We start from the raw sequence: 229,988 nt of genomic DNA on the forward strand, positions 1-229,988 counted from the left end.
AAGCAGAGGTTGAGTTAATTTGTGTACACAATGAATCGTTCTTTCAAGGAAGCGATGAAATGCATGCATACTATACAAATTAGATATGTCATTTTATAAAATCAGAAGAAATATTTCAGATTTCAGATTTATACAACGTTTGGAAATTCAAAGATTGAACAATTTTAAAAGAAAGCAAAAATTATTTTGGTTTTCATCGTATCATTACCCATGATGTAAAATATATTTCAAAGTCTCTTCTCTCACACAAATAACAACTATGTTTATATGGTTTAGATGTGGTATTGTATATAACCTGTTGTTGATCTCTCACATACAAGTAACTGTTTTATTAAAAAAAATGTACCGTAGATTATACCGGTATCTATTTTGTCAAAAGAGAAAAAAAAAATCATCTAACGTGTTTTAAGTGCAATTTGAAGACACATATTTTATGTAATGATTAAATGAAACAAAAAGAGCATGTTGTGTTTATCTATTTCTTATTTGCCTTGTAACTCTACAACTCTAAAATTTCTCTTAAAATTATCCGATTTTCTTTTGCACAGTTAATCATGATGCATATTTAAAAAAAAAATTCAAAATCGTCTATAGTTTAAAAAATTGTTCAAAGGAAAATGATTTCAAAAACATTAATATTAAGAATTTATTTTATATCCCTAAAATCTCAGATTTTAACAAATATCCATGATTATATTATTATCCATGATCCATCTTATCCATGGTAAGAATACTCCGTAAATCATCACTACATATAGTAAGTATACAGTTTTGTATACCTATTTAATCAATTAATTAGTGGGTATGAAGCTTTTCACCAATGCAACAAGACTTTTCCTGATTTAGCTACACCCATCTAAAAATATACCGGATATTGATGTTTGGAAATATTTTAAAACCAACTCGTTATGGCGGCAGTTAAAGATTGGGGTTTTCTTGTGGTTTATTATTGCTGGATCACCTAAAAACGGACGCTATGAGAGAGATAATTAAAAAGGTATTGTAGAACACATGTTGACAGCGTAATCGATGTATACTTTTAAATATAAGTGAATTTAGATAATTTCTACTTTCGTTTTAGAAAAAAAAAGATTAATAAAACGTCATGTTACTGTTTTAAAACTAAGTGTGCATCGCCTTGAATAATATAGCAGGGGTGAGATGTTTTCGTGGATTTCTCATTAATTTTACGCCGCATCTACATTTTAGAGCCTGTTTTCTACTTGAGGGCATCTATGTTCAAACTGTCGTAAACATGGTAAGTCAAAACTATATATGTTTTTAATTTTTTTGTTAAGTAAAAAATCTTGGGTGCTTTCCTCAATGATAAAAGTATTTTGTTTAATAATTGTCATTAATAATATGCAAACGGTGTGCCTATTGGGCCGAGGGCAAGTTTTTATAGTTTGAAATGCAGACAGTAGGATCCGCCTGCATGCCTACTAAAATCATAAGCCAAAGTTAAACTGAACGTTGCGTGTTCATTCTACATTAAGACGTCATGTTTTATGCGTAAAAACGCGTGAAAGATTTGTATTCGGAAATGGCCGACGAAAAGTATGTGATTTCGAGAATTTGTATTTCTTCTTTTAATGTTTATCCGTTTCATAAGATGGTAATTTTCTATTTATGCTTATTCAGTATCTAAAAGATCGGTTCCTTGGTTTTAATGTTTTTATTTTCCATCTTATAATTTGATGAGACATACGTGAAACTAGTCTTATCTCCTGATTAATTAAAGCACTGTTGAAACTTTTCTGGTTTGCATAGTCAATAATTTTCATTTAAAGTACTTTCCATTGAAAACTTGGAAAGTTTTTTATAGAGCTAAAGGACAATAAAGATAGAAAAGCGTCACGCATTTATTGAATGAGTTAACTTTTTTAAATAAAATGGCGGCCAATATGGCGGCGCCCATAGCTGGAAGAAAAATGTTTAGCCCTTAAAACCCTGATTTAACATCGATTTTTCACTGATTTTCTTATTATATACGTTTTTCCATTAAGCCTCGCCTCGCTTTGTCCGCCTCTTGCTGCGCTCGGTACAAGACCCACTCTATGAACTGAATAAATCAATTAATGTGGGTTTTTTTTAATCCCAATTTAAGCACGTTACTTCCTTGTTTAGCCACACACGTATAGGTTTTTTTTTAAATTGCTGGGTCTCTTAAACACGAACAATACGGAACATTAAATAAACAAAAATATTTTATAACTCATAGTATAAGCACCATCAATATGTAATATTAAATCATATATAATTAAAAAAATATATCTCCTTTTGTTTTGGAAAAAAGAATGAAGAGGAGTTTTTACGACTATTTTAAAACTAATTACGTATTTCCTCGATTGATAAAACAGGGATTTGTTGTTTACATCAATTTCTCAGAGATTTTAGGCAGCAAGGGTTGTTTTTGGTTGTTTTTTTTGGGGGGGGGTGTGAGTTTTTTTGTTTGTTTGTTTTAATGTTTTGTTTTTTTTTATTTCTTTTGTTTTGTTTCTTTTTTGGAGGGGGGGGGGGGGGCTAGCGCATTCATTATTCAAGTTATCGTAAACATGGTAAATGAACACAATTAAATCATTAACATCCACGTAAGAAAAATGAAATGGCAAAGAATTCATTACAAGTACACTGACAATGATACTGAAATCTAATTACATTTTTAGGAAAAAGAGTTATTACTCAGGTACATAAAGCGGAGTTCTTATCTGTCGAATTTTATATATTTTTTTAATATTCTTGATAAAAAAACCTCTATAGATACACGGACATATGATAATATCTAACAAAAAATTATATTTTTATAGTTAAACCTTCCGTTGTTATCCGCTACCGCCTATATAGGGTTAATATTACTTAAAGTAGCATTGAAAATAGCCATCACATTAGATATACACTCAGCGGTATAAGTTTACATACCCATTCATATTGTGTGCAAACAACAGTATCTAGTATTTTAAGTATTATATTCGATGCGATTAAGAGGATTAAATGGGCAAGGTCATTTTAAGGTAAATAAACCTCCTATTAGTGAAGACCTCTCTTTAATAATGATTCCAATTTCAAAGAGCCGAAACAATTGTATATTTCCTTTTACTTAATGACATTTTATAGCTAAATATATTGTGCTAAAAGTTTTTTTTACTTCTAATGGTTGCTAAAAGGGCATGGTCACGATTTTAGTTAAAAAGTATTCTTCCGATTTTCACATTTTAAATGTAAGGCATTTGTCAGAGGGTAGCTAATCACGCGGGTGTGATAAGGCAACTCTCATAAGGCGATAGGTAAAGTAAAAATTCCTCTGATCAATATGACGCCACAATAAGCAGTATGATGTTATATTTTACTCTGAAACATGTCAATTTTAACTTTATCTTTAGTCCAAATTATAAAAACTGCAGGCGTAAAATGTCACTAGAAACTCTTCCAATTGAATATGTCTTTAATTTCTCTCTTTTACGTATAATTGATATTGATGACATCACAAGAATGTTTAATAGAAAAAATCAATGTCGGGAGACAAATCATCGGAATCAGTGTAAACAATACCGAAATAAGACTTATGTAATACAATTATCAAAGATGATTGTCAGTTAGGATAAAATAAGGATAATAAAGGCATGGATATTTTGTTTTACCAGCGAGTGTTATAAGGTAAGCAGATAGGCATTTATATGGCTTGACCAGCCTGTTCTCTGTCAAAGTGTACAAGAAAGACAAAAGTGTAACACTACCCTGACTATTATGACAACTGATTTGGCAAATATCAAAAGCATATGACCTAAAATACTTGAAAAGTGCTGCTAGAATCCTTTGCTTCGTTGTTGTAATTGAAAAATAGGTAGTATTTTCAAAGAAATTGAAAACAAATGAGGGGTAAGATAATTTGAAAGGATGGTGGTCACTGTTATTTGGACACAAAACAGTAAGTATAGAGAATATATCTTCTGTAAACATTTAATCGAAAGATTAAGTACAGTCATCTGACGTTCAGGGTCCCCCCTCCCCCTACGGTAAACCATGAGCCATATTAAAAAAATGAAACATTTGAAGACCACACTAAAAATTCTCGAAACAAAAAAATATAGAACTTCCTTAAAGTTCTGTGTCATTTTAAACCGTAGGATGAAAAGCAAAAGAGACTAGGTGTGATATAAATGATAGATATTTCTAAAATGTACGTATGTCATCTTGACGCCATCTTTTGAACCTTTCAATAGTCCATGGTGGCGAAACGTGTTGTTTTTAAATTAGTGTATCAAATATGCTTTTTGAATATACAGAAACAACACATATCAATAAAATCAGTGTTGGTGCATAAGATGATTTGATAGTTATGACTTTTATGACACGTATATGACAAACAACCGTATTGTTTTCGTATTTGTTGGTGAACTTTTATAACCTTTCTAAAGTTTACAAATTACACTTTTGTAAAAAAAAAAATAAACTACATGTAATAGAATATTTGTAGCATTTAAAAAGTAATACTTAACTTCAATATACGAACTTTTGAGTTATTGTTACACTTAGTTCTCTTAAACAATTTATCATTCTAAACACAATTTTAAGAATATAGAAATGCAATCCTGCAATCATATTACAGTAATATTGTTTTGATGCATATCCACATTTAAGACGGATCAAACAGAGAATGTGACATAAAGGAATATGAATTTTTGTTTGTTTTTTTTTTTCAATAAAAAAAATAAACATCAGGTTAATTGTTAAAAAAGAGACTATTGTTTAAATTCATACTTGTTTCTAATTAATACTGTAAATCTTGTAACTGTACCTCAACGACAATTATGATTTTTATAACACCACATATTTACGTAGCAATGAACACATACACTTCTTCTGACATTTTAGTAAAAATGCATTTGTCTTTCACGACCTGCATAACAGAACCTGGTAATGTAACATATTGCGCTACGCTGTTTCTATTATAAATCATTAAAATAACAGAACTGCTGTTTAATCTGTGGTTATTTTTATTAGTTTCTTTCTAAAATACATCACTTTGATTATACAAAGATTTCCTACACCTCTTCAACTGATATATATTTCTTTTAACTTTGCCTTGTTATAATTTTCATGCATGGCGCACCATCCTTTTTCTTGACCTACATTAAGAATGTAAACAAAATCAGTGTCAGTTTTATTAAAGGACATCGAGAAGTTAAAACACACTGTGTTTATAATGAAGGGAAAATTCATGTATTATAGCGACGTTGAAGCTGTACATGAACCTTGAAAATTAATACGTTCAGCTCATTTTATTCCAAGCCTTGGTTGAGTAAATTTATGTACACAGTGAATCGTTCTTTCTATTCAAGCAAGCGATGAACTATTTCATGCACGCGTACTATGAAAATAAGACTTGTTATTTGATTAACTCAGTGGAAATATTTATCAAAGATTTAAACACTGTTTGGAAATTCAAATTAAGATTGAACATTTTTAAAACAAAGCACATATCATGTTGTTTTTCACCGTATCACAAAATATTGTTTTAAAATACCTTCTCTTACACGAATAACAACAACATCTCATGTGCATGTAACATCTTTAAACAAACAAAATTGATGTTGATAACTTCTTGTTATGTGCAAGTAAGGAAGTTCTATATTTTTTTGTTTATATTTTTCTGATATCTAATTGTATATAACATGTTGATCTCTCATATGCACGTATCGGTTTAAAAGACAAACTAATGTGCTGTAGATTAGTTTGGTATATATTCTGTCAAACAGAAAACAAAATAAATAAATATGATTTAAGTGCAATTTGAAGACCGTGCATATTTAATGTAATGATGAAATAAAACAAAATATGCATATTGTGTTTATATATTTCTTTGCATTTCTGTATCTCTACAGCATTAAAATTGTCCACAGATTTTATTTGTACAATTGATCATGATACATATTCTCAACAATTTTTAAAGTTGTCTATAGTTTGAATAATTGGTCAAGGAAAATCACTTCAAAAAACCTTAACATTTAGAATATCTAAATCTCCTAAATGTCAGATTTTTACAATGTTTATGATCTAGAATATTACGTAAATAAAGGCCTACTCTAAAGATATGAATTAAGAAAGTATAAACAAAATATTTTTGATGAAACAAGGTTTTTCCTGATTTAGCTAAACCCATCTAAAAATATACCAGATATTTATATTTGGAATTATTTTAAAACCGACTCATAATGGCGGCAGTTGAAGATTGGGGTTTTCTTATGGTTTATTATTGCTGGGTCACCTGAAAACAGACGCTATGAGAGAGATAATATTACCAATGTGTATTTTTAAAAAGAAAAAAAATTATATAATTTGTACTTTCGTTTTAGAAAAAAAAGAATAATCAAACGTTTTGTTACTGTTTTGAAACTAATTACTCATTGCCTTGAATGAAATAGAAGGGGTAAGTTGTTTACATCGATTCCTCATAGATTTTACGTCGCATCCACGTTTTAGAAGCTACTTTTTACTTGATGGCATATATGTCTCAAATTGTCGTAAAAATGGTAATGAAAAAATATAATACATATCATTCATTAATGTATCAGTCGTGTGTTCATTTCTTATTTTTCAAAAGTTAAAAATTGGTGGTGCTTTTCTCGGTAGTAAAAGTACTTTGTTTACTAATTACCTGTACATGTACTATTAATTCAAGACCAACTCTATGGATGCAATTTAACCATTTATCTTTTTTAATCCGATTTAAACACGTGTCCTGCTTGTTTAGCTACACAGATAGATACATATAGGTCTTTGCTATTGCTGTGTCTCCTAAACACGAATGATTCGGAATGCAAAGGCATTTTATAATACCCATTAAAAGCACCATCCATTTGTAAATATTAAATCATAAATAATTAAAAAACAATTATACTTTCGTTTTGAAAAAAAAAAGATGAAAATTTTTACGACTGTTTTAAAACTAAATACGATATAATCTCGATTGATATAGCAGGGGTTTGTTAACATCAATTTATGAAAGATTTTAAGCAGTACCCTCAATTTAAGAGTGGTTTTTAGAAAAGGGGGGGGGGGTGTTTAGCTATTTTAAGCGGGTTCATGTTTTTAGTTATCGCAAATATGCCAATTATATTCATCATTCATATCCAAGTAAGAAAATGAAATAACAATGTATTTATTTGCTATCTATCCAAAAGTAGAAAATGTTGTGTTTTCTATCTCTATAGTAGAAGTACCTTGTTTACGAATTTCAACCCGTCTCTTCCATTATGAATAATTAAGCCCTGACACGTGAGTAAAATCTATTTAACCGGGAGGGGTCTAATTTGTTCTGCTCAAGATTGTTTAATGAAATGTTTTAAAAGAATTGCTACTGATGTAATTATTATTTAAGAATTTAAAAAAAAAGACATTTACCACACCGTTTGTTAAGAAAGTCATCTCAAAGTTTGTAAATTTTTATCATAGGACCCTATGGGATTTTGCTTGAAACGATCAATTTTGCACATTTTTTTACGTTTATTTTAAACTTCAGTCCTAGGGATTGTTTCCCTGTTCCAAATATGAAAGTTATTGCTAAAAGGTACCAAATGTTCAAATAAAAAAACATATACAGTCTCGGGTCATAAGTATTCGTAAAAAAACAAAATGGCGGCGATGTAAACAAATCTAGGTCACCTTAGTTTTCTCAACTTTTTAACTTAATTAAATTTGCACCAACCTTAATATTTCGTAAGACAGCCTTTAGACTTGATTACTGCTTGAATTCTTCTTGGAATCGACTGGTAAAGCCTCTGAATAATTTGAAGCGGGATGTTTTCCCACGCCTGCCAGGTCATCGTTGGTCCTCAGATTATGAACATTTCTATTAATTTCGTGTTTCATTTTTTTCCAGCAATTCTTAATAATATTTAAGTCAGGACTTTGGGCTGGCCATTCAAGTGTTGTTATTCCCTCTCTAGTCACGAAATCTTTCACTACTCTCGCTCTATGCACAGGCGCATTGTCGTCTTGAAATATATACTGATTGTTAGGGAAATGCATGGCTACAACAGGCCATAAGTTGCTATCAATGATTTCAATATATTTTTCGGCATTTATGTTACCGTCGACATTACATATAGTACCTACACCGTGAGCTGCTATACATCCCCACACCATCAAATCAAGGCGCCGTCCAGGAGGGGGTGCAACACAAGAGGGGTCCCACTCTTCACCATCCTTTCGCCATACATACACGCGTTGTTCTCCATCAATCATCACCTTACATTCATCACTGAATATTATATTATTCCAAAAATCATGGACAGTTTTGTTTCCGTATTGTTTACACCAATTAACTCGCTTTTTCTTGTTCACTTCACGAATCCGGAGTTTTTTCTTTACAAGCCTTCTACGATATCCCCCTTTTCTCAAAATTCTTTTTACCGTACTTTCCGACAGTCTACTAGCTCTATTCTCATTGGAAACATTCGTTAATTCAGTCAAAGTCCTTCGACGATTATTTTTCACTAGTCGAATAATTTGCCTTTTCCTTGAACACTACACTTACGCAGCCTGCCACTTCGATTCTTCTTTTCTGTAATTCCACGTCTCTCCTGTCGCTTTAAAAAACTACATATCGTAGATATTGGTCTTCCTGTTCTTTCTGATATTTCTTTTAACTTTATATTAGCTATAGACAATGATAAAATACTTTCTTTTTCGGATGCACACAGTTCAGATCCTTTTCTACCCATTTGTTTTGATAGCGGAAACAAAACATTTGCAGACGACAAAATACGTCATAACACAGCCACGTGATCGGTCATGTGCTTGTGTATATTTGTACCAAGTAAGAGGGATAACTCTAGTTTGTGCGTCAATAACGAAGCTGAAATGGGGAGCGAAGCGCGGTAGTGAAATGACTGCCGCCATTTTTTACGAATACTTTTGACCCAAGACTGTACTTCCTGGTTTGTTCCAGGGTTCTTCAATTATCAATATTTTTGTATGCCTAATTTTCCAGATTTGTCAGATAGGTGCTATTTTTCTTTGACAAAGGCGGACATAATGATCTTTATAGTATTATTAAAATACTCAGACATATTTTCATAACATCACATATCAAGGGTCAGAAATATAAAATGCATGGTTGCCATCTTGAAATATATGTATTACACTATATATACGCGGGATTAGAAAACGTGAGAGAAAGCAAGGCTTGCTGAACTCCCGTCATGTTTTCCACCCGAGCCTAAACATAGTTTACACTTCAAGATATTTACATTTATTCTACAATGTAACATCAATTTAACGCCTCAAATGAACTTGTTCGACAAATTCCGCTGAATATCTGCAGTTTAAAAAATAACACCATGGCAAAGAAAGCAAATAAAACGCTGGACGAAAGTGTGCATACTCGAACTGTACTCGGCCTCGTTAATTACTCGTAAAATTATGATAGACAAAGTGTTTCCATTGTCAAATTATGCTCGATAGTTTTTAAGACTGTACAAATTAAAAACACACTGATCAATGTTTCATCTAGCAATAATAATATCATTTGATTATACATTTTTAAAAAAGAAAAAAAACGAGTTCCACATAGAGTCGTGTTCAATTTAACCGCATATTTGTGGCTTTTAATATTTTATGATATTCTTAGTAAAATACATTTTAGAAATAAACAGAAATATAATAATATCACACGAATAATAATATTTTTAAAAGATAAACTTTCCGTTGTTATCCACCAGCATCTGTACTGAATTAAAGTATCGTTGGAAATAGTAATTTATTAGATGTGCTGTCAGAAGTGAAAAGTCTGCATATCCATCCATACATACAACATTATCTAGCATTCCATGCATTATATCTGCCTAACATAACATGTTTTGTGTTAAAATGTTTTTATTATTATTATTTTATTTTTATTTATATATTTATTTATTATTAAGAGTATAAATCAACAAGCATCAAGCATTCCATGGAAAGTGAAAAATTATTTTTTGAAAAGCTGCGTGTATATTATTGATTTTAATCTACTTAACACGGAAACCCTGATAAACAATGATTTTTGTCATACTAAGGGACTGGTATCCAAGGAAATGTATTTCCTTAGTTACGGGTGCACAAATCTTTGAAAATAAAACAATGATTTTAGCTAAACATCTACGTAAATTATTCCTTTACATGACATTATATAGTATTTTGCATTTTGTATTTATTATAAGATTGAGTTTTCCCATTTTTAGGAAAAAACAAAATTTGAAATATTTCATTGTAATTGTTGCCATGACAACAGGAAGAGAACATACATTTAAACGCTTATCAATTTTCAAAAATTGCACATCTTTATCACTTTATATGCAAAATCTACAACCACTGCTGGAAAAATGAATTATGTATTTCTGTTAGTGATCATCTGTACTATATATGTGCAAAATAAAATCCATAGGCAACTTTGAGAAGAAAAAGTTGTACAAGGTTTAAAAGTATATCAAATTTGCATTTTAAGCTTCTACAAAGGGGTAAAGGTAACATAAATACCAAGTATTATTTAATTGAATAGATCATATTGTACCTTATTTTTAAAATATTCCCTGGTTAAAGATGCACAATAAGTCAAATTTTCTATTTTATAATTTTTTTTTTAAATGACATTTTAAAGATCATTCATTTTCATCTAAAATTAGAAAACATGGACACACTGACATAAGGGCAAATATAAGGAAAAATACTTATTTCATTTATAAATGAGGTATTTTACTCCTCGATGTGGTTGAATCATGAATTTAGTGAAAATCTGTATACAAAACAATCATTTAAAATATTATGTACAAAGAAAAACTAGGAAGGAGGTCAGGTTTAACCCTCTGAGTTCATTTGATTTGACCTTTTTGTACTTAAAGTGCAATTCTCAACATAATGAAATATGACTCTGATATTCTTGACAAAAAATGTGAACAATAACATCAGATACAAATATTGTTTTTCATTATATAAGTATATAATGATGGTCAGAATGAATATATAAAATAAATATATATATAATATGTATATTTTGTTTAAGTTGCATCTTTCCTGACCTTTTTATACTTAAAATTAGCCAACTTTTAATAATAAGTGTGATTTAAAATAAAAGCTTTCTGAATGTTTAGATTTCTTATGATTTCAATGCAGTTTTCTGGATATTTTTTTTTTCAATTCATAAATAAGATGTCATATATCAATGTTTAGAAAGAGGGCTTTAAATGTAAAATTCTTACAAAAATGGCTTAAAATATTCCAGGTTTTTTCTTTGTATTTGAAGCAGTTTACCTACACTAAAAGTCTATCACCTATAAAGCTCTCTGAAGGGTGCGTAATTATTTAAAATGACCTCAGTTTAGAAGAAAAATATGCTCTTCATCTCTATATGTAATACTGAATCTCCAGTCTACTCTAACATGTCTAAGAGATTTCAAGTTGTTCTGATAAAATCAAATACCAATAAGATTTTTTTTTTGGGGGGGGGGGGGTGGAAGTCCATCATAATTCATTTTTCAATATGTATATTTAAGAAAAAACATTGCTGCATGAAAAGTATGTGCAGAGATGTTATTTAAAAAGTGAAGGTCAGAAAAAGAAATCAAGGAAGTAACTTATTCCTAAGAAGGCGAAATATCCAATTTAGATGTTCATCGGATTATCATAAAGATTTTATAGTTGAACACAGTCACCAATAGTATCCTTCTTTCAGTGATATCTGCCCGAATCATATTTGGATGTAACTATAACAAATAAATGACAATAATTATTTCAGTTAAATTGGTCATATCTGCCCCCTCATAGTACCCACGCGTGCAGGAATTTCACATAAAAACTGTCTCAATTAACAGAAAAATTCAATCAACAATATATGTATATGCTTACTTTAATAATTTATGTACTAAGCCACATTTAAAAAGTGTTATCTCCATCTCCCTACTCGATCAGTAATTAAACTTGTTGTCATTAAGATGGGGAAATATTTTTTCTTCAAAATCTAATAACCAATTATTTTACATAAAATTGAATTGGTCTGCAAAAAATTTACAAATTAAATCATTTATTAAATTTATAAATGATTTGATTTGTAATTAAAATCAAGGTAATTCAGAGAAATATTTTGACAGTCAGCTGATATAGATAGTACAGTTGCCTTAATATCAATATGTGAATTGTTGGTTTATATTCATATGCATGAATTTATTTCCTATTTAGTCTTGGTTTTGTCAATGTGATCAGGGCAGTTCAAATAGCTTGACATAAACCTGTATTACTGCTTTTACTGCAGAACTTGCTGAATGCTCTATCTAACATGGATTTCCTTCTTTATTTAACAATGTAAAGTAAACACAAATAACAAATCTTATGAATATCAACTTTAATTTTTACCATCATTAATTTTCTTGTACATTTATTCAAGATGTAATAATTTTCACTGAAAATAATTCAACAATTCAACTGTTCAAGTGGTAATAAATCATTATGCATCAGCATTGACATATGAACACATTTTATTTCAAATTAAACAGAGTATAAGTCAGGCACACATTTGCTTTGAAAAAGTTCAGAAAATACTTGTTTGTACCTTTGTATTTAACCCAAATATCCCTATATATAATTATATATATAATTTTGAATTCTATTTGATAAGATTTTCAGTTTTAGTTGAAAGCCAGCTCTTCTTTTCTGTGGAACAAAGTGGCTAACATAGCTGTATATCTTCAAGGATGAAAGAAATTCTGCTAAAGAAAATCATCCCTTGTCAACTTTAGTTTTAATTTGTTGCATTTGTTGGTCTGTTTTTTGCAATTGCACTTTCACCCTCTTGTTTTGCAAAATTTAAATATTTCAAGCACTGTCTCTGATCTGTCTGGTGTAAATATTTCAATTTTTGTGTAGACATCGTAGATTTTAGTGTCCATCATCGTTTAAGTTGATTCATTTGGCTTGCATTTGAAACATTTTCTGTTTACAACCCTTTAAGTTATCTGTAAAATAAAACAAAGAACCTGTTACAACTAATACACCTTTCCATCCCCTATTTAATTAAAATGTCTTGAAAACTCATACAGTAAAGTATTTTACTGTTATAATTCATTAAAAATAGGTGAAAAATCTTGACTTTTTCAAGCAATATGGTACAAATAGTTGATTTTATGTGAATACAACATTAATTATCAACATATAGAATAAGAAGAACACTGATCAATTATTCACACAAGATACATTAAACATGTACTTGTATTCTACATTTTCCAAAATACATGTAGCTACCATAGTCTACACATGTATGTTGATATATTTTTCATTAAAAGTTTGTTATTGTCCTTGATGCACAAACACTATATACACTAAGCAATCAGGTATAAATTTTCTTTGTCATGTTTAAACTATTATTTATAATGTTGTGTGCATTGACATGTTAATCCAAATTTTCACGAAGATCTACAGCTTCCACTATTTCTCCCGTTAAAGAAATGTTTGCTAGTAGCAAATAAGAAACCAGTAAAAGTTGTCACTTACCATGATGATGAACTAAATTAACACTTCTATTACCCAGAAACTAAAATCCATATTCGTCTCACTTCAGCTCCGTAGAAATATTGGATGTAAACAATGTAAACAAAATACCGTTTTTACCTCCTTTCGTAAGACAGTCATATCAAAGGGAGGTAATTAGAGTCAAATTTGAACGTTCCCAGATGTTTAAAATCGGTATTTATTTATAAACGGGTGTCTTGCCTAAAGATTTTTTAATTGATTCTCCTAGAACAAATTTCATAATATAAATACGTGGTGTTAGTTAACCTTGACATGGTTGTAGAATTTTATAAAAGTGCACTGAATTGACTGGTGTTTGCATGCAAAATTAACAAGATAAAACGGGTATAAATATCAAAGGATGAAGTAAATGTAAATTCTTAATGATGTTTAAATTACAGCAAAGTGTTTTGTAGTACAAAAAATTATTTATAGAGTTTTAAGATGATTTAACATAATATTGTATTTGAATATACAAAAATTTTCATGTTAAAATGAAGTACAAATCAGTCAGTCTTAAAGCACGTGGTTTCCATAGTAACAACACGAATAAAAAAAAATTACCAAAATATTTTTAATACAATCTTCATTCTGATTATCTTTATATGTGTTTTTATCATTATTGTTTTTATGTCACTTTCCATATTTTTCACAAAATGCTCGATGCTTGCTGATTTTGACTCTTAATATCATTATTCTTTGGATATCCTAAAATTTCTAAATTCCCAAAATAATTGAGCAATTACCGGTAGAAAGGCTGTGGTCATGGTTTTTGCTTTATTTACCTTTTTCAGACGAATATCTGTATAAAGATATAGGAAATTTGTCAAATTTAAATGCTAAATTATTTGTATTTTTTATCGTCTAAAGATATAGGGAAATTGTCATATTTTTAAAAATGCTAAAATAATTGTGTATTTTTCTGTACTAAATGATAGTTTATAGTGAAATGTTTTTTAAAAGTTTTGATCATTTTTCTTTGACAACACATCCTCCTTAATGTAGGGTCGGTGTAGTTTAGATCTCAAATATCATTTTTACTAAGATAATACCAACCCATAATCATTTAGGAATACCCCTCCCTTACCTTGAAATGGTGTGTTTGAAGAACCCGCACTGTTGAATTGCGATCAACATTGTTACCCATCTTCACCTATTCGTCTACATTAATAATAACGTGCATGATTGTTATCTTCTTCTATACAGGTTAAATGACTAATTTAACTCATGACAAACAATTTATTTTCAATGGAACAGGATACATTTAAAACAGTCTTATTATATTAAAGTTTTTTAAAAGAAATGAATTTAATATCCACCCAGGTTATACGAAAGTAACCTGAGTTGGGGCAATTTACGCTTTATAATCCGTGAAGCGGATAATAAAAAAACGTAAATTGTTCCAAGCCAGGTTATACGAGTATAACTTTTGTAGATATTGAGTTTATTCCTTAAAATTTAATTTTCTGTAATTTGCTGTACAAATTGAGTCCGTTTTATTTTTAAAAATGGTAATAATTGTTAAAAATTTAAACATAGCATCAAGCGGACTAGTACGTTTTTGACTTTGGTGCATTGTGACGTGTGACGTGCAAACTAGGTTATACAAATCTAATTAAATTTTTCTATCCAATCAAATGCCGCGTTACAACCAGAATTAAATTATTTAAGAAATGACCCAATTATCCAGTCAAGTTATTCTTGTATAATTTGGGTTAGGGCAGTTTACGCTTTATGATCCGCGAAGCGGATTATAAAAAAGCGTAAATTGCTCCAACCCAGGTTATACGAGTATAATTGTGGTAGACATTGAGTTCATTCCTTATAATTTAATTTTCTGTTATTTACCGTACAAATTGAGTCCGTTTTACTTTTAAAGACAATATTTATCTGTTCAAAATTCAAAAGTAACATTTGGCGGATTAGTTCGTTTTTGATGTTGGTGCATTGTGACGTGTCCTGTGATGTGCAAACCAGGTTATACAAATTTAACTAAATTTTCTATCCAATAAGCTGTCGCGTTACAACCAGAATTAAATTATTTTCAAATAACTGAAATTCAAATATTCTGAACGTGTTTCTCTTTTTACTACAGTGATGGAAGTTGGTTTGAGAAAAACACAAAACTCATCCAGTAAAATTAAAAAAAAAAAACAAGAAAACAACTTTAAAACACATGTGAAACCATAAAGAACGACTTAGCCTAATTGAATTGTCATGAACGGTGAGTTTTAACTCCAAAGGTGATATGTCATCTTCTTCGTTAAAAGAAAAACATAACTTCCAGTGTGCTTCAGAGGCCAGTTTGGATTTAATCAAGTTGCCTCTCAAAGACATTCTGCTAAGTCAAATTAGACCTGAGGATCTATTCTTAAAGATTCAAAATAGTTCTTTGTTGCATGGGAGAAATCCGCTTCGTACGGACCAACGAAAGCTATGTTACTTTCCACCACCTGTTCTACCGGACTACATCAAGTTTGATGCTACCTTATTGTACACTCTCATCAGAAATTTATGTCCTGGACTGATGCCAACAAGAGGATGGGGAAATGAACCAGGCCAATACGATATACAGGTCGGAGATGACATTGAGCGTCTCAGATTGTTCAGAAACAATAACTTTGCACACTTAAGTTCTGCAATCATTCCTGACGATACGTTTAAAGATGTTTGGAAAACTTTAAAATCTGTTTTAATTAGACTTAAGTCACACTCAGGATGTAGTGTAGATTATGTTAAAAAATTCGGAGAGATAGAATATTCACAGTTTAGATATGAACTCTGGGAACAATATAAAGACATCTGGAAAGCCTATCTGGAGATAAAAAAACAGACAGATGAAAGAGGCAAGTAAATGCTATATGTTTTCAATTTGCTTGTACGTAATGAGCGTATATATGCTCTTTTTGTTTTCCTTATTATTAATAAATACACTTTATTTAACAATACAAAAAATTAAAAGACATGTAATATACCTCTTACAATTATTTCCACGTGTGTTTCTTCAGCTATTCGGATAAAAGGTAATGAAGAAGTTATTTGTGGGAATTCAGCAATTTTTGACGCAGAAGTGGAACAAGCTGAACACTTTTGTTTGCCAATTATATGGCAGAGACGCAGAGGAAAGTGGGTTGAAATAATTGACCCAACTCTAGAGAAATATAGTGGTAGTACCAACACAAGGCTTGTAATGTCATCTGTATGTAAAATGGATGCAATGGAATACCAGGCTTTTTTGCCAGATGGATACAACCAAATGTTGTACAGTAACACTATCAATCTACATGTACTTGGAGGTATGCTGCTCGTTTTAGTAAGAAATATTTTTTTTTAATCCACATACCAATAAGCAAGCTTAACTAACTTTTGTTTAATTTCAGAAAAACCCTTTTTGAATGATTTGGAAGTAACAACAGAAGACGAAGAAATAAAAATTCATTACAGCTTTGGAGTTTCAGAAAATTCACCTCATGTCCAGGACATAAAATGGAGTAAAAATGGCCACCGAATGGATATAGGATACGATAAATTCATTAGAGGGAGTCTCCATGACAGTTGTCTCATAATTAAATCACCTTCTGAAGACGACAAAGGAAAATATTCCTGCACAGTAACGAATGCTGTTGGATCTAAAGAAAAAGATATAGTACTCGGTAAGTTTGTTTCGATACTATACGACTATTACATTACTCTCTTTTGATGTTCACCTTTGCTCTTTGCTTGCTGATATCTGCATCATTAATTTGTATTGATAGTATTGTATTGGTAGTTCTATTCGATCATTACCTTACCCTCTTTTGATGTTTACCTTCACCCTTTGGTTGCTGATATCTGCATTTATTATTTCTGTTTCTTACTTTAAAAGATATAAAATTTGACTATCAAAGTCTAAATAAGATTTTATATAATATTTAAAACCTAAAAACATGAATCTTGATATTAAATGAAAAACTTGTCTGTTGATAGATGCTTTGGAATTTATAAATCGAGTCAAAAACAAGGGCCGATTTTCCTGCGGTATCGACACTTTTTTATGGTTGTCTTTTTGGGGGTTATCTTTATCATCGTTAATATATGTGTTAGATATATGCAATTATAAAGTTTCACCAATATCATTAAATGTCTACATATTTTTTATCACTGCAAGCATATTTTAAGATAAAACACTGATGTAACTAGCATGCTCAATCAAACAAAAATGATTTTACACATGTTATTTAAGAATGATTTGTAGAGTTATAATTTTTCTGTGCATTAGTGATTTCTTGATTCCCTATTTTTTTTCCATTCATGTGTTGTTATTGTAGTTCAGTGAACCATTATTCATGGTTGCAAGACTTCGTTTGAATTATAAAAAAAAACATTTGAGAGAAATTGCCTTTTATTTATGTTTTTTCGTTATTTTGGTTTTTTTTTCAAAATGATTATTTTGAAAAACAAAACAAAAAACATGAAATAAACGGCAGTTTCTCTCAAATGTGTTTTTTACTATTCAAACGAAGTCGTTAAAAGAGTCATATGTTTGTGCCGATGGAGGACAAGGTAATTTATTTTTAAGGCATGCAAACTCACAAAAAGCATAAAATATTTCATTAATTGAAACAAGATTAATGTACTCAAGATTGCTTTATTTTGTTTACAGACGTTCCTTGCATCGCAATTTCAACCAAACCAAAAGTTCATTTTGCATCAGATACTACAATAACGTCCATTGTTACATCAAATCCACAACCTGAAAAAGCTCAGTGGCAGAACAGCAAAAATGGAAATGACTTCTATGAGATGGACGTTACAAAATCGAAATATTTTGGGAGCAATGTCAGTCCAGAGTGTCCACGTCTTGTGATCCCAAAGACAACCTTTGATGACATGCTCTATTATCGTCTACAGATCTCAAATAAACTTGGAGTGAATGTCAGCAACATCGTATATCTGAAGGTCACAGGAAGTATGTCATTTCGTAGTTTGACTCAGTTAATGAAAAACTGATATATAGTTGTCTTATGTGAATAACATATCTTTTTAAAGTAAAAATAATTGCGGCCTAACCATTATCAACAAACTTTTGATCAAATAATTCCTTGAAAGTGTGTTTTGTTCTTTCATTTGTACTAAGGTATGCTTAAAATTGAAACAGAACTTAAGATTGGGAAACGATTGCCCTAATACGTTTTGCTCAGATGCATAAAAGACAATTTAGGGACCCTTTCAGTAATCTATACAAAAAGAGACGAAAATTGTCAATGACGAGTTTTATGCCTAATACGCTTTTGTTTGAAAATGTAAGAACCCATTGACGAAAATATTTTTTTATAATTTACTTAATATTTATATTTTAGGTCTCCCCAATATTACTGTTGGTCATGAAACTGATATCAATAATAGGTCAATTAAATTACGGGGAGTCGTGTTTTTGTCGGACGATTCGCCTGACATTAAAAATATTTTCTGGTCCAAAAATGGAGAGAAGTTAGATATTCAAGGAAGTGGTGGTAGACTATCAGGCGTTACCATTGATGATCCATCTTTGACCATCAGAAACGTCAGCCAGGATGATGCTGGCAAGTATCAACTAACAGCGATCAATGCGGTTGGACCAAATGATAGTGCCGTCATCTCTATTGGTATGTTAAAAGGTTTTTTTTTAAATCTGTTTTACGCTGTTTTATGACTTTTCTGGAAGAAGCAGAGGATAAAGCGTTGCTATTCATACAACTAAATGTTAATTGTGTTGTAACTAAACGGTTTCTGATTGGATGAGCTATGTCATTTAGTCATCGTTTAGTCTTTTTTCAGCCACCTTTCAGTGAATAAAAGAGGAAAACATTTGACCTCTGAAAATGAAACCAATATGTCAAACCAAACTGTTTCAAAATTGTAACAATTAATTGAGTTATATACCGTATTAATAATATGTAGAATTGCTACTATGACGGTTAAGGTATACATGACCAAAACAAAATCCACTGATGATAATGAAAAACCATCAATTGTGTGATATATACTTTTCATGGTAGTGTTATTTTTCATTTTCAAAGAAGTGGGTCCATGACCTACTTTTGAAATGATGGTCATTGAATATTTTTTTTAAAGTTAAGAAAAATCCCTTTGAGATTTTGTAAATTATGATAATAATACAAATTGCTTAACACTTTTACAAGTGACATCGAGTTTAGGAATGGCATTGACACTTAATAGATACAAAGCATTATCTTTCATTCGCAATTTTTAAAAATATTCCAGTCCGAATTTCTTCTAACGATTTTCAAATCCCTAATCCATTTGTTTATTTCATTTAACAAAACACTGAATGAAGATAATACCTAAACATTTATCATTTTAAATCAAGTATGTTGACTTTACTCTGCTGGCATGTAATTTTTATGAGGTCAATTAGCAAACTCAAAGATAAGGTGTATTTTATCGCTGTTAAACATTTATCAATAGTTTTGTAGTGTGTGCCATACAATTAAAATCCGAGATAAAACCATCGGAAAATATGCATACTTATGTTGACTAACAAATAAAATCTTAACTTTGAATATTTAAGAACTATCAAAAAATGTCAGTAAAATACATACATGTAATCTAAAAAATTAGTCCGAATTTCCTTTTGTTGCTCCAATTTCCAAAATCAAACTTTGTTTGAGCCTAATTCAATATTATATTAAAAATATCGATTTCTTTTCAATAATTATTCATTTCATTAACACTTTTTGTGTTTAGATCAAATTTTAAACATGACATATAATTTTATTATAACAATCCTAATTTGAGAATAAAACCCCTTAAATATAAAAAAAAAAATGAAAACAAGTTGTTTATATTTTACAGATAAATAGAAGTTAATGCAAACATGATGTTATAGGTCACTTATTGTAAAATAGCGTCATTATCAATCTGGTTAGCTGTCCTTCGTTCATATTGACACAACTTCAATGGTTTTTACACTCTGACACAGTACTTAATTATTTTTATAGATGTTCCAAATGTATACATACGTTCGGAGAAAAATTTAACAGGAGGAATTGAATGTTTGTGTTTCACGGTGGAGATTACATCAAATCCAGGCCCCTGCCATGCTCAATGGAATTTTAAGTCCAAAGGGGAAGAAACGTTCACACCATTAGATGTCAATGCTGAAAAATATCAAGGGTCAACAAACTCTCTCCCTCATCCAAAGTTAGTTATAAAGGAAAAGGATCAACTTAAAAAGAATACATATCAAATAAAAGTAACAAATTTTGTAGGAAGTACAGTTGGAGAAATCTCAGGTAAGACTTCAAACCTGTGAATTTGTAATAAAATATAATCTAAATAGCACTATTTCTTAAACACCACGTCTCCTTCGTTTTTTAAGTCAAATAAACAATTTAAAACAAACTATAAACATACAAATGTCATTCCTAAGATAAAAAATGAATGAAAAGTGTTATCAAATCATTTGTATTACAGTTAGTACAGTATGTCTTAAAAGTACAAAGTTCTTGTATCACTGTGTTTTAGATGATGAAAATCGACCTCTGCAAAAGCAAGAAGGTAATGAGAATTAATCACCTTCTGTAACGTGTGTTTTTGTAAAGCTATTACATACCATGTGACTGACTAGATGGCGTGTGATTTGTGTACAGATATTACATACTAGATCTGTTTTGATCGCAGGTTTGAAATTATTAATTGTATAGCAAGAACGTGTGCTTATTCAACTTACAGGTAGCTTCACTGGCCATCTTAAGCAATGTCTAATGGAATTCATGCGCAACATTATTTTTGGTGATATTTTTCATAACGATCAATATAATTATAATTTTATAAAATGTGCGACACGTGCAATTAAAAGATAACGTTTTTTTTTATCAATATCATCCTTTCGTCTCAGTATCAAGAATACTATTGCTCAAATTCAATTTTTATTCAAAGCATAACAATTTAATATGACATTTTAAAATTGGTTTTCAAATTGATAACAATCAAGTTAATCAACATTAATATCTAATATTTTTCACAAAAATCTCTGAAAATATCATTTTAGCTAAACCACTTGAATTCATTTACTACTTTTTGCGCGCATTTGCATTGATTTATCTTACCTGAATAAAAAAGAGAGAGAAAGCCAGCTTCCAGTTAACTACTGGAGAGCTGTGTTTTCCGCACCTTCATTTGATACACACGGACATTGCGCTGCAACATTTCAACACTGATTAGCAAATGCAATAAAATCCATACTGGTGATCTGACGCACCGTATTCAGCGGTCACGTGTATTACTATGCGTCGACAGGCTCATTACTTGACGTAATTACTCCCTTCTCCCTTAAAAATAGTTACCAAATGGGATCAAATTGTGATCAAATATATGGCCTTTAATGTGAAGAGTCCTACTCACAGATCCACCTTTGCCTACTCAAACACGCAGACGGGTACAATTTCTCGCACGGATTTAACCCAAACTCAGATTTCACTTCGCTAGACTCTAATTTATAGAATCTCCCGAAGGAATTCTACGTAGAAAAACTCCTAGTAATTACAAACTCTAATGAACATTTCATAATTGACTACAGAACATATCTTTTCTCCAAGGCCAAGTCTATTCAGAAGTGTCCCATGTGTAATCTAACAGCCCGAAAGACAACAAAAAACAATCTGAGTGTTACTCAATCCGTAAAAGACTGCTTTGCACTTAATATGTTTTGCAACGGGGATGATGCATTTCAAGGTGATGTTTTCGACAAATTTAAGAACAAAGTAACGAATTACTCAAAAGTTCAGTGGTCGAACTACGGTCATCAATTCAATCACTTCTCGAGAGAGAGAGAGAGTCAGCCAGCAAAAATGCTAGTCAGTACAAGTTAGTTAAAGCTTTAGAGAAATCGGTTACGGATTTGTTGTCAAAAAACTCTTCTCTGAAAGAAGAAAACGACAAAAATGAAGAGTTCTCTTGAATCTCATACAACTGGATATCAGAAATTCTATAAGCTTACTAATGCACAGCTAAAGTTTCTCCAAGGTCTCGACTCCACCACATATCAAATGAAAAGTGAGAAATTAGAACTTGAAATATCTAAAATATCAAGACTATGCTCTGGTATTTAAAAACAGATAGGAGACCTAAGAACCTCTAACGGTCCGTCTTGCCTGAATGACCTCGACTCGTCTGTGTGTGTAGCCACCAAAACAATATCACCGGACGCCCACGCAAGTTGGCACGCACCAGTACCAGTCACTGATCGTGGTATTTTTGACTCGTGTACGCGTGCTGCCTCATCCACAGCAAACGCGGATGAAGCGTTGATAAAGGATACACAAACCCACTGTGTTTCATATGAAAGTACGATTTCTCCATCACATAACACTGCAATTCAAAGGATACATATCGCATCAGATTCTAAATAGTCTAACTTATCAAAATAGTGTTTAGCAAATAACTCTTCATTGTCACCTATCTCTTCCTCTCAAAAGCCTACCGATCCATCAAACAGTTCAACTGGTGTTCGAGTAGACGCCGACATGTTTGAAAGTGTTACCGTAAACGCAACGCACGCTACTATGTTTTCGGAATAAGCCAGCGTTCAACAGAGCTAGGTATGAAAACTTTCTCAAAGACAAAGACATATCCGTCTCTCTGTGTGTGATTTTCAAACCTAGGCGCGAAAGGGCTCGTCGTAATACGAAAATCAATGTTGTGGTGCGGGACGTATGTAAGATACTGTAAACGTACTACATTTGGCTGTGTATTCTATTTAGAGCTTTTGGCGGAATGATACTTCCGCTAAATCAAGTACATTGCTAAATGCCATGCATAAATGTATAAGAATAGTCACATTCAGGAGAACACTTATTCTAATCCACGCCAACTTGTTCAAAAAGTGATTTCCGCCAAATATCGTACACGCCAAATATAATACGTTTGCAGTAGAGTCTGACGGCTTTTGGCCAAAAGGGATTTCATGCAGGCCCTGGATGAGCAATAAACAGTGGCAGGACAGAATCGGGCGTTGTGACGAAGCAGATTCAGCCAACGACGATAGAGATCATCAAAACGACGATGTTGATTAATCGAACTTGTTTTTTGTCTTACTTGTGTGTTTTGATAATACTCGTTCAAATGTCCAATAAACTTAGCATACTTTCTTGGAATGTCAGAGGCATAATGTCTTAATCACTATGTTTGTCCAGTATGCTTGATCGTGTAAAATGCGACATTGCAATCATATCAAACTTAAGCCAAACAACGCTTCATATCTGGACTCAATTCATCCTGACTACAAAAGCTATTCTCGAACAGAGTCTACAAATACATCAACACACTGTTCATGCTTTCTAGATAAAGTGGGAATTGCTGTTATGTATAAAAAAAGAACTCGAACTATCTATTTGAGAGTTTACTGACTTCGATTTTCACGTATTATTGGGTTAGAAATAAGACGATCACAAGACCGTTCTCTGACGTATTTGGCGTTTGACTTCCATCAGACAATATCATACAGTCCTATAGCACGGAACTTAATCTGCTGGAAGATCTTGTAGCCCATTACTTATCATAAGGCTATGTGGTTATAGGAGGCGATTTTAATGCTAGCATATACGTTGGAAACACTCACCTCCTGAACGTGTATAAAACAAGACTGTTTGAGGATTTTGTTATGCGTAACCATTTGGGCGCCCTCGTGTTAATTTCTCTATATCCGGCTCAGATTACTCTTTTATTCTAACCCAGACCATTCTTGACTACATACTCTGTAGCAACTCTCTATGTAGCTCTGAATATATATTACGTGTATGAAGAAGGTCTGTATAGCTCCACTTCTGACCATCTTCCTGTTCTAATGTCTATTGACATCCAACCTAAAACTCGTTCGTCTAAAAAATCCCTAAACTGTTTGCCTACATGGCATAAAGCAGACTCGTGTAAAATCGATTCATACCAAAAGCATGTTTCCGAGAAAGTTATCAGCTTGTTGGATAGAAACGTTGATTGTGCTATTCATATCGATACCTTCTGTTCTGATCTCACCCACTTCTTACAATATGCTGCTTCCAACACCACTCCAGTCTCAAGATACAAACCTTACCTAAAACCGGAATGGACACCGGAAGTAAAGCAGCTGCAGGACATGGAACTACAAAAGCGCAGGATAGTGATTAGTAGGATTAGTGAAGGTCGATCACGCGGAATGTGTCACGAATCTTAAAAGAACTTTAAGCGCGATAAAAGAGTTTCGCAACGAGCTTCAAACTACACATGCCAGCTTCATGACTTAGGTCGTTAAAGATATCGACGAAGCTGCCGAATGCGATGTCCGACTTTGTTTAGGAGACTTTAAAATGCCTAATAACATATAATATTTCGGTCTAGGCCTCTATGGGCACCCTAACCATCCCCCTCTCCATACCCCAAAAAATAAAAAAAAAATGATCAAATATCTGTTAAAAACGCTTGTGATTCCCATCCCTTGTAGTAATTTAATCATATGAGATAAGAGGAGGTCTAGGAAGTAGGTTTTTTTTATAAGGAACATTATTTTGCAGATGCGATTGATCTTCGTACGGAATCAACATTATTTTTCTAAAACCTTTCTGCACATCTATATGTCAGCATATTTCAATGACGCTGCTGTTCATTTAATAATAAGAGGAGTTTGCGACAAGGTTTTTTTAGGAGTGAAAAACGTTATTTTTCTTCTACTATTTTACTCCCTGGGTGAAATTTTAATTATGAAACCTTATTGCATATCTAAAGGACAATTCCTATCATATCCTAATATATGATGTGTTTATTCATTCAAACATCAGATAAGTTCTGGAATCTAGATTTTTATGAGTGATAAACGTCACTTTTCTGCAACTATTAGACTCCCTGGATAAAAATTAAATTGTCAAAACCTTTTAGCACATCTAAAGAAAGCCCCTATCACATTCAAAAAGATTACGTAGTTTCTCCATAATTTCGAAACCATACTCAAAATGTGTCAAATTGTGGTGCCCTTTTTTCACCTTTGTTTTACCTTTTTACTTTTTTCTAACCTCCGGACTGCCAGAGATTTTGGAATTTTTTTTACAAAACAACATTATACCCCAAGAGTTCAGTTCGCTGGTTATTAAGATGTAAGAGCAGTTTGAGAAATAAAACGTGACAGACCACAGTAACAACAATATACCTGAACTTTAATAATGAATGAATATGTTATTCTACATATAATAGTTATGCAGTCTTGTAATTTCACAAACCTTTCCAGTGCCTGTTTACATATTTAGAGAGTTTCTTAAATATAAAATGTACGTATATTTAAAATGTAATAGTCAACTTGCTTTGGAATAGAAATGTTTCAAAGATTCAACAAAAAATCATCATATTTGTGTAAATATGCATTATATTCTTTATTGTTATTAGAATGAAGGGCGTTCGCAAATGTTATAATTAAATTATGAAAGATGCATGCCCTTAAATTCTTGAATTTCAATGTGTTCTACAAATGAATGTTGTTTGCATAGTTATCTAATCGGTTATCTATTACCCCTTTCTTTGATCGTATATAATTCTTACTTTTCAATGTTGAAAACAATGCAAACAATTTCACTTTTTTTAATATAGAACGAGAAGTCTTATCTAGTGCATGATTTAATGTAAATCTGATGTAATTGAATCTCAATGTTTATAGGTGCACCTTGTGTAAAATTTACAAAGATAATTCAGATTCAGGCTTGAACTCACGACCTCTAGAACCTATTCTCCTAGCAGTGAGCAGCTACTGCGCTACCCACTCGGCCATCTAGGCAAGACAAAAATATTGCTTTCGATGGCCGCGCACTACACAGTCGCTTGAGTTACAGGTGAAATACAGTTAAACGACAATTCGAGAGGATCGGAACGATACACATTGCATATATACACACATATATAATGTGTTCCGTTCGTCATCGAAATCAAGATTTTTGTCTTGCCTAGATGGCCGAGTTGGTAGCGCGGTGGCCGCTCACTGCTAGGAGAATGGGTTCCAGAGGTAGTCAATTCAAGCCTCGGTCGGGGCGGAGGTGGAGCTCCAACAAACGTGAAATTCCCTGTGCTTTATATATATATATATATTTTTCAGGTTTTATGGAAAACACACTTTACGAAGACAAAGGTGCAGGACTTAAGTTTGCCCTTCTAAATAACGACCTAGCAAACCAATTTCCTGTCGAAAAACTAAAATTGCTTAAACTCATAATACAATGTAAGTTTTTTTACACACATTTTTTAGATTGTACTTAATCTTTTAAATACATGTAAAAAATGTACGATAAAGTATGTAATAAACAACAACACATATATATTTTGATGGCACTACAGTTGTCAATTAGTTGTAAAATATATCTAATGGTGTATTGAAAACTGTTGATTAACATAAAGCGTAGCATGTAATCCAATCACATAAGATAAATATTATTATTATCATTATAATATTCAGGAATCTGTTCTCTTCAATTTTTCTTCATTTTTTTTTATTTAAAGGAGTAGACTATGCATAACAAAATATCGATTGCCTCACTTTGTATTTAAACTCTCATGGAACTACGTATATCAATAACGTCAAACCATCCATTCCGGGTCGTTTTATCAACATGGCATTTTACTATTAGCAAATTACATGTAAGCTTTTCGCTCTAAATGACATGTTCTGGAAAACATAAAAGAAAATATCACTCATCGTCAATGCTGAATCCATTACAATAGTATCAGTATTAGCTACTTAAAATATTCGCTCTTAACTGACAAGTTCTGGCAAATATGGAACAATATCAATTTGAGACTGGTCTTTTGTCTTTGCGATTCAGCTAAATGAAAAACTTATAACAAACAGAGCATGTTCGTCGACCTGACATCAATCTAAAAGCGAAGAGGGTAGAATTGTCATCAGATGTCAAACATCACAGAAAATGTATGTTTTCGTTATGTCGACATAATAATTCGAAACCTACAAAATTGGGAGTGACTGTGTTTTAAACATACCGATTACACTTAACTTCTGAAGTAGCAAGGAATTCGGGTCAAATATTTACTGGCGGGACCAAATTTATTGACAAAAGATACTTTAAAATGTAATTTGTAAAAAAGTGTTTTTTAACACATTTTGAATAAATAACTTAAAACGTTGTTTCCACAGAGTTTGGCATAAAACGGTTAATGAGTTTAAATCTAGTATCACCATGTAAAATATATATTTTACATGTTGCGAACATTTTCTATAGTTTAGCTTGTTGGTAAATTAACGTTATCTAGTCTTCCTATTTATCGTGAAATTCCTCCTGACTGTGATGTGATAGAATGTAAAGTAATGTTTATCAAACGTCTTAACTGTAACAAAGAAATAGGACATCAAAGTAATCAAGTGTAGCTTTAGGAAATATACTTATTAGAAAGGCAGGATTGAAGGACAATGGTTTCAGCTAACAAATATGTGTTTGACACTAATAGAATTAATGTAATTACATAACAATTAGCGGATTAACGCAGGTGAATATATGGGCGTTTACCTGGGAGATGGTCAGTTTAAGAATAAAGAAATATTCTCTGATTGGATGATTTATACATGTCGATTATTTAGATGGTCATGCCAGTAAAATAATATTATATGTTTTATAGATGATTGTAAGTTAGTCTAGGAGAGTAGAGAGTCAGAGTTGATAGTTAGAGGTTAAGAGTCAAGGTACAAGTCGTCCGTCTAATCCGTTACGTTTTCCCTCACTGTCAGATGTAGGTTAACATTAAGTAAGAATTATTTATAAGCGAGTTTCCCCTTTTTAATGTGTACGGAGTGGAGAGTAACTGTTTGTATAAATGTGTTATTAAAGGGGCATGGTCACGATTTTAGTCAAAAATTATTTTTTCGATTTTAATATTTACAATCCTTCAGAAAGGCATTATAAATAGGCGACCGAATTTTGAGTGTCATTTGTTGAGTAATAAGCGAGTTACAGAGCTTGAAATTCTTCGCTATGTAAACAAAGCGTTTGTTTACCTTTTGAACGTTGACGTAAAAATTTCAGTTTTAAACCTAGAACGAATGTGTTAAACGTAAGAAACTGTTTATATATGCTTAAAATAAATAACAAGAGCCCAAGGGGCCACATCGATCACCTGAGCAATAATTGCCTTAATTCTGATCAAGTTAGCATTACTGTATCAAAATATCTTGACAACTGAGTACAGTAGAATTTTCTTGCTAAAAAAAATTGAAGATATGCCAATTTTTATCCACCTCTTATTTTTTGGTAAATACCAAGCCCCTTTTGTTGTTGTACCTGTAAGAAGATTTTTCTCTATTCCTATCACAGGATGAATGACTATCTTTAAGTCCTCCTTAAAGATAGCTTAAAGGTGTTAAAGGTAGCTTAAAGACGATCTTTAAGCCACCTTTAAGCTATATATGTTGCTTAAAGGCGACTTAAAGAAAGCGTAAAGATGGCTTAAAGGCAGCTTAAAGACTATCTTTAAGCCACCTTTAAGGACAACTTACAGGTCCTTATTGTCCAAACTTCTTTAAGCCACCTTTAAGCTACCTTTCAGCTACCTTTAAGCTACATTTAAGCCACCTTTAAGCCATTCAAAATTTTTAAATTCAATATTATCCTTAATTTAATAACAAAATGTATTAACTATATGGGTTAAAGGTATTATTACGGTTTTAATTCTTGAAAATAAAATTTAAAAAAATGATAAAAAAAAAATGCCCATGGCGAGAATTGAACCCTGGACCCTTTGTGTACTAGCATCATCTTACTTCCTCTGCGCCACGGTAACTTACATATGTTTGATGGTTTTATATCCTATATATCAGTGGCTAATGAATGAAAGTGTGTATTTTATACTTGAAAAGATTTTGACAAACCATTCAGTTTGTAACAATCAATTATATCTAATTTAAAATTACATGCATGCATGTATTTAGATTGAAATACTGAACTTGGTCCTCAGTGAAAAAAAATATATTATACCTAAATGGAAACCGTTAGGCTCTCTAGTAGGCCATCTTAGTTAATGAATTTAAACCGAGTAGATATACGTTCTAATTCATATCTAATTCATAACTATAAAAATGCAAGAAAGAAAATAAAATCATTTCTCTTATTAAATACATTGAAACATTTAGGGTATTAGTTCTACGCAATTTCCCGGTTTTCATGATCACGGCGCCGTTCCAGTATGTTTTAATATTTAAATGTATACATGATTTTTAGACTATCAATTCTATAACAAACAATATTACTAATTACCGGTGACGTATTTACTGCATGTGGCAATTGTAAATGATGTATACATATACTTGTACATACAATTGTATGATGTGCCAGGCCGGGTATGTGACATATTTAGCCTTATGCATATATTTAAATAATTAACCCTTATTTATGATTACCGGTACACTAATTAATTCGCCTCAAGATTTAACTTTTACATACATGTATCTTTAATTTGTAGACGAAACATTTTTTAAAACCCAGAGTTAGGAAATAATACTTTGAAATGAATTACAAATGTAAATAAACTTTTATTCACTAGACTAGTCTTATCGTATACACGTACTTACTAAGATTTCAACGCCTTTAGAAACCCTGACATGCACCTGGGAAAACGACACACCTGTTGTGTATATCTTGTATATTCTGTGTTAGTTCCAGGGGTTTTCTTAAGTTGGACAAACAATAGACTTTAATTAGATATACACAAACGTGCACCTGGGCACACTACACAACTGTTGTGTACATCTTGTATATTCTGTGTTAGATCCAGGGTTTTTCGTCAGTTGGACAAACAATAGACTCTGATTAGATATACACAAAACGAACGAAACTATGTCTAGACAATCAAAACAGTAATATCCTGCTAGGTATAACAAAGGCAGTTGAGAGTCTTTCCATCTTTAACATTTATCTGGCAGATCTAGAATTAGACCTAGAAATAATTAAAATTGAAAAAAATACAAGCCTTAAACCGATTATTAAATCAAATCATGCGTTTTTGATTCATTATCTTTATTTTGTTTAATAACCGGATGAACTGAGAGAGAGAGAGAGAGAGAGAGAGAGAGAAAGATTTCACCGATTAATTTATAATAGGAAACAAACATGCACAGATTAAGATACAGAGACCGCACTCACCCTTACAATAATTTTGAAACCAAAATAAAGTATAAAGAATTTTATAACGGCAATCTGTGTCCATCGGAGCAGTGTTGATGATGTGTTTCATGGAGCGACAATTTAAACCGCCTGGAACACCCCCCCCCCCCCTCCATTGAAATTATATTATCACTCAGATCACTCCTTCCCATACCCATAAAAGAGCTTTTGCATTTAATATATGTTTTTATTGTTCAGCTTGATCAAACTTGACTTAAAGGGAACTTAAAGAGGGTTTAAAGACAACTTAAAGGGAGCGTTAATGCCACTTAAAGATGCTTAAAGGTGGCTTAAAGATGGCTTAAAGGTGACTTAAAGAAGTTTGGACATTAAGGACCTATAAGCTCAGCTTAAAGGTGACTTAAAGGTGGCTTAAAGATTGTATATCCTTTAAGCCACCTTTACGCCACCTTTAAGGACTTGCTTAAAGATTGTTTTTCGCCCTGTGTATATACCCCCCTCCCATTTCGTGGCCCCACTTTTCTCTAGGGAATCATGGTTTTATCTAAGTTAAATCTGCATAACCTGTGCTTTCACACTAAGTACTGAGTTTTGGACTGAAAACTTTTCCCAGAATATTTTTAAAGATGTTCTATATATACATGTATTCCTATGTAAAAATTCAAACCACCATCACGGTCCCGCCCTACCACTAGGGATGTGATTTTGCATCTTAAATTTACACTACCCGAGGATGCCTCTACACAAGTTTAAGCTTTTCTGGCCAAATAGTATTTAAAAAGAAGATTTTTAAAAAGATTTTCTCTATATATTCCTAAGTAAAAATTCATCCCCCATTGTGGCCTCACCCTACCCCTGGACTATTATTTGAACAAACTTGAATCTATATGATCTGGGGATGCTTCCACTCAAATTTGGGCTTTCCTGGCCCATTAGTTTTGAGAAGAAGACTTTAGAAGATTTTCTCTATTTATAAAAATGTATCCCCCATTGTGGCCCCGTCCTACCCCCAGGGACCATGATTTGACCAAACTTGAATCTACATTATCTGAGGATAATTTGAGCTTTTTTGGCCAAATAGTTTTTAAAAGAAATTTTTAAAAAGATTTTCTCTATATATTCCTATATAAAAATTTATCCAACAATTGTGGCCCCACTCTACCCCCAGGGATCATGATTTGAACAAACAGAATCTACACTATCTGAGGATGCTTCCACTCAAATTTGAGCTTTCCTGGCCTAATAGTTTTTGAGAAGACATTTTTTAAAGATTTTCTCTATATATTCCTATGTAAAAATTGATCTCCCAATTGTAGTCCAACCCTACCCCCGGGGACCATGATTTGAACAAACTTGAATCTACACAACCTGAGGATGCTCCCATTTTAATTTGAGCTTTTCTTGCCTGATAGTTTTTGAGAAGATTTTTAAAGAGTGTATCTATATATTCCTATGTAAAACATGATCCCCCTATTGTTGCCCCACCCTTCCCGTGAGGACCATGATTTGAACAAACTTGAATCTCCACTACCTGATGATGCCTCCACACAAGTTTAAGCTTTTCAGGCCGAATAGTTTTTTTAGAAGAAGATTTTTGAAAAATACCAACAAATTTTCAATAATTCTCAATTATCTCCCCTTTAAAGAGGGCGTGGCACTTCATTTGAACAAACTTGAATACCCTTCACCTAGTGGTGCTTTGTGCAAAATTTGGTTGAAACCTGCCCAGTGGTTCTTGAGAAGAAGAAAAAATGTGAAAAACAACGACGACGACAACGACGACAGACAACGGACAATTGTGATCAGAAAAGCTCACTTGAGCCTTTGGCTCAGGTGAGATAAAAAGATAGACAAATAAGCTAGAAAAATATTTTTACTGGTATATTGAATCTATGTAAACATAAACAGGGCACGAGCCTTGTTTACATGAAGAATTGTAAGCCCTGTATCTTGCTTATAACTCTACGAATAACTCTCAATTTTTCTTTGATCATTACAATGTAGAAATGCCTATCTAATGCATTGTAAATAATAAAAACATAAAAATAGAATTTGACCAATATCGTGACCATGCCCCTTTAACTGGAATAAATGTGGAAAATACAGCGAGTGTTGAGCTAATTCCCTAGTAATCGCCAGGTACGGAAAAGACCCCAAACGGTTCAAATCCGGCGGCTATACTAGCACAATTTTGTGCGTCTTTCAAACACGTCTAGAGCTGTAGCCACAGGGTCGTCCATTCGAACTTATTGTTTTAATCTGGAGCGACACAAAAGCTTAAACCTGCGTTTAATTCAAAGCACTGTGTGCATCGTATGTGTAAGCCGGAATAGATGGTCTGGCGTACAAAATATTGATTTTATTTTTATTTCAATACAAAATAGTTCTACATAATATCTGTTCCCAGTAAATGGCAGGAAATCTGGATTTCTCTCTTCAAGCTTGCTTTAAGGCATAAAGATGTTGGGGTTTTTAAATCAACAGAGAATGACAACAAATTATCATATAAACCATTTTAATAGTTCCAACAGAAAATAATCTTGATTTTCATTCCCCTTTATCAAATGCAAAGTAAATAATAGAAATACACTGCAAATTTTTTTTGGTACAAGTCTTTAAAATGATTTTATTTTTGGCAAATTACGCACATCAATGTGTTCATGTCAATTGTAGCCTCTGGTAAAGTTGCGGACGTGACTTCCTTAAAATCAGCTGATTCTGCAACGGAATGCTTAACTATTCTTCAAGATGAAAACCTATTTTCTAAAAGAGATGTTATATTTGTACAATTTCTTTGCAAAGTGACCGGTTGTAAAGAATTGTATGAGAAATGTAAAGATTATGCATTATCGCAGAAAGCATTGTGTTGTTTCGAAAGGCAAATAGGTAAGTTTCCTTTCTTCAATATTTTAAAGGTTATGGCTAGTTGTATTTTGTAAAGGATCGTTATATTGTCTTACGATTGTCTACATAAAAACAAAAACCATGTATGAATATAATACTTAGTTTTTAATTAAAATGTAGTGTTCTGAGAAAAAAAACAGCGATATATACATAATACAAAAGTTATACGTATCAGTAATTTCAGATCAAATAAAATAATACAAAGTTTTTTATTCAAAACATTTACGTAAAAACGTTTAGGTAAAAACCATCATGTTTTTTATTCTTTTTTTTTATATTGATGTTTTGTTTATCACGCTGGAGTATTTATCATCGCGTACCAGAGAATATTTTTGTGTGAAACAAATCTTGCCCTTCTCATTGCACGAATACAAATAAACACGTTAAATAATTGGTCAAACGAACTGAAATTCATGGAGGTGTTTTTTTTAATTATTGTTAGATCTATTGTTGTTAATGTTAATGTATTTGCCGTTCCTTAAATTTTCAAGTGTCTGTTTTATGCCAAAAATTCAAACTACCATTCCACTTTTTAAATCAGAAAATGGGTATACAAAAGTGCAGTTCCACGTTCAAGGAGACCTCAATAACTACACCAGAGAAAACATTATAAGCATCGTTAAGACAGTTGCTGGTATCCTGAATTGTAGGACAGACGAGATTCTAGTAAATGGCGTTTATCATTCAAGAAGTTTTATGCTAGTGCTGTCAGTGAAGGATATTTACATTAAGAAATGGATGAACTTAAGTGAACGAGACTGTCACCATCTTACAAGTCTTCACATCGACTATTTTATTCTTAACCAAAAGATCTTTCAACTTGAGTCGTCAAAAGGTAAAGGAAGTAAACGTGGCATTTTGCTATACAAAGGAATATGCAGATTTCTAAATGTCATTTAACACTTGAAGATAAAGATGATCTTTGTGATCACTTATCGTCCATCTGTCTGTAAACTTTGAAATAACTCGGCATAATAGGAAAGGGATTTTAGATATTTTAAATAATGGACAAAAACCTTTTAATTAGCAATTGTTGATGGTGAATATATTAATTATATTTTTCTCAAGACCCATTGCAACAGAAATTCATTTTTTAAAACAATACCTATGTCCATAGGGAAGAATCTTTATAACCCAAAACAGTAGTAACTATTAATTACTGATTTTTTTTAAGCATCATACGTCCTTCGTCGGCCCATCTGTCTATCTGTATGTATTTTTGTTCTATGTCTTTATATTTTTTACATTAATTGTTTTCTTTTTTCTTGAACCATTTGGCCAATTTAACCAACTTTTGAAAATGTACAAGGCATCCTTATGTGAAATAAATAAAAATAATGTGTTAAATCCATTTAAAAGGATTAGTCTAGTCCTAATTTCTAAAAAGAGCTCTAGAAATACGTTTGAACGGCAAATTATTATTATTGGTCCAGCATGGTTTTTGTCATCCTGATATGATAATTAATATGTCATGTATCTTTATATGAAATAAATTTTTAGTCTGAAAAAATATGCTGGCCTTCATGAAAATGGCATTAAGTAGCTCAAATGGCGATTCAAAATTGCGGACAGCCAATCTTCAAATTTTTCTCTTAAAGTCTTTTCAATGGGAAAAAATAATGACAAACACTAATGAATTGATCCAAAATAGTACTTCATCATATTCAATGTGTGCTGAGTCTTACAAATAATGCTGGCTTTCCACAAAGGTAGTTAATTAGGTCAAAGTGGCGATTTAAAATAACAAAATTTTGTTTATTCGTCTTATATTTCTGAAATAGACATAGGCATGAGACAAGCAATGAAAATTAAGTCCAGCTAAGTTTTTAATCATAACTTAGGTGTGTATAGTCAGAAATAATATGCCATTTACAAGAAAATGTCGTAAATTATCTTTAAAAAAAATGACGATTCATAACGGTTTAGTTTCTTAAATGTTGATGCTTTTTATCTCAAAATGGCGGACAGCCAGATTTCATATCTTTTTTCTTTAAAGTCTTTTAAAACGAAAAAAAGCATGAGACCAACAAGTTTAATTTGGTCCAGCAAAGTTTATCAATATAACTTACATACCGAGTCTTAAGAAATATGCTAGCTATGATGGAAATTCCGTAAAATAGGTCAACATGGTGATTTAAAACGGCCTTTAGCCAGATTTCATCACTTTCTATTTAAGTTTTTTAACAAGAAACAACGCATTAAAACAATTATAATCCATTACAACAAAGAGTTTTGATTCATTTTAAGGGTATATTGGGTTTGACAACATATGCTTACTTTTACAAAAAAGGCGATATTTGGGTCAAAGTGGCGTTTCAAAATGGCCAACAGCCAGATTCATAATTCTCTTTTAAAGCCGTTTACATGGATAAAACGTGTAAGTATTACATTATACAAATAAGCACATAAAAAAGATTAGAACACTTTAACGAAGAAAAAGAACAGTTCAATATCTGTTTTGTCTTATTAGGGCGTATACCGGTATCTTATTTAAACATTCTGTGTTCATGCTTTTCAATGTCCTTTTTGTTCCTTAACCTTTCTGGAGTTTTTAGCTCACCTGAGCTAAAAGCTCAAGTGAGCTATTCTGATCACATTTTGTCCGTCGTCCGTCTGTCCGTCTGTCTGTCCGTCTGTAATCTTTTTACATTTTGAACTTCTTCTCTAAAACTGCTTATCCAATTTCAACCAAATTTGGCACAAAGCATCATTATGGGAGGGCGAATAAGAAATGCAGAAATAAAAGTCAGATCTGTATTCAAAGCGGAGAAAACCTTGAAACTGTAGAAAAAGGGGGGTGCATTTTTAAAAATCTTCTTCTCAAGAACTACCGAGTCTAATTCAACGTAGTTTAGCATAAATTATCCTTATGGGAAGGAAAATATAAATTGCAAAAATTAAGTGCTAATTCTGTTTCAAATCTGAGTTATTACGAAAATAATAATAAAGGAAAGGCGTGTTTCAATCGGGGTCGGCATACGGTAAAATGGGTAGGCAAGACTTGGCCTGAACTGAGCAAAACAAAAGATTGGCAGATATTAATTTTCTTCTTCACATCTATACATGTAGGATTTTTAAAATAAAAAACAATAACTATTATATTTTTTTTTAAATACAATAACAAGTAAGTAGTTGATGAAAAAATGTACCTATATGCTCTCATATATTTTGATCGCTTTACAAAGTGGTGGCGGGGGGGGGGGGGGCAGAACGAAAATATAGGGAATTGGAAGTAAACAACTTAACAGTGTACCCCTACCAAATGTTTAGTTTTATATCTTGCGTAGGATTTTCTTATTCTTGTAAAATAAAATAGTATTTCATGAAGGTTCAATGTCAAAGATTACATGTATGCAAAAATAAATGTAAAATTCGAATACTTTACAATATTTATTTTTTGTTATTCTACCGATGGACCATATGGCACAATATCTTTTGAACGCCCAATGTTGCTCAGGTGAGCGATGTGGCCCCATGGGCCTCTTGTTTAAATTATACTTTAAATACCGATTCCTTCGACCTGCAAGTTCGTGAATTACAAAAATGCTTACAGCGCAAAGTTTGAGAGAGGCGAAATATTTCTGCACTATAAAACTGGTGTTTTTAGGCTTTAAAGACATCGATGTCATAAGCTTCTATTATAACAGAGATACAAGCATGTACTTAGGAACAGTGTACGACATGAATAACTATTCTAGCATACATGTATGTTTGTCTCTACCTTTAAAACCTTCCCAGCAAATCAATCTAACTAATATATCATCATATACACTGGAAAAGCTTGTGATTTAAAATGAGTCGAGATCAACATATCGACCAGCTTTATATATAGTAATAAGTATGCGCAATATGTTTTTGGCAACCCAAAGAATTTTTCTCGTTTTAACATTACTAGGCACAATTTAGATATTTTACAATGAATCAAGCTGTCTATGTCTTCGTTAAAGATGAAGAACCTCTTGCAAAATTGTTAACATGCTTTTAGCCAAATGTGCCGAGGAAAGTATATCAATGTGTGTCCATATTAAGAGGAAAAGTTAAGACTTTATATGTTAGACATTGCCAGTGTTAATTTGCAACATATCCTCACAAATAAGTTTGATGATGAATTTATGAACCTCTTTAAAGCCGATAAACATTCCGGTCAATGTTGTTGAAGAGAAAATGTTCCCCTTTTATAGAACTTTGAATTAGCACTTGGTTCATTTCATTCATTGATATGATGTGACACAACTTCTTATTTCTACAGCATATCGAGAAAATCGACATAATAAATGAACAGAAAAAGGTATGAAAAGGAGAATTAACTGACCAGAAAATCAAAGAGTTCGAGAAGTTCTTTAGTTATATGAATAACCAAGACACATTGCCCACTGACACGGTTTAATTTGCATTTTTCCTAAAATCAAAGCCCGGGAATATGTCCACACTAAGATTTGCCTTACGTTGCTTATGAAACAAACACACACCAAGGTAATGATAGGGAGATCGGCATATATAAGCATGCCCATATCAACATGCCCAGCCGAGATAGGATAAACAAATTTAAGTAATGGTTGTTTGTTGCTGGAACTAATGACCTTAAGATCTTATGTCTAAAGCTTTCTTAGATTTGATAGCTTGCAACTGTCCCACAGGTTGCAGAACTTTTACGTGTGAATGTAAACGTGCCTAATTCCCGGGTAAACCATTTACAAATTTCAAATCATAATCTTATCATTCAAAAAAAGATTGTATAAATAACATACTTATATACTATATCTTAACAATTGAAAACAGAAAAAAATGCCATATAAAAAGCTGGTTGACGTTTTTTCAATTAATACACGTGTTCAAATTTGTCAGTTTCTCATTAGTATTGAAATTATGATATTCAAACATTTTCCCCATTTAAAAGGCCTTTAATAGTCTATATAGAGATCAATGAAATTTGGCTACTGGTATACACTAATTGCCATTTTGACAAAATAAACGTCATTTTCATGAGAACAAACACATTTCACCTAATTATGATAAATATGTTTGCTAAACCAATTTGTGATTTTGTATTGTTATTTTTGTTTTCATTAAAGATACGAAAAATTGTGAAATCTGGCTGTCCACCATTTTTACTATTTATCACGATCAACATATTTTGTTGGATTCACAACACCTTAGTTATTATAAAATGCTATGGTAAACCAATTTATAATCGTTTGTTACCTTACCTAAAGAGAATTAAGGAATTTGCCTGTCGACCATTTTGGCCGCCATTTTGACCTTATTAGCGCCATTTTTGTCATAGCAAGCATAATTTTGGACTAAGCACGACTTAATTAATATGCAAAAATAACATTGCTGGACTGAATTATTATTACTTATTAGGTTAGTTACTGACTCACTACGGAAATATATTGGGTTGATCAATGAGATTGATCAACCCAATATATTTCCGTAGTGAGTCAGTAACTAACCTAATAAGTGTTTTGTTTTCTCGAGGACTATCAAGCGACATATCTATTCACAAATAGCGATGATCTACGCAAAGCCATGTACAAGATGCCTAACATCTCGTCCAATTTAACTCATTTAAACTCTTCAAAATTTTCAATCTCACCTTTCAAATACTCTTTCAAAATCTTTGCTTCACCCATGTTTACTTACAATGTTTTGTTGCCATTCAATTTTAAATGTTTTCTACCTTTCCTCTGCAGAGATTTGAGCAAATTTCGACGCTGCCATTTTGTTCTGCTCCAGATGTGGCGTTAATATTCTAAGGGCAACTACTCTAATTTTAAAGAATTACAAAGGGCAACTACTCCAAATACTTTAAGAATTTACGGCATGCAGTTTATGTATAAAATACTATGAAATGTATAATGAGTAAAAATGAGTAAGCGAAGCGTCGACCAATGACGGCCATATTGCCTACTATTATTTCTCACAGAACAAATATAGAGATATATGAGGCAATCACGTGCTTTGGTTAAACCAATGAAAATGTGACATTTCAGTCGAAGGGAAAACAATATTGTTTATTATGCGTTTTCTCTAGTTTAATTTTTTTAGGAAAAAAATTATAAAATCTGGGTATTTGCCATTTTGAATCGCCATGTTGACCTAATTAACGCTTTTTGTGAAAGGCCTGCAATTTTTGAGAGCTGATTTTAATCAACTCTCCTATGCAGTTACTCTGGCAAACCGAAAGTGAAGCAATGTTTGGACCTAAGCACAAATCATCACCGCTGACAAGATTTAGTTCTTGAAAATAATCGATAAATTCGAAGTGTCTTGAAGCATTGGTTTTTAAGAAACTTATTTATTACTACCTTTAGTATAGTCAGATGTAAAATAGTACGAACAATTTAGATATTTTTAAGCAGTCGTATGTATTCATACGCCAGAGTTCAATAAAGTTTCGTTCAACCATCGGCTGTCTCCGTAAATCTCCGACAAACAGAGAGTCATTCTATATTTAGAGGTCGTGTCATCAAGCTATCAAGTGACCTGGTGTACCCATTCTCTTGCTTGTTGGAGATTAATCGAGCATCTGTTTGAACGAGACTAGAGTTCATTAATGCTTGGATCCATACAATTTTTGAACAGTTCGATTACTTATGCATAGTTTGATTGAATCAATTCTATCATTTATCATTACACAACACGATTTATACGGTTTTTTCTCAAAATTCTTGTCGGAAAAGTCCGAGAATTCATATTATAAAAATATGCGTAATTCAAAGACAGATTATAAACTACTCGCCAAGCAAAGTAACATATCATTGATTTTAAAATGAATAATAATCGATAAAATCAACTCCTGTCAGTACTTCAGTACTTTGATTTTCAATCTTAGCACACTTTAGATATGATAAAATACTAAGCTGGATCATTCCATTATTGTTTGTTAATAATGAAAAGACTTTAAGAAAAAAAAATATAAAATTTGGTCGTCCGCCATTTTGAGCTACTTTACGTCTTTTTTTATGAAGGCAAGCATATTTTTTTTGGAATCAGCACACTTTGGTTACATTTAAAAACCATGCTGGACCAAATAATAATTAAAAGCTATTTTTTTTTACTAAATCGGACTAGACTATAATGTCATCCACCGAAATAGTAGAATAGTCTCCTGTCTCAGAGAGACAGATAATATCAGAACTAGTATCAAACTTTCATTTTTTAAATATGAGAGAGAGACAGAGACAGCTCTAGAGACAGAGAGACTTTGGTTAAAGTTGGCAGACTTGCTTAAGCTATAAAAGCTATCAAAAACACAATTTTGATTTTTAGCAAAAAAATTAACTTCTCTTTTAAAAAAAAGCGTAAATTGAAAAGAAGTCCTATAAAAATGCATTTTTACAAATTATTGCAAGTGAAATTATCTATCTTAGGATATGAAATTAATTTTATTTACAATACGGATCCAATGTCATCCTATGAATATATATTATGGAAGAATAAAAACCAATATCATAGTGCATGTTCGCAGGATATTAAGTAGTTGTTATTGCTTGCTCAATTACAAATCAGTTGCAATTGTGTATATGCTAAATAGTTGTTGATTTGAAATTAATTATAAGTCATCACCTATCAGCCAACTATTTTTTTTAAATGTATCCGAAATAACATGTATAATCTAATTATGTTGTATTGAAATAATTAATTTGAGTTTCACATGGTCGGGGTTGCTGTCAAAATTTAGTTTTAGTGGGATTGTCGAATTGGAAAAAAATTGGAATTTAAAGTTATTTGATAATATTCACTTGCAGCCAGTACATTTTAATTAATATAGAAATAATACTAGTTCATAAAAAGGGCATGTGCCAACAATGCGTTTTTATCAGAAAATTACATAGCCGATAATAACTGTAAATGAAATGCGTCTTTAACTGTAACAGCTTACAAAATTTACAAATCCGTCATACAAAAAAAAATGTTGTATAAAATATTTTTTTGTAGATTTGGTGGAAAGCAAAATAGCAGTCTTAGACAAAGAACTACAGTTTGCAAAACTATGTGGTGATTTGGCAAAAGATTTTCCACGGCAGAAATTCCAACAGCTAAGGAGTATATTAAGCGGTTAGTAATGAATATAATTTATAATTTTGATAAAGAATCATGTTTGTAATACAACTTAGAGTAATACCAAGCTTTAGCCGACCTTTTAAGCATTTCTTTCCAAATGCAGACTTTAAGCTTGACTACATAAACTAGATATAGTTATATGCAAGATATTATTAAGTATAAACGCAAGAGTAACAGCATTTGCGCTATGAATGAAGTTTTAATAAACGTTTCATCAGCCAATTCACGAAAAGATGTGCAATGTCAAACGAATTCTATCTTGTTGTTGGTTTTAATTTCTTGTTGAAATATGATTGTATAGCATTGTTTGAGTTAAGTGATAATTGATTTTGTAGATTTTATCCATAGGTTTAAAAATTATCTACAAGTGTTGCATTTAATTTTCAAAATAATTTCAGAAAAATATTATTAAGAGAATTCGTATTAAGTGATTTGTGTATAATGTTATCCCTTTCTTAAACTCATCAGTATTAAGATATTCTCTACAACATATTATCTTTTGTCTGAACATTATAATATTTGACGACAATTTTAATTTTCTGAATATACTGTTTAGTTTGTCGGAAATTAATTGACATTTTACTTATTTCAAGAAGAGAAATAAATCTTGATATTAAATACAACATTGTCTTTTTAACATAGCAATATCATTTTTTTTTTAATTTCATTTTTTAATAAGCTAAATGAATTAAAATATGAATTTTAACATTGCCGGTTTTCCATAGCAAATTGTTAAGAAAAACTTTAGAAAATTAACACTTCAAATATTCAAACTCATTCATATCTAATAACACAATACGTCGCACTTACAAAACGTAACATTATAAATATTGTATTATAATTTATGTTTTGTAGATTCTAGAAGAAAAATGGAATCCCTAATGCCGGCAAATTCCGTGTTGGAATGTTTTGCTTATCTTCTAGAAAAAAATCTTTTTTCGAAAGAAGACGTTAGTTTCATACAATTTCTTTGTAAGGAAACGAACTGTGAAGAACTGCATAAAAAATGTGTGGAATATGCACAAGGACAAGAACTACATTTTTTTGAAGAAGGTATGTGTTTTAATATTTTAATTCTCAACCTTATTCTACAGTTATCAATTGTACTGCCAAGTTATACAACATAACGCCTTATATATAATATAATGATAATGATTTTTAAAGAATATTGATGCATTCATTGCATTGGTATGGAATTCAAGTTTATACTTATATACTTATACTTCTGCAGCTTTCGGTGTTTCATTCACTCAATATCACACTTAAGCTTTTATATATATATATATATATATATATATATATATATATATATATATATATATATATATATATATATAAATATATATATATATATATATTTATATATATATTATGTTCAAACCACGACCATTATAGACCAGAGGTAACAAATCAATAAAATAAAAATAATACTTTATTAATTTGTTTTGTGATTAAGATCAAAACAATAAAGTATACAAATTGCAATGTTTTAAAGATTGAGGAAAAATATCTTATAAAAACATTGTTTACATTAAGTTAATTTATTTTATGAAGCAAATATACCATCTGTTTATTCATTTTATTTGTAATGTTTAATAGTTTTACATGTAATATCGTGTTTTTTTAAAGATTTTCCGATTAACAATTTCTTTCTGAAAACGTTTTTGTGTTCTTATTATTTTTTTGAATTCGACTTCAATTGTCAGTATCTCGATCGTTGTTTTATAATTGTTTTCTAGTATATTGACATGTCACGCAGTGTTGTTCTAATACTTGATTAAAATTTCAATTCGCTCTAAAATAAGTATCCTTATACAAATAGTTTTATCACATGGGCAATTTGTAACAATGACAAATCTGTAATTGCCTAGTTTGGATGTAGATAAATACAAAAAAGGAACACGTTACCTATAAAAATGATTTTAAAAGATATTTTGTTAAAGAAAATTAATCAAACAGTTGTGAGTCTTATCCAGACTATAAATTTAATTTGAATCAAAATGGGATTATTCCAATTTTTATGGAGTTAAAAAACTTTTCAAAAACTTGAAAAGGAAGAATCAATCCGTGTTTTGTGTTTTCTGAGTTTGGTGCAACACTATCCAACGTAAATACATGAACATTACCCAATTATCATTATTATCAATACAATGTATGAATTTCAAATGTAAAAAAGGAAATATCATACATTCATGAAATAACTTGAGATTTATACTCAGAAAAAAACAAATTAACATTAACAGATATGTTTATCAACATATGTTTATCATATGTTAAATTTATATTAAACGTGCTTTACATAATCATATGAAAACCACATTTTTATAAACACATGTTAATCATTTGTTGAGCACATGTAAATATCATTTTATGTATATTCATTATGGTTTTCAGTTTTAAGAGGACCTTATTGCTTTTGTAAAGCCTTTAAATGCGATATCTTTAAACGCATGGATTATTTTTCTTGAAATTTACTTAGAAAGTACGTAGATCTATAAACAACTCTTTTTGTATGAATGACGTCAATTTCGGTCGTTGATTTCCTTAATTTTTTTTTTAAGTTTGTAATTTTGTCCGCTTAAATTTGAGATAGAAAATTGAAATTTTTCGAGATGTTAGATATATCATTTGTAGAATGTACAAAAGGTATAGGATTGTCTTCTGTCATTTTCGGTCGTGACCTGAAGGGAACAAAAAAAGTAATTTTTTCAAATGATGGTCAGTATGATGATTTTTTTATATTGTTTTCCCCAAAGTTATTTAAGGCACTAAACCAATCCTTACGAGTGAAAGATTTACATGTTTCGTTAAATTATCTTGGATATTTCATTTAAATGTGTCTTTTTTCATTTTGTCCGCACAAAACTTTAAAAACGGCTTGTGGTTGAGCAACCAAACTTTGCTACAGTATAGACGTTAACATGTAAATGTGCAAAAAAGAATCAATATTTTGTCAGCCACTTCCGGTTGTCATCGGATACAAATAAACTTTTTAGGATCTACCGGATATATTTTGAAATTTTACTCAATAAATGCATCATTATTGCGTTCCTTCCATTGAAGAATCCTAAAATCTCATTAAGATTTTTCTTTCCTGATTTTGTCCCCAAGAGGTCTCAATAACGTAAAGTGCCTGAGTAGCCAAACATCGCTATAAAATAGACGTGATCAATCAAATGTGCAGAATAGAAATTAATAATTTGTAAAGACTACCGTTCTTTTTCTTTGAAATACTTGGTTATATCATTAATATGTTCTTTTTTGTCCTGGCGAAATCTAAACAAGAGACCCTTGGGACACGTCGCTCATTTAAAGGATAGTTCTTGTATCATTCTATTTCGAAATATTTGATTATAAATTAATCTCGTCAAAAATATTGTAAAACTTCCATATATTCAAGATTGTACAATACGTTAAGCTTAAAAGCCTAAGTACATGCAAGATCTTTAAACTGGACAATTTAATTATCTTAGGCTTCAACACATAATTCTTAAATAAACAATATAAAAAACATAATGAATATCACTTATTACATGTACGTAACGATACATTCCCTAAGAACGATCGGAAGGAATGCCGATCGTGACGTCAAAGTTAACTATGACGTCATATCTTATGAAGTACAGACAAGTGACTTTCTACATATCGCTGTGAAATTAATCGGGCACATCTACACATCGCTGTAAAATAAGTCAGGAAACCATTACATACCCGCGCCATATAAACAAGGAACTGCTGGTCCAATAAAAACAGGGCATTCCTGGTCCGAGTAACTGACGCCAAATGTTCTCTAAATGTTCTATTCACGCGCTTCCTGCCGGTATAGCTCGCTTCGCTTGTCATTTCTGTGCTGGCTCTAAATAAGTGGAATATCATGTATAAATATATTGTTTTGCTTTTAAATGAGTTGAGTTATTTGTGTTGTGGGTCCAAATTGAGATTTTAAAATCTAACATAAATCATTAGAACTAAGTAATTTTTGATACTAGTATTTATCATACAGTCAGAGCCATATTTGATTACCATAACTGGTATATGGAGTGTTGTGCAAATAACGTTGAGCTTAAAAAGAATATATTGATCCTGGATAATTCATCACAATGTTTTCAGTCTACATCCATAGAAATCTTAGAAATCTCCATTTGCTACAAATATACACATTTTCACTCAATAGTTTGCTATATCAAAATGGTTTGCATATTTTTTCTTACGCATTTATATTGTTAAAATATTCACAAAATATTTACAATAAAAAAAAATGATTTTATGCATAAACTAGTGAACATTTTATATGCATTTTACCTATTTTACCACAATTGTACATGAGTTTAGAAATATACATCATGCAACAGTTTTAAGGTGTAAGAAAATTAATGTTTGAATTTAATTCCAAATCATATATATATACTTACAGATTAAAAATTAATGGAGAATCTGTCATTGACTGTTTAATTGATGCTATCGCTGATGTGTTTAACAGCCAATAGAAGTTTTATTGGGAAAATTGTTTTGGATGAAAACAGGCGTTTTAGACCTTAACTTGTCTTAATTGTTGCGAAACATAATAGTCAAGAAATGCGTGCCAAAGAGGGTCTGGTCAAGTTAATACTTTTTTTTAATTCTAATAATTCTATTGAAAATTAAAATTGTTATTTTCTGATATACTTTAATTCTAAAGAAAAACAACTAGTCCCATGACGCACTTATCAAACAATAATAATTTATAAAGAAGTTCATACAACAATTCTAAATTTTAGAAAAATAGCAAATTTTCAATTTGAATCGATCACAGTTAAAAAAAAAGTTATCCTGATCAGAATCATTTTTAAGATAAAACTTTAAAAAAAACACTGCAGATTATTCTGAAAAATTGATATGTATCATAAATTAATAAACGACCGAACCATTTTAAAGCTAAACAACCTCGGCTAGAATAAGTGCAACATTGTGTTATTTTTCAATTTCATATGGTTTAATACGTGATCAATTTATTTTCAATCGAAATCGGTTTAAATTTAAAATTTTCCAGCTTTTCTTGAAATTCACAACTTTGTCTCGAATTCTTGTTTAAATTTAATTGTATAGCAATTGTAAAATGTAAGTTAAAGTTGGGCTTGTAGATTTTATCCGTAGGTTTAAAAAATATCTACAATTCATGATTCTTGATTTTAATTTCTATAATTTATTAAAAATACTTAAAAAGAAATGTTGCTGTCTTTCACCTCTAAACATAGAAAATTGTTTTATATTGATACCATTTTTTAACTCTAAGATATTCTGTTTGCAGCAAACCATGTTTCTGGTTTCTACTGAAAATACCAAAAAATCATATGGAATAATTTAAAACCGACATGGCCTCATTTTGTATAATTACATTTTAAACTTTATACTTTTATGATCTAATAAATAATGCACTGGTGTGTTGAGCCACCTTAACTGACTAATTGCGCGAGGAGACATAATCGTTGCTTTGCAATGAGCTTTTTTCTACTTTTGGGAGCTTCACTCACTTTCTAAGTCTTTAAATGCGTCTGATCTGAATGTTGTGTTTACTATAAAGATTATTAAAATAAAATAAAATATAGCCGTAAGCTTTTCAGTTGTAGCTTTGTGAAAAGAAATTTACAGATCTAATCCTTCCCAAGATATCCTCATTCTAACACTCGTGATCATGGTAAATACGAGGGTCGATCAAAAAATACGAAGACAATGTGGCTGTCTATCATATATTTTTCATGAAGGTCATATTTAACAGATTAATCTGTGCACCAACACTTATGTTATTGATTTGCGAAGTTTTAGTCCATTTGATGAAACGGTATTTTTGTTACCCCTTTTTAAAAACAACATGTTTTGTCACTACCGCGCACGGTAACGTTCAAAACATGACGTCAATATTAAACACGCACAGTTTATAGATACACCCCATCTTTATATCACGGTTAGTTTCTTGTGCTTTTCTCCTTACAATTTAAAATAGCACTGAACAACTTTACATCTCATTTGAACACATTTGTTCGAGAATTATAAGTTAGTTCTTCGAAGTTTTAATTTTCTAATCGTGTATCTCTTAGTTTACAGTAAGGATACATGAACGTCGGTTGCCGTTACCTATTTTCGACCAAATAATTGCAGATTATCTAATCTCTTTTGGACTGTTTTTTATTCAAAATACAATTACCATCACAGCTTGTATCGACTTTATCCCAAGTTAAATCCATTTTGTTTGTACTTCTCGTTGCGCCGTGACGTCCGGCGACGTCGATGATTTTAGTCAATTCTAAAGAGGACTATCTTTCTTTAGTTACTAATATCTGTTTGACAAAACAATTCATCCCGTCATTATTTGGTACATAGAATACCATGACTATACTTAATTTTAGGTTTCAATATTATTTGTTTTTAAGTTTAATTTATAGCGATATTACCTTCAACATTATATGGTTTATTCTTGACATAACACAAATTTTGACCGTGCGCCGTGACCTCATTTTTGCAGGATTAGATTCTAAATAATTCTTAGAAATAAAGGAATTTCTAAACTTTTTTTCTTGCGAATTGTTTGAAAATATTGCTAAATTATGCTTACCAAATTAAGTAATTATATGCTGTTAAAGTGACATAGCTATGACAAAAGTCTTCGTATTTTTTGATTGACCCTCGTACTCGATAATTTAATCACTGTATTTGCCTCGGATATTTTTCTTCGATAAAACCAGCTTTAGAACTTCAAGTATAGTGATGTTTTTAAAAAGTAAAAGAATATACAATGACGACATTTCATTTTTAGAATATAGGCTAAGGACTTTCAATATGAATTCTCTATAAAAACACAACTATAGTCTGTAGAATTACTCTATTCCAGAAGCAACTGTACAATATCATTTTAAAGAAGGAATAAAAACCTATTCTTTCCTTAAGTTAAAGTTAATTCCTCCAGCATATTGATATCTGCCTCTCTGACGTAAAATATATTTTTGCAAACAATAAAATTATTTATAAAAGCCGATTCAGGCTGAAATGCAGATTTGCTAACAAATATTTTTTCTTTAAAAATTACATTGGTATTGTTATATACCTAAGTTGATTATATACATTTTCATTAATACATAAATGTAAAATTTAAGCCATAAATATTAGTAAACAAAAACAACTCAACTTAAAAACACTTGCTGACCATATGTTTGAAACAGACATAGGTTACAAATATGTCGAACATAGTTTGAACATATGAATATCAAATTTTTAACATACGTTTTGAATCTGTCATATGTTTATCATATATTTCAAACATATTTTTAAACACAAGTTTAACATACTGTGAAAAATTCATATGTTCAATGATGCACAACGTATGTGCATCATATGTTATTCGAAACATATGTTGAACATACGTTGCAATTTAACTTGTGAGCATAACAGGAGTAGACAAGGCACACAATAAATAATTGCAATGTCTGTTCAATATGTGTTATTAAAAAAGTCAATAATTGATTTTTTTTTTCTAATTTTCAGTTCAAAAACCATATAAAATTAGAATTTATTCAATGTAAACGTGTACTACAGTAACTGTAGATCACAACTTTTGCCGAATCACTTTTGTTAATGAATCTTCTTTTCATTGCATCCTAACAAGTTTTCTATATATTCTTTACAAATCTTGAAAGTTTTATTGATATTTGTAAAGATAACTGAGACCCACTGAACATGGTTATCGTTTATTTTGCGTCTCCAAAATCTGTGAAACTGCATCATTTAAAAATTGTCCGCCCTTTCATTTTTGTTTCTTCGTTAATAAATGTATGTAATTTACTTCTTTACTTGGCAGTGCAAGAATTGAAATTGATAAATGCTTAAACTATTCGAAATCGCTTTAATGTCATATGCTTGGGAACAATTCTGATGAGAAAAACAATATAAGTAAGTTATGCTTGTCAAACACAAGATTGTCTTTTACATTTGACGGATTTCAAAGGTGACTCACAAACACATAGCAATGTTTTTAAACTTAGTATTAACAACTGATCAAAAACCTAAAATAAAACTTTTTATTAAGTCAAAAATGACCTTTTAAAAAACAGCCGGGTTTTGTGCCTATACATAGTTTCCATTTTTTGTGTATATTTAGTGAAAATCTATTGGTTTGTTCAACTTAAGAAAATTTCTGAAACATGTACAGAATATACAAGATTAACGCTAGCGATGTGAAATGTTTCTGGGCAGACGGCTATATCCACATATATAATATGGAGGGTAATCGTGTTCAAAAATCTAGACTTGTAAAGTTGTAAATCCGATTATTTAATCGTGTTGGTGTGTGAGCCTGGGTAAGAATATGTGTAATTTTGATCGTGCAACCTATAAAACTCGGGCATGAACACGTGTAAGATTTGAGTCAGTTCCTTCGCATGATGCACATTTTGCAACTTTATTGTTCACATTAGTTAATTAAACGTTTAACTTTGCACACTTTCAATCCATAGTTTCTGCATTTGGAACTTCAGGCTCGGCAATAGCACATCTAACATGATAAAAATTGACAAATGTAAAGTTTTCAAGATAGGAAGGTGTTCTTTTGCAGATCAATTATGCATATATCAGAGGTATGCAAATTGCTAGGATTTTGATTTCTGATAATTTATGAAAAAATATCAGCTGTTGAACTTAGTCATTTTTGGGCAAAATCAATGCATATAGAGTACCCCATTTCTTTGGATAGGTAGTATTTATCAATTCAGGATTGACAAATGGATTATGAATACTGTTCACACAAAAGAAAACCCGGTTTGACATCACATTGACACTTTATTAAGGTCTTCCGTTTTCCAACGGAAGACCTTATTGTCTTCGTACGATTTCTTTTTCCCTATTATTATTAGGGTCTTCCGTTTTCAACGGAAGACCCTCTTGTTATTCTTCGGTTTCTTTTTATTAGGGTTTTCAACGGAAGACCCTCTTGTTATTCTTCGGTTTCTTTTTATTAAGGTCTTCCGTTTCCAACGGAAGACCTTATTGTTATTGCTTTGTTTCTTTTTTCCTATTATTAAGGTCTTCCGTCTTCAGCGGAAGACCTTACTGTTTTTCTACGGGTTCTCATTCTTCTATATTATTATTATTTTTCTCCTTGGTAGACACCCTGAATTTCTCAGCCATTTCTCAATCGATTTTAATGATTTTCACAGGGATAATGTCTTTGGTAGATGTATCTTTGCATCCCACTTCCTGTCTGAAAATTCACTTCCGCTTCTGAATTATCTTCCTTTTCCTTGTATTTTGGAGCATGATGTTGTCCACACATCTTCTCAGAAACCGTTATAGTTAGAGACTTGAAATTTATATGCAAGACAGAGTGGTTATGGTAGATATGCTTGCTTGTTTTATATTTGTCGAGAAGCCATTTTCCTTGAAGCTCGCCTGGACCCGAAAATTGGGTTTAAAAAACGTTGTAATTTTTTGTGGTTTTCTTTAATTATCTAATTTCTGAAAAATATTTTGTTAAGACATGTAATGTAAAAATAGTTTCTATTTACAAGACCTTTCTTTTAAAATCAAGAAAAAGGGACTGGCCCCTCAAATAAGGGGACAAAACGGCTCTAAAGTCTTTAATCTGTAGCCCTTTACTGAGGGATATTTTGTGAAATGTTATAGAAGCAAATATGTTCATCTAACAGTTATGTATCCAGGCAATGTAATGATTTTTTCCATGTGTTACGTAATTAAGGGTTTTCAGGGGCCAAAAGTCCAAAATTTTGATCACCCATATCTCAGAAAGAAAAAATATTTAGAAATAAAGTACAGAAGAAAAGTTGTTCAAAATGATGTTCTTAACAATATGCAACCTTCAAAATTTCGTTAAACGGCCACTATAAGGAGATAAGGGATCGGCCCCATTAAACCTTCTTTCTCATATATCTCCAGAACGGTAACGAATTTGTAAACACTTGTTGAACAAAATGTGTTTAGAATTAGGTGACCTTTTATTTGATATCAAGAAAAAGGGGCTGGCCCCTATAATTAGGGGACCAAAGGACTCTAAAGTTTTTTATCTGTAACCCTTTACTGAGGGATATTTTGTGAACAGTTATAGAAGCAAATATGTTTATCTCACAGTTATGTATCTAAGCGATGTAATGATTTTATCATGTGTTACGTAATTTAGGGTTTAAGGGGCCAAAAGTCCAAAATGTTGATCACCCATATCTCAGAAAGGAAAAATATTTTGAAATGCAGTACAGAAGAAAAGTTGTTCAAAATGATGTTTTTAACAATATGCAGCCTTCAAAATTTCGTTAAACGGCCCGTATAAGGAGATAAGGGATCGGCCCCTAAAACCTTTTTTCCCATATATCTCAAGACGGGTAACGAATTTCTGAAAATTTGTTGGACAAAATGTGTTTAGAATTAAGTGACCTTTTATTTGAAATCAAGAAAAAGGGGCTGGCCCCTTAAATTAGGGGATCAAAGGGCTCTAAAGTCTTTTATCTATAGCCCTTTACTGAGGGATATTTTGTAAAATGTTATAGAAGCAAATATGTTTATCTCACAGTTATGTATCTAAGCGATGTAATGATTTTATCATGTGTTATGTAATTAGGGGTTTTAAGGGGCCAAAAGTCCAAAATTCTGATCACCCATATCTCAGAAAGGAAAAATATTTTGAAATGCAGTACAGAAGAAAAGTTGTTCAAAATGATGTTCTTAACAATATGCAGCCTTCAAAATTTCGTTAAACGGCCCCTACATGGATATAAGGGATCGGCCCCTAAAACCTTTTTCCCCATATATCTCAAGAACGGTAACGAATTTCTTAACATTTGTTGACAAAATGTGTTCAGAATGAAATGGCCTTTCATTTAATATCAAGAAAAAGGGGCTGGCCCCTTAAATTAGGGGATCAGAGGGCTCTAAAGTCTTTAATCTATAGCGTTTTACTAAGAGTTATTTTGTGAAAGGTTATTTAAGCTGAATTAGGTATAATACATTTATATATCCTCACAAAAAATGATTTTCTCTTGCGTTACCTAATAAGGTTTTTTTAGGAGCCAGAGGTAAACAAGTTTAATCTTTTCTATCTTAATTTGAAAAAATGCAAGTATTTAAAAAAACACTATAAGAGAAGTTATAAAATGTGATACAAAAAAGCATTAGTTCTCCACTCTTCTTTCCATATCATGTTTTTTTTGTCGAAAATCAAAGTCGATGATGTTAAATTTCCTTCTAAATTTCGGACGGAAGACCTCCTCGTTGCTCGCAACGAGATCGTGTCTAGTTATTCGTGGTTTTTTTTCTTACGCATTTTTGTGCAGGCGATTTCTCGGAGATGGCTCAATCGATTTTCATGAAACTTTCAGATCCGATAGATATTAATTTTAACTAAATACATATTTTTTTATTTTGATGACGTTACTTCCGTTCTTGAGATAATGACGTTTTAGCGATTTTCAGAGGGTCGGCTTGTCCAGGGATCTCCTCCTAAACAGTAAAAGATATTGAGTTCAAATTTTTAGGGATTGTAGACAAGAGATTGTAGATGTGCTATTTGGCATTCATATTTGTCATGCTTAAAAGGCCTTAAAGCTCGCCTGATCCCGAAATTGAGACTAAAAAAAGTCATAATTTCTTATGGTTTTCTTTGTTTATCTCTCTTCTAAAAAAATAATTTGATAAAACATGTATTGTAAAAATCTTTTATATTTACAAGACCTTTCATTTGATATCAAGAAAAAGGGGCTGGTTTCTCAAAATAGGGGACAAAAAGGCCCTAAAGTCTTTCATCTGTAGCCGTTTACTGAGAGATATTTTGTGAAATGTTATAGAAGCATATATGTTTATCTCACAGTTATATATCCAAGCGATGTTATTATTTTATTATGTGTTACGTAATTAAGGGTTTATAGGGGTCAAAAGTCGAAAATTTTGATCACCCATATCTCAGAAAGGGAAAATATTTTGAAATGCAGTACAGAAGAAAAGTTGTTTAAAATTATATTCTTAACAATATGCAACCTTCAAAATTTCGTCAAACGGCCCCTATAAGGAGTTAAGAGATCGGCCCCTAAAACATTCTTTCTCATATATCTCCAGAACGGTAACAAATTTCTAAACACTTGTTGAACAAAATTTGTTTAGAATTAAATGAACTTTCGTTTGATATCAAGAAAAAGGGGCTGGCCCCTCAAATAAGGGAATTAAAGGAATCCAAAGTCTTTAATCTGTAGTCCTTTACCGAGAGATATTTTGTGAATGGTTATTGAAGCAAATGTGTTTATCTTACAGTTATGTATTCAAGCAATGTAATGATTTTATCTTGTGTTTTGTAATTAGGGGTTTTTAGGGGCCAAAAGTCCAAAATTTTGATCACCTATATCTCAGAAAGGAAAACTATTTTGAACTGCAGTACAGAAGAAAAGTTGTTTAAAATTATGTTCTTTACAATATGTAACACAATTCAAAATTTCGTCAAACGGACCCTATAAGGAGATAAGGGATCGGCCCCTAAAACATTCTTTGTCGTATATCCCCAGAATGGTAACTAATTTCTAAGCACTTGTTGAACAAAATTTGTTAAGAATTAAATGAACTTTTATTTGATTTCAAGAAAAAGGGGCTGGCCTCTCAAATAAGGGGATTAAAGGGTTCTGTAGTCTTAAATCTTTAACCCTTTACTGGGAGATATTTTGTGAAATGTTATAGAAGCAAATGTGTTTATCTTACAATTATGTATTCAAGCAATGTAATGATTTTATCATGTGTTTTAAAATTAAGGGTTTTTAGGGGCCAAATGTCCAAAATGTTGATCACCTATATCTCAGAAAGGAAAACTATTTGAAATGCAGTACAGAAGAAAAGTTGTTTAAAATTATGTTCTTAACAATATGTAACCTTCAAAATTTCGTCAAACGGACCCTATAAGGAGATAAGGGATCGGCCCCTATAACCTTCTTTGTCGTATATCCCCAGAATGGTAACTAATTTCTAAGCACTTGTTGAACAAAATTTGTTAAGAATTAAATGAACTTTTATTTGATTTCAAGAAAAAGGGGCTGGCCCCTCAAATAAGGGAATTAAAGGAATCCAAAGTCTTTAATCTGTAGTCCTTTACCGAGAGATATTTTGTGAAAGGTTATAGAAGCAAATGTGTTTATCTTACAGTTATGTATTCAAGCAATGTAATGATTTTATCTTGTGTTTTGTAATTAAGGGTTTTTAGGGGCCAAAAGTCCAAAATTTTGATCACCTATATCTCAGAAAGGAAAACTATTTTGAACTGCAGTACAGAAGAAAAGTTGTTTAAAATTATGTTCTTAACAATATGTAACCTTCAGAATTTCGTCAAACGGACCCTGTAAGGAGATAAGGGATCGGCCCCTAAAACATTCTTTGTAATATATCCCCAGAATGGTAACTAATTTCTAAACACTTGTTGAACAAAATTTGTTTAGAATTAAATGAACTTTCGTTTGATATCAAGAAAAAGGGGCTGGCCCCTCAAATAAGGGAATTAAAGGAATCCAAAGTCTTTAATCTGTAGTCCTTTACCGAGAGATATTTTGTGAAAGGTTATAGAAGCAAATGTGTTTATCTTACAGTTATGTATTCAAGCAATGTAATGATTTTATCATGTGTTTTGTAATTAGGGGTTTTTAGGTGCTAAAAGTCCAAAATTTTGATCGCCTATATCTCAGAAAGGAAAACTATTTTGAACTGCAGTACAGAAGAAAAGTTGTTTAAAATTATGTTCTTAACAATATGTAACAAAATTCAAAACTTCGTCAAACGGACCCTATAAGGAGATAAGGGATCGGCCCCTAAAACATTCTTTGTCGTATATCCCCAGAATGGTAACTAATTTCTAAGCACTTGTTGAACAAAATTTGTTAAGAATTAAATGAACTTTTATTTGATTTCAAGAAAAAGGGGCTGGCCTCTCAAATAAGGGGATTAAAGGGTTCTGTAGTCTTAAATCTTTAACCCTTTACTGGGAGATATTTTGTGAAATGTTATAGAAGCAAATGTGTTTATCTTACAATTATGTATTCAAGCAATGTAATGATTTTATCATGTGTTTTAAAATTAAGGGTTTTTAGGGGCCAAATGTCCAAAATGTTGATCACCTATATCTCAGAAAGGAAAACTATTTGAAATGCAGTACAGAAGAAAAGTTGTTTAAAATTATGTTCTTAACAATATGTAACCTTCAAAATTTCGTCAAACGGACCCTATAAGGAGATAAGGGATCGGCCCCTATAACCTTCTTTCTCATATATCTCCAGAACGGTAACGAATTTCTAAACACTTGTTGACAAAATGTGTTCAGAATTCAATGTCCTTTCATTGGATTCCAGGAAAAAAGGACTGGCCCCTTAAATTAGGGGACCAAAGAGCTCTAAAATCTTCTATCTATAGCCCTTTAATGAGAGCCATTTTGTGAAAGGTTAATAAAGCTAGATTTAATATAATACTTTTATGTATCCTAACAATAAAATGATTTTCTTTTGCGTTACCCAATTAAGGTTTTTAGGGACCAGAGGTAAACAAGTTTAATTTTTTCTATCTTAATTGGAAGAAATGCAAATATTTAAAAAAGCAATGTCGGAGAACTTATAAACAGCGATACAATAAAGCCTTAGTACTTCACTCCTTTTTCCGTAACATGTTTTGTTGTCGAAAATCAAAGCCGATGATGTCATATTACCTTCTAAAAATCGCAACGAGATCGTGTCTAGTTCTTGTTATTTTTCTGAATTAGTTAGAATAAACGACCTGCAAAGATGTGGTAATTTTTCGCGGAAAATGTTTTTACTTTACATGTATTTATACTTTTATTTTGTTTTGCAAGTGAAAGATAAATAATAACACAATCTTCAATAATAATGTAAAAAAAAAAACCAGCGCATATTTTTGTGCGCCGTAAATTGAAGTTATTTATTATGGGAGGCACTGTAGCTCCCAGGTCGTCCATCTGAATTTTTTCAGACCGGGAGCTACAGACCTGCCGCTAGTTCACAAGTGGCTGTAAAGCTGTATTATAATAGATCCCCAGTAAATTTTTATCAACCAACTTCACAAAGTGAGTCTGTATTGAACCGACATTCAGGACGTCATACTCATATCCCGTAATAATTGCTTGAAATGAAATAAATGCCAATTGTTACCTGCATGATAGGCTTTTTCCCTATATATTGCCGACAATGCAATGAAACATTTCTGAAAATAATTAATACACATTTTAATTTCACGACAGTTAACCTTACCTTTTGAATTTTTATTAATTTATTTTTTTAAAAAGGCTGTCACTTCTTATGTCTCATATTAATCACAATCTCAAAACCAATGCCTTTAAATAGTTTGTTTTTCTTATCGAAAACTTTGCAACTCAGCTGGCCGACCCCGTTTAATTTTTCGCAAGGGGAGGGGAGGGGGGTTCTTGTCCCAACTCTATGGTAGCAATAAGGATGCTTTTGGAGATGTTTTCTTAATTCAGCCGAGGCCTATACTTTAACAATTTTGTGCATGTATTCTGATAAAAATGCGTATTTATCTTTATACACGTGTATTCAAACAGAGTCATTAAATGTATTTTTTTCAGTTCTAAGAAGATATCTAAAGCCAATTGAATTCTTCACTCGCATCTTTTATATATTCTCTTGATAAAATGAACACAAATCTCATAATTTAATTATCCGAAAAATAATACTTTCTAAGAAATGTTGTTATTCAGAGATGATAGATTATAGGCCTATACATAATATTTTTTTTTATTTACTCCGTCCCTGTTCCTGCGATTACGGCATGTCTTTACCTGCAGATAGCCTTTTTCTATCAGTGACGTCACTGTTTCTATATATGGTCATGTCAAATTCGACAAACTTGTAGACTTTACATTTGTCAATTTGTGACATGTCAGCCGTGATATTTCATAAAACGGAAATACAAATGCAAGGATTACAGATGGAAAGTGTGTATTATAGTAGCAGGTTAAATGTAAATAACAAACAGCATTTTACAGCTACAATTAAGCACCTGTAGGAAAAATTTAGACTGAATGCCTGTGGGGTCAACTCTAATGTGTTTATCCCTGAGTTTTTTTTTTGTGATACGATCAAAATTACACTCATTCATACTCAGGCTAACACATCAACACGATTGCATATTCGGATTTACAAATTTACATGTTTGGATTTTTGAACACGATAACCCTCTATAATATCACTATCAGAAACTTTTATGTATTTTCCCGTTGACCAGAAATAAAAACAAGTCTAGTACATTGTCATAACACCCTTATAAATGATTTTGAGAGAGAGAGAGAGAGAGAGAGAGAGAGAGAGAGAGAGAGAGAGAGAGAGAGAGAGAGAGAGAGAGTCTTTGTAGTGGAACATATTAGAATCATTTTAAAACTAGTTAAAAATATAATGCTAGATAACGATGAAAGTTTAATGAACCAACATATAAGAAACCGGACATTGTACACCTTAAAATGGTTTAAATACGAGTTGTCTTTCCTTGATGAAAAAAATGAAAATCAAAATATCGTCGAAATATCTGCGGTGAATGATTTATTTTTTATATTTTATCAAAGAGATAGTTTAAGCATGTATTAACCAAGAGATTTTTACTTATTTTAAGTTACTTTTTACAATATCTTAATAAAACATACGTTGCCCATAGACTTCAAAGCAAAATTCATGATGTAATTAATTTGACCATAATTAAATTTTGAAAATTCCTTTGATAGAGTATTTTTATCTGTTAACACCTTCAAAATGATATCATTATCAAGAATATCGGACAATTCATTAATTAGGTTCTAAATGTGGTCGTTATACAGTAAATACCTTAAGAACTCTAGCGTAAATATTACGTATAGCTGGCTAAAGGGTGGTTTAAATAGGTTATATTGTTTAAGGGTCTATAAATCATCTTTAATCCATCTTTACGGAATTGTTCAAAAAATATTTTTTTCCCGCTTTTTGCATTTTAGGTCATCATCCATTAAAAGATATATGTCCTTGAAGGCGGTTAATCCGGTTATCGTAACTTTAGATATAAAATTATCTTATGTATTTAAAAGAATGTATCAATCAAATTATTATTTTATAATTATATTTCATAGGAATATTTGAGGGTAAAATATATCACAGCATCGACAAAACCTACACCACATATAGAGTACATCAGTGCTCTAAGTGTCCGGGAGACAAAAATTACTATTGTGAATCGTGCCCATGTGCTTTGTGCCCGCGGTGTAAAGAGAAACATGTAATAGATTTCAGAACAATAGATCATACTGTTGTGACATTCCATGAGAAATTGAACTACATCCCCTCACAAGAGGTCTGTGTTCGACATCCTGGCAAACTATATAGAACGTATTGTGAACCTTGTAATCTCCCTGTCTGCTTCCATTGCAGAAAGCATAGAAATCACAAACAACTAAAAATAAAAACAGCATTTGAAAAAATGCTACGACAGCACAGTGGTATCATTTACACCATCAGAAGTGAGGCTCTCTTTTACAGACCTGTTCTCCTGTCAGAAATCAGATCTGATTTTAAAACCTGTCGCACAGAACTCTCCCTCCATCTATCAGATATGTTAACAAAGGCCCAGAGACTGAAGGATCTCATTGACTATATGGTATATGATTTATTGAACAATGTGTTTTGTTACTTTGATTTCAAACACAGATGTAAAAAACAAAAGATAAAAATGACCAGACATATTGTCAGACTAAGGAGATATGAACACAGATATGTACAGCCAGCATTCACATTCAGTGCACTACAATTCCTCTCATTCACAAAGACAGCCCTCCCCCAGATACATCTTACACTCCACACCAGCCAGCTCTCCATGACTGAGTCACTCAACAAGGAGGATGTGATGGAGTCACTGAGTGCAATCCAAATCACAGAGAGAGGAAACCGACGCGTAGGAAACCAGAGTCTACTGAAAATGATGTCTGATCCTGAGCTTCATCAGTGTCTCACACTGACAGGTGTTGATAGTTGTAAACACATTTCCTGTGTTACATCAAGCCGGGCCTGGGTCAGTGATGATGAAAACGAACTTATCCTGACAAACAACACAGGTGCCACTCTGCAACATATGTATGATTTATATACTGGTGGATATGGATTACACACAGTGAACAGTGAGGGTGACCTATTTTATATAAGTAAGAACTTTTCTATCAACAAACTGTCAATAGATATGAAAAAAACTACTAAATTCATAAAGTTTGCATTGAAACCAGGTTGTGTGTATTGGTCCCCTTCTTCTGGGGATATACTGATTGGGATGTATAGAGAGAAATTAAAAACAGGAAAGGTTACCCGATACAAACAAAGCGGACAACTGACACAAACCATACAATATGCACGGGAAGGATTCAAACTGTATAGACAGCCTCGCTATATTACCGAGAACAAAAATTGGGATGTCGTGGTGTCTGACTATGACGGTAAGTCTGGTGCTGTAGTAGTGACAGAGCGTGAGGGAGAACCTCGTTTCTTCTACACAGGACATCCATCAGGATCAGGACTACGGCCACGTGGAATCTGTACTGACGCGCTGTCACACATCCTTGTGTGTGATGATAAAACCCACACAGTACAGATAATAGATAGGGACGGAAAGTTCCTGTCTCACCTACTGATAAGACCATCAGGAATATTCTATCCACACAGTTTGAGTTATGATGTCAATACCCACCGTGTCTGGGTTGGATCACAGGACAACAACAAGGTGGTTATTTACAACTATATACAGAGGGCGACAGGTATGTCTGATTTGTTATCATTGCAAATTGAATGACATGTTGTTTACGGTATGACACGAATATGATGATACAGTTATCATTTTTCAAAAGATGTAAGTATGCACTTGTTAATTGTCGGTCATCATGACTTGTTTTCTTTTAGATGAAAATAATATATATCATTTATTATTCATTAATCAATTATTTAATTAATTAGAGATAAGTTTATGCATATCAATGATTGAAGTGCTTATCAACATCATTTAGATACAAAAAGTGGACATTGTTTTATTTTTATTTTTTGTGTATCACACAAGTTGAAAATGACAGGACGATCGTTTTGATAAGATTCTGTCCAGATGACTTAGGCATACCTTTATAGTCGTTAAAGTTGTTGATATCAATGAGTGGACTATGAGATTGACAGATTTATCATATTGTAATTTATACAACTACCTAAAGTCCTTTGTCTTGGAAAAATTGATCTAAATTGGCACATTAAAACAGACAAATTATTGGAACAATTATTTCAAAAATTCTTATGTTCTGTTCAATCTAATTATTTATGTCTTATGTTTGGAGATCTCTTTCCAGTGACTACTGATGTGACGGAGTCACTGAGTGAACTCATAACCACAGAGACAGAACTCTCAGGTAAACAATATTTTTCAAATGCTATTCTGTTCGTCCAAATCTGTTCAATCTAACAGTATTTGTGTTCTGTTCAATCTAACTATTTGTGTCTTATGTTCGTAGATCTCATTCCAGTGACTACTGATGTGACGGAGTCACTGAGTAAACTCACAACGACGGAGACAGAAATCTCAGGTAAACAATATTTTTTTTAAATGCTATTCTGTTCGTAATAAATCTGTTATATCGAACTTTTTATGTTTTATTTTTGTTGATCTAATTTCAGCCACCGTTGATGAGATGGAGTCATTCAGTGAACTTGCAACCATAGAATCAAAATGCACACAGGAAGGAAACGACAGTCAGCTGAAACTGATGGATTCTCCAACGCTCGTTCATTTTTTCACAGTGAATGATGTCCGTTATTGTTATCATATTTCCTTTGTAACAGCAGACCAAGTCTGGGTCAGCGACAGAAAGACTCTCATCATGACAAACGGAGCAGGTGACACTCTGCATCGTGTGGAAGATATATGTAGTGACTTACGTGGTGTATTACACACAGTAAACAACCGTGGTGAGCTATTATATATTGATAGCAATTATAACATCAAAAAGTTGTCATCAGATATGGAAACAGCCACCACATTTATAAAGAGACCAACATCAGCATGGGAACCACGGTGTGTGTACTGGTCCCCGTCCACTAGGGATTTACTGGTTGGGATGTGTAAATATAGGACAGGTATGATAACCCGGTACAACCAGAGCGGACAACAGACACAAACAATTAAACACGACAACACAGGACTAGAATTGTATAGAGAACCTAACTATATAATAGAGCTAAACAATGGGGATGTAGTGGTGTCTGACGCATTCAGTGCTGTAGTGGTGACAGGGCGTGGAGGAAGACATCGTTTCTCCTACACAGGGCACCCATCAGGATCAGGACTAGAGCCACGTGGAATATCTACTGACACGCTTTCACACATAATTGTGTGTGATGATAAAACCAAACTAATTCATATTATAAACAAAGACGGTCAGTTCCTGTCACATCTAGAGATAAATTCATCAGATATATGTTCACCATATAGTCTGTGTTATGATGCCAACACTCATTTTCTATGGGTCGGATCAGGGTATAACAACGAACTGTGTGTCTACAGGTACATAGAACGTATGGACACTCAGATTGGTACGTTGTATTTCTGTTATTACAAATAAGATTTAGATAACCAAGATATTTTCGTGTAAAATAATAGTCAACAAGGTAATTGAAAGACTTGTTTATATGTGTAATTGTTTGCCAGTACTAAATTATAACAGGATTAACTGCATCTACCACCCGGTGTGATAAATTTCGTAATCAAATATGAATATGAAATACAGTATTTCATTCATTAAATCTACTGTCAAATGTCATTGTATATTGTTAATTTAAATAACAAATTGTTGTAATTAACCAAAAAGCACGAGTTGTACTTGCATTGAATTTTTTAATTTGCAAATTGAATTAATTTAGTTACCTATAATAAATAAATATGATGTAAATTAATTTGATATAATTATTTATAACAATACCAAAGTATGTTTTATTGCAATTAGTTTGAACTCTTGGTGTCTGTAGCTTTATCAATTCATGTAGAGTATGATAGTAAATAATCAACAAATAATCAATGTCATTGTTGTAGATCAGAGCATACGTTGTCTTGATGAATTTGCCTTTGCCTCATGCAGCTCAAGACCAGCTTGGAGGTAGCTTGGATATTGACAGGTTGTTATTTTTTGTACAAATCTAGTATGCTGTCAAAAAGGGCATACTGTTTGTCGCTTTCTTCTAACAGTTAAAATTTACCTGTGTAAAATACGTATGGACTACAGTAATAAGTCCTGTTAATGCCTCACATTGTGATCATCTAAACATGGATGCAAGATTCTGTGGATGAAAAAAATGATTTAATAAGTGTCACTTGGCTTTATGTGGAATAATATGAAACATTCATATAAGATGTAAAATAACTGAAATGTTGAGAAAAAAACCGTTTAATATTCTTTTATAACTTGAAATCTTTGTCTTGTTAGATATTTCATCAACTTACTTTTGATTTTATTCATAACCAGAATCATTAACTCTATGTACTTTATCATTTTTTTGCAGATTAGGCAGTCTTAGGGGTGATAATATGTCTTGGTGCCAATAATTCCTCCATGAAACCAATCATATTTAATGTGACATCAATGAACTCTGATGTATTTAAGATCTATAATGTGGTCAGTCACTGTGTAAATGAACAGTGATTAAACAGTTTGCCAATAGAGACTATTATAATGATCGGTTATTGTGTACATGAACTGTACAGAAACAAATAAATTTGTAAATTAATTCGACGGTGTTAGTTTCTGTGTACGTGACATTTACGGTGATCACTTATTGTGTACATATATTCTACTGTGATCTGGTAGTATGTAAATGAACTATACAGCGAGCAGGTATTGTTGATTGAGCACTAAAGAGACCATTAACTGTTTATTCTGATGCTATTAGTTAAGTCAATTATCTTTAGAAAATGTATTTTAAATATCCCGTTTAAACAAGTATAACATGCTTATTCAGTTATATAAAGAAGAACTTGACTTGGAATAAAAAAATTACTCTTAAAAGCTGTCATTTATTTAATAAATATACCTTAGTTTATACCTATATTTATTCTTTATATTTACGTGTAAACCTAAAAATTAGCAATTTGTTCTGGTAATTACTTTAATAACAGTAAGACATAAACCAGCGTTGTATTCAGAGCACTAAGTACATTTTATATGTTAACCAAACCGGAATACAGGATGTGACGTCAAATTTTTTATTTTTATTTAATACTGTGGAATCATTTGTATCCGTGGGGGTCAATGTTTGTTAGTATATTAATTGTCCTGGTTAGTTCGGACGTAATGTCGTTGGTTGCAAGTTCGGGATAATTTTGATAAATATTAAAGAAATGATTGTACATGTACATACGTTCATGGGGATGAATATTCGTGGGCATGGGTAACTCACGAAAGCCACAAAAATTGGTCCCCCACGAACAATGATGATTCCACGGTTCAAAGGCGTTCCACATCATGTCAGTCTTACGTAAATACGTGCACAAAGCCTAGTAATGTAGTTTATTTTCAAAACAACATTACCACATGAGTTAATTCAACTTTATCTATACTACTTTATTAAAATAATAGACTCAAAATTTTGGGCTTTAATACCGAGAAATCGGAAATCGGAAGAGTACTGTCATTTGGTTTATATATATTACGGGGCGCTCTCTCCCGTACAGAACTATTACTGGGCCAACCGTGAGCTTATTCTCTTATTGTTGGACCCAGCCTCATAAAACCTCCAACAAGCCAACACGCGTTTTAGTTTTCAGACTTTTATATAGACTTGACATGAAATATACTTTTACGTGAGTTTGGTATGTATCAGCACCGAAGGTCTGATTCCAACTGACTATAATTTACAATTCAGAATAATATATAATGAACAATGGAACAACACAATGAAGGATTAACATAAGAAGTACAGATGTAAGTAAATCAATTATCAAACAGTTATTGAGTAACTCGGGACATTTTAGCAGCATGTACATAAAAGGATTAATAAGATGAAAGAAGTTTAAGTGTCAATAAACATAAACAGAAGTCAATTAAAAGATTAGCTGTCCATCACTGATTGTGCCTCAGGTGGGATTAATGCTGCGCGGAATTTATAACGTTTATAAAACAGTTGTCGAAATAGTTTTTGTAACAATTAACACAAAGTCCGAAAAAGTTAATTTACACAATAATTAAAAATAGTCCGAAAGATTGAATTTCACACCGTGACATATATTTTAAACATAATTGACACTTGAAGATTACCAATTAGTTTTTATTTTTTCTCAGTCAAGCTTCGCTTATTAATAATCAACGAAAATTCCTTTACAAAATCCGCAAATCATATTTTTTTTTCGGATTTTACAATCTTGCGCATGCGCATTACATTCACGCTTAATTACGGGATGCTTTTAAGTTTAATTTTTGTTTCCACATATCACATTTGTATGGATAAACTCAATTTGTCATATATATATTTTGTTCATCAAATGAAATACGGGAGATAACTCCAACTCATTGCAGTGAAAAACGTTGCCGGAAAAAGTATTGAATTCTTTATTTATATGAATTAACTTTTAGGATGAACGGTATTTACAGGCTCAAGATGGTTTATTATGAATAATTTGACTGTCATTTTCAAAGCAGCTTTATTAATGTTTTCCAAAATCGTTTTGGAGCGATTCTTCAATTGTTTACACTGACATCCACATTTTGTTTACACTGTTTGTGACGTTGTCTACTTTATGACGTCATAATAACGACATGGGAACAAATTGACGCTGACTTCTTAAAACATAGGATTGAAACTGTTTTTATAAGAAGTGTATTTTCAATCAACCTCAGCATTTCTAACTTGCTATATAAGTTAATAGAAACATATTTTATATCATCATTAATTTGAGAAGATTATATTCTGAAAAAGATTATACGCAGGGCAAAGAATTATCCAATGACTTGTCATAAGTCTGAAATCAAGTGGGGGCAATGTTGAAACGGGGTTTATTCTTGGAGCAAAATAATTAATTCAAATTCCGATTTTATAAATTATAATTATTCCCATATGACAATTTTCGCTGAGTCAATGTATACGGATATGCGTGTTCATTGTTTTTTTAGCTATACATTTACCAAAAAAAAAATTCCAGATCGACAGATGTTGAAGATTTCTGAGGAACGTAAATATTATACGAAAGTTTACAATCAAAACTGTGTTGGAACTGGCTGGTGTGATGCTGTAAGGGGATTTATCGTTCTTTTACCTCTCTGACTCGTGGCCTAAAATTTTAGGACGAGAGAGAGAGAGAGAGAGAGAGAGAGAGAGAGAGAGAGAGAGAGAGAGAGAGAATTAATGAGAAATCGATTTGATAAAGAAATTGTTTGTTGTTTTTTTTGGTTTGTTTGATATATCGATTATTTTTGTTTTTGTTTCAACTTTATCTTTGCCAACTAACACTGTGTGATAAAAAATTCTGCTAAGTCGGCAATATAAAACAAAATACATCTTACTAATGTAGCATGGTCAATGTTCCCCTCTTTTCCGGAATCATCATTGTCGTATCGGGGGGAGGCTTGCATAATTATATTACAAGATGTCGGAATGAAGTTTCGAGAAAAAAAGATATTTTTTTTATCCGCAAAAACACCAAAAAACAAAACAAAACCAAAAAACATACAGCTAGTTTTGAGGGAATGTTGAAAAAAAATGGAGATCAGATATGAATTCGATATAAAAAAAAACCTAGAAATTAAACCTAAAGATTTGTTAAAAATTATAACTGTTAAAGTCCATAAAAAAGAATTTAAATGCATAGTTAAGGTTTTCTGAGTTTCATTCAAACAAAATAAAATACCGTTATGTTACTGCCATGCTAGTTAAAATACCTAGAAATTATTATGCAAATAAAAGTGAAGCGAAAATTAAACAATTATAAATGTGCAAATTTTGAATCAGAATCTGACATTTCAACTTGGTTTGTTGTATCACAGTTTAGTATTCACTCGTTGTAGTGGAATTATTAATCACAATATATAAGCCGCTGATACCCATTTATTCTGATTACATTTATGTCGTGGTGGGTTTTTTTTTTTTGCGGTGATATTTTGAAAGCATGTTAGCAATTAGATTTTTTCACTTCATACTTAAAAGTACACATGCATCCCAGATCGCCAATAAGTATGAATATCCCATTTTAATTGATCCTGTTATATATATATTCAGTCGAAATATTTCTACCAAATACAACGTATAAGAACAATGCTTTACTATTAAAATAAACATACGGATGATAAAGATTTGGGGCTATGTAAAGTGATCGTTATCTGGCTGACGGCAATAGACATGAGCAATATGTTACCTCTTATCATTTTGTTAGAGGTTCTCATGACATAGATATAGGTAGCCATGTCAAGCTTGATTGAAATATGTCTCAGTGTTTGTGTTTTCTATGGAAACTTTTTATATTCCAATGCTGAAACTGTTGAATTAACATCAAGGGATTGGAAACAAATGGTTGAAATTCGCTTGATGAAACTGGAAAATGAATTAAAATTTCAAAGCAAGGAAAATGAAAGAATCAAGGCAGAAAACGTCTTTTTACGAAGTCAATTTCAGGAGTCAAAAGATCGCGAAAATGAATTGTTAAAAATAGTGCACGAAATGAAAAGGAACATTAAAGAACTTATCAAAAGTCAGAATCATCCAGACAAAAAATACCCCCAACTGGAAACTAGTGCTCCCAGTATTAGTCACATCGATGTTGAACCCGTCAAGCGAATAGGTATATAGGATAAGAAGCCTTACAAAATATTGGTAAAAAATAGTAAATCAAAATTACGTGATCTTTTTTTACTTGAATCTATATGTCAATGAAATCGGTGTTCAAATTTCCAAAAAGATTCAATCAAGAGAAACTTATATTTGTCATTGAATCAAATTTTATATTGCAGTTCCGCCAACATCTTCAATGAACACAGATCCAATTGCTTTCTACAGCTTTATTTCGGTTGATACAACCACCAAGCTACAACTTCATCAAACATTGATCTATGACACAGTCAAACTAAATTTAGGTCAAGGGTATCACCAGGACGATGGAATATTCATAGCCCCTAGATCCGGTATCTATGGTTTTGCGTGGACGCTGGCTGTTTCGTCATCCGGTTGGGTAAGCACGGAAATTGCCATCAACGGTCAAAAATATGGCAGAGCTTCTGCTGATGGTGATGATGGATCTCATGGGTATGGGACTGGTTTTGCTTTAGCTAACGTAAACGCCGGAGACCATGTGTATATACGAATGAACATAGCAGGCGACCCTGTCCTCTATGGAGATGGCAGAACATCATTTTCTGGATGGATGTTGTAATTTTATTTACCATATCATTAAATACAACCTTAATAGCTTTCGATATTTTGGCGTAGGAAATTCATGGAAATTTAAACATTGGTAAGAAAACAAACGTCAAAAAAACACATTTAGCCAGAAACTATTCATCAATACGATTTAACAATACATTATACAGAGATCTAAACGCTCTTCATTCCTAACATTCTTAAAAAATGAACAACAAATTAACTTTAGTTAATTATTCAATACAAATTACACCAATCAACATTGAACAAGCTCCTTAAAGTGGTAGTTTTCCAAAAAAGAGCTGTTATATTTTAGCATGACCTTTCAAAACACAAAAGAAAACGTCCACAGTGTGTGTTTGATAAGGTACGTGGACCTTCCATTGCCATAGTGTTTTGTTTCTTAACTTTGCTGTTGATCTGCTGTAATGAAAAAAATGACAGTAACAAACTGTAAATCCTCTCAAAAATCCATAAAACGAAATACAAATCCAACGCAGAGCAACACGGACCTGTAAAGAGATAGAGGTAGGACCAGGTGTCATGGAGGAGTGAGCATCCTCTGCTGACCGGTCACACAAATCTTACTTGCTTACCAAACGCTTGGATATGGTTCTTTGATATGCATCTAGCTTATGTTGGCGGTTATTTAGGGGTTTTTTTCCCTTCCAATTCAAAGTCAACTTACTTCATAGCGTCCTAATCCAAAATATTTAAAACTAAATTTGACATTATAAAAACAGCTGAAGCTTCTTAAATATTTCAAAGTGATTATTTTACAATAAATCATCGTATTTTGATAATAAAGTTATTTATCGAATGAGATGAACAGGGAACATGATTTATACAAATGCTACATAATTTAATCATTTTGTTCAAAGCATCTCATTATTTTAAATAATGAACCATTACGTCAAATGTTATTTAAAAGATTAGAAAACCCATTTATTATTATAAATAAGTATAGCACAATCTTTACTCTGTCCAAAAAATTATTGTGCAGCGCTTGTTAGATTATATGATATTAATATATACCTCATGTTTTAAATATTGATTCAATAGTATAATAAAATCACAAGATGTTTCTTTTGAAACGTTTTGCAAACGACAACGAAGTGCCCCGGATGAAATGTTACTTCCAAATGAAAAAACAACCGATTTTACATATTCTAAATTTCCCTTATAATTTATCTTGTATTGCTTTATATTTCATCGTTTAATTGACAAATTCGTATATCATAATATAAAAAAACAGACTATAATTGAATGGTGCATGATTTGTCTTACATCTATTTTTTTTAACAATATATATCATTTCTGAATCACAAGACACTTATCCTCCAATATCAATGTCTGCGACCTATATTCGATTTTATTTGTCACGAATGTTTGATAAGAGCACACATTATCATACAATACGGCCTAAAGAATCAGTCATTCCATATTTAATTTTCAGACATCAAACAATGTTAATAAGATGACAATGAAAAACAGGAACTCTCCTTTAAAAATACCTAAACAGTGTACTCTGTGATTAGTTTATACTTTTGAATCAGATTTAATATTTTTAGAATAAGCGCATGGTAAAGGAAAATTTATTCTGAGGCGAAGATAACCTAAAAGATTGGTCAAATAAATATGAATATTTTTCTCATGATTGCTTGTCTTATTAAAGAGCATCTTGCGCATGTTGCAAGTGTTGTCAACAAATATTTTTGATAGACATACACGCTCTACAGCGTGTGTGTACTTTTGATGAGTAATCAAAAATTATCTTAATCAGAATAAGGGCATAATCAGAATAAGGGCATGGCCAATAAAAAGTGTTTCACATTGAGTGGTCCCTGAAACTGGTGGTTATGGTCTGTGGGACTGGTTGAATAAAACATTTTTAAGACGATCTCGCGTATCCACGAGGGGCATAAAGTTGATTTACAGACCGTCGGTCAACGTTGATTATGAATTGATTAACAAGGCCGCTACAGAAAAAGGACGAGACAGTCCTCTTGAAAACAGGTCGAAAGGATTGGTGTCGATACAGGCTTCTGGATTCTGCATGGCACAGTTGTTTATACAATACAAGTCTCATTCAGTTCATATGCTTAAGAAAAATTCAAAGATGTTATTCAGAAACACAAATATTTAGGAAAATACACAAAAATTGTTGTGCACTCAACATTAAAAACTTTTTGGACAAAACGTCAAAAACATAAGATATACTTTGCAGAGAATGTTGGACAAAATGGTTTCAGGTTGTGCTAATTAATTCATGATAAATACGTACGTGGTTTATACATGTATTTTTGAGACTGTACATCTCAGTATGTACTGATTGTGAAGTTGGTGAACCTATACTATACACCACATTTTATATTACTTAAGGTAAATAACTCAGGGCGAGATTTTGGCATTTAAATGTCCTCTTTCGCGACTCAATGACCCGTAAAGTTTTCTTTTCCGATATTCTCGTTTATTTCACTCCAACGTTGTACCCAGGTAAAAAGATGTTTTCCTTTGACAAATTTTCTTTATTTTTATGTGTCCTCTTTATTTTTCTTCTTATAAATTTAGAGGCATAAAATAATGACAACACCCACCCATCGGGTAGTTTTTAGTAGCGACTGTTAAACTATCTGAAGGATTGTGTTGTTATGATTTAGGTGACCGTGGTGGCATTTAAATCGATGTTCTCTCAACAAGATGACCTATATTTAGAGTCATGCACCAGTCTGGATATGCATGTTCTACCTTCCCTACACAGGAACAGGTAGGTGCTGATATGCATCATTTGATCTATTTGTTTGGAACAGTCTATATATAAAGCCTCTTACAGGCCAAGCATTTCAATTTTGAATGTTTTAACTTTCAGTTTCACTATTTCTGTTTTATGAAACCGGTTTCCTTTTAGGTCGTATTTTGGGATTTACTTTCATTTGATTTTGCACTGTCTATGTCTTTTAAATTTAAGAAACGGGTTGAAAACATCTCACCGTATATACTTTTGGTCTGTAATATCATAGTACATGTAAATACACTTGAAAGCGTGGTTCGCACGGTACCATTCTGCACAAGTCTTTTGTAAAGCATTTATTGAAAACTCCCTGAAGCGTTTGATAATTACCACCGTTCGAAGTCCAGGGCCAGTTTCTTTTCAGTTGTTGAGGGTCACATTACTACACCATTTTTCTTATTTTATTACATGAATTTTAAAAACGAGCAAAATTATTAGCTATTGGCATACGATAGGCTTATATCTGATTAATAGAAGATTGACTGTTGTGTCAACATTAAAGCGATTTTAAATAAGATCACAGCGAGCATGATAATTATGTTTTAATTTAGTTCATCACCTCATGTTGTTAACGTCGAGTAAATTATTAAGTAGATATCTCTAATAGAACAAAGGGCTTCATAAATTTTATTCAACAATGCTTACTTTGAAAAATGAAATGTTAAAATCGTATTGCAAAGTTTGTTTGTATCTGTTTCTTTTACCAATTGGTACATGTATATAAATGTGCATTTTGACCACAATAACTGGTTATTATTTTTTACAGCCTTTTTAGCTCACCTGAGCTGAAAGCTCAAGTGAGCTATTCCTGATCACATTTTGTCCGTCGTCCGTCTGTCCGTCTGTCTGTCCGTCCGTCTGTAAACTTTTTACATTTTGAACTTCTTCTCTAAAACCGCTTATCCAATTTCAACCAAATTTGGCACAAAGCATCCTTATGGGAGGGCGAATATAAATTGCAGAAATAAAAGTCCGATCTGTATTCAAAGCGGAGAAAACCTTGAAACTGTAGAAAAAGGGGGGTGCATTTTGAAAATCTTCTTCTCAAGAACTACCGAGGCAAATTCAACGTAGTTTAGCATAAATTATCCTTATGGGAAGGAAAATATAAATTGCAAAAATTAAGTGCTAATTCTGTTTCAAATCTGAGTTATTACGAAAATAATAATAAAGGAAAGGCGTGTTTCAGCTTCGCGTTCGGCATCCGGTAAAATGGGTGGGCAAGACTTGGTCTGGGCAAAACAAAAGATTGGCAGTTATTAATCTGCCAATCTCATTAAAATTTCAGGATATTTGATGGACCAGTATATTTGTATTCTCTGTAAATATTGTGCAAAATAATGCGTATTTGGAATTGACGATTGTCGATCTGCCCCGGCTTTTATTTTGCCACGGCCCGTGTTTGCATACTCATTTTACCAAGACTCGTATTCCATACTTCTAAAACGAGGTTCTTTGTTTAAAGCAGCCAAGACATTATACGAAAAAGGGTCGATCTGACTGATGAATTTGCTTGTTGTGCAACAGTTTGCGTATGAAGGGAAATTTTTGAAACATGCAAAATATATTGATGCCGATTTTGTGAAGTAAATTGAGGCTAAATATTTCAATGCGTTGACAGTTTTCACGCATGACGTTGGTGTTAGCTTGTTCTGATTTTCGTTTCGTTTTCATTATTTATGCTTTGTAACTTGGGAACTATCGTCAGTATTCCGTGATTTTTACGTATCAAATCAAACAGAGACTTCGGTAAATCAAACAGTTAACTGTTTACCTGCGCAAATTAAGAAAAATCTGATGTATAAAAAAAGTACTGAAATACAATTTATTCTATCGGTAATTCGGCAGTATCTTTTGCGTAATGGTAGATTAATGCAATAGGTTTTGTTGAGATGCTCGGCATTTTCTCGAGTTTATTCAGTTTAAATAGAGTTTGATATCGCTGATGGAAATATGTAGGTATATAAATGTATACATGTATATATAATTCATTTCGAAAAAATAAATTGTGTTCCTTATTTGTTAAAGTGCATGTTTCTTGTGTTTAATTGTTTACAATTTCTATTTACTAACCATATTTGAGTATTAAGCTTCGAATTATAAGCAAGATACAGAGATTTGCTCACAATTCTATGTTTGTACACAGATCTTAAAAACTAAAGATTAAAAAAGTAAAAAGTTTGTCAATATTTATTAAGAACATTTTCATACTCTGCTCTTCCAGAAACCAACTTTAACAACTAATTGTATTGTAAACTTAACCTTTTTTCGTCATTATTACTCCTACTCTACATGTGATCCTGGACTGTGTTTATGTACATTTGTATAAACTGATTTTGAACCTCAAATACAAGTAAACCGGTCTTGAGTGAATAAAAAAAATTGAAAATCTTAGACAATTCTTTTTTTCCATTTTAAATGCTGAATAGGAAATACCAAGTTAAAAATCTGAAGCTGAATGTAATGAACTCATGTGAACAAAATATGACTCAAACTTACGCGAACTGTGAGCTCTGTATCTTGCTTATAATTCTACGATTGACGCTGAAATTTTGGTTGAACATTAGAAATTCTATATGAATTAGAGTATGTTAAATACTTGTAAAAACAAAATAAAAGAATGATATTCTGTATATACCTACTCTCTGGAGCCCCCTCTTTATACAATAAATAATGTGAAATTTACATCAATTTTGATAATTTTTCAAACACGAGTAAATAAAAAACGACATCTTTAAAACAGTTTCCATAGTTCTGACACATTTCTGTTGCGGGGATAAGTAATTATCGCTATTCCTAAGAAAATATCACAGCGGAAAATTATCCTGGTTTGTACGCGAGGTAAATAACAGTCATTTAAATATAACGGAGAAGACAAATTAAATTTTTGAATGTTTTAAATTTGAGGAATTGAGCACATTGAAGTACAATTTTCTTCTTCACATCTATACATGTAGTATTTTTTAAATAAAATACAATAAATATTATATTTTTTTTAAAAAATACAATAACTAGTAAGTAGTTGATGAAAAAAATGTACCTATATGCTCTCATATATTTTGATCGCTTTACAAGAGGGGGGGGGGGCAGAACGAATATATATAGGGAATTGGAAGTTAACAACTTAACAGTGTACACCTACCAAATGTTTAGTTTTATATCTTGCGTAGGATTTTCTTATTCTGGTAAAAAATAGTATCTCATGAAGGTGCAATGTCAAAGATAACGTGTATGCTAAATTAAGTGTAAAATTCGAATACTTGACAATATTTATTTTTTGTTATTCTACCGAGGGACCATATGGCACAATATCTTTTGAACGCCCATTGTTGCTCAGGTGAGCGATGTGGCCCCATGGGCCTCTTGTTTCTATATACAATTCAAATAATTAAAATATTTAAATTCGTGTGTTACTGAAACTCAATTATTTTATTTCTTCAATTATAAAGATTTTAAAACAGTTGTCAGCAAGCAAATACTTTTTTAAAGAATTTCATTTTATTTTTTAGATCTTACCAGGAAAGTATTTTTAGTTGTAGACCTCTGTGATGGCGTTGACTGTTACGTCTGCACAAGACGTTGTTCGTTGTTCTCTGTGTGACAATTCAGCAGACTACCAGTGTAAACTGTGTCAGGTCAAACTTTGTTGTGACTGCACTTCTAAACATTTATCTGACAAAAGTGTTAAACATGAAGTGGCCGAATTTACAACCCAGAGAAACTTGGACAAAATGGTTTCAGAATGTGCAAGCCATGATAAGTACGTCTGTGAAATATACTGTAAGGACTGCAGCATCGCGATTTGTACAAAATGTGTGACTGGAGATCACAGACGACATAATTTTATATCATTAGAAGACTTTCTAGAAGAAAGGAAAGTGGAGGTTCTCAACGAAATTCAAGAAATCGAGAGCACAGTATTGTCAGAATTTAAGAAGCAGAAATCGGGCATTGAAGAACAGGAGTACGAGAATACCATTGAGGCTATTTTTGCTCACGAAGACGAGGTTTGTAGCGCCGTAAGGGAGGCTGGAAGTAAGCTCAGAGAACAACTTACTCAGATCAGGAAAGACAATCTAGAAATTGCAAACAAGAATGCATTGGAGGAAAAAGAGATAGTAAACATCATTGAAGAAACCAGGGCATTGTTAACCAAAAACGATCCTAAAGACATTTTAGAGTTCAAAGGAGTTAAATGTCAAGTGAATTCTAGTTCTGTATTGGTCAATAAAAGGTTGCCTGTTTTTCAAATCAAGCATCTAGAGGAGGGAGAGATTCAGTCAATGTTTGGTGTTCTGGTCAATAACGAAGATGAGGTGAGTTCTTTACAGAATGAAGTTATATTATCCAGCAGAGTTAGAATGCTAAACAATATTCAAATTTTATGTGGTACAGACAAGTAATAGATCTTTTACAATGATATATGCAAACGTCACGTTAATTAACTGTTCCGTCTCTGAACAATGCCATTTGTTCATGCTATAACACCCTGTTAATTGTCAAGATTTTAGTATAATTTTATATGTATGTTAACAGCATATACATGTATAAAATTTCAAATGTGTGGTAATTGTCAATAGCCCTTGTATCTGGGCGAGAAGGTAAGTGAAACCAGTTGATGAAAACAATTTATTACTGGGAGTTTAAAAATTATTTATTGGCACACAAAGAATTAACTTTGAAAAAGAAATATACCTTGAATTAAAAATAGACTATTGGTGGATAACAATGATCCCATAATCTTAGAACATTCTATATTTCTGACAGTTGATACTCTGCATCGCGATAAAAAAAAATAAGTTTGTTCCGCTGCTGGGAAGAATAATGTCGCTGAAATGAACTCACACAATTCAAATAAATAACTTATCAAATAATTTTTTATGATTGCCAGAACGAAGTAATTGGTGGCGAAAATCTCAAGAAACAAGCCTGGTTTCATGGATACATCCCAGAGAAGAGGCTGAACAGCTGATGAAAAGAAATGGGGACTTTCTTGTCCGTGAAACAATGAACACCACAGATCAGGATCGTTACGTGATCTCCTCCTTTAGGAATGGTCCTGTTCACTTTAAAGTTTTTCCTGGAACTATTGTCGTGAGTCAGTCATGTCAATATTTTGTTTCCAAGCGAAACGTTTGTTTGTGGGAATATTTAAAGGATCCATAACCACAAGAATTTAACAAATTATGCTATAAAAGTCGTAATGCACGTATATAAACCGTATCCTAAAGCAACCGAAAAAACTGACCGAGTTTAAAATAAATTCAATGAAAAAATGATAAATTTTTTAGTTGGTAAAAATTACTACAGTAGACTTTTTTTATTTTGCAAAAACTAATTTGTCAATTTTGTCTATAATATATGTACTAGTAATTACTATTTTTTATTTAATTTACTTGGGCAATTTGCTATCACGATTTTGGAAACCTTTCAAATATACTAATTAGTTATGTTTCCCTTTACAGACCAGGGTAGGTCGGAGAGCTACCTTAATTGACTTGGTAAACCACCTGGTGACTTCTGGCGAACCTTTATCAAACAGCAATCCCTCCATTCTTAAATTCCCAGTGGACCGAAATCAGCATCAGCTTGACTTTGATCAAATCAAGCTAGGACCTAAAATTGAGAACGTACGTTTGTATCATTGGGACACAGTTGTCCTTACACATATGGACTGATAGAGACAGCAGATTTTTGTCTTTAGAAAATCGTTTGTTTGTATACCGCGATGGAACACGACGTGTAACCGTTGTGTCTCCTTGTGTGGGAGACAGACTTGCAGTGCATCATTAGAAACTTTTTTTCAATGCATGTTTTAATCTTTTAAGCCATTTAGCCAGTCATATATAATATATGTATTAGAACAGTGTTGGTGTTAATATCTGTTTTGGTAAAAATAGTACATTAAAATGGTTATTTTTTTTTTTACATTTAAATAAATATATTACTGGATAGGATTTTTGCTTCTTTTATCTAGATGCAGAGGGGCCATGGTCTTTACAATGGCACATTTGCAAACAAAGCGATCCTGGTCAGTAGTGACGAGGAAAAAGAAACACGGCTGTTCAAGAACGTCAACTTGTTGCGGTTTTTCGACCATCCCAACATCGTACGTCTGCAGGGCTACTCGGCGCTGTGGAAACCGGTTCTACTACTGATGGAGAATATGTCTGGTAAATTGTAGAATTGGAATAATTATTTTGCGGGTTTTTTTTTTTACTAGTGAGATAAGTTATTTCTTAATGTACGTAGGAGAGTGGACAATAACCACAAGGAAACCACAATTCGTAAGGGCAATGTTGACTACAACCTCAAAGTTTACACAATTCATAGAGGCAATATTGACTAAAACCTCAAAGAAATTACACTTTATAAGGATTGAACTTACTAAAACCTCAAAGTAATCACACTTTATGATGGCAATATTTACTAAAACCACAAACTAGTAACACTTTATAAGGGCAATATTGACTATAACCTCAAAGTAATCACATTTCACATGGTTAATGTGGACTATAACCTAAAGGTAACAAAGCTTAAGGTAACTTCATAATTTGACCTGAAAGGCAATTTTTGGACTATTTAACCTCGAAGTAATAAACTGCATAAGGGCAATATGGACTAAAGCATTTAAGAAACAACCTGTCATACGTTCAATGTTGATTAGGACCTCAAAGTAATAGCACTTTATAAGGTAATTATGGACTCTAATCTTAAAGTAATAGCCCTTCATAGGGACTTAAGGTTGTTTATTGTTCTATTGGTTCATATTATACAATTATGTAATGCTTGAGTAGTCGATAGACCCAAATACTTTTCCCGAGGTGCAGGGAACAGCTCAGTGTGGTCTATTGCCCGAGGCCAACGGCAGGGAACAGCTCAGTGTGGTCTATTGCCCGAGGCCAACGGGAGGGAACAGCTCAGTGTGGTCTATTGCCCGAGGCCAACGGCAGGGAACAGCTCAGTGTGGTCTATTGCCCGAGGTCAACGGCCGAGCTGTTCCCTGTACCAAGGGGAAAAAATTGGGTATATTGACTGTTCAGGCATTAAAAATTGTTTTATTACCTAATTCCGTTTTTATTGTTTTGTGTTCACAATTGTAAGTTAAAGAAGGTGTTCATACCATAATGCATTCAGGTCATTGTTAATCAGTACCGAGATAACCTAAACGATAAATTTTAAGAACAATAGTAAAATAAACATAATAGAGTTATCTTTTAATCTTGTAGCATTCCACATTTTCTTAAATACGTTGCCAGTCAAATAGATCGCAGTCTATTGACCGGCGTTCTAATAGATTGCAGTCTATTGACCGGCAGTTCAATAGATCACTTTCAAACCTGAATACACATACAAATAGACGAAAATAATTAATTTGTAATAAAACAACAAAATCCCTTTGATTAGGTGATAATTGCTGTTATTGAAGGAGGACCATTGCTGACGTACCTGAGAGGTAATGGAATATCACTTACAAACAGGAAACGGACAGAAATGTGTCGAGATGTCGCCAGGGGTATGGCCTACTTACACAAAGACAAGTTTATCCATAGGTGAGAAATTCCCATGGTAAAGCAACGCTCATAAGTAAATCAACATTACTCTTTGTTACCTATGAGTCAATAAACATCTTTGGTGAAACATTTGTTAAGCCTTCGAATGTCGAAGTTAGCAGGATGCAATCTTATTTACATGTTAATAATTATCTCTTACCTAAGCAGTGGGATTGAGTAATGCCTCAATCAGAAGATAATTACAGTTCTAAAATGTCCCCTTTTTATTTTTTAAACATTTTTCAAATGAAGTGTTATCCCAATTTCGTATATAAAGAGATGTTGTTTGATATTCCTATATCTTGAAATATTGCGAGAAAGAAAGAATGTAAATAGTATTGTGTTTTATTTGTTTATTTACCGGTATTCCTTAGAGATGTTGCAGCCCGAAACTGTTTGGTCAGTGATGGCGGTGTTGTCAAGATCTATGATTTCTGGATGACAGAGAAGGGGGAGGCGTATCAAATACAGGACAAAATAGGAAGACAGATACCCATCAAGTGTGGACCGCACCAGAGGCTCTTCTCTCAGGTAAGAGAGAGAGAGAGAGAGAGAGAGAGAGAGAGAGAGAGAGAGAGAGAGAGAGAGATGTGGCGTAATCTTGTTTCGACAAAAAAATTAACATGTTTCATGTCCATTGTATAATTTTATAAATTCATTGCAAGGAATGAAGGAAAAATAATTTGAAAATCAAACATCTTATTACTTTATCTATATAGTAATGTGGTAGAGAACAGAAAAGGGTGAACAGTGGTTAGTTCAATGGCTCTCTGGTATTGTTCAATAAATAAAGGATGTTTTGTCAGGAAGCTACACACTTTCGAGTGACGTCTGGAGTTTTGGTATCCTAATGTGGGAGACATTTTCATCCGGGCTTTTGCCTTATCCCGGTTTAAGCAATAAAGAAACAACAGAACAAGTTCCTAAAGGTAAAAAATTCCATAACCATTATAAATATACTATATACCATGAAGACAGAAGAAAAAATGAAACCTTTAAAAGCCACGACTCTGAAACTTTTATGAGAGCTCGATGGTCGTGGCCATTTTTAGGGTATTTTAATCTCCTTAAAAAGAAGAGTTCTGTGTATAGAAGGAATTAGATGATCAAATTTTAAAGCTGCTTGGTCCGATTTATTTGTTATTACAGTATCAATTTTTTTTCCATACAAACCATTTATCTTAGAAAGAAAGTTCTGGACTTTCTCCTATTTACACCAGCAGAATCAGTCTCCTTTCAAAGTTAGAAATATTCAAAGTAAGTAAAAATAATTTCTTTCTGGGCAAACGAAAAAAACAAACCAAAATTCATCACGGGAATGTTTAGAAAAAGAAACCGTTTGGTTTCGTCCCCCGAATGATTGAGGTCATTCAACCCGCATGCTATGCATCAATTGTAAAGAAAGCAAACTTCAGAAATATTAGCGAACAAAACGTACACATGTTTATTTGTAATTTCTCTGATCATTTCGACCTTTATTGAAAGCGATGACAAAGTCGTAATACAACCATACCCGTCTCCTCGTCAGAGGTGAAATTTAACATGAGGCGAAATAACGCGTTACCCTTTTATGTCGTTTGTTTTGCTAGCAAATTTTGTATGTATATGCATTTTTCTTCATTGTAATTTGGCTTAATTGACTGGGAAAACTACTGCAATGTCTATTATTATACATATACTTAGCATAACCATCGTTTAAAAGCGTGTATAAAATTTGATATAAAATCGGACCAAGCAGCTTTAAAGTTATAATATTTGATTTTTTTTCCCTTACTAGATGTTAGCCTTATGGCAAAAAATATCATATGTCATAGTTGAAGACAGTTTTGATGCTTAATTTTTTTGACCATCCAGCCTCCTTGAGTAGCGTTCGTCCAATGTATTGCTATACGTAATTATGGCGGAGGAAGTTAAAGTTACTGTTATCTCTGAAATCGTTAGTCCGCATGCACGTGTTTAAAAAGACTTTCAAAAATGCACGTGCAAACACACATATGCATCTTCTTCACCAATTTTTAATCTAAAGATAAAAACTGTAATATCTTTTCAGGTAATTATTTTTAACTTTAGATTTAAAAAAGCAAATTATATATCTGTTTACAAAGTTAACATACATGTATGTGGGTTTTTTTTTTTACAATTTACCAAATACCATTATAGGGTACAGAATGAAATCCCCGGATGACACGCCAAAGTCCTGCTACAGCCTGATGCTGAAGTGTTGGGAGGAGAATCCAACCAAACGGGGGAACTTTGAGGAGATAGTGAAGAAACTGCAGACGATCGTCCAAAAGACGAAATAATATTGATGGAGTGCAAAGAGACAATATGGACAACATATGAAAATGTGCAAATGGAAAAGTGACATGTATAACAAAAACTAGACTAACAAGATGAACTAAATAGTCAAAATAGACATAGTGTACAAAAAAGGATATTTAATGTACATTGTATAACTTTGTGAAATTGACAAAAAAATGGACAAAAGTTGATAGACTAAAATGGGAATACATGTATAAGGCAATATATTCTTATTAAAAAATTAACAGATCGAAATGGATCAACAAAATGGTATAATCAAATGGAGAAATTAAAAAGTTGACCAAATGAATGATCAAAATGAGCAAACCATTATGAATAGCAGCGAATAGTGAATCAATCACTGCTGAAGTATCGGATGATCGATCAGCCTGATTACATTCTCTTTGATGAAACATACCGAGCCTGATGGACGTGGCTACATGTATCACTTCCACACTTCCGGGTATCAACATAAAATTCAAACCTGCCCGTTAGAATTTCCGCAAACCGTTTTCGTGACTGCAAAGAGACTTACACTGTAGCTCATGTATCTATTGCATTGTTTCTATACGAGGACATAAAATATATTATTAGTTTCTCATGTGAATAATACGAATTATTTTGTATGTATTTATATCTGTTCTAACATCATTGATCCAGATTGCTAAATTTTGGATGTATTAATATATTCATGTAAATATTAGTATATAAACATGTGCATGCATGTGTACAAAAAGTATATAGCGTATTTGGTATTTTAGAGTTTCGGTCTGAAAAGATACATAATATTACATATACCAGTCTGAAATGAAAAATAAAAGCAATAATTAATGCCATTGCTTATTCAGTATTTTTATATTTAACATGGTTGCTGTGGGTTTTCAAACATGCCACCGATTTTATCTTATTCTATTTCAACCTCTCAAAAAAACCAAAGTATCAATTAACAATTCATTGATCTGACTGATCGTTTTGTTGATTGATTGATTGATTAATTGATTTTGATCGTTCTATAATTAGATTAACTGACTTTGCATACTGACTGATTGAGCTATTTATTGTAACACTTATTAATATGACTGTGTAATGTTTAGACTGATAAAGCTGCATGCATATGTGTACATATATTTTCTGAGTATCGGGAGTCAAATAAAAAAAATTGAACTAACAAGTTACGTAACCGCAGGGTAGTATGTGGATGTTAACTTCATTTGCTGTCTACATGTATATACATGTACATGTAAGGATGATAGGAAGTCAACTTATTTGGTTTTTTTAGTTTGTTTATAAAATCGATGCATGATAATAAATTGCAGTATGCTTGATGTCTCTGTATATAGACAGGGTTTACTATAAGGGCGAGTCCTTTATAACTTCCATTTACTAGCTATACGTCAACCAATATACTGGTAAGACAACGAACGCTATTGATAATAACCGATATCTATTCACATGTTTCAACATACATGTAGTTAATATTCATTTTATCAACTTCAAACGGACAATATGAAATCAAATTTCAAATAAAATAACGATAGGTAAACCTCCGCGATTTATAGACACCCAACAAGTTTCATATAGATACACAGTCACCTAAATATGTCCACCCCTTTCCCTCTCCATTCCTTTTTTTCCATGGGGGTGGGGGTGGGGGTATAATTCCTGGATTTCATCCATAATCTATATTTCGGCTGATGTTCCATTTATTGTCAAATGATCTACACTTCAAAAAAGAAAAAGAAAGAAATTAATCATCGGTTCCACACCAATAAACAAGGAAGAAAAATGGTAGAGAAAAAAAGAAAAGGAAACAGGTAAAAAAATGGTGGATGAGGGGGCGGGAGGTCAATGTACATGTACATATTCCTATAGCTCTGCGAAAAATGTGACTCTGGTTAAAAGGCAAATTTTAAAATGAATCTGAAATGTATAGATGTACAGTATAGTAATTAAGCGCTCATAAGCGCTGAGATATCTTAAATTTCCGATTATGTAATTTGAAATAAGCTGTTTCACAGTTCCTCCATCCTCCATATACATGTATTTGGTCACCCCCCCCCCCCAAAAAAAAAAAAACCAAACACTCAAAAAAAAAAAATAAATAAAATAAAAATATATATATTTAAAAAATAATAAAAATTATAGATAATAAAAACAAAGAAAATAAATCGTTTTGTGTCGTTTAGATTAATTTTAATGAAAATCATTCCAGCCCATGAGGTCAAATGCTAGCATCCATTTTTTTTAATCGGGCTCGGAATTACAGGGAAAAATGTCAACAGTTTCTGAACATCCAAGTAAGTATTGATTTTATCACCCTGTTTTTTCAATGATAGAACCATTTATTATCATCAGGCAAATTGATTTTGAATAAGAAAAAATAGGGAATTTTCCATCCTAAAATTTAACCAATCAAGGCTGTGCTACAGAAGGAAAATTTTTTTTTCTTTTCCGAATTTGTTCTATAGAAACGTAATGTCTACTGCGGAGTTAAAGCTCATTGAATGTGATTTACATCTAAACATGTCATTACAGCTAATGGCAATGATCTCAGATAGAACGTCAGATGTTCCAGGCGTCAAGTTTAATGAGCAATGGAGGATAACACAAGAGAAGAGGGTGATGAGGATGGTAAAACACATCCACCATTTTCCGGAAAAATAAAGAAAAGTGAAATTAATAGAGTTCAGTCGCCTGCTTGTGATTCAGATTCTGGTGAATGTCATTGTAAAAGCAGCCACACAAGGGAAGGGCTCAGGAGAAAGTCCTGGAGTGGATCAAAATATTCAAAAGGGAAATCCAAGAAAACTCCCACAATTCCTTGCTCTTCCTCCGAAGCTTGTGAGTATGACAAGGAGCATGGAGAAGATGAGGAAGAGGAAGGGGAGGGAACTCAAGCAGAGCATCCAGAGTTATCTTCCCTTTTAAATGGTCTGTGCAATTCTAAATATGGTAACAATTCTCGAGAAAATAGTCTGCGATATTCCAGCTTACAAAAAAATCGTAGGGACCCAAAGAACCAGAAGCCAAATCGAAAATCAGGAGAGACTGCAGTGAACCAGGATAATTCAGGGCCGGGAGCCAGTCAAGTTCAGGGTACCAGTCAGACATGTGACTTTATGTCGGGGCTACACTATGCCATTCCGTTCTTGTCAGACCGACTGAGATCCAGTCTATTAAACAGACTACGCTGTCATTCAGAACCCAGGGACATAGGTATTGAATACTGTGGAATCATCATTGTTCGTGGTGGGGGACCAATGTTCATGCCTTTCGTGGGTAACCCTTGCCCACAAAATTACATCCCCAATTAACAAGAATTTGTTTAATATTTATCAAAATTATCCCAAACTTGCTACCAATGAAATAATGTCCCCATGCACCAGGAAAATTTTGGCTATCCACAAACATTGACCTCCACCAATAAAAATGATTCCACATTACACTAGGGTTAAATGCAATTTATGTAGGCTAACTAGGCTTTTTCATACATTTATTTCCATTGTACTGTACACACTATTGGTATAATGCCATCTGTTTAGGCTGCTTGCTTCATTCCTTTACCAGTGATATACCGCTATAAATGATAAAGCAAATTATTATTTTACACTTATAAACCCCATCAAGATCATTAGTTTAATTGTAGACGAGAGAAAACTGGGAGAAGGCGTTCTAAGTTATGAACCTTGTGCCCAATCCCAATTGTATTTCTATACAATAAAAATATTTTCAAATCGGTTGTAGACCACAACCGTTGTGATTTGAAAATATTTTATTGTACAAAAATACAATTGGGATTGGGCACAAGTTTCATAACTTAGACCGCCTTCTCCCAGTTGAAAATATTTTTATTGTGGCACAACGGCATCACAATTCTCTCTGTCTCTCTGTCCTTCTCTCTTCAATTTGCTCTAAAAATCTACGGGACCGGGGAGGTTGCGATTTTGTGTTTTTTTGTTATTAATTCCATCCAAAACAGAAATAGTAAATTATTTAATGATTGGAAACATATTCTGATATTGTCTCTTTGATCCTCTGCTCAGGTTAGAGGTTTGGATTTTAATTTATATTTGCAGTATTCATCAGCAGACATATTTGAAATGAAAAAAAAAGTTGAAAATGTTTTGAGTTTTTATAAGTTAAACATTACCATTCATCACCTTGTTAAAAGAGAACCCTAAAACTATCTACAGTGTTTAGCTGGTGTAATTCACTCTGTGAAACTATTCTTTCAATACTTTGCATGTTGTAAGACTTCATTATAACCACTTATATTTTGTCATATCTCATATGATCATAAGATGTTACGCTCATTTTTCATGATTAGGATCTGAATTCTTTCAGGTACGAATTGTGTCACTGAGTGCGCTCCACAAACCAGGGACCTACGGAATGAGCCGAGTGACTCGGACAGCAGTAGTGAACGGTACGATCTCCCAGAAATCCCACGACCTCAGACTCAACAATTACCTCCTCGTTGTCATGACAACCTGAGTAAACAGACCCCTTTGCCATTCCAATCAGCCACTCAAGACAGGGCTAGCTCTTCTCTTCCAGCTGTGAAAAATGTAACGTGTCGTCAGAAAGATTCTGAGAGTCATTCACAAACTGCAGCCAAAGATTTGAAATATTCAGAACAAGATAAGAGGATGGGTTTTTGTGGAGGTTGCTCTGTACAGCAGGGAGGTATAAGGAACAGCAACCAGAGATCATGTGACCGTCATGATATGGGTCATGATGAATCATGCTCATGTGTCACGGACAATCATGATGAATCTAGTGATATAAATCATGGCGACAATGATATATGGCATGATTGTGTGGAGGGCGCTGTTTGCTCCTCAAGGGAGCCAAGTGTTGAGGGTAATCATGAGGAATCTTGTCATGAAAATCGTGGTGGCAATGATATGTGGCATTGTGTGGAGGGCGTTGTCCTTTCCGACAATGATGAGGACATTGAGGCGGCAGTGAATCGCCTAGCGGAGGATGTTGGGAAATACAACTTCCTGGAACATTTGAATCTTGATCATCTTGATGAAGAAAATAAGGTGTGTTTGTAAATGCTAAAACCGATAAGCTTAATTGATTGAGATTTAATTGTAAAATTTAATTATTTTCAAACAAAGTGTGCAGTAACATATAAGATATTTAACAAATTTGATCTAAACTGGTGGATTAGTGTGTGTAATAAAGGTTCAGTACTTCCATACTCCTACTAACCCTAGCAAGTGGGTTAACCTTGTAGCTCAGTTGGTAGTGCGTTGGTTTTTTAACTAAAGAGTATGGATTTTAGCCTATTTGTGGACTTTGTCCTATTCTACTGTATACAGGGAAATATTCGCCCCAGTTTTATTTTCACCCTTTTCGCCCTTGTTGCCAGCAGGCAAATTTAAGACTGGGCATATTCCAGTGCCTCAAATTATCTCCCTTTAAACACAACTGTGTCTGCATACATGGGCAAATTTAAGACGGGACGAAACTGTTTGCAAATTGAAGGTGGAAAATTACACGGGGCAAAAAATAACCCTATATTCAGTATTATAAAAGAGAATCAATGATATTTTTTCCATGTTTACAGGACAATAGTGGTAAATCATGCGGCAGTGACAGTGATGTGTGGTATCAGTTTGTGGAGGGCGGTGCTGGGTTGGACAGTGGACTCGCCGCGTGTTCTGACAATGACCCTGATTTAGAGGCTGCTGTCAACTGCCTCGTGGAGCAAGAAGAGAATATCAGCTTCATTGAACATGAACTTAATAAGGCAGAAGATGAGGTTTGTATAAATATTAAAACCAAAAGAGTTTTAAGGAGGCTGGGTGGTCGACAAAATTAACCACCTGATCTTTAGATTTTCAGATATAATTTGACTGAGTTCTTCATCTTAAGAAGATTAATATAGCCTAGAAATGGCTTTAATTATCCAGTCCTCTTAAATACTGTTAATGCTTAACATTTGGTTGTGTATTCATGTATTATAATACTGTAGAAGCGGCATTTCTCTGTCAAATTTCTTGCTGAAAAACATTTAATAAATACAGAACGAACTAGATATAAAATAAAATATATTCTTATTTGTTGAAAAATCTTTCTTCCTTAAATCATACAAATTTGCTAAGTATGGTATATTTATTGTAAATATGAAACAAAAAATCAGTAATTGGATTTTGTAAAAAATAATTCATCAAAATACATGCAGGATCTTATTACTGCTGACTATATATATAAGATTCATCTTAACTACATTCAGTAAAATCTAAAGGATTCATACTAAATTTCAAATACTTTGTCTAATGAGTAATAATGCTTTTGACATGGTCCCTGAAACTCAACAGATTCATTTGTTTTCTATTTTTAGATTTCCAGTGATGACTCCTCTGAGACGGTCCCTGACCTATTTTCGAGTCTGAGCTCAGACAGCTGTCAGGCTGACGACGAGTTTGAGTGTGATTGCGGGCACTGTGTTGGCTCAGGTCAAGGTCACCATGACAATGTCCTTGACCTTGATTGGCAGACTGCTGACAGACTGGAGAGCTCTGGAAGGGAAGATAACTCTAGTCCTGAAAGGTTAGTGTAAGGGCTTAAATACACTGCATTGAAATATTTCTGATTTCATTGTATATTTTACACAATTTAGTAGAACAAGTTCTAAAATTTATTTGCACTCTTCCTAAAATTAAAACAAAATACCATAAATGAATGAAGGCGTGACTTTCCACATAATTTTAGATAACAAATTCATCTTTTTGAGCATTCCTGCCCTTATGAGCAGCTTTAACTTTTTTAATACATGCAAAAATGAAAGCAATCTTCCTTGCAATTTTAATTCATTTTGTGTTAATTACATCTATATTATTATCAGTGAATCCCCCTTTTTTCCAACTAATTGAATATCTCAATTTACAGAATCCCTGTTGGCTCTGTGACCTCTGAACCAGAGGATGATGACATTGAGGAGGGGGTTTATCAGATCAGCCTGCTGCCTCCACTGGACTCACACCAGCTGGAGGCCATGTTTGAGGTATCAGTGATAAGGCAGTCATCTAGAGGAGGGGGTTTATTAGATCAGCCATTTCTTCTCATAGAACTAACTTTGTATAAGATTTTAAATCAAAAGTTATACTGCAGCAAATCCTGAGGTTTTAATTTTGATGAAAGATAACGACCATTCCCAAATTGATGTCTAACTGTCTATGAAATTTATCAAACCAGTATACTTCCATAGTCAGTCAGTAACAAACCTTGATAAAAGTAATATTGTCTTGGCAAATTCAAGATGCGGTGAAACCGTTTGCAAGTGTAGCGAGGCGTAAAAAAAAACCTGAGGCAGAAACTTACCATGTTCATACTATATTATGTCTGCTCCAAGGGGGCTTAGTAAATGAGAAACACATATTAACTGTTTTCAGTATTTATGAAAATATGGTTTGTACAGAATGATGTATTTTTGTTCCTGCAGACAATGATTGCCCAGCTACAGGAGATAAATCTTGGGGGTGGGGAGGAACAGGCTCCACCCCCCGCCTCAGTATCTACCATTGAGAGCCTTCCTTCCAACCCAGTCACGGACCAGCAAATCGGTATCACCTATTCATACACATCATTCTATAGTCAAACTTTGTTATCTTTAACTAGATGGGACTGTTTGAAAACTTTGAAATATTCAAGTATTCAAGATATCGAGAGTAAAATACTTTTAAAAAAAGGGGGGTTGTGACTTACAGATCACTTCGCAATATCCATTGTATTCAATATATCAGTGTTTGAGATATCGAAGTTCAACTGTATCTGTAATGTTATTTAGTGTGCAGGTGTTTTTTTTTTTTTTATGCAGAGGTGTTATTTTTTTTAATGGTTATACAGTACTGTAAAGTTTACGTATAACATTGTATATTTGGCGTCTATCATATTTGGCAAAAAATAGTTTTTGAACAAGTTGGTGTGGATTGGATTTAGTTTAATCCTGAATGTGCCTATTCCTATACATATATGCATGGCATTTAGCGATGAACTTGGTTTAGCGGTAGACGCATCCCACTAATAGTGCTAAATAGAATACACAGCCAAATATAGTACGTTAACTTTACAGTAATATTTATTATATAATTGTTAGTTAATTAGGATACTGTAAATTTCTTATATTACGCGAGTACTTAATTCTGCGATCCCGCTGTTTTGTATCAAAGTGCAAGAATATAAAATCGCAAACGCGGAACATTTATCCATATATTCTATAGTTATCGACTATCAGAAAATAATTGCGAGGTTTTAAAGTCCGCGAGAGATGCTTCTTGCAATTTTATGATATATATTAATTTCTTTGCATTTAATTAGGAATTCACAGTATAAGAACCTTGTATATGGGGATTTTATACATGTAGTATAATTTAAGAGTTAAGATGCCCATTTAAATGAAAAGATGTACTGAAAAATTTGGAAATGAATATGTGAAATTATATAAGTTCCTCATATTTTAATTTGTATGTATCATGCATTTTGATACTATAGTCCTTCCCAAGATATTTATGCTGCACATTTGGACAATTTTTAATAAAAATACACATACCTGTGAAAGAAGTGCAATTGAAATCATTGAAAGGGAAATTTTCCAAGATAACTTCAATAATACATTATAATTTTTCCCTCGTTGAAATTCACAGGAGCGAAAACAGATTTCCTATGGAGATTTAAATTGGAGTGTTGACATCTTTTTTCCATTCGAAAGTCACTCGGAATAACTCGCAAAGTCTGAGAGGAAATCTCAATCTAATTAAAAGTAGATGTTTTATCCGCTCCTGATAGATCGCTTTGTGTAGCGATCTGTAAGGAGCGGATCAAAGGTCTAATTTTAATTAGATTGTGCAAAATCCCTTCAGACTTTCTATTTTTAGCCGTGTATTGAAACATGATAAGCTAGAGGGGGCATCTCAAAAGGGAAATCTTGGGATTTTTTCATACTATTGAGTGAACATGTGAATTAAGGGGTATTTATAAATATCGAATAATTTAAGAAAATATGCGGCAAAAATATCTTGGGACAGACTATAGTGTGTATACAATTGTGTAATAACACATAAAATGTATAAAAAAGCTATATGATACCAATTTTTTTCTTTTCATAACTCTTAGAAGAAATTGTTCACTATTTTATGTATTACATTATTTATAAGTGACCTTCATATTACAGATGACCTTGCCCCCTGCTCTATATGTCTGTCCTCTTTTGTTGTCATGGATACCAGTTCCCATCTTCCGTGTAACCATTTGTTTCATCTCCACTGCATCCAAGCTTGGCTGGCCAAGGTAAGAAGTACAGTAGGTACACAAAACAACCTATCTATGTTTTGACAAAACCATTTTATCCTATAGTTACCTTGAAAATTATCTAAATACTAAAGTAGAACTATTTTTTTTTTAAAATACAAGGATTTTTGTTGTTGTACTGGTTAAGTACTGTATCAATCTAAACAATAAGATATTACAGGTATTATTCCGAAATAAGAGGGAACCCAATTTAAGGAGTTTAATTCGGGTTGGCACAGTTTATGCTAAATCAACCACAAAGTGTTTTTTTAAAAAAGAGTTAAATGTACAAAACCAATTAATATTTTTAATTGGTTAGCTAATGAATTTTCTCCTTATACTTCAATTTACTACAAATTGTGCAGAAAACATTACACTTTGTACTCTCAATGACATTTAATCATAAAAAGAGATTGTCATGCAGAATGTTTTTACATCATAAAAGCATATGTATGCTAAAATTAAATTTTGTACATGTATATAACGTTTTGTGGTGTGTTGGTGACCTTTGACCCTTTTACAGTCTGCTACCTGTCCTGTCTGCAGACGTCATTTAGAGTCTCCAGGAAACAGCTAGTGAGCATGCCCAGTCTACAGGAAATGACATCATGATACCTCATAACCCCATCACTTTTGACATCGAAAATTAATGAGAGAAAAATGCAAGAAGATTGTTGTATAACTCATGTTGTTACATGTACCAGTGGTTTATTAAGTGGTCTTGTTTCATGTAAAGCAATATTGCTTCATGTTGCTTTTTAGTTTTAAGTGGAACTAACAGAATTGTATTATACTGTATGTGTCTTTTCCAAATGTGGAGTTGAAATTTACTCTAGGATTGGAAACAAAGGTCTTTACTTTCCAACATTCTTTCAATTTTTTTTTTTCGTTCTTTTTTTTTTTTTTTGCTTTTTATTACATAATATCAGCACCTATCTTTTAAAAAATTGTTTTGTTATGTTTTTGTTTTATCATATTATTAATCATTTTTGTTTGAGTTATTTATATGAGAAGAATTCATTTTTTATGAATTAAAAGTGCAATATCATTTGTGATTAATTAGAAGCTTTGGTGTATATGCTTACTGTATATGTATATGCCAAGGGCACATAATAGCTTTTACAAAATCCTATTGTTTTAAAATTCATTCTCAAAATACAAGTAGGGTATATCAGCTTGTAAATGTATATGGTTTAATTTAGGGAGAAATGTGTAACACTGTCATCTATATATATCACGTATGCTTGAAAAATCTTCTGCAATCGAAAAAAACATGGTATTATTTCTGCAGTTACTTGTTATGGCGTGTAATGTTATAAATGATGTATTGCAAAATAATAAATCCTTTGAATGCTCTTGCATGTATATGTTTCTGGAATCTGGTGTTGAATAATCAGGGATGTACTTGAATGTATAAATGTGTAACGGGATGGAAGAAATAGTGATGGACCAGACCGGGATTCGAACCCGAGCCCCCTGAATCTCTAGTCAGTTGCTCCACCAACTGAGCTGTCTGGCGCTGGTATTCGAACCGGTCTGACAGTCACAAATGATTAACAACAAACATAGATGTTTAAATGATGAATTTTTTTTTAACAAAAAACAAAATGACAGTTTTAATAATCAACAGGTTGGGACCAATCGCCCAAATGGGATATAATAGCCCGTCCGTGATAAAATGGCCCAAATGGGATATAAATTTAAAGTGCAAAAAATAAAATATTTTGATTTTGAATTTCTATTACTCTCAGTGTTAACAACAGACTAGGCAACAGGTAACGCAACAAATTGTTACATGCGCATGAATTATGCGCGTGCCGTTCGACGTAGAATTAACATCATTTCTACATAAAAGCAGCTAGTAAGTTTTCTTTAAAAGCTTCGCGTCGGTTGACGGTGGTTTTCTTGGGGTGTCAATTTCAACTGATACCCTTCCAAACAGGCACTATTTATATTTTGTTATACTTTCATTTTAAATACTGAAATCTGATTGGTTAAGACGCAGTTCATAATCCTTTCTATATTACCCTCAGCGTTAGCAACGCACTTAGCAACGGGTAACATTAAAAATTGTTACATGCGCGAAAATTATGCGCGTACGGTTCGCTGTAGAATTCATGTTATTCCTATATAAAAGAAGTGAAATTTTCTTAAAAATTAAGACATTCAGTATAACAAAATAAATAGTGCCTGTTTGGGAGGATAACAGTTGAAATTGACACCCCTCAAAAACCATTGTCAACCTCCGCTTCGCGTCGGTTGACAATAGTTTTCTCAAGGTGTCAATTTCAACTGTTACCCTCCCAAACAGGCACTATTTAATATATAATTATGCATTTATCAAAGATAAATTACATGCGAAATGAAAAAAAAAGGTCCAACATTTTTTGTCAATTACTTGTACCTGATTCAGATTCATTTATTTCAATCTTAAAACCACTTTACACCGGTAAAAAGAGAATGATATAAAATACATAATGTTTTAAGATTTTCTAATTATTTATAAAATAACGGCATACATGAAAATACAAGTATGAAGAAAGGTAGCATACGATGCGTCACAGCATCCTTTTATAAGCATTTTATGGTAGTGTAATAGTATGTATATGAAGGCTTAGTACTGCCACGCTCATACTAGCGCTAGAAAGTTGGTTAACCCTTTAGCACAGTCGGTAGAGCGTTAGTTTTTAAACTGAAGGGTCCCGAGTTCGAGCCTAATTGTGGTCTTTCCTTCTCTTCTATTACAGAAGCATTTTCATATTTTGACATTTTAAGGAGGGTGTTTATCAGATTAGTCATTTCTCCTCATGGATTAATTTTTGTGCTAGCTCTTATAATAGTTTTTAAATTATAAATTTTATATCAACAACAAATCTGAGGCTTTCATTTTGAAAAAGATGGGCGATTGCTAATATTCCTAAACGGTAAAATGTGTAGACTGTTTGTTAATATGCAGTTGCATTGTACCTTAAAAGGTCAAGGTTATTATAGTTAAAGTTCAAGGACATTCATTTATAATAATATATAAGCCAGTTTTTAACTGTATGCTGTGTTTATATTGGCATAATATACCGGGTAGGTCTGGAGAAACACATATTAACTTTTAGGATATTTTACTAAACTGTGGTTTGTGCAGAATGGTGTATATTTTTGTTCCCTGGAGACATTGACAGCCCAGATACAGGACATAAATCAGTGATGGGTGGGTGGGGGAGGGTCAATCTTTTAACCATAGTCAGCGAGCGAATATATACATTTGTATATGACTGGGCGAATTTTAATGGTTCAAATTATCTCTCCTTACAGTTTACACACACAACTGTATCTGGTTGAATTTAAGACGACACAAAGCTGTTTGCAAGTGTATAAAGGGCGAAAATTACAGGAGGCGAAAATTACCCTGTATGCAGTACTATATACTGTAAACAAACAAGCGATAAATATTCGCAAGAATCGCAAGAACCTCTTTATTGTGAATTTTTTTTTGCCGTGAACTAGGCTTTGTGATATATCGAGTGTGGATAAAACATGGTCACAAAAAATTGTCATCTCGAACCATTTTATCTCTGGGTAATTCGCGAAATAAAGTCTTCGCCAAGTTGGTTTACAGTTTTGATTTCAACAAAGAAACAACACCAGTGCATCAACAATTACTTGCCCGACATTCAAGGAAAAAGTCTAGGTTGTAAATTTTATTTCATTTTCAAAAGATTTAACAGACAATTATAAGTATCTTATATATAATCATGTAACAATAATAACAAATATACAGGTATTCAATAACAAACAAAATGCCCCTTAAAATACACCCTCTGTGAGCGTTGAGGGAAGAATTATAATTAAGAAGGCTCAATGGTCACAGCCATTTTATTTAGACCATATGAATCTCCCTAAAAAGAAGAACTTTATATAAAGAATTAGGAAAGTATTCAAATTTACATAGCTAATTCAAAAGCATCTCAAATTGATCTTTATCAAATAAAAGTTTATAGCTTGAACATTGCTTTAAAAGAATTATTAAGTTAGATCTGATGGTTAATTTGCTATAATCATGGAGCCTCCCTAACATGCACTTATGTACCATATCTCACAGAGTCAATATATTGCCCCTCCCCCCCACATTATAATTTTCTATCTGCCAGAGGTACTAAGTGCTAGATGCTATATGATCATCTATTTAGAACCATTTTTACAAGATCTTGGACTTTTGGTAGTTGTGTCAAACAGCAATGTAACGCAGGCAAATGTCGATGTTATTGTTGGCTACTCAGTCATGGGTCTTTGAAATCAACAAGATTTGTCTGGTTTTTGAGCAAAGACTACACAATCGGTGCATATTTCGCTTAAAACCGCATCATTTTAAATTGGTTTTGATGCAAGACAAAGATAGTTATGTCCTACTGAAAGTCCAAATCTTGTTAAAATGGTTCTAACCATTAACCAATGCATTTAATTTTACAGTAAAAGTTTACACATCCCCCACAGCATATAAAGCCATGACCATATCTTTCTCTCATCAACAAGTCTACATGGTTTTGATCAGCAAGACATAAAATCAAACTTCACTTTAAATAGGGGTTTGTTAACAGAAGCCACAATGTCTCGTCACTAGACAATTCACATCTTCCCATCAAACAGATTACTGATTTATTTTTTTTCAATTCTGATATTATAAAGGTAGAGAATATTTCCCATTCAGTTCTTTCACTGTAACCTCATATACATTTATCAATTTTTAATAGATCTTTATTTAAAGTCTACACCAGCATGTTGACTTGATCGTCATTAAACATGAACCCCTCCCTTTGGGCTCGCTCGATCAGTGTTTTGTAGGTGGGTTCGGTTTTTAAAAAAAAAATACAATTCCTGACATGAATCATGAGTACATGCTGTACATAACAATGCTCGATACCCTATGAAAATTTAACTCGCCATTAAACATCTCATTGTTTAAAGAATTTTTGAAACGATTACAGAAACTGTGTTCGACATATAATTTTCCTAAAACATTTTCTTCCTGTCTTTTTCAAAATACGTGTTTTAGCAGGATTTTAAAACAAAAGCAGAACTAAAATTATAATATAATCGTTTGACACCAAATCATATACATATATATTCAACTTGCAGCAAAAACGGAAGACCTACTCGTAGCTTTGCCACGAGCTATGCTCTTGTTTCCTTTTTACAATTGAATTTTCTTCCATTTTTCAATGCATTGTAAGGAATTGCTTAACACATCTCTCTCAGCACTATAGCTCATAGATTTAAAAAGAGATTTAATTTAATATTTTGTATTTTTATTTATTCACACCAAAGCAATATCAAAAAGAAAAATCTCAATTTGGAGGAAAAACACAATTAACCTGGTTTTTTAATGGCTAAGCACACACACATATATATATATATATATATATATATATATATATATATATATATATATATATATATATATATATGGGAAAAAACCTGGTTTTCTTGTAGTTTATCACATTTATATAAACATAATAATGTAAGGTACTTTATACAATTGTGTACCCTCTTTACAATATACGTTTATTCAAAGTTTTAAAATGACTGAAATCTTCAATGTATACATTACAAAACGCATCTTAGCAGCTCGTATATCGTTAGGGAACAGGTAAGACACTACCATTACATGTAAGTTTGTGTTAGTGAACAATGTTCTCTCTCTCTCTCTCTCTCTCTCTCTCTCTCGCTCTCTCTATCCCTCTCTCTCATACACCCTTTCATTCTGCCTTTCAGTCATATATCATAATCAGGACCCTATACAAATGTAAATGACGCTTCTGATTCCGTGTCACCTGTATCGAAACTTAATTACAGAAACAAATAGTTGAAATACAATTAAATGCTATTTCTAAATAAATAAACAAAATAGGCATTGACTTACAAAATAGTACATTGTATGAAAAAAAAATAACAAATAAAAGGGAAAAAACCATTAGCTATAAACCTTACAAAGGTTAACCTTTGAACTTTACAGACACTTTCAAGGTATTTCAAATTCAAGTGCAACAATACACTTATGTATTAACAATGATATTAAGAAAAAACCAGAGAAGTCCAACACAATTACACAAATAAATAAAACATAATATTAAAAAAACCGAAATAGAAATCGTCATTCATGATTATCACTTCTCCTACTTAAATCAAGATAGGCTTATCTGCATTCCACAGATATTTGATAACCACAGATTACTTTTGTTTTTTAACTAAAGTTTGAAGCTTCTCAGCAATATCCTTAAAGGATGGCCTTTTCGCATGTTTTTCCCAGCACTTTTGCATCAAATTGTAGCAGAGCTTTGGCGTATTTTCAGGAGATTCCATTCTGTATCCTGCATTAGAAAATAAATTGTTTAAAACATTTTTAGGTTGCCAATGGTTCTATTTCTTTTTATAATGAATTATTTACCTTTTACTACTTTTTCCTTAGTTTCTTTATCAGTAAAATGAGGGTAAGGACTTTTCCCAGACGAAAAAATCTCCCACATCAAGATACCAAAGCCCCAAACATCACTCGAAGAAATGATTTTTCCTGTAAAAAGAAAAAAAAAAGGAAGTCAATTTATTTTTGGAATCTTTTTTACAATACAATATCATATTCTTATTTTGTAATGCAGAAATGTATTATTTTTGAGCTAACTGATAAAATATTAAACCCAAACTAATATATCAATTTTTTTTAAAAATATTTGTGATGAGCTAATACGAGCTAACACACTCTTAGCAAGTTTACGTCAAAATCAAAAGAAATGTGAAAAAAAACCTGGTAGTTGTGTTATTTCATACTAACAAAATATATTATTTTTAACTATCGCTGTCTTTTGTTAATATTTGTCAGTTGATTTTAATTTAGAGAAACTGAATAGAAACAGTGTTTGAATCCACGCACAAACAACCACTGCTGAGAACACTCAGTAATTAATAAGTTCGATAAGATTTATACAGAGGCATTGTTTTCTAAGAAACTTATCTATGAATACCTTCAAATAGTTAGACTTTAAAAGAGTAGGAACAATTAAGATTTATTTGTAGTTGCATCTATTCTTACGCCAGAGTTGAATAAGACTAGTTCACTTTATTGATTTCCAAAGCGAAACGTTTTGGAATAAAGGGAAGACTATTCAGTCTAAGAAAAAAACAGAACGGGCGTAAAATAAACTTTATTTTCATTTGTTTGTCTAAAATTTCTTGGGTACAATTTTCCAGAATATTTCGATCACATACAAAATGCAATGAACACTTTGATAGCGTTAATTCTGTTTTTCCCCGATATTACTCAACACGCGATTCATATGTAGGTTTTTTCCCTATCTACATGCATAGCTCAAAAAAGAATTGAGTAAAGCCTCAGAATTCATTTTAGAATGGAAATGTGAGTAATAATGCTAAGACACTATTGGACATGCGAAATAATTTATCGTTGATTTTAAAATAAAATGATAAATTCATTACTTTGATATTTTTTAAATTACCAAATTCAAGTGTCTCTGGTGCTGTCCACTTTATATGTAACTCCCTGTCTATTGGATTCTGTTTTCTATGATCTGTTTCGTTTTTTGTCATCCAGAAATCATAGACCTTGACAATACCACTCTCAGATACTAAACAGTTTCTGGCTGCAACATCTCTATGAGTACCAACACGCAGTTAAAGCATTATCAAAATGTTGTAGTAACATACATAGTGTCAATCAACTGATGTGTATAAACTCAATATCATTCATTTATATTTGTATTTTATTTATATATCTAAAACTTTTCATTTCACATATTTTATCACCTATCTGTAAATGTTAACATTTTATGCTATTTTTAATATGTATTTTCTGCACTTCATGAACTATACCCATGGATAAATTTGTTACGATGTAAATATTCCATTGCTGTGGCAACATTATGACACATCCTTGTTCGTTTCTTGGTTGAAAGCGACACATCATTGCTCCGCAAATATGTCAACAATGATCCTCCTGATAAAAAATGTACAATAAGAATATTGCTATTAAACAATGCTGGTGGCAATGAACTGTTTATCTTTTTTCTTATAAAAGCTATAGATAAGAGATTAATATTTATTGAATATCAAATAAGATATAAAATAGAAAAATCGTATGTTGAATAAATACCAGCCATATTTTCTAACACAAGATGAACTGGTTTCTGCACCGACGAATATCCTTCCATTTTAACAATATTGGGATGATTAAAAATGCGTAAAATATAAATATTCTTGAATAATCGAATTTCATGATCATCATTGATGCACACTAATACATTCTGGGTTCCAAACGTTCCAGACAGTATATCACCAGCACTGATCTGTGTATCAAAATAGAATTTAGAAAAGTTCAATTATTCTCTACGCGGCAATGTTTAGGAGCTTAAATGTGGCTGAAAAACAGTATTTCCTTTTTAATCAACGGAACGATAATTGACCAGACGTTTTTCTTAAAATATTTTAGCTATATTGAAAACTATGTTTCAACGTCATAAATGATGCATTTCTGGCGAGGTCGTATGTACTACGTGGTTATGTAAAGTGCATATTCCAACATTGCAAATGATATTATTAAATCGCGTTGGCGTAGATGAATAATAACATTAAATCATAAATATTTTTACTACCTATACTTATAAATTAAGACATTTTGCCATTAAACTATCTATAATCCAATAGGGTTTAGACTTTTTATCCCTCCACATAATATTAAGCTACTAATTTTGGGGGCTTTTTTATATATTTTTGTCAATTTCAGAATACATATGTTAAGAAATCAGTTAAGAAAATTTCGGACAACGTATTTACGAAAATGGAAAAACAAGTATACGGTTCAACACTTAATCAATGTCATTAATGTGTAAAGTGTAGATTTCGCGGGATGTCATCTAGTGTATTATACTTTGGAGTGCTTCCTTCGGCTTCACATATATTTTTCGCTTAAAAATGTATTGTTAAAACATTTTGTTAAATCATCAAAATGAGACACATTGTTTACTAATCAAAAGCAATTTACATAAAAATGTATTAAATCTGTAGTTTTCCCAAGCATAATTAACATAGGTATTTATATTCTCTACCAATTGTACGTAGCTTATTTTTCAAAACTGCATTGATCTTTCATTTGCACCAAGCTGTTAAACATGTATTACATTTTTTCATTCATTTGTTTACTTAATACAAAACTTTAAATCTGCTGATTATTGTGGAATGACTAGATTCCGTGGTGGCTAAACTTTCTTAAAAAGTCATGGGTACCTTCCGTCCACGAATATGCATCTTCTACGGAGTAATAAGTAAGAGTTATAAAGTCATAATCGCTTTAGTAAGTATTGGAAAATGCACAAATATACGTCCCTACGAAGCTATAAAAGTTCAACAATCCAAGAAAATTGGCCCCATGAATTTTAATGATTCCACAGTAGTTGATCATGAATGTTGATATGAATGAAATCGGTAGGAACAATACTAAAATAGCATACATGTAAAATAAACAAGCGCGGTTTTATTCCTGTTAAAACATAATTTACTTTTAACGTTATAATACAAATGGAATGCAGATCGATGACATTATATCGCATGAAGTACAGCCAAGCGACATTATACACATCGCTGTGAAATTAATAGTAAAGCCTTAAGAAACGCCTGTATAAACAAAAAAAGGTCAATATATGTACAATAGTAATCAGAATCAAGCACAACCAACATTAAGCATCATTAAGCATACTTTCTATATGTATTAAATTGAATATTGATAATATTATGATAAATATAAACTGCTCATAACTGCTCATGCTTGAAATAATAAAATTCATTCATGTTATGGGGAAAAAAGACTCCAAAGATATTCAATAATTGTTATAAATCACATGAATCAGAGGTATCGTATTCATTAACTGAAAAAAATAATAAAAAATATGAATAGTGTACGAAACAGAAAGAAAACTTACATTTTCGATTTTTTCACCCAATTTAATTTGACAAATATCTAGTCGAGTCGATGGATTGGTTTTCGATAAAGGTTGTCCAGAAGAGACTAAAAAGTCTATCAAGTCAACCAATGTGGATTCAGTACCTACTATGCCCTAAACAAAGAAAATTTCATATCATTAAACCAGCATCGTATTATTGTAAAACTCATTAAAAGGTAGGGGAATGCTATTACAGTTACAGGTTTTTATCATGAAAAAAAGGATGAAATCTATTTTTAGAAAGAACAATTAAAAATTCTTAAATCGAAGGTGATCTTAATTTCACCAGATCGATTGCTCTTTTATTAAAGATTATGAATTTTTAAAGGCTTGCTTGCAAGAATGAATAACTTAAATCAATTTAACACACACACACACACACACACACACACACACATATATATATATATATATATATATATATATATATATATATATATATATATATATATATATATATATATACACTCCACTTACAACAATATAGTCAGTAGTGATTTTGAAATGGCAAGGACATTTATGATAAGAGGAAATAAAGTAACGGTCTTGTTCTGCGGTGGTCATCATTTCCCTAACAAGAAAATCTCCATTTTTCTTTAAAAGCTGTTCTGCTTCTTTCTTCGGAATAAATCCATGAAACCAGGTTTGCTTCATGAAATCCTTAGTCCCAATTTCTTCATTCTTGCAAACAGGAAAAAATTTGTTTGAAATGAGAAATATTTTTACCGAAATACAAGTAAAGTTTATTTCTAAATTATATATGACATGATTATGAAAAAAGAAGTAGTTATCCTAAACCAAAACAATTAGAAGTAACTGCAAAAGTAAACCTAAATGGTTTCAGTTTTTAAAAAAACTAGGTTTACTTAAATCAAGTAATTTTGTTAAAAGGGATATATTCGATAAATACAGCGAATCTAAATGAAAAAGGAAGGTACACAACCTGCACTTGTTTTAGCCTTATCATAAAGCATTTTGTAGATTTAAGCAAATAATTTTGATAATAACATTAAAATGTGAATACCAGAGATTCCCCACTAAACGCAATTATAACTGTGTTAAATCACAGGTAGTACCCCTTGCTAATATAAAAAATCCCCATTGTTTTATATATAATTTAATGTTCTGTGAATTTATAGAAACATGGAATCTACAATAGTTCGCTGTCATAACAGCCCCCCCCCCCCCTCCGATGCTGAAAAATGTCTCTCTTCTGTAACTGCTTATTGTCAACCTTTTCTTAAAAAGGTTAATCTTACAGTGAGTCTACCAACTTATTAACTTAAGGACACCGTGTATTTAGATTGACAAAAATTTCCACTGATGTTAATAAAAAACCATATATAGTGTGCTATAGACTTTTTATTGTAGTGGGTTTTTTTCACTTTCAAAATATGGATCAATGACCAATTTGGTTAGTTAAAGGCCAATGAATATATTTTGAACATTTAAGAAAAATCCCTAAAATAAAATTACACTATGAAAAAAAATTTCCTCAATTGTTAAAATAATACAAATTGCTAAACTCTTTTAAAATAAAATACAGTAAACGAATGGCAGTGACACTAAATAAATATAAAGCATTAAGTTTTCATAGACAATTTTTATAAATTTTCCAGTTCGAATTGTCTCTCTCAGTTTTAAAAATCCTTACCATTTTTGATTCAATTCAATTAAAAAAAATGAACGATGACAATACTGAAAATTTTTACATTATGTATTAAACTAAATATATTGACCTTATTCCGTTGGAATAAGATTTATATGAGATCAATAATCAATACTTTGAGACATGGTATCTTAAATCGTTTTTAAGCATTGTTAAATGTTTCTGTTGTGTGTGCTTAACGTTTATTAAAATAAAAACGTGAGATAGATCAACAGAATAAATGAAATTTATGTTGACTTACAAAATATTAAAATCTTAACTTTTAATAGCACTGACAAAAATATTTAAGTGAAAAATACTTTGTCCGAATTTCCTCTGTTTTTCTAAAACCCCAATTTGTTTGAGCCCGATTCCATGATATAGTAAAATTATCAAATGTTATATCAATAATAATTCATTTCATTTATACTTTTTGTGTTTAGAACATTGTGTACTCATAGCATTTAATTTCATAACAATCCGAATTCGAGAACCCAAACCCTGAGTAAACAACGTCCTTAACATACCGGTCAGGGATGGGGTAATTGAAAGAAGTATTTGTAACTGAGAGTAATTAATTAAATTTTTCAAAGTAATTGGAAGTAATTTGTAATTACAAGTAATTGAATGTATTTAAATACATTCCAAAAAATATAATGTATTTTCAATTACTTTTCAATTACATTTCAATTAATTTTTGCAAGTTAAAAGTTAAAAAAGGTGTCATATTCAGTTCAGTTCTTCATTAATTTTAAGCTTAAAGCAGTATATTTTATCAGTGCAAATAAATATAAACAAATATACATATACATGTACAGGTATATATAAGGTTAACAGGAAAATGACAGACATAAACTTAATAATAATGTTTAGGTTGCATACCTGTTTTAAATTGGCATGTGTTTATACACTAATTAATAAGTGTCTAATTATGTTTGATGTGTTTATACAACATGACACTCTAGAAAAGGTCTAATTTGTTCAGGCCTGAAGCCCTAGATACCCAAGAATAAATGTATTGAATAAAAATTTAGTATAAAAATATTGTTCAGAACCAAACATGAACCCAATGACACTGTATTAAGTACCCATTCTAATGTTTATATATTATTTTAAAATTAAAACTTTAAAGCAGAGTCTATTAATGATGATTAAAATGAACACAAACCTTTAAAGACATCACCGTAAAAAAGTTTTGTGTGTCTCAATTCTGTTTAAATATGTATTTATTCTTAATATATTAAAAGTAATTGAAATGTATTTAATTACATTTGTCAAAGTAATTTAAAGTAATTTATTACATTTGAAAAAATCAATGTAATTGTAATTGCAAGTAATTGACAAAATTTTGGATGTATTTGAAAGTAATTAATTACATTTCAAAGTAATTGACCCCAACCCTAATACCGGTGCATTGACAACAAGACGTATTGATGATTAAAAGTGTGATTTTAAGTTCGAACTTGTTCAATAAAATGTGGTTATAACGAGCAGTATTCAAAATCTAAGTCAATGGAGGAGTGATACCCTCCATGTGCTCTTTGTAGTATGTAGAAAAAATCCAGGAAATTCAGTGAATATAAATGACCTAATTGTTAGTATGATAAACGTCAGTCAAGGTGTTTGTATCGGCCATAGAACTTACAAAATGATGACTTAAATCGATACCGTTGATAGTCTTGTTTTATGAACTTGTTTGACAAATGCTTGCCTTGTCTTAGAAATTGATTATACGTAGAGCATGCCCTTTGCGTATCAAATCGGTTAAGAAAAAAAACAACTCCATATGCAGGTGGTAAAGGTTAATTGCTACATAAAAAGGAAAATTGACGATAGAAAAATTGAATTCCATTTTATGAAAAGTGATATCTAAATTAACGCCTTCCAGAAAAGTTATTATAATTTTTTTGTAATGAATTCTCATATCAAGCAGTATTTTTTTTACGATATTAGATGATATAGAACCATAATAGAATGTTTCATTAACATTCATGTTTGGTAAGTTTCATGAAAATAAAAATGAATTTCCGTCTTTATTTTTCGCAAGGGTTATAATCACGAGCAAACTTTCGCAACAACCTTCAAAGTGATTTAAATTTAGATTTTTTTAAATGGTTACATGAACACTGAATAAACAAAATACGTACGTTGTCTTTGCTATCAGCAAGTGTACCAAACAGTGATATAATTTCTTCCTGTTCTATACCTTTTCCTTTAAAAACAGGCGTATTTCTATCGACGATAAAAGGACGCGTATCCACCTGACATATTCCTTTGTATTTTAAGATCTCTCTTGGATCATTTCCATCTAGTAGCAACGTAGTTGCTTTAATAAATTGTAAAATCTCTTTTTCTTTTTTAACGTTCTTGGACGTTTTTGCAATATTTTCTTCTCTATGGTGGCATAGTTGGCTCTTTAGTTTACTACCAACTTCCCGCACAGCTTTACAAAGTGAATCTTCATGAGAAGAAATTGCCTGAATTGTGTCATTGTAATTATCTTCGTTAACACTCGATGTTTGCTCCTTTAACGCAGGCAGTATGGTAGAATGTATTTCCTGAACTTCTTTGGCTATGTTTTCTTTCTTTTCTTCAATAAAATCCTCAAGTGATGTGCAATTATGTTTTCTGTGATCACCAGTTACACATGTGGAACAAATCGGAGTGGTGCAATCTTTACAATACAACTCGCATGTATTTTTAACATGTTTGTTACATTCAGGAAATGACTGTTTAAATATTTTTTTGGAGTCGATTCCAGATTTGCATGATTTATTTTTTTCAAAATGGTTAGATGTACAATTCCAGCACATTGTTAAGCTACATTGCTTACAGTAAAAGTGTGCGTAATTTCCACATTGAACACAACGTACTGCGTCTTGGGCAAATGACAAAGGAAATGTCATTGCTAAATCTACAATATAATGGTTTTAAGAATGAAAAATGACTGGAAAAGTACCGTAGCTGCTATCTTACAAGAGTTCTACGGACCAAGACACCTTAGTATAATGCATATGAGGTTTCAGAAGAGAAGTGGGTGGTAACAAAATAGTCCAAAAATAGGAATTATGCTAATTTCTGCTCATCATTACTATTTTAAAGATTGCCTGCTAAATGTCAATTAATATAGAATATTTTAAAACCTTTATTCATATTTATCCTATTTTCAGACACACCCTGCTTCCATGTGTAAGTCAAATGTTTGAGGCTTTAACATATATCAAAGGTTGCTATTATGGAGAGGAAGGGGATTTATTTTATTATTTTTGCCATTGGTTGTACACTAACCCACACATACTTTCGTTAATTGTTCAATGAGGACACTAGCCAAGTGGCAAATTAAGAGGGGGCACAACTGGCGCGCGCCCCCACTACTAATGTCATTTAAAATAAAGTTAAATTACACTCCTTCTAGCGAAAGAATTTACAATTTATGAATTTTATTACAAAGGCTTTGGAAACTCGTGGAATTTCTCTACATTAAACTGATTTCAACGGTGTAGTATGAAAAATTCCATTTTTAATTAACCTCTCCTTGAGTCAAATGTGACCAGTCACCATACTTAAAGTAATTGGTTCTACAAGGTAGTGTTGTAATTTACAGTAATTCGTACCCCTGCCCCCCCCCCCCCCCCAAATTAAAAGGCTGCCCAGGTCCCCCGTCCAAAACCGGCACCCACTTTAACTTCAAATTCCGTATCCGCCCCTGGGACTTCCTACGTTTTTGTTTGATCCATAACAACATTTATTGTGTTTTTCTGTTAGTTCAGAATTTAATTTGAAAAAGACAAGGAATGAATTACTTCCAGTGACAGATATGTAAAGAAGCACCTTAACCTAATCATTTTTTTTCAATAATGACTTCCAGTGACAGATTTACTGATATGTAAAGAAGCACCCTTAACTAATCATTTTTTCACTAATGTCAACACACTAAAAAAAACATATTATTAAAATTACTTTAAATTAGATTTTTCCTTTGTAAAGAAATACCAATTTTCTTTTAAAAGCAATTTTGCTATTATATTTTATACCTTCTTTTATGCAAACTTCTTCTTTTTCTAACTCTAGAAAAAGGAAAACAAAATAAATTATTTTTTTTGTAAAGGTATAGTATTCGAATATTTAAGCAAAATTGTACATAGAATATTGTTTTACCTGAAAACACAGTGCTTCCCACAAAATTTTTAACAGTTATTTGGTAGCTGTTATTTTCAAGCTGACTTTTTTGTTTCAAAACTAGCACTGGATGAGGAAGAGAATTTGTGGTCCCTTTGTATTCCTCATCACTTACATCAATTGGCTGAAACCTATCGTCACACATGCCTTTTTTATCCCAGCGAATTTCGAAAGGTGTTGGTACTGATTTAATTGTTGCCGTAAATGTTTGGCTTCCATTTTCTTTATTTTCAGTCCTTTCAATAGAAATCCAAGGGCGACCTTGTAATGAATATGTAATTATTTATATTACTCCTCTTTTATTCTGTACTGGGGGCCATTGCAATAATTTTAAAATTATATCAATATGTACATTCAACATCGGTTATGTGAAAAAAGTCATTCAAACTTTTGTGTTCAACAGCAGTGCATGGTTGTTTTTAAACCCTAAAAAACGGTATAAAAGTGTTAAATTCCGTCATTTTTCACCAGTACGTGACTCAAAATCAGGTCTCTATATACGTAAATTCTTATAACCGAATTCATTATAACCGTAAAAATTTGCAAAAAATGTGTTAACAATTTTACTGGGGACTCTTTGCAATATCCCATATTTCACATTATTAATGTTCGTAGTAAACTCTGTGTACCAGATATAACTCAGTATTTTATTTACTGATTGTGTTGAGAGATAATAAACTGTTTTAACTATTAAGGTATATTTTTAAAGCAGAATTATATAAATTCTAATGATATACCTAGAACAATGGCGTCACTTGTAGTTGACCCGATTGAGTTGGTAGCTGTAAGTTTGTAATTGCCAGCATCTTCTTCGCCGACTTCTTTTATGATCAATTTTTTATTTCTAAAATCAAATGATATTCGCCCCCCACTTCCTTCAATATCTATCTTCTTTCCGTCTTTAGTCCAATACGCATCCTGAATCGGAGGTGAATCGGGAAACAGAAACACGTTACCACACAAAGTTTCTGACTGTTCTTCGATGTTCGACATCTGACTAGTTGTGATATTTGGACGACCTGATATATATATATAGGAAACTCATGATGGTTGATAGTGAAACTAGTTGAGTTTATTTCGGTGTTGTGATTTTTCACACACACACACACACACACACACACACACACACACACACACACACACACACACATATATATATATATATATATATATATATATATATATATATATATATATATATATATTATTCAAATAACTAAGAACATACTTCCTGTTATTTTAAGTTCAATTATGTTGCTAACATTTTCTCCAAACTTATTCCAAATGGCAAGACGATAATGTCCTTTGTCGTCAAAAGTGGCTTTTGGAATTACAAGGACTGGAGTATCGTGAACTAGGTTACTGCCGAAATAGTTTGGTTTTGCAATGTCAATGCAAACAAAAAGATTTCCATCTAGCCTTTTTTGCCATTCAAATTTCTCAGCTCTCGGATTTGATACAACTTCAGACATAATCTTAATTGTAGATCCATATTCAACGTTTTTATGATGTACTAAAATTTTAGCACTTGGGAAATCTGCAGGAAAAACAGTATCAGTTGCAATGACATGACGGAAATGGGAAACGTTAATTCGTATGACACCTAGTTTATAGCTGACAAATATTTTGTTCATATAAAATATATTCAGGAACATTAAAAATATTAGTCAGAGAAAGTGAAACCAAAGGATTTTTATACGCTTGGTCACCACTGACCCCAAAATATCTTAATCTGAAAATTAAATTTGCATATTATTCTGAGACAAGACATACGATTTTTGCATGCACATGAAATTGATATTATAATATGAATACTGAAAAGATACAACTTTTTTAACTATTATAATTTAAGTAGATATGGAGTCAACATATATAACAATTATTAAAATATTAATGAAATATTACCCAGCATTACATCTTTTTGTACTGATCCAACATCATTGAAGACAATACAAGAGTACTCCCCAGTATTCTCTTTCTTAGGAGATTTTATTGTATAACAGCTTTTATTAACATCGAACTTCTTGTTATTCTGGTCCAGCAGTACGCCATTTTTTCTCCATTCTATGCCCTTGACATTAGGTGACAGCTCTAAAGTTTTATAGCTGCAGTGTATAGTAACTTCATCATGCCCGGTTGTAACATTCAAATCGTGTAAAAACGGTGGATCTGCAATTGTTTAACTCTTTATAACTTACAAGACTTGAATGATACTATGTTTAAGTGAATAATGCTTTTATTTCGAAACTTTTACCTCCAAGTACATGCAGCAAAATGGTATTGCTGGACTTCTCATGATCAGTTTTGATTGTTAGAACGGCCCGATATTCCCCTTCATCTTCTTTACGTACTGACTGTATGACAAGTATTCTGTTTGTACTTCCACTGTACTTCTCATTCTGTGTGTTTATATCCTCGAAGTCATAACCTTTCAGTTTTTGCCATGTTATTGACCCACATACAGATTCTGTTTTTCTCACTTTTGCCTCAAATTTTGTTATTCCTCCACATATTACTTTATTCTCACCTTTTATTGAAAAATCTGCATCATCTGAAAAAAAAAAAAAAACAAATAGAAATTTCACACATGTAGGTGTTAAAAGGATACTGACATTTATTTTTATTTTTTTACAAAAAAGTTTTTAATATTAAAATTCGTGAGTAAAAAATTTGCAAATGTATACAATTGAGTCTAAATTAATATTTCATTTGTCCTGACTTTTTATGATTTTTCTGCGTGATAACCGGAATTTAGAAAAATGCATTTGATGGTGTTCATTCAAAACATCAGCAAACATGCAGATTTTTCTTGCAACTTTCTGATCTAACCGTTTAGTGTTGTATTAACAGTTTTGAGATAATGGGAATTTATATATTATATCTTTATCCTTAAATATTTTTATTGAATCTTGATATTCATTCACAACTCAGCAGTGAGGCAATGCCGAAATTGCAAGATACATGTTCAAGTTCATACGGTTAATGTCATGTATGAAGCATTATCAAGAAAGTTCTTGATGAACTGTAGCCAGCATTTTTCACGTCCGTATTACCAATATCAACAGCAAATCCAGATTTTTTTTAATGAGGTATCCAAAGCTGCTGTCAACAATGCGACAACATGACATTAAAGCTGACGTCTCGGAAAATGTGAGGAACAATACAGTTTATATTCAGTGGCTCACAACCAAGCTACCAATTCAGAAAAGGCAACAAGAAACAAGAAACCAAAATATTTGTCCGTTGTGGTACCAGCACAGAATGGGGAAAAAAAGTTTCAAAAGCCCAAAACATTCTTGTGCGGAAAGACTCAACATCTCCCGATAACGATAACCTGGTCAGGCGTATAGCTGGATACGCATGTGACTGAGCGCATTAGCTTAAATAAACAGTTCTGCAGAGCATCGATTAACAAAAGTAAAAATTTCAGGGAAGATCACGTCATGATGGAACACATTACAAGGCAGCTGGAGGAACAACATCAACCCACCACACGATGATAACACTTGGTGTAGTGAACCAGAGTATGGAAGCATGATTAAATGTGACAATGTAAGATATCCTTTTTAGCTCACCTGAGCTGAAAGCTCAAGTGAGCTATTCTGATCACATTTTTTCCGTCGTCTGTCTGTCCGTCTGTCTGTCCGTCTATCCGTCTATCTGTCCGTCTGTAAACTTTCCACATTTTGAACTTCTTCTCTAAAACCACTGGGACAATTTCAACCAAATTTGACACAAAGCATCAGTATAGAAAGTTGATTGTAAATTGCAGATATGAAAGACCGATCTTTATTCAAAACGGAGAAAACTGTAGAAAAAGGGGGGTGCATTTAAAAATAAAATCTTCTTCTCAAGAGTCAAATTAAACGTAATTTTGCATAAATAATCCTTATGGAAAGGAAAATATGAATTGCAAAAATTATTGGCGAATTCTGTTTCAAATTTGAGTAATTTACGAAAATAAAAATAAAGATAATCGCGGTCAATCAGTTTATTACTTTAGGTTCGGTATTCCATATCGAAAACGAAAGTTCTTTGTACGAAGCAGCCATGTTTGAATGTTGATGCATGACAAACGGGTCAAACTGACAAAGATTGCTTGTTGTGCAACAGTTTACGTGCAAAGGGATACTTGAAACATGCCAAACCTATTTGTGCCAATTTCGTGAAGTGAATTGAGGTTAAATCTTTCAATGCTTTGACATTTTCACTTGTGACGGCGGTTTTACGTTGTTTTGAATATCGTTTATGCTTTTTAACTTAAGGGGAAACATCGCCTGTATTTTGGAATTTTTACGTATCGAATCAAATACAGACTTCAGTAAATCAAACAGTTAATTGTTTAACTGTACAAAATGAGCAAAATCTGATGCACTAACAACATATTATATTACAAATACTATACATTCTATTGATAATTCGGTACGATCTCTACGTTATGGTCGATTATAATGCAACGTGCTTTGTTAAGAAGCTGTGCATTTTCAGTCTAAACGGAGATTGTTTTTGCTGCTAGAAATATATAGGTACATATATATTATAAAAAATAAATTGTGCTCTTTCTTTGTTTTAGTGCATGTTTCTTCTGTTTTAATTGGGATTTTTCGACTTTCGGTCGAAAAGATCTATTGTTTTCGTCTTTTTTTATTATTATTCTCGACAGGATTTGTGTCAGCGATTTTTTGAAAATGAAAAGACATATTAAAACATTTATACAACTGTCTTAAAGCAATTGTTGATGACATGCGTATGTAACGTTTTGGACTTCCAGTTCCGTTACTTCCGGTTTTTACAAGGATATCACTAAAAATTGATTAAAACGCAATATCTTACTTACTTTTTGAGTTAGAGCATTCAAATTTTAGAATAAGATGTATCTTGTCTAGTTGTACAAATTTGTCAGTATAAACGTTTTTTCATTTCTTTTCGTTTTTAAGATATTTGACCTCAAACTTGAGAAAAGGGGGATAAAAAGGCAAAAAAATTCAAATGACCTTAGAAATTTAAGAAGACGCCTTGATATTGTTAACGTAATAGTAGTTAACATACATTTTAAGTCTTAACAAAAAATATATAGTACTTCCGGTTTTATGGGTTGATGAAAACTGTCTATAGGAGTTTCAATGTTAAATTGAAATCACGCGTTCCACGTTTTCTCAAAAAGTTAAGTTAAGATCACAATATTTCACTAGTATAATGACACAAACAATTCGCAGACCGGAAAAGGTTTTAGGTACATAGTTTTGAAACATTAGGGTTCTGCAGGGGTTAACGTTCAAAACAGCCCTTTTGCTATAACTTTTTTATTTCTCTTACGATTTTCAAAATCTTTTCAGTCTATTGTTCAGAATAAAGAGTACAATCTTAAAATTATTGTCTGAGGGGCCATTTTTTTACTCTTTATAGGGGTTTGAAAGGCCTGAAGATCACAACTTGTTTAAATTTCAAAAAAACATTTTTAGAAAGAGTTATCTCGCTTTGCTCTAAGAATATAGAGCATAAATACTGTAGGCATACCAAATTTGGTGTTTAGGGAATGAATACTTACTTCAATATGATTTTTTGAAAATATTCTTCTGGAAATTAGAAGTGAAGCTACCTGTAAAGTTCTGGAGTTATCTTTCTTTTCATATTGCACTACTCATAAGTTCCTATCTAAGCAACTTGGGATACCAAGGCGTTTAGAACACTTGGAAATAAATTAGAGAATATTTTTTTGAACATTTAATTAAAAAGGGATAATGGGGCTGTCGAAAAGCCCTTACTTTTTGTTGAAGACAAAAAAGTTCTAGTTGTCTACAATTTTCTCTTTACAAACCATATTCAGCTGTGTCAAGTTTCGAATTATAAGCAAGATACAGAGCTTTGCTCGCAGAACTGAGGCCATGCTTTTGTTCATTCTGAATAGGAAATGCCAAGTTTAAAAATCTTAAGTTCAATGTAATTAACTCTTATGAACAAAAAACTGACTCAAACCAAGTAGAATTGTGAGTTCTGTATCTTGCTTATAATTCTGCGATTGACGCTGAAATTTCGATTCATCACTAGAAATGTCTCACTAAACGTTAAAAACTAAAAATTAAAAGGATGATATGCTGTAACAACTTTTTGGGGCCCCCTCCTTATACGATGAATATACACCAACTTTGTTGGTTTTTCAGACCCAATAAATAACAACGACCTCTTTAAAACAGTTTAAAGCATTACTGTTACGAGGATCAATGTATTATCACTGTTCTTAAGAAAAAAAATTGAATACGGTTATGTCTGACTTTGCAAAAACATAGTTCCGACGCCTATGCATTGATTATACATGTAATAGCTCTTTAAAGCAATATGAGCAGCAATTTTCATGTTGAAATTTATTTTTACGAAAATGTTGTTTTCTACTGTAATGACAAAAAATATAATGTTTTTTTAATTTCGGTTAGCCATATTTTTGTTGAAAAGGTCGTTAAAAAGCATTAATTGGAGCAAGATTTAATTTTTGTCGCCCTGTACAAAAATTGACCTGCTATATATTCCTTAGAAGAGAAATCTTTCCTCTAACAAAAATAAATGATTTTTTTTCCAAATCTTATCTATCATAAAAATTGAAGTTACATGTAGACTTATCATTCTAGCAGGTTTTTGCAGAAAATAAAATTCTAAAAAATACAGCTTATATTGCTTTAACATATCAGATGATAACATTTTTCATTCGGGATAAAACGTACCACGAGTTCACGCCTGGCAAAAACAATCGTTTTTAATGCGGATGACCATTCAAATTTTTGAATGTTCTTAATTTGAGCGTCTTGAGGTACAATTTTCTTCTTTCACATGTAGGAACTTTTCAAATAAAATACAATAACTAGCTAGTACAATGTAGTTGAATATGAATATGTACCTATATATATGCATATTCTCATATATAATTTGATTGTTTTATAAAGTGAGGGGGCAAGACTAAAATAAAGGGAATTGAAGTTAACAGTGTACCCCTACCAAACATTTAGTTTTATATCTTGCATAGGATCTTATTTTTGGTAAAAATTGTATTTCATAGGAGTACAATGTCAAAGTTTAAGTGTAGGAAAATATGTGTAAAATTTGGATTCAGTTTATTTTATGGTATTCTTTTTTTGTTTTTTCTACCGAGGGGCCATATGGCACAATACCCTTTGTACACCCATATAAAGCCATTGTTGCTCAGGTGAGCAATGTGGCCCCATGGGCCTCTTGTCAGTGGTTTCACTATCCTTTTGTCAACATTCGACGTAAACCTCGTGGAAAATGGCATTGCGCTAGTTTTGATACCTGACTATTAGGACTTGTTAAATGATTCCTGTTCTGTCTCTGATCAGTACTCTGATTAAAATAATACATTTCCTGTTGCTATTAAAATGAAATAAACTTGAATTCTGTCGTTCATTTCTTTGCAGAATTGCAAAAATTTGCAGAATGTAAATGCAATTCGATGTTTGCTAGTATTAGATCTCGCCAAAATTTGTGTTGCAGGTATAGGGAAATCTGGCGAGCGCTCGCTCTGTTGAACATGCCTCTGTCCATGATACAATATTAGATGTATAGACCTTTCGTAACAAAGAAAAATGCTTTCGATATACATAAGAGTTTGTTTTATGATGATTTCTTTGTCAATTACAATTGCTCGCGAGCCATATACATTGACGTTTATTGATATACGATCGATATGCTGTATAAAGCCTAATCAGGCTAATACATGGATATGTATTTTTGTCTTAAAATATCTAGGGCAAAGGACTTATGACTACTTCGGTTTAGTTTTTTAATCATTTATTAATCAATTGTTCGAAGATTTTCTGGAACTAAAATTTGCATCGATTGTTTTTGTTCGCGTAACTGTCGTGTAAAATCTTTAGAGTTGCATGCGCAGAAATGTAATTGATCGTGTTCATCTTATTGGATGTGGAAACATATAGGTACAATTTTGATTATTTCTAAAGCAACATCAATTGATTTGATCTGAATCACAGTTGGTGTTATGTCTTTTTCTTATAATACTAAAGCATAGACATCTGTTTTCTTACTTTTCGGCCCCCTCATCTTAAAACGATATTGTGAGAGTTCATGTGCATATTTGCCAAGGTGATTGATGAAAAAAGCATGTCTACTAAATATACTGTACTATATAAGCAATTAGAGATCTTTTAACGTTGTCTACTTTGATTCTCCTAATGTTGTTTTCTTGCAGTTGCAGTTTATTGGGAGAAACTGATTAAATCATCATAATTGTCATATTTTAAAATTTAGACGAATCACATGGTCGACGATTATATTTAGGCAGTTGGTATGCCCGGTTTAAAAATTAAAAGACATACAAGTAACATATAACGCGCATTTTGTATCTAACGCGGCAATAAATCTCTTTAAAAATACAGTTATTGCAGAGATTCTAAAGATTTTTACAGGGGGTTCTGGGGATTAATTTCGTTTTCCGGGGAGGTGGAGGATCGATGTTTTCTTACTCGGTTATTCAATCATTTTTCTTCAATTATTCATTTTTAAAAGAACTGGAATGGCAGTATTTCTTTTTAATGCAGTAAAGTACGAAACAGTTAGTCTCGATGAGTATTCGACAAACATGCGTTCGCGTGAAAATGAGTATGCAGTACTCAAGATATTCGGATGAACGATCTCGTTCCAATGTCGTCCATCCGTTTTTTTAGTCAAACTGAGAGTTACGTACCTGCAGCTAGAGATTGTCTGACTCTTATTATTATTTATCACTTAAATTATTTTCTTTCATAGAGGCAGTTTTCACGTAAATGAACATTTTTCCTTTAAAACAAAATTGGGCCCAGTATTTAGTGTTTTTATTTTTCAATTTAAGGGTATAATAAAATTTTGTTGCATGGAAAAATGTTTTTTACGTCGCATTCTTTTTAAAATTCAAAAACATATGCTCAATAAGCTTAGATTTACGGCAAATAAACAATCGTAAAGAGATCCTGAGAACAACTAATTTCTTCTTATTTTTATATCAAAAAAATTTAAGATAAAATTGTGGATGTAAGATGAATGTAAGATGAATATGTAGTTTGTTCTGAAGGTTTATTTTTAATAATATTTATCGGGACCAGATCTGTTTGTTGGTTTGTTTTGTATTGAAAAGAGGGATACAGAATCCTTATCATCATAGACTAAAAGCATGTTGAAAAAAAGAAATATTTTATCAAGCAGTTCTTATGCAAAGATCAGGCATTACTCTATCAAGTTTTCACAGCTATCAGTTACTACTCACTAAAGGCGAAATACATTTCTAAAGAGATTATATAGGTAACTGATAAATAACATGGAATTCCAGCTTGTCTTCCGCCACATGCAAGCAGGTGTGTAATCGTGATTTTAAAATAGGTATCATGGCCGGAGGGAGGGGTGTCACCGGTACTACAGTAGAATGTACATTGTTAATTAATAATTGATGTTGAATTACTATTAACTAAAAGACAAAATCATAAGTATCGATTGAAATACAGTCTGGAAAGTTAAGATGAAAAACTAAAATGCCAAGAAGTTTTGTTTCAGAAGATGTTCTCTCTATTTGCTGGACGATTTCATTCGCTTTAAATATGGTGTAAGGATGCATGTCTAACTAAGTGTACACGCTCACACTTCAGCCGATTAAAAAAAATAACTGTACATGTATGTAAGATTAATACTTTCTAAAATATTCGATGTTATATATATATATATATATATATATATATATATATATATATATATATATATATATATATATATATATATATATATATATATATATATATATATAAAATTCCTTGTGTATTCCGGATACACAGTTAGAGTCTGCTTTCAGGGTTGTACTTCTGATCGAGGTTTACTCTCTGCGTCCACTTTGGGTTTACTCTGGGTCCATTCAAGGAAACCCAAAGTTAACCTAGAAAGTAAACCCAGGGTTTAGTTGGGGTTTACTTTGTGTAAGAATTGGTCTGAATGGTACTGTGTATATTTATATATATATATATATATATATATATATATATATATATATATATATATATATATATATATATATATATATATATATATATATATATATATACATTACTGTTTTAATTCTGTGATCAAGTAAAATATGTACTTACCTTCTCGTTCTTGCTGTATACTACCCAAAATGGTTTTGCATGCTTCAAAGTGCTTGACAGTAGTTGGATACCTTTCAATTTTTACCAGTTCTGCTCGATAATCTACACTCCACTGAATTTTTTTTTGAAATCTAGTTATTACATCGCTTAAATCTTTCCAAATAACTTGAAACTTGGGATAAGGAATAGCCGCGGAATCAGCATGGGCATGGTAACTGTTTCTGAACAATCGGAGACGTTCGATGTCATCACTCATCTCAGTATCATTGGCTTGTGGCGGATTTCCCCATCCATTTCTTGGACTCGGTAAAACACATAAATGTGTGATAAGTTTGTAAAGCAACGTTACATCAAAATCTTTATAATCAGGTTGTTGAATATAACAAACTTGACGTTGGTCGTAACTAAGCTTATGACTTCCTTTCAGTAAATCTTTACAAGAAGATATCTTATTGTATAAATCTTCAGGTTTGATTTTGTTAGCCAAAATGTCAATAAGAGGCAGTTTTATAAAGTCTACACTGGCTACTGTAACACATTGGAAGTTCAAATTATCACGTGATAAAAGCGGAGAAGTCATACTCCTAACTTTGTTGTTGTATTGTGGATTTTCAGATAGTTAAGAGACGAATCTAATTCTTTTCCTGCTGTTTTTTTTGTTGTTGTTGTTGTTGATCTGACCAGAGGTCTGCCATTGCACAAGCTGGTAAGATAAACAGACGTATACTTTAAAACGATAAGTTTTCTATTATATTGAATAACAACATTTTTAACGATTATTTTGAATAATACATTGACTATTTGTTGACTTTATCTTCATTTATTTTGATATAATAACTCAAAGAAGATGTTTTTACGTTTTTAATATGACAGAGGAGAAAGGTAAATATAAGCAATTTCATTTATACGGAAGTTTTTGAGAATTATAAGTCATTGCCTATCGTTATACATGTCGTTAAAACACATGCATACAAACTCAATTGTGTTGGACATTCATTTGAGTGTCACGTGATTGCGATTGCCGTCTAAATATAGTTACAGTAGATTGGCACATGGAGAAAAGTATTTAGCGAACTATATATGATTTAAGTCAAATTTAGCCCCATAATTAGCGATTTTTTAAAGTGGTTCAGGTAAATTGAATTGTTATGTTCTAGAATATTTTATATATGTTTTCGCCTATATATTTACTTTCACTGGCGGAATATGGCGTTAGAAATGATGCTTTTTTCGTAATTCAATCACGTGACCCCGTCTATTGGTTTACTGTCAGCCGATGTCTCAAACCGGAAGGCACGCGTAGAACACATGAATTGCGGCTACGCAAAAGAAAATAGAGCAGAAAGTTTTCATGCATTTCAGTAAATATGTATAATAAAAACACGCATTAAATCTTTTTAAGTCCTCTGTGTATAAACAAAATTCTATTTAGAAAATAAACAAATACTAGTAGTTTTATTGATCGAAATATTCTTGCTCGGGTTCAAATGTGGAATGAGTTACGTAACTGAATGCACAGCGCCGTTGACGATTCAGTTCGTGTACGAGCTCATTAATCAATAGAAGAAGTTAATGGTGGAATCGAAATCAAAGTTCCCAACGCAATGTGCCATTTTTGAAAAGTTGAATTTTATTTTGAAAATCTTTCACCCTAATACTACCAAACTTCATGCACAAGCCGAAGTTAAAATCGGGACGGGTTATACACAGATGCTTTACAAATTAAATATGTGTTTCTTTGGCTTCCAGTCTACTTGCGGTATGACTGCTGTTCGTCTCTAAAGCAATTTTGTACAAAGAAAATAAAAACAAGTCTGAATTTGCCTTCTCGTTCGTTGGCTCTTTAGTTGATTAAACTGAATTTAAATTTTAAACAATGCATTGTAAGCAAAATGTATAATAGATTATACATTTTGGAAGACATTTACATCATATAATATATACAATTTTATCGATTGAAGAACCAAGTTAAATGTTAATGTTCATGTTTTCCGGCTTAGTTGGAATCAGGCTTGGGGTACATTGTAAAATAATGCATTGCATTACCATTACTTCATGAATTGGGGCATTAAATAACCATTACCATTACTTAATTTTCTTGAAGTAATGCATTACATTACCATTACATGAGTAAAGTAATGCATTACCATTACTTTGTGAAAAGGCAATAAGTTTTAAAAAAGTAATTTAAAAACTAAAAAAAGAGTTTTTGTAAATATTTCATCAATAAAACATGCTTAAAATATTTACAGGTTCATGTTCATGTTTACTATCAGGTTCAAATTTAATGACTTATAAAAGATTGCTGTTGCACTTGTAGTTCTCAAAGTAAGGTTGGTCCCGTAACATTTACACGCTAATGGCAGAGTTGAAAATCTCTGTTATTTATGTCTCTGATTTTCGGAGTATGATTTTTAATGAAAGGAACGGTTGTATCGTAATTCATGTAGGTGGTGCACGAGTTTACACAAAAAAGTAGTAAGTGGCGAACGGATTTATTTTTTTTACCTAATAATTTTGCATGAATCGCAAATGAAGAAAATCGTGTCAGATAAGGCGGTCTTAAAAATCAAAATGGCGACCGTGACAAATCTTTTTATTGTCAAAGTTCTTGGAATCTTATTGTAAAAAAAAAATATTTCTAACGTCAGGTGCCTGTGTTTGTTATCGGTATACAAATGTTCACTTTGTTTGTTAATTTAGCAGTTTTAGAGTTTTCGGGGTTTTCATAAAACTTTTATTACAGATACCGTCTGACTTGTGGATTTTCCCTTGGATCTCAAAATTGAATAAATCTAATGATTAAAATTATCTACTTTGATATAGTTGTTTTATTTTCCCGGTTAGAAGTAATTTTTTAAACTTTTCCTTGGGGTCTTATTTTACATAATATACCGTTGTGTCAATTTTCTACAATTATGAAGGGCGGGATAGAGTAAAATTTAGACAAAGTATCAGACAATTGCAAAAAAGCCGAATTAACATATATTGTAACAAATAATTCAAACTCATAAATTTTGGAAGCATATTCGAGGAAATCCAGGACAATTACAAATTCAAACTTTCAAGACTACGTCTTTCAGTACCCTCAGTACTTTGATTTCTCACACGTAAGTACAAGTTTAATTCATCAATTGGTATAGGTTTATGGCTCTTAGTTTTCAGTAAATGTGTTTTTCATATAAGGACCATGCCTATCTTCATATATGTTTATTTCATTACTTTATATTGCTTTTATTTAAAATATGTATCCTTGGGCTTTTCTTTCTTTCGATTAATTGATAAATTGCTAGTCATTGCAAATTATGAACAATGAACATGGATGGCAAGACCAATGAAGCAGCATTATTCTGTTAAAACCTTTGATATAAGAAATTACGATTGTAAAAACGCCTTATAAAAGATATGCTTGTTCACGAATAACAAAACTGTACACCTACAAATACTATCATTCGAATTTTGACGCCATTTTCTTTATCCTTAAATTTGATTGGTTGACTTCCTTTCCCTCTAAAGAATTTCACAATAATGACGTCAGACGTCAATAATGGAGACGAAGGTACGAGTTCTCTCTCTCTCTCTCTCTCTCTCTCTCTCTCTCTCTCTCTCTCTCTCTCTCTCTCTCTCTCTCTCCATTTGGTAGTTTAAGTGTCTAATAAATTCCAAATACATGATTAAAAGTTGAAATTTTAAACTTGTTCCTTTAATTCAAAACCCTGCCCATTATATGCATCAAACTCAAAACAAGTGTTATTTATGGAATATTTACTTACTAAATTAATAACAATTGATAACGGAATAATTATACACCATTGTAATGAAACGTTTATCATATAGCTATGAGAAAGATAGCTCTTGCATTAAGAGAAACTAGGTTCCTTTTTTGGTTTTATAGAAGAGTTTTCCCTATCACAGTCATTTGACAAGTGTATATAAGTGAGGTGACAAAAATATATTGTTTAAAATCATGCCTTGTTACATAATTTTTAATACTGAAAGTGAATGTCAACCGTCAAGTTTTATTTCAGTTGGTAGCTAAGTAGAACATCAAACCAAATTGGGTACAGTATTTTTTAAGAGTTCCTACTTCAAAACGAAAGTAAATTTTCTTCATAGGGCACTTACAATTAAATTTAATTTCAAAATTATAAATGACGATGAAACGCTTATCAAATAGCTGCGTCAGAGATAAAACTCTTTCATTGGGAGAAACTATATGTTCCTTTTTTGGTCTGATAGAAGAGTTTTCCCTATCACAGTCATTTGACAAGTGTATATAGGTGAGGTGACAAAAATATATTGTTTGAGATCATTACTTACTTCATTCACCAACATCTTTAATAGTGAAACCGAGTGCCATCCTGGTGTTTAAGTTATTTTGGTAGCCTAACTTGAACTTCAGGGAAAAATGGGTGCAGGGTTCTTCTTACTCCAAAACGAAAGTAAATTCTCCATATAATGCACTAACAATTAAATTTTAAATGATAAATGACTTGAGAAAAATCAGTACGCTTTAAACAAAAATCAAAACATACCTAATACATAATTATTGCAGTCGAACAATCCACTACGTTGATAGTTAAGCACCTCCAAAACTGATGAATATTAATGTTTCAGTGAAAAATCACCGGATCGATCCGAATGATCACCGGATATGAATGCAAAATATGTACATATAAAAGCCGACGTGAATTCTGTAAGACCCGGATGCATAGCCTACATCCACTTCTTTCGCAAGCCCTCATATTTCGATTCTGGAAAAACGTGTAAATGTCGGAACCAAAGATGGTTTACGCTTCGACTCATGTTTCGACTCCAGTTTCCCTGAATTTTCGTAACAGACCTACTATTTCTACATTTTAAACATTATTGCATCCATATATCACAAACAAATCACCACTAACCCGCTGTCAAATCATTTTCGCAACTCCTACATCCCGGTGTTATATAGCAGGTTTTCCCCCATAGTACATGTAGCTTCTACCCCCGGAAAACCTACTATATAGTAGCCTTTCCCCCTGGGGGGAAAAGCTACTATATCGTAGCTTTTCCCCCATAGTAGGGTTTCTCCCTCACGTTTTTGGTTCAGATTGATGGAAATCCAGTAAGGATTAAAATTAATGTTCTACACTTCCAGCTGGTTCCACACATGTATAACTGCATTCATTTATAAAGGTTAAGTTTCGTTTGCCGATTTATAATTTTATAGACTATGCTGAAAATTGAACATGTGTGTAATGGAATTACACATAAAACTTAATTTAGGTAATTAATTGAAAAAAATACTTGGTTTTACAAGTTATACACTTATATGCATAACTCTGTGTTCTGAAATTGTACTAAGCGAGAATGTTTTAAGAATGTTTTGATAAATCTATCAGACTGTCTGTCTGTTTGTGAAAATTTCATCCAGGCTAAACCTCTGTTTTAGAGAGATTTTGTTTCCAATATTTCAGAGCCCGATTTTTAAAATCCTATTATAATGATTATAGTTCATATTCTTTAGGGTCCAATGTCTCATAAACTAGAGATGACCATATCACCATATTTTCATAGTGGCAGTGGTTTACCACTTGTAGATGACTCTGAAAATTTCAGCCCTCAGGGTAGGGGCCCTTGATGTTTCAGGGACCGATGTTTAAAACCCCATTATAATGATTGAATAGTGTTCTGTAAGTGGGGATTCGAATCTCATATTCTAGAGTTGACCACTTAACCATATTTTCATAGTGATAGTGTTATACCACTAGTAGATGACACTGAAAATTTTAGCCCTCATGCAGGGTAGGGGCCTTTGTTGTTTTCGAGCCCGATGTTTGAAATCCAATTTTAAAGAAAATGTATTTTTAGGGCCCCATATCTCAAAAACTAAAGATGACCACATGAACATATTTTTACGGTCATTTTAAAGTAAAAACATCATTTAAAAATACACAATCGCTCATATATTTCCTTATCAAAATGATTAAAAATTACGTTTAATTCAGCTTTTCTTTTTTAAGAACAATATATATATAGGATCTCTCATGATTTGCGATGGTATATGATTTTTATCCAACGAGTTGTGTGTTTTCTATCCCCGAGCCTTGGCGAGGGGATAGAAAACACACAACGAGTTGGATAAAAATCATATACCATCGCAAATCATGAGAGATTCTTTTTATCACATGTTTTACGAAGTATTTTGTTAATCCCAACTTTTTCTGTAAAAATTGTGATTGTGAGCCGCACAACACATTATTTACAACACGTCAACAACGTTACGCATGGAAAAAAAGTTCCTTAAAGTATAACAAACATACATTCATTTTCGAACATTTTTTTTTATGAATTCATGACAAATAACTGAAACAACATTAAATGTTTAAAATTTATATCTCAACACCCCTCAACTGAATTAATTATTTACTTTTTCATTCTACGTCAATCAACCGTCTAAACCTACGTAATGATTAACTATGACGTCACGTGGCGTAAGAACACACAGTGGAATATCAAAAATTTATCCCATGAGTGATATCCACCGTATATTGGGATAAACATGTGATAAAATATGATTTAAATTTGGCCCCCATAATTCGCAATTCTTTAAAGTGTTTTGGGTACAATAAAATGTTATGTTATTTTTTAGAAGAGTTGATTTAAAATATATGTTTTACCTATTCATTTGATTTTATTTGCACTCACTTGCAGTGTATGACGTCAGAAGTGACGCTATTACTACAATTCAATCAAAATTAGTTAAAAATTGACATTTTTCTAATCCGTTTACGAATGGGAAATATAGGGCGCATACTTGAACAAAGATAGTTTTGTTACTTATTAGTCTTGGCTATATATATATATATATATATATATATATATATATATATATATATATATATATATATATATATATATATATATATATATATATATATATATATATATTTATATATATATATATATATATATCTGATTAAAATATTTTGTTTGTTCAAGCATGCACTCTATGTTTTTTGAAAGAAAAACTGCTTGAAAACAAGCTGTTTTATGCTAAAATTGCAAAAATGGCGGGAAACGGTTGTCTTTACGATGTCATATTTCTTAAATGTGAGCACTTGAATCAAAATGAACATTATGTATAAACATCACATATATATCTGTACAAAGAAGAAAAAGAATTGAAGTAAAACGACGATGTTCATATTAGGAGGGGGGGGGGGCATCTTAAGCGCCCAAATTTTATATAGTCCAAAGTTTACGAACAAATATTTTTAAAAAGGGACGCGGGTAAATTAATTATTCTTCAAAACATTTAATCAATTCATAAGATGACTAATGATATAATACATAACTAGATAAATAAATCAATAAACTTTTATTCATAAAAGGAGCAACCGAAAATCAAAAATAAATAACCAACCTAAGCGCATACATGTATACGACTTTTTTTTACTTGTTAATTGATTAGAAGACCAAGCTTATATTTAAAAAAAAAAATAAGTTAGCCCATTACAATAGATATGTTGGTTTTAGGGGGGGTTGAGGTTTTTTTTAAAATTACCCTAGTTTCATTGTTCGAAGAAATATGCTACACAAGTAAATCTTTATTGCAAAAATATGAAACAAATAGTATTATACGATTTTTAGGTAAGTGAATCGTTACGGTATATCTTCATTTATATGGCATCGTTTTCAAAATTGTATATTTATAAATCACGTTGCAAACTTAAAAGTGGAAAAATTAGCAAATAGTGAGTGTAAATATATACATAAGGTTAGTTCACGCTCCCTTTCACATTTTCCAAAGTAACCAGCAAAGATACCGACATTGTTCTGGTTGTGAAGACATTCCATTTTTTTAAACAAAATGTTTACATCATAAAATCTCGCGTTTCGTAAAAAATGTGCTAAAAAATATAATATGCGTAACTTTAAAACAAAATTGTAAACACAAACTTTTCACACGCTTTTAATATATAATCAATTAATATACCCCTTACCCATGATTTAGAACCCCATCAATCAAAATAAAACTAAAACATTTCAGTTCTCATCATATCATTGCACCCTGTCTCCCGTTTGATATTTAGAAGAAGAAATATATAATTGTTTTTTTTAAGATCGTCAATTCGAACGGTATTATTTTAAATTTAATAGCCTTTTAGACGAAGGAAGTATACATTTCCACTTTTTATTCCCTTCCTCTACAAAATTATAAGTCAAGATTGGTCAGTTAGTTCCCTCGGAGAAGCTTATACAGAGATGGTAATACATTGGAAAATTAAAGTTCCAAACCAGCGTATTTTTACTCAAATGTGTTATCACGTGTTGTTAATGTCGAAGTCGAAATTGTAGATAAGCATCGATTACATGAAAAAGATTCGAGGTATTCCGAAATCCGTGTAAAACGTGTTCCAAAAAGGTGTAAGAACAGTGAAATAAACGATGATGACACATGAATGTTATGGAGACGCGTGCCTTAGATCATATTTGGGGTTTAAAAAACCATGTAATACTATTTTATTCTATGTGTTAATAAATGCCATTATTACCCATTTTTATGAGAAATTAATATAATATCAATTATTGCAAATTATTGCCACGAATGGTCCGCCATATACATATGGCCGAAATGTAAAAAAAAAGGGGGGAAAATCCACTATTTAGTAGGTTTTCCGTGGGGGTAATATGGCTATAAAAAGGGGGAAAGCCCACTATATAGTCAGCTTTCCTGGGGGGGGAAACTGCTATATAGCCATTTTTCAAGGGGGAACAACTGCTATATAGCCATTTTTCAAGGGGGAACAACTGCTATATAGCCATTTTTCCGGGGGGGAAAATCGCTAGGGGGAAAAGGCACTATATAACACCGGGTTTAAATTTTGTGTATCACATTGTTTATCTGGGTCAGCGCAGATTTAATGTTTATGTTTCGGATGAAATTGGAAACCTATTTAAGATAATAATGTCGAAAACGTAACTGAATCAACTTTATCTTACAATGTACAAACAAATACTGAGTCAAATTATTACGAAGTGGTATCCTTTTTAACCATTTCCTATAATGGTGACAAATTTTACTCTAAATCTGTCTTTGGGATCGGCTTCGGCCGATCACTATTGTGTCCATATGAGGCATCCGGCAAATACTTCTACGTGCGCACACATTCCGCTTCCATAAGTAGTTCTTATAAAAACTTGAAGTCTGGTTTAGTAGTTATATAACATTTTACTCAGTTTTATTTTAATTCATTTACCTTAAGAGATGCAAACATACAAAAAATACAGTTCGACCTTTTAATTCAAGAATGCACATTTTGTCTCACGCGTAAGAATTTCGATCGAAAGATTCATTCAGTAATGCAGTTGACCTCGATGAACTGACCTCAATCATAAAAAGATGCTCCATGAACTGACCTCGATCGATTGATGTTGCATAATAGAAGCTAGGAGGACGGCTTGATTTATAAACAAGATTACGTTATAATGCGACCTCAATAACAAGTTATGATGGCATTCAATGTTTTTCAGTCGCATTAAATTATTTGAATACAAATTATTCTTTCTATACGTGTTAATGCTCTTTGAAGAGCCCTACTCAGTATTCTGAAGAAGATACATTAACATTTAATAATTACGTTAAAGATATAACACTAGACAAGGAGTTTACGAACGGTTTTTTCCCAAATTTATTTCGAAATCCAATTTGTTGACGGTTTATAATGATGAAATTATGATCTACATATTCAAAATATTCTATATTTTGTAAAAATACAGTACTTTAGTTATTTTACATCAAACTGATCATGTTGACTGCTTCTAGCTATCTATATATCATTATTGCCGATCATTCCTTTAAAAGGAATACTTGTTGAACAATAAAACGAACATTGATAAATACAGCATACAAGAAAGATTTCAAAATAAGTCTGTGTCATGTGTAACTCTAGCAGGCATCTTATCTATTTGTTTTTTGTTTTTTGTTTTTTTTTTATTTCGAAAGAGGCTGTAGACAAGAAGACCCACCGCGGTTTATAGATATCCAACAAGGTGCATATAGATGTACACAGTCACCTAAATATTTCCACCCCCTTTCCCTCCTCATTCCTTTTTTTCCAGGGGAAAGGGGGGGGGTTATTCCTGGATTTCATCCATAATCTATATTTCGGCTGATGTTCCATTGATATATAGTCAATTAAATGATCTAGCTACACTTCAAAAAAGAAAGACATTAATCATCGGTTCCACACCAATAAACAAGAAAAAAAAGGCCTAGAAGAGAAAAAGGAAAAGAGAACAGGTAAAAAAGGATGGATGAGGGGGCGGGCGGTCAATGTATATACATGTACATATCCCTATAGCTTTGCGAAAAATGTGATTCTGGTTAAAAGGCAAATTTTAAGATGAATCTGAAATGTAGATGTACCGTACAGTAAACGCTCGTGAGTGCTGGGATGTCTTTCCGATTATGTAATATGAAATAGGCTGTTTCACAGTTCCTCCATATACGTGTATTTGGCTACACCCCCCCTAAAAAAAACAACAACAAACAAAAACAAAAAACCAAACAAACAAACAAATAAAAAGATATATATTTTAAAAAATTTAAAAATTTAAAAAAAAATGAATAATAAAAAAAAATTAATAAATCGTTTTGTGTCGATTTAATTAATTTCAATGAAAATCATTCCAGGCCATGTGGTCAAGAATGCTAGCATCCATTTTTTTTAAATCGGGCTCGGAATTACAGGGGAAAATGTCAATAGTTTCAGAACAATCGAAGTAAGTATTGATTTTATCCCCCTGTTTTCAATGATAGAACCATTTATTATCATCAGGCAAATTGATTTTGAATAAGAAAAAATAGGAAATTTTCTATCTTAAAATGTAACAAATCTAGGCTATGATGCAGGGGGGGGGAATTTTTTTTCCCGAATTTGTTCTATAGAAACGTAATGTCTACTGCGAAATGGACACAGACCACAATTATTTTTCCCTCTTATTCCTTTATAAAACAAAAATTCATATAAAAAATTCCACCGGCTCAAATCTATTCAAATTTGGCATAATGACAGACAAACATTAGTCCAACAACATTTCCAAAGGACAGGAAAATCAATCGAGAGGGGGCTGAGATATGGCCCCTACAATAACCCCTACCCTGCAATATCCACTTTCACTTCGGAATATTTGTAAACATTGGCCTCTTTACACCCTTCCTATTGCGCCTTTAAAGATCGATTTTCCCAATTATTTTTAGCTAGTATTTTTTTTCAAACCTTCTTCTTTCCATCCATGCCCTAAAAGACGCCAAATTCGCCCATTTAGCACCCCTGGGAATTTTTGGAAAAAAACATACATTTTTAGAATAGAACTACTTGACTGATCAATGGGCACAGGGTAAAAATAGTGGTATGTGACCAAATTAAAGCTCAGTGAATGTGATTTCCATCTAACCATGTCATTACAGGAAATGGTTTCTACGACAATGGTCTCAGCTAGAACGTCAGATGTGCCAGGCCTCAACTTTAATCAGCAATGGAGGATAATATAAGAGAAGAGGGTGACAAGGATGGTAAAACACATCCACCATTTTCCGGAAAAATAAAGAAAAGTGAAATAAATAGAGTTCAGTCGTCTGCTTGTGATTCAGATTCTGGTGAATGTCATTGTAAGAGCAGCCACACAAGGGAAGGACTCAGGAGAAAGTCCTGGAGAGGATCGAAATATTCAAAAGGGGAAATCCAAGAAAACTCCCACAATTCCTTGCTCTTCCTCCTTCTTCAGACCTGTGACTTTATGTCGGGGCTACACTATGCCATTCCGTTCTTGTCGGACCGACTGAGATCCAGTCTATTAAACAGACTACGCTGTCATTCAGAACCCAGGGACATAGGTATTGAATACTGTGGAATCATCATTGTTCGTGGTGGGGGACCAATGTTCGTGCCTTTCGTGGGTAACCCTTGCCCACAAAATTACATCCCCAATTAACAAGCATCGCCAGTATTTATGTTATGTTTATAAGTCGGGCTCGACATTCTATTATTCCCTTTTTGTGTATTGCTTATGTTCACCGCCGTTTTCTGAATAAACGTGTTGTGCTAATACTCCGGAGTTCGGTGTGTACTGATTGGCGTGGTGGCAGCGGATTCGTCCTACGTCTCAGAGAGGAAAATAAAATCCTGCACCCGAGGAACTAAGAGGTGTTCTTATATAACTCTGTGAAGAATTCAACGCACAACGGTGAGGTAAATCATGACCACTGTTCGCGCGCCAAAACAATGGCCTCTCGGAAAAGACGAGACTATAAATACATTTCAAAATTGGAAGCAGAACATTTTATATACACTTTCCCTCGATCCAAACTTCGCCCCTTTCTTGGTAGGCAACTTCCAATGGCAAAAGAAATCAAAGAACGCTCCGTACCGCGGTTTTACCGACGATGGAGAAGATGTGGCCGAACGAAAGCGAAAAACAAAAGAACAAAAAGCAACTTTGTTAGAACTAATGTTAGGGCAGATAGCGAATTACTGCCCATTAATCTCTAGAAATTCCATAGTGGATAAATCGACCTCAATGGAAGAAGTCTGGCAAAAAATACGATTGCATTACGGTTTTCAGTCCACCGGCGCACATTTCATTGACTTCACCAACATCAAGTTAGAACCAGGAGAGAAGCCAGAAGACTTGTACCAAAGGCTAGTGTCATTCGTGGAAGACAGTCTACTGAAACATGGAGGTGGTATCTCCCATAACGGTGACCCTATTGATGAAGATGAAGAACTTACACCTACACTTGAAAATTTCATCGTACTAACGTGGCTGAGGCTTCTCCACTCCGACCTGCCAAGACTCGTTAAACAACGATACGGCACGGAACTACGATCACGAACTCTCACTTCCATCAAGCCTGAAATTTCACAAGCCTTACATTCATTATTGGAAGAAATTCACACCATGAATGATGCAAAAGTGATGAGATCGCAACTCCAACCGTTCACCAATTCTCCCAGACACCGACAACCACGTCAGGTACAACTTACCTCTCGTCCGTCGCTACCTAAGAAGTGCCCTCTGTGTAAGGAAGCAGGAAGACCAGATAACCACTTCCTCAGTAAATGTAAATTCCTTCCAGAACGCGATAGAAACTACCTTGCTAAGGCCAGACAAATCATAGGCTCTGATTCAGATGATGAAGAGGACCCCTCGTATCAAGAAGATCTACAGTCGACGGTTTGCTGTTCTCAACAAAAACCGACTCAAGCCTTTCGGGTACAGATCAGACAGTCCCCCTACTTGGACACATTTCATAAACACCACCATGTACGCCTAACCATAGATTCAGGTGCTACGGGCAATATGATACGTTTGTCTACCGCCGTGTTACTCGATGCGAAAATCCAAAACACATCTCAGTCAGCTCACCAGGCTGACGGTTCCTCTCCATTGAACGTTGTTGGTGAAACTAGACTGTTCTTCACTAGAGATGATCACTCATTGTACTTTGAAGGCTTGGTTGTTGACAACCTTGACGTTGACATACTAGCTGGAATTCCATTCATGGAGTACAACGACATATCAGTACGCCCAGCCAAGCGACAACTCGTAATTGGTGGACAACATACTTACCCATATGGTTCAAACTCCGCATCAGCTTCACAACACTCGATCCGCCGTGCTATAACAGTGCGTGCTGCGTCTACCACCACCATATGGCCAGGAGAGTACATCGAAATTAACGTTCCAAGCGATTTGGCTTTGCCTGACCAATGCTACGCCATCGAACCTCATCATCCTTCGCCAAATCTTAAAACTAGTGACAGTACTAAAATGTGGCCGTGTCCTGACATACTACACAGTGTTTCAAACAAAGTGAGGATTCCCAATCTCACTCCAGAACCACTTACAGTCAAGCGCCATGAACACCTTTGTCAGATCCGACCAGCCGTGATATCAGACAACATCACATTTGAAGTTGCCGAATCGTGCATTGGCTCCAAGAATAGTGAACAACAATTGCGCCCAAAGAAAACCCTGACAGCGAAGAACAGTGTACCTTACTCTTCTACAGTACAGTTGGACCCGCATAATGTTCTTACCAAAAATGACAGACAGGCGTTCCTTGACACTCTATCAGAATTTGACAATGTTTTTAGCCCGTCATTACCCGGTTACAACGGTAAAGCTGGACCGTTCCAAGCAACAGTTAACATGGGACCTGTATTACCTCCACAGCGCAAAGGAAGGCTTCCCCAATACTCGCGCAACCAACTCTCCGAACTCCAAGAACAATTCAATCTACTAGAGGAACAGGGCGTCTTTATACGTCCAGAGGAGATTGGAGTAACTGTAGAATATCTGAACCCATCATTTCTAGTCAAGAAACCAAATGGTGGATTTCGCTTGGTAACGGCCTTCGCAGATGTGGGTAGATACACAAAGCCACAACCATCCTTGATGCCCAATGTAGACGGTATTTTGCGACACATAGCCCAGTGGAAATACATTGCGGTATCAGATCTAACAAAATCCTTCTACCAAATCCCATTGTCCAAATCATCTATGAAGTACTGTGGTGTTGTGACACCGTTTCGAGGAGTGCGCGTGTATACCAGATCGGCCATGGGCATGCCTGGATCAGAGACCGCGCTCGAAGAATTAATGTGCCGCGTACTCGGAGACTTACTAGAGGAAGGCGTTGTTGTGAAACTAGCTGACGACTTGTACTGCGGCGGCAACTCACCTGAGGACCTCCTAAATAATTGGACAAGAGTCCTTGCCGCCCTTCAAAAATGCAATCTGAAACTGTCACCAACCAAAACCATCATAGCTCCAAAAACAACCAACATTCTCGGATGGGTATGGGAAATGGGCAAACTCAAAGCAAGCCCTCACAGGATAGCAACATTATCTAGTTGCTGCCCTCCTGAGAAAGTCTCTGGACTGAAGTCATTCATAGGTGCTGTGAAGGTTCTTAGTCGAGTCGTCCCTGGCTGTGCTTCTCTCATTGCCCCATTAGATGATGCGATCGCTGGACAGGATTCAACAAATAATGTCAGATGGACCGACGAACTACTAGCAAACTTCAAAACCGTACAAGACGCTGTTTCCTCCCATGAAACAATTCACCTACCACGCCCAAACGACATACTGTGGATTGTTACTGATGGTGCAGTTAAAAACCATGGAGTAGGTGCTACATTATATGCTACTAGAGATAACAAGCTACTTCTCTGTGGATTCTTCAGTGCGAAGCTCAGAGGAAGACAAGCCTCATGGATCCCCTGTGAAATAGAGGCACTTTCCATAGCCATTGCCGTAAAACACTTCAGTCCTTACATCATACAGTCCAGCAACAGAGTGTGCATTCTAACAGACAGCAAACCATGTGTCATGGCATTTGAAAAACTGTGTCGAGGTGAATTCTCTGTCAGTCCTCGAGTTTCCACATTTCTCTCCGTGATCAGTCGGTATCAACTATCTATACGCCACGTGAAAGGTGCCGCAATCTTACCATCTGATTTTGCAAGTCGTAATGCTCCGGACTGTGTCGAAGCAAACTGCCAACTATGCGCATTCATTCGGGAATCCGAAGATAGTGTGGTGCGCCAAACTTCCATCGATGAAGTCCTTAATGGTACCTCCAAGCTCCCTTTTACTGGACGATCCACTTGGCTAGCTATTCAAACTGAATGCCCAGACTTGCGTCGTGTTTGTGCTCACTTAAAGCAGGGTACCAGACCATCGAAGAAATTAAACAACATTCGCGACGTCAAACGATACCTACAAGTAGCCACTATTGCACATGATGGCCTCCTTGTTGTAAAAAGAGACTCGCCATTTTCTCCTACACGTGACTGTATTATTGTCCCAAGAAACGTCCTACATGGCATACTAACTTCATTACACGTTCAGCTGAACCACCCATCGTGTCACCAGCTCCGCACAGTGGTAAACAGATATTTCTTTGCCTTAGACATGGATAAAGCTGTTGAAATAGTCTCCGAAAACTGCTTCCATTGTGCTGCTTTACGTAAAGCGACACACACAGCAACAGAACAGACAACATCAGAGCCCCAAGTCGCCATAGGCGTCTCATTTGCTGCAGATGTAATGCGACGAGAAAGGCAATTCATCTTAGTCCTGCGTGAATGCGTTACTTCATATACATCTGCCATCATTATCGACAACGAAAGAAAAGATTCTCTCCGAGATGGCCTCCTTCGTCTGTGCATTGAACTCCGCCCCCTAGATGGCCCAAATGCTATCGTTCGTACAGACCCCGCACCAGGATTCCAGTCTCTTGTTGATGACCCTCTGCTCAGGAAGCATCGCATAATGATTGAAATTGGTCGCATCAAAAATAAAAACAAGAATCCTGTCGCAGAAAGAGCCATCCAAGAACTACAAGAAGAAATCCTTCGCCAGGATCCTATGCCAGGCTTCATAACGCCATTGCTATTGACTCTTTCCGTTGCCACGCTCAACTCTCGCATACGAAACCGTGGTCTCTCTGCACGAGAAATGTTGACCCAGAGGGATCAGTTCAGCAATATGCAGCTACCAATAAAGGACAGACAACTCATCGAACAACAGCATTCAAACCGCATTGAAAACCATGCACACAGTGAAGCCAGTAAAGCTCCTTTATCTGGGTTCAGACCAGAACCAGAAATCCATGTCGGGGATCTGGTGTACTTATACAGTGATCGCAACAAAACACAAGGACGCGATAGATACCTCGTGGTTTCTTGTGACCAATCATGGTGTAACGTGCGCAAGTTTAAGGGTAATCAGCTGAGAAAAGCATCTTATCGTGTAAGAAAGAATGAATGTTACAAGGTTCCTTGTGCCATCTCTTCAAGCCTCTATTCCGAACATCTTGCTAACATTGCGACATACTCCTCAGAGGAAGAGGATGAAAATCTTCCACGGACTCCTGAAGAGCCCCAACCTCCCAGCCTTCCAGATATACCTGATGAGATACGCTTACCCCCAGAGGAGGATATCTACCCAGAAGTAAGGGACGACGGAGTCACTCCTGATCTTCATTCTGACAACCACACTCCTGATGTACTTGATCAGCACACTCTCTCACAAACTCTCCCACATGTCGCTACCAAAGCAGTACCATCTCGTCCAGTCAGACAGAAAACCTTACCCTCATATTTACAGGACTATGAACTTTACTAGTTTTTTTGTATCAGTTTTTTTTGTAAGGGGCAGAATAATCCCCTATGGTTTGAAGGTAGTCTACCTTATGATAACCATTTATCTCTATGTCAAAAAAAAAAAAAAAAAAAAGAGACCACGCCAGTATTTATGTTATGTTTATAAGTCGGGCTCGACATTCTATTATTCCCTTTTTGTGTATTGCTTATGTTCACCGCCGTTTTCTGAATAAACGTGTTGTGCTAATACTCCGGAGTTCGGTGTGTACTGATTGGCGCATTTGTTTAATATTTATCAAAATTATCCCAAACTTGCTACCAATGAAATAATGTCCCCATGCACCAGGAAAATTTTGGCTATCCACGAACATTGACCTCCACAAATAAAAATGATTCCACATTACACTAGGGTTAAATGCAATTTACGTAGGCTAACTAGGCTTTTTCATACATTTATTTCCAATGTACTGAACACACTATTGGTATAATGCCATCTGTTTAGGCTGCTTGCTTCATTCCTTTACCAGTGATATACCGCTATAAATGATAAAGCAAATTATTATTTTACACTTATAAACCCCATCATGATCATTCATTGTTTAATTGTAGACGAGAGAAAAGTAGGAGAAGGCGTTCTAAGTTATGAAACTTGTGCCCAATCCCAATTGTATTTCTATACAATAAAAATATTTTCAAATCGGTTGTAGACCACAACCGTTGTGATTTGAAAATATTTTATTGTACAAAAATACAATTGGGATTGGGCACAAGTTTCATAACTTAGACCGCCTTCTCCCAGTTGAAAATATTTTTATTGTGGCACAACGGCATCACAATTCTCTCTGTCTCTCTGTCCTTCTCTCTTCAATTTGCTCTAAAAATCTACGGGACCGAGAAGGTTGCGATTTTGTGTTTTTTGTTAATAATTCCATCCAAAACAGAAATAGTAAATTATTTAATGATTGGAAACATATTCTGATATTGTCTCTTTGATCCTCTGCTCAGGTTAGAGGTTTGGATTTTAATTTATATTTGCAGTATTCATCAGCAGACATATTTGAAATGAAAAAAAAGTTGAAAATGTTTTGAGTTTTTATAAGTTAAACATTACCATTCATCACCTTGTTAAAAGAGAACCCTAAAACTATCTACAGTGTTTAGCTGGTGTAATTCACTCTGTGAAACTATTCTTTCAATACTTTGCATGTTGTAAGACTTCATTATATCCTCTTAAATATTTTGTCATATCATACATATAATCATAAGATGGTACTGTCCTTTTTCATGATTAGGATCTGAATTCTTTCAGGAACGAATTGTGTCACTGAGCATGCTCCACAGACCAGGGTTTTACGGAATGAGCTGAGTGACTCGGACAGCAGTAGTGAACGGTACGATCTCCCAGAAATCCCACGACCTCAGACCCAACAATTACCTCCTCGTTGTCATGACAACCTGAGTAAACAGACCCCTTTGCCATGCCCATCAGCCAATAAAGACAAGGCTAGCTCTTCTCTTCCAGCTGTGAAAAATGTACTGTGTTGTCAGAAAGATTCTGAGAGTCATTCACAAACTGCAGTCATGGATTTGAAATATTCAGAACAAGATAAGAGGATGGGTTTTTGTGGAGGTTGCTCTGTACAGCAGGGAGGTATAAGGAACAGCAACCAGGGATCATGTGACCATCTTGATGAATCATGCTCATGTGTCACGGACAATCGTGATGAATCTAGTGATATAAATCATGGCGACAATGATATATGGCATGATTGTGTGGAGGGCGCTGTTTGCTCCTCTAGGGAGCCAAGTGTTGAGGGTAATCATGAGGAATCTTGTCATGAAAATCGTGGTGGCAATGATATGTGGCATTGTGTGGAGGGTGTTGTCCTTTCCGACGAGGATGAGGACATTGAGGCGGCAGTGAATCGCCTAGCGGAGGATGTGGGGAAATACAACTTCCTGGAACATTTGAATCTTGATCATCTTGATGAAGAAAATAAGGTGTGTTTGTAAATGATTAAACCGATAAGCTTAATTGATTGAGATTTTATTGTAAAATTTAATTATTTTCAAACAAAGTGTGCAGTAACATATAAGATATTTAACAAATTTGATCTAAACTGGTGGATTAGTGTGTGTAATATAGGTTCAGTACTTCCATACTCCTACTAACCCTTGCAAGTGGGTTAACCTTCTAGCTCAGTTGGTAGTGCGTTGGTTTTTTAACTAAAGAGTATGGATTTTAGCCTATTTGTGAACCTTGTCCTATTCTACTGTATACAGGGAAATATTCGCCCCAGTTTTATTTTCACCCTTTTCGCCCTTGTTGCCAGCAGGCAAATTTAAGACTGGGCATATTCCAGTGCCTCAAATTATCTCCCTTTAAACACAACTGTGTCTGCATACATGGGCAAATTTAAGACGGGACGAAACTGTATGCAAATTGAAGGTGGAAAATTACACGGGGCAAAAAATAACCCTATATTCAGTATTATAAAAGAGAATCCATGATATTTGTTCCATGTTTACAGGACAATAGTGGTAAATCATGCGGCAGTGACAGTGATGTGTGGTATCAGTTTGTGGAGGGCGGTGCTGGGTTGGACGTTGGACTTGCCGCCTGTTCTGACGATGACCCAGATTTGGAGGCTGCTGTCAACTGCCTCGCGGAGCAAGTAGAGAATATCAGCTTCATTGAACATGAACTTAATAAAGCAGAAGATGAGGTTTGTATGACTATTTAAAACAAAAGAGTTTTAAACAGGCTGGGTGGTTGACAAAATTAACCACCCGATCTTTAGATTTTCAGATATGATTTGACAGAGTTCTTCATCTTAAGGAGATTAATATAGCCTAGAAATGGCCTTGATTATCCAGTCCTCATAAATACTGTTAATGCTTAACATTTGGTTGTGTATTCATGTATTATAATACTGTAGAAGCGGCATTTCTCTGTCAAATTTCTTGCAGAAAAACATTTAATAAATACAGAAAGAACTAGATATAAAATGAAATATAGTCTAATTTGTTGAAAAATCTTTCTTCCTTAAATCATACAAATATGCTAAGTATGGTATATTTACTGTACAGTATGTAAATATGAAACAAAAAATCAGTACCGGTAATTGGATTTTGTAAAAAACAATTCATCCAAATACATGCAGGAACTTATGACTGCTGACTAGATTCATCTTTACTACATTCATTAAAATCTAATGGATTCATACTAAATTACTAAATCTTTTGTCTATTGAGTAATAATGATTTTGACATAGTCCCTGAAACTCAACAGATTCATTTGTTTTCTATTTTTAGATTTCCAGTGATGCCTCCTCTGAGACGATCCCTGACCTATTTTCGAGTCTGAGCTCAGACAGCTGTCAGGCTGATGACGAGTTTGAATGTGATTGCGGGCACTGTGTTGGCTCAGGTCAGAGTCACCATGACAATGTCCTTGACCTTGATTGGCAGACAGCTGACAGACTGGAGAGCTCTGGAAGGGAAGATAACTCTAGTCCTGAAAGGTTAGTGTAAGGGCTTAAATACATTGCATTGAAATATTTCTGATTTCATTGCATATTTTACACAATTTAGTAGAACAAGTTCTAGAACTTATTTGCACTCTTCCTAAAATTAAACAAAATACCATAAATGAATGAAGGCCTGACTTTCTACATTATTTTAGATAACAAATTCATCTTTTTGAGCATTCCTGCCCATATGAGCAGCTTGAACTTTTTTAATACATGCAAAAATTAAAGCAATCTTCCTTGCAATTTTAATTCTTTTTGTGTAAATTACATCTATATTCTTATCAGTGAATCCCCCATTTTTCCAACTAATTGAATATCTCAATCTACAGAATCCCTGTTGGCTCTGTGACCTCTGAACCAGAGGATGATGACATTGAGGAGGGGGTTTATCAGATCAGCCTACTGCCACCACTGGATTCACACCAGCTGGAGGCCATGTTTGAGGTATTAGTGATAGGGCAGTCATCTAGAGGAGGGGGTTTATTAGATCAGCCATTTCTTCTCATAGAACTAGCTTTGTATAAGATTTTAAATCAAAAGTTATACTGCAGCAATACCTGAGGTTTAAATTTTGATGAAAGATAACGACCATTCCCAAATTGATGTCTAACTGTCTATGAAATTTATCAAACCAGTATACTTCCATAGTCAGTCAGTAACAAACCTTGATAAAAGTAATATTGTCTTGGCAAATTCAAGATGCAGTGAAACCGTTTGCAAGTGTAGCGAGGCGTAAAAAAAAACCTGAGGCAGAAACTTACCCTGTTCATACTATATTATGTCTGCTCCAAGGGGGCTTAGTAAATGAGAAACACATATTAACAGTTTTCAGTATTTATGAAAATATGGTTTGTACAGAATGATGTATTTTTGTTCCTGCAGACAATGATTGCCCAGCTACAGGAGATAAATCTTGGGGGTGGGGAGGAACAGGCTCCACCCCCCGCCTCAGTATCTACCATTGAGAGCCTTCCTTCCAACCCAGTCACGGACCAGCAAATCGGTATCACCTATTCATACACATCAAATCTATAGTCAAACTTTGTTATCTCTAACTAGATGGGACTGTTTGAAAACTTTGAGATATTCAAGTATTCAACATGTTCAAGATATCGAGGGTAAAATACTTTAAAAAAAAGGGGGTTGTGACTTACATATCACTTCGCAACATCCATTGTATTCAATATATCAGTGTTTGAGATATCGAAGTTCAACTGTATCTGTAATGTTATTTAGTGTGCAGGTGTTTTTTTTTACGCAGAGGTGTTATTTTTTTTAATGGTTATACAGTACTGTAAAGTTTACATATAACATTGTATATTTGGCGTGTATCATATTTGGCAAAAAAAAGTTGGTGTGGATTGGATTTAGTTTAATCCTGAGTGTGCCTATTCCTTCACATATATGCATTGCATTTAGCGATGAACTTGATTTAGCGGTTGACGCGTCCCACTAAAAGCGCTAAATAGAATACACAACCAAATATAGTACGTTAACTTTACAGTAATATTTATTATATAATTGTTAGTTAATTAGGATGCTGTAAATTTCTTTTATTACACGAGTACCTAATTCTGCGATCCCGCTGTTTTGTATCAAATCGCAAGAATATAAAATCACAAACACGGAACATTTATCCATATTTTCTATAGTTATCAACTATCAGAAAATAATTGCGAGGTTTTAAAGTCCGCGAGAGATGCTTCTTGCAATTTTATGCTATATATTAATTTCTTTGCGTTTAATTAGGAATTCACAGTATAAGAACCTTGTATATGGGGATTTTATACATGTAGTGTAATTTTATTGGTAAGATGCCCATTTAGATGAAAAGATGTACTGAAAAATTTGGAAATGAATATGTGAAATTATATAAGTTCCTCATATTTTAATTTGTATGTATCATGCATTTTGATACTATAGTCCTTCCCAAAATATTTATGCTGCACATTTGGACAATTTTTAATAAGAATACACATACCTGTGAAAGAAGTGCAATTGAAATCATTGAAAGGGAAATTTTCCAAGATAACTTCAATAATATATTATCATTTTTCCCTCGTTGAAATTCACAGGAGCGAAATCAGATTTCCTATGGAGATTTAAATTGGGGAATGTTGACATCTTTTTTCCATTCGGAAGTCACTTGGAATAACTCGCAAAGTCTGAGAGGAAATCTCAATCTAATTAAAAGTAGATGTTTGATCCGCTCCTGATAGATCGCTTTGTGTAGCAATCTATAAGGAGCGGATCAAAGGTCTAATTTTAATTAGGTTGTGCAAAATCCCTTCAGACTTTCTATTTTTAGGCATGTATTGAAACATGATAAGCTAGAGGGGGCATCTCAAAAGGGAAATCTTGGGATTTTTTCATGCTATTGAGTGAACATTATGTGAATCAAGGGGTATTTATAAATATCGAATAATTTAAGAAAATATGCAGCAAAAATATCTTTGGACAGACGATAGTATGACTGTATAAAATTGTATAATGACACTTAAAATATATAAAAAAGCTATGATACCAATTTTTTTTTCTATTCATAACTCTCAGAAAAAATTGTTCACTATTTTATGTATTACGTTATTTATTAGTGACCTTCATATTACAGATGACCTTGCCCCCTGCTCTATATGTCTGTCCTCTTTTGTTGTCATGGATACCAGTTCCCATCTTCCGTGTAACCATTTGTTTCATCTCCACTGCATCCAAGCTTGGCTGGCCAAGGTAAGAAGTACAGTAGGTACACAAAACAACCTATCTATGTTTTGACAAAACCATTTTATCCTATAGTTACCTTGAAAATTATCTAAATACTAAAGTAGAACTATTTTTTAAAAAAATACAAGGATTTTTGTTGTTGTACTGGTTAAGTACTGTATCAATCTAAACAATTAGATATTACAGGTATTATTCCGAAATAAGAGGGAACCCAATTTAAGGAGTTTAATTCGGGTTGGCACAGTTTATGCTAAATCAACCACAAAGTGTTCTTTTAAAAAAGAGTTAAATGTACAAAACCAATTATTATTTTTAATTGGTTAGCTTATGAATTTTCTCCTTATACTTCAATTTACTACAGATTGTGCAGAAAACATTACACTTTGTACTCTCAATGACATTTAATCATAAAAAGAGATTGTCATGCAGAATGTTTTTACATCATAAAAGCATATGTATGCTAAAATTAAATTTTGTACATGTATATAACGTTTTGTGGTGTGTTGGTGACCTTTGACCCTTTTACAGTCTGCTACCTGTCCTGTCTGCAGACGTCATTTAGAGTCTCCAGGAAACAGCTAGTGAGCATGCCCAGTCTACAGGAAATGACATCATGATACCTCATAACCCCATCACTTTTGACATCGAAAATTAGTGAGAGAAAAATGCAAGAAGATTGTTGTATAACTCATGTTGTTACATGTACCAGTGGTTTATTAAGTGGTCTTGTTTCATGTAAAGCAATATTGCTTCATGCTGCTTTTTAGTTTTAAGTGGAACTAACAGAATTGTATTATACTGTATGTGTCTTTTCCAAATGTGGAGTTGACATTTACTCTAGGATTGGAAACAAAGGTCTTTACTTTCCAACATTCTTTCAATTTTTTTTTTTCATTTTTTTATTTTTTGCTTTTTATTACATAATATCAGCACTTATCTTTTAAAAATTGTTTTGTTATGTTTTTGTTTTATCATATTATTAATCATTTTTGTTTGAGTTATTTATATGAGAAGAATTCATTTTTTATGAATTAAAAGTGCAATATCATTTGTGATTAATTAGAAGCTTTGGTGTATATGCTTACTGTATATGTATATGCCAAGGGCACATATGCGGTAATAGCTTTTACAAAATCCTATTGTTTTAAAATTCATTCTCAAAATACAAGTAGGGTATATCAGCTTGTAAATGTATATGGTTTAATTTAGGGAGAAATATGTAACACTGTCATCTATATATATCACGTAAGCTTGAAAAATCTTCTGCAATCGAAAAAACATGGTATTATTTCTGCAGTTACTTGTTATGAGTAATGTTATAAATGATGTATTGCAAAATAATAAATCCTTTGAATGCTTTTACATCTATATGTTTCTGGAATCTGTCGTTGAATAATCAGGGATGTACTTGAATGTATAAATGTGTAACGGGATGGGAGAAATAATGACTGACCAGACCGGGATTCAAACACAGGCCCCCTGAATCTCTAGTCAGGTGATCTACCAACTGAGCCATCTGGCACTGGTATTTAAACTGGTCTGCCCGCCAAAAATGATTAACAACAAACATGGATGTTTAAATTATGAACAAAAAACAAAATGACAGTTTTAATAATCAACAGAGCAAAATGTAAATGGCAATTAACAAACTTATCCATTTTTAATATACTATTTTTTTATAATATTGGGGTAAATACATATTTGTTTACTCATGATACATAGACAAATCCACACTTTACAAAAGTTAAGTCCCTTGGTCGCTATCTTTTGGGGAAAACACATTGATTTCTCACAGTAGCCTTGTAGTTTAAAGGTTTATAACTTTGTCATCCGTTTCCGTTCTGTATTTTGATTGCCCCAAGTTTGGGCAACAAACATATTGAAGGAATAGACCAAATTCCAACAGATTTCATCACAGGACGCCCAAATACTTGGTTGCATAAAGGAAAAAGTTGGGTTTTCCCTTTTGACCTTTTTGGTTGACCCCGCAAAGGGAAACAACTTTTGCAAAGTGTGGATTGGACTGTTGTAGATTAACTTGATTCTGGAAAGTCAATAATTATTATTTAATGAAGTTGTTAACCGTCGCAATGTGGTGTACACTCCATGCTTTTTATATTTCTTTTTAGAGAAAAAAGGATACCTGTTATACTTGTATTGATTGTGGTATTGCATTCTTTATATGTCTTGTTCTGTTTTGATTTCATATCTTGTGCTATTATGTGATCTGATGTTAAAGCTTAGTTAGAATTTTTAAACTAATTGATAAATTTCCACTATATATATAATATATATAGTACCGATCAGACCCAACCTAACAGAAAGTAAACCCCAACTAAACCCTGGGTTTACTTTCTGGGTTTACTCCGGGTTTACTTCGGGCTTACTAGAGTGGACCCAGAGTAAACCCAAAGTAAACCCAGAGTGGACACAGAGAGTTAACCCAGTCAGAAATATACACCTGAAAGCAGACGCTAATTGTGTATTCGGAATATACAAAGGGTAGGAATTACAGGCAGTAGGATGACAAGACAAAATACTAGTCTGCTTCACACTCCAGTGCATACAGTTGACCTCAAAAGCAATTTCAAAGTAAACCCAAGGTAAACCCCGAGTGGACCCAAATTTTCAAAAAGTAAACCCCAAGTAAACCCAAAAAGTAAACCCGGGGTTTAGTTGGGGTTTACTCTGGTGTTAGGTTGGGTCTGATCGGTACTGTAATATATAAAGAATATAGTACTTTAGTTGTACTTGATCTTCAATGTGAAGGCGGGGGGGGGGGGGGGAGGTTATTAAACATCTGTGCTATTTCTGATTCATTTGGTTTCTACAATAGTTTATGAATTATGTATATAACATGCACAGTATTCACAGAAATAAAGCCATCACACTTGTTATTAATCTTTATTTATATTCAAGAAAAAAATCTTGTTAATTTTCAGTCACATTTTAAAAGCTAGCTATCGGCTGTGTGCTCGACAAATTACCCATAAGATCTTCATTAAATTTGTTGAGACTATGTCTTTAGCCTTATACTATTGTAACAGAGACACTTATTGCCTCTGCTGGGGTTTGAACCCTGGGGTTTGAACCCGGGTCCTCTGGCACGGCAGTCCAGCACTCTACCGATCGAGCTAAAGGGTTAAGCCACTAGCCAGAGCTAGTAGGAATGCCATATACCTGACTCTGCCACAGGATTATTCAGTGAAGTAGAAGTAAATTTGGGCATTTTTCTATGTTCTTATATAGAGATCTTCTTTTAAAGGAATTCAATTCAGTCTAAAAATGACCGCGACCATTGAGCCCGCCTAAATTCGTGATTAAAATAATGTGGACTTTTCTCAAGATTCAGTGAATATAATTATGTGGTTTGTTCAGAATATCTTGTTCAATATACATGTACTCTGTATGGGGCTCTCCTTTGTTGCTTTTTGAAAATATTTAAGTAATTGTACACACCTATCAAGGAATACAAATACAAATAATTTATTGGCACCAACACAGTTACAATAATTGACAAAGGTACAATATATGCATAAACAGAAGTATCGGGTTTTTTTACACATCAGTATGAAAGATATACATGTATAATTTTACATTACAAGGAGAGAAAATATGTCGGCATCCTACTCAGCTTTTTCCCCAAGCATTCACAAAAGAAAAACGAATGGTTGTGTGGGACGAATACCTATAGGCAAGGTTTCTTCATTTATTATACATTCCCTGTTTTCCTCGAGAAAATCAGAAATGTATTTCTTAGGGAGAATAAAAATTACAAGTTTGTCCATTTTTTATCATCTGTGAAGTAACACTATGCAAAGACTTTTCCAACAAATATCATCACCTACCGACGTTCATGTTTACAAATCTTAACAATTTTATGTAAAATCTGTGTAGAATTTTATTCATTGCTGCATCCTTCAAGTTTATTTATTACACATACAAAACATAATTATAGTGTTATATGAAGTGCAGAATAATTATATACAAACGTGTAAGAAAAGCAGGATGTACAAAAGAGAAACAGAAAAAACTATGTATTTTATATGGGTGTTACATAGGATGACCGACCAAATCATATTATACTAATATTTTACAAATTAAAGTACACATTTTCATAAAATTTATTTGGTTTAAATTTAAAACATAATGAAATTCATCGCCAATTTGATTAGCTTCACATAAGCCGCAGTTGCGGTCTTCACATGGAGTATTGTTCCACCTACCAATTTCTATAGGGAGATGATGGTTTGTAATAAGTTTCTTAAATTTCAATGTAGTAGTAGTAAATAGTCTTCACAACAAAAATTGGATTTAAAAATACGATATATAGCAGCTTTTGAGGCGCTATTTAGTTCACTATTACATTGTTGGAAAAATTAATCTGTAAGATTTTGTTTGACAAAATTAATTTTTTTCAAAAGTATTTTATATGTTTTAACGGAATTAACATGAATTAGTCAGTATCTTCTTAACGAGACCGGGTCTAATTTGTTCTGCCCTAGATTTTTGAATGAAATTTTTTACATGAATTTCTACCGATATAAATATTATTTTTAGATTAAAAAAAATTAGACATTTACATGTACCACACCGTTTGTTTAAGGGGTCATCTCAAAGTTTGTTAATTTTAAACAAAGGACCCTATGGGATTTTGCTTGAAATGTATCAATTTTGCACATTTTTTACATTTTTTTAAAACTTTTGCCCTAGGGATTTCTTTTTCTGCTCTACATATTAAAGTTATTGCTAAAAGGCATCAAATGGTCAAATAATAAAAACCCTTTTACCTCCTGGTTTGTTCCGGGGGTCTTATCAAAGCTGGGTTTTTTTTGTATGCCCAATTTCCCAGATTTGTCAGATAATGGCTATTTTTTATTTGACAAACACGGAAATGGTGATTTATATAGTATTATTAAAAAAAATCAGACATATTTAAGTAATAAACAAATATATAATGCACATATTAAGGGTCATTAATATAAATACATGCTTACTGTCTTGAAATATATGAATTAAGCTATATTTAGGCGGGTCAAGAAAACGTGACATAGAGCTAGGCTTGTTGAACCTCTTCACGTTTCCGACCCGAGCCCAAATATAGCTTAAACTTTGAGACTTTTATGTTTATTCTACAATATAAGATCAATTTTACGCATCAAACGAGTTATTTTCAACAATTTTTGTTGAATATCTGCAGTTGAAACTATCACGCCATGGCGTCAACCAAGCAAAAAGATGACGTCACAATACAAATGAAACACTGCGCGAAAGCGTGTGTACTCGATCTGTACTCAGCCTCGTTAAAATAGGGAGTTTTTGAAACATCATTTTGTTTTCCTAAGGAAACAAGCATTTTAATAATTTCCACGAAAACGAAATCCGCATCATATGGTTTTGAATAGTGTTTTAGAAACATCAGATTACACATATTCTAAGATACGTTTTTCCTGAAATCGGTGGACTTGGAAAGGTTTCAAATAAGATGTTTTCGTGTACATAATAGTAGTCCAAAATTAAGAATTTTGTTGCATTTTATTCTATTTTTAGATAGTTCATCAGAAATTAATAAAAGTGAATCATGATATTAATAGTGATATTATTTTCGAGCATTTTAAGCATAAATAACCCCCATAATAGTCACATATAAAATGTACATATTTTCACGAAATTGTTTACATTTCATCAAAATGAAAATGGGAATCATAAACTTTGACCTTTTGTAGTTATAAAACGGGACGGACAAAATTCATTTGAATTTCATGAGAAAAAAAAGACTTTAGTATAGTGAACAAAATGGTATGTAACTTTGGTACAACCTCTAAAAAATGCAAGCCGCAAACCTTACCTTAAATAAGTCCACAAAGCCGTAAAATGTCGATCCGGGTTTGCCTACCCATTTTAAATTACCAACTTCGAAATCAACAATTGTCAATAAATTCCAAAATACGCATTGTTTTGCAGCAGTATTTAAAGTGAATACAAATATACCGGTTTTGTGAATTGATCAACCGTCAAATTTTGAGACGGACTATAATAGTAAGTATTTGACTTTCTGTTATCCGTTTTTAGTCCAAGTGAATCCATATTGAATATGATATTGTTCATTGGAGCAGCCATACTGCTGCTGTTTTAAAAGCATTTTACAATTGGCCATGTGACGAAATTGATTTTATTTTTAGTTTTGCCAAAACGTAAGACCAACGTTTTCTTAAACACCACGGTGAATGTTAATAATTTTTATTAATATGGCAGAACTGCCAAATCGTAGAGAGACTGCATTGTATGCATCACATATGATTGCTACGAATAAATAGTTCAGGAATTCAGTTGTCTAATGCCAATTATAAGACCTGAATAAGGCATTTTGGAATAGATTACTGTGTTCCCTGAGTTTGTGTTTTCTTGGCTATAAGTCCTGCATAAGGCAATACAAGTACGGCACAGACATAGATGCGCACCACAGGCAGAGGTGGAGGAAGCGCAAGATTGACGCAGTGATTTGATTATTATTTGGAAGGCAGGACAACAGTGATTTATATTTGCGGGAGATACCCGTCGACCACAGTTAGTGGTCATCCAATCAATAGGAAATTGTTCGTATTATTCTCGTGGTCAACAAAAATCTAAGTTAACAGGTTAACGGACCTGGTGCAACGCTTGGGTGTAAGACACACACAGCTCGGCCGCGTTGCACGTTACGGTCAGATCAAGAGGTCACAAAAGTTTAAAACTGAGTACTCTCACTAGATGGCGTAATCGTTAACTCAAATGTTAATCAAGATTAAACCTTTGACCTGGGAAGATGAAAATGTAGCTGCAATAATATAGGCCTTTTTGATTTTTGGGAGTTGATTTTAATCAATTATCCAATGCAGTTACTCAGACAAACCGAAAGTGAAACAGTGTTTGGACCTCAGCACAAATCATTGCTACTGACAAGACTTAGTTCTTGAACATAATTGATAAATTCGATATAGTGTATGCTTAAGCATTGTTTTTCAAGGAAACTTATTTATAAATACCTTAAAAATAATCAGATTTTAAATGGTACGAACAATTTAAATATTTTTTGTAGTCGTATGTATTCCTACGCCAGAGTTCAATATAGTCTCGTTCAACTCGACGCTCGGCTGTCTCCGTAAATCCTTGTCGGAGATTTACGGTGTCAGCCGAGCGTTTGGTTGAACGAGACTAGAGTTCAATATTGCTTGGATCCATACAATTTTCGAGAAATATTTCTATTACTGATACATAGTTTGATTGAATTAATTTTATCTTTAAAATATTATTTATTATGATTCATATGGGGGTTTCTCGACATTCTTGTCGAAAAAGTCCAAAAATTCATATTATAAAAATGTGCATAATTCAAATTAGAAACTACATGTACTTGTCATGCAAAATAACATATCATTGATTTTAAAATAAATAAAACATCGACAAAATCAACTCCCGTCAGTTCTTCAGTACTTTGATTTATATCTGGAGAGGGCTACAATGGCAAAAGATCTCCGTAATGGTGAACAATTAATTTTTTCATGCGGCTGACTTAAGTCGTAAAAGATTTTTTTCATCTTTGACTTCTTTTAGATAAAATGATCTTTTAATTCAGGTTGAACAAAATAACCGTATATAAGTCAAAACCAAATAAAACACATCAGCATGTTTAACAGTCGTCTTTCTCAGCAGCCGTGACAGTTCTCGCCTGATTTCATAGGATTTACGCTTGACATTTTGATGGACTTGATAACGTCAGATAATGTCAGAGCAAAGAAGCGACCTTACCTCATTCTATCACTGAAACACCATTCAAGGAAATGGTATATAATGGAAAATCCATTATATAACCCGCGTTAATTATGTTTAAAATAAGGGGAATTCTTAATATCAGTTCAAGATCCGCTCCTTAGTTCTCACTGGTTGTCCCCAAATAAAATCGATCAAGGTCAGTAAACATGGCGGACAAATTTCAACCTGCGTTGTTGACATACGCAAGAAATAACCGATATATGAACTATTCTTTTTTTTATTAATCTTTTCCATTCACAACGTTTGAGTTCAGATAAGAAATGCAAATGTTACTGTCATTTATCACATGTTTATCTCAATATGCGGTGGCTATCGCTCATGGGGTAAATTTTTGATATAAACAGTGTGTTCTTACGCGACGTGACGTCATAATTAAAAATTACGTAGGTTTAGGCAGTTGATTGACGTAGATTTAATGAAAAAGGAAAATTAATAATGATTATTTCTTTAGGACCACAATGTGCAGACGTTCGTCTCTGAAGGAACTGTACTTTTAAAATTACACATGTTGGTAAACTGTTCCACAGTCTGATGGTCGCTGGGAAGAAGGACTGTTTGTACGTATCAGATCTGGCATATGGGATCATGACTCTTTTGTTGTGGCCCCTCACTGGTATAAGTTAGGAGTTGGAATGGCCACCAGACCTTTCACAATGCGGAACATCATGATGACTCGGTCCGCAGATCCTCTTTCTTGAAGGTCCATTGTAGTTGATGTAGCATGGTGTGATGGAAATCCCAGTCACAATTCTGGCCGCTCTCCGTTGTACCGTCTCTAGGTTGTTTATGTTAGTAGCCGTATGTGGGTCCCATATTACGCTAGCAAATTCCATTTGAGACCGAACCAGGGTTTTGTAGCACAGTTCCTTGGTCTTCTTAGTACACAGGAGATGTTTCTCTGGAAAAAGGCTCCGGTGTTGTTGGCTTCCTTTTTTGAATATAGGTACCACATTTGCCCTCTTCCGCTCCCTTGGGATGACTACATGGTTTATGGATGCCTGAAAGAAAACTGTGAGGACCGGAGCAAGGTCCGCCCCAAGAAACCTCAGCAGTCTAGCTGGAATACCATCAGCTCCAGTGGCTTTGTGGATTTGTAGACTTTGAATTAGCTTGTTGACACCAGCTTCTGAGATGTTAGTACAATTCATTGCAAGATGTGTTCCAGGACCCATGGATTTTATGTTGTTCACAGGCTCGTTGGAAATCAAAAAAAAATCAGGAGAGGGCTACATTATTGCAGCTTATACCAGGCTTGGGGTAATGGTAAATGTAATGGTAATGCATTGCAATGCATTAAATGTTTTCAGAGTAATGCTAGTAATGAGTAATGCCACAAAATTAGCATTACATTAAAGGTAATGTAATTCATTACTTTCCAAAATCTAGTGTAATGTTGGCATTATATGGCATTACTTTGCATTACTATGCTTATTATGCAGGTTCACTTTAAAAAATGTAATGAATAAATGAATAGCTGAAATTGAATTCGATCAAATTTATTTTAAAGAAGAAGGAAATAATTATTGAGATACAAATGTTTTTTGTTGTATTATTTAAAAAGATTTTTAAAATTCATTTTTAAATTGTTAAAATAACTAGATATAATAACACTATTTCATAACATTTTTAAAAGTGTTGTTATCAAGAGTTTTAAAATCATTTGAACAATTTACTCCAATTAGTTTGCACTTCAATAAAGAATGTGTCAATAACACACTATGCCCCCAAGATCATCTAAGTATCAAAACAATCTATTGTTATAAGAAGTGCTAAATTCCCCAATCCCCTTCCTTGGCTATATCCCAACAGAATAGAGGACAGAAGCAAAACGAATGCACTGCATGTCCATCCATGATGAAAACCAAAATCACTTCCAAAATTATAACCCATTTGAAAATAATTTTACTCTCTCTCTCTCTCTCTCTCTCTCTCTCTCTCTCTCTGTTGTATATTAAGTATATTATATTAGTTTGAGCTGATAGAAAATACAAGATTCATGTATTTTTTCTATCATTGCACTTAATATCCTAAGATAAAGATTGCCAAAATATCTTTCAGTCCCAGCTTTCACTGCTCCTGTAATATATTTATTTAGTATAGCTGGGAATATTTTCAAACTAATGGATGCAGTTAAAAGATGAACCCTTCGAAACTTTGATCATGAAGTGCAACAGCAATATTTTGTCTTCAGGTGTCCTCAGTATAGAGAAATCCGATTAAAATATATAAGAAATATAACTGGGGAAAAACCCCTGTTTATAAATTAATTAATATAGATAAGTGTCCAAAATTAAAAAAAAAATTGTGATCTGGGGGAATATCTCTATTTAGCTTTTGGAAACTGCAACATTTTTCCATAAATTGTTTTCTGTTATGCATATAATTCTGTGTCTCTATTTTATATCAGACATTGTGTCATGCCAAATGTCTATAGATATTTTTTACCTATGTAAAATGTTGTTCCTAATTGCCACAAGATGATTATATATATTGAGCAAATAAAGAATGAAACTTGTATAGTCATTGAATTTGAACCTGATACTGAACCATAAACCTGTGAATATGTTAAAGAGTGTTTTATATTTGAAACATTTGCAAAAACTCTTTATTAGCTTTACTTTTTTAAAACAAAGTAATGGTAATGGTATATTTATGCATTACTTTACTCATGTAATGGTGATGTAATGCATTACTTCAAGAAAATCAAGTAATGGTAATTAAATACCCAAATTTATGAAGTAATGGCAAATGCAATGCATTACTTCACATTGTACTTGCAAAATGCATAAGGAAATGCAGTTGTAGGCTCATTATAAAAAACAGGTCGTTCAATGTCCGGAAAACGGTACTTGATCTGTGGATATTTCGCCATGAGTTCCTCCATTGTCGCTGCGGTGACAGCACTACATTGAATCAGACCGAGGTACCGCAGGGACTGACAGGTGGCGGACAGCGTGCGGATTCCGTCGTCGGTCACTTGGCACCACCCAATGTCCAAGTTCTTCAGGGTGTTTGTGAGCTTTCCGACTTCACTCATAACTGTAATAAAACAAATTGTTGTTTTCAGGCCCTGAGGTTACAAAACTTCTTTATTATATTCGTAATAATGTAAAACTAGTTCTCTCCGTACTGCTCTGCTGATGAGTACAACTTTAAAATCTGAGGTTTTAGAAAATTTGGAGCACGTTCTCCGCTATTATAGCTTTCTCCAAAAAGCGAAAACATTTTACGTTTAGGAGTGAGATAGAGCACGCGCGCGTACGGTAATTTATGTAATTAGTCTTGGCATGTAGGAAAACTATACATGTATTCAGATATATTTTTTATCAACAAAATATAAAACATTATGTACAAATTCCTTTTTTTTTCATCTGCAAGCATTAGGATGTTTGAATTTATAATGTTTTGTAATAGAAGAGCAGAATGTCCACAGCTAGGCTCGAACAGGGGACACTTCAGTTTAAAAACCAACGCTCTATACAGACTGAACTTGATTTAAGGGTTGACCTACTAGCTAGTGCTTGTAGGAGCATGACAGTGCTGAGCCTGTAATATACCTAATACAGACTATAACACCTTTAACTCTTATTTAAAAGCAACAAAGACGATAAGTGGAAAACTTATTTTAAAAAATACTATAACACCTTGAACTCTTATTTAAAAGCAACAAAGACGATAAGTGGAAAACTTATTTTAAAAAATAGTGTACAGTAGAATAAAATCAAAGAAGACTATTTATGTGATTTTGTCAAAGGTTATTGGAAAAGAGGGTAGGAGGCAAATATGTAATCAACTTTGATAGAAAAAGAGTAATAAAGTCTGTGGAATAATGATCAATTCTCTCTCTCTCTCTCTCATTCTCCCTCTGTCTCTCTCTCTCTCTCTCTCTCTCTCTCTCTCTCTCTCTCTCTCTCTCTCTCTCTCTCTCTACTAGTATATTAGAATAATATACTCGAATTTTTTAGCTTTAATACCGATAAATCGGAAGAGTACTGTCTTTTGTTTTATATATTTTAAACATCATTGGTACTTGAAGATTAACAATTTGTTTTTATTTGTTCTCAATCAAGCTTCATTGATTAATAATCAACGAAAATTCCTCAAAACATTCCGAAAATCATCTGAATATTTTGGATTTTACAATCTTGCGCATGTGGATTACATTCACGCTAAATCACGGAAGGCTCTTTATTTTATGTTTCCACAATATCACAATTGCATGGATAAACTTGGAAACGATAAAATAAATGCGTGTTAATTTTCATTGGAAATTTTTTCCGTTCATCAAAGAAAATACGGGAGAAAACTCTAACACAGTGCATTTACTATAAAAAAAAATCCCGAGAGTTTCGAATGTCAACATAGTGTGTAAAAAACGTTGTTAAAATATGTTGAATTCTGCAATTATATAATTAAACTTTTCGAAGAAAGGTATTTACAGCTTCAAAATGGTTTGTTGTGAACATTTTGACTGTTATTTTCAATGAAACTTTATTAATTTTCTACAAAATCGTTTTGGAGCGATTCTGCAATTTACTGCTACATTACGGGTATATGGGGGCATTTTAACTATGTGGTGAGGGCCTTTCCAGAGACACAGTTAAATCATTTCAACTCAGCAGAGTGTAGTGAAATTAATAGAATTATTGTAGGCTTGAAGTTTGGTTATGCAAATATCAACAATATATGTTCTTTCGATGTATCTATTTTGTAAATGTCCGATATCATATGCAATGTCAACCCGTGCACGCACGGGTCAAAGTCTAGTTTAAATTAACTGAAAAATACCGATGAAAACAACTTTAATAGGAAGGGAGTGATAATGTCCGTGGAATTATGATCAATTCTCTCTCTCTCTCTCTCTCTCTCTCTCTCTCTCTCTCTCTCTCTCTCTCTCTCAAACTTCATTTAAAATAACTAAAAAATACCCAAACATTTAAGTAGAAGCAGAAGAAAAACATCGATCATTCCTTGGTTATGTATTTCAACAAATATTTATCAAAAAATTAAATGTGGTGTCAAAGCACCAAATTTTATTTTCAAATAAACATTTGTGAAAAGACACTTAAGTCTAGTATATGTGAAAGACCATGGGGTCACCGGGACTCACCATCACCATATTCGAGCATTTATAACTAAATATTAAAACAAACAATGCATTTGACTTTTTACTCAGGCATGTTTATGTTTTCAATGTTTTTTGATTAAAAAATAAAACAAGAGGCCCATGGGCCACATTGCTCACCTGAGCAGCAACCATTATAAAATTAGCTTATGTAGTCATATGCAAAATACTGTGGTTTCATCAATATTCGTTGAATACCAATCTTCGTGGATTCCGTTGTTTAGTTAATCCACGAAATTAAATGCTCATTGAAGGGCAATTTTTATTAACATTTTGTATTGATAGGGTCATTGGCCACGAATTTGCGTATCCTTGAAACTGGGATTATCATTTTATCCATGAAAATTGATGCCCTTGAATATTAATGAAACCACAGTATCGGGAAAATGTAGAAGAATAAATCCTGTATAAAGAGATTTTCAAATTTCTCTCTCTCTCTCTCTCTCTCTCTCTCTCTCTCTCTCTCTCTTATATTCTAGGTAGTCTTTTATAACAGGATGATTTAATTGCCATGTCATATACATCATGTATCAAAAAGGACTTGGACACGATTTAAAACTCAAAATTTCCAAAAATTGTTTGTCATTTTTTATGTCTAGAATTGTTAATGTAGATGTTTTCAATGATTTGACAAAATTTGTAAGTCAAATATCGAGGTACAAGCAAGTTACAAAGGTTAGAATTCTTCGTTTTGTATACAAAGCTCGAGTCCTGTTAATGTTTACATATTTGTATTGGTATAAGTTTCAATCTAATGTTGCTGTTTGTTGTGATGAATTTATTTATGAACCCATTGAATCAGTCTATCTTGTTTCCACAAGTTATTTTATAAAGAAATGGCAATTTCTGTAAATAAGTAGACTTGAGCTTTGTTTACATAACAATGACTTCTTTCCTCCCTTTCTCGCATGGTGATTCATTCAAAATACAAAAGTAAACAATTTTATACAAAGAAATGAAAAAAAAATTCATTTGAAATCGTGTCCAGGTCCCTTTAAGCATCACAGTCCTCAAGAAGATCTTAAGCAACTGGTCATATATATATATATATATATATATATATATATATATATATATATATATATATATATATATATATATAAACCTACATCATACTATGTACCCTTGCGGGGCCCAATGATTGACCCAGTGCTACAGTCTATTCAATTCAGAATCAACGAACATGTCTAGAAGCTTGCATTTAAGTTATGCCGTAGATTATTACACATGAGTTATTGAGAATATTTGATTTCTTATGTAAAATTCTATTCTCTCAATTCTGGCCCTACCCTACCCCTGGGAATCATGATTTGAACAAACTACACTACATCTACATTGAATCTACACTACCTGAGAATGCTTCCACACACATTACAGCTGTTCTGACTGCATTTGTAAATGTTTTCAAGAAGATTTTTGAGGATTTTCTCTATATTCCTACATAAAAATTCGACCCCCAATTGCGGCACTACCCTACCCCCTTCCCTCCGGTATTCATGTTTGTCAAGTTCTATTTTGAAACCAAAGGTAATCAACATGAGAATTGTAGCTCATAATTTGCTCTAAAAAACCTCTTATGAAGTAAAAAATCTAAAACTTTTCTTTTTTTAAGAAGGGAAGGGGGAGTAGGGTTGGAAATATAAACATGAATAATTCAGCTCCTATTGCTTTAAATTTCATTTACAAGCCTTTCAGGGAAATATATATGTTGTCTATCAATAAATTTCTTTTGTGGGGATGGATGTGGGAAAGAATGGTCTTTAGGTAGGAAGGAAGGGGGGGGGGGGCTATTTTTGATCCACTTACAATGGTCAGTGACGTGACAGGTCGCACACTTCAATAGGTGGAGCTTGTGTCCATACTTAACAACCTGCAGCAGACACGCGTCATCTATCTGTGGGTTCCTGGATACGTTCATCTCCTCAAGGTCCGGGCAATAGTGGGTCAGGGAGGCGACATCTGCTGGCGAGATGCCAAGAAGGCTGGAGATGTCAAGGACCTTAAGCTTTCGGAGCTGTAAACCAAAATATATATGTAAAATACTGATTTCTTATCTACTGCATGGCATTACTTGTATAAAAATTGTTGAGCAGGATATAGTTAAGCTTGTGGTAAGTTTGGTCAACAAATTAGCTTTTAGTTTTTAAATTTGAATTTTTAAGATATAACCTTTAATTTGTTAAAGAAAACTCCCATGTATTTTAGCTTTAAACTTTGAATACTTTGCTATATCTTTATATAAAGCTCTTCTTCACAAGGAGATAAAAATGTCTATAACCATGTAGCTCTTTTAACCAAAGTGAGAAATTAATCACTTGCAAAATTAACCTTAAGCTTCTTTTCAATTTTCCGTGTGAGTGAACTTAAACATTGAATTGCTGTTGTGTGCTCTATGCTTCGAGTTAGCTTAGAAAAAAGAAATATTTGAAATTTTTTAATGAAATATAAACATTATAAATAAATTAGCATTTGATCATCTAAATAACAATTCAGCGAAAAGCTGTCAATGAGACAGCAAACCGGGTTTTCTTTTATTTGAACTGTATCCATAATCCATGTCAACCCGTATCCAGTGAAATGGAGTACCCTATATGCAATATTTTGCTAAAAAAATTACTAAGTTCAAAAGCTGGTATTTATTTCACAAATTATCAGAAATCAAAGTTCTAGCAATATGCATAGTTCTGCATGTGCATGTGCAATTGATTTTGCAAACGAACAACTGTGTATCTCGAATGTTAATTTTCAAAATGTTGACACAAATGTCCACAATGAAAGTTGAATGACAAAAACATTTGTGTCTCTTCTCTTAACCGTACCTTTGTGAGAGCTTGGACTCCCTTCTGCCCGACCCCAGATGACACCAAGGACACAACCTCAAGGTCAGGACACATCTCACACAACCTGACACAGGAAGTGTCTGTCACCTTGACAACAGAGGAAAACAACATTACAAACATAATATATAGTCTATATATAGTTGTTAGAAAAAAGAGGAAGTAACTTAAAGAGGCATCGTCACGAATTTGTTTAAATTCTATTTTTCTGTTTTTATAATTTAATGTTTTAGGAATGCATTTCTAGTGATCAAATGAAAGGACTATATATGGTTTGAGCCTAAAATGGCCCCCTTAAATGAATATTGTCAATTTACTGTAATTCTATGTTTTATTTGTACAAATATACATTTGAAGTTTTTTCATAATTTTCATTTTGGTTTTAGTGCCCACAATTTAAAAATATGACATCATAAAGTTTACCTTTTCCCGCCATTTTCTCATTTCTAGCATAAAACGACTTGTTTTGAAGCAGTTTTTTTTAAAGGAAACATTGAGCGACTGCTTGAACAAACAAAATATTTTCACTAAAGATGTATCTCTCCAATACTTATAAGTGACAAAAAGTTCGTTCTTGTTCAAAGAGTCGCTCTATGTATCCCATTCGAAAAAAAACATAAGAAAAATGACAATTTTTGACTGATTTTTGATTTAATTATAAAAATAGCGTCACTTCTGACGTCATATACTGCCAGTGAGTGCATATAAATCAAATAAATAGGTGAAAAACATATTTTATATCAACTCTTTTATAAATTAACACAACAAATTAATGTACCTGAATCATTTTAATAATAGCGAATTATGGAGGCCAAATTTGACTAATTAATATCATATATAGTTCTTTGAGTCAGTCGTAGAGTTATAAGCAAGATACAGGGCTCACAATTCTTTGTCATGTAAACAATAACATGGATCGTACCCTGTTTTTGTTTAAACTGGTTCAATATACTAGTTACAATATTTTAAAGCTGCTTTGTCAGCTAGCTATCTTCTGATTCACTTTAAGCATAAATAAACAGTTCTTAACGTTTAACACATTCATTTTAGGTCTTAAACTTGAGTTTTAACTTCAACATGCAAAATGTAAACAAACACTTTGTTAACATAGAAAAGATTTGTAAGCACTTTAACTCCCTTATTACTCAACGAATGACACTCAAATTTTGGTTGACTATTAAAAATGCCTTTCTGAAGCATTGTAAAAATCAAAATGGGAAAAATAATTTTTGACCAAAATCGTGATTATGCCTCTTTAACAGATGGAACTTTAAGGTTTAACTAAAAATTACAATGATTTGAGCCAAAATCCTGCCGCGTTAAGAAAAAATAAATTTTATGTTTAAATTGTGTTTATTTTAGAGGACACTGAGGCCTACATACAAAAATTTGTCTGTTAACAGGAAGTTGACGTCTTGAAATTATTGGCACAAAAATAAATCCCATCACATGACTTTTTAAAAACGAGTGCGTTAAAATTTCGAGAATCTGTAATGAAAGGTTGCTGAGAAAAATGCAACAGAAATTAATTCTGTGAATTTGATATGGACAAACAGACACACACACGAAACACAAATGGAAAAAAGTACCGTATACCCTTCGGAGTAGGGATACAAAATTAATGTGTTCAGAGTTAATGCATACTTAGTATATAAAAGCTGAATTCGGATCTTTATAGCTAGAAAAATGTGTTGATATCAAAATTTGACAGGTGCATTGAGTCAATGTACCTCTCTCTAGAAAAAAGATCATCTTTTAAATTATTTGTGCTAGCTTTCATTTTTGTTATGCAAACAATTCCCAGATAAATTGTGTATTTGTGTTCATAATTTATACAATTGAGGAGTGATCATATCTCTGTCAACAAATATGTTAATACCTCAGATTAGGTCACACATACATGAACCTCAGACACAAAATCGTGTCCATGCCAAAAACAAGAGACATTCTTATCTGAGATAGAAAGATGTTCAAATAAGAGATGTATTCATTCTTCTTACAAAAATTTGTTCACGCCTCAATAGTGAGTTCCATTTATGTACTAATACTATTGATAAGAGGCGTAATCTGATATGTTCATTCTTCTAATCACAGATATATTTAAATTATAGATAGTAGTGTAATGTTAAAAAACCACTAATGAAAGGTGTTGTACTTCCTCAATAACCACTGATAAATGGTGTATGTACTTCCTCAATTACCACTGATGAATAATGTTTGTACTTCCTCAATTACCACTGTTGAATGGTGATTGTCCCTTCTCAATAACTGATGAAAAGTGTTTTTTTTTCTTCATCAATAACCACTGTGATGAAAGGTGTTTAATATACTTCCTCAAATACCACTGATGAAAGCTGCTCAATATACTTCCACAAATACCACTGATGAAGGCTGTTGAATAGGCCTCAAATACCACTGACGAAAGCTGTACAATGTACTTCCACAAATACCACTGATGAAAGCTGTACAATGTACTTCCAAAAATACCACTAATAAAAGCTGTTCAATGCACTTGCACAAATAACACTGATGAACGCTGTTTAATGTACTTCAACAAATACCACTAATGAAAGCTGTTCAATGCACTTGCACAAATAACAATGATGAAAGCTGTTCAATGTACAGCCACAAATACCACTGATGAAAGCTGTTCATTGCACTTGCACAAATAACACTGATGAAAGCTGTTCAATGTACTTCCACATATACCACTGATGAAAGCTGTTCAATGCATTTGCACAAATAACACTGATGAAAGCTGTACAATGTACTTCCACAAATAACACTGATGAAAGCTGTACAATGCACTTCCACAAATAACACTGATGAAAGCTGTTCAATGTACTTCCACAAATACCACTAATGAAAGCTGATCAATGCACTTGCACAAATAACACTGATGAAAGCTGTTCAATGTACTTCCACATATACCAATGATGAAAGCTGTTCAATGCACTTGCACAAATAACACTGATGAAAGCTGTTCAATGTACTTCCACATATACCACTGATGAAAGCTGTTCAATGTACTTCCACAAATACCACTGATGAAGGCTGTTGAATATGCTTCAAATACCACTGACGAAAGCTGTACAATGTACTTCCACATATACCAATGATGAAAGCTGTTCAATGTACTTCCACAAATAACACTGATGAAAGCTGTTCAATGTACTTCCACAAATACCACTAATGAAAGCTGATCAATGCACTTGCACAAATAACACTGATGAAAGCTGTTCAATGCACTTGCACAAATAACACTGATGAAAGCTGTTCAATGTACTTCTACAAATACCACTGATGAAAGCTGATTGTTCCTCCTCAATTACCACTGATAAAAGGTGTTTGTACTTCCACAATTACCACTGATGAAAGCTGTTTAATGTACTTTCACAAATGCTGTTCTATGTACCTCCACAAATACCACTGATTAAAGGTGTTTGTACTTTCACAATTACAACTGATGAAAGCCGTTCAATGTACTTCCACAAATACCACTAATGAAATGTGTTCAATGTACTTTCACAATTACCACTGATGAAAGCTAACCAATGCTCTTCCTAGTGCTGAAACGAATAAATCAGTATTTGAATATTCGTGAGTGCTATTCGATTCGTATTCGAATATTCGTAGACGTCATAGACAATGTATTAAGCATAAATGATAGTTTGTAAATACTAAGTGGGTGTATGTGTAGACTGCTTAAACATGTCAGTTCGAAGTTGACACTTAATGCATGAGCATCTATTGAATATATTGGGTACGCATCTATACTACTATATTAAAATAATAGACTCGAATTTTTAGTCTTTAATACCGAGAAATCGGAAGAATACTGTCTTTTGTTTTATATATTTTAAACATCTTTGGTACTTGAAGATTACCAATTTGTTTTTATTTTTTCTCAGTTAAGCTTCGCTAATTAATAATCAACGAAAATTCCTCAAAAAATCCCGGAAATCACCTGGATTTTTTGGATTTTACAATCGTGCACTTGCGCAATACATTCACACTAACGGGATCTTTAGTTTATATTTGTTTCCACAATATCACATCTGCCTGAATAAACTCAGAAATGATAATACAAATACGGGTAAATTTTCATTGGACTTTTGCTATATATTTTGTTCATATAAATTAATGATTTCTTATGAGAGAAAGTATAAAATAACAAATATACATTTCAACTAAGCACTTACTTTCATCTTCGTGATGACAAAAAATATTTGATTACATGCAAAAATGTTACATTATATTTGTTAGGAGAGTGAAGATAGAATATGTTTTATCGTAAAAATGAATAATGTCCTACAGACCCAGTTTTACAAAGAATATACGATTACGTGTACGTTGGTGAAAAGGTGTTGAGTTCTTCCATTCTATGGATTAAAATTTTTAGTTGAAAGGTATTTGCAGTCTCAAAAAGGTTTGTTGTGATGTATTTGACTGTTATTTTCAAGGCAACATCATTCATTAACTTTCTCCAAAATCGTTCCAGAGCGATTCTGCAATTTTCTGCTACTTTACGGGTATAAGTAAGGGAGGGGCTTTTCCCGAGACACAGTTAGGTTATTCAAACTAAGGAAAGTGTAGTGAAATTAATAGCATTATTGTAGGCTTATAGCTTTGTTATGTAAATGTCAATAATAAGGTGTATCGATGTACCTATTTCTAAATGTTCGATATGCAATGTCAACCCGTGCACGCACGGGTCAAAGTCTAGTTTAATTTTTAAGCAAATAATAATATAACGATTTTTAAAAAAATTTCATCAACTACAATCAAAAGATTTATTACTTCTTTAATAATATACTGCAGTCCTGACTCCTGGATGAGACCAGAGACATAAATAATGTTATTTATGTCTCTGATGAGACTGATACGTAATTTCGTAAGTCAGTCCAAATATTTCCGCCATGTTTGATATAGTATTAAACAGAAAACTTATAACGCTCATAACTCCGGAAATGTTCTGTTTATTTAAAAAAAAAAAACCAAATTATATCGAAGTATCTTTTAAAAAAAGCTTTGGATGTACCTTTCTATATTAACTCTCCGTAGCTCACACTCGTTCAAACAGTTAAGCAATTTTTTTTCTTCAGCGTCTGACATGAATTGAAAAATCCAGAATGTTTGTCTTCGTTCGATGTAAACCCTGCTTTTACTTTCAAGGTAAACACGCATGGCGGAGGAGTCTATTACTGGGTTAAGTAATAGACTCTACCAAGCATGGCAGTCATATATGGCTTTATATTTACTTTCGTTCCGAGTAAAATGAAATAACACGATACTGCATAGTTTACAGTGCTTGATATGGGTGTTTAACATTTGATCGAATATTCGAATGCTAAATATACATTCGAATATTAGAAATTTACTATTCATTCGTGAATATTCGAACATTCGTTTCAGCACTAGCTCTTCCACAAATACCACTGATGAAAGCTGTTCAATGTACTTCCTTATTTACCACTGATGAAAGCTGCTTGAACTTCCTCAATTACCACTGATGAAAGCTGTTCAATGTACTTCCTTATTTACCACTGATGAAAGCTGCTTGAACTTCCTCAATTACCACTGATGAAAGCTGATCAATGTACTTCCTTATTTACCACTGATGAAAGCTGTTTGAACTTCCTCAATTACCACTGATTAAAACTGTTCAATGTACTTCCTTATTTACCACTGATGAAAGCTGTTTGAACTTCCACAAATACCACTGATGAAAGCTGTTTGAACTTCCTCAATTACCACTGATGAAAGATGTTCAATGCACTGCCTCAATTACCATTTATATAAGGTTTTTGTACTTCCAATAAGCAATGTGTTTTTACTAAAGATCAAAGACGTACATGTTGTTATATTTAAGATAAGATGAATGTTCCTACTATGGGTAACATAAATTAGTGACTGAGATGTTCAAACCTTAGAAAGATAACCCAGCATGACCTCTTTCAGCCTCGGACAATTATCGGTGATGGCCAGGACACCGTTATCTGTGACGAAGGCCCCACAAAGTGATAAGTTTATCTTCCTCAGATCAGGACAGCCCTGTGCGATCTAAAAAATAATTATATACTTATGTTTATTCACATAATATATCATGTTTTCTTAACTTTTACATGGATACTGAATAATATATACATGTTTACTCTTAGACATTGATATTCTACCTCTTTATCATATAGAACTCATTGACATCTTTTTACATTTTACTCTTTTTCATGTTAGATACGTTTCGGGTGCTTTATAGGGATAAAACGGTAATTATCGATATAGCTCCCCTTTGGACATTTTGTTTCGCTATTTAATTCAAAGTTAACTAGTAAGCCAGTTGTTCACTTCATTATAGCATCGTATATAGGTGACATATTTTAAGTTTAATTTGCATAAAGGTCAAGAATAGATATAAAGCTTTGCATCATTCCAACGTATTTCCATTATAATAAGTGTAAAATAACGTAAGCTTCCTTTTTTATGCATAATGTGATTCTAAAAAGCACCCCCCCCCCTTCAGAATGATTTAAATCTTAGGAATGTGAAAGGGATAATAGATACACGTCATAATAAACTACTGATTACGATTCATATATAATTGTATTACTATAGAGTGGATGATCCTGAAGGCAACTTGTTTATATAGGACAGTACCTCCAAGAGTCCATGGTCCGTGGTTTTGTAAAATACTGAACCTGTACGAGCCCCATGTCAATGATTTTGTACAAGTCTGTACCTGTAGGAGCCCCTGTCGGTGATTTTGAATTAGACTGTACCTGTAGGAGCCCCCGGTCAGTGAGTAAGGAACTGTCCATGACGAGGGTCTGAAGTCTGTGACAATTCTTCCCCACCACCTCTAGGATTCCATCATACAACATGGACTTACTGGAAGGGAGAGAAAGAGAGGGGGAAGGAGGAGAGACAGATAATTTATTTCGAGGATTTTAGATATATAGTTGTAAATATTTGACAAGACATTAACACATACATGCGATATAAAATCTGACCCATAAAAGGAAGTCAAAGGACAGAAAATGAATGAATGTCGTATACAAAAAAATACAAAGCGCAAATGGGACTCTAAAGTCAAACTGCCACGCCAAAGATCGTTATTGGTCTAAACTAAGCCTGATGGTTTAGCAATCCAAAGATTGATGGTTCCAATGCCGTCGCCAAAGTACAAGGGCGTGGCATGATAAAGTCAGATGGTATTCATGTACTGTGGTTTCATCAATCAATATTCGTTGAATACCAATTTTCGTGGATTTCGTTGTTAAGTTGATCCACGAAATTAAAACAATGTTTATTGTAGTTGAATTTCAACTAACATTTTGTAATGATAGGATCATTGGTCACGAATTTACGTATCCTTTAAACTGTGATTTTCAGAAAATCCATGAAAATTGATACCCACGAAAATTAATGAAACCATGCAGTATATCATGGTTTCTAATTTTTCTTATAGAAACACAATCACCGTTTCCATTATCAATATGGCATGTCCATGTGCGTCACGATAAACTAGAAGGCCGATAAAATGAAATACATACAGAAGTTACACTTATGTAATTTAAATAAAAAAAAAAAGAGGAGAAAACTTAATTAAGAAATGGTGATAACTTTTTTTAATCAACAGCCCGTATACCAAGTTTCCCGCATGCATCTTATATTTGATTGTCATCCACTTACTTGAAACACACTATAAAAGGGCAACAGGCAGCAACAGATAGAACCATTTTAAAAAGAGTTTGGACTTTGGGTAGCAATGTGACGTAGGCCCGTCTATTTCATTGTCAGCCACTCAACCACGGCTCTCTGACATCAACAAAATTTGTCTGACTACGCAATCGGTGCATATTTCGCCTGAAACCGCGTCATTTTTAACTTGTTTTGACGCAAGAAATAGATAGGTTCTTCCTACTGAAAGACAAAGGCCTTGTTAAAATGGTTCTATTTGGAAACAGCTTTCCAAGGTAAAGGTAAACACCTTTACGTTACAAATATAATGTAACATAATGTAATAAATGATATTAAACACTTTACACATTAAGATGATACAATGCTTAATTTGTTGAACCACATAGGCCAATTTTGTTCATTCATTGTATTTACTGTGTCCAATTTTTTTAAATTGCTTTCTAAACATATTTTTACGCAAAGCACCCAATGTGAATGATTGCAGACTTTGGGTAGCAATGTGACGTAGGCCCGTCTATTTCATTGTCAGCCACTCAACCACGGCTCTCTGACATCAACAAAATTTGTCTGACTTTTGAGCTAAGACTACGCAATCGGTGCATATTTCGCCCGAAACCGCGTCATTTTTAACTTGTTTTGACGCAAGAAATAGATAGGTTCTTCCTACTGAAAGACAAAGGCCTTGTTAAAATGGTTCTATTTGGAAACAGCTTTCCAAGGTAAAGGTAAACACCTTTACGTTACAAATATAATGTAACATAATGTAATAAATGATATTAAACACTTTACACATTAAGATGATACAATGCTTAATTTGTTGAACCACATAGGCCAATTTTGTTCATTCATTGTATTTACTGTGTCCAATTTTTTTAAATTGCTTTCTTAACATATTTTTACGCAAAGCTCCCAATGTGAATGATTGTATACTGAGTGATCACCTGTCAATAGTTTTTAAGTTTAGAATATCGGGTAACACAAGAGGAAAAGGCTTTTGGAAATTAAATGTATCTGTTTTACACGATGCAAATTATGTTAAAACAATGAATGATTTTTTAAACAACCTACCAGATGAAATAGAAAATGAGATCAATCCGCATATCAAATGGGATTTAATTAAGATACAGATAAGAAATTTAAGTATAATTTTTTGTAAACAAAAAGGTAATAAATAAGAAATAAAATTCAATTGATTGAAAAGGAAATTGAAAAAATTGAAAGTTCTGATTATGCACAAATTAATGTCAAAAAGAAGAGAGAATTAGAAAACGAGTTAGACGAATTATACAAATATAAAGCGAAAGGCGCACAGATCAGATCGAGAGCAAAGTGGATCGATGAAGGGGAAAGAAATACGTCCTACTTTCTTAGGCTTGAAAATAAACACCAATCTCATAATGTAATCAATAAGATAGATAATAATGGACATATGTACACTAAAACGGATGAAATCTTAAAACAACTTTACATATTTTATGATGATCTCTATTCGAGCAGACGCGTCCCAGATGCGCATATTGAAAACTACTTAAGTGAAATAAATCTTGAAAACAAAATATCAGATAAAGAAAAAGAAATAATTGAAATTTTTCACACTTTAAAAGAATGTGCCGAGGCAGTTTACAATATGAAACAAAATAAATCTCCAGGCAATGACGGTATACCAGTAGAATTTTGTAAAATGTTTTAGAAACACTTAAAAACATATTTTTACAATGCTCTGATACATTCTTTCGAAAAAGGTGAACTTTCCACAAAACAAAAATGCTCAATTTTATCACTTATATATAAAAAAGGTTCTCTAGAAAAAATAGAAAACTACAGACCTATCAGTTTAACTAATATAGATTACAAGATCATAGCTTGTGTCTTTGCTAAAAAACTACAAAAAAGTAATGGATAATATTATAAATGAAAACCAAACAGGGTATATCAAAGGTCGATTTATAGGTAATAATTCTAGACTTATATTAGATATTCTAGAGTACTGTAAAAATAATAACAAAGTTGGCATATTACTTTTCGCTGATTTTCAAAAAGCCTTCGATTCGGTTGAATGGAACTTCCTATTTAAAACACTACAAAAATTCAATTTCTGGCCGAACTTTATAAAATGGATACAAATACTTTACAAAAACCCATGTTTTTATGTAAAAAATAATGGATGGCTGTCACGGAAATGTAGAATGGAACGTGGAATAAGACAGGGTTGTCCAGTATCAGCCTTATTATTTTTATTCGTAATGGAAATATTGAATCTAAAAATACAGAACTGTGGAGATATAAAAGGGTTCAAAATTAATTCGTTAGAAAAAGAAATCAAATGTATACAATATGCTGATGATAGTACATTTACATTGGAAGATCAATTATCATTGGAAAATGCGCTAAACATTTTAAATTTTTTTAGCAAAATGTCGGGCACAAATTTAAATATGACTAAAACGGGATGCATCATTTTAGGACCTCTTAAAGAAAGAATAGATCGCCAAACACACGTATATCAAGTAAGAATAAATAAAGATACTTTAAAATGCTTAGGTATATATATTGGACTGAACAAAAATATATGTAACGAAAAAAATTGGATATGTAAATTAAAGGAATTGGAAAAGATACTGAATTCGTGGAGGTGTCGAAAGCTTACTATCTTCGGTAAATGTCAAATTGTAAACTCGATTATTCTATCAAAAATCATTTTCACTGCAACGGTTTTAGAAAATCCGGGAAATGATTACATTAAAAAAATAAATAAACTATTTTTTTCATTTTTATGGGTCAATCGTGAACGCATCAAAAGGCACACATTAATTCGCGAGATAAAAGAGGGGGGTATAGGAATAATTGACCCAGAAATCAAAATTAAAGCTACTAAAGCAGCTTGGATTTCAAAACTTACACAAAATAAGAGTAATTTAAGTAAATTTTTAAATGCATGTTTAGCAAATCATAAGATGAAAATCGAATATATTCTAGAATCAAATGTAACAAACACTTCTGATTTTAATAGTCTGAAAGGACTTCCACAATTCTACAAAAAGGTATTTACTGCATTTAATGAATGCAAAAATCCAAAAAGCATTGATACTTTGGACGAAATATTACGGCGGAATATTTGGTTTAATGTAAACTTTAAAGACAAGGGAAAAGTCTTATATTTTCAGAACTGGTTCGAAAGCGGCTTTCATTATGTGAAAGACCTTGTGAATGATAATGGTTTTAAATCGCTCAATGAAATAGCTACTATATTAAAATCGAAAAGAAATTATCTTTGTGAATATCTAACACTAAAAAACGTTCTTCACTCTAAAATACATAATGATACAAGCAGGAGGAGATATATAAATATCAAAAATGAATTTCATTTTAAATTACAAGAAGAAATAAAAGATATCGGTAATTCAAAATCTGGCTTCTTCTACAAAATACTACTTGATGACAAATCAAAATAAAACTATCATGGAGAGTAAATGGAAAAATGAATTTAGCGACATAAACTCATTGTGTTGGCGAAAAATATATGATGAAAAAATTGTAAAAATTAATGATAAAAGCATTGCTGAATTTAATTTTAAATTATTGCACAATCTGTTGCCAAATAATCTATACATTAGCAAATGGAATAAAAATATTGATACGTATTGTCGAGAAATTGAAAATACAAAACATGTGGTTTTCGACTGTATACTTGTAAAAAACATCTGGAAAAAGGTTTCTGCTATACTTAAAATTATTATTTCTTGGAAACATCTTGTTTTGGGTTTTATTTATAATGGAAACCAAAACAATGTAGTTTTAAACAATGTAATATCATTCATTGCATGTAAAATTCTTAAATACAAAATGAAATGTAAATTGATAGAAGACAATGTCACAAATGAAGGCCTAATTTTGTTTTTTAAGGTCATCGCTTGCAAGCTTTTTCCTTGTAAATCAGCAACCACAAACTGTCAATTTTGATTACTGTATACTTAGAACTCTGTTTGAAAGGCTGTAAATTGTAAAATATGAAATAGTAATAACAATAATAATTAAAACAAATTAATATTGTATTATTAGTAATAGAATATAATGAACTAGAGGGCGGCCTGGCTCTCGTACTTTCATGCGGTATAGGACAAAAAGAACTGTGACTGTAGAAGCAAGTCCTACCGCATAGTACCGCATTTTATATTTTCTATATTCACAATTGTCAATTCCTATTACATGTATATTCGTAAGTTGTATTTAAATTTTGACTTAGAATTGTTTTCATATATATTTTTTTCAATAAATCTTTACATAAGAAAAAATGACAAATTCGCACTGTTAAGTTAGATATGTGTATGATCTACTTTGATTATAATTATATTACTTCACTTTATTAACTTTACTTTGTAAAAATATAAATGTATAAGGTATGTTCATATTTTTGTTACATAGTAACCGATCCAGGGGGCCCCTGGCATCCCAGGTAAGGTATACAAAGAGGGCCTCTGCGGAGGTATTACCTCAAGCAATTTGTATGTAATTTCAAATAAAATCATTAAAAAAAAGAAAAAAGAAAACTTGTTTTGACGCAAGAAATAGATAGGTTCTTCCTACTGAAAGACAAAAGCCTTGTTAGAATGGTTCTATTTGGAAACGATTTTTTTTTTTTTGCAGCTTTCCAAGGTAAAGGTAAACACCTTTACGTTACAAATATAATGCAACATAATGTAGTGGATGATATTAAACACTTTACACATTAAGATGATACAATGCTTAATTTGTTGAACCACATTTTGTTCATTCATTGTATTTACTGTGTCCAATTTTTTTTTAATTGCTTTCTTAACCTATTCTTTGAAAATAACATAAAGAAACAACTGCATTTATATGGCTTGACATTTAGAGGAACGCTAAGTAGTCAATCCGCGTTCTTGGTTTCTCCGTTCCTGAAAGTTCTATCTCATTCCCGCACCAGAGGTCGCGCTTCGCAAGCGTTTTAACCATCAAAACTAAAATCGTGCATTCAAGAAACGAATTGACTTATTATTGTTAGTTAACGTTTGTCAAATCTTAACTTTTATAGGCACTATAAGTAAGTTCCGAGTAAATATATTCACTCTAAACTTAATCAATCTACATTATTTCATTGCAAACATATAATCATTTTGATGCAAACTCCCATTGACTGGGATCCGCCAAAGCGTGTGTTTACCACCTTAATTACTCTTATTTTTGCTATTTCGGGCTTAAATTGTTTATCAAAAAATGAAAAAAAGTTGTTTGATTAGTTTCACAATAACTACTTATCAGGAATAATTCAGTTACAGCTAACGGACATCATCCCACAAGTGTCGAAATATTAAAGATATAATCAGATACAGTGGTGCAGGCATTTCGTAGTCTATTTGCAAAAAGTCTCAATTTATGAGTATAGATGTTCCGCCATTATTTGTACAATTATGATACATCGCTAAAACGGACATACAGCTTAATTTGGACTGTGACTGTTAATCCCTTTCTCTTTCATCGCTTTGTCAAAAACGTTAATTGTCTGGACAGCCTGCAGTTGTTAATTTTAAATTACTAGTAAAAGACTACTTACATGTAATATGACGGCATATATGTTGTTAGTCCGTCTCCATCGGACTTTAGCTTGATAATTGGCATTTGGCATGACCATCGTACTTTGGTGTGACAATCTATCGTTGAAGTGACCTTCAGATTTTGGAGTCTTACAAATAATAAATAAAAATATTTATCAATGAATATAACTGCATGAATAAAACAATTTCTGTGACAAAATTTGTCCTTGACCTTTTTAATATAAATAAAAATAATTCATAATATCTACATATTATATATATGTTCATGATTGTGACACAATTTTTAGGACAAAAACTGACCTTGACATATGGAGAGACCTCAGATGAGTGCAACACTTCAGAGCATGCTCCACGGCCTCAGATGTCAGATTGAGGGTGTCACTGATGTCAATGTGGGTCACCCTGTCACTTATCTGGGTCAAGGTCAACAGCTGTGTATCAGTGACCTTGTGTTGATACTTAAGGTCAATCCTCCTCCAAAGGTCAGGGTCGTACACCAGTTGATGCCACAGTTTGCATACCAATGAAGCCCTATGTAGTAAATCACACATTCTTAACTGTCTTAGAATGTACACGAGTATTGTGGGCGGGAGATCATTAATATGATTGACAGCTGCATGCAGCTTTGGAGAATTGTTCTCCTCCTGGTCCATCCGCCTCCTTCTACAAGGATGGTTTTCTTCCTCCATTGTGAGTTGCTTCCCTTCCTCCATTGTGAGTTGCTTTCCTTCCTCCATTGTGAGTTGCTTCCCTTCCTCCATTGTGAGTTGCTTCCCTTCCTCCATTGTGAGTTGCTTCCCTCCCTCCATTGTGAGTTGCTTCCCTGTTATCCCTTTTATCTTTTTGTGTTCTTACGAAGATTTCAGGTGCCACGTAATATAATGTTGAAAATACTTAGTTACCTGGAAATGAATAACAGACCATTAATTTCTTAGTCAACGTTGTTGAAATAGCTTTAAATCTTTTCCAATTTTACAATTCAAGTATTACATAATCCGGTAGTATAATGTTATGCACATTTTAATAGTGAAAATGCTGAGAATTAAAGTCAGTGAGAGGCCCAATTTAAACTAGTACAAATGTACAAACTTAATTAACATTTTCAGCTTTTCTTTGTCTGTGATATAACATAAGGAATCAGTTTTAAAGGTTATAGCCCAATAACTTCATAAAAGATAAGCGACACAAAATGGGCGTGTCATATAGCATAACTGAAAAACGGTATTGGTTGTGTCGCGTAGTAATACATAGCATGTTGTACATGAAAAGTTATGCTTTTAATACGTTGTTTTAAATTGTACAAATTGGAAATAATATAAATATAAGTACATTGTGTAATAAGGAATCATTTTTTTAATATTATGAAGTGATAATTTCGGTCGGAGCTTTATTGGATTTGACAACGCCCCGACCAAAATTATCACCTCAAATTACTCAATGATTCCTTATATAAAGGTTTAGAACAATCATAATTCTGCTGGAAGTGAGCACTATATAGCAAGTGAGTTTAGCTCAGTTGGTAGAACGTTCGTTTTTAAACTTAAGGATTCGGATTTCGAGTCAAGTAAATTATTCTAGAACACTCCACGATTCTATCATGGTGGGATCACACGATGCAATTTTTCATCCATTTTCCATTTTTTGACTAAAATCATAATTGAGATATATTGAGATTACAAACGTACCTCTGTTTACAAAAGGTTAAACTAACTACCATATGTTGTTGCTTGTTGATTCTGACGGTGTCTGACTGTCGTTGTCGATTTTTTGATCGTACAAAATATCCGTCATTTGTCATAAATGTGTCCTCTGTTTCAAAATGCTTCTTTCCATAACCATTTTACTTCCGAGCACTATTCCATATGGCTCTGTTGTGTTGACATTGACATTCAGGGGGAAGCCACATAACTTTTCGATATGTCTCGGTGTTTATCCATATCACAGTTGGTTTATTCTAATTAATTTAGCCAGCTAATGAAATTCTCAATTCACACCTGCTGGCCAATATTTTGATTTTCACACCTGAGTGATCAGAACGCTATTGTCTGTTTTCCACTGTAAATGTATTTGTTAGCAATTACATGAGAATAGTTTAATGAAGAAAAAAATTATATATAACGATAGCATTTTTCAAAACTGATCAAATATTGTGCATGAAATATATCAAAATTTTTTATAATTTTATATATGGTGTTGTTATCATACACGAGCCAGTTTTTAATTGTGTGCTGTGTTTATGTGGTTCTCCTTGGAAGCATAAACTTCCTGTTAGGTATGTAGAAACACACAACTTTTAGGGTATTTTACTATATTGGGGTTTATGCAATATAATGAATATTTTTGTTCCCTGTAGACATTAATCGCCCAGGACATAAATCAGTGATGGGTGGGTGGGGGGGGGTCACTCTATGACCTCTTAATTGTTGTTAGCGACTGAATATATACATGACTGGGCGAATTTTAATGGTTCAAATTATCTCTCCATACAGTTTACACACACAACTGTATCTGATTGAATTTAAGACGGCGAAAAGCTGTTTGCAAGTGTATAAAGGGCGAAAATTACACGAGGCGAAAATAACCCTGTATGCAGTAATATATACTGTAAACAAACAAGCGATAAATATTTGCAAGAATCGCGAGAGCCTCTTTATTGCGAATTTTTCTGGCCGTGAACTAGGCTTTGTAATATATCGAGTGTGGATAAAACATGGTCACAAAAAATTGTCGTCTTGAACCAGATTATCTCCGGTAATTCGCGAAATAAAGTCATCGCCAATAAAAGTTGGTTTACAGTATTGATTTCAACAAAGTAACAACACTAGTGCATCAACATGTGCAATTACTTGCTCGACATTCAAGGAAAGTCTAGTTTGTAAATTTTATTTCATTTTCAAAAGATTTAACAGACAATTATAGGTATCTTATATAACCATGTAACAATTATAACAAATATACAGGTATTCAATAACAAACAAAATGCCCCTTAAAATACACAATAATAATAATAATAATATACATAAGAATTATAATTAAGAAGGCTCAATGGTCGTGGCCATTTTATTTAGACCTTATGAATCTCCCTAAGAAGAAGAACTCTAAAATTTATAAAGATATGGGAAAGTTATCAAATTTACAAAGTTCTGAAATTGTTCTTTATTAAATGAAAGTTTATAGCTTGAACATAGTTTTAAAAGAAATAAGTTAGATCTGATGGTTAATTTGCTATAATCATGGAGCTTCCCTAACATGCACTTATGTACCATATCTCGCAGAGTCAATATATTGTCCCCGCCCCCTATCTGCCAGAGGTACTAGGTGCTAGAAGCTATATGGTCATCTATATAGAACCATTTTAACAAGATCTTGGACTTTGGGTAGTTGTGTCAAACAGGCATATGTCAATTTATTGTTGGCCACTCTGTCATGGGTCTTTGAAATCAACAAGATTTGTCTGCTTTTGAGCAAAGACTACACAATCAGTGCATATTTTGCTTTAAATCAGTTAACTTGTTTTGACGCTACACATAGATAGTTACGTCCTACTGAAAGTCCAAGGTCTTGTTAAAATGGTTCTAAGCAATGCATTCAATTTCACAATAACAGGTTACACTCCAACAAGGCATATAAAGTCTTGACCATATCTTCCTCTCATTGACAAGTCTACATGATTTTGATCAGCAAGACATAAAATTAAAATTCACAATAAATAGGAGTTTGTTTACAGACGACACAATGTCTGATCACTAGACAGTTCACATCTTTCCATCAAACAGCATACTGAGTTTTTTAATTCAATTCTAGTCTAATTAAAGATAACATTTCCCATTCAATTCTTCCACTGAAACCACAAATACATTTATCCATTTTAACAAGACAATTCTATATAAAGTCTACACCAGCATGTTGACTTGATCATCATTAAACATGAACCCCTCCCTCCGGGCTCGCTCGATCAGTTTCTTGGACTCAAGTATAAATGTTGAGTACGTGATTTGTGGATATTTCGCCACGAGTTCTTCTACAGCATCCGCGGTGACTGCATCACATCGAATCAGACCAAGGTACCGCAAGGATTGACAGGTGGCGGACAGCGTGCGGATTCCGTTGTCCGTCACTTCCTGGCACCACCCTATGTCCAGGTTTTTCAGGGTCTTTGTGTACTTTCCCACCTCACTCATAACTGTAACAAAACAAAATCATGAGGAATCTTGAGGGTGTCATACTCAGTATCGTAAATATTTTACCACTACATGTACATGTATAAATCTATATGTAGGTAAATAAAGCCTTGGTACATCAAAAAATATTTAAATAAATAAAACAGGATGCGACAGTCCAAATTAAATACATTGTTTACTACACTTTCAGCCATGTCGGCTCTTCAGACAGCTATACAAAATTTAAAACATTGTTAGTTACCTTGTCAACGACATTGTCACTGTTAACATAAGTTAACACAACCTTTTTAATTTTGGCTAAAAGGGCTAATAGTAACTTTTTTAACAATATCGTAAGAATCATACCTAGTATTAATGCTTGTCAAATAAACAATACTGTAATTGAAAATAATAGTAATCAACATGAAAATTGCAGTTCATATTGCTTTAACAAACCTCTTCTGAAATGAAAAATCAATATCAACCTTTTTTTGAAGGCAGTGGGGTAATGGGGTGGAGCCATATGTGATAGGAATACCTCATATTGCATTAATTCACAAACTTTTTTGAATTTCTAGTCTTCTAGATAAAAATAGTGAACCATTTTTTTTGTGGGGGTGGGTAGCACAGAACTGCAGGTAGCTAGGTTTTTTTTTTTGGGGGGGGGGGTATTTCTGATCCACTTACAATGGTCCGTGACGTGACAGGACACACACTGTAGTAGGTGGAGCTTGCGTCCGTACTTAACGACCTGCAGCAGACACGCATCATCTATCTGTGGGTTTAAGGAGACGTTCATCGCCTCAAGGTCGGGGCAGTACTGGGTCAGGGAGGCGACATCTGCTGGCGAGATGCCAGGCAGGCTGGAGATGTCAAGAACCTTAAGTTTACGGAGCTGTAAAGTAAAACATTACCTGATATGCAAGGATGTATCATACTACAATAATACTTTGATAATTACTGCTGCATGTCTGAGTGCAAACTAAAGATTCTTATGTCTCAAATTATCGCTTTTTAAAACAAGACAATTTAATCTAAATTCAAGACAGGGCAAAACTACAAAATAAAGAAGGTGAAAATTACACAGAGCAAAAATAATCTTCTGTACAGTATTAACGTGTAGTTTTGTCTGAATTGTTCAGTTTCTTTTTCATGCCATTTACAATAAATATATTTAAAAGAAATGTAAGGCCAAGGTTATGAATGAGACAAAGGATTTAATTCTTCTGTTTGCTACTGTGTACAGGGTTAAATTTGCCCTGCGTTATATTTGCCCAGACGAGTGTTATTTTGGTCCTTCTTTAATTGCAAACAGTTTCGCACTGTCTTGATTTCACCCACACAAATTTGTGTGTAAAGAGAGATAATTTGGGACTTTCAAATTTGCTCAGTATTAAATTTGCCTGCTGACAACATGGGTCAATATAAAACAAGGGGCAAATATTTCCTTGTATACAGTATGGAAACTGTTGTTCTTATTTCTTTTTCTACCTAGTGCATATAAAACACCAGGTAATAAATCAACTTTTGTATGAAAAAAGTCAAAAAGATCCATTGATAACAAAATGTATAACAACTTCAGTTAAATAAACCATAATCCCTGTCCCTCCACCATACCTTGGTCAGGGACCGGACCCCCTTCTCGCTGACCCCAGAAAACATCAAGGTCACGACCTCAAGGTCAGAACACATCTCGCACAGCCTGACACAGGAAGTGTCTGTCACCTAGGAAACAGAGAAAAACAAACACATGGTAGAGGAACTCAAAAGGTTAACAGAAGGAACACGTAATTATAATGTTTTCGTGATACGCTCATGATTCATATTTATTTTAAAATATGTAATGTCCTTTGCGAAATAGATGTATTCATATTTTCAAGTAAAAGATGGGTGTGTCTTTTAACCCCAAGGAACCCCAAAGAACCCCAAGGAACCCCAATGATTGAAATTAATAACTATTAATACCCAAGGGGTCTCATTGGAGTTCATGGATCACCTCTTAGTACCCCAAGGACACCCCAAGGAAACCCTAGGATACCCCTACGAACCCCAATGATAGAAATTATTAACCACTGAAAATCCAGGGGTCTCATTCAAATCCAAGGTACCCCCAATGATAGAAATTAATAACTATTAATACCGAAGGGGTCTCACTGGAATCCAAGGGTCACCTCCAAGTATCCCAAGGATACCCTTAGGAACCCCAAGGATACTCATAAGAACCCCAATAATAGAAACTAGTAACAAGTGATACCCCAGGACATATTTCTGTTACCATGACAACAGGACCACATAGCTACCAATGAGTCCCCTTGGGGTTCCATTGGGTTCTATGGGGTATCAACTTTTATGAATCTGTATTAAAAGGGTATCCTTTAAGTTCCATAGGGTATCCATGGGGTTCCCTGGGATACCTTGTGGTGTTTGGGATATCAAAAAGACCCCAAGGTGTATCAAGAGATATAAAATTGTGTTATTAGGGTATCCTTAGGGTTCCTTGGGATATCAAAAATTATAAAATTTAAATTACTGGTGTACTGGTATCCTTGGAGTTCCTTGAATGTGTAAGGGATAACAATGAGTCCTAAGGGGTATCAAGAATTTTAAATTCGTATTATTAGGGTATCCTTGGGGTAATTTTGGGGTTCCTTGAGATATCTTTGGGGTTCTATGGTGTATCAAGAATTATGATTCGGTATTATTGGGGTATTCTTGGAGTTCCTTGGGATATCCCTGTGGTTCTTACAGGTGTGTCTGGAAAGTCAATGAGTCCCCAGGGGTATCAAGAGTTTTAATATTGTATTATTATGGTATTGGGTTCTATGGTGTATCAGAAGTTATAAATCTGTATTATTAGGGTATCCTTGGAGTTCCTTGGATATCCATGGGATTCCATGGGGTTCTTAGAGGTGGGTCTTGGATACTAATGAGTCCCCAGGGGTACCAAGAGTTTAAATTTTTTATTTTTAGGGTATCCTTGAGGTTCCTTTGGGTTCTATGGTGCATCAAGAGTTATAAATCTGTATTATTTCGGCATCTTTGGGGTTCCTTGGGGTATCCATGGGGTATCCTTGGGGTACCGAGGGGTGACCCTTGCACTCTAATGAGACCCCCTAGGGTATTAATAGTTATTAAATTCTATAATTGGGGTTCCTTGGGGTTTCCTTGGGGTTCCTTGGGGTTCCTTGGGGTAAAAAGACGTGCCGGTAAAAGATAAATGAATTCTTAGTTTAGAAAATCAATTTTGTCAAAAAATTTACTCTCAGCTGTGTTTAAACCTCATTTATATAAGTTGTGTTCAAAATTCCATTAAAACAAATGTGCTCAGACTCCTCAGATGTAAAATATGTTTATACATGAACTTGATGAATCCTTGATACAAATTATGTTCATGCCTCAGATAAAAAAAATCTTACCCAAGATCAAGAGGTTCATACCTCTGTGCTTATAATTTAGAAAAGAGTTAAAGTTAATACCCTTGAAAACAGATGTTTATGCCTCTGATAATCTGATACGTGATGTGTTCACACTAACATGCTAATGATATGTTCATACCTCGGAAAGATAGGCCAGAATAACCTCCCTCAGTCGTGGACAGTTCTCGGCAACGGCCAGAACACCGTCATCTGTGACGCGGTACGAACACCGACTCAGGTTTATCTTCCTCAGATCAGGACAGCCCTCCGCCATCTATAAATATTGTAATATTTGTTTAATAAATGATCTTTCTTTTTGCTTGAACAGGCACACATGTCTAACTCTATCAAATATTGACTTGTTTCCTTACTGTACAACTAATTCAGATTTATTTGGTATCCATTTTGACATTGTGTAACTTTTTATCCTTTTAATATGACATATAATTTTAGATTTTTTAAAATTCTGTACAATTGAAAATACATCTATTATATTGTAATATGGTTTCTTGTTTAAAACTCATGCTTACAAAATTTTTTTTTTAAATTATTAGATACAAAAAGGTTGAATTGAAGAATCAAATACTTGTGTAAAATAAGATATCTATTAATAGTAAATACTTCCGCTGTGTTTAGAATGTAGCAATAAAGTTTTCTTTTTCAATGACAAGCAAATTTACAGTACTGTTAAAGTTGTTATTTATGCACAAAGGGAAATTTACACTTATTAGGCAGTAAGCTTAAAATCATGGGAAAAAACACCTGTGCATGTAGTAAAAAAATTCAACTTAAGAGTGGTAAATCATGCATCTGTGTATTTAATACCCCGTATACCCACTCGTGTTTTTTGACCATAGAAAACGCGTTCTGAACCATTAGTGTAATAACCACTTTTACAGTTAATACTGTATAGAGAAAAATATTTGCCCCCGTTTTATTTTGCCCCCTTTTGCCTTGGTTGTCAACGGGCGAATTTTAAATTGAACAAATTTCACTGTCTCAAATGATATCTCTTTCAACACATACAACAGTACTTGGATGAGCTTAAGATGGAGCAAAACTCTTTTCAAGTGTAAAAGGACGAAAATTACATGGAGCGAAAATTACATGGAAAAAATAACCCTGTATACTGTTATCTGGCTATACCTTTAAGAGCCCATTGTTGGTGATTTTGTAGCAGCCATCCATGATGAGGGTCTGCAGTCTGTGACAATTCTGGCCCACCACCTCTAGGACGCCATCACTCAGCTTGTAACCCCTGGAGACAGAGAGCATATTTTAACATCTTACCTTGACTTGTGGAGTATACAAAGAAAAGCAATAACAAAATATTTCATATATGTCAATGTATTTGAAAGAATGCAATTTCTAGGATAAAATCTGACCTTGACATATGGAGTGACCTCAGATGAGTGCACCACTTCAGAGCATGCTCCACGGCCTCAGAGGTCAGATTGTGGGTGTCACTGATGTCAATGTGGGTCACTCTGTCACTTATCTGGGTCAAGGTCAACAGCTGTGTATCAGTGACCTTGTGTTGATACTTAAGGTCGATCCTCCTCCAAAGGTCAGGGTCGTACACAAGCTGATGCCACAGTTTGCACACCAATGAAGCCCTATGTAGTAATTCACTCATTCTTAAATGTCTTAGAATGTACACGAGTATTGTGGGCGGGAGATCATTAATATGACTGACTGATGTCACATAAGGACACGCCTCCTTCTTCACAGAACTCTCACCTCGAAATCTAAGTTTCAGCGTTGAACCTAAAGAGCCTTCTGACTTGACAGGTTCAGACACCAGATCTGATTTTTTATTCAAGTTCGGAACATTGTCCGCACTATTGTTCTGATCATGGAATAAACTCCAGGATGTCCGTCGGATATTTTCCGAACTTTCCCCAAGACTTCTCTGGATTTGGAATTTAGTTGCTCTTCTAGAAGTGATCAAATCTGTCACGGATGAGGGTTCGTTGTGCAGGCTGCTCTGTTTACCTCCCCTGATAGTCTCTTCTCCATTCTCAACGTCTACTTCTTTAATGTGATCCTCATTTGATTTGTTAGATGAGCTATTTCTAGAAGGGGAACAGAGAACTTCAAATCCAGGATTACAGACCTTATAAGCTACACTCTCCTGACTAGGACTACCACTGTTTGAGCAAGAACACAAGTTCATCAAGGGGTCCAGGGGTGATTTAGGGTCAGAGTTCATAAGGTCATTTGAGTCGACAGAATTTTCAGTATCTAAAGGACTTGCCTTATCACAATCGGCTGACAAATCTGCTTTAGAGCTACCCTGTAATGAAACAGAGGCAGTGTCTAGTTTGCCTAGCCTACTATTTTCAGTTGAAGTTTTAGGCAATGCACTAGTACTAGCTGTCAATTTTGAAGAGCACTGTACCAAATCTTGTTTAAATACAGGTAAACTAAGTGGTGTGGAATTCAAAAATTGTAATGATTCTAAAACTTGTAATGCTGTCTTTGAATTTGACGTTGAGGCACCCTTCTCTGGAAGATCAGCAGTGGAAGGGGAGAGTTCATGTGAGGTTACTGAGGTAATATTTATATTACGCTCTTGGCATGATCGTTTACAATCACAGAATCCATCTGAGTTATTACATTCACCTTGAGTACATTTATTACAGTTAGACTGGCTTAGACTAAATGAACAGTTCTGATTACTGTTCAATCTATTTTTATCACAGTCACATGACCCCGAGAGTTTCCCACATTCCAACCCCCCTGATCCACATGATCCGGAGCTCGAGGTCTGGATATCAAGATGGGATTCGGATTTTCTGTGTATCTCTGGAGAGCCTTCCCGCTCCTGGTCGGTCCGCTTCCTTTTACAGGGACGGTTTCCCTCCTCCATTGCGAGTTGTTCCCCTTTATAAACCTCACTTTTTTCTCATGAAGATTCCTCTGCCTGATATATTGTTGAAAATACAGAGTTACCTGAAAATAAATTACAGAACATTAAAGTCAGCATATTTGAAATAGCTGGAAAATGTTTCAATTTTGCAAATTAAATATAATAGAGTCACATGTTGTGCATCTCTAGTAATGTTTCTAACGGAAACTCCTGAGAATTCAGTCAATTTAAACTATATGTCAAGTCATACACTGGTTATAGCCGTATTATGAAATTACTATCTGAGATATCTGATCAATTGCTTTGAGATAGTATCTCAAAGCATTTATCTAGTTTATCCGATAAATCTCGTTGAAAAGGAATATGGACAAAATTGATGGCCTGACAAAACAAAATGTGCAAAGCTGTTCTCTTCTGGAAAAAGACTTAAGATAGTCGCAGTTCCAAGGAAGGTACGTATGACTTGAGAAAATCGTAGGATCTAACTGCGAGCAAAATTTATCATTTATGGAGACTACGTACATACCCACTGTGAACCGAAGGTTAAAATAATTTGAAGTTGCCTGGAGAATCTAACGTTGTAGTATTGTTCCTGCAAAGTGTCCGCATTTGTCCATATACTCACATAAATTTGTTCACTGTTTCTTTGCATGAAAACTTTAATCCAAAGCACTATTCCCAATGCCTGTGGCTCTATAATCTATTGTGCTGACATTTCGGGGGAAACTTGTGTACTACGTCACATTATTTTTTTTTTCGATAGTTCTCTGTATTTATCATTTTCTTCGGTCTTTCGATCCCGATCAAAATTTTACACCTTTCATCGGACGGACTTGCAAAAACTATCGTGAAAATGCGTTTAGTTGAACACAAAGAAAAAAAATACATAACTCGCTAATGAATATCTCAGACGTTGTCAATGCAATTACGCCATTTAAATTAATGGCGAAGCCCAGGCCCCATTATGTGTTCATTGCTCTTCCATCAAGAGAACCCCCCTAGTACCCCCCCCCCCCCCCCCCCCCCGCCAGGTTTCAGAGTGCAGTATTCAGAAAACTTATCTTCGAAGAGATTGTTAAAAAATGTCCATGTAATTTGACATCATTGACATCAACAACAGTGTTTGTACGTGTAGGTTTTCTACCCAAAAAGCAATAAATTGACCAGAGACATAAATAACATGTTAATTATTTATGTCTCTGCGTTGACGAACATATTATTCGATCATTCACATATTGCACTCCTCATATTTTTTAAATCGAGTTTTTAGTTTTTACATAATGTGGAGATGATAATTTATTATTAAGTTTGTAAATAATTATGTTTTACTTGATTTTCCATGAAATGGTTCAAATTTAATTACATATGTAGCTGGAACGCAGATTCGACTCATCCCAAAAAAATCTCGACAAGCCCCAAAAATAGGTAATTCCCCAAAATCATGAAAATCCTAATCAGGGAGGGGGGGGGGGGTTAAATTTGTAAATCTAGGGGAAAAAAATTAATAGAAAAAAAAAACCGGGGGTACACCCCCCTCCCCCGATTCTTCTTGCCTTTTACATGTATATTTATAAAGGTAAGTGCATGTATGTTGTACAAATTTGAATTTAGACAAATATAATATGCAACCATAAGAATTTTATTATACCTAAGATAAAAGCTTAAGAGTCTTCATGTTTTTTTTCTATAATGCTATCAAAGACTGGAATGCATTGCTTTTGGAGGAAAAGGAAATTAATTCTAAACAAAAAATTGAGAAAGCCATAAAATCTTTCTTGTCTGCTATTGCAAGAGATACTGTATGACTGCTTGTCCAAATCCATTTTTATCTTATGCATTGTTATTAATTACTTTTAAGTTATAAACATGCCATTTTTCAAAGCATTATGCTATATTTCTTTTTTCTGAGGATTTTTTTTTCAAGGATTTCGTCATCTTCGCTAGCCAAGGGTTTACGATCCACTCTGCTCCTCTACAACCCTTGGGTTGTAGAGGAGCAGAGTGGATCGTAAACCCTTGGCTAGCGAAGATGCTTTCATGGGCTATCCCTAGGTAGTAACTATTATCTATATATAATAGTATGTTATATAATCTATACATAATGTATAATAACGCTATTGTACAAATAGATTCTTATGAAGTTGCATAGTGCTGTGATAATGTCTTTTTTTATTTGATGTATCTTATGAGTGTAATCATAGCATTCTGTGATAAATTTACCTGAATGAAATAAAATGTCAGGTTTTTCATCTAAATTTTGTTCAATCGTTTGTCTTTTATTGCGAGAAATTGAAAGTGAGGGTTGAAATTTTTCGTCTGGTGCAGCGAACTTTTTTAACACATATTTTTTTCATTTGTATTTTTAACACATGCAAGTACGGGTCTTTTATTCCGAAAGGGAATAGGGGTAACAAGAAAATTTGCCGGCGAAGATGATCAGATTTCAGCTAATTGAAGGAATTATTTAATTATATAACTTATTATTTTGACTAGAAATAATTCCAGTTAATAAAAATATACCTTACAAAAAATGTTTCTGTGTAAATGAAGAACAATGTACATGCAGCCACATCGAACACGCTACCAGATTATAATGTGGAATTAAAGCAATATATATATATATATATATATATATATATATATATATATATATATATATATATATATATATATATATATATATATATATATATATATATATATATATATATATATATATAAAAGCGCAGTAAAGTACATTTCCCTTCTTTCACATATACAGATTTTGATAAAATACAATGCCAAGCTGATACTTGGAACACTGATATACACAGAAATTTGATTATTATAGTGTTGAAGTAGCAGCCCCTCCAATGCATGTACAATACGTACCCCCCCCCCCCCCATTAGGATTTTTGGCGATTGATGTATCTTATAAACGATGTTACATGCATATGTTACATTAAAAGTTTAAAATTATCAATTTAAACTTAACTATAACAGTTTATAAACTTCAAATTGACTGATTTTTAAACTTTTAATACGTAACGTTTATGCGTTTTAAAAGGAAACTGTACTCTTTGTATGTTTAAAGGCCTAACAGTGTTATCGTCGTAAACCACGACCAATATGTGCAACCCCCCCCCCCCCCCCTCCCTTATCTATTATGTGTGTGTGTGTGTGTGTGTGTGTGTGTGTGTGTGTGTGTGTGTGTGTGTGTGTGTGTGTGTGTGTGTGCGTGTGTGTGTGTGTGTGTGTGGTTAAAAGACTATATATATTTGTATGGTTGAATGTAAACTGTCTACTCCTGCCATAAATATCGGTGTATCTTCTGCGTTACATTTTTCTCTTGAATAAAAGTGGTAATCTTTGATGGTACATTTATCAAAGAGGAATTGTTTTCGATTTTAAGTAACCTTTTAGAATCATTATTCGAGTTTGAATTATGATCGGGTTCGGGCTCTTGTTTTTTTTTTGTTACTTTCTGAAGGAGTTCCGAAGTCACCACGAAAATTGATGACATCACAACATAATATCGGGAAAGCGGAAGCTCCGAGAGGAAAACCATCGTTTGGATTGCCAACAAATCGGATTGATAAAGCAGTTTTCTCATTCATTATGTAAACATAAGGTTACAAGCAGACGGCAATCCGCACGTGAGAATGTAAGTATGGAGCGCGTTGGTGTTTTATAAAGATAAATGCAAGCTTTACAGGATTGAGATTCACACCCGTACACACACCCCGTTCGCTCTGGGCTAGAACACTCGCATGTGTGCGGCAACGCTGTCACCTATTACGCAACTTGACAAATATTGTGTTGACAGTTCAACACTTTGACCTTATTTCTGAAGCGCTTTCTTTAAGTTTAGGGTTTGACTTATGTTCAGCGTATAGCTGATCAGAAGAAGGTGTGTTTTCAATTATAAGAGAAAGTTATGAGCAGGTATTTAAGTTGTAAATGAGTCACAGAAATACTATAGGAATTTGTCAGGTATTGGTCTGAGTGGGATCTGAGTGGGCCCATTGAAAGGGTCAGTAGCGACATGATTAGCTGCAGGTTACATCAATCATTATTTATTTATATCTACACATTTCTTCGTAGACTAGAGTACCATATTTTGACATGATAAACATGTTTATAAATTGATATAGTCCTGTAGGTTATGCACATTTTTCTTTCCTTTTTCCTGATATTTATTACACTTTTACATTACTGTTTCAAAGATGCCGTGCTAAAATCAATTATCAGATTAAACTCTTTAGGTCAGAGTGAACAGTGCTAAAGGAGGATTGAATCTCTCTCTCTCTCTCTCTCTCTCTCTCTCTCTCTCTCTCTCTCTCTCTCTCTCTCTCTCTCTCTCTCCCAACTAGGTTTCTAGTGAACTTTATGTTGATAAAAACAGGTGGGGGCCATCTCCCAAATGGGATATATGATAGCATGTTTGGGATATAATATCCCAAATGGGATATAAATTTTAAGTGCAAAAAGTAGATTTTTTTTCATTTTCCAAAACAAGTAAAATCCACATATTAGTCTAAGATTAGATGAAATGTAACAACTTTTGGTAAACAAGTTTTTTTTTTTGTAACTCGATCCACAGTTGCAGAGAGACGATCCCTCAGTTTATCCAATAGCTCTTGGCAATCACATTTTGTAAAACACATTACTAAATAAAGGCAAAAGCACAATTGCATACTAATGTAACAGAAACATTGTTCAGGTATGAACCCAAATTCAAAACTTGCATCTGATTTTAGGAAAATTAATGGGAATTGTGGATTTGGAGGGAACCAATTTTGGCACCATACCAACCCTGCTAGCCCCCCCCCCCCCCCGGCCCCCTCTGTTAGTGCCTATAACTGCTATAACTGTATCATTTCTTCTGTTTTGAGCTACCAGGATGTTAAATTGAATCTGATAGCTTGTGCTTATGAGTACTTAAAAAATAAATTTTTAAGTAAATGCTTGAAAAAGCTGCTGTTTATTCGGCCAAACAGAAATGTATGTCTGTATACCGTGAATTACAGTAGTGCAGGGCTGGTACAATGTAAATTATACATACATATACAATGATGTAGGGATGCAAGCGCTACTTTTTAAAATAATTTTTTTTTAATAAACCTGTAAAAGAGAATTGATCATAAAGTTATGAATAAAATCTTTTTACATTTATTTGACATAGATGGAATGGCATATCCATGTAAAACTTGATAACTTTTGGTTTGTTTGACCAAATGTTATGACACACTGTGAAACAGCTGATATTTATATAGCAACTTAAATTTGTTTTGTACCTTTCTTCTACAAAAAGGATACATGTTTTCTCTACTTAAACCCTGAAAAACATATTAACTACTTAAAGGTTTGCTGTGTATAGTTAGAGTCGGTCCAGGAACTGTATACAAACCTGTTGTCTCTGGGGCCCAATCAGCACAAAACTATCTTGCTTTGGTTTGAAGTGACTTATTTTTATCTCTAAAAGGGAAGTGAAAATACTTTGGGGCTTGTTTTATTGAGATGGAAGTTTTGATTGTTTGTGTCCAGAAGTGGGACATGTACGTGTCATCATAACAGTAAGTTTACGGCTCTATGAATTACGTACGATCAGTGAGTGACAATGTTATTTAATTAGCTATTGGGAAGTATTTAATATAAATAAACTTGTATCCTCAACTCCTAATGGATAAATTAAGTTTCGATAATTAGCGCAGACTCATTTAATCTTTCAAGATGTGTGTTTTTGGCATGTGTACAGAATTGAAGATTGGAAAAATAAAAAATGGCAGTTGAGATGAAAAAAAACCCACATAATTTATAAAAATTCATAATGCAATGATTTTAACAAAAATCCTTTAAGTTACATTTAAGTTTGGTTTTTGTAAGGTTAATTGAGCTCAAAAGTTTGAAAACAAGACTATTGATTTTCATATTGTGACATATGAACGTAATATGATTTATTGTCTCTGGTTGGTTGTGAGGATGTGGTCGAATGTTGGTCAACAATGATGACCATGTAGCAGCATCTTTAAACTTGATGCCATGATAGCATACTCCTTACTTGATTCAATAAATAAAATTATAAAATTGACATCTTGGCATGTCAAATATCAGACACTTGCACTTTCAATTGTTAGATTTCAGTTTTAGTTTGATTTAAGCTTTAGAGTGTTGGATCTTACATTGACAATTAAATATAGCTTTGGAAGCAGTCAGCACGTCTATACATAGGTTACTTATCTAAAAAGAATAAATCATTAATAAAGTTAAAATATAATTATGTTCATATTTAAATGTTTATATATAATAGCACTTATTATACAGTTTCTTTAAACGTATCATATTTAGCGTGTACAATATTTGTCAGATCGAGATTGATTTTCCAGCAAGTTAACATGGGTTTAAATATAATTAGCATAATTCTGAATGTGCCAATTAATTCTTATATTATACGTAATGTACTTGATTAAGGCTAAGCTGAAGTGATTTTCTACTACAAACGATAATATTTAGATGATATACAGATATACATAATATTTAAATACAAAGTACTTAATACATTATCAACATTTATTTATCTTGTTACATGCTGTAATATGATAAAACTGATATTGATATGATTGAATAATGTGCAGACTTTTGACAGGGACTGACATAATGTAAATAGGAACAGTTTTTTTTTTTATTCACCCAATTTGTCCGTATCAGCAGAGACATTGTGATTTACATAGCCCACTAATGCAAACACCGCCGGCTTAGATAATATCATCAATTATACAACTGAATTAAAAGCCGCCAATGTATGTAACAAAGATAAAATAGCAAATTTTTCTTCCTGTTTCTCCGGCCATTTGTTTGTTCGAGGGGCAGGTTTTTAAGTTTTCATTCAGGCAAGTTAAACGAATAAAATTTGTCAACACTTCTTTTTCGTATCACCAGCGATAATTTGCTTAATGTGACCACTTAGCGACACATCACATTGTGTGAATACAAAATCTAGAGATATTAATTTTCTGCCCAATTTTATATCCGTGTAGAGCAAATGTTTTGGACTGTATTGGATGAAAACTGAATTTTATTTAAAAACAGCTGGACTTTTTCAACAAAACATACAGTTCTACTTTGCTTGACCAATGGGATCAACTTGGCTTGTATAGATGTTTTAAAAAGCAGACTTGATTTTTGTTTGACATAGGGAAGATTGATTTTTTGGAAGACGACATCATTCAATACACCAATGGCAAATACGAATACAAATCAGACATAACAACCTGGAAATATTATTTTTTTTTTTTTTGGTGGGGGGGGGGGGGGGGCGGGGGTACAGGGCTTGTATAACATGGCATAAAAGATTACACATAATTAATGTATTTTTCCTGGAATTTATAATTTTTTTTTTTTTTTTTTTTGGGGGGGGGGGGGGGGGGCTGGTAATAAAATTTGCAAAGTTTGCAAAACTATAGGTGTATGAATGTACACTTAAAAATGATGACTATTGTATAAGAATTGATTGAATGTGGTTTAAAGGACACATATATAAAGCAGGAAGCTAAATGACAAAGTGATTGATACATCTGGATTTTTCTGGAACGTGTTAAATACAAGGTGGATCGACAGACTAGATATACTGTGCAGGTTTCATCAATATTCGTTGAAGACCAATTTTCATGGATTTCGTTGTTAAGTTGATCCACGAAATTTAATGTTCATTGAAGTGCAATTTCTATTAACATTTTGTATTGATAGGGTCATTGGCCACGAATTTACGTATCCTTGAAACTGTGATTTTCACTTTATCCACGAAAATTGTTACCCTTGAATATTAATGAAACCACAGTATGTTGTATTAAATTACGGAAAATCCTTGAAATTTATTGCTAGATATCAAATAGTGGATTAAGTGCTCTCTCACTAGCAGCCCTTGAATCTATAGGCCGTAATGTGTTCCTCTGATGTTAAGTTAGTTGTAAACTTAGATATAAAAAGATATTTAAACAAGTTTGAATGATTTGTCATGATTTTTATTAAAACAGATTAAATATGACATTGTCTTGTATAAAATTTATTAAATGATTATTATTAGTAAGAATGAAATAAACCAAATGTGCGGGATGTTTTAATTTTAAAGTACCCCTAGGGCTCACTTATGAACTTAAACTTTTGGTGGCACGTGAAAACTCATTAAAATTTGCATATTAGGTATTTGCCTTCTTCGCCCCATCAATAAAATTGGAAAAACCCATCGATAACCTGTTCCTATTTATAACCTACTAATATTGATACCCCCCCCCCCCCCCAACCAATTGTAATCATTAGACATTCAACACTGGGTTTTTAAATCCTTTATACTAGATAATGGAATCTCAAATGATAATGCTGTTTTCTATAGTTTTATAAAAAGAATGTTCGTACGAAGTAAGCATGATTTTGTAACAATTTAATATGAATTTAAGTTTTGTATTTCTGGAGACAAAAATTGAAATGTGCTTGTGTCATGCCAGCTTAGGAAACACTTTTAAAATCTTTCAGTAAAAAATACCCAAATTGAACAAAAAAGAAAACGTTCAGTGATATTAGAGTATCAATATTATTGCTGTAATATTTTTTTCAAGGTTTTCAGTACATGCCTTCAATTGTATAACTTTTATTTATGATATACATACGAAAATTTTAAGTTTCCCGTAAATATATAAAACTAAGGAAGAAGGGTTCAATATAACGCTGTGTTATAGGTCATTAATTTTGAATTTCCTTGAACATGTTCTATTTTTCTTTCTTTCCCCTGTCTTGTGCAAACTGATGAAAGCTCTAATTTCTATAACGTTATTATTTTCAAGGAAACTAAATTTTAATCTCCTGTTTGTTGTGTTAGGTATAAGATTTGTTTTTTGTTCATACTGTTTTGAATTAATGCTGGTCTATATATTTCCAGATCTTTAGACTTTTTTTTTTTTTTTTAATCTTTAAAGCTTTTTAAGGAAGGAAACTTTAAAGTTAAATTTGGTTTCTCTGTTTGATGGAATGAAGTATTGCCATCAGATTAGCACATTTATTTATAAATGACTTCATTTAGATATTTTACTTCCTTGATATTCTTAAAGTCCTCTTAGACATGGTGTATTAAGATAGGATACTTTCTAATCTCAGTAACGTGTGTTGTCATTACCATAGGTACAATAAAACTTGCTTATAACGAAGTGCCCAGGACAGGCTATAATTTTGCTTTGTTATAAGCGTATTTCGTTATATCCGTCAAGTTTACAACATGAACAAAAAATCACAGGAAATGAGAATCACTTCTCTGTAAGTGTCAATTCATTATGTACGCATGTTTGCTTTAAAAGTGTTTTACTGTATATGGAGCTTAAAACACACATATATAGTATGTCTCAACAACATTTCCAAGTGATCATCCAGTATAATGTATTTACTATATAGAATAAGCACATTTATTGGTCATATTGTCCGAGTGACTGATTTTCACCTAACTTTCAAAAAAGTGAAGAATGATGCATTGACCTTGACCTCTGGTGTGACACAATACCTTGACCTTTGCTAAATATCACAAACACTTCCAGTTTGGTTGACAGTGTACACATATTTTATTTATCCTGCAACATATTACAATGGACACTTCAAATAAACTCTTGAAAATAAAAAACCAAGCTTCTGAAAACTTTAAGTTAAGGAGTCTTAAATTTGTTACTTAGCAACCTCTTTCAAATAGTTGAATTGTCTGCACCCACTAGCCTAGGAATTGAAGTTTATATTAAAATGACTAATATTAAGAAAACATATATTAAGTACATGTATTAAAATATGTACAGCATGATTTACTAGAAGTTTCCTGTTCATAATGGAAAAAAGATAGTCATGACAGTGTATGCATGAGGCACATATTGTAGTTTAAAATAGAAAGAATTAAGACCAAGGGTTTTATTTTTACTGTCTTTGACGTCTAGTTTTACCATCAACCAGATCTTGAGGGTATCATCTGTTGTCTCAATATTTATAGATAATTGCTTCCATGTTTAGCTCATATTTCTATTTTTGTTACGTAAATGTGACTGCTTTTGCATCCTTGTTAGCTAATTCAGTGTCAAATGCCAGACCTAATGCTATCTCTCGTTGTCATTTGTTAGAGGACTTTTGAACGTTTCACACCCCTTTTTTGAAAACAAGATACCTAGCCAATCTCGACTTAACTTGGAGTGTAATCTCGTGGGGACTAAGTCCTTTCAGTGTCCATTGTTAGTAAACCAATATTGACTCATTATGAAATTTTGTGGGAGCAATTTTTGTGCATATTCAACTTTTCACACGCTCATTGATTTTCAACTGTGATCAGTGAATTAATATTGACTGTGTTTTATTTGGTGAAAAAACACAAGAAATCCTGAAAAATTGAACAAAATCAAGTGATTCCACAGTACTTAGAAAATTACTATGCCAATTTTAACAAAACTTGGCATGTGTTCCATTTTAAGCATGGGTTTTGGGACGGAGTTCCAGGGGAAGAAGTCCCATGAGGTGCTACAGCGTATCCAGGAACACGAGATCCGGCTCCTGGAGGTGATGAAGCGATGCCTCAACATCCGGGTCAAGTCCGACCGGAACTACGCGGACGCCCTGTCCGGACTCGTCAAGGAGGCCCAGAAGTTCACCTGTCCGGAGTTCCAGCCAATGTTGGCAGTTTTCCAGGTATTTTTTAGATAATCAAACTATTTACCCCCGTACTCCAAATTTTGTTTGACTCTCTTGAATATCTGTTTCTAAGAACAATTTAAAGTTCATGTATTTTATACATTGGCCAACTGCAAAAGTTGGGGTTTTTTTTCTGAACAAAGGAGGCACAGAAATTCACCTGTCAGAAGTTCCAGCCAACACTGGCTGTGTTTCCAGGCATCCTGATGGTCACTTAATCATTAATGTCGCTAATATATCTTGAAGTTCCAGGTCTCTCTTAATAATGGAAATATTTTTCCACATTATTTTATCTCACTGTAATACCTGATCCATATAAGAGGTTTTGTTTGGCTCTCTGCTAATTTTAATAGTTGATAAATTCAGAACATTGGAAAAAAAGGAACAGCCAAAAGAGTTTATTAAAAAAAAATATTCACAATTTTTTTCACAAAGGTGTCAAATTTATCTTGATGAATAAGAACTGAAATATAATCAAGTATGAAGTAACTAAAGATTTCATAATTGTTTTGAAGATAATTTTTTTTAATAAATTTTGAACATGGTGAAATCTTTTATTATTTTTCATGAAAAAAGAATGATTTTTGTTACTGTAGATTCCTTATTTTACGCGAATACTTAACTCAGCGATTCAACCGTTTTGGATCAAATCACAAGAACATAATTATAGCGAATGCTGAATTTTTCGAAGACTTTCATGTAGTTTACATCTGTTCTAAAAATAAATTGAAAGCGAGATTGAAAAATTTACGAGATTTACTTCTCGCAATTTTATGTGGCTATTAATTCCTTGCATTTATTAGGAATCTACATTATTGACAATTACCAGTAAAACTTATCAACAACAGATAAATGTACATACCAGCTTAAATGACAAAACAAGACATTTGATTGGTTGAGTCATTTTAATTGTCAGGCGTGGGATGTGGTACTCCAACAGACAGATAACCTTCTACAACACATCAAACAAAACGCTCAGAAGATGGAGAGTGAGACCCTGACCAAGCTAGGGGACCTGATCAGTCGGAAGAAGGAGGCCAAAAAGTTCTACTCGGATGAACGGAGTCGTCTAGAGACGGAGTTCAACAAGGTACAATGAAATACAACTGTAAAGTAAATCAATTATATACAATATGGTGTTATTATATATATATAAGTACAAGAATAATTGCAATGCAGTCAAACAGCCATTGATAAGATGTGTGTGAGTAACATCTTGGCAGAATTAAAAATGCACTGCCAGATAGAATTCAGAGGCACTTTTTGAGCCACCATTTTCCCAAGTCAAGAGTTTTTGATCCGCTCTGCTCTATATAAGCCCTTGACCGTACATACAAAAACCCGCAAGTTTACAGTTATAAATATTGTGCCATCTAGTGAGAGAACTAATTATAATTATTGAACTTTTGTGACCTGTTGTTCTGACCAATCAAAAAACGGGTACTAAACATCCAAATGGTTGTTCCCATGAACAAGTTGTTCATAGTGCTGTAGATTCCTAATAAAATGCGATGAATTAAGTTCACTTGGACTAACCACCAATAGCAGCAAGTCAATTACTACTCTTTGTCCAATTCATTTGAAAACATCTCAACATTGATTGATGCACAATTAACATAATTTCTGGCTCACCTGAGCTGGAATCTCAACTTAGCTTTTCTGAGTGAGCTGTATGTTAACTGTGAGTGTAATCTACTGTTGTCAGGTGCAGGAGGAGGTACAGAAAAACAAACAGGAGTACAGTCGCTGTGTGATGAGGCTGACCACCGACGAGGCCAAGTACAACGATGTCAAGTCCAAAGGTCAGTCAGGGTCAAGGTCAAATAATCACTCTACATGTAATGTACCGTCAAACTTCGTTATCTCTAATGAGATGGGACTGTTTAAAAACTTTGAGATTTCTTAGTATTCAAGATATCGAGGGTAAAAGTAAGTGGTTGGGACTTACAAATTTTTTAGACATATCCATAATGATTGTATTCGAGATATCAGTGTTGGAGATATCAAAGTTCAACTTTTAATGTATATATAATGATACCGTTTTATAGATAGTACAGACAAAGCCAAGTACTACTGCAGTGCTTATTAATTGAGGAATTGTTCCAGGAAGTAGCAAAGTATTAGCAGGCTAAAGTCCTTAACTGGTGTAAATATTACATTGTCAGGGAAATGAACAGTTTTATGGGGAGAAATAGCTATTGACCTTAAGTTATTTCACTTTTTTTCATATTTCCTCATATGAGCCAACTGAGTTTTATTACTGTGTGAACATTTCGAGGGTCAAGAGGTCAATTTTAAGATGTCAGAATGACCTTTTTGATATCGAATAATTTAAACAAACTGACTTTCTCAATCATGATATGAAATATCATAAATATTAAAAAAATGAATCACAATGTTAGAATATTCAGCAGGATATCAACCTGGTTAGTAAAATGATTTTATTCAATCTAAAGAAGGTCGGAGAGTATATTTGCATCTCCATTATTCTCATGTTTATTTTCCAGCTGTCAAGTCCGCTAAGATTGAGGAAGCCAAGGTAAAGTACCAGAAGTCTGCGGGGCGCCTCCACCGTATCCATAACGACTATGTGATGTCACTACGTGAGGTCAGTTCCTGTCAGGAGGGCTACCTCACGCGGACCTTGCCGAGCTTCCTCAACTACCACCAGACCTCGCAAGAAATCCTCGTGCAACAGTGGTAAGAAGCAGGGCTTAACAAAAATCAAGTATATTTATTTCTTGTCACCTCCAAATAAGAGATAGGAAAATCCTAATGTAGCAAAGATAAGATGTGCTAATAATAAAAATTTATAATGGGGAATATTTTTATCTTCCTCAACTATCACCAAACCTTGTCAGAAATCCTCGTGCAACAGTGGTAAGATGCAGGGCTTGACAAAAATCTAGTATATTTATTTATTGTCACCTCCAAATAGGGAAATACGTATGAACAGTGGTAATTATTATTTTTAAAAAATGGTAAGGAATATTGTATTGTATTTTTTCTTAAACTACCCTCAGACCCTCCAAGAATGCTATTGATCATGAATCGGTGGTAAGGTTGATTGGGGGTAGGGGATGTTACAACATTTGAGATAAGATTAAAAATGGGCTTCACAAGAATCTCTATTTATTTATTGCCACCTCCAAATAAGGAATAGGGAAATCCTAGTTCTTTATAACTATCAACGGACATCCCAAGAAATCATTGTGCAGCAGTAATAAGGTGGGCTTGTAATTAAAATCAATAAATACTGAATTTTTCCTTCAACAGTTACCATCTTAAAATAATCCTCGTGCAGAAGTCACTGTAGTGAGATGAGCTTACAATAAAGAGATTATAGAAAATAAAATATTGTATTTCTTCCATTACTACAACCAGACCTTCTAAGAAATGTTATTGCAGCAGTGTTAATGGTACCTTAACATAAAGCATTAATCTCTATGAAGTGTTGTTAGAACTGATTTTGATATTCTTAAGGAATAATGAATCAATCTTTGATTTTTATGAGGTGATATTTTCAGTCGGGGTGTGATCAAATCCAATAAAGCCTGAAGGATCACGCCCCGACCAAAATTATCACCTCATAATATTCAAAGAATGATTCCTTATCACTTATATTTATAAAATTTTAAGCCATTGTACGATTTAATATTTAAATATGAATAAGCAAACCCCGCTGGCGCCCCAATTATAGGTCATTTGAAATTATGGGTTAGTATCTCTATAATGTTTCTTCATCTTCTATTTGACAGTAAAGAAATTCTCCTCCAGTACCAGGAATTGACAGATTATTCCGATGAGACTTGTCAAGCAATATACCGAGGGACGAGAGAGGCCATTGAAAAAATCAACCCCGAAAAGGAATATGACAATGAAGAGTTTGTTAACGCATTCAGGTTAGTAACCTTACTCTGGTGAGCTGGAAATGGGATAATGTGGTGAAAGAAATAGGATCAGGAAAGCAAATAATCCCATGCCTATAAAATATATAATTATCTGTGACTCATTAAGCATGTTTAAAAGTTTGTATGTATGATTTGGAAGTGATATTGTAAGTCTCTCTATATATGTGCATATGAACTGTAAATGTATTATAAAGATAATTTTGTATGATATGTGGTGGAAATTTAGTTTTGAACAAGTTAGTGCAGATCTGATTGAGCTCATTTCTGAATCTAAATATTCCTACTCTCAATCTATGACATTTGATGATGTACCTGAATTACAGCCAAATAAGGGAAATAGAATACACTGTCAAAAGTAGTGTGTCACAATATTTGATCTGGTTGATCTTCAATATCACTTTTATCAACAATGTACAATGTACATCTCTCGCTGATTTTCAGCTCGGAGAAGATTGAACCAATCGGCTTTGAGTTTGGTAACACGTTGCTGGCCGACTACCAGGGGATTCTGGAGAGCAACAAACTGTCCCTGAACGATCTCACCACGACAGACATACAGACCAGGTGGGAACAACCTACAGCAGGTTTTTTATTCCTTATTGGCCAGATATTTTACTCAATTGTTCAGAGCATTCTGTATTTGGTATGAGTTGTTCAGTGATGTTGGCATCTTAATATCATAATGTAGACAAAGTGTTTGACCATTTGCATTATGACTACTGAGATATTAATAGGCAGATCCAGCTTTGCACATTTCAATATTTAGGATGCAAATTGACAATGAGAATGCGAATTTATTTGGATGTTTCGCCATCTCTCGCTGTAAAACATAGCATTTTTTTTCTCAAAACAAGAACAAGTTTATAGATTCTGAAACATTTGATGTCTATTATTTTGTTGTTTTCATCCATTTACAGGAAGAAAGAGCTAGAGGAGGAGAAGAATCGCCTGGAACTACTGCTGAGGAACCGCAGCGACTCGCTGCACCATGTGGAGGAGGAGCTTAAGTTGATTGGCAGCCAGCAATGGCAGTCACCCGAGTATGTCCGTCTCTCTCTCTCTCTCTCTCTCTCTCTCTCTCTCTCTTTCTCTCCTCAATTTTTGACATTCACATTTTTCAACCTAAATGTATTTGATGAAGCAAATAGATAATTTCAACATAATGTAACTATTTGCTCTGTCCAATCAAATTGCCTGTTACATTGCTGACCTGATATTGCCAGGTATCATATTTAGGCAGGAGCATTTAAAGAAATCTTAATTTTTTCTCAACAATTTACATGTTACATTCATTTGTAATCTATAGTTTTATCCAATCACATTTCCCGTTACATTGCTGAGTAGGTATCACCAGAAGAGACAAGAGCTGGAGAAGCTACGCTGTGATTTGGCGGACACCGAGGCGAAGCTCGCCACACAGGAAGTCCTGCTGAACGAGGTCAGTGAGCTGATCGAGACCACGGGAGAAAACATTCCGTCAGCGCTCGAGTTCTCAGCTGACATTTCTATTGACGACACAGGGTCTTCTGTAAGTTATTTTAAGAACCTAGATATCTAAAAACCAGACAGTTGAATTTATTTCTGTATAATTTAATTATGGTTTTAAAGCGATTTCTGATTGGCTAAAAAATTATTTTATATCGTATAAAGAATGTTGCCTACGTCATAGTAAGACTAACGTCAAAAACGTATCAATACGCCTGACATTACGTTTGAATTTTGTACAAATGTACGTCATTTTAAAGGTCAAATGACCGTTTTTATCTACAATGAAGAGTAAAAAAAATTAAACTATAAGCAATGAATTCAATATTTATTAGTTTTATACGATAATGCGTTTGAAACAGTTTACGCTTTTTTATAAACCGCTCCGCGGTTTATGAAGCGTAAACTGCCCCAAACCATTTTATATCGTATAAAACAAATAAATATTGAATTCATTCCTTAAGTAGTGTCCGTCTTTCTGTCCATTATTGTTCAACTGCTATCTTTGGAACTTTATTGGATTTATAATACTGAAATTTTAAATGTATCATTGACAAATGGAAATAAAAATAAGCATAGTATATCAATTCAACTTAAAAATTCAATGAGAAGTTATTTTTATTCATGAAAAGGAAGTGAATTGATAGATATTTCCAATTTTTTTTCAACTTACAAATTCTTTCCGTGTTCAATAATACTTATACACATAAAAAATGACAACTTATACCAAAAACTTTGCATTTACTAATTACCTTGATGAAAATATTAAACACATGTACATATCATATTTGTATATTTATTTTCAAAACCAGTATTCACATTAATGATAACAAACTGAATAAATTTTTCAGCCTAGCATGTTTGGTTCCAGAGGTTTCAAGGGAATTAAAAACACGCTCACACAAACTCTTCGGGAAGCCATCCATCGGAAATCAGCACCAGAAAACGATGAAAATCCGCGAGACAGTTACGAGGAACAGGATAACAAAGAGAACAACAAGAGTAACGGGCCTCAGTCGCCCACCTCGCCGGATTACTCGGTAATATACGATAGGGACACACCTCACCAAACAAAACACCAGGTAACAAAATACCAGGTAACATACACGTACATCAATAACACACCTCACCAAATAAAATACCAGGTAACTTACATCAATAATACATCTCAATAAAATTACCAGGTAACACACATCAAAAACACATCTCGCTAAACAAAATACCAGGTAACGTACATCAAAAACACATCTCGCTAAACAAAATACCAGGTAACGTACATCAAAAACACATCTCGCTAAACAAAATACCAGGTAACGTACATCAAAAACACATCTCGCTAAACAAAATACCAGGTAACGTACATCAAAAACACATCTCGCTAAACAAAATACCAGGTAACGTACATCAAAAACACATCTCACTAAACAAAATACCAGGTAACGTACATCAAAAACACATCTCACTAAACAAAATACCAGGTAACGTACATCAAAAACACATCTCGCTAAACAAAATACCAGGTAACGTACATCAATAACACACCTCACCAAACAAAATACCTGATAACGTACATCAAAAACACACCTCAGTAAAAATACAAGGTAACATACATGTACATCAATAACACACCTCATTAAACAAAAAACCAGTGAACATACATGTACATCAATAACAAACCTCACCAAACAAAATACCAGGTAACATACCTCAACAACACACCTCACTTAACAAAATACCAAGTAACGTACATCAATAACACACCTCACTAAACAAAATTCCAGGCTCCGCTGTCACCAAAATTTTTAAATCCCTCAGCTCATTCCTCAAATCAAATCCTTTAAAGGAAAGTGCATAGATTTGAGGTCAAACCTCAGATTTGAGGCTGAGTATTGACTTGAGGAAAGTTGGTGACGGCGGGGCCCGGTAACGTACATCAATAACCCACCTCACCAAACAAAATACCAGGTAACGTACATCAAAAACACATCTCAGTAAAAATACTAGGTAACATACATGTACATCAATAACACACCTCGCTAAAAATACCAGGCACCAGTAGATACTAAGTTCCCCGCTTGATATGATATTTAAGGTTCGATCTACACTTTTATTTGTAAAAAAATATAAGATATCTTGTAAGAACAATGTATTTATATTTAAAATCTTACTTTAGTCTTTCTATAATAACTGAAGATATACCGACAAATTCAATGTATCTCAGTAATTTGGTAGGTATTTTGTTCTCAAAACATTAGTGGTCACTTACAGTACCAACTTTGACATAGTGCATTGTTATACAATCCATCACTTTGGCCAAAAAGTATCTATAGTTGGTCTTCAGCACTGCAAAATCAGGTCAAATTATTCTTGTTGCTATATTGAAAAGGGGAATAACTCAATTTTTCAAATTGAAGCTAGAATATGAAAATTGAGCTTTTCTTACAAATTTTTCAATGCCACATAATATTTGGCTCGAAAACCAAGATAAAATGTTTAATGACCTTACTTTGAAACTATACATAAATAGCTACAATTTTTATACTTTGGCATTGTACAATTTAAGTACAATCATTTACTTATTTACTTACTATGTCTTCTAGCTGGCTAAAAATAACACCTCGAGCTCGGGACATGACATTCCCGTCGAGGAGCAGGACTGGTTTCACGGCGTACTTCCGAGGGAGGAAGTCCAGCGACTGCTGACCCGCGATGGAGACTTCCTGGTCCGTGAGAGCAAGAATCGCAAAACCAACGAACCGCAGTACGTGTTGTCTGCCTTCTGGGAGGGTCACCGCCATTTCATTATACAGTACGCTGATGTAAGTATTAGTAATTATAGGTAAACACTGATTACAAAGATCATGTAGTTCACTGATGTAAGTATTCGTGATCATATAGTGTGCGTACATATGTACTGTAGATTCCTAATTAAACGAGAGGAATTAAAATCTGCATAAAATTGCGAGAAGCACACCTTGCGGATTTAAAATTTCACTTTTATTTTTGAAAATAAGTTTACTACATGAAACTATGCTAATAATTCGTTGTTCGCGATTTTATATTCTTGCATTTTGATGCTAACTGGTTGAATTGCGGAATTAAGTACTTGGGTAAAATAAAATATCTACAGTTACAAAGATTTTCTTTTGTTCATTAAAAATTCAATTCACAAAGCTTTGGTGTACATCTGTTTGTATGACTAATAGGTGAAGCAATTGCTTCTATTAATGATGAATAACATAAAATAATGAGACAACTTTCACCGACAGAATGGTTGGCGATTTGAGGGGCGATCCTTCCCCACAATATCAGAGTTAGTGAACCATCAGCATTCATCTGGTGAGCCGGTGACCACAAAGTCACAGACCATTCTGAAGAACGCCATCCTCCGCGAACAGTGGCAGCTCAGGAACGATGACATTGCCCTGGAGATGAAGATCGGAAACGTAGGTTATTTCAAAATCTCAGTTTGTGGTTGATTTGCAAGAACTTTGAAATATAAAAAATAAAATAATTCTTCCAAAATTTTAGTTTAAGAAAAATAAGTGAGAATTTAAAGTTTGCTAGACAGTAAATGAAATATTGCTAATGATAATCATTCTTTCTACGTTACGGTTAATGTAAAATTAGGGCCCCGCAAGGATTTGCGGGTGCCCTATAGTAATCACTCTGTCCGTCCGTCCTTCTGTCCGTCCGTCTGTCACTCTTCCGTCCACAAATTTTGTGTTTTTTTCTAATAACTTTTTTTATGGTTGCCCAATCAAGTTCAAATTTGGTATGGTAGTTCAGTAGGCAGAAATACATATTTTGATGTTAAGTTTGGTTATCTATGTCTTCTGGTTTGGAGCTGGGGTGGTGGGGTAGATTCCTAACTATGCATAAGAATGAATGGGCAAAGAGAGATAACTGCTGAGAATGTTACCATTGTATACATGGAAGGCTGTGCAATATTTGTCCTTTGGGATTAATTAACCTTCCACACTATTTTATTTTTTAATTATTTATTTTATTTTTTTCTGCCTTAATGCTGTTAATTTTAACAGGTAATCAGATAATAACCCCATTCTGTCATTTCTGAAAAAAAAAATCTTATTGTAAATTTAGAAGAAAAAGGTGAGAAAGCAGAACAATTAATCCCCTGGGATTAATTATCTTGCCTGCTGCAGAAAATTTAGAGGCTTATCTCTATCAGTCATATCGAGATTAATGAACACCTTTGTCTGCACTGATGTTTGTTTTGAAGCAAATTAAACTCTCATTCCATGAGCTGCACCCTAATATTTTTACCTCTCAGTTTAAAGGATGGTATTTGATAAAGAATATATTTCATTCTAGTCCAAATACTTATATTCTGTAAAATAAAAAAAAATATATATGAATTACAATAAATTAAAAAAAATTTTTTTTTATTAGATATCAGTTTTTTGTTTCTTTTTTTTTTTTAATGGATATTTTGGTGTTGTTGTTTTTGGTTGCTATGTTTATATTAAAGGAAACTTAAGAATAGTACCTGAAAATGTTCCTTCTGTAAGCCCTGATTAAATTCAATAAATGGATGAGAGCAGGATAATTAATCCCCTGAGATTAATTATCTTGCCTGTTTCAGAAAATCTAAGGTCTGTCTTTATCTGTAATATATTGTATTACCGTACACATGTGTCTGCAAGTGATGTTTGTTTGAAGTTGAGGCAAAGCCTATAGGTATCATTGCATTGGTATCAATTCTTTGTTTTTTGAACAAATTTTATTTCATCCCATGTTAACCCCCTTTATCCCATGGAAATGACTCATTGGATATTTTTTTGATATCCCACAGTTGTGCCTTTACAACAGGATTTGTGTAGGCATAATGAAGTAAAATAATGTGGAGTTTCATAAACAGTGTAAACATTGATTGTGGTGTATAAAACATGGGATAAATAGAATCTTGTATGATTTGTAGTATAATATGATTTTTATCCAACTTGTGTGTTTTATCCCCTCACTAAGGCTCAAGAACAAAACACTTTAATTGTTGGATGAAAATCATATCCAACTACAAATCATGAGATCCTATATATTGCAGTTCTTTACATCTTATGCTGGGCATTTATTTTTCATCATTGTTAATATAAAGAGGATGGAATTCAAAGTTTTTTTCACTTCTCTATATTAATTGTCATAGCGGGGCCCTTCCTGACTGGTCAGTTTTCTAGTTTATTTTTTTTATTACCTACAACCAAAGTCAAATCAAGTATTCAATATACCGGTACCTCTGAAGGTGAAAGATTTTTAAAAATAAATTTAAGATAAAAGAGTCGCTATGTACAGTTTATTTTACATCAGGTAGATTATTGGATGATCTGTAATAGACACAACACACACAAGTACATAAGTAAAAAACAGTTGCTGGGTTTTTTTTAAATGAAAGGTGATATTGTTGAGGTATACAAGAGTAAATACAAGCCGAAAAGAAATGGTAGTAGATGTGATAAAGTTCAACGGTAACAAAAAATTGCTTTTTTTTTTTAAACCTAGGGTAACTTTGGCGAGGTGTACCGCGGTAAGTACAAGCCGAAGGGAATGGTGGTGGCGGTGAAGACGTGTAGGGATACGCTTTCCGAGGACCAGAGAAAGAAGTTCCTACAGGAGGGGCGCATCCTGAAGCAGTACGATCACCCCAACATCGTCAAGTTCATTGGGATCGCCGCACAACGGCAGCCTGTGATGATTGTCATGGAATACGTTGAGGGTAAGGGGAGGGAGTCTTATGCTTTAGGCTTGTTTATTTCTGTGGGCATTAATTTTAGTTTATGAATTTTTTTCATTTTGGGAAAATACTTAATTTTGATAATATGTAAATTTTGAACAATGCCTCAATTAATTGTGATTGCTGTCATTTTGTCCGTTTTTGATGAACATGTTAATGATTTTTTGGATCCAATAAAGAAGCACATATTAAAAAAAAATTTCATGAATGATGAACATACAGTATCTTTATGAAGAAGGAGAGTAAAAACATTCACAGTAAAATTAGATGACATTATGAATTGATTTTTAAATATACAATTTATTGTATTGCCTAAGTGCTATCATGACAATTGTATCTCTTTTTGGCCAGGTGGTGCCCTGCTGAACTATCTAAGGAAGCAGGGAAAAACCCTGTCTAAGAAACAGCTGACCAAGATGTGTGAGGACGCCGCCAGTGGGATGGCTTACCTGGAGAGCAAGAACTGTATCCACAGGTAGGTGTATTGTACAGGTGTAAATTAACGGGATGGAGGTCACAAATTGAGCTGAGCAATTTTATTTTCCTATTTCTAATGTGTACAATGCTTTACTAGGTTATTTGTAATGCTTAGCCAAAATTTTAATTCAGTTGTTGAGTTATACATGTATGTGAGGTACAAAGCCCACAGTTTTCTCTTACGTAAACAAGAGGTAATGCCATGTTTTTGTTTACATAGGTGAAATATAATGTTTTTTTGGTATTTTTTGAAAATAGATTTGACAATGTGGTGATTTTTACATTCAGTTTTGTTTTAATCCTGTTATTTATATTCAGCACTCAAAAATGGAAACAAATAAAAACCACAAACTGATCTTTGTTAACATAGAAAAAAATTATGCATTTACAGTAATGTAAATTTCTTATTTTACGCCAGTACTTAATTCCGCGATTCAACCATTTTGCATCAAATAGCGAGAGTATTAAATTGCAAATGCAGAATTTTTTTCATAGTTATATTAAGTTTACATCTATCCGTAAAATAAAAGCGAGGTTTTAAAATCTGCAGATGTACTTCTCGTGATTTTAAGCTATTAATTCCTTGCAATTGATTAGGAATCTACAGTATCTGCTTTATTTGTACAGAGACTTGGCCGCCAGGAACTGTCTGGTCGGGGACAAGTCGGTGGTGAAGATCTCGGACTTTGGGATGTCCCGTGAGGAGGAAGAATACACGGTGTCCGACGGACTCAAACAGATCCCCATCAAATGGACAGCCCCCGAGGCTCTGCTGTATGGTAAGAGAGACAAAAAAGATCAGAATGATCAAAATATGGGGTTTTCCCATAATTTCTGATTGGATGTTTGATTTTACTCATACATTATGGTACATGTAAGAGAGAAAACATTTCTATAATTGCTCTCCCAATTATATCCAGTGAGATGCTTGTTTTACCCAATGACTTGACATTGTAATTTATATCAATTAACAGTGCTAAATATGATATGGGTGTAATTCCTTCACCAGAATGACTTTAAAAAATGTGCATTTCTCAAGCATCCTTAAAATATAGAGGTTTATTTCTAATAAAAGAGCATTGAAGATTATCTTGTTCTCAGATTAAACTGTAATCAACATAATACACATGTATGAGCATTTTCCTTTTCACATTACTAAGTTAAACGTGATTTTCTTTCACAGGGAAGTACACCTCGCTGTGTGACGTGTGGAGTTTTGGGATTCTGATGTGGGAGATATTTTCCAGTGGAGTCACACCATACTCTGGAATGACCAACAACCAAGCCAGGGAGCAGATAGACAGAGGTAGTGTATAGGTTATTTCTTATGTTAGGGTTCCATTAACATTAACCAAGTCAGGAAGCAGTTAGACAGAGGTAGTGTATAAGTTATCTCTTACGTTAAGGTTCCATTTACATTAACCAAGCCAGGAAGCAGTTAGACCGAGGAAGTGTATAGAGCCTGTTATTTCTTACGTTAGGGTTCCATTTACATTAACCAAGCCAGGAATCAGTTAGAATGAGGAAGTGTATAGAGCCTGTTATCTCTTATGAATTTGTCGTATTTCTTACCCATTTTAGCGTTGCCGCCAAATAAAGTAATGGGGAAGTCACCATGGTTGAAAGTGTTCTTTTGTGCCCCAGGTTCTATAAGGAATATAGAATTATATATAAGTCTTGGAAACAAAACCTTGAATAAAATTTTTTGGTCTAAGAATGAATGTTTGATTTCCTCATAAATTTTTGCAACAAGAATTTCTTTTTTTCATATTTCATAATTAAAATTGTTAAATGAAATATGATGTTGGGTAATTTATTTAGATTAACTGACCAGTTGGTTTCCTTTGTAGGTTTTAGAATGCCTGCCCCGGAGGGAACCCCTGAAGCATGTTATGACCTGATGATGAAATGCTGGGAATACAACCCAAGCGAGCGTTATCACTTTGACAGAATCCAGAAAGAACTCCATTCAATATACAAGTCATTATGATAGGTCCAGCTTTTTGATTCCCATCATGCAATAGACATTTACCACGATATATATACATAGGATATTCATGATTACCCATAATTCTTTGTGAATTCCTATAAATAGTGCTTCTGACGTTGGTGCCCATGATGTGTGTAAAATGGAAACTCCCGTGATTCTTTGGGGCGAATACCCACAATGCATTGGACCGCTGCATTACACTGATACTGAGTTTGCTGTGTGATATGACTGTGAAAGTGAAAGTGGCTATCACATCTAATACTGCTGAACTTTATGTAACAAAGTTAACAGCTGCCTTATTTGTGATTTGCCTTGAATGCTATGGGACAATCAGAGGTCATCAGAAAAAGGGTGAAAAGTTCAAAGGTCAAGGACAGATGTGCTGAAGGTCATGTAAAGAAGAAAACATGGCTTCAGGATGTACTTTGTGAAAAGTTTGTTGTAGCCATTGCTAATAATTAGTTCAAAAAGTCATTGCTTATGTCAACCAAGTTACCAAGACTTTTGACCGTACAAGCAAGCAATTTGAAAATTTTAGCAATTTTGTTTAACAGAATATGCATAATGTGTAGTGTAGTAGAAATTAACCGAGATGTTATGACATGTTTAAAGTAAGTTTTAATAACTTTTGACAATATTTTGCTTTTTATGATATTTTTTTACAATCATTATTCAACTTGTTTAAAATTTAGAAAAATATTTAATTATGCAGATATTGTAGACTTCATCATTTTTAAACTTCCGACAAGGCAGTCATGTGCATAAATTGTGTGTTGCAAAATCAAAATACATCCAGAGAATGAAATGGAGCCATATATATATTCATGTATGATATGTATGAACATTTCTTTATCATGTTTGTAACACTATATATGTGCAAAAGTATCAGTTCTTCCAAATCATGTCATTAGGGTGTATTGGATTTTTGGTGTGTTTTTTCTAAATTGCCCAAAGGATTTGGTCGGTTGAAATGAATTTCCAGTAGGTCTTTTATACTGGTATTTGATAGAATGGATATCTTTACACAATAATGCTTTTTCTAGACATAAGAATATCCAATGGAAAAGGGTCAATAAAATATTACCGGTAATTCATAGTCTAATCTACTGTAAAAGTTGTGATTTACGCGTGGGGGAAATTTACAGTGGTTATGCGGTAAGATAAAATGCGCGTAAAATACCCAAACACGTATGGTAAAATATTAAACAATTCAAAGTGGTAGATCACTTATCCACGTATTTAATATCCAAGCGTATTGTTTGACCATAGAAAGTACGTACTTAACCACCAGTGTAAATTACCAATTTTTACAGTATCAGTTATTGTAACCAATTTTTATTTGCGACGATTATACATGTAAAACAATGTTGTAATGATATACAATGATTACATTGGTTACATTTTTATTGTAACATAAACTGGTTGTATGATCTTATATCATATTCATTTTTATGATTATTGCGCAATATTAGTTTAATCTTCAATCTTCACCCCAACTAAAGTTTTGAAACCACGATCAAAATCTCTGATCGAAACTGAGGGTGGATTCTTTATGTTAAAATAAATTAATTCATAGAAACTATGTTGAAATGAACAAAGTGTCGAATTAAAATATTTTGACACCTGAAAATACTCATGTGTGAAATAATGCACCATTTTAATGTTTACCCCGTGTGAACAGTTTCCATTGTCAGTTTTATTTTAACTAATAATTAATGAAAGATAAAAAAAAATTGACATATAAATTAATTGTGTAGTGTACAATATCCACCTCACGTAGAACATTGAATATCTTTTCATTAAGCCTGCTTGATTAGGTTACCTCCTTACACTTATTTCCAATGGTTTGTGGTTTGTATTTTCACTTCATAACCAGACTTATTTTCTGTGGCACAGAGTTGTGAGTACATTAATGACAGACAAGAATTATAAACAATGAAAACCTAAGCCTATGTACATGCATCACAATTTTTTTTCTTCAACAATGAACATTTGTAAATAAAAAGAAATACACTGCTGGCACATGTAGAGCAATGTTTGTTTAGGGTTAGAACAGTTAAGTTTCATTAAGTTTATGTATTGAGAAAAAAAAATGTTTTTCAATATTACTGATATTTATATATATATAAATGGAATGCTATGTTAAGTGAGACTTTTATGCTATAGTGTTCTTACACAGTTATCTTTCCTTTATCCCTCTATACGTTTTCAACTGTTGTTTACAATCTATGCATCATGTGAACATGTCACTCTATTCTGTGTTATTTATTACATATTATATATCGTATGTTATTTCTATTATATACATTCGTGTTTTTTTTCTGTCAAAACTCCGTTTGCTAGACAAATCATACATTTCCTGATGCCTTTGTTGTTTTTTAATCATAGTGTTCCGCCATTAACACAATTCCATAAAGTTTTGTTGAACACTTGATTTTCATGTGAATGTTTTGTCTATAGCACATTTTTTCAGCTAGATATGTCGTCTTTAAACCTGAATTGTTGATTTTATATTAATAAACGCACGACAATCTTTGTCAAAAACATGTTTAACACAAGTTGAAATTCACATGTTGTCTAGCACATGTTGCCTAGCACAAGTTGCTTTGCACAAATTGCATCGCACATTTTGTATAGCACATGTTGTCTTGCACAAATTGCATCGCACATGTTGCCTAGCACATGTTGCCTAGCACAAGTTGCAATGCACAAATTGCATCGCACATGTTGTCTAGCACAGGTTGTCTAGCACAAGTTGCATTGCACATGTTGTCTAGCACATGTGGGTCTTCTAATTTGATGAGGAGTTGTAGGGTTTTGTACTATTTGATCATTTACTTGTATTTGTTTATGTACATTAAAACGTGTGTCTGTATCTGTGTTCACTCCTTCGATATCAGATGAACCATTTTACAGATTTAAACAATGTTAAGAGGGTTTTTAGCTCACCTGAGCTGAAAGCTCAAGTGAGCTATTCTGATCACATTTTGTCCGTCGTCCGTCTGTCCGTCCGTCTGTCCGTCTGTCTGTCCGTCTGTCCGTCTGTCCGTCTGTAAACTTTTACATTTTGAACTTCTTCTCTAAAACCGCTTATCCAATTTCAACCAAATTTGGCACAAAGCATCCTTATGGAAGGGCAAATATAAATTGCAGAAATAAAAGTCCGATCTGTATTCAAAGCGGAGAAAACCTTGAAACTGTAGAAAAAGGGGGGTGCATTTTAAAAAATCTTCTTCTCAAGAACTACCGAGTTAATCTTAACGTAATTTAGCATATATCATCCTTAGGGAAAGGAAAATATAAATTGCAAAAATTATAGGCGATTTCTGTTCCAAATTTGAGATAATTGCGAAAATACTAATAAAGAATGGCTCGTTATTCCATGTATCGTAGACTGGCAATTCATTGCGATAGACTGGTCTTATGACAGGCATCGCCAGTCTACCGCATCTCGAAAACGAGGTTCTTTGTTTGAAGCTGGCAGTTTGTTGTGCAACAGTTCACGTGCGAATATAATCTATGAAACATGGAAATAACATTGGTGCAGATTATTGTGAAGTAAATTGAGGTTAAATATTTCAACGCATTGTCATTTTCACTTGTGAGGGTGGTTTTAGCTTGTTTTGATTTTTTCGTTTCATTTTGCTTTTTAACTTGGGGAAACAATCGCCTTGTATTTGGAACATAGACTTCGGTAAATGTTTACCTGCGAAAATGATAAAATCTGATGCATTAACAACGTACTAAAGTGCATTTCCCTCTGTTTTTATTGTTTATTAATTAATTTTCTAATTGTGCCAACAAGGATCAAACAAGGGTGTTGGTGTTAGCTTGTTCGGATTTTCGTTTCGTTTTCATTATTTACGCTTTGTAACCTGGAAACTATCGTATGTATTTCGTGATTTTTACGTATCAAATCAAACAGATACTTCGGTAAATCAAACAGTTAACTGTTTACCTGCGCAAATTAAGCAAAATCTGATGTAGGGGTACTGAAATACAATTCATTCTATCGGTAATTCGGCATTATCTTTTGCGTAATGGTAGATTAATGCAATAGGTTTTGTTGAGATGCTCGACATTTTCTCGAGTTTATTCAGTTTAAATAGAGTTTGATATCGCTGACGGAAATATGTAGGTATATACATGTATATATATGATTCATTTCGAAAAAATAAATTGTGTTCTTTATTTATTATACATGTAGTGCATGTTTCTTGTGTTTAATTGTTTACAATTTCTATTTACTAACCACATTTGAGTGTTAAGCTTCGAATTATAAGCAAGATACAAAGATTTGCTCACAATTCTATGTTTGTACACAGATCTTAAAAACTAAAGATTAAAAAAGTAAGAAATTTGTCAATATTTATTAAGAAAATTTTCAAAGTCTGTTCTTCCAGAAACCAACTTTAACAACTTATTATATGTAAACTTAATCTTTTTAGCTCACCTGAGGGTGGGGCCACAGTGGGGGGTCGCAGTTTAACAAATGAATATATAGAGTAAATCTTTAAAAATCTTCTTCTCAGAAACTAATTAGCCAGGAAAGCTGAAACTTGTGTGAAAGCATCCCCAGGTAGTGTAGATTCATAGTTGTGAAAATAATGACCTCCGGGGGTAGGGTGGGGCCACAATGGGAGATTGAAGTTTTACATAGGAGTATATAGAGTAAATCTTTAAAAATGTTCTTCTCAGAAACTAATCGGCCAGGAAAGCTGACACTTGTGTGGAAGCATCATCAGGTAGTGTAGATTCAAAGTTGTGAAAATCATGACCCCCGGGGGTAGGGTGGGGCCCCAATGGGGGGTCGAAGTTTAACATATGAATATATAAAGCAAATCTTTAGAAATCTTCTTCTCAGAAACTAATCAGCCAGGAAAGCTGACACTTGTGTGGATTACTCAGGTAGTGTAAATTCAAAGTTGTGAAAATCATGACCCCCGGGGGTAGGGTGGGGCCACAATGGGGGGTCGAAGTTTAACATATGATTATATAGAGTAAATCTTTAAAAATCTTCTTCTCAGAAACTAATTAGCCAGGAAAGCTGAAAATGTGTGGAAGCATCCTCAGATAGTGTAGATTCAAAGTTGTGAAAATCATGACCCCTGGGGGTAGGTTTTGGCCACAATGGGAGGTCGATGTTTTACATAGGAATAAATAGAGTAAATATTTAAAAATCTTCTTCTCAGAAACTAATCAGCCAGGAAAGCTGAAACTTGTGTGAAAGCATCCTCAGGTAGTGTAGATTCAAGGTTGTTAAAATCATGATCTTCAGGGGTAGGGTGGGGCCACAATGGGGGGGGGGGGTCAAAGTTTAACAAAGGAATATATAGGGTAAATCTTTAAAAATCTTCTCAGAAACTAATCAGCCAGATAATTCTTTATAATAGTTAAGACTTTGGCCCGAGGACATTTCGTTGGCCTCACGATAAGGTTCAGAGTTTGATGTACGTTTATATCCCATATATAAACTATTGTTAAGGATCTTTTTGAGAACTGCAATACTCAACATATGATATGACTATAAAATCATCCTGTTAGAAAAGAGACTAATGATTATAAACTTAAGAATATTCAGGGGAAAATGGATTTTATTTATACAGGATCTACATGTATTATTGTACATTGTCCAGATAGTTTGTATTATGACTCCATTAAACTGATTCTATTATACCTATTGTTCCTCAGGTGAGCGATGTGGCCCATGGGCCTCTTGTTTATCCATGTTTTTATGAATAAATATTTTCTTAACCAATTAGCAAGGGCCTTTGTATAAAACCTTTATCGACAGCAGATTGCCTTCTATATTTGTTTTGCAAACTGTTAAAACCATTAGCTCGATCTTCGAACTGTTTAAAGTTGCTTTAGATACATGTATACTTCAGGAAAGTGTTTTGACATTTGAAGTCGGTTTATATATTACATTTGTTATAAGATCTCTTCCTGTAACTGCCTTTGTCATATTATTACTTTTGTTTCAGTGTGATAGATAATGTTAATTTTTTACTTCTACATCCCAAGTGAAGTTGTAGATGGTATTTTATAAATTGATAACTCATTTATTAAACCTCATAATGAATTTGGGCTTTTAATTTGTTATTTAAACATCTATGTAAAACGAGAGTATTTTGCTATCCCTTACTGTTTGTAAAAGACTAATGTTTTTTTTTCAAAAGATATAGCTCTCATAACGTTTAGGTCTGAAGGACTTTATACTGATATTTGTGCAGCAAAAATACACGAGAGACTTGCACGCTTTCATTTATGACAATTCTCTATACAATACACAGATTAAAAGCTGTTTATTAAAATCATTTAATAAATTGATTACATTGCATCTTTTTTATGGTTGTTTAGCTATTTAGAAAAAAAATAATCAACCCATTCAAACATAATACATGTACAGTCATTTTGATATCCTTCTTACATTTATTTCAAAGATATTTAAAATGTTTTGATCGATAAATATTTTATTTGATTTTGATATTGATTGTTTGGTTGATCGATTGATTGATTGATCGGGAATTTACTCACAAAGACTGCCTGATATTTTGACGGCCCATTCAAAAATTGTTCACGCACACGGAGACATGACAATACATGCTCGGATGTGTACAGCTTAGAAGTCGTTGTTTGGCGCATTAGAACTATTCAACCGTCGGGGTTCATTATCTCTAAATAAATTTGTTTCAGTTATAAAAGATTCAGACCACGTTGCTAATCAAGAATTAGGTGCCTATTTAAACATTTTGTTTATCCCAGTGTTACTCCTTGATGATTATTTTTTAGTACTTTAGACGTTTCAATATTGGACCACAATGTTGTGCCTTTAATAATCTCAGGAGAGCCATTATCCCCATCATTAAGACCCCCCCCCCCCCCCGACAATCAAAGAATAGGCTCACCAAGATTGTGAATGTATTTTCTAACTGTCAACTATAGGGATTACAGTAATGTTTGATTGTCAATGGTTGGTTGCTGAAGAATGTATTTTCCAAGTTATTACGGTGCTATGTAGGCGCCTTATTTTGGTCTGAGCTGTGTTCTGAATACATTTTGTTGTATAGTTACATACAAATGGCTTGAATGGTAGTTTCAACAACAAATACCATGAATAAGAACCAGTATCTATTAAAATCCCCATGCAAATATATGGTATAAACTGTTTTAAGCAAAATGTATGTTGACTTTGAAAAATAATGATAGTGTCTTGAATTAGTTTCATACATTTTTTAGGAAAGTAGGATGAACTGTTTATTATATGTTTATGTAATTACAGAATGTATGTCTTTGATTTGATTTTAATTGTTTACCATCATTTGTACGTTATAAAATGTCCTAATAAAATGTAACAGATGTAATGTTTATGCTCTTATTATTTCAAAGTAGCTAGAATGGTATACTCCCAAAATATATTGTATACTAGTAAATCCACACACGTAGTAGTATATGAAAAAAATGACAACACCGAAATAAACTCAACTAGTTTCATTATCATTCATCAGGAGTTTGACTATATATTGCTTTGTGTAATTATATATACCTATGAATTTGTGTGACTAATCAACATATTGTCAAACTCCTGACGAATGATAGTAACACTTATTGAGTTTATTTTGGTGTTGATATATATATTCAACAACTTTCAGATCGAGTTGAATTTTACCATTATTCCGGTCTTCCGTATTTTTAAACTTTACATAACAGTTTCGGCTGTTTATTCCATTGATCCTTCCTGTTTTATTTATGTATAAATCCCAAATCTGACATCTGTATGACGACTTGTTTCTGTCTTCCCATACGTTTTTTGTCGTTCGTCGCCATGTTGTTGTGCAGACGATAAATGTTTACCAAAGGGGAATGACTCTAAAAAAAAAACTCGGCAAAAGAAGAAAAAAGTCGGAGAATCATAGGACACATTTTTAAAATCTGGCCATCAAAGAAAAATATGCTTTATTTCCTTTTAAAATGTACCTTACAGAAAAAAAATGTTACAGAGGCCATTTTGGGAACATACTTATGGCCAACTACTGTATATATATATATATATAGTAACTAATAAGATATTTTTATATTCCAATATATTGTTTGATGTCGCTATAGAGTAACTAAACTCAAACCATATTCTCGTATAACGTCATCAACCCAACTGAAGGACTTGATACTTTTTTAGTTGTGATCGAGTATTTCAAACATTTAATCACATGTCTATTTTCTCCGAACCAAATGTTTGAAATACTATATACAAGAATATTTTTCCGGCCATCAGGGATTACAAAAAAGTACTGAAGAGAAGAAAAGTGAATGTTACAATTATTTGTCTTTAACATTCGCTCATTAAATGAAGTAGGATGGAGCGAAATTAAGAAATTAACAAAATTACCTAGTATGTATTGGTTGCAATCAGTTAAAAACAATTTTGATACATTCGTAAGTTAGTTTTACTAATTGTTCATGTATCTGCTTAATCATAGACAGTTTTAATAGATAATTATGAAAAAGTGTCAGGCAGCTGTCATTTGAAGATATGATACCTAAAAAAAAAACATTTATGAAACTTTCTTCGGCAACTCAACGTAACTATATCGCAATGAACTGATCATTGAATTGAATCTTTTCTGGATTCTGTCAAAGTGATAGCGTTCGCTTGCGTTGTATTCCCAGCATTTCATCATCAGGTCATGACACGCTGCGGGGGTTCCCTCGGGGGTTGGCATTTTGTAACCTATAATTACAAGTAATATTGTTAAGCATACGAGTAAAGATATTTGAATCCTTAATGATACTGCTTCAAACCTGCATTTATTGCATTTGCTTTCTTAAAGAACAAAATGTATAATAACGTAATTAATTTTTTGTTCATCCTTTTTTTGGAATTAATAATAAAATTATCCTAATGAAACAATATATTTTGTGTTGTCTTATTTCAAATAAGATTCCATGCTTGTTTGGTTTCCTTTGTAACTTAAAGCTAAAATACAATACTGAAAGATATGCTGCAATACAAACTTGTAAATAACAATATTTTGAAAAGTTATGGGATAGTTGGAAAGGTATCTTTGCTGCTGATATCTGATTTATTTTTATTATTATGAATATTGTTTTGTTTTGTTTTTTGGTTTATACTTAATTTTTTTCCCATACAGGCAAGTATACACAAAATAATACATTTCAGTGGGTTTTTTTTCATAAGTGTGTATGTGTGTGTATGATGTTCTGCATGTCTGTTTCTTTGAAAAAGAAATAAATTATAAAAAAAAAAATTATCATAATGATGCCTACATTTCCCGTAACAAACTTTTTAAATTCAAACTAAAGTGAAACGCATGGTTTTCAAATAAATGTCAATATATTTAGTGATATACTAAGTAATCATTGCATTTGTGTGGGTTAGCGTCGGTGTTTATTGGAGTCCAAAGACGCATCCTAAAACAAGCAAGAATTTTCCCATGGCTATTGTCTGAATATCTGTACTTTTTGCACTATTAATTTGAAACAAAAACGTAAACAATACTGCAAAATAAATACTTCTTTTACGGTTGTTGTTACTCTTTCAATTGTCAATCAGCTTCATTACCTTCTTCTATTTTGCTAGGAAGCTCAGACATAGAGATATCAGAGAAAGGGTCCTTTCCTCTGGAGTATATTTCCCACATCAAGACCCCGAAACTCCAAACATCGGAGAGAGAAGAGTACGTATCTGTAGTAATCAAAAAACTACTTCTCTTTCATTGAAATATGACTCTATGCTATTTATCTGTAAATGTTTCATCTGTGGTTTTAATTAGAATCTAAGAAATCCATGATTGATATATAAAAGCACATAATGGTATAACAACACAGACAAATGCATGTTTAATAATTTGTTTATCAAGAAACATATTTGCATTTCTACATTTTTTATTTACTTAAAATATAAAAGTCTGATAAAAAAGTATCTTAAGGTAACTACATTGAAATGAAAAAAATGTTGTTTATCAAAATCGCTGTGATGGGTGCTTATAATCTAAGGATATCATTCCCGTGTTGTAGCAAATACTTTATTCCATGTGTATCTAAAATTATGCCTTCTTCAGCTTCTTTTTGATTTGTTTAAAGATATCGACAGAGAGAAATTCCCTGTTTATTTGAATGAATTCAAAAATTTAAGTTTGAGGGTCTTTACTTCTCACGAATTAATTAACCTTGTAAAAATTGAGACAAAATTATATATCTTTAATGACAAATGTCTTGCTATGAGAATTGCATAGCCTTTAGTGCATATTTCAATATTGAGAGTTCTAATGCTATTTTTTAAAACATTATCCTGTTCCTCTTTAATAACATGTAACAAATTTGAAAACATGTAGATTATCTGATTTTTTTTCAATCTTAATCCACTAGTATTTTCTTTCTGTATCTTGTAACAAAACTTCTGGCGCCAACCATTTCCACGTTATATGTTTGTCGCCGTCGGACATTGTGTGTACCACATTTTCTCGTGACAAACCGAAATCCGAGATTTTCACCACTAAACCATCTCCAACCATACAGTTCCGCGCTGCCAGCTCTCTTTCAACCTGTTAAGATACATAGTGTATTCCAGTGATGGCATATAATACAAAGCAATATGAGCTGCAATTTTCATTTAAGAATTATTTTTTACGAAAATGGTATTTTCTACTAAAATGACAAAAATACCATGTTTTTTTAAATATCTTTTAGCCATATTTTTATGTGAAAAGGCCGTTAAGAAGCCTTAATTGGAGCAGAATTGAATTATTGTCGTCCTGTACAAAAATTGATTTGCTATATATTTCTTAGAAGAGAAATCTTATATGCAGACTAATCATACCAGCAGCGTTTTGCAGCAAAATAAAATTCTAAAAATACAGCTCATATTGCTGGCATATGATACAATTCTATTTTATTCAAGTACACAAATAGGAAAGCAGATTAATGATGTCACTACTTGACAATCTTTATTTATCTAATGCCGTGCTGTTTGCTCTGTATCAACAAATTTAAATGCATTAGTATTGTATTTCAGTGGTGACATATGAATTTCTAAAAATACTCCAGTAACATTGATAGGAAAGAAATAAATGATGTCACTAATAGACCATCTTCAATCACTTAGTTCCGTGCCGTAAGCTTTGTTTTAACAGATTTGGGTACTTATTGTTTTCCATGGCATATGATTCAATTTTAGACATTGAATTGAAACTAAGAACTATGAAGACATAATGTAGGCAATTTGTGCTTGATATATTCGGTATAATCAGCAAAAATATTCGCATTTATATCTATTATTAAATATTTTGTGGTTAAATGAATGCAAGAAAAAGAGAATGTGTCGATTTTGCTAAACGTCAAGTATGCAAAGCAATAATTGAAAAAAAAACAACAATTTTGAGATAATGGAAAAAACATTATCCTTAAAAAATCGAGTAGTTGGTTATATGTGTGTGAAATAAGTATTCAATAAAAATGGTATGTACATAATTCAAAACTGGGTGTTCCGGATATTTAATTAAATACATTGTAGATGCAATTTGTTGTACAATTACAATTTAATTAGAAATGTAGTCCTGTAATATTATATTGTACATTGTTAGGTTTCACATGTTAAATTTTTGAGTAGCTAAAGCATATAGGCGCAGTATCTATAAAAATATAAAAATAAATGTATGACAAGAGTAAGTGAATTATTCTACCTGTGGACACAGTTTTTGCTCTCCAGGTAAGTCATCCCACTTGCTGCATCTGCACACATTTGTGTCAGCTGTGTTGTTCTTAACGTAGTTGCATGCTTTTTTAGATGGCTTAGCAAGTCACCTCCTACAATGTAATGTTTTTGGTGACTTATTAGCCTTGGCTAGATACAACTCTGATTAAAATATTTTGTTTGTTCAAGCATGCACTTTATGTTTTCTGAAAGAAAAACTGCTCGAAAACAAAGCAGTTTTATGCTAAAAATGAAAAAAATGGCGGCTGGGAAACGGTTGTCTTTACGATGTAATATTTCTAAATTGTGGGCAGTTGAATCAAAACGAACAGTATGTAAAAACATCACATATACATCTGTACAAAGATAACAAAGAATAACAGTAAAATGATGATGTTCATTTTAGGAGGCCATTTTAGGCCCATATCATATATAGTCCCTTACGAATGCAAATTTACGTATCCTTGAACTGTGATTTTCACTTTATCCACAAAAATTGATATCCTTGAATAAATATGAAACCACAGAATGTCTGCTTTCGCTTTTATTATATTTACACACATGTAGTTTGCAAATGCTTTTACCTGCTACATATTCCATAACGATCATAACGGGCGGCCTGATGGCTGCAATTCCGATAAACTTTACAATGTTAGGATGATCGTAATCAACCAGGTTTCTACCTTCTTTCAACAGCGTCTTCGTCTGTTTTTGTGTGAGCGTTTCTTTACATGTTTTCACTGCTACAGAAATATCCTTAGGCTTATACATTCCTTTGTTAACCACTCCAAAGTAGCCCTGTGTGACAGAAGGATAATCGATAGTATCGAAAATCAAAGGAAAGCAAACACATGCAAAAAACTTGTTCTCAGTGTTTATAGACGCATGCGTACCCCAAAACGTTACTACTATGGAAAAAAATACTCGGTATTTTAAAAATATTTAAGCTTTATTCAACTTCAAAAACTAAACGTTGGGATGCATGTATAAAACCCATGTGAAAATTTCATATTTTTTTTATGATAAATGTATTTTAAACAACTTAAATTGTTTGTTTAAAAATAAACAAGAGATGACAATGCAAACAATGTATAATATAAATTACTAGTTTCTAAATATACTACTAATGACTTACCTTTCCCAGTTCCATTTCCAAAACGACGTCATTATTTATAATAAGCCATTGTTCTCTAGGAATTGGATGTTTTAGAATATTATCAGGACAATCTTCCCACGGCTTCCCATTAATATAAAACTGGTTGACCTTCGCTAATATTGAATCATGTCTATCTTTGGAGGCATGTTTCTGTTCCTAATGAAAAAAAAGTAATTAGATAAAGTTGTTATTTCAAAATGCTGAGGCTTTACCTATTTTACCATTTCTTTAGTTCAAAGATATTTTAGCTTTAGTAGTTAGAAATTTTCATCTATGCGAAATGTGTCTAATTATCGATTTATAATATTATACTTTTTCATGTCGTATGATTTATAATTATAATTTAGCCTTTATACGTTATTACCAGGGTACTAGACAATACAACAATATATTGTTTTCATTGCTTTTCGGTTTTTTTTTAAAGAAAACATAAATTATTTCTAATGCTTAGTGAAAAATTTAAGTGTCCTTTAATGGTAAATAAGCAATTTTGGACAACGACCAAGCGAAATCTAATACAGCTTACGGCCAAAACTTACATCAGGGCATTTCAAAATAAAATGACGATGATCCTGAAAGTACGCTGACAAAACACAACAAGGTTCATTTGTCTCTGGATCATGGCTCTCTCGCACCAAAAAGTCTCCGCTTTCGATCAGCAAACGTTCGGCTTCCTCTCGTGGTAACATGCCGTGAAAGCAATCCAGCTCCTGTACTTCAAAATCCACATTTACGTAGGCGCTACCAGTCTAAATCAGTCAAAAATATTTTAGATAAAACAGGATATGCAAAATAAGATCTTTTCATAGAATTTGGTCTGCCAATCATGTCTCTATATTAATGTTTGTAATTGCTGTTTATTATGTCTTAATAAAATAAAACCACTCTTGTAGATGATCGTTGATTACTTCTCCTAAATGAATTATCATTTTGCACTCCTTAATACATTGTGCAAAAAAAACCCACAAATAAACGTTGCACTCTAGAATTGTTATAGCAATGTTTAGTTCACTGATCTAGATAAGTGAGTATTGATTTTTGTGAAATTAATATTTGTTTTTACCTTCCCAAAGTGATTATAAGCGGACACAATAATCTTATAGTTACCTTTTTGATGTGTTCTGGTTCATTCCCTGATACAGGTGTCTCAGTTTCCTCAAATACTTTAAAAATTTCTCCTTTATCAACATAACTCATCTTGATACTTTCACTTATCTGTTTTTCAGTAGAAGCAATATCTAATGAACTAAATGCAGTTTTCACGTAGGTCTCTTCGTCAGCAGAAGATTCCTTCATCTCAATGTTTGGTCGCATAGAGTTCCTTTTTTCTAGAGTATCATTTGCTTCTTTCACCTTTGATAAAACTTCTATTGATATTAAATTGTGTTTTTTATGTTCCTTTTTACGACTCGAACATTTCTTACAAACCGGAATTTTGCAGTCTTTGCAGTAAGTAGTACACGAGTATTTTTTATGCCTAGAACAAATGGTGGGAAATGTGGGTACATTAATTTCCCAGTATGGTACAATGTCATGTTGACCACTATAAAAGGAATGACCTTTTGCACAGCCTTCACACAGTATCAGCAGGCAAGGTTTACAATAGTCCGTGGCCACGCTGTCACACACACCACAACGAACCACGGCCTCCGCCATTTTAGTTTTCTGTAAAAAAAAAAAAACAACCCATAAAATCATTAAGGGTATGTGCGGCCAACTTGTACATTTGAAGGATAAAAATGTAAACATTTCTTGAACTGCCTTGTTTCTGCCCAAAACTGGCAAAAAATGTTGTCAAAAGATCTAAATGCAAAAATATGAAGTCCTACATGCCATTTTGGTTAATAAGTATGCATACAAGAACAGGACAATATCCCTTTTCTCACTCAGAAAAGTTGTCGAACTGCGCAGCGCAGCTACAGACTTATTTTGAAGATTTAAAAATCTGAGGTTCATTGGTGTCCTCTCTACAACCATTTGTTGAAAACAAGTTTGATCACTTGTCTAAATAAAGAAAGTGCACTGCTGGGTTCGAATTGTAATTTTTCATGATCAAACGATTTTTGAATAAATGAATGAAGAAATCCAAAAAGAAGACAGATCCTAAAAATAAATACTCGTAATAATAATTTTTTGGCAATTATCCTTTAATAAATCACAAAATCAATTTAAGATATATGCATATATTTAACTTACAAAATAATTAATTGAACATCTTAATCAACAAAATCTTAATTACACTTCTTATAAATTTACACATCTTTAAACCTCATATCAATCAAATACTGAAAAAATAATTATAAAAACATTCCGGTTTGTGAAATGAAAACCTCCAGCCGGTGACCAGAATGAATTTCAATGAAAAATGTAGGTAACCTATGATAAATCCATCAATAACTTACTTAGTTTTATATTCTTTATTACAGATACACGTGCTTTATAACTATAAATAACACTGTTACTTGTTGCTTAAAACTTACACATACATGTATGGTATATGTACAAATTATATCAATATAGGCACTTACAAAAATAAGGACACTCGCTGCGGAAAACACTATACCAAAAGCTATGTAAAATACAACATTACCAGATGTACTTTCTGGGTAAATACGTAATATTATTATTTAAATCATGTGATCGGTAAATTCTTATATTTTTAGATATTTGACATAATAAATATATATGAAAATATATATTCCGGTCTGACAAAATTCGGATGGACAACCAGGTCGTCCATCCGAATTTTTTCAGACCGGGAGCTATAGACCTGTAGCTACACTTAAACCAATGAACCTCATTCATATTTGTTAGTTTTAAACCTAAAAATAAGTCTGTACTTGCGCAGTTCGACAACTGTTCTGAGTGATTTAAAAGGCATTGGTCTGTTCTTGTAAGCATACTTTTCAAACAAAATGACAAGTAGGACTTCATATTTATTGCTTTTATATTATTTGGCAAAATTTTTGGCCAGTTTCGGACCAAGTGCGTTTGGGGTCAATTTCGGCCCCATGTCCAACTTAGATAATGTTCCTCAAAATACTTTTACAGAGGGTATATTTTCATAAAATCACCAATTTATAACTGTTTAAAGCTTTGTTTATGTTTTACTGAAATGTAAATGCAGTATACTTTGCGATAACGTAGCATCATTTTGACGTTGCTCTATGCAACGTCATGAGCAAGAAGACTACGTCAGATTTTCAAACAATTCATTTTTTCATGTTATTTTTTATATTAAATATTTACATTTTTCAGTGTCGTTGCCTGTGATAACACTGCGTATCTATTTTTTACTATTCAGCCCAATAAATTCAAATAACATATAATTGAGGCGCATGCGGGGTTTCCTTATTTATATTCAGATATTTAATTGTTCAATTGCTTAAAATTATATAAATGTTATTAAAACCGATTTGGCTGACTTTTATCGATGGCGTCGCGTTCAATTCTAACAGCTACTTCGTGCATAATAAATACCCGCGCCTTAACCACAAACTTTTTTATCGGTGGATTCTGCTTAATGCTTGGTTGGCTGCTGGTTCAGACTAAATTATGCACGACAAATTATCAGAGAATGAAAAATTCACCGGGTTACTCGTGTCCGTCGAACTGGGGTATTTTTCGAAAGTGTACATACTTGTGACAAAACATACATACGGTACATATGGCTGAAGCTCTACGAAGAAAATATGGGGAGGTAAATATAAAGCTACAGTGCATATGATACTTACGAAAAAAAGTGCAATTTACAGCACAAAAAATACGCTGGTTTTAAAAAGATTAACATAATCACATTTTGTGCAAATAATTTATTTTAAAAATTATTCAGTTAGTTCTTCTGTTAATAATTGTAGCTTTACTTGCCCCAAAGTTTCTCCTATTAAACAACCTTAGGCTTACTCGGAAAGCGGATCAAAAACCGTCGTTTTTATGCGTAAACAAACCAGTGAAACCACGCAACCGTATTGAGCTGGTGATCGATGGTGCAGAGACAAGTAAAAATAAAAAATCTGAGGTAAGTTGTTTGGGGATACTTTCGTATATATATTTACACCGAATATGGAAGGGCAACGGAAGAAGAAACGAATCGGACACTTTCCTAGTGAATACGCATATGTACATGTACATACCCCATCCAAATAATATTGCTGATACAGTGTGACCCCCTCCATAATATTGCTGATTTCTACAGAGTACTGTATTAAACATATTCTAATGCTTATGCCCTCTAAATGAAACAATTGTTTTTATTTGTTTGTGAAGGGGTTTTTGCTTAGTTGCCCCCCCCCCTTCGAAAATAATTAAAGAAAAGTAAAGTTATGCCCTTCCCCCAATCTAAAATTATTTTCTTCAGGCGTAAAAAATATTAGGATCGTCCGCTAATTATAAGCGACTCTTGTTGAGGATCATGTTGAATACATATGTACGATTTTTATTCACATAATTTTCTTAATTTTCAAACATTTTTATCATTTCTCAATGAAAAACTTTTGTCTACGATAAAATGAAAAAAAAATGTTTTATTTAAATATTTAGTCACAAATATTAATCAAACTTTCTATTTGAACTTACCTATATCATAAGACATTATATAAACTATATGTCTATATTAAACGTACACACAATACACTGAAAAAGAAGAATATTGGATTCCCCCTTCATTATACATATTTTGCATGTATCAAAATTTCGATCGTTATTCTTTAAAATCATACAGTACATAATATGATGATGTACTACAAATCAGATATCATTTAAGAGAGTCGATTTAAAGAATTAAAAAAAAACAACAAATGAAAACTACCTTTCAAAAAAATTACCCTATCTACAATTCAATTGATACATATCAGTGATTTCATTTGACAACTTCCGTTTAATTTACTCTTCAACTAGATCTTCGTCTGACTCAGACTCGTCTACTGGTTCCGGCAAAACTGAAGCGTCATCAACGAATCTTCCCCAGTCTTGGACAGATTTAAACGATCCTTTGTAGTTACGGAGTCCTATATACCAAATAACTGCCGCGACGTGCGCACAAACCCCTACCACTCGGGCCCCAGCTTTGCACTGACAGTACCAACCCGTTATACTTGATTCATCAAAACGAATCCAAAGCAGATATGATTTCGCAGAGACATGTCTACTCTGAATTTTGATTCTCAGCAGATTCGGGTCCTCTTTGTGTATCAAGATATTGCTTCCATCTTGAAAATGTTCCGCCGCATAACTGCTAGCAAGTTTAAGCTGATACACTCCACACGTTATGTTGCGAATATCATCCTCATCCAAATGAGGGAAGCCCAAGGAATCGAGATCTTCAGGATTTCTCCACATGGCTACTCGTGAGTGCAGTTTCCTGGCTTCGACTTCCTCCTTAAGGTGGTTCACTTGTTTCGCAAGGAACTGCATTTTGGCTGCAACAGCCATATCGGCATCTCTGTCACCTGCATGAAGTTATTAATATCATTAATACATGTATTAATAAACGTTTGATATTTACTTCAGTGATAAAAAATATCTATCATGCAATCTTTTAAAATCTTATGTATGTATTACATATACGAACCCGAAGAAAGTGGTGGGTAGTATTTGTTTGATATGCTACAAACAATTTTGACGTAGTCACCAATAAATGGTATTTGGCTAGTGGGTAGAATACAGTCAAGCAGTTTCCATCGTTTTATTCTAGCGTTTGCCGATTCAACAACCCATCGAATCTAAAAATAAGTAGGAAACGTATTAGTACATGTACTTAAGATATGACTGTAAATTGGTTTTCATAGTTATTGCATCAATCTCAATATACCTTTGTTACAAGTCGACTTGTATTTGCATCTGGAGTAGACATCTGCTTCTCCCCCTTTTTCATGAAAGCTGGCATGATAGCCTGAATGCCAAGTTCTTCCAGGTATGCAACAGAATCCCTGAAACCCCTATCAATAATGAAGATATCGTCTTCCTCAACCCACTTCAATACATCCTCCCTGTTTGATTTCATGATGTGCTGAAGGATGGCTGCATCGTTGTTTCTTGCGAGATAGGGTCCAATTACAGAGATGTAATAACCGCTTGTAGATACAATCACCATCGGCTTTACGAGTGGTCGGCCTTTATGCAAACTGTAGGATTTTCTTTGGAAAGTGAAGTTGGAGCTCTTTTGAATGTATATATAGGTACCATCCAGCACTAGTAGGGCTTGACTTCCGGTTCCACCAAACAATGATTCAGCTAATGGTCGTGTATGATGTTGAATAACACTTTCTCTTGATATGTGTTGAAAACCAAGGTTCTGGGGAACAAAGTTTTCCATTAATGCCCTCCGCACTGTATGAATAGCCCGACGGATGCTTGCTTTGGAGACGTTGAAAATGGTTGACAGGATACTGTTGCAAAGGCCGGACTTCATCTTCACAAGAAAAATCCCCAGGCTATTCCTAGCACTGCGTACAGATGTATTCTTAACACTGTCGCTGATATAAGACAACAGGTCGTTAAAGGAATTCTTGCTAAGACCGGTAAGAGTTGTGTACTGTTGATCACTGAAAGCATTTTCTCGGTCAAAATCAATTCGAGATGTATCATATCTCAAAGCAGTTTCTCGCAAATACAGTAAAATGTCGACGATGGAGCTCCTGTTTAAGCTTGATGTTTGTGAGAAAACGGGAATCTGTTTCAGAGCATCTGAGGTAAACCTGCCATCCGGAATATGTTTACTACAGCACCTTGAACCGTATGGAATAAGGATTTTCTGATGCAGAAAAACAGAGTTTCTCTCACTAGTTGGCACAACAATTAGTTTGGGTCCGGGCCGTTTGCAAATGAAACAACGGGCATGGCTGGTGGCGGACGAAGGTAGCGGAAGGGTGACAGAGGGTGGACTCCTGGCGTATCTGGAGGAGCTTCCTTGTTGTTGTGGTGAAAATAACGTATCCTTTGGCGCTGTGTCTTTTTTCTCTATGTGTTTCTTAAGCTTTACATGGCATTTAATCCGACATGCAGTGCAAAGTACATCTTCATCAGACGGATCGGACACACACATTTTCTGCACCAATTGTTTCAGTTCTGCTGTCAGTGTTCGTCTCTCAGTTGGTTTTGTTCGCTTCCTGCATAGAATACACGGGAATTCCCGTTTTCCTGTGCCTGGCATCTGTTTGAATGAGAACAATCGTTGTTACATCGATTGCCAGTTATATGCAATTTTATTCACGACATTTACCACAAAAATAAACAAATTATGCAATTTATTTTATTGTGAACCTAATTTATAATTCCCCATATTTTCTGTCTTGAAAATTCTGACACACTGTATATTTAAGGACATTTCTACACTCTTAAATATCATCAATATTTATTTCTATCCCGAAAGTTAGCACTCTCTTGTTCATTAGTTTTCCTTCAGCAGTAAAACAAACTTTAAAACGAAGAGTGTCAGTGACAGTGATTTAAACCACAATTTGCTATCAATAATGAGTTCATTGTACGATTGAAAAATGTAGTGAATGAAAATAATTTTGCCGTAAACGAGATCTGATAAAATTGTGTTCGTTATAAATGTGCTCTACTGTAACTGTATTTTTATTTTCGAAAATTGCTATTTTCCACTATGTGTTCAGTTATTGGGGGGAATACACTATGGATGCCATCATGGGACCTACATTTTTTCTCCAGTGATGTTTTAGCGCTCTCTCTCTCTCTCTCTCTCTCTCTCTCTCTCTCTCTCTCTCTCTCTCTCTCTCTCTGTAATGTTGTAACTATCCTCCCAAATGTTTACGGACCAAAGTCAGGGAGGCATAAACACCCCAAGTATTTTTGATGCATCACAATTTAATTTTAGCATCTCTTGAATTATAAGCGACACCTCAATTAATAGACAAACATATTTATTTTCTTTTTCCGTAATAGGTGAATTGTATACAGGTCGGATAAATGAGAAAAATATTTTTGTTATTCAGTAATTGAAAATACGCAATTTATATTTGAATCATTGTGAATGTTTATGACCAAATGAATTCCACGAAGATGAATGAGCGTGCAGCCCAAATCATGCATATAAAATTTTCTTTTGAAAACAAACTTATGAGCTATTAAAGTGTATTTACTGGTTACACAGACTTGTTTCACAAAAACGTCACTCCATTGAGAACGAACCTATTAGTTGTCATCGTATAATGGCTGCCTTTACATTCAACATTTTTACTGATCGTATGGTTTTCTTACACAATTATGTTTGTTGAATTAAACAATGTCAAATTCTAAACACAATGTACCGAGTAAAATTTTTGGGGGCTGAATTATATGTAGTTTACTGATTTTTTTTAAATTGTGCTTTACACACTTAAAGAAAATCCGGATGACACGTAACATTTCCTTATAAAATCGCTTCGTGTTGTCTTTAGAACAATGAGATATTCAAACAAAGACCAATTCTGACCAATTATTTATATCTTGTGTAGTATCTGCTTCCTGTGTATAGTGATGAGCAGCGTTCACGACCGCATATGTGGGTAGACTTCCAGCCCCGGAGGCTTTCACACCTCTTAAAATTAAGTCCTGTCCGCACCAGAGATTTCCCACCCGGTAAAAATGTTCAGCCTTTAAAATGATTTTTGATTTTTTTCTTCATTTACTGAAACCAGTATATTGGTATATTATATCATAGCAAACAAGATAATCTCTCTCTCTCTCTCTCTCTCTCTCTCTCTCTCTCTCTCTCTCTCTCTCTCTCTCTCTCTCTCTCTGGAACCCCCCCCCCCTTTATCTGGGACATATAAATTTTTTTGAAAACTTGTAATGCCTATTTAAAGGCAATTGTCCCCATTTATAATATAAATACTGTAATTATTTCAAATAAATACTTTTAAAATTGCTAATTGAAAGAATTTTTTACAACGCACCGTAATTTACATGTACATGTATTTCTTATATGAAAAACCCTAACGATTTTTTTTTATCGATAAAGGTACTCCCCATCAGCATCCGGTGCTCACATCTATGAGTAAACATGTGGAATTTTTTTAAAAAAATTAACTAAGCTGTGTCGCTAGAAAAACAGATTTATAACAACATCTACAATGTATTGTCAACTCAACTTTTTAAAAAAATCGATTATAGTTAATTTTATGCAAGTTAGGCTATTTTTCTGGAATGCTAGCTATACCGTACCTTCATACCCACATGAAACACAAAAGAAAGCCCTTTTTTGTTTTGTTTCCAAGAATCATTCAGAATTTAAACATCAAAGACATATTTTTATTTTTTTTTTTACCAAAAATTCATTTTTATAATAGCTTTTCGTAATAAGTCTGAATTATTTTTCGTTTCTTAGTGTTCAAAAGGCTTTGTTTATTGATAAATAATGTATTTTGCACGTATTAATTTTCATCAATTGGAACCCCCCCCCCCCCCTTTTCAAAATTGCTGGATCCGCCTCTGATACCAATACAATACAGTCAGAAAGTGATATACATGTACATGTAATCTCTCTCTCTCTCTCTCTCTCTCTCTCTCTCTCTCTCTCTCTCTCTCTGTTCGTTATCTTCATATTGCTTTTTAAGAAGAATACTTTGTATGGATAATATTGTGATCGTTTTCTTTTTTGTGAAAATAAGTCTATAATTCACGAATACCTCTAAATGAATTAATGCCAAAAATCTCAAATTGTATAAAAAAATTAAAGTTCTGCAATTTAACAACAGAGTGGACAGAGTGCAACTTGGATCGTACGTTCTGAGTATTATTGTATCGAAATGACAATAATTAGACTAACAGAGATATAAAATCTTATATGTGCTGCGGAAATTAAAGCTGTAAGATATATCTAATATGTTCCTTAATAAATACCCACCAGGCAATAAAGGTAATAAAGTTGATGAAAGATTAAAAAACAAAGAAAATGTAAAATCTAAAACTAAATGTATTTACCAGTAACTTTTATTTTTTGCAGGACTTTTTAAATCTTCAAAACAAAGATTAAGTACGAAATTCGAAATGAACTGCATAAAAATGAATGACCCAATTCACAAAGTAAAATAAAATATCACCTTCGTAATAAAGTATTTATAATTATGTCACATAGTCCGATAAATTGTGCACTTCTTCATGTTGTCATTTGTAAGGTTATATTTTATTACACACACCTGTCTTTCTCAGGAGTTATTTTGGATTACATGTACATCAACCGTTATTGTTTATCGTTTCCTTGCGCTACATAGAAAACTATACTTCCAAATTCTTATTCCGTTTATAATTAATTATCTAAAAGTATTATTCGATCCAATATATGTGTCCGAAAAAAGTGAATCACGTTACATGGACTTGGGTGATTTAATGGATTTTTTTTTTGGAGGTGGACAATTGATGGCAATCAGCTATATATAGACTACTTAAATTTTCGGGAATTCCATATATATATATATATATATATATATATATATATATATATATATATATATATATATATATATATATATTATAGAGAGACATTGTTACTCCATTATCATATGACTCGAGTGTCAATAAATAATGTAAAAGCATTGTGACGTCACTTTTGGAAAATGACGTCTATATTCACCGAGACATAAAGACTATATGGCCAGTATCTGATAATTAAAGGAATGTAATGCATTAATATTTTTGGCCTACAGTGCAAAATACTTGAATTCCTGTGCGTCTTACATGTACATGAGCATGTTAGCCCTATAATGTTTCAGATTTGTATTGATATATAACGTTATACTCATAATTATTTCTATGAGACTATTGTGATCGTGCCACTTTTCTCTTTGAGAATGACTATAATAAATTATACAGTGTGTAATGTTCAATATAATATTAAAATAAAGATAAACATTATATTTACCTTCACTTCTTCTAAACTGATTCTTCACCCGTCTCGTCTCATTGATCTTGGTCGTGCGTAACGTTACCTGTACAATACACGCACCTTGGTCTGCTGTCGCTTAGATACGGCAACGCGGAAGTAAAATGATATGGCTAATACAAGGAAAGACGTGTGAAATATCATGTTATTCGTAACAGACCCGCTCTTCATATTAGTAGTGTGATGACTTTTTCATTCATTGGGTTTATTCATCGATACTTAACAATAAGAGTATAGTATTTTGACTTTAATGCACAAACTTAATGTTTATATAACAACACATTCATATGCATGTGTATTTCCATGACGTTAAAATGAACATATTTAAAAATAAAACTAGGTCCGCGCAATATCACCATCGTAATTTTTTGCATGCAAAGAGCTTATATAACGATCTCTCATGTATAAAAGTTTTAGAGTGGTGATATCATGCGGACCTATTCAATTATGCTTATAAGTCTTTAAATTTTGTTGATTTTTCCGGAAATACGCGTTCCGTGCATACTTTGACTTGTAAAAAATAGCACATACGTAACGCATTCAATAAATTTTGCTTATTTTTTTAAGAAGCATATGTTCAGCTTTTATTTTCAATGTATAGTTTTGATTCAATGTGTACTTCATTTTTATTAAATTTATGGGGCCAAATGTGATATTAAACGAATTTTATTCTTACAGCGTTCAACACAATGGGTAAACGTACTTTTCATCACAATTGCGCACTTAAATTTGGTAGTGTTTATTTTTTTATTAATTACAATTGAGCCAAATTCAATGTAATTATTAAAAGAATCTAAACGAAAAAATCAACCCTCAGAACACAAACGACGAATTTTGTTGAAAAGACGACAACCTTCTCTATCATAATGTTTTAATTATGTCAGTTATATGTTCCATAGATAATAAAAGTACAATATTGAAAACGAAAGTTGTTTTAACTAGGTCTCTTAGTCTAGTGATGATTTTTTTCAAAATATAATATAAAATGTGATATTTCTATGAAGGTAATATACTACTAAGTATCAAGTAGCATAGTGGACAAAGCATTCACTTATCATCTCTGCGACCTGAGTTCGATCCTCGTTTTCATTTTAAAAAAAGATATGGCCGCCCGCTTAACACGTGGGTTTTCCCTGTGCACATTGGTTGTCCCCTACACTAAAGATTGACCCACTAGCGCAAACATACGTGCCAACAAAAAATACTGAGATTATCTGTAGAACTTGTTTGGCAATCGTTACAAAATTTAAAAAGTTCAGTTTTTGTTTAAGTTAAAAGCAATGAACATTTCTCTTCTAGAAAACAGGACAATTTATTTCATTTTCAAAATACATGCATATCATCTTTAGGATGACGAATTCAATGTTCTGGTAACTGAGTTTTCCAGATATTGAAAGCTGCCGTCATGGACCAGAAAGAAATGTCGTGAAAAACAACCCACAAACTAACAAAAAATTACAAAAAAAAATATTATGAATTCTATATGTTGACCCTCACAGAATATCATTACCTAAAAGTAACGATATCACATTGACGACATAGATCTTTATCACTGGTAGGAAAACCATGACTATAAACCATTACCACTATCATTTAGCGACAGCCCCACATTTAATAACCTTTCACTTATACGAGCGCTGTAAAGAATAATTTCCCCTTCAACCGACTAGCTGGTACATGTACATTTCTACATGGATAAGAATATATTAAAATAGGTGAAATGTGCAAAACATACCTATATGTCTAATGCGCTCTTATGGGTTTTTTTTAAGTGTGAACAATCCAGTTTCTTCGTCTTAAATGGCTGAAATCGTTTGACTGTTATAATCTGGCTCGTCAATCATATACATGTATATAGCCTCTGTAACATACAAGTCACGCAATTGGTATAAAGTTCCGTAACAGTCAATTTGGATTCATTACAATCTATTTTAGATTTGGTTTGTTAATGGGTATCATTTTTTGGTAGCGTAGATTTTTCTCTTCTGTTGGTTATTAATAGATAATAAATATGGCGTATTATTCAAACAAATTACGTGTTTCATAAAAAAAATTGCATGTGCATAGCGACTGCTGAATTTTATCATCTAAGATGTGGCGACCCCTGCCCTCTTTTTTATTCGGTATGAATTTCTAAAACATTCTTTTTCTTATGTTGGAAACTTGTACCTATCAAGCTACAAAAAATCCGGGGTTTTATAGGATTTTATTTAACGATCTACTGCACCCTACAGGTAACGATTGAATAACATAACTATATGCAAAATGATGAAATGACAATAACAAACCGTCAACCATCTCAAAAATCCATAAAGCGAAATACGAATTTAAAGCAGAGAAACACAGTGGGGCGGACCTCTAAAAAGATAGAGATGGGATCAGGTGCCTTGGACTAGTAAGCATCCCCTGCCGACCGGTCGCACCTGCCGTATGCTCATTGTCAAGATCATGAATAAGAGAAGAAATCGTAGTCGGTCCTGCGTATTAATAATAATATAACAATATTTAATTTCATAAAAATAAAAATAAATATCCCTCCAAAATGCTTCTGAAAACAAAACAAAGATGCAATTTCCGAAATTCTAGAATGCGTTTAATGGAATTAAAGGAAAGCAAATACAGTGAACGTACAGTAACAATAAATGTAAATGTGTATATATGGCTGCACATTTCAACTTCCTACTCTTACCTACTTTCAACGCAATCCGTATTTTCTTTGACAACATCCCCTACTAAAAGAGAAAACGCCCTCGAAGCATGTCTATTTAGTTTCATATTGAAGCCAATGAATGGGGTTAAATGAATTCTGCTTAAGCGGAAAAAACCCAACTACGGTGAAAACCAGGAAATTTAAATCCCCAAGGTGTGTCTATAAAAATAGAAAATTTATAGAAAAAAATTATTTTGATATTTCAAGTGAATTAAAAGATATGATCTGAAGGCGATGCCTACTGGCAATGATCGTCTTCCCAGCATTATGATTTTCATTTTAATAAGTATTTGTATGAGTTGTGTAATGTTTAATACACAGTCATCCAAATGAATTGCTTTATTAGACAATGTACAGCTCATCTTAGGTAAAAATGTGCCCATTTAAATGTAAGAAATTTTTATGC

General features: G+C 33.1%; 10 protein-coding genes, 1 long non-coding RNA gene and 1 pseudogene across 14 annotated transcripts; 5 read left to right on the top strand and 7 right to left on the bottom strand.

Moving 5' to 3' along the window:
- The first annotated feature begins 879 nt into the window (after positions 1-879).
- Positions 880-63,871, top strand: LOC128172329 (uncharacterized). The gene is made up of 20 exons (XM_052838119.1): positions 880-997; positions 1,210-1,258; positions 15,632-16,382; positions 16,545-16,832; positions 16,917-17,189; positions 18,179-18,484; positions 18,876-19,160; positions 20,517-20,810; positions 21,043-21,075; positions 26,627-26,749; positions 33,330-33,542; positions 34,102-34,395; positions 41,502-41,621; positions 42,483-42,680; positions 58,744-60,411; positions 60,985-61,044; positions 61,147-61,218; positions 61,310-62,224; positions 62,721-62,803; positions 63,188-63,871. Exons 3-19 carry the CDS (start codon positions 15,785-15,787, stop codon positions 62,786-62,788), a joined length of 5,808 nt encoding a protein of 1,935 aa, XP_052694079.1. The 5' UTR covers positions 880-997; positions 1,210-1,258; positions 15,632-15,784; the 3' UTR covers positions 62,789-62,803; positions 63,188-63,871.
- LOC128172368 (uncharacterized) lies at positions 12,358-13,676 on the bottom strand. The gene is made up of 2 exons (XR_008242251.1): positions 13,519-13,676; positions 12,358-12,983 (listed from the first exon to the last, which is right to left on the bottom strand). It is a non-coding gene; the product is annotated as an uncharacterized LOC128172368 (long non-coding RNA).
- Positions 63,872-70,538: 6,667 nt separating the features above from the next.
- Positions 70,539-81,622, top strand: LOC128172364 (tyrosine-protein kinase Fer-like; annotated as a pseudogene).
- Positions 81,623-82,825: 1,203 nt separating this feature from the next.
- LOC128172338 (uncharacterized) lies at positions 82,826-91,329 on the top strand. The gene is made up of 9 exons (XM_052838136.1): positions 82,826-82,968; positions 83,207-83,887; positions 85,016-85,719; positions 86,250-86,444; positions 87,027-87,235; positions 87,575-87,689; positions 88,128-88,248; positions 89,856-89,971; positions 90,495-91,329. Exons 2-9 carry the CDS (start codon positions 83,266-83,268, stop codon positions 90,546-90,548), a joined length of 2,136 nt encoding a protein of 711 aa, XP_052694096.1. The 5' UTR covers positions 82,826-82,968; positions 83,207-83,265; the 3' UTR covers positions 90,549-91,329.
- Positions 91,330-95,553: 4,224 nt separating this feature from the next.
- Positions 95,554-120,370, bottom strand: LOC128172332 (uncharacterized). Its single transcript, XM_052838122.1, has 16 exons — positions 120,244-120,370; positions 115,924-116,626; positions 108,048-108,344; positions 107,699-107,962; positions 107,022-107,330; positions 106,531-106,812; positions 105,773-106,054; positions 105,649-105,681; positions 103,762-104,528; positions 100,444-100,647; positions 99,946-100,080; positions 98,124-98,316; positions 97,844-97,967; positions 97,471-97,625; positions 96,408-96,530; positions 95,554-96,330 (listed from the first exon to the last, which is right to left on the bottom strand). Exons 2-16 carry the CDS (start codon positions 116,501-116,503, stop codon positions 96,191-96,193), a joined length of 3,888 nt encoding a protein of 1,295 aa, XP_052694082.1. The 5' UTR covers positions 116,504-116,626; positions 120,244-120,370; the 3' UTR covers positions 95,554-96,190.
- Positions 120,371-127,425: 7,055 nt separating this feature from the next.
- LOC128172341 (uncharacterized) lies at positions 127,426-140,695 on the top strand. Its single transcript, XM_052838143.1, has 8 exons — positions 127,426-127,804; positions 134,392-135,083; positions 135,614-135,808; positions 136,398-136,606; positions 136,945-137,059; positions 137,498-137,618; positions 139,227-139,342; positions 139,865-140,695. The coding sequence occupies exons 1-8, from the start codon at positions 127,447-127,449 to the stop codon at positions 139,916-139,918; spliced, it is 1,860 nt and encodes a 619-aa protein (XP_052694103.1). The 5' UTR covers positions 127,426-127,446; the 3' UTR covers positions 139,919-140,695.
- Positions 140,696-148,688: 7,993 nt separating this feature from the next.
- LOC128172350 (F-box/LRR-repeat protein 17-like) lies at positions 148,689-168,477 on the bottom strand. Its single transcript, XM_052838150.1, has 6 exons — positions 168,381-168,477; positions 161,887-161,995; positions 161,039-161,173; positions 155,093-155,200; positions 154,080-154,287; positions 148,689-150,187 (listed from the first exon to the last, which is right to left on the bottom strand). Exons 1-6 carry the CDS (start codon positions 168,443-168,445, stop codon positions 149,907-149,909), a joined length of 906 nt encoding a protein of 301 aa, XP_052694110.1. The 5' UTR covers positions 168,446-168,477; the 3' UTR covers positions 148,689-149,906.
- A 120-nt stretch (positions 168,478-168,597) lies between these two features.
- Positions 168,598-170,262, bottom strand: LOC128172352 (F-box/LRR-repeat protein 17-like). Its single transcript, XM_052838154.1, has 2 exons — positions 170,067-170,262; positions 168,598-169,283 (listed from the first exon to the last, which is right to left on the bottom strand). Exon 2 carries the CDS (start codon positions 169,188-169,190, stop codon positions 168,645-168,647), a length of 546 nt encoding a protein of 181 aa, XP_052694114.1. The 5' UTR covers positions 169,191-169,283; positions 170,067-170,262; the 3' UTR covers positions 168,598-168,644.
- Positions 170,263-171,427: 1,165 nt separating this feature from the next.
- On the bottom strand, positions 171,428-179,556 carry LOC128172335 (uncharacterized). 2 transcript variants are annotated; one of them, XM_052838132.1, is made up of 7 exons: positions 179,455-179,556; positions 177,343-178,912; positions 177,104-177,215; positions 176,097-176,231; positions 174,159-174,266; positions 173,229-173,436; positions 171,428-172,564 (listed from the first exon to the last, which is right to left on the bottom strand). In XM_052838132.1, the coding sequence occupies exons 2-7, from the start codon at positions 178,827-178,829 to the stop codon at positions 172,275-172,277; spliced, it is 2,340 nt and encodes a 779-aa protein (XP_052694092.1). In that variant the 5' UTR covers positions 178,830-178,912; positions 179,455-179,556; the 3' UTR covers positions 171,428-172,274. The 2 variants fall into 2 exon arrangements, with proteins under 2 accessions (XP_052694092.1, XP_052694091.1); XM_052838131.1 differs by having other exon boundaries at positions 179,356-179,554.
- A 2,765-nt stretch (positions 179,557-182,321) lies between these two features.
- On the top strand, positions 182,322-206,061 carry LOC128172334 (tyrosine-protein kinase Fer-like). Of its 3 annotated transcripts, none has more exons than XM_052838128.1 (17): positions 182,322-182,472; positions 189,296-189,509; positions 190,429-190,602; positions 191,218-191,314; positions 192,020-192,212; positions 193,271-193,414; positions 193,865-193,987; positions 194,341-194,463; positions 194,768-194,951; positions 195,760-195,990; positions 197,509-197,727; positions 198,178-198,354; positions 200,426-200,639; positions 201,009-201,132; positions 201,762-201,913; positions 202,318-202,440; positions 202,985-206,061. In XM_052838128.1, exons 2-17 carry the CDS (start codon positions 189,297-189,299, stop codon positions 203,122-203,124), a joined length of 2,631 nt encoding a protein of 876 aa, XP_052694088.1. In that variant the 5' UTR covers positions 182,322-182,472; position 189,296; the 3' UTR covers positions 203,125-206,061. The 3 variants fall into 3 exon arrangements, with proteins under 3 accessions (XP_052694088.1, XP_052694090.1, XP_052694089.1); XM_052838130.1 differs by having other exon boundaries at positions 195,760-195,948; XM_052838129.1 differs by lacking the exon at positions 182,322-182,472 and adding an exon at positions 183,784-184,384.
- Positions 206,062-211,114: 5,053 nt separating this feature from the next.
- On the bottom strand, positions 211,115-216,735 carry LOC128172367 (tyrosine-protein kinase Fer-like). Its single transcript, XM_052838165.1, has 7 exons — positions 216,530-216,735; positions 215,970-216,146; positions 215,419-215,632; positions 214,824-214,947; positions 213,529-213,678; positions 212,705-212,829; positions 211,115-211,852 (listed from the first exon to the last, which is right to left on the bottom strand). Exons 1-7 carry the CDS (start codon positions 216,677-216,679, stop codon positions 211,677-211,679), a joined length of 1,116 nt encoding a protein of 371 aa, XP_052694125.1. The 5' UTR covers positions 216,680-216,735; the 3' UTR covers positions 211,115-211,676.
- A 3,867-nt stretch (positions 216,736-220,602) lies between these two features.
- LOC128174839 (uncharacterized) lies at positions 220,603-223,140 on the bottom strand. The gene is made up of 3 exons (XM_052840277.1): positions 221,800-223,140; positions 221,560-221,710; positions 220,603-221,437 (listed from the first exon to the last, which is right to left on the bottom strand). The coding sequence occupies exons 1-3, from the start codon at positions 223,138-223,140 to the stop codon at positions 220,872-220,874; spliced, it is 2,058 nt and encodes a 685-aa protein (XP_052696237.1). The 3' UTR covers positions 220,603-220,871.
- Between the last annotated feature and the right edge of the window lie 6,848 nt (positions 223,141-229,988).

Source organism: Crassostrea angulata, chromosome 2 (assembly GCF_025612915.1).
Source record: "Crassostrea angulata isolate pt1a10 chromosome 2, ASM2561291v2, whole genome shotgun sequence".
Classification (NCBI taxonomy): domain Eukaryota; kingdom Metazoa; phylum Mollusca; class Bivalvia; order Ostreida; family Ostreidae; genus Magallana; species Magallana angulata.

Excerpts from the sequence above, each read along its gene's own strand:
- LOC128172329 (XM_052838119.1), top strand. The coding sequence starts at position 15,785 with ATGTCATCTTCTTCGTTAAAAGAAAAACATAACTTCCAGTGTGCTTCA. Across the intron at positions 41,622-42,482 it reads GCTAAGGAGTATATTAAGCG|ATTCTAGAAGAAAAATGGAA; the intron begins GTTAGTAATGAA and ends TATGTTTTGTAG. Across the intron at positions 61,045-61,146 it reads CACAGAGACAGAACTCTCAG|ATCTCATTCCAGTGACTACT; the intron begins GTAAACAATATT and ends TTATGTTCGTAG.
- LOC128172338 (XM_052838136.1), top strand. The coding sequence starts at position 83,266 with ATGGAGGATAACACAAGAGAAGAGGGTGATGAGGATGGTAAAACACAT. Across the intron at positions 83,888-85,015 it reads TTCAGAACCCAGGGACATAG|GTACGAATTGTGTCACTGAG; the intron begins GTATTGAATACT and ends GAATTCTTTCAG. Across the intron at positions 85,720-86,249 it reads ATCTTGATGAAGAAAATAAG|GACAATAGTGGTAAATCATG; the intron begins GTGTGTTTGTAA and ends CCATGTTTACAG.
- LOC128172332 (XM_052838122.1), bottom strand. The coding sequence starts at position 116,503 with ATGACTTCTCCGCTTTTATCACGTGATAATTTGAACTTCCAATGTGTT. Across the intron at positions 105,682-105,772 it reads GGGAAGCACTGTGTTTTCAG|AGTTAGAAAAAGAAGAAGTT; the intron begins GTAAAACAATAT and ends TCCTTTTTCTAG. Across the intron at positions 100,081-100,443 it reads TCACTACTGACTATATTGTT|GGCATAGTAGGTACTGAATC; the intron begins GTAAGTGGAGTG and ends TTCTTTGTTTAG.
- LOC128172341 (XM_052838143.1), top strand. The coding sequence starts at position 127,447 with ATGGAGGATAATATAAGAGAAGAGGGTGACAAGGATGGTAAAACACAT. Across the intron at positions 135,809-136,397 it reads TTAATAAAGCAGAAGATGAG|ATTTCCAGTGATGCCTCCTC; the intron begins GTTTGTATGACT and ends TTCTATTTTTAG. Across the intron at positions 137,619-139,226 it reads AGTCACGGACCAGCAAATCG|ATGACCTTGCCCCCTGCTCT; the intron begins GTATCACCTATT and ends TTCATATTACAG.
- LOC128172350 (XM_052838150.1), bottom strand. The coding sequence starts at position 168,445 with ATGCCAATTATCAAGCTAAAGTCCGATGGAGACGGACTAACAACATAT. Across the intron at positions 161,174-161,886 it reads CTGACCGGGGGCTCCTACAG|ATCGCACAGGGCTGTCCTGA; the intron begins GTACAGTCTAAT and ends ATTATTTTTTAG. Across the intron at positions 155,201-161,038 it reads TGCTGGGTTATCTTTCTAAG|GTGACAGACACTTCCTGTGT; the intron begins GTTTGAACATCT and ends TCTGTTGTCAAG.
- LOC128172352 (XM_052838154.1), bottom strand. The coding sequence starts at position 169,190 with ATGGAGGGAGGGAAGCAACTCACAATGGAGGAAGGGAAGCAACTCACA.
- LOC128172335 (XM_052838132.1), bottom strand. The coding sequence starts at position 178,829 with ATGGAGGAGGGAAACCGTCCCTGTAAAAGGAAGCGGACCGACCAGGAG. Across the intron at positions 174,267-176,096 it reads TTCTGGCCTATCTTTCCGAG|GTGACAGACACTTCCTGTGT; the intron begins GTATGAACATAT and ends TCTGTTTCCTAG. Across the intron at positions 173,437-174,158 it reads GGGTCCGGTCCCTGACCAAG|CTCCGTAAACTTAAGGTTCT; the intron begins GTATGGTGGAGG and ends TTTACTTTACAG.
- LOC128172334 (XM_052838128.1), top strand. The coding sequence starts at position 189,297 with ATGGGTTTTGGGACGGAGTTCCAGGGGAAGAAGTCCCATGAGGTGCTA. Across the intron at positions 189,510-190,428 it reads CAATGTTGGCAGTTTTCCAG|GCGTGGGATGTGGTACTCCA; the intron begins GTATTTTTTAGA and ends TTTAATTGTCAG. Across the intron at positions 197,728-198,177 it reads TCATTATACAGTACGCTGAT|AATGGTTGGCGATTTGAGGG; the intron begins GTAAGTATTAGT and ends TTTCACCGACAG.
- LOC128172367 (XM_052838165.1), bottom strand. The coding sequence starts at position 216,679 with ATGTTACCACGAGAGGAAGCCGAACGTTTGCTGATCGAAAGCGGAGAC. Across the intron at positions 214,948-215,418 it reads CGTTATGGAATATGTAGCAG|GAGGTGACTTGCTAAGCCAT; the intron begins GTAAAAGCATTT and ends ATTACATTGTAG. Across the intron at positions 213,679-214,823 it reads AGCAAAAACTGTGTCCACAG|AGAGCTGGCAGCGCGGAACT; the intron begins GTAGAATAATTC and ends ACAGGTTGAAAG.
- LOC128174839 (XM_052840277.1), bottom strand. The coding sequence starts at position 223,140 with ATGCCAGGCACAGGAAAACGGGAATTCCCGTGTATTCTATGCAGGAAG. Across the intron at positions 221,711-221,799 it reads CAAGTCGACTTGTAACAAAG|ATTCGATGGGTTGTTGAATC; the intron begins GTATATTGAGAT and ends ACTTATTTTTAG. Across the intron at positions 221,438-221,559 it reads CTACCCACCACTTTCTTCGG|GTGACAGAGATGCCGATATG; the intron begins GTTCGTATATGT and ends AACTTCATGCAG.